This window comes from Acinonyx jubatus, chromosome B4 (genome assembly GCF_027475565.1).
Source record: "Acinonyx jubatus isolate Ajub_Pintada_27869175 chromosome B4, VMU_Ajub_asm_v1.0, whole genome shotgun sequence".
In the NCBI taxonomy this organism is placed as follows: domain Eukaryota; kingdom Metazoa; phylum Chordata; class Mammalia; order Carnivora; family Felidae; genus Acinonyx; species Acinonyx jubatus.
The window spans coordinates 123758137-123970329 of record NC_069387.1 but is presented as its reverse complement, the minus strand read 5'-3'; the positions used below and the strand labels follow the sequence as shown (position 1 = coordinate 123970329).

Genomic DNA, 212193 nt, shown 5'->3' with positions numbered 1-212193 from the left:
GGAGGGCCAGCAGGTAGGGGGGAATGCCATGAAAGAAATTCAGGAGAACAAAATTAATGAGACACTTATTGAGAAATATTGACTTGGTTGAACTTGAAAGCCAGCAATGGGGATTTCTTAGAGGTCAATTGGTCAGTGGGATAAGTAAAAGTTAAATATGAAGGACATTTCATAATCAATGATGACTCCATAGGCAGCCAATCCAACTTCAGTTTATGGCATGTTACATTCCTGAAAACATTCTCTTACTATGCCATATGCCAAAAAGTTAAATAGCACTGGGTCAGTTGCCAGCCAGTGTCAGATCCTTGTGCACATTATTTTAATTTCTCAGGGTCTCATTTATAAAATGAGTTGGACTGGATGACTTCAGAGTTGTTTTTTTTAACTCCTATAAATCTATGATTACTCGATCCAGCCTTCCAGCACCTTTATTAGGATCCTCAGTCATATTCCCAGTATTTTAATTGCTAAAATTGAACCCATGCTGTTAGTCCTTGGCAAATGTACCTATTCTTGTTTAATATTGACTGTCCACAGTGGGACTCTCAAATTAAGCACACAAAATGGGCTCTGCCCTTTAGGAGTTTTTATTTATCCAAGAGCTGGAATGTAGGTCAGACCTATTTGCATCTTGCTGGCTTGGAATCCCATCCAAACACCTCTTGGGAAAACCCAGCGCTTTGGGTGGCAATGCTGTAATGTGGCAAAAGACCCAGGGCTGGTGATTGGAAAACCTGGGTTTGAGTCCCGACTCTCTGTGTGCCTCTCTGAAGCCTATCATTTGTCAAATTCCTTAAAATCCTCTGGAAACCAGTTTTTGTATCCAATAGGAAAACTTGAAGGCCAAAAGACTAGTTTGAATTTTACCTCTGTCCCTGGGTGTTCAGGGATAAGTCACTCTTCCTCTTTGAACATTGATTTTTCTCAACTGTAATAAGCATTATACCACTTACTTTGGAGGAGGCTGTAAGGGTTAAAAGAGATGGCTGTCAAAGTGGCCAGCACAGCACACCTGGTGTGGAGTAGCCACTCAATTGTTAGCTGAACCGAAATGAGAAGTGCAGCCTCCTGCACAATGATGTGAAGATTTGGGGATAAAGGTCATGTTATTCCTATTGATGCACAAACACATGAGTTTTGTTGTCGCTGATGTTTAACAACAGAAAAGCATTTCCAGCACACTGCTTTGGTTTTTAAACCTTGAAGTTAATGTCTTGACACTGATACACTTTAATATAAGACAGTTTACGAATACTGTCTTATGTGTGCATGTGTAAATAAGGGGACTAAAACACCCAAAACACACACACACACACACACACACACACACACACACGCCCCATATCAGTGCCTTTGCAATTAAGTATTTGAGATTCACATGTCAGAAAAAATATATTCTCACAGCCCTTCTTCCCACCACTTCCTTTTTAACTCTATGCAGTAAAGCATTAATTTACTTACCAACATGTGATTAAACTCTTAAGGTTCAACCCTAGGAGGAGGCAGAAGTGGACAAAGGATTATTGTCATTCATCATCAACACATTTTAGTCTTCCCCTCCAGTTGCCTATGAAGGATTAGCATTTCCCTGAAAGGAGGAGGACAGAATAAATTGCATCTACCGCCAAAGAACTGCCAGCTCCTTTCAGCTGGGGGCACATACCGGGAGCTTTTCCCATATTAGTCAGCTTTATCTCAACTTTTGGGCAGTGCCTACATCTGAATTTCATGGGTTTCAGGGTCAGTCAAAACAGAATTGTAGGGTTGTTGAGGTCAGAGGCCACCGCTGTCAAAGGGTAGTGACCTGAACAGCAAGAGGTAGCCAGTCCCCCCTCACCTCACCTCCCCCCTTCAAATGACTTCATTCTGGTGAATACTTGGCTCATTGCGCCTCCCCTGCAGAGCCTTTTTTCAACCTGGTAATAAAAATCCTCCCGTGACCTGGTATTTTTTTTTGTTTTACATTATTACTGATTTTCTTTTGTTCCTGTTTCTGTATAGAATGACCAAATCTTGGTCCCTGATAATGTATTGGTTTGTATGTGCCCTGGGAAAGGACAAGAGGGAAAGCTAGTCTGCTGTTAACTTAGAGTGAGTGGAATGCCACTTCGAGTGTGGGGGAAGATCTGGTGCCCGGCCTAGAAACTGCCTTCATTTAGCACACACAAGAATTTCCCAGAACTTCTGAAACTCTTTTCAACCCCAGTAGGTTCTATTACCATGGTCAAGGTTGATTTAAAATCTGCACTGGCCAAAGGCGCTTAGGAGAGAGGCATGGGGGTGGGGTGGAGTGGAGACAAAAGGAGGAAGGAGGAAGAAGGCAGTGTATTGTAGGAAGAACACAGACTGGGGAGCAGGGCAGTTCTGTCCTCAAATCCCAGCCCTGCCACTTACTGTGTGTGACTTGGGGCGAGGCTCAGCGCCTCCGTTTCTTCACCTCTAAATAGAAATGGTTGTACCACTGACACTGCCAGGAGGTTGTGAGGAACGGAGAGGAGGCCTCTGCTGTGCCTGGCACAGAGCAGACCCCAAGAAATGGGAAGTTCCATGAATGAAGGCAGAGCCGTTTCAGAAATGTGCCGCCCAGCGTGCCGCAGGCCCCTCATTTAGACGGTCACTCTGCCTTGACTACATGTCGGTTCCTGCAGCTGATCACGTCTGAGAGGTGGAGCGCAGGCCAGAACATGTTGGATACCAGCCCTGGTGGGGTCACAGTTTGGCACTTCCCGGAGAATTCACTCCTTCTCAACTCTTCTCCGCAGCTCTTCCCTCCTCTCAGGAGACTATTATAAATACCAAGCGGCAGCACTGCAGCTGTTCCTGAGGTTGGTCCCCTCACCCTGCTGTCATGGTCAGACCTCATTATTTTTCATCATAGTTCCCAAACAACTGGTTTTAGCTCTTGAGGCATGTATGATGGCAGAGAGTAGAATACAACCGGGGAGCCCTATTTCTCCCACCCACCACCTCTCTTCACCCACACTCCTTTCCTAGCAACAGCTCCTTTCTCAACTCTTGGGTCCCACGTCTTCCGTCTCACCTACACTAGCAGCAGCAAAATATGGGGGTGAGAAGGCTGGGGGGGTGAGGTGCAGAGGGAGGGATGGGGGGAAGAGCTTCAGGGACGAGGCTGACGAAGCACAAAAGGTTCTGACCTCCTTGGAAGAAGAGGAAACCACAGGGGCTGTGTCCAAGCTGGCTCAGCTTGGGAGGCTGCCAAGGAACTGAAGCAGAGAAGGTCCAGGTTAGGAGGGCAGGCGGCAGAGTGGTAGGGAGGTGGGCTGGGCTGAAGGGCAAACAAAACAGTGCCCTTAGGGAAAGCTTTGTCAGCTGCGGTGGAGGGGGAAACCAAACAGTGTAGACTGGGGTGGGGAGGGGGGAGTGGCACTCTTCTCCACTCTGGACAGACTGGAACCCTGGGCAAAAGCTACTCAGGGAATAGCAGCCCCTGGATCTCAGAACTTCAAGGTGTAAGGGGTTGTGTTTCTCAACCTTGGCTACATATTAGAATCACCTGGGGAGCTTGAAAGCTACTGATGCTGGAGGCAGGTCACATGCCAGGCCCATTGTGTACTGTGGTGGGACCCGTGCATCAGTATTTTTTTTTAAAGTTGACAGGGTAACACTCATGGGCAGCCAGAGTTGAGAACCACTGAAATCCAATCCTACTGAGAGCAGGAATGTCCCTTCCACAACATCTTTGGTGGAACCAAGATTTAATCCCAGTGCTACCTCACTTTGAAGCCAATGAGTATCTCCATCTTTTTCTCTTAAGCTCCCCAGTGGTGATGATTTGCATACTTTTGGCCCTTGTCTAAGTCTGAACTCTGTGCCTCAGGAAACCTACATCAACCCACTCCCCACACTCTTTCTTTTCCCTGTATAAAAAGGGAGTATTTGTACCATTCCTTCCCAGCATTTAATTTTTTTAAATCTTGTGATTCGGCCTTTAAGAGATGTAAGTAGTTGGGACAAACAGCCTGTTTGTTTTTGCTCTTTCCATGGCCCGAGTCACTTCGGACATTGTGATTGATGTCACTTTAAAGCAAACATGAAGGACAAAGCTGGAGGCAAGGAAAATAGCAGAAGACCACTATCGTGAGAGAGTGGGGCTGGCTCTGAGGCAGGGGGTACGGCTTGCTCGGTGGCGGGGGGCAGGTATACGGGCCGCACTCGTGGGCACAAACCTCGGGCTGTTTTTGAGCACCAGCTGGTGGAGCCGTCGTCCTCTCTCCTGTGGCTGCCTCTGAATCACTGCCCAGCTGCCAGTCCATTCTTTGTTTCCCCTAAGCTGTCCGCCCTGCTCACCCAGATCTGCCGGCCCCGCTCCAGCAGCAGCACACAGGCCACGATTTGGGATGTCATAGTTCTAGGACATCGCCGCCTGAGGTCCTCACTCTGGACTCCTCCAAGGTCACATGGTGGTGAAGCCAAGACTCCCTCTCAGTTCTCTTTCCACGATTTCAGTCCCTCTCCCCATCTGGGTTGGGCTTACCTAATGCCACACGTTTGATTGGTCTCTGACTGGGCTGCAGTCTCAGAGGGGCCACAGATTCCCTTTCTTCCCAGACCTGGGGTGTACTAGTGGCCTGACAAAAGGACACAGCAGGATGGATGCCTAGGACGCCACAGGCTTGCAACGTGGGTGAGCCATCCCGGCTGCTGTTCACAACTTCAGCCAGTTTCAAGCTGGCAGAGTCCTTTTCAGAAAGAGTCCTAAGGAGGGGAGTGTCCCTTTATTGCCAAGACTCCTCTGTTCTTCCTCTGACAAGTGACTGGCCCTACTCCCAGCTGCCAACCTTGCCCATTCCCATTCTGGTGACTGGCAAGGAACCATCAGAGGCAGAGAAGGTGCATTTGAGTCCTGAGTTCACAGCAGCTGTTGTCTTTTCCTAATCAGATCCTTCTCCATTCTGAAATGGAAGGTTTAGAACAATTGGGAACACAGGTAACACACTCAACTCCCAAGACATGGGCACCTTGTGTTCTGGAGAGTGCGCCCGGGGACCACTCGTCCTCATCAAAAGCTTCCCTCTTCCTACAGTGCTGACCCCCAGTTCTCTGCTGTGCTGCGAGCAGGAGGCACACATTCTCTCCCCTGCAAAGTTGTTGGAATGTCCACTCTATTCTCTGGGACTCAGCCCTTGTTGACTGTGACTATTTTTGCCTAAAGATCTGTACATTTAACGACCTTGTGGCTGTTGTTCGTGCAGGAGTGTTATGTGCTGCTGCTACCTGGCTAGACAATTGGGCAATTGCTTCTTCTTTTTGTGTCTGGAAAGTCAAAAGTCAGACTTACTACATCCTTTCCTTTATGAAGCACTAGCTTTGAACTGTATGAGAGCAACAGGTATGGTTCATGTTATGCAGTGACTGAATCTGACATTTTCTTCTTCTTCCTTCTGCCCCCCTCCCCCTGCACCCCCCATCCCACTTTCCTCATTCAGGGCCAACTAATGCACTGTGGCCAAGAGATCAAACTAATTTATCTTCCGGGAGTGAAATCCAACATCTACTTTCTTTTTGTTGAACAACACAGTGAAATTTTTTTTTTAATGTTTTATTTTATTTTTGAGAGAGAGAGAGAGAGTGTGCCCGAGAGGGGAGGGTTAGAGAAAGAGGGATACAGAATCTGCCGCAGGCTCCAGGTCTGAGCTATCAGCACAGAGCCCGATGTGGGGCTTGAACCCATGGACCACGAGATCATGACCTGAGCCGAAGTTGCATGCCTAACCAACTGAGCCGCTCAGGTGCCCCAACATAGTGAAATATTTTTAAGGGGATGCTGGGTAAAATATATCATTTTAATCCTAAAATCATTCTTAGGTATAAATATGTTATATAATAGCAAGTAAGAGCTTGGCTTTAAAAATAAATCTTTCAACATGCAAATCGAGTTGTCAAATTCTCTTGCCTTTTAGTTAAAATAGTCACTGCTGCCATTTCTGGAAATCTGTGGCTCTGAATTTCTCATAGATCCTACTCTTTAACGTTTGGACAAAACAGTCATCTTGCCTCTATATCCTCGCTCCTCAATCCTAGAATCAAAATGCAGTGCTGGAGAAGGACTTTTTGATACTTAATATTCAGTAATGTTACTGTTCTGTTCCAGAAGTTTATTAGTATTTAAAGCACTGCACTTCAAGTATCTTTACACCCACAGATCATTAAAGCATAATGAACTAAGGACCAGGGGACCTCTTAATGATGCTGGTATTGAAGAATAATATTCCCTGTAAGGGCTGAAAGGCTCCTGTCGTTTGCTGACGCTAGCCATTGTGCAAACTTAAGACAAATCCTTGTATGTAGAACTGGTCCCTTACAGACCTCAACTAGGCTGTAGATACTAAATCATTCAAGGACCGGATGTGTGGCCTATCCAAATTTTAATGATTGCTTTATGACAAGACGATGGGAGAAGTGGATAAGAACAACCAGATAAGACCACTTAGTTTTGTTTTGCCTATTTACATCCTGAGTATTCAGAATGCTATCTCTCTCTCTCTCTCTCTCTCTCTCTGTCTCTCTCTCTCTCTCTCTCTCTCACACACACACACACACACACACACACACACAGAAGTCGTGTCAAATGCAGAATGAAAATGAAGAAAGCAGGTCATTTCAATACTTTTTATTTGAGTGTGAAACCATTCATATCTTGCACAACTGTACAGAAAAAAACTATTTCCATTTTAGCTGTAGACATGATTATCACACTGAGTGGTGTGATCAAAGATTTTATTTACAGAACAACTGCTGAAACATCCGATGTCATATCTCCATTTATTTCTTACCCATAGGGTAATAGGTCCACCATAATTGCTTGGTGCATTTTATAATACAGAAAGAAAACCTATGTTAATCTCTAACAAACCTCACAAATTGCTACCAATCTGACAGAAAAATGCCTACGAAAAAAGTTTCCGAAAGTACAATACATTTTTATTTCCACACATACACAGTATAGTATAGGCTCAAAGGCACAGCTTTGAAAAAAATTTTTTTCTATCAAAGTGTCGGAAATTATTACGGTCTTATGAAGGAACCACGAAAGTCATTTTCACGCTTGGTGCTTGGTAAGTTAATGTTTGGTCCATCTGGTTTCACAGAGTTAATACAGCAGAGCTGAGTGTGATACTCAATACCATACATCCACATTCTCACAGAATTTTAAAAGCCCCTCTCCTGCCTTTTGCTGACACTAGCCATTGTGCAAACTTAGGACAAATACTTGTATGTAGAAGAACCGGTCCCCTACAAACCTCAATCAACTTAAGGCATACAGAACAGGCCTCTTCCTTCCCTCTAGACAGTGCTTACATTCCAAGACAATGCAGGTACTGTGAATAACATGAGTGTAGTAACAGGGGATCTAGAATCTTCCAGACACCAGCATTTAGCCCCGGTGTTCCAGGAAGCAGTGACGGCACCACCAGGAAGAAGGGATGCGTAGAACATACCTGAGGGCTGTTCGTTGTGTTGTATAGTATGACGACAGATGGCAAGGTGAATGCTCTTGGTAAATTATGTGCCCATCCAAGAACACAAACCAGACTCTGTCTCTAGTATCCATCAAGACTAATGAGCTTTTGTCAACAGGAAAATAAGTAGCTTACAGGGAGTGTTTGCCAACACAAAGCAAAGTCGTGGAACAGAGGGAAAAGGCACAGATTGGCCTGCCCAAAATAGTGCTCTATAGAAACAGTCAAGTCTGGCTTGGCTACAGGAACCCAATCTCACTGACTTTTAGTGAGTCCTGTTTCTGAACTAAAGTTTATTCATCCCACACTGAATCCCAGACTCACATTCATTAGGAAAATGGACACTTAGGAATAGTCCACGAGTTATGATGTGTAGAGATAAAGTCTTCTGGGGGTGGGTTGTTGGGTTTATTATTAATAATTATTATTAATATTAAATATGGATTCCTGTGATAGCAGTCATTTAGCCCATCCTGTGGAGGCCTCTCCGTTGATGTAAGCAAAGCCAGGAAAGTGTTGCATGTGCTCGTACTCAGAATTCCTGCGCGTGGTCAGGGGTGTATACATGTCACTAGAGTTTCCGTACCTTGTGGAATGCACAGACGGGCTTGTGTAGCACGTGTTGGCTGTGGGCACCTCTGGCCATCGGGGGGTGACTGGGGTAGGATGCAGTCTGGGAGTACTGCTCATCAAACAGGGTTCCATCCGGGAAGTGGGGCTATTGAAAGGGTACTTGTTGAGGGGAAAGAAATTCCACAAAGTTAAAATTAGCTTGGAAGTTGCATATACACAATATGGGTCATATTTACAAGTTAAGTTAAATTTCTTAAGATGCTATTAATGGAAGTTGATAGGAAGTAATCAGTGAACTCCTGAAGGATGGAACCTTGGTCTAGGAAGTAACCAACAGGAAAAAGGCAAAGGACTTCAAATCGAGAGTAGGGCTGGTGTTCCCTCAAGTAGTAATATTGATTTTGTGCTCTTAATGTGGAATATTTGGGGAAGTCAAATCCAAAAGAAGGAACAGCCCCACTGGGAATACAGGGGGGGGGGGAGGGAGATAGGGAGGGAGGAAGGGGGAGAGAGGGAGAGGGAGAGGGGGAGAGAGAGAGAGAGAGAGAGAGAGAGAGAGAGAGAGAGAGAGAGAAACAAGTAACAGCATGTCCAAATAGATATGGATGTATGGTTGTGAATTTTACCATTAGTTATGGAGATGTGCTAGGTCCCACTCCATCAACCCAAGAGAACAACACTACCAAGTAAACCACAGTGACATTATTAAAAATAGCATTTTACAGTTGAATTCAATTATGAACTGCAGCCTAAAAGCAGGCATTTGAAGAGGAAGCAAGCCAACAGCTTCAAAGGTTATTATTAGTGCCTATCATTTAGAGAACATCTCTCTTTTGGGTTCACATTCACTGAAGTTCTGAAAGATGCACAAGTAGGAAATGGTAAATTGTTGGGCTTGGTGCGAATGTGGAGGAAGGAGTCCAGATAAGCCAATTGAGAGGGGATGGGAGGGGTGCTTTTGTATAGGACAGAGGAGGGGAAGCAGTTCTAGAAAGAATTAGGAATAAGAGAAGTGCCTCTGAAGTGCTTCTTCTTCTACATTCTTCTCTGTTTCCAAGACAGCTATGCAAATAAGCCCCTTTTAGTGCAATCACAGGGGAGGAAGGGGAGGAGCTCTGGGCTCTCTTTGAGAGCTCCCGGTTTGCCAGCCAGGCCAGTCGGCACAAAGATTTCCTCGCGGGGCTACGTTAGGGCCACCCCAACCAGGACAGGAGCCAGTCAACAAGGATGGCAAGGGCAGCGAGTAGGGGAGAGAGTGTGTGTGAATGTATGAATTCTTCTGCTCCCCATCTGTCTTCCCTGACAGTTGGAGAGTGGAGCCCCGAGGGATTAGGTGGGAAGCTGCCTCCTGTGAGGGAGACAGACAGGCTGAAGCCTAGACAGCTGAGAGAAGGGGTGATGACAACAATGGCTGTTCCCCATAGTCGAGGGGGCCAAAGGGAACCATTCTGCCTTTGACTAGGCGCCCGAAGGAAGCAGGGGAAGGCTGTTAGGCCCAAAGCAGGCAAAGAGAAACAGGTATTCATAGGTCAAGAAAGAGGGCTCCAACTTCTAGTAGCCAGGACTCTCTCTTACACGGGACGGCATGCCTTACACAGAAACGGCAGCCACTTCACAGTGAAAAGAACAGGTAGGAAGGAGGGAGAGAAGCGTGCAGGTGGTGTCTGGGAACTCAAGGGAGAAGGTACCCAGGGTGGTTGCCAAGGAGACTGTGGACAGCATACCAAGGCTTTCATATCCCCAAATCCGATCAAAGATGCTTAAGTGCATCCACGTGCCCATTATGGGAATCTACAGAATGCTGTTCGTATGGCAGCCATGGTGAACCCTCAGGCCTGAGACCATCGTAGGATTTGGCCCTGTCCAAGAAAACCAGATCCCAGGTATCAAACAGCTAACATTGAGAAATGTTATTATAAGACAGTCTCTAATGTTTTTCCAAAAGATTGCTCCCCCTCCTGATATACTCTCAGGTAAGCTCCCTGCACACGTCCCCTCGCCTCATAGTGCTCTCCCTGGCACAGAGGCCTCCTCTCCCATCCTCTGGCGGGCCAAGAAGGTTCCCCTCTCAGAGAATTTGTCCTACCTGTTCCCTCTGCCTAGAACACTTGTTTCCCACCCCTACCCCCACGCTCCTTGCACGCCTGCCTTTTCATCCTTCTTCAGGTCTCCGCTCAAATGTCACCTCCTCAGAGACTTTTCTGGACATCCTATCTCAAGAAGCTAAATGCTCCACCCTCTGCTCTCCGGTCAGGAGCTCACCATCCTGCTTGTTAGCTGTCCGTTTCCACTGGCTTCTATTCATAAGCTCCTGGCATGGCTTTGCCATGTTCACTACCATGTTCCCTGATATCTGGAATGATGCCTGGCATGCCAGTCACTATCTGGTGACTGAACCCCAGGGTGTCACCCCTAGACAGAAGCTTAGCGATCATATAATTCAACCTTGTGAATCTACATAAGAAAACCAGGACTCGTGAGGTGAAGCATCCTCACTGCCCACAGTCACTGCAGGCTAGCACAAAGACTGGCATAAAACCCAGTGCTGGGGTAGCATTTCCCCCCACATCGCTCTGATGCAAACTGGGCATAACCTGCCACCGCAGAATCACACAAGAGAGGAAGACACCCTATTATACTTTAATGTCTTTGTTTCTCTTTCTTTAAGCTCCCTCCTCCCCTACACAGCACAGGGTCTTACAGGCCCTGACCAGGCCTCATCTCGCTGGTGTGGACAGAGCCTCACTTGCCTTGGCCAGTGTAGGTAAAAATGTCACAGTAGGGACTTGGAGCCTCTTCCTCATAGAACCCCAGAGAGTGTGGCTTTTGTGCCTAATCGAGGACCCTAGATGCAGCTGTGCCCAGGGGTTGTGTCACAGACTCAAAAGAGTAATTGCCTGGAAATGAGACTGGCTCAAAATATCCCTAATGGGACAATAAAATCCTGTTACCACAGAATCCAGCATGGAAAAATCTGTCCCGTTAGGTCAGCTAATTGCAAATGAGTCAGTGACTCGTTTTCCCTGTGGTGAAGAGACCATTGAAAGACGAGAGGCTGAAGTGCCCGCTGCCTCAGCCTAGTGATTAACGCCACCAATGAAGCTTCTATTTAGCATGGTGAGAGCGGCTGAGGCTGGCCTGTGGCACCAGCCTCACCTTTCACACTTTACATCCGGTTTCATGCAGGGTGCTTAAGCATGCTGGGCACAAACTCTGGGGTCCAGGGAGCTCTGCACAGAATAAAGGCGCTTTTTGTTGAGGGCCCATAACAGGAAGTTACCATTTTCTGGGTTAAATCACATGCTGTTGCTACTGATGTTAAACTGGAGAGAAGTCCCCAGTTCCCACCCTTCAAAGAGGTGTGTGAGGGGGTACTTGTGGGCACACGTGTGTGTGTGTGTGTGTGTGTCTGTGTCTGTGTGTGTGCGCGTGCGCATGAGTAGTCAAAGGTTCTGTCAGATGGCCATCTCAGCTGTGATGGACTCTGGGCCTCTCTAGAATCATGAGGAAGTTCTATTTTGAGAAACAACTCCCCACACCAAGGCTGACTCTCCTGCACTTGGAGAGGGGAAGAATAAGCCCTTTATCCCTGACCCTCACCAAACGGACTGCTACTTGAGCAAGGGGTGAAAGGTGGCCCAGTCAGGAGCGCAAACTGTTTTCCTATGAAAGGCGGCTCTCACACCGCACCCAAGTTCTGCCAGTGGGCCTGCCCCCAGGCAGGCTTCCTCTTAGCCTCTTCTGTAAGAGGATATAGCTCCCCCCAAATATTCGCCGGACAGTTCACATCCATTGAGCTTTTAGGGGTTGGACTGAGTTAATGCACATGAAACTCTTAGAATTCCCACATATAGTAAGTTTTCAAAATGTGTTAGCTATTACTAATATTCTTCTTCTTTGCTTCATAGGATCATGGTCCATTAATAACAGGAAGAGCCTTAGCGGCCGACCATCTCGTCCTACCTCTCATTTCACAGATGAGGAAACTGAAGTCAAGAGAGGGGGAAATGATCTGCTTGAGGGCACACAGCAGCTTAGTACCAGAGCAAGGATCCATTCATTCATTCATTTCATTACAAGTATTTAACTGAGTACCTACTAGCTAGTATAGCAAGAGACATAGATACCATGCAAAACATAACAACTGTGGTGTTATGAAAGATAATAATAATAATAATAATAAACACAAATAGTGTTGACTATGAGCAAGGCCCTGTTCTAACCTTTATCAACTTACTTAACCCTCACAACCCTAAGAAATATGTACTATAATTCTCCCCATTTTTTAGATAAGGAAATTGAAGCACAGAGCTAATTAGAGGCAAAGCGGGGATTTGAACCCAGGAAGCTTGGCTCTGTAGTCACAGATCTTATACCACTACGGTTGATTGATTTTTGTCCCCTTTGGCTCAAGATGCTATCCCAAAGTGGAACACCCTAAGCAAACTGGCCCTGGGCTGTGCTGGGCCACCAGAGATTCGGTGAAGAGTTACATGACTGGCTGGCAAGGTCGGGCCTTGGCCATACAGATGAGGAACAAAGAAAAGCTTTCTAGTCTACTGTACATGGGTTTCTAGCCATCGTTGATGAAATGGCTTTTGAGCTCAGGGACCCAATTCACATTCACGGCTGCTGACAGGGTAGAAGTTGCACAAACGCATGTTGAATGAGGCTCAGAAATATTTTGTAGCCGTGTATTTGGTCTGGCTTGTTTTCTCTTTTTGGTCGAGCATAAGAAGGGGCACCTGGGAAGGGGCAGCTGAGACCATCCCTTCCTTGTTCACTTAGTTTGATGTGAGCAAGTGTAGCGTAGTTGCAAGAAGGGTGTTTTTCTGAAATAATTCAAGCCTTACACCTCCTTCACCTGGACTCACTAATGCAGAAATTACTAGAATTCAAGCAGGACTGGAGGTTTACCTTTGTTGTTACCCAAGAGGAAAGCATGTGTTGTGCAAATAAATAGTATAAATAAGAGCACACACATACTCTGTTTCAACAACCAAAGGACTTCAGATTATTTTGAGCTTATAAATGCTGGGGCGCATGGAATCACTGCACTTCACAGATGTGTTGTATCCGTCTTTAAGACAGGTATTTATTCGCAGAAGTTAGTTTCAGTTACTCTTGTGCTGATGACCGCTTGGGATTCCTTAACCCATATTCTGTAACTGTGGTTTCCCTTCAATTCAGACTCATCCTTTTCCCCAGTGAGTCTGACACAATGAAGTGTGATATTCACTACTCAGGACTGGAACAGCTTGAACTCTGCTCTGGAAAGCTAAAGAAACTAATTAGCCCTGCAGCGGATTTTTCCCCTCTCTGTTCAACATTAAACCAAAGTACCACAAGAGGAAAGAAAGTGAGTCTAGGGTATGTGATTCTTCTTTTGGGTAACTTGAAACTGAGAACAGTTAGAGTAACTTCTTGAATTTGCGTCCTACCCTCCAAACCATACTGGGTGCAGTGTTCATTGCCCCGGGCTTGGGGTTCAAAGCTGGAGAATTTGCATGGGAGTCTGCTTTGCTACTTACTGGATACATAGGCTGGGGCAAATTACGTTATGAGACTGTTTCCTCCTTTTTAAAAACTGGAGGAAAAATCCCTTCTTCCTGAGGTTGCTATGAGAATTGAGTCCGTGTATTTGAAAGTGCCTAAAACAGAGCTTGATGCATAAATGTTAGTGAAAAACAAAGCAAAGGATTCTTTGTCTTTAGACACCCTACCTTCTCCAGGAGCACTATCCCCCACCCCCATCAACCTGGGTAGAGAGGTGATGTAAATAACTTCTCACCCTGCTGTATAAATGGAGGCCAAGGCACAACCCTTTAAGCATAGAGTGTGAATGCATGGTGGGGTCAGCAGTTGTCAAAAGACCTTGTTGAAAGGCCACTGTGTGTGTGTGGGGGGGGGGGGGGGACGCTGAAAAGGCTGATTGACCCTGTCACCTCTTCTTCCATGGACTTTCAATTAGTCCTTGGCCCTTCGATTAAGAATTGCTATCAAATGATAGTGCTCCATTCGGGGACTGTTGTGGCTTCCAGAGCGGAGGCTGCAAGACCTATCTTTGATCACCAGGGATCACATGGGCCTTTAGGAGACCCTGGTTTCTTTTCGTGGCAATGTCTTTAAAAATAGCACCTCAGGGACACCTGGGTAGCTCAGTCAGTTAAACGTCTGACTCTTGATTTTGGCTCAGGTCATGACCTCATGATTCATGAGATGGAGCCCCACATTGGGCTCTGCACTGACAGCACAGAGCCTGCTTGGGATTCATTCTCTCTCTCTCTCTCTCTCTCTCTCTCTCTCTCTTTCTCTCTCTCTCACTCTCGCTCTCTCTCTCTCTTCCCCCCTATCTCGGTCCCTCCCCTGCTCACATACTCTCCCTTTCAAAATAGATAAACATTAAAACAAATAAAAATAAAAATATCACCCCAGAAATTTCATGAGGATGGACAAGGGAGGGAAGAAAGAGGGAACACAATGCCTGTGGCTTGGAACTTCAGCTTGACCTCGCCACTGCTGCTTAGATGACGGTCTCCTACTGGAACATAAGTTCTCCAAGAGCAGGCCTACTTCTGTCCCCTTCTCCGCTATTATCAGAGGCTAGAGTGTGCTTGCCACGCAGTCAGCACCCAAGCATCATTCAAGAGTAAATGAATGAATGAATGAGTGAACGTATGAATGCATGCATGATCTGCTTACACTGCTGTTAAGTGTGACCCAGGCTCTGGCAGCAGCTCTGAGTCATTTTGCAGATCACAGTGAGGAGCACAGACTCTGCTCCCGAGGGAAGCAGTACCTAAGGATCTGGCTTCTCTGTGTGACGCAGTTGGAGACCTATAATGAATGCCCCAGGTGATGGTTTAGTGGAATCAACTTCTCGGCTTGTTTGGGGATTATACCGGGGCTCCCCTTGGTACTGCAGATGGAAATCAAAACAGACGCTTGTTTGCCCCGAGTGCCATGTATTGTGGATACACTCTCCTCAGTGCCTTCCCTGAGAGGCCCATCCGTGTGCTGACAGCTGATGCAATCGTGGCCTCCACCCTCTCTCAAGTCCTGCTATCTCTATTCTAGACGTCTGCAAGTGCTTTGCAGCAGAGCTCCCTGCCTCCATTGGGCACCTTTCCAGTTTATCCTGAGTGCCCTCCTCAAGCAGAGCTCTCGGCTTACCTCCCGGGCTCCCACCCCACCAGCGGGATGGAGTGAATGTCCTCCGCACTCCTTTGTTTGTGTTGCCTCACTTCCTGTCTCCTCATCTGTTCAAGACACCCTTAGTGAATGCCGACACAGGAGACGTGGCAGAGAGCCATGTGCAAGAGCTTGGACACACAGGGGTCACACTGCCTGGGTTCAAATCCTCAGGCAGGTGACACTCACTTCCTTTCTGCAAGGATTGCCATGACGATGTGTAAAGTGCTCAGCACAGAGCCTGGGGTATGAGGAGGGTTACCAACAGAGGTGCTGTGCGAGTCTAGAGCAGTGGTATGTCATAAGGTCCTGGAAGAAGGAAGGGTTGGTGTCCTGAACAACAAGCAGAAGGTTGGAGAAGAAAGTCCCAGCCTGAGAGAACAATATCTGCGAATTGCACATGGGTTGGCAAGGCTGGAGCAAATGGTGGTGGGGTGGTTGGTAGGCCACAGAGGCAGGCAGAAGCCAGATGGTTACAAGTCATAGGAGGCATGCCAAGGAATTGAACTTGACTCTGAATGCGATGACAGAAAAGAAGGAGAGTGTTAATGGCCAGTCAAGTTTTTTTTTCCAAAAGACTCCTCCAGCTACAGCATAGAGGATGGACCAGAAATGGTGCAAGTTTAGTGATACAGAAACCGATGGGAAGAATTTTGCCACAGTCTAGGTGAGACCTGAGCTAAGGCAAGGACAGTGGGGGCATTCAGAGACCTTGAGGATGTAGAATTGAATAGAACTGGTGACCGGCTGCCTTTGAGGCCAGAGCAACAGGAAGTGCCCGAGACAAGTAGAGGACCCAACGCTGACATTATAGGTACAACCACAATTTCCATTCACCACAGGCTGCAGGGAGTTGATATGGTTTGTTAGACAAGGGAAGAGCCAAAGGAAACGTGTGGCCTGAGAACAATCTGATAAAGGGCCCATTTTAGGAGGATTCTTCTGGTGAGGTTGTACGTGTGGACCAGACTGGAAAGGAACAGACGTGAGACCCGGGGACTAGTTACAATGACACTGAGGTAATAGTCCTGACAGGACTCGATGAGGGCCAGCACCGGGAGGCTGAGAGACAAAAGATCCCATGTGAGGGGGGCTGCCTGAGAAAGGGCAGCAGACATCGCGGCTGACCGGATTCTGGGATTAGAGAGGCCAAAGTGAGGGTGGAACCAAAGACCACGGGTGCGCACCCACGTGCGTGAGAGAGAGCGGAGATGACTGCTGGCTGAGCACCCACTGTGGGCAGTTGCTGAAGGATGGGGGTGCCCCTTAGGAGAAGACCATCCTCTCCTTGGTGACACCCAGGCTGCACACAGTATCCAGAAGGTACTAATTAACTATGTTAAGTTGACTAGACCGGCCACCAAGCGTACCAAGGCCTGGACAAAGAAGCAGGCCGCCCACTCACCTGTGCAGAGCTCCTGTGGTAAGGGGAGTAGTGCAGCGGTCCAGAGATGGCTGTGTCGTGGGGGAGGGCCGGGTACTGGCTCTGCATTGGGGGAGGATGCTGGTTGCCATAGCTCCCATAGTTATAGCTCCCCGTGTACCTAAACCGCAGTAAGCACATTGAATATTGTGAGTCACAGAAGGGACAGCACGTCACTTTGACACCTTTAAAAATCAACCACATCTTTTCTTTCTCTTTTAGTTCTTCTTTCTCATTTTCCATTTTACTCCTCCTTTTTGGTTCTTACCATCTCCAACCCTGCTGTGGTGCGTTTAAACTCCCAAGTTGATTTTCCTTCTCTCCCTCCCAGCACACCTCCCTTACCACCCAGAGAGCGCTTAGGGAATGAAAAGCCAGCTCTGAGCAAAACATAATTAGTGATGGAAACCTCTACTCCTGCTCTGTGGAAAAGCCCGAAGTCAACCAGGAAAGAAAGAAGACATTACTTTGGGATTTATGCTTTGTATTGTTCAGGCCTTTGCTTGCCTGTGAGGGGGAAGGATGTCGTGTGTTATGAGGAGCTCTCTCCAGCGGGGAAACACCGTGGCACGGTCAGCCAGCTCTCAAAGACTCCCGTGCTGAGCCTGGCTCCATCACTTTCCAGCTGTAGGAACATGGGCTACCCACAGCCTTGTTTCTCACATTTGTAAAAACGCTGCCCCTCGTTATTCTGGGGGTTCACGTATGTGAAGACAATCTATACAATAGAAATTCCTGTAAAACATGGGATATTCTTATCACTGTTCTCAATAACATCTTTACAGCAAAAATGCTGACATAAGACCGTGTGGGTGTCTATTCTGCCATTGCTCCAGAATCAGAAAGCATCCTGAAACAGTTTTCAAAGTCTATTCTAAATGCGTGGGAAGATACTCTAAGAGAAGTAAACTCTGAGAAAATAACAGCGGCCCTATTCACTGGTCAAGGGCACCTGAACCCAGGCCAACAGCCAGGCCCGTGTCCAGCCTCGGGGTTGTCACCTGGCTGCGTGATGCTGGGCCACTGTGTGGAGGAAACCTGAGAGGGCCTCTTCCTGTGGTCTGCTGGTCAGCACCCACATGGCAGAGTCTTACCTTCTTCAGCATAAGGGCCCTTTTTTTAACGTCATAAGCGGTTTTCAGATTGCTGCACGTTAGACATTATGAGATTAGTGTCTTTTAATGAAGACAATGCATGATGGCAAGAAACTACTATGATTCAGGTAACACTTTTAATTTTTTTTTTTTTTAATGCTTATTTATTTTTGAGACAGAGAGAGACAGAGCATGAATGGGGAGGGTCAGAGAGAGAGAAAGACACAGAATCCGAAACAGGCTCCAGGCTCTGAGCTGTCAGCCCAGAGCCCGACGTGGGGCTCAAACTCACGGACCGCGAGATCATGACCTGAGCCGAAGTCGGACGCCCAACCGACTGAGCCACCCAGGCGCCCCCAGGTAACACTTTTAAATGGATTTGCAGTTTATTCTTCACAGCAACACCACCACATGGATTTGGGAGAAAATGGGCAAAACAAAGGATTTCTTTCTTTGTGGCACAAAGCACCGTTGGAACACACAGGGATTCCTGAGCCCTGTTAATAAGTGCTACCCTCCAGGGACCTTCAGCCCTCGGGTGGGGAAGTCCTCCTCTAATCCAGTCCTAGGAGACCCGGACCCCGCCATGAAACTTTCCCACCCGGGGGAACTGCTGGAAGGGAGTTCTCTGCCGAGGCTCTAAAGCAGAAAAGAAGGAAGAACACAGGCTCTCGAGTCAGACAGACGCTCAGCCTGGGCCCTGCATTTACCAGCTGTGTGACCCTATGCAACAGAACTTGAACAAGTCTCAGTTTCCTCATCTGTGAAACGGGCTCCCTAATGCCCACCTCTCTGGCCTTGTGGGGACCGCAAGAGACGGTCCTCCGCAGTACCCTACGGTGCCGAGCGCACTGCCATCTTTGCGACGGGCACCATTCTTCCTGCCCTTTGAGAAAACAGCTGCAAGTGAACCCTGCCGTTTAAAACCAAATGTAAAAGTATGGTGGCATGCATTCCAGGAAGGTCACCTACCCGTGCTCCTCTCTGTGCGGATAAACTGGTATCCGGTGTGTGACGGAGGAAGAAGGCACATGAGTACTCCTCATGCAGGGCAGCTGCTGGGAGTTTTCAGCTGGGGACCCTGCTGCCGTTGTCACCGTATAGGTCAGAGACCACGTGTATGACTGCATTGCTCCTGCAGAGACCAAGTAAGATGCATAAATCACTAACACAGTTCTTCCATGCCCCATTCTTAGAACACTTTAGTGGCCTCCCACGCTCTTTAAGCTGAATGTCAAAATCTTTACAAAGCGTGTGTCTCAGTCCTTGCTGACCTCACAAGAAGCATCCCCCACCTCTGTCTTTGTTCTCTGATCCAGACACAAGATCTTTCTTTCATTTTTTTCCAGAGAACCACGATTCCCAGCACCCCGGGGCCTGTGCACATGCTGTTACTGCTGTCTAAAACCTCATTCTTCCCTTAGTACCCCCTGTGTCTTAAGCCCAGACTAAGTCAGATCCCCTACTGCACTATAGTCCTTCATGGTGCCTACCACAATTTGTAATCTTACACCCATTAATGAATGTGATTGATTTAATGCCATCCTCCCTCCTCCAGACTAGAAGCCCTATGAGGGTAGGTGCCTTGTCTGCTTTGTCCACTATTGGATTCCCAGTGCTTACTAGTGCAGAGCCTGGTGACCAAAAATTTTTCAATAAAAACTTTAAAAGGAAGAAAAGGGAAAGGAAAGGTAGAAAGAGAAAGAGGGAGGAAAGGAGAGAGGACAAGAGCTCAGGGAGGCACAGCCGAGTAACTTCTCAACGCTCAACCAAACAGGTGCTGGGGAGCCAACAAACCACTCTAAGCAGCCCTAAGTAGATTACTGGGCTCTGCCTACCCAGGTCTTTTTGAAGATTACTAGACAGTGACCTGAGCGGTGACCTATTCCATACATATTGCTAATTCCATTAATTTACTTTTTAATTGGATACCTTGAAAATGCTGGGGATTGGGAAGAGAAACCGACAAAATGCAAAACCCTCAAGATGCTTAAGACTTTTATGAGATGGTTAGAATATAAAGATGGTAATTTAAGAAATCACTAAGTGATATACTCATTGATTTCTGATAAATTTGAGAATGGTGATATAGTGGAAATAATTAAGCCTATTTTAGGAGGTGGAGGGAAGACCGTTCAACACCCCGTTGCAGACGCAGGAAAACTGAAGAATTGGTTAAGGGAAACCATTCTTAAGTGAAGTAAAACATGGTGCTCCGTTTCTGTGTTTTCTGCAGATCTGTTCTATCTCAGCATTCCTGGGGGAACATAGAAGAGCGGTTCTTGTTAAAAACCGCAGTCCCTTCCATCCCAAGGACTTTGCAGATGGCACGTGAGTAGCTGCACTGGCATGGAGCAGGTGGAAGAAAGAGTTGGTGCACCACACTATGCCAATTACATGGCAGAAATTCAGTGAGCAATGCTCTGAAAGGTGTGTGAAAATGCAATCCTACTTTGAACACAGCTGTTTATTATTAAAAGAACTCTGTATTGAACTCTTTCGTAAATTGGGAGAATCCTTTGGAATGCAAGTAATGCCCTTTGTTTTTAACGGAGTGACAAAGGTCCATTCCAAGAACATGAAAAACGGACACGACTTATTGAGCATTTAATAAAGCCCAGGCACTGTGCTTAGTGCTTTACCGATAACCTTGAGATAAATATCGTGCCTACTTCACAGATGAGGAAACTGAAGGTTAAATCTGAAAGAACTTAAGGGAGTGCACAAGAATACAGAAGATTCAAGAAGATAATGTGAACGGGGGAGTCAAGGAAGAAATTAAAATTGGAGCAAAAAGTGCAACAAGGAACGAGGCTAAACATGCATACTCTTCCTAGAGGTGGGCCTTAGACTTGGCGCAGAGACTTCCCAGGAAACAATGCCACAAGGGAAACCTGACAGGTCAGGAGCCATAAGATAGTAGACAAACTGCTCAGGAGTAAACTGTGCTTAGAATTATGATCAAACAAGAATTTCTTTCAGATGCCCCCATAAAAGGCAACTGTGAACTGCTTAACGGTGTCCTCAGCAACACCCTTACAGTGGGCTCCAACCTTGATTCTCAGGACCCTTCCTTATGTCAACACTCCAGGCTAGTGGCATCTCACTCAAGTCCAGTTCAGAGAAATTTCAAATGTTAACTTGCACAAGGCCCCAGTGGGTGGGGCCGGTGGGGCTCTGAACTCCAGTCTGCCCCATGCTTTTATTCTCTCTACCATATTGCTTCTTCACTCTGGCTCCGAGTCCTGCTGAGCCTCTTATACTTTAGGAGGCTTTCTCTCATCAACTGCAAAGCAAGCATGAGAATACATATCTTGCAGAAGTGTTTTGAGGGTTAAGTGAGATGAGTCTGGGGCGTGGGAGGCTCTTAACGGTATTCATGCACTCCTCACTGTGAATTCGGGTATTCTTATACGAGACTTTCTTAGAGCAAACATTTCTATATGTCCCATTTCAGATGCCAGGGAAGAAAGACAAGTTTCTTGGGTCAGATTCTGTCACCAGGGATGAAAGGCTTGAATAGCAACAGAAATTCAGCTAATTACAGCAAACTTCTAAGTGTGTTTTTCCATAAAATCATAGGTGTTCTTATTCATCAGTATGGCTAAAAGTACCCCTTTTCCTGGTTTGCACATGTACATCCTATACAAAAAGATAATGACTTCAGCAGGCTGTTAGGCATCATTTATGGTAACTGCAAGGAGACTGGAAAGAAAAAATTCCAAAAGGATCATGCATGACTGCACTCCTCTGTATTTTGCACTTCATATGAAGTTATATTACTGTTATAATTTTTTAAAGGAGCCTTTCTATTAAAACAGGTTATCTCTAGGTGGTGGGGTTGAGGAGGGCTTTAAAGCATTTCTTCACTTTGCTTATCTGTATTCTTCTATAACGAATGTGTACTGTCTCCATGAAAAGAAAAACATTATTAAAATATATTAAACAAGCTTGATAATTGGAGATGGAATTGGAGGGAGGTGGGAAGTATGGGAGAACAATGAACCAGCCACAGCAAGCAAGTAATTAACCCTTCCAGCCCCTGGGACCTCAGGAGAGCACCGCAAGGTCAGTGGGTATTTAAAGGAGGCAGCTCAGGAAGCCAAATGATTTTCTCTTTTTCCCCAAGCAGTAGGAAGACAGAGTGATAATAGCCATCACCTGAGAGAATGGAGTAGAAGTTACTTTTGTATGAGCTCCTGGAGCACAGCAACTGTTCCTTATTCATCTCTGTATCCCCAGCAGAGGGTCTGCCAAAAAGTAGGTGTTCAGTAAATTTTTGTTTCATTGAATTTGTTGTTGGAGGAGTAAATGCTGCTAGAAATAGACGTTATCAAACAAAAAGCTAGAGGAACTCTTGGAAAAATGGGCTCCCGTGGTCTGGGAAACAAAACCCCTACATGGCCGTGTGCCAGCAATCTAACAGACCCACTCAGGCAGGCTTAAGCAGATTAACACCTACTGGCTTGGGTGAGAAACCCTTTTTGCCTGGGGACCAGAAAAGAACACCCCTTGCATTCCCTTTCCTATCAGTGGGACCTCCAGTGAGAATTGTTGCTGCTGCTGCTGCTGCTGCTGCTTTTTTAAGGAAACTAATAAAAGGAAATGTGTGCAGTGCACAGTTTTGCTTAATTTTTAAGACAACGCTAATGCTTTTTATTTATTGGTAAAACAATAACCTTCCCTAGTTGCCTAATTCCCCTTTCTCTTTTTCTCCATGACCTGTATGCCCACTCTTATTTCAAAGTCTGAGAATAGTGGAGAAAGCCCCCTGATCTCTAAGAATACGATAAAGATCCCCAAAGATCTGAGAATCCTATAAAGGTAAGTGTTGTCTGTGTTCTAGTCTTAAAACTGCAGGAGAAGAAGATTTTCTTTCCTTTCCATCCCCAACAAAAAGTCTTTCACTCCTGAGTTTTTGTTGGTGTTGTTTTCTTGGAGGGGGTTTTCAACTCAGGACAGGAAGGGTGCTTGAAACAGAACAGGCAGTCAGTAATGACTTGTTGAATAAATGAAAGAATGAATGATAAACCATCCAACATAAACCAGACCTCATGCTATTTTCTTTTTATACACTGACTCACTGAATCTTCACAATAACCTCTTGAGATGGGAGGTATTACCTCTTTCTTTCAGGTGAGAAAACTGAGGCCTAAGACTTGCTCAGGTGAGTGGCAGAGTTGGGATTTAAACCCAGATGTGCCCAACTCCAGAGCCTTTCCAGAAACAACAGTCGCCTCTCACACTTGAACGTGCATTTGAATCATAGGAGATCTTGTTAAAATGCAGATTCTGATTCAGTAGGTTGGGAGCTGAGCCAGCAATTCTGCATTTCTAACGAAGTTCTAAACGATGATAATGCTGTTGGTCTGTGGACCACACTTTGAGCAGCAAGGGTCTATAAACCACCCACTGCCTCCGGTCACGCATGCTCCATGTTGAGGGCCATTAAAGATCAGAAGTTGTAAGGTTCTAGTACAGACTTGTGAAAATTCAGGCTACTTTCCAGTCTACCTGGCCATACCCTTCCTTCAGATCTTGGACTAAACCGCTTGATCCTTTTCTCCACTAGGATTCTATGAACCATCACAGATGTTCAGGTTTTGATCTAACCTAAGCCTTTTGGTAGTAACTTCCTGAGAAATAAGCTCCTTTAAGTATGTCTGGATTCTGGAACTGCCTATACAGTAGCCACTAGATGTAGATGCCTATTTAAATTTAAATTAATTAAAACAAGGGGCCCCTGGGTGGTTCAGTTGGTTAAGCTCTTCGTCGCAGAGCATGATCTCCTGGTTTGTGGGTTTGAACCCCTGCATCGGGCTCTGTGCTGACAGCTCAGAGCCTGGAACCTACTTCAGACTCTGTGTCTCCCTCTCTCTCAGCCCCTCCCCTGCTCGCCCTCGCTCGCTCTCTCTCTCTCTCTCTCTCTCTCTCAAAAATAAACATTAAAAAAATTAAAACAAAATACAATTAAAAATTCAGTTCCTTCATTGCACTAGCTACATTGCAAGTGCTCAGTAGCCCCATGTGGTTAGTGTCTACTATTTTGAATAGCTCAGATTAAAAAAAAAACAAAGTTGCCATCATCACAGAAAAATCTGCTTGAACCGCGGGCTATCCATGGCTCTATCCCCCATTGGCTGCCATCCATCCCTAAGGCAGTAGTGCTTAAGGAGAATACTTGCTGGAGTTGAAAACCTCATCTGTTTGCGTTACACTTTATCAGTAGCTCCATGACCCGGAGCAGCAAATGGATCCGTTCCCAGAGACAGATGGGGATTCAAGATCTGGCTGCTACCTACCTCTGCAACTGCCCCCACTGCCACTCTCCCCTTATGTGTGTCCGTTAGTCAGTCCTCACTACGCTAGGCTCTTCTCTGCCTCAGGCATGTGCACGTGCTGTTCCCCACTACCTGAAATGTTCTTTTCCTCTCCCCAAACCTGATGCGCTGACTCTTTCTCATACTCCAGGTCTTGGATAAATGTCACCTCCTCAGGTGGGCCTTCTCTGACCATTTCGCAGCACACTATTATTCTCCTCATGACCACTTGAAATGGTCTATTTAGCTGGGCGTTTACTTCTGTATCGACTCTCCTACCCACCAGAATGTAGGTATCACAGGGGCAGCGACAATGCCTGTTCTTTTCACTTCTGTACCCCCAGGACATGGCCCAGATCAGACACGGAATACATGGAGTGGACCAAAGATTGAACGAGCAAATCCAAAGGCCCCCAACACCAAGCCGTGACCTTGATGATGCGAGGTCAAGAAGAGATTAAGCAATCTATTTTCAATCCCAGCTTATATTTCCTAATTCCGCTCCTTTACAGAAAAGGAAGCAGCAGGGATGGAGGAGGAGGTTCTGTAAATGAGTCCTCGTGGGCTCTGGGGCAGGGCTGCTGTGTCCACCCTGTCCCACTCATTTTAGCTGCCCTCAGAATAACTGAGCTTTTGTTATTTGGAAAGAGTAGGGGCCAGTTATCTTTGTTACATCCTCAAGTGATGTAGAGAAAATGCAGCTGGGCAGGCCAGATGTTCTACAGTTAGGGCCATTTATAAGGAATTTGCCTTTATTTCTTTAGGCATCCTAGCATCTCAATGATTTAATTTGCTGGTTTTGTGTTGCAGGGAACCCATGGTGGGAAGGTGAAAACATGAGTTTAATAGTTAACTTTTATTGTCATTGCTAAAGGAGGGAATACTTCAAATGACATCATAAACCAGGTCTTAGAGCCCTTCCGAGGCCTCACCAGGACAGAGCGGGAGCTTTACAGTTTGCATTAAATGACAGTAAAGAATTGCAGCCAATGTCATGGTAATTGGGCCCGTCAGTTTGGCACCACCTGCCACGCTCCTAAAGAGGAAAAGAGGCACTTTACCCTAATGGAAATTAAAGTTTCTGAACTTTGCTGGGCCAGGAGTGAGGGGGCAAGCTCACAAAGTTAGGGAAGAAAACGGATAAATGGGCTAGATTTTACCTTGTGGAAATCTGTTGAAATGGAATCCTTTGCTAGTCTCGTTTCATGGCCTTGCCGTAGACTTGAACATGCCCCGTCAAAATCAGCCACGTATCACAGTGTTAGGTGCCTGATATTCCTTTCCTTTCACTTTCTTCCACTCCCCCCGCCCCACCCCGGGGCTTTTAAAAACAATTAATGAAAACAGTCCTAAGAAAACATACTTAGAAACACATGGAAGTATGGACACAGAACAAGATAGATGAGCAGAGTGGCTGTTTCCCTAGTGAGTCATAACTCACTATCTATAATATACCACTTTGTATCCACTAGTCCTTGTACCAAAGGATGCCAGAAGATTATGTGCAATGAATTAATTTTCTCTTTGTGCTCACCAAGCAGACATAATACTGTTCTCTTTTTCACAGCTGAAAAATGGGGAAGTGTCCATCAAAAGTGAGACACTGATAATGTGGAAGGGCTGCAGACACCTGATTGGCCTTGACTCTAAATCAAACTTGATGATATGTACATCATCTGAGCAATGACATTCAGAGTATGCTAGAGACCCAACAAAATTAACCAAGTCACATAAAATTTCATTTAACGTGTTAATGAACTGTTTTAGCCAGGAGTTGTTTTGTTTTGTTTAATATTCCCCACTTCTTCTTTATTTCTTGCTTCCTGATTTCCTCTTTAAAAATTGCTTTAAAAAAAAAAATTGTTAACCACTTCAGATACTTTTTGGAAAGTAATGGTATATAAATCAACCAGTAATTTAAAGATGGAAATAAAATGGGACACCTGGGTAGCTCAGTCAGTTAAGCTTCCAACTTTGGCTCAGGTCACGATCTCACAGTTCCCTGAGTTCGAGCCCCGCACAGGGGGCTCTGTGCTGACAGTTCGGAGCCTGGAGCCGGCTTCAGATTCTGTGTCTCCCTCTCTTTCTGCCCCACCCCCATTTGCGCTCTATCTCTGTCTCTCAAAAATGAATAAATGTTAAAAATAAGTAAATAAATAAAAATGAAAATAAAAATTAACTGGGCATAAAGACCATATGTTAACTTAAAAAAAAAAGAAACATGACAAATGCATTTTATAAGATACACAATAATTGTTTTCGAATTTACAGTATTGGTCAATGAAATATTTGCACAAATCCTCAAATTTAAGAAACCTCCTATATTTCTTAATACCTAGATGTATATCATGCCTAAATGTGCTTTATAATGCAATGTCTATAAAACCATACATGTTGTTAGGAAATTATGTTTATGTCTCCTTCAAGACTATGACCCACATGCATGCCAAGATCCAGTCTAATTTCACAAGGGAGTATTTCAAAAGTGGTACTTGAGAAAAATATTACACATAGTTTTATCTAGGATGACATTTTTAATGCCCCCTGGAGATATCTGAGAACAAAGCAGGAATGTGCCAAAATCTTCAAAGGTTACGATCATCTGAAAAGAACCTGTTTTACATTTGTATTTCTAAGAAGCTACTTTTATGACTCGTGAACACATTGCGCAGAAATCTCTGAACACATTTATGGTATTCCTGTGGCTTTGACTATCACACCTGCCACACCTTGGGGCCTCCAAAGTGCTGTGAAAAAGGCCAGGCAGACTCACTAGCTCGATGAGAATTATGAAGAGATCCTAGAAATCTTGCCTTCACACCTTCCCTATCCCCTTATCCCCTTAGAGTCTCCTCGCTGGATATGCTGCTGCACTGCAGGAAAGCTCCCCCTTGAACCCTTTCTGCTTCACAATGCAGAACTGCTTCATTTGCATAATTTCCCTGTTTATTTTAGAAGTAAGGATGTTATCACTAACTGGCTCACGTGGGTGCTTCCCAGAAGGGTAAGGGGTGGGGGGTGAGGGCGGGCAGGATTGTTCAGATGACTGGCTGTTCTTACTGGCCTGTTCTTACTGCCCTGGTTTCTTCCTGAGGCAGGAGACTGGGGGTTGCTGCTCCATATTCTGGCCTTGGATGGACCCCTGAGCAGCTGGAGAGCTGTGGACAGTGCTCAAGTTCTCTTTCCTTTTCATTTTCAGGGACTAAGGCTGTTCTTTTCTCTGTGGCTCTTCTTCTCAAGCCTCCTAAGCAGGAACTACAACGACCCAGTACAGAGAGAAAAGGGGAGGGACGAGGGAGGGGGGCGTGTTCTTCCCCCTCAAAGTGGACACAAAACATGATTCAGGTGCATCCATGTAAACAAATGTGATGCCAAAATCTAAATTTCCACAAAAGAGGAGGCCTTTTTCCAGCTGCGTACCCAAAGTGAAATCAAAGCTCCGTCTAGGGCCAGTTACTGACAACCCTACTTTTAAATACTCTGAAGAATCCAGTCTCCTTAACAGTCCCTGACAAAGGACCACTGCTTTCTGTCGGCAAGTTTCTGCCCCTGGCAAAGTACAGAAGAGGAAAGGCCTTATAGGCTCTTAAGTACCTGCTCATTTCCTCTCTGAGTAGAGCTAGTTCTGGAGAGAAAGGAAACTTGAGGGAAGGAATTAACCAAAGATTCTTAGCATACGTACTTTATGTTCTCTGAAATGACATGCTGTCTCCTGCCTCCAGGCCTTTGTACCGCTTACTTCCTCTGCCAGACTACCTTCTCTCGCATTATTCAGCCTTCCCAGACCCTGCAGATACCAACCATGACCTCCTTTTGTGCTCCTCTACCCTCTTCTCCCAACTTAGCCCAACTCTGCACTCATCACATTGTTTGTGACTGCCAGCTTGCCCATCAGAACCCTAACCTCTAAATCATAAACTGCCAGGGGATGGGAACCTGAAGTGTTTGGTACACAGAAGTCACTCGAGAAATATTTATTGGATAAATGGATAGATAAATGGATGGACATGTGAGTGAATGAATGGATAAAAGACAACATCCTAAATAGGGTAATCTCACCCTGTTTATTTGGTCTTCAAAAATACCCAATTTCAGTCCCCAGTCTATTCTGAAAATTATTCTAAGTAGAACTAGGATATAAGTAGGACCATGCTGTGAGCGTCTGGAGGAAGACTTTTTTTTTTTTTTTTTAAAAAGAGAGCGCATGCGGGAGAGGGGCAGAGGGAGAGAGAATCTGAAGCAGGCTCCACACGCTCAGTGTGGAGCTGGACACAGGGATTGATCCCACAACCCTGGGATCATGACCTGAGCTAAAATCAAGAGTCAGGTGCTCAACTGCCTGAGCCACCCACTCAGGCGCCTCTGGAGGAAGATTCTAACCTAGAGGGTGAGGGCAATGAAGATGAGTAGGATTTCATCAGGTGGAGGTGGAAGGAGGAGACCCCAGAGGTGGAGCAGTGTGAGATACGATCTGGAGAATGAGAGTGCCCGAGGTCTCGGGAAATAAGCCTAGTGGGCAGCAAGAAAGTGGACAGACCAGATTGGAGGTGGGTAACCAGTTTGAGAGTCGCTGGATGTCCGAGACGTGGGGAAGGCCTGAACAGATAGCAGTGGTGCCATGGGAAAGAATGGGCCCATCAAGATTTGGATTAGAACGACTGGCTTGGGAGGCATGGTAGAGAACGCTGTCTCCCCAAATCTATTCGCCCCCTTCCCTATCTGGGGACGTGCTACCCTACATCTCCCAGCCTCTCTGTGCAGTTAGTTACATGAGGCCATGGACTAAGCCCTCACTGGTGAAATGGAACTGGAAGTGACATGTGCTACTTCAGGCCAAGGCCTTTGAGGGACCGGGCTTTCCTCTCTATACCCACCTTCTACTTCTGTCAGCTGGTTGCAGACTTGGCAAAGCCCAGGGCAGTGGGCCTGAAGCTAGTGTGCATCAGAATCAATGGGAGGCTTGTTGAGCAAATCTCCGGGCCTTGCCGCTAGAGTTTCTGATTCAGTAGGTCTGTGATGGGACCTGATGATGAGCATTCCTAACAGGTTCCCAGGGGGTGCTGATACCGCTGGTCCATGGACCACACTTTGAGAACCACTGCCCTGGAGTATGGTGCAACCTAATATGGAAAGAGCAAGTGTTTCCAAATGGTTGCATTGAAGAGAGCCTCCTCTCAGACCTAAGCACCCTGCCAGGACTGTCTGCGAGCACAGAATAGATTTCTCTTGTGTCAACTCCATACATTTTGGATCTATTGTTAACAGTAGCTTAGCCTATTCTAACTAATACAGGAGCCGAGGGAGAGGAAAGATGAAGTCGACTCCCACATTTGGAGTTGGGTAATTGGGAGAATAGTTTAAGCAGGTTTGGAAAAAAGGTAATGAATTAATGATCACTGTCTCATGAGCCCTCTGCTCCACAAACACCCGTCTGTTCAGCTGGCCCAACCCCACCAAGGCCCATATAGGAAAAGGTTGTTTCTGCCTTTGGTTCCTCTCCTATGCATTCTTCCTCATCTTTTAAGGCTGCCTTTGAGTCTCCCCTCTCTCCTGCAGGCTTCTCTCCTGCCTGCCAGAGTTCAGGTGGGAAGGAAGGAGATTGCTTCTCCCTCTGATCCCCTACAGCATTCAGCGGTAGCCCTCATCTTAATCAATGGGACCCCTTCTATCTGATAGCACCTCACTATGAGCAAAGCACTTGGCCTTTCTTACGTCATCTCATGCCCACAGCAACCATGTGAGTTGCTCTAGAGGTGTGCGCACACACACATACACACACACTGTCATCACAGATTAGCTAACGCTTGCTGAATATTCTGTATACACTTTACCATTTTCACAAGTCTTATGAGTAAGGACATTTGTTGAATGGCTGAGTGACTGTGGTGCCCAGAACAAGGAATTGACGCTTTCTCACCCTTTACTTTTCCTTCACAACCTTGAGGCGTTATTGTGAGATAATTATGTGAAGTGATAATGGACATTGGCAACTAGCTATTATTATCCTTGTATTACCTCTTCTTTTTCATTTCTAAACCATATGTTGGCATTCAAGATCCGCCAGGATGTGACTGCAATTTGTGGTGTCTAGCCTCATAAGACCCTCCATGGACCTCCTACATTTTAATTTTAGCCCAAGTTTCACGTGGCCTGAGAAGGCCCCACATGTCCCTACCCCTATGCATCTGTTCATACTGTCCTCTTCCCAGAAGTCCCTTCTGCTCCACCTTCCTCAGTTAAAAATGAAGTTCCAGCTCAGACCCATTCCTTTGCGAGGTCTTCTTGGTGCCTCCAACCAGAGGGAGTCTCCCCTTGCTTGGAGACCCCACAGCATTAGTCTTACCTTGCTCATCACCCCCACCTCGATATGATCGCCATGTGTTAGCAAATGGCTTCCCGGATGCCCCACTTTCCAGAGATGCCTCTCAATCTCTGGTTCACAGAGAGCTCCTTTTCTCATTTTCAAGAAAGAATGGCTGTGTATCAATTTATGTCTTATATCATTTTAATCATTTCAGTGTCTTAGTTGCGGGGGAAGGTGGAGATTTTATCATGTACTTAATTGGCCAACTTGAAAACAGAAGCATGTGGAGTATATACATGTGAGTAATGAATAACTGCAAGGCATCTGTAAATCCAGGCAAATACTACGGTCTTGGCATTGATTGGGTTAGAATGCTTTTCCAGAAAGCTCTTGCTGTAAGTCAACTCCCCACTCAAAGCCTTTAGGGGCCTTTCATTACCTGTAGTGCTGAGGCCAGTGTACTCAGGGGATGGATTGCTGACGGGGGAGGACGGAGGTGGCACTTCGACGGACGTGGCGGATTTGGCTGGCGAAAACGATGGCACTGGTGAAGGGGTTGGCGGGGCAGCCTCTGTCAAGATAATTTCTTCTCGGACTTCTGCTATGGGTAGAGAAAGGGTAGATTCTCAGAGCCAAAGGTCAAGGCAACTTGTCTTCAAAGGACTTTAAAAATTGAAATATTCTTTCTGACCTGTGTGTCATGTCACCCCTCTGCTTAAAGCCCTTTGATGGTTTCGAATCACCATCAAGGCATGCAAGCAGTTCCCATACACAGCCATGCCCACTCCAAAGAAGAAAAGGACATCACTGCTTTCACACCACTTGGCCTGCCCACTACAACTAAATTCTTCGGAATAAAGAGCTAAAGAAACACAGAGCATAGAAGCAAGGATGCAAATCAAACTGCCAAGTAGGGCAATTCCCAGTGAAAAGCTGGCTTACCAGTGCTTCCTTCTCCCTTCATGGCTCGCATGAGCTCATTGGCCCGCTCCTGACAGTGCAGGGATTCTAACAGGTAGAGCACGTAGTCGTCAAACATCAAGTGAATTAAGTGAAAAGACCCTGGTGGGAGAAGATCCAAACAGAAAGGTAAGTCATGGCAGCGCACATACGCCCCTCCACCTGGTTAACAGCCCGTGTTGTTGGGCTTGTACTCTAATGCTCTGTTCAAGACTCTCACTCCCTACTCCATTATCATCTCCACATGGTCAAAAGTTGCTCTTCTTTGCTGTGTCCTCAGCCTAGCCTAGTGCTCGGCATAAGGTAAATGGCACTAACAAGTGCGTCTTTGTAGCAAGTGCGTCTTTTTCCTTGCTCAAACTAGCTCATCAAAAATGGTGCCCATTGAGCCATCTGTCCAAATGTTTCTGAGCCCTCACATACCCACTGGCCTCGTCCTCATTTGAGCACCACTTACTGTGTTCAGTGTGTGTTGACATGGTGTCTTTCATTTTTATCTCTTCTACAAGTATGTCCTATTTCCCTGATTGGACTTTAAGGATGTCCATGGCAGAGATTTTGCCTTCTAGTTCACTATACCAATGTTACCTGACAGGATTCCAGAAGCAGAACTGAAAATTGAAACCTGTAACAACTGAATTATTTCCTTAAATGTTTCTGAGACCTTTGTTTAACACACGGTTCTCAGAAAAGGTATTAGATTGGGGCATCTGGGTGGCTCAGTCAGTTGAGCATCTGACTGGCTCAGGTCACGATCTTGTTGTCCGTGAGTTCGAGCCCCGCGTCGGACCCTGTGCTGACAGCTCAGAGCCTGGAGCCTACTTCGGATTCTGTCTCCCTCTCTCTCTCTGCCCCTCCCCCGCTCACGCTCTGTCTCTCTCTCTCTCAAAAATGAACAGATGTTAGAAAAGGTATTAGATTGGAAATATGGTATTCTCAAATAAGACTCTTCATTCTTAATTTAGAGTAGACTGTTTCATAAAAAGGGATGTGATCATCTTAAGACATTTTTCCAATGTGCCAGTCTCTGTGTTCAAAGTCTTATATTCTCTAACTTAATCTCTTACCACCCTGTAAGATAGGTACTTTCATTCTTACTATAATACATTACTTCAAAACCATCTTTTCTGGCATGTCATGCTGCCACCATGGACAGTGGAATGATCCACATATGGAAGGGGCTCAGTTAATGTCTGCTGTAATCAAGCCTCAGGAATGCCAGGGTCAGAGGGGCCAAACCTTCATCTCTGGTCTCATGTTTCCAACTCCCAAGGGAACATCTCCATGTGGATATTCTACTTCCCATGAAATGTCCAAAACTTCTCACCCACCTATCCTACAAGCTGACCTCCTCTTCCCATTTCCCTCCAGTCTGCTTTTTTAGAGGACCTCTGAGACTCTCTGGTATTACTTATACTGTGACTCCATCATCACCACCACCACTATTATCATTATCCTCGTCATCATCGTCATTATCTGCTGAATGCTTACTGTGTGCCAAAACTCTGCTAAGCAATTAACACAGGTCTCCTCCTTACTACAAACAGTGGGGTAGGTGGTACTGTACTCCCTTATTGAGCAGGAAAGGAGTGTCTCCATTAGGAGTATGTAGGGATTTGCCTCAGTTTGATCTGGCTCCAAAATCTGTTCCCGTTCCCTTACAGATCATCCAGTCCAGTCTGCTCACAGCCCAGATGGGGGAAAAAGGCGTTGGTCCTAGCAGGGCCCTTTGAGTTGGGAGCTATGCCTTTTCAAGTCTCAGTTAGAAGGTGATGGGGCTATAGCTCCAGTTGCACAACTGGTTAGTGTGTAATACTTGTAAGAAATAAGGTGTTAGGGGTCTTCTGGGAGTGATGGGACAGCACCTTCTCGGTGGAATTTACTACCAATTTTCTTTTTAATTCTATCTTCTTTTTCCTTTTAATTGTACCTGACTTAGACAGACAGAGACACACACACACACACACACACACACACACACACACACACACACCACTTTCCATCCACTTCCCCCAAATGGGTCCTGTGAACCACTGAGGAGGTAGCACTGTGGGCAACTGTGTGGGCACTGGATCACTCTGCCCAGGTTGAGATCCAGCTCTGCCACTGCATCACTAAGACCCTGGATGAGTTACCCTTAGTAAATGTTACAAAATCAGCCATTTCTTGAGCCCTTGCTCTGTGGCAAATTCATTATCTGTGTAGATCTGTGTAAATGTGCAGACTTATTATAACACTTAACCCTCATCACAACTGTAAGAGATAAGGGATACTCTCCTTTTGCAAAGGAGGACATTGAGACTTCCAGAGGGAAAGTAAGTGTCCAATGTCACATAATTATTAACTGGAGGAACTGGGACTTGAACCCAAGACTGTCTGATTCTGGAGTTCTTTGATCATTGTACAACACAGCTCTCTAAAAGGGGGGGGGCGGTAAAACCCCTTGTTTTGGTTACAGAAGTACTAACCATAATGAGGAAAGGGACACACTAGACGTTTAATGAATGGTAACTGCTTGTTATTATTATCTGTAAAGTCCCTTTTGCTACTAATGTCCTAAGATCTCATAGGATATCATATCATAATATGATTGCTTTGTCCATATAGTCAAAGAATTCAGAAGAGAACATCAAATACTTCAAAGGAAAGGGTCTCCAAAAATGAAGAAATACTTGCTCCAATGTTGCTCTAGGTCAATAAGGATAGAAAGATAGAAACATGCTGTGAAACAATGAATTAAAATGGAAAACCCTAGATAATGAAAATGGCATTAGTAGTTGTATCACAGGCAAGCACCTTGGAAATCATCCATACACCCTCCTCTTTTATAGACAAGGAAACAAAGATCTGATACGGTGAAGAAATTTGCCTAAAACCACACTGTTAGAAACAGCAGATTGGGGCTTGGAGGCCAGTAATGTTCGGGCTACAGGCTCTCTTCCTTAATGGCTCCAATCAGTTACCCAACTGGTCTGATAATTTTCAATCACTTTTGAACACAGAGTTTGTAGAGCTACTGCTGTGTGCCTACTACTGTGCTAAGTGCTCCAAGTACAAAAGAAACCTGAAGCTCAGTTCCTGACTCCACAAAAGCTACAGGGTCCTTTGCAGCATAAGTCAATCATTAAGACAACTGGGAAACAAACAGTTCAGTACTGGTGGCCGGGGGGGGGGGGGGGGGGGGGAGGGAGGAGGATGGAGACAGGGTGGGGGGTGTCATGGCCACCGGAGTAGTGCCAGGAGAAGAGGAGGGCAAAGTAAAAAAGGGGATACAGAAAGACACAGAGAGGGTGGGGTGGGGGGAGAGGGGAGAAAGAGAGAAATATCGAAGACAGGCAAGAGGCAGTTGCAGCTAACATCCCCTGCTTTATTTCTCTCCCTAGCACTTATCACCATTACATATACTATATAACCTATTTATCTTTATCATGTGCCTCCCTACACCAGACCGTAAGCTCCATCAATGCAGTGTTTTCACTGTTCCCTATACCCAGTGTCTACAACAGTGCCAGGCACAGAGCAGAGGCTCAGTGACTGTCGGTTAGATCAACCAGTCAAATGCCCAAGCACTGTTTACCATATGCACTGTACTAAGTCCCCTTTCCAACACTGTGAGGAGGTATTACTATTGTCTTCAACTAATACATGGGGAAATGAAGGCTCAGAGGGTTTGAACAACTTGCCTAAAGTCACAGAGTTAACATCAGAGCCTGTCATGGAAAAAGGTATTAGGATACAGACAAAGGAGACTTTTGTTGTTGTTGCTACAGGTTAATATAGTTGATCACATTGCATAGAACCAAAGCATTTCTCTTTTCTTATGAAAAATTTCAAACATACAAAAAAGTACACAGAATTTTTAAATGAACATCAGTGTATTCAAGTCCTAGCTTTACAATATCTTAATATTTTTACTATATTTGAATCAGATTTGGGTGTTTTTGTTTGTTTGTTTTTTTAAGTAGGCTCCAAACCCAGGGCAGAGCCCAATGCTGGGCTTGAACTCATCACCCTGAGCTCAAGGTCTGAACTGAGGTCAAGAGTCAGATACTTAACTGACAGAGCCACTCAGATGCCCCAGATTTTTTAATTGAAGATAAAGATGAAGCCTCTGTGTTCTCTTTCTTAATTGTATTTCTCTGCTTTCTTGTGTTCAACCCCTGAGGTAATCACTGACTTGAATCCGGTATTTATTTGTTCACATGCATTTTTCTACTCTTAACTATATGTATTTATGTATCCATAAATAACATATGGTATTGTTTTCTGTTTTCAAACTTGATATAAATGGTATCATACTTTACAGAGCATTCTACAACTTGCTTTGGGCAATCTATCCACATGGATGCATATAGCCTAATTTGATGGCCACTGTTTGAATATGCCACAATTTATTCATCCATTCTCCTGTTGATGGAATTTTGGTTGTTTATAATTTCCCACTATTGGAAAATGGCCCTAATGAATATTTTCTGTACCTGTTTCTTGGGTCTGCTGGGTCCAAGAGCTGCCTGCATATTCACTCTTATGAGACAGTGTCAGATAGCTCACCAAAATTTTTTACATTCCTACTGGTAGTATATGAAATATAGTATTTGCCAGTCTTAAGGGTGTGAAATGTTATCTTATTGTGTTTATAGTTTGTATTACTCTAGTTACTAGAAAGGTGTATGTCTCTTCATATGATTATCGTCCATTTGAATTTCCCCTTCTGTGAATTACCTATTCATATTCTCATTTTTCTAGTGGGATATCTGAATAATATTGGGGCATGTGAATTTCTTTGTGGGTATTTAAATAATTTATTTAGAGGGGTTTATTATATATTCTGGATAGTAACCCTTTGTTATATGCACTGCAAAATATGTTCTCCTTTTCTGTGACTTTTACCTTTTAACTTTGTTAATGGTGTGCTTATTAATCACAAGTGAAATCCAGATGTGGTTCATTTTTGCAATCTTTTCTTTATGACTGGTCCTTTTTTGTACCTTTTTAAAGAAATAAATTACTATGTCAAGGTCATAAAAATATCATTCCTTATTTTCGTCCAAAAGGTTTAAGGTCTTCCCCCCTCCCCCATTTAGATGTTTCTTTTCAGATGTTGTAGAGAAGGGGTCAGATATTTTGTACCCCAAAGTGCTTGTCCAGAAGAAATTTGCCTAATCCACTGACTTTTAATGCCATTTCTGTCATATATACAATCCTCTTGTTTAACAGACAAGGGGAAAAGCATCTGATGAGGCGAAGGCAAGTTTTGTGTCCATCTGTCTTGGGCACCTCTGTTCTGTTTCATTGCTCTATTGGTCTAACTATGTTACAAGCCCACGCTGTCTTACTCCATAACAAACCTGAATATCAGGTAAGTGAGTCCCTATGTCTCATTCTTCTTTCCCTTCAAAATGTCTTTACGACTCTTGGCCTTTTGAATTTTTACATCAGATTGTCAAAGGGAAAAAGGGACTGGATTGGAATTCTGTTGAATTTATGTATTAATTAGTAAGATCTCCTTGATGTTGACTCTTTGCAAACACGAACATGGTATATTTCAATAATAGTTTAAAAAATTCTTGAAGATCTTCAGGCAATTTTTGTCAGAATTATTTTACAGGTATCCTTTAGTTTCTGTTGCTATTTTGAATGGTATATGCCTGCCTACACTTAATATATATTACTATATACTTAACACATACTTTATACACACACACACACAATTATATTTTCTACTTAGGTTCTGGGTAGTGCTAAGAATGCCAGTGATTTTTAAAAAACTGAATTGAGTAATCCAGTTGAATTCTTATTTGTTCTATTAGTTTGTAGATTGTCTTTTGTCAACCATCATGACATCTGTAACTAAAGGCAATTTTGTGCTTTCTTTTCCAATTCTTACATTTCATTCCCTTTAGTTATTATATTGGCTAGGACTTCCAGTCAATAGTTATTAGAAACAGTGTTAAAGGCATTCTGGTCTTCATGATTTGAGTAAGAAAATTTCTAAAGTTGGAGCACTTGGGTGGCTCAGTTGGTTAAGCGTACAACTTCGGCTCAGGTCATGATCTCATGGTTTGTGAGTTAAAGCCCTGTGTCAGGCTCTCTGCAGTCAGCAAGGAGCCTGCTTTGGATCTTCTGTCCCCTTCCTGCTTTGCTCCTCCCCCCCCCCTTCTCAAAAATAAACAAACATTAAAAAAGAAAACTTCTAAAGTTTTACCAGTTAGTGTCATGTTCACTGCAGATTTTTGGTTGCCCTTTAACATTTAAAAAAAATTCCCCTGTATTCCCAGTTTGCTAAGAGTTTTTTTTTTTTTTTAATAATACTTGGGGAGCTGAATTATATCAAATGCTTTTTTCCCTCTATATCTATAGAGAAGATCATATGATTTTTCTCTTTTCATCTGTTAATACTGTATGTTAGTTTCTTTTCTGACTTTGATTCATACTTGAGTTCTTGTCATAAACCTTATTAATCATGATTTAAAAATGTTTGCTGCTGGATTTGACCTGCTAGTATTTTACTTAGAATGTTTCATCTATATTTATGTGTGGTTGGGTAGGAATTATATTTCCCCTACCATTCTTCCAAAGTTTTGAAATTGAGGTTGTATTAGCTTCATAATTGAGATGAGATTAGCTTCATGAGTTGTATAGATTTCCTTTTGTTTTTATTGCCTGAAACATCAATTTTCATAATCATTTTCATTAACTAAGGATTTTATGTTTCTTATAAGTTTAGTAAAAGTTGCCTGTAAAAACACTTACGTCAGATGTTTTTTTGAAGGAAGAGGCTTTTTCATCTACTGTGATGATTATTTGATCTTATTTCTAGCAATCTAATTTTATGTTTTTGTTTACCGTCTTTTATCTATGCTTCTTTTATCTTGCCATCTCTTTTCATAATTTTCCACTTTCCTTGGCAAATTTTAATTACTTAGTGATGATTCTTAATTTATTAACATATATCCCATACATTTTTAAAGTCCAAACTACTTTTTTTTCAGCGAAGTCTAAAGTTATTTAATATTCCGAGACAAAAACCTTTATGCTTTAACTGGTCTTTGGAGATTCTCTTCTCACCATCTCATGTTACATTGTAGCCTAAAACTTGCTTTGACAATTTTTAAACACACAAAAATTATTTTTTAAATTATAATCAGTAATTAAATGTGCTTACAAATTTAAGAATTTCTCTCATCTTAAAATAAGGCCTCCAAATTGTTTGACCTTCCTTCCCTGGAGAAGGGGGGGGGTGTCTATGTGACCCGCTTCCATCTTGGTAGGTTTGTGACTCCTTTGACCAACACTGTGTGGGGGGGAAGGGACACTTTAACTTTGGGGACTGGGTCATAAAAGGCGATGTGGTTCCCCCCTGGAACAGTGTGCCGCGATGTGAGGGGCCACCATGTGGTGTGGACACTGAGCCACATGAAGTGGCCATCAAAGGCATCCTGATCACAGTCCTATCTTGAAGTCATCCAAACCCAAGCACAGACATGTATGTGAGGGAAGAAGCCTCCAGATGATTCTAGCCTCTAGCTGTTGATGCCCTACTGTCTTTGAGTGTTCCCATCTGAGGTGCAGAGTAGAGATGAGGTCAGAGGTCATAAAGCAGAGACAAGCCATCCTTGCTGTGCTGTGTCCAAATTCCTGACCCACCAGAATCCGTAAGCATAACAAAAGGACTGTTTTAAGCCACTATGCTTCGGGGTTAATTTGTCACACAACAACAATAACTAAAACATGGTTGTTTCTGTTGCCCAGACCTTAGCTATGGCTTTATTTTTCTTCTTGCTGAAATGCATCCTTTCAGTGCTTTTTAAAGTGATGTTCTATGGGGCCAGATTTTCTTAGTCTTTGTAGAACTGACTAGGTCTTTACTTTGCCCTCACTCTTGAATAATGGTTGACAGTTCTTTATTCTCAACAGTTGAAAGATATTATTTCTGGAGTCCCTTCTTACTCATGATAGACTAGTTATTGTTCTGTTCTCTCATAGCTTCAAAAAATATTTTACATCTATCAATATGGATTTTTAAAAGTCCACCAGGGAGGATTAAACAAATTTGTCCAGACTTCTGGTGCAATGCGTCTGAGCCCAGGGCGTTTGTGTGAGTTGTGGTAACTGAAGAAGCGTGGGTTTTGTGGCCAGGCAGATCTGATTTTGAAGCAGAGCTCTGGCCCCTTGCTCCCTTGCCATACTGATCTCGGGCAAGAAAATTCTCCAAGCTTCCTTTCCACCTCTTATTATCTGCCTTGCAGAGTTAACGGGAGAAGCCAACAGCAGCATGTGCCTCCTAGATGTCTGTTTCAACGAGCGTCATTATCCTGCCTTTGCTCTACGCTCTACCTCAGGCCTCACAGGTTGTTGCAAGAATTAAATGAAAACATGCCCAATATTATGTCTGGTGCATACTAGGCCCTCGATAAATGTTACCTTGTTTTTATGAGTACTATTCAACAGAAGAAAGTTAGATGAGGTGGTGGCTTAGCAGAAAGAACAGGAGCTCTAGCATGGAAAAGCTTCGGGGCGGGGCGGTGCCCAGCAGAGTCTGTGGTGCGTGCGTGGGCAAGTCCCGTGTCCTCTCTGGTCTGCTTCCCCCGAATACAGGAAAAGTAATTCCTGCCTCCTAGTGCTTGGTGGGGGCCTGGCTGACTTGTGCAACATTTGGCAGGTTCGGGGTAAGAAAGCCGGGCCCGGCCCTCTAAGCCTGGAGAAGCAGCCTGGAAGGCTCGGGCGTGGCCACCTGGCGTGAGAGCCAATCTCTGACAGGGCTGCTCCTGTATGACCTCCCCAAGCGGGTGAGCTGTGACGCTAAGCCAGCAGACAAGTGCACAAGCAGGTGAACGAACACTTGGGCAGTCTGCAGTCCTGCCCCCTTGGCTGGCAAACACAGGGCCGCTTTTCAAACCGTTTGATGCCCCAGTCCTTCCAGGAACTACTGTTCTTCCAGATGTTCCTAACAGTGAAATCAGAGGCATTTGGTGAAAACCCAGAGTGAGACGGTAAAGGCACCCGCACTGGCTTGGGGTCCAGGTGTCCTATGAACTGAAATCACAGCAGCAAATGGAAAACACGGGGCATGTGTGTGTTTTAAAAGTAGAAACCCTATTTTCCTCAGCTCCATTAGGATTCAAAGTTCATTGCCTGCCGGTCTACCTTTGCGGTCTAATTTTGCTAGAAACTGCTGCTTACAGCAAAGAAAGAACGTCTGGCTACTTTGGTTCACAGCATAGGCTCTTTCAGCGAGAAGGAATTAGGAAGAAAAGAGTGAAAAGGAATTAAGGAGAAGAAAGGAGTCAACTACCTTTGAAAGAGGCCGTTCTGGGAAGAGGTGGTAGAGACCCGCCGGGGTCATGGTGACAATCCCCACCGTCACGTAGTGGTCAGCCCGCGCCATTCACGGCGGCAAGGATCGTGTGGGAGTTATAAGATAGATGGAGCTGGCCCCTGTGGTTGGGGGAGGGGGCCCGTGAACAGAGGGCTCTTTTTCCTAATTAGCTGTTTTTATACAGGGAACACATGACCCAAACACAACCACCAACTGTGTCTTTGACATATACAGGCAGAAAGGGGGAGCTGGGCTTTTGTCTGCCGCAAATTCTTTCAACTTGTCCGTCACCCAAGCTGCAAAACCCAACAATGAGTCGGATGAGCAGGACCGTTGCAGACAGTTTGCTAAATGGACTTGGAAACAGGTATTATTTCAACCCACTTAGGCTTGGAAAATACTGTAAAAGTGAAATTGGGTTACTATCTCCATCTTTTCTTTCCTAAGAGATTTGTGACCATTTCTGCCATTTGTCTGAGTTTCCGGTGTGTCCCCAAATAGCACATGGTTCAAAAAGAAATAAACACACTTCAAGTTTTTCTTAGTGATAAATGCAACCCTTTCGTAGAGCCCTAACTGTTCTACTGCCCCAACTTCCTTTGTCACATTAACTTCATATGAACCAATGAATTTCAAAGAATACTGCCAAGTGAATTACTTTCCCCGTTGAATGAAGGGTACTCAGTAATATACATAATCAGTTTAAGACCCAGCAAACTGAAGAATAAGGGACAAAGCGAAAAGGGATGCTGGCTTTGTGGATGCATGTTATGTATGTATATCGACAGGTGCGATCCTGTTGATTCTTTGATTTTGAAGCAATGAAAAAAATCTCAAATATTTTTCAAACATTCGCCTAACTGAAAGCAGTTATGCACAAGTGATTTTCCCAGAACCAGAGGTAACATGTGCTAACACTAAGTAGGCCGAGCTGGAAGTCATCAAAACGCCATGCTTGAGGGCACTGCCCAGGTAGCAGCCACCAGAGCACTTCCATCCGCGGCTCAGAGAGGACGACCCCCATCTGTAGCCATGGCGCAGGCCAGCGCAGAGAACTTCCCAGTGCGGAGATTAAAGAAATCTACAACAAAACACTTCTCCAACTGGGGAAACACAGTCTTTCATGGACAGAGCTGTTTAGAAAAAATAGTGCCGCCTTTGTTTCACTACATACTCGCTCCGTTGTATAGCACAACTGGAAAATGGTGACAAGACCATAAAAAGCTGGGTGGAAAAGTGTCAAATTAAACCCAGAGTGAAACCCAGAGCTGATTGGCTTAATTGGAGATAATGGGAAATGAAACCACATCTCTGCCTGCAAACGAAAATAGTGAGCAAGACGCAATTACCCAGAAAACGTACCAACAGCCCTTTGCCGAAATGCCTAGAAATGTGAGGCCAAAGCACTTTGAGATTTCAAATGTCTGGATGATGCCTTAAAGTTTCCCTTCACTTTGCTAATGATGACCTGGACCCAATGCATCATCCATTCTTTCCAGTGACAAGTAGAAAACCAGGTCCCACAACGCAGCATAGCAATCACCCCAAGTTGGTGTTAGGTTCCTGCCTGCAGACCATGATAAGCGCCCCTGGGCAGAGATTTCCAGGCCCGTTTACAATGGAAGCAGCAGGTGTGTACTTGGGTAGGGAGGTGAGGAGGACCCAAGGGAAAAAGAACGTAAAAGTCCCCTTCTAGGGATCCGACTGGCGCACACTGTTAAAGAAGCTTTAGCCACTCTCCCCACTGCTGGAGCGTCAATCGAGCCATGTGCAAATGTTCAAACTCAGAGGCTTCTTCTGCTTCCCAGTCTTGGGAAGTGCACACAGTGGAATTCTGCAAAATAGTCCCCGGAAGCAGGATTCACTGGGGACACCCGGCAACGGGGGTGCACAAACAGTGCTATCTACTCCTCTTTAAGCTCAGATAGTACTCTCTGTGTGAGAAACTGCATTTTCCAATTTGCATGCTTTTTAGCACGCAATGCCATCTTTCTCCCCGGAAGTCCTGATGATGATGTGTCCTTCCAGAACACACACATTTCAGGGTGATGTCCTTGTGGGCCCAGGGACAGGAAGTGAGATCACGGCTGGGTCTGGAGAGGTGGACTTCACGCATGAAACCCAGAGAAACAGGGTTAGGATATGAGGAGGGCTGGGGCGGCCTTACCAAAGCTGGGGGCACTATGCAAGGTCATGTCCCGGATCACCCTGGTGCCGAAACAGGACCACATCAGGAGGAACTGCTGGGCCACTTTCTTCAGGGACCCTTGTCTCTTGGCAGCCACCTACAAGAAAGTGAACGGCTTAAACAGGGGTCAATTCAACCTTTCCTTTATGACTGTCTGTCTGAAAAATGATAGGAAGGCTTATGGATCTCCAAGTTCAATGCTATGGAACAATGGCTTTTTGACTTTCTGTTTCTACCAGCAAAAATTCACTTTAGAAAATGAAAGCTGATGTTGGGACCCAGTTTACACCGCAGACGAAAGAGAGACGCTGACCTGGCTGAATCAGGGGAAGGAGACTCAGGGTCCTGCCTCCTGCAACCCCCGCCTCCGGAGGGGGCCCAGGCCTCTGCTCAGAACCCCAGGGCTCCACGGCTGCTGAGGAACGCTCAGACAGCTCAGTGCGGGGCTCTGCATCTCCCAAGTGCCACGAAGGTGAGTGTTGGGGGGCAGTGCCGGGGCTGCTCCTCCCGCTCCAGCTTACCAACCTTCACAACACACCGGTCCACCATGGTGTCTAGCCACTCGATGTAGGACTCGATGGGAGACTGCTCCTCCAGGAGGTGGTCAAACTCCTGGTACACTGTCAAACAAAGGAGAGCCCCCACACGTCACTGCAGCTGTGTCTACACAGAGCCACAGCTTAAAAGATCAAAGGAATAAAACTGAATAAAAACAAAACTCCAGCCTCAACGGAGCACTCAGACTTCAGAAAGCACGCCCCGACTTACCTTTCCAGGCTCATCTTCGCAGCCTGTGAACACCGGAAAGCCCGGCTACCATGGATAGCTTGCGTTCCCCCCAACAAACCCTGCTTTTCTCAGGCAGTTCCCTTCGCTCGGACCGTCTGGTTCCTCAGGGCCCAGCCCAGCCAAAATGGCCCTTCTTGTGACATCCTTTTTCCCCTCCCCGGGCCCCTCGCCAGCAGAACTGATCGCTCATCCTCTGTGCTTCCACGGCATTTTATTATCCGTATTCCACCTTTACTGCATCACTGATGCTGTGTTACGGTTGTGAGGGCGGGGGTGTCTCCCATGCCAGCTCTCTGTCCGACCTCTTTCTTAGCTAGGGCCGTCCCTAGCCTCACACAGCCGTTATCCAGGACGTGCTTCCTTGCGCGAACGGGCACAGACATTGCAGCTCCCTTGCTCTCTGCCTCATGGTAGGGCTTCTGAACCACAGCTATGTTGGGCAAATAGCTCTAACCAGCCTCTCGGAGCTTGGCATGTAGCAGATGCTTACTCATTGTTCACAGCGTAAAGGAGACAATCTCCACGCCCTTAGTTTCTGCACTAGTAACAGGAGGACCACTGTACCACTGATAACCTGTCTTCAGCTGCATGTCAGGTAACTGAGTCTGGAAGGGCTGTGTGATTGGTGAAGTCAGCAGAAAACAGAAACACTGCTGTGGTTTGGAACATCTCTTCTGATTGCCGTTTCTGTGGTTTGGTTTTTTTTTTTTTTACACATGTGGAGCTCAGTAAACCAAACCATGCATTCAGACCCACATGTTTCTAGAGTTTTAAATTTGCCTGGGCGGTTTCTGTCGTCCCATTCTGTGGGCCTGGCCAATGCATTCCATTTTCCTGAGCTGAGGACTGCCACGGAGGTCAGCCGCCGGGGCCAGGAGATCCAGACAGTTTAGAATGAGAAGGGGCTGAATGAGAAGTCCGCTGAATTGGTATCTGCGTCCTCTTATGGACGAGGAACCTATGTCCCAATGAGATTAAGTGACCCCTCAAAGGCAAAGGGTGAGTGAGGGCGGCCAGAGAGGGACTGGAGCCCATGCCTCTGACTTCCCTGATGTTCCCGTTCTCCCGATAGCACTGTCACCTCGCAGGTGGTGAGGCAAATGCTTGCGGCTGACATTTATGGGGTTCTTGCTGTGTGCCAGGCACTTCCCTAATGACACGGACACTCTCACCCCACCTACAGCAATCTTGAGAATGTGATACAGCAGTTGCTCAAATGTTTGTTGAATGAACGGATGAACAACCTGAGAAGGCAGGTATGATTTCTACTTCCCATTTTACAGATGAGGAAGTGGAGGCACTCGGAGGTGAGTGACTTTCTGCAGGTCTCACAGCTAGCGAATAGGAGAGGCAGGTTTCAAACACAGCCTGACTCGACACTCGCCTCCTAACCCTGGCACTGTATCGGCTCCACACTGTGTGCCAGGCACCCACACGGTGCGCATGCTGCCCCATTTAATCCCTCCACACTGTCCCCGTGTCAGAGACTTGGAAGCCAGGGTCACAGTACACTGGAGCCAGGGTTTGAATCAAGGTCTGCTGGGCACCCCGACTGTCTGCTCTTACCACAGTTATTCTCATCAGTCTGCCCAAGTCCTGATGTGCACTTGTGAATTAAGGGGAGCCTTCCCAGGCAGGGCCTGATTCACAGAGGTGATGGAAACCCCCCTGAAGCAGGAACGTGTAGGTTTGACAACTAGCTGTAAGGAAAGGTCGATGCACACACACCATTGGTGCAGCACACAGCTGTGTTCAGGAACTTACTTCTCAGCTGTCTGGTGGGCGCTGCAGGATGACGCTTGTGTGCCAGGCCACCTGCCTTGAGGGCTGGTGCCCTTGCTCAATCCCCCCTGTTCCAGGCACTGCATCATATGGCATGTCCTCTTTGGAAACGTTCAACCATTTGTAAATTACTTGTTTGATTTCTGATTGGCCATTAGCTTCCCATTACATGGGAAGGGCAGTATCCATATTATTCACTGCTTTTTGTCCAGCTTCTAACACAGTGCCTGGCCCAGGACAGGCATTCAGCAAGAACCAGCTAGGTGGACTGAACCTCGTCACCCCCTTCCATTAGAAGAAGAGTATGATCATGGGTCTAAAAGGTACCGTTCGATCCCGGGCCTAAGAGAACTTGAAGAGAAAACTCCCCAAAGTTCCTTCTTGGAGACGCTGCAGTAACATCCGAGGGGCTCCAGCAAAGGCTCAGAGCCTGGTCCCCAAAGCAAGTGATGGTGACTTTCCCCTGTGCATTTCCCCTTTGTTTTCCTCCACAAAAGGTGCTGAGTGGGGAAGACAGCGGGGTCTCATGCTATTGGGAGTCGTATCATTCTGGGTTTCTGCTCATCTGTTTGGTCCTGCATAGACATTACTGGCACCTGTCCATGGCTGGCCTGGGACGAGACCCTGGGGACACAATGTTCAGGGGTACGGCTAGTGCTGTTAGGGGGCAGACACCAGTGCTTTCCATTGGCCTTGTAGCGGGCAATAGGGACAAACAGGACAGGAGGCATGATTGCAAGAACTTGGAAAGACCCTGCAGCTTCTGGGACTTGCCCATATCTCATCATTTTGTCTCCTCTGCTCTTCCCAGCGGGCAACACCAGTACGTGGTGGTGACATGCAGGTTTGAGCGCAGCCCTGTCGCCTGGGGTGAGGCTGAACACTCTCTGGGACTGAGTCTGGTCCTCTGTAAAACGGGGGTGGTGGGTATCTTCCCCATGGGCTGATGTAGAGAATTAATGAGATCCCGAGTGTGGTAGGTCTGACACAGACTAGGCAGTCCGTGAGCTCAGTCATTATTTTCGGGAGCATCTCTAAAGCTCTTACCAGGGGAAAGCAGGCTGGGGGCTGCTGTGGAAGATGGGACAGTGCCCATGGAGCTCTGGGGAAGAAGCCCTAGGGAAGGTCCAAGGGGTTCAGGTTTCAGCTGTTCCAGGTGCTTTTGGAAAGGGCTCAGTGGGAAAGAGGCCCCCAACAGGAACTTCCTTTTTTATAAACGCCACATGCGTAGGCTGGCTGAAGAAGGTTCCCTCAAGAGGACACACAGAAGGCATATACTGGAAATCTGAGGGGCCTGGGGCTCTTGGGAGAACAGACCCCCCTTCTCGGGACACAGCCACTGTGCAGCTTCCTGAATAATGTACTGTCAGGATCTGGGGCCTCACCCCACTCGGAAGGTAAGAGCACCCCAGCTGTCACATCCCCCCCACCTCCAGCCATACTCAGCACCCACCTTCCTGAGAGCTGGTGGGAGGAGTGTGGACTCACCGTTCCATACTCCTCTCCTCCAGAGGCATGAGAAAGGAAGGCTGAGCACTGAGGAAGTTGCCAGTGGGCCCCCATCTGGGGCGGCCGGGTGCAGGATGCCCTGGGCAGCAGGCTGTGGGGGCGTTTGAGGAACAGCAGAGATGTGCCGACAGCGGTCATGGTCTCTGGCCTCCTCAAGTCCTCCACTACTAAGAACAACCAACCTGACCTTATCCAGAGAACACGAGGAGCGGTATTCCTCCAGTCTTGGTCCACAGGGACGTGAACATATATGCACAGAGGTAAACCACCATCCATTCCTTCTCCAACATTTACTGTGATTGAAAGGTTCACCTGCCAATAGGTGAGCTGACTGACCTTCTGCTGAAAAACAGGCAGCCCGTCTGCCTCCAGGCTGACATACACTCAGACAGACAACAAGCTTTTGTTCTCATTTTTGTATGCCACCTATGGAACTATTTCTGGCCCCAAAGGGTCACATCCGGAGCCTTTTGCATAACACTGTGTGCTGCCCAACTGGACTAGGCCCCCTTTTCCCCAGCAATGTTGACACACGTCCTTTTAAATCAATTAGCCCTCCCATCTGGGCTGACCCATTTAACAGGAACAATAAGAGGGAAGGGATCCTAGGGGGAAGGACAGGGTGGGACTCTCACTTAAAGATTTACCAAGATACATTTTCTTTCTTTCTTTCTTTTAAAAACAAAACCAGAAAAGACACAATCCTTGGTGGAACATCTTACACTGGATGATGAGTTTCCGGTGCTCGTCGCGGGAGTCTTCCATGGTGTAGAGGGTTTGCTTGGTGATGCTGTTGAGATCCACGTTCCTCCAGTCTTCCAGCATTTGGAATGTGATGTCTGCACTGTGGATTACTGTCCGAGATGCCTATAATCCAATCCAATCAACTCATTAGCTCATGGGTTGTTAGGTTAAAACCCCTGCATGTTATTTTCTTTTTAATGAATCTGAATATGGTATTTTGCAAACTACTTTGAAATTAACTAAGGAAAACTCAATTTCAGGAAATCAGCAGATAAGCCCATAACTCAGAAGACCCATACACTCTTTTCCCTTGTGGCTCTCTTTTCTCGTCTTTATAAAACATTACTCCAGGGTGGCCTAGGCTAGACCAAACCCTGCTGTTCCCAGTCCCTTTGGTCTTGACCCCTGGGGAACAATGGGATGAAGCCCAGAGATCTGTCAGCCTTCTGATGTAAGCCTGTGGGATGGGAGCTCTGTGCTTAATGATGTGTCTCTGGTGCCTGAGAAGCAACGGGCTCAGACCTGGGAATGGACCTGCTACCCGTGGGCCTATGGTAGCTTTAATCCCCCAAATTTTACAACGTGTGTTTTTCATATGAATGCATTCTGAAGCAGTTTATGGTCTGGCTTTCTATTTTTGCTTTTTGGTTTTTAGGTAACTATAGTGATGAAAACAAGTATGAATAACTGAGAGGGAAGGAAAGGGAGACAACACCTTAAGACTCAGTTGCTTATTAATATGTATGTGGTGTGTGTGTGTGTGTGTGTGTGTGTGTATGTGCACGCGCATGTGCATGCACGCACATGCTCCAGCACAGGCTTAACCTGTGGTTTCCTCAGCAAACCCTCATGACTGGAAAACTTAAATTTGCAAGTTGGAACAATATTTGGAACCACCGAGTTGGAACAATACTAATAAAAGTAAAGAAACATTTCCAGAATCATCTCCTTCACCTGCATATTTAAAAAAATGTCTTTATAAAATGGAAAACAAAAGATTTCCAATACACAATGGACATTAAAAGTCTCTTAATGCTTGTGAATTTCCAGACAAAGGTAAATACTGACAACCCCTTTTACCCCCAAACTGTCCAAGGACAAGTAAACTCCTGCTTAAATCACTGCAGAACTCTTTGAAGGTCAGAGGCCTAAACTATATGAATATATGAATTGGGTTAGTCTCTAATGATAATCAAAACAACTAAATGTAATGGTCTGGTATTCTGGACTAAAATATACTTAGTTCAAATCCTGGCCTTGCTGCTAACCAACTGACTGATTTGGGGCAGGCTAACAGATTCATCTCCGTTGCCTGATCTATAAAATGGAGATGTCCTAGTGTCTGCCTCTTAAGGAGGGGTGCCTTAAGATAACGTTTGAGAGAGCATCAAATCCTAACCACTAGACCACCAGGGAACCTTCCCTGAGATAATGTTTGCAAAGGGCACAGTTTAGGGGGTAAGAACTCAATAAAGGAGCTGTTGTTATTTGGATCTGTTCTCTTTGTGGTGAGGCAGGGACACATCAGGGCCGTGGCACCTGGCATCCCTGCCAGCTAGAGGTTTCTTCTCTCACCCTGCCATCACGTCACAACTGAAATGTCACACCCACGGACAGGCCTTCTCTAAGCACTCTATCTAAATTGGACTTACATGCTCCATTACTCTCTATTTCCACTTTGTTTCCTTCCTAACGCTTATCACTTTTAATTGGTTTTCGTTTAAATGTTTTTGTTTTTGTTTTTCTGCTGAGGGCAAGTATCACTAAACACAGTGTCTGGCATACAGGAGGCACTCAAAAGACTTTGTGGAATGAACCGTTGAGCTAGGAATGCCAAGTTGCTTGCTTAGTGTATCTGAAAGGGCCTGGGTATTTAGAGCCTGGGTTTAAGTGTTACTTGTATGTGTTTAGGAAAGCTCGCTGGCATATTAGTCAAGATGTTCGATGGTGTTTCATTCCTATCACCAGCCCCAGTTCCTTTGGGCGATCCAGAAATGTGTCTGAGCGCTGTCCTGTGAAGACGGAAACGTAGCATTCATACGAATTAAAATATGCACTGTCTGTGTGGGAAGTGGAGAGAGTGCACAGGTGTGTGCAGATGGCTGTAGGTACAGATATGGATGTTTTTACCTATGCGTGCATTAAAGGGTCAAAGGCTTTCCTAAACTGTCTGAGCTGAGGATGGAGACACCAAAGCCATGCCTAGTTCTCTGATACATCCCAAGCCCAGCTCTTCCGAGCTGGGTAAAGAACCAGAAGGCATACAACCTTGGACATATGGCAGTGTTTTTCTATTTTGCCAATATTTGTTTTCTCTCCCAAATCCCACTAATCTGTCAGCCTCTGCCCCATCCTGAACAGTGCCCAGGTATGGCCTCTCTCCCAGGCAGCAGAAACACAGAAGCGTTTCCCTCTGGTTTTCAAACCACCCACTGTGCCATTTACACCAGGGGCAGGGCAGGAAGAGTGAGTGCTTGTGGGTGTAGTTTTGTATTTTCGAGGTCCCGGCCGGGAGGCTTCCTTCAGGCCACTCTAAGCAGAAACCCCTTCCTTCAACCTTGACCTTGAATAACTGGCACCAACCCAGAACAAGCAGTGTAAGGGAGAGGAGGCAAACCCAACACAGAGAGGGCAGGCAAGTGACAATGTGAGTGAGGTGGGCCAGCCAAGTATGAGAGGAAGTGGGGCTGACAGGGAGCACAGTGCCTGCTGGGGAGCTCAGCCCATCCACTTGATCCCTGACCTCAGAAATGTGGTGCTAGGGCTGTTTTGCTATCATCTCCCAGTTTCAACTTTTAATAAGGAAGCAAAAACAAGTTTGGAACACATGCAAACCACCCACCTGAGGGCCCATCTGCAGCCACCAGTTTGCCCCTTCTGCTTTAACATCATTGATATTTCTTTTTAAATGTAATGTTTATTTTTGAGAGACAGAGAGAGAGAGAGAGAGAGAGAGAGAGAGAGAGAGAGAGAGAATGAGCAGGGGAGGGGCAGAGTGAGGTCGGGGGATGGGGGCGGGCAGAGGATCCCAAGCAGGCTCCATGCTAACAGCAGAGAGCCTGGATGCGGGGCTTGAACCCATGGAATTGTGAGATCATGACCTGAACCCAGTCGGAAGCTTAACTGGCTGAGCCACCCAGGTGCCCCTGAGATCACTGATATTTTAATGAATGTTTACAGGCTGCCTTAATAGACGAAGATTCCCTTCCTTAAGGTACAAACGCAAGGTTTTATACCATCAAGTTACAACTAAGGAGTTAAGAGTGGGCTCTTCCACATTTCATTGTACAGATTTTTGTTATTTTTGAATTTTTTATAGTAAGCATATGTCACTTCTGTGCTAAAAAGAACAAAAATCTGGAAAAAATAAATAAAAGTGGGCAAACACTTAACATACTGTGTACAGGCTTTGAACTCTTCTGAATGACACATACGTAACAAACAAATCATGCTCTTTATCTGTTTGCATCATTTCTCTCTGTGGCTCACAACTGGGGGGGATGCAGTGTCTGGAGACATTCCTGACTGTCACAACCAGGGTGGTACCTGGGGGTGGGTGGTGCTTTTGGCATCTGGGCACTCGCGTGCGGGTAGAGGCCAGGGATGCTACTAAATTATCTCCAGTGCACAAAACGACTCCCCACAGCAAAGAATTATCCAGTCTCAGATGTCAACGGTGGCTGAGAAATCCCGATTTACTGAAGGGAAACGCAAGCTTGGGCACCAGAGAGTATGTGTGAAGGGTTAAGGGGCAACTGACATCAGAAATTATTTTGTGTATTAGTCTCAACTATTTAGTGATTGCCTAATGTTTTTATTCTTTATCAGTAGAAATTAAAGGTAACAGTAGGAGTATATCAAGCACCTACTGTACTGTATTAAACTATTAAACAGCCATACCCTGACAGATCCTCCCAGGAGTTGTTTTCATGATTTGTCTCCCATTTGCAATGACTTCGTGGTCATTAGAACACATGACACAGGACACATACCTGGCAGAGATGATTCAGTGATGTCTGCCGTCTCAGAATTTGGGAAAACCTTCTCGACACTGCAAGAGAAAAGCATTAGCTTAAAATATTGGCATGCTGTATGGTCCCACCCTGGATTTTCCAGGGACAGAATTCAAAAAGTAGCTTATTTCCCTAAATTTGTCTCACCGTCCAACCCCATTTTATGCACCCACTGGCAAAACTCTGCATTTGATTCTTTCTTCTCCAGTGCAGACAACTATTCCCTAAAATGGCGATATTTGGGGTACATATTTCAAAGTCACCAGCCTGCCACACTGGCAGGTGTGAGAAACAGTGGTGTCAATCAACCGTGAATAAAAGCAATTATTTACTTGTCTTTCATTTCGCTAATTGCAAGCTCCATCACTTCTCCCCATAAATAATTGCTGGAATCGAGTGGAAGCTTTGAAGAGGGCCCTGTAAAAGTAGTATATCTAATAGAGAAACCTGATTGAGCCTCAGTGGTGTGTGGCACTAGGGGCCGCTTTTAGGATGAAATCCTGGGCTGCACCTTGAATGTGGCTTTGCATTCATAATCGGCCATTTTTATCAAATGATCTCCATGATCTATTTGCATGTTTTGATGATGCTGTTTACTATGGTGATATTGTGTGTGTGTGTATATATATATATATTATATACATATAGAGAGAAAGAGAGAGAGAGTATATAGCTGATGGTTTGAAGTGGGGTGATCTTAAATCTGCAGATTTCAGGACAGCAGGCAAGCCACGTCCCAGTCCCAGGTCTTCATTCCTGCAGAGCTGTCTGGAATGGCGTGTGTTTCCCCTCCTTGCACATTCTCCAAGTGCACCCGAGGTTCCCTGGGCAAAGCGGGTTCCTGCAGGCACCCACAGGTGGAGGGCCCAACAGAACTCCAGGCTGCCAACTTTCAACAGGTTTGTTTGGTCAGCACAATTAAAACGGGTGCAGGGCATTCTTCTCATTAATTTCTGAACTGGTCAAGAAACAGAAATTTCCCTGGGATTATTCTAATTTGTACTCAGAGCCAGCTTGGTTTGAAAAATAGGGCTTGGGGTGGAGGAATGGAGTGGGGGGGGGGGGCTCGGGGCACAGATGAACTTCTAATTTTCCAGACCGATCAATCGTTAATCCTTCTCCTTAATTACTTTTTCTTTAACTTTGTGATGTGGAATTTAGTGCTCACGAAGAGAAAAGAACTGAGGGCTGCGAAATAAAGCAGGCTTTATCAATAGGTGATGGGCACTGCAGGCGGCCTCAAAGCATGTCTCAAAGGGCTCCCTTTGCCTGCAGAGAGAGGGTAATTTGATCGCCTTCATTTTCCTTGCTGGCACTTATTCCGGGCAAGAATGGCAAGCTGTATTCAAATGGTGCTTTAAGAAACATATCTTAAAACTTTGTTTTGCTTAAAATCATATCATCTTTGTTTAATAGCACATGAGTCTTCCCACAAGTACAGAAACATTGAGAAAGCGAAATAGGACCAGTTTTCTCAGGCAAAACTAATGATACAGAATGGCTGGTGATGCTTAGCAGAAAAAAAAAAAAATCACAGTCCTAATCCCCGTAGGAGAAATATTAATTTGGCTTTCTCATTAGGCAGAGAATTGAATATGTGAAGCCCTGAAGCGGTTTTCTGTCCCCTCTTACCACCATTTTGGGGGCAGGGGATTCTGGGAAATCTCCGAATTTTGGGGTCGGACAGACCTGAGTTTGACTTCTGGACCCTTCTTACCAGCTGCATGGCCGTGTGGCTTTGGGGAGGTTTCTTTGCCTCTCGGAGCCTCATCTGCAGGATAGGGATACTGTTCCCTACATCACAGAGGAGGCATGAGGATTAATGAGAGGAGATGGCAGTGATGAGCAGAAACTTCGGTGTCAACAGACAGACCCGGGAGCAAATCCTGCCTTTGCTACTTACCGCCTCTCTAAGCCTGTTCTATTTTCCACAAAAGGGGAAAGGTGCCACCTGTAATAAACCTCCTGTGAGGATCGAGTGAGTTAATGCAGGAAAAGCGCTAGGCTTAATACTTGGTGCTTTGTAAACAGTAAATGATAGCTGCTGTTATTATTTTGTTAACAACCTATGTAAAATGTTTGGCACTGAAACGTTGTTCCCCCTTCCCTCAGCTCCCAAAGTCAGTACTTACATTCAAACTTAATGTTTCGCAAATTTTCTGGAAGGTCATGGAGAGCCACTTTTAGCCACTCATCCAGCTGCTTGGCAAACTTTCGGATCACCTGAGTTAAGCTAGAAAGAGAAATGACCCATTTTAAGTGCCGCGGTGTGTTGCCTCGTCCTCCCGATAGGCCCGGACAGGGTTTGGTTTCCCCTGGTGGTGTTCTGGCTGCACCAGTGTCACTGGGAGCAGTAACCTCAGGGGCAGGACCGGTGGCCCAAGCCCCACCGAGCACTGGTGGGTCTGAGCAGGGCATGCACAGTGCCCACGGTGGCCACCAGGGGACGTGGTACCTGGACTCTGAGCAAGATGGTGCAGACAGGGGGCCATGAGCCTGGGAACAGTGTTTTGCAGACAGTCTTGCCCAAGCGTTGGCCCACCCAGCCCAGCTCTGGCTGCCCCAGCCTCTGGCCACTCGGCAGGAACTGGGAAGCAACAGCCTGTCTTTGCACTGACAAACATCCCTGACCTTGAAACCATATCTGATGTGGAGAGCCCACGGCTGTTTGGGGGAAGGGGGTAAAGGGTGAAGGGACAGCAGGTTGCAGCATGAGATGAGAATCTGGGAGACCTTGTGCACCACTTTCAGGCTCTCACTGTGAACACAATGGGCTGGGTCACGCATTGTCCATGGAGTCCTCCTCTGGCATGGCCGCCACGGGGACCTCAGAGCCCGTGTTGAGCGTCCACACCATCCTCGCCCCCCGGCAACACTGCCTACCTTGCTCTCACGGTGTCCCATGGACTCTCCTGTCAGACCCTGATCACCAACTTCCTCCCAAGGCAGTCCCCCCAGGCTTCTCACTCTTTAACTCTGCACTTCTTCACCAACCTTCTCCAAGACCCTCCCACCCACCTGCACACCCTCCACCAGCTGTGGGCACCACTCCCACGTTGCAGGGAGCACAGCAGCAAAGGGAGAACTTTCCAGCATTCCACCACAACACAGCTCTCCTCCGCGGCCACTCTGACAGAATCAAGGGCCAACTCCGTGTCATCCCCTCCTGCCTCCTCAGGAAGCCCACATCCCTAACCGCCCCTTCTCCAGGATATCCTACCTCTTCCTTTCACCACGCATGTCCCTCTTTAAAAATAAACCCTCTTAGAAATGGAAGGAAAACTTCCAAACTCTTTCTACGAAGCCAGCATTACCTTGATCCCAAAACCAGACAGAGGCCCCACTGAAGAGAAGAACTATAGACCAATTTCCCTGATGAACATAGATGCAAAAATCCTCAACAAGATATTAGCCAACCAGATCCAACAATACATTAAAAAAATTATTCACCGCGACCAAGTGGGATTTATCCCTGGGATACAGGGCTGGTTCAATATCTGCAAAACAATCAATGTGATTCATCACATCAATAAAAGAAAAGACAAGAACCACACGATCCTCTCAGTAGATGCAGAGAAAGCATCTGACAAAATACAGCATCCTTTCTTGATAAAAACCCTCAAGAAAGTAGGGATAGAAGGATCATACCTCGAGATCACAAAAGCCATATGTGAAACACCCAACACTAATTTCATCCTCAATGGGGAAAAACTGAGAGCTTTCCCCCTAAGGTCAGGAAAAAGACTGGGATGTCCGCTCTCGCCACTGTTATTCAACATAGTATTGGAAGTCTTAGCCCCTGCAATCAGACAACACAAAGAAATGAAAGGCATCCAAATCAGCCAGGAGGAGGTCAAACTTCCACTCTTTACAGATGACATGATACTCTATATGGAAAACCCAAAAGATTCCACCAAAAAACTGCTAGAACTGATTCATGAATTCAGCAAAGTTGCAGGATATAAAATCAATGCACAGAAATCTGTTGCATTCCTATACACCAATAATGAAGCAACAGAAAGAGAAATCAAGGAATTGATCACATTTACAACTGCACCATAAAATACCTAGCAATAAATCTAACCAAAGAGGTGAAAAATCTATACACTGAAAACTATAGAAAGCTTATGAAATAAATTGAAGAAGACACAAAATGGAAAAAGATTCCATGCTCCTGGATAGGAAGAACAAATATTGTTAAAATGTCAATACTACCCAAAGCAATCTACATATTCAATGCAATGCCTATCAAAATAACACCAGCGTTCTTCACAGAGCTAGAACAAATAATCCTAAAATTTGTAAGGAACCAGAAAAGACCCCGAGTAGCCAAAGCGATCTTGAAAAAGAAAACCAAAGCAGGAAGCATCACAATCCCAGACTTCAAGCTGTATTGCAAAGCTGTAATCATCAAGACAGTATGGTACTGGTACAAAAACAGACACTCAGATCAATGGAACAGAATAGAGAACCCAGAAATGGACCCACAAACGTGTGGCCAACTAATCTTTGACAAAGCAGGAAAGAATATCCAATGGAATAAAGACAATCTCTTCAGCAAGTGGTGCTGGGAAAACTGGACAGCGACAGGCAGAAAAATGAACCTGGACCACTTTCTTACACCATTCACAAAAATAAACTCAAAATGGATGAAAGACCTAAATGTAAGACAAGAAGCCATCAAAATCCTTGAGGAGAAAGCAGGCAAAAACCTCTTTGACCTTGGCTGCAGCAAGTTCTTACTCAACACATCTCTGGAGGCAAGGGAAACAAAAGCAAAAATGAACTATTGGGACCTCATCAAAATAAAAAGCTTCTGCATAGCGAAGGAAACAATCAGCAAAACTCAAAGGCAACTGACAGAATGGGAGAAGATATTTGCAAATTACATATCAGATAAAGGGTTAGCATCCAAAATCTACAAAGAATTTATCAAACTCAACATCCAAAAAACAAATAATCCAGTGAAGAAATAGGCAAAAGACACGAATAGACACTTCTCCAAAGAAGACATCCAGATGGCCAACCAACACGTGAAACATCAGGGAAATACAAATCAAAACCACACTGAGATACCACCTTACACCTGTCAGAATGGCTAACATTAACAACTCAGGCAACAACAGATGTTGACAAGGATGAGGAGAAAGAGGATCTTTTTTGCATCGTTGGTGGGAATGCAAGCTGGTGCAGCCACTCTGGAAAACAGCATGGAGGTTCCTCAAAAAACTAAAAATAGAACTATCCTATGACCCAGCAATTGCACTACTAGGCATTTATCCAAGGGATACAGGGGTGCTGTTTCAAAGGGACACATGCACCCCCATGTTTATAGCAGCACTATCAAAAATAGCCAAAGTATGGAAAGAGCCCAAATGTCCATCAATGGATGAATGGATAAAAAACATGTCGTATATATATACAATGGAGTTACAATGGAATATTACTCGGCAATCAAAAAGAATGAAATCTTGCCATTTGCAACTATGTGGATGGAACTGGAGGGTATTATGCTAAGTGAAATTAGTCAGAGAAAGACAAAAATCATATGACTTCACTCATATGAGGACTTTAAGAGACAAAACAGATGAACATAAGGGAAGGGAAACAAAAATAATATAAAAACCGGGAGGGGGACAAAACAAAAAGAGACTCATAAATATGGAGAACAAACTGAGGGTTGCTGGAGGGGTTGTGGGAAGGGGAATGGGCTAAGTGGGTAAGGGGCATTAAGAAATCTACTCCTGAAATCGTTGTTGCACTATATGCTAACTAACTTGGATGTAAATTATAAACAAACAAACAAACCCTCTTATTTCTCTGCACTCTTTCTTCAAGGTACCACCCTCTGTCCTCCACTTCACACACATCCTTCTTCAGGAAGCCCATGGCTTCAGTCACCATCTATACTCACTCTTGCAGTTCCAGAGCAGAGGTCTCCAGAACTCCAGACCAACCACACACAGGTCCCCTCCATTTAGCATCCCAAAGGCACATCGACCTCAACACGTCCAAACTGAACTCCTCACTTCTCTGTCAGACTGGTTTCTTTTCTTACGTTCTCTATTTCATTGGGAACTCCACTTTTCATAAAGTTTTTGTTTGACTTTTTTATTATGAAAACATTTTAAATATACCCCAAGATAGAATAGTATAATAAACCTCCAAGAATCTGTGACCCAGCTTCCATAACTAGCAACGTTTTTCCAGTTCAATTTATCACATGCCATGCTTGCTTGTCTGGAATGCTTTGAGCAAATTCAAGATGTATGATTTCAAAAAGTTCGTGTGTGTTTCTAACATGCCCTTATATATGCATGTATGTATGCACTGCCACATTTAAAACCACCATGCCATTAGTGTACCTGACACGATGAACAGCAATTCCTATTAGCTAAAGCCCAGTTGGTACGCAAATTTCTCTATTTCTCTCAGAGATATCTTTTAGTCTCTTTGAATCAGGATCCAAATATGGTCTACACACTGCACAAAAACATTGCCTTGTTCTATTTCCAAAGACTTTTTAAAAATTCTGTTTCATGGCATTGGTTTGTTAGCAACATCATGCTATTTGTTCCCTGTCATGTCCCACACTCTGATTTGGTTCATGTCTTCCTTATAGTGCCATTTAACACGTTCATCTATCCTGCATACTTCTTATAGACTGGCAGTTAGGTCTAAAGAGGTGATCAAATTAAGTTACATTTTTTTTTAAGACACGAAAACTTTGTTGGTGGCCCTGTGCCACCCACTGCATTACACCATGAGACTTAAAATGGCTGGTTGTTCCTCTTTTAGTGTATCTAGTTTTGAGACTTAAATAGTCTCTCTTCCTATCACCACATACTACAGGTTTCATCTCCAAGTTGCCTCTCAACCTCATCCAGTTTTCCCCTTTTCTCTCTACTTCCAGCTATCCTCCTCTCTCACCTGGGCCACTACAGCAGCTTCTACAAGTAAGTACAAGAGCCTACCCTGCTCTGCTCACCTTCCCACCTCAACCCCACATTGTGAGAGGGATTTCTCTAAAACACTTGCAATTTTGATCTGTTTCACCTTCTGGTTAAACACCCTTCCCCTGCCCCCCAATGCTTTCACATTCTTTGTTTGTTTGTTTGTTTTTTCAAGAGTGTGAGCAGGGGAGGGGCACAGAGAGAGGAGGAGAGGAGGAGAGGGGGAGAGAGAGAATCCCAAGCAGGGTCTGAACCAGCAGTGGAGAGTCCAATGTGGGGCTCAAACTCATGACCTGAGCTGAAATCAAGAGTCTGACACTTAACCGATTGAGCCACCCAGGTGCCCCTCACATTATTCTTAGGATAAAAACCAAAATCCTCACCATGATCCCCAAAGACCAGCCTCATCTTAAATTTTCTCTCTTCATCTACATTTCGGCCCCACTTGCCTCCACCCTGTTCTTTCCCATCTCAGAGCCTTTGACCTGGGCATCTTTCCATCCAAGAGCATCCAACCCTTCCTTGCCTACTCAACTCCTCCTCAGGTGTCACATCCACAGGAAAACCTTCTCTGAAGCCCCCTAGACTAGACTGGAATCTCTGGTTTTTCCCCTTGAAGGACCTTGTAGTTGTGACATTTGGTAACTATGCACTAATTTGTGTGATTATCTGGTTAATATCCATCTTTCCCACTAGACTGCATGCTCCAATACAGACGGCAGGGACTGTGCCTATTTTGCTTATCACTGTATGTTCAGCCATTAGCATAGCACCTGACACCAAGTGGGCATATAAGGAATGTTTGTTAAATGAAATGAATGAGTGAATAGCCCCCAATCCCTAGCTGGGCAGACCTTCAACATATTCCCCACAGGACCCTATCCACACTGTCCCCACCTTTATTTCTCTGACTGCAGCTCCTCCCACTCCATCCCACCCCATCTCACCAGCTTACTCAGTTCCTACAGCACCAGTGCCCTTTCTGTTTCTTCAGGTCCTTGACAACCTCACCAGGGCCTTTGCATCTGCTGTTCCCTCAACCTGGAAATCTCCTGCCCCAGATTGCAGCCTGTTCCCTCCCTCCCCTAACAACTTCACAGGTTGGTTCAGTATTGACCACAGGATTTGAAACTGCCAGTCTCCCCACACTCCCAGCTCTACCAACTATTTCAACACTCTTGAGCCTGCCATGTGTTTTGATAAGAGTAGTTGGCTCCTGGGATGAACACCGAGTATGGAAAGGCAAGGACAGAGCAGGGGGAGATCTGCTTGAAGGTTATTGCAACAATCCAGGCAAGAGAGTGGCCTGGATGAGGGGTGGTAACCATGGAAATAATGCAATATAGTCAGATTAAAATATTTTGAAGGCAGAGCCAACCAGGATGCCCTGGTGAGTGGATGCGGGTGTATGAGGAAAGACTGTTGCCAAGGATGTCTTCATGAAAGAAAAATGGTATATTCACCCCCTGTGCCTAGCAGAGTGCCTGATACCCAGGAGGCACTTAATAAATTCTGAATACTGAGTGAACCAAAAGTACTGCACATGTAATAAAGCCAAAGTTCAAAACCACCATCAGTGATGAGCACACTGGATCCAACTTCTACGTGAGAAGACTTCCCAGAACATTTGGCCACTCTTGACAGAGGTCAAACTTTAGCTAAGTGTCTGGAGTGATCATCCTATCGCTGCCGGACCATCAAGGAGGGTGGCTTGCCATTCCCCGCCCACGGCACCTTTCCCAGAAGACATCACCTGCTGCTGGAGAAGAGGAGCCGCCCTTTGTGCGGTGCCGACTTCCCGTGTCCCCTTCTTCCATCTCGCTCCCCAGGCTGGCACTCCCAGGGTCGCCCTGCTCCTCTAGTGTCACACCTTCTCCTCCTCCCTTTTGTGCAGGTGGCTCCCACATCTATAACTCCAGCTTCGGCCCTGCTCCTGCATCTTAATTCCACACTTGTAACTCTCTGAATGACCTCCAGCCATGATGCTGGCACAACAGCAACAGTGCTAATGGCGGCTGCCTTGTAATGAGTGCAGTGTGCCAAGTGCTAAACCTTTCGCACATATTTCTTATTTAATCCTCACATCCACCCTACGAAGCAGGTACTATTGGTAGTCCCAGCAGAGAGGTGAGAAATCAAGGCTCAGAGAAGTTATTTTATTTGTCCAAGGAGATGCACCAAGTATGTGGACAAGCCAAGACTGAAGCCCAGATGTGTCTGGCTCCAAAGCTCTAGTATCTCAGTCTTCTCTCAGCTTCTCTGATATCTCATCTTCCCTGCCCGGTCCACCACCCCTAAACACACACACACACACACACACACACACACACACACACACGCACGCACGCACACACACACACGCACATGCGCTTTCTTACTTCTGCTAAACCAACCATTACCAACAACCACTATGCCAAGGTCACAAGAGGTGAAAAGTCCAAGTTTGAGAATGATCTACATTTCTTATAAATAAAGAACATATCAGGGTGTCTGGGTGGCTCAGCAGGTCAAGCATCCAACTTTCACTCGGGTCATGACCTCACAGCTCGTGAGTTCAAGCCCCACATCAGGCTCTGTGCCGACAGCTCGGAGCCTGGAGCCTGCTTCTGATTCTGTATCTCCCTCTCTCTGCCCCTTCCCTGCTTGCTTGCACACGCGCCTTCTCTCAAAAATAAATATACATTAAAAAAGCTGTAAAAAAAAAAAAAGAGCATATGGTTCATGGTTATCTCTATATTACCACTTGTCCACCTGAATTTCAATATGCTTTACTGATAGAAGGTAAGAGGTGGGTCTGAGCTCATCAGCTCGTGAGAACCTCTAGAGTCAATTCTCGTTTCTACTCTGGCCAAGCACAGGACTGGGCATATAGAACACACTCAAACAGGTTTCAGGGATGAATGCGTTCATAAAATTGTGAAAAATCGGCTGTCTGATGAAGTCTGGTCTTTTGAATAAGTTTTTTTCTTCTTGATTTAATGGGAAAGGCACTGGATTTATAAGTCAAAGGTCACTTTGGCAAGTTAACAACGTCCTTTTTTAAAAACTGGTCTCTCATGGGAGACTAGAAGCTCAGTCAGGGCAGGGAGTTTGTTTCTCTCTTTTAATGCAATGTTCCAGGACTCAGCAGAGTGTCCAGCATGTTGTAGTAATCAACAGACATTGTTTAATGAAGAATGAATAGTTGACTCATGGCTGTTTCATTTATTTGCAGGTGACTAACGCCATTTCAGTCACTAAAGTGACTAAAGTGATTTCAACTCTTAAGCTGAATTTTTACATCTATAAAAATAAGCCAATTACAGGGAAGGAGGCAAGGGTTAGCATTTCATTAGCACACCACAAAATGCTCTATAACAAACTACAGATGCCCTTCATGTATGTAACACCTATTAAACAGTGCCAGAAGTATGTGAAGCTCTCATATAACGGTGCATATACTTTTACTGACCCCCCAGGAGGTACCTTCTCATGATAAAATGAAGGTACACATTTTGTCACTATCTAGTTCACTTGAACAATGCACAAGAAAGAACAACTCAACGCTTATAGGGGTCTCCCTCCCTCCCTCTCTCTCTTTCCATATATATAATTTTTATAATCCTATCCATATTTTAAATTCAGATATATATGTGTATATCTGTGTATACACATGATTATAAAAATAATCCCAGTCTTAATTAAAACAGAACAAAAATGCAGAAAAGCACAAGACTAAAATTTGACTATAATCCCATTGGGAGGTAATCTTTGCTCCTATCTAGGTATGTGTCTGTTCCACCTACAATGTGGAAAATTGGAAAAAGCAACACTCCCACCATAATAAGAGAAAGCCAGATAATCCACAAAATCCTAACTTTTCTTGAACCCACCAGACAACTGAGGTCACAACCACCTAGCCTGGAAGGCACAGAAAGACAGGCACCTCCAAAGAGAGAAGTACTTAGGAACTGGTTCATCTGTTCTGAGGGAGGAAAGCAGGATCTCTAGGTAAAAATAATTCAATTCAGTTTTTAAGACAAATTGCTAAGGGCCAAGTGTGAACTAGCATGACAGTAAAGAACTCTGGGAGCCACAGATGCAAAGGAAGTTTACACCTATTCACAAGATCTTCCCCACAGGCCTCACCAGGTGCTCGTGAGGAATCCTGGAGAATGAAGGAAGCATATCTCCAAGATGCCTGCTTGGAGGAGGGGAGCAACCATGGCTGCAGGGAGAGCGTGAAGTCCTAGCCAGCCAGCAGTCTCTCCCCTATGGAACAAAAGCCTCATGTGGCCAGCAGGAGGATGGAAACACTGTTGACTGTGGACGTAGAAAGAGACCCAATGCAGGTGGGGGAAGTAAAAAGAAAAAGCTCTCTAACCTTGGTAGAAACCATCATGGGCTCAGACTATTAGAGATTCATATCTGGGGCAGGATAGGATCATGGAGAATGCCTGACTCTGAGAGCCAGCAACACAGAGCCTGCTGGGGACTAAACCAGGACAGCAGGGAAACCCCCACACCTCCATACCAGCCCCAAACAGGCCAATAAGTGTAAGAGAGGTACACAAGGAGGGCCTAAAGCTGAGGATGAGAACCCATCCCACCAACAAACTTTCAACCTAAGCACAGGGTACCGCAGAAGAATCTGGTAGTCCACTGAAGGTAACCCATAGCAACAACAAAACCCAAACCCAATCAACGCCTAAATAAGCTGACTCAACTCCCTACATCAAGAGCTAGGAGAGGAAGAGGCGTATCTATTTCCAGACATAAATACTATTTACTTCAGTCTTTACTCTTCTAACTACTGTTTGGAAGTCAATGAAAAATTATAGGACACACAGAAAATTAAGAAAAAGAATCGACTATGACTGAATGGATTTAAAAAAAAAAAAAAAGACCCATCCATACATTGCCTATAAAAGACTCACTTCAGACCTAAAGATACACACAGACTGAAAGTGAAGGGATACAAAAAGATATTCCATGCAAATGAGAGTGAAAAAAAAGAAAAAATAAAACAAAGTAGCAATACTTATATCAGACAAAGATTGTAACAGGAGACAAGCGCATTACATAATGATAAAGGTATCAATCCAAAAAGAAGATAAAACAATTGTAAATATCTATGCACTCAACACAGGAGCACCTAAATACAGAAAGCAAATATTAACTGACATAAAAGGAGAAATTGACAGTAGTAGGGGACTTCAACATCCCACTTTCATCAATGGGTAGATCATCCAGGCAGAAAATCAACAAGGATACAGTGGCTTTGAACAATACATTAGACAAGATGGACTTAACAGATATATTCAAAACATTTCATCTAAAAACAGCAGAACAAACCAATTTGACAATAAATTTCATATTAAAAAAATGCAAAAAAATAAAAATAAAAACAGCAGAACACACATTCTTTTCGAGTGCACATGGAACTTTCTCCAGGACAGATCACATGTTAGGCCACAAAACAAGTCTCAATAAATTTAATATTTAAATCATATTAAGCATATTTTCTGATCATAAAAGTATGAAACTAGAAATCAATTACAAGGAAAAAAACTGGAAAGAACACAAACACATGGAGGCTAAACAAAATGCTACCAAACAACCAATAGGTCAATGAAGAAATCAAAGAGGGAATTAGAAAAAAAACATGGAGACAAATGAAACTGAAAATACAATGGTCCAAAATCTGTGGGATGCAGCAAAAGCAGTTCTAAGAGGGAAGTTTATGGTGATATAGGCCTACCTCAAGAAACATCAACAAAAAATCTCAGACAATGTAACTTTATGCCTAAAGGAACTAGAAAAAGAACAGACAAAGCCCAAAGTGAGTAGAAGGAAGGAAGGAATAAAGGTCAGAGTTGAAATAAATGAAACAGAAACTTACAACACAATAGATCAATAAAACAAAGAGGTGCTTTTTTAAAAAGATAAACAAAAATGAGACACCTTTAGCCAGAGTCAGCAAGAAAAAAGAGGACTCAAGAAAATCAAAAATGAAAGAAGAAAAATAACAACTGACATCACAGAAAAACAAACGATTATCAGAAACTATTAAAAAAATTATACAACAACGAACTGGACAACCTAGAAGAAATGGATAAATTCCTAGAAACATACGATCGTCCCAAACTGGATCAGGAAGAAACAGAAAATCTGAACAGACTGATTACTAGTAATGAAGTTGATCAGTAATAAAACAGAAGTCCAAAGTCAGACAGCTTCACAGGTGAATTCTACCAGCGATTTAAAGAAAAATTAATACTTATTATTCTCAAACTATTCCAAAACATAGAAAAGAAAGGAGAGCTTCCAAATTTATTCTACAAGGCATTACCCTGATACCAAATCCAGACAGACACTACCAAAAAAGAAAACTACAGGCCAGCATCCCCGATGAATACAGATGTAAAAATCCTTAACAAAATATTAGCAAACTACATTCAACAATACATTAACAATCGTTCACCATGATCAAGTGGGATTTATTGCCAAGATGCAAAGGTGGTTCCGTATACACAAATCAATCAAAGTGACACATCACATTAACAAAAGGAAGGATAAAAGCGATATGAACATCTGAATAGATGCAGAAAAAGCATTTGAAAAATTCAATATCCATTCATGATAAAAAAAAAAACTCTCAACAAAGTGGGGTTTGGAGGAAACATACATCAACATAATAAAGGCCATAAATGACCAATCCACCGCTAACATCATACTCAATAGTGAAAAACTGAAAGCTTTTCCTCTAAGATCAAGAATAAGACAAGGATGTTCACTCTCACTTTTATTCAATAAAGTACAGGAAATCCTAGCCATAGCAATCAGATGGGAGAAAGAAATAAAAGACATCCAAATTGTGAAGTAGAAGTTAAACTGTCCCTATTTGCAGATGACATGATACTATGTATAGAAAACCCTAAAGATTCCACCATAAAACTATTAGAATAAATGAATTCAGTAATGAATTCAGTAATGAATTCAGTAATGAATTTGTGTTATAGGACACAAAATCAATATACAGAAATCTGTTGCATTTCTATACACTAATAATGAAGTAGCAGAAAAACAAACTAAGAAAACAATTCCATTTACAATTGCACAAAACAGAAATAAAATACCTAGGAATAAACTCGACCAAGGAAGTGAAAGACCTGTACTTTGAAAACTATAAAACAATAATGGAAGAAGCAGAACACAATATAAACAAATATAAAGAAACACATGCTCATGGGCTGGAAGAATTAATATTGTTAAAATGTCCACACTACCCAAAGCAATCTATAGATTGAATGCAATCTCTATCAAAATGCCAATAGTATTTTTCAGAGAACTTGAACAAATAATCCTAAAATTTGTGTGGAAACACAGAAGATCCCAAACAGCCAAAGCAATCTTGAGAAAGAAGAACAAAGCTGGAGGTACCACAATCCCGGATGTTAAAGTATACTACACAAAGCTAAAGTAATCAAAACAGTAAGGTACCAGCACAAAATAGACATATAGATCAATGGAACAGGAGGGAGAGTAAGAAATAAGCCCACACTCATATGGTCAATTTATCTATGACAAAGGAGGCAAGAATATACGATGGGCAAAAGACAGTTTTTTCAACAAATGGTGTTGGGAAAACAAGACAACTACATGCAAAAGAATGAAACTGGACCACTTTCTTACCACATACACAAAAATAAACTCAAAATGGATTGAAGACCTAAATATGAGACCTGAATTACTACTAAAAGAAAACCTAGGTAGTAAGCTCTTGGACATTCACCTTAGCAATACATTTATGGATATGTCTCCTCAGACAAGGGAAACAAAAGCAAAAATAAACTTTTGCACAGCAAAGGAAACCATCGACAAAACAAAAGGCAACTTACTTAATGGAGGAAGACATTTGCAAATGACATACCCAATAAGGGATCAATATCCAAAATATATGAAGAACATATACAACTCAACACCAAAAACCAGACAATCCGATTAAAAATAAGCAGACCTGAATAGACATTTTTCAAAGGAAATATACAGGTGGCAACAGATACAGGAAAAGATGTTCAACATCACTAATCATCAAGGAAACGCGAATCAAAACCACAATGAAATATTACCTCATACCAGTCCCAATGGCTAGTATCAAAAAAGTAAAAACTAAAAAGTGCTGGTGAAGATATGTAGCAAAGGGAACCCTCTGCACTGTTGGTGGGAGTATAAATTAATGCAACCACTGTGGAAAACAGTATGGAGATTCCACAGAAAATTACAAATAGAAATACCATACAATTCAGTAAAAAATTCCACTGCTGGGTGCTTACCCAAAATGAAAACACTAACTCTGTGTTCACTGCAGCATATTTACAATAGCCAAGGTATGGACGCAACCCAAGTGTCCATCAATAAATAAACAAATAAAGAAGATGTGGCATATATATACACAATGGAGTATTACTTAGCCATAAAAAAGAGTGAGATTTTGCCATTTGCAACAAAATGCATGACCCTAGAGAATATTATGTTAAGTGAAATAACACAGACAGTAAAAGACAAATACCGTATGATTTCACTTATACGTGGAATCTGAAAAAGAAAACAGACAAATAAAAAACCAGAAACAGAGTCATAAATACAGAGAACACACTGGTGGTCGCCAGAGGGGAGGGGCATGGGAAGGATAGGCAAAATAGGTGAAGGGAATTAACATGTACAAACTTCCAGTTACAAAGCAAGTAAGTCACAGGGGTGAAAAGTACAGCATTGGGAATATAGTCAATAATATCTTAAGAACATTGTATAGTGACAGGTGGTAACTACACTTACTGGGGTGAGTGCTGCATAATGTACAGAACTGCCCAGTCACTATGTCGGATGCCTGAAACTAATATAACATTGTATGTCAACCATAATCCAATAAATTGGAGTAATACATATTTTTAAATAAAATAATACAAATAAATGATACAAATAATACAAATTTTAAAAAGAAAATCCACTCTCAAGAGATAAAGGCATGAAGAGAACCTATCAAACAGGCAATTTATTTATTTATTTTTTATTTTATTTTTTTTAAATGGAACTGTAGTTGCCTTTTATTAAAACCATATGGTGTGTTGTTTTTAAGAGACTGGTTTTGCAGATCAGTTGGTTGTATACAACTATGGTGTCATTTCTCTTTCTGTACTGTAACTCATGTTTTAAATGAATTTGATGAATGAAATAATACCACTATTCTTGAAAAATATATTTTTTATTCTGTGTATAATTTTTCTAATGAAACTTTAAACCTTTGAAATGTGGTAGTATGTTTTCTGTAAGTGGAATTGCCTTTGTTACCAAATGAATAAGGACTGACCTAAGATCAGACTCTTGTTTTGGTCTGTGATGCATTTTAGTAGCCATTCTGAGCTTTTCATTGGCTCAGATCATATGTAAAATAAGGTTGTATTACACACACTAAAGACTCAGTTTGAAGATAAGGACTGAAAATAGATATAGGGTTGAGATCCTAAAAAGCCTGCTGAATTTAACTTGTTCAACCTTCAAACAGGCAATTTAAAATAACTATCATTGGGGCACCTGGGTGTCTCAGACAGCTGAGCGTCTGACTTCAGCTCAGGTCATGATCTCACGGTTCATGAGTTTGAGCCCCACGTCAGGCTCTCTGCTGTCAGCACAGAGCCCACTTCAGATCTGCTGTGACCCCTCTCTCTGTCCCTCCCCTGCTCTCTCTCTCTCTCTCAAAAATAAACACTAAAAATTTTTTTTAAATAAATACGATTGATATGTTAAAGGTTCCCATGGAAAGGATAAACAGTAAGTATGAACAGATGAGGAATTTCAGCAGAAACACAGAAATAATAAAAAGCCATCAAATGAAATGTTAGAAAATGAAAACAAAATATGGCAACAGAGGTGAAGAATGCCTTCAGCAATCTCATTAGCAAAGTCGACATATGCTAGAAAAAAATCAGTAAGCCTGAAGATAGGCCAATAAAAATGAATCTAACCAAAACACAAAATGAGTGAAAAAAGTTAAACAGAGCATCCAAGACAGTTGTGGGACAGTGTCAAATGGTCTGACATGCATGTAAGCTTAATCACATAAGGAGAAAAGGGAGAAAACACAGAGCAGAAGATAATGGCAGGGAGTTTTCCAACAATAATGAAACACATCAAAGCAAACAGATCCAAGAAGTTCAGAAAATCTCAAGCAGGGTTAACTAGACACATCATAATTAAACAGCTAAAACCAAAGGTAGAGAAAATCCTAAAGGCAGCCAGAGGAAAAAAGGCACATTGTATGCAAAGCAGAAAAGATGTACAAAGATAAACATGCAAGCCGGAAAATGAACGGTTGAAATCTTTAAAGTGCTGAACATAAAACCGAACAGAAAACTTTGAATCCAGGACACCATACCCACTGAAAGCATCTTTCAAAAATGAAAGAGAAATGATGACTTTTTCAGACCAACAAAAGCTGAGATGATTCATTAGCACCAGACCTGCAATACTAGAAATGTTTTAGACAACTCTTCAGGCAGGGGGATATTATAATCTCATCAAACTCAGAAACCAGGATTTTATACAAAGAAATGAGGCTCAGAAATCACTAGGATGACAGTAAATTTAAAAGACTGTCTTCTGAATCTTTAATCACTCCAAAGGTGAATTATCTAAAGCAAAAACAGTAACACCTGTGAGTGTAGAGCATCTACAAGACCAAAATGTGTGAAAGCAACGGCATAAAAAATGAGAGAATGAACTGGAGGTAGACTGCTGTGAGGTCCCTGCAGTCCATGAGGCGCAGTATGATACTACCTGAAGGTAGGCTGTGAATAACGAAGATCTACAAACCCACAGGCATCCACTAAAACAATTTTTAAAACAGATCTAAGAAACGGTCTGATTATGGAGATAAAACAGAATGATTTTTAAAAAATTAACCTAAAACTAGGCACAAAAACAGGGGAAAAAGGGATAAAAACGGAAGGAACCACTAGAAAACAACTAGCGAGGTGGAAAATTTTAATCAACCACGTCATTAATAACATTAAATGCAATTCACATTAAATATGAAGGCCTAGACATAGCAACTAAAACTGGGAATTGTCAGACCGGGTGAAGAAGCAGGAGCTCACACTATACGTTGGCTACGTGAGACCTACTCTAACTATGAAGACACAGAGTAACAGAGTGGGAAAAGGCATGCCATGCAAACACCGAGTGATAAGTGGTTATCAGGCGATGGCAGTGGGAATAAGAGGGGCATGAGAAAAGTTTTTAAAGTGATGAAATTGTTCTGTGTTTCGATCGTACAATTGACCCTTGAACTTGTGAACTAAGTGAACATACCTACATATGAATTGATTTTCAATAAATACAGTAAATTTATTTTCTCTTCCTTATGATTTTCCTTTTTTTTTAAAGTTTATTTATTTGAGAGACATAGAGATAGCACAAGTGGGGGGGAAGGGGCAGAGAGAGAGACAGAGAGAGAGAGCGAGCGAGAGAGAATCCCAAGCAGGCTCCATGCTGCCAGCACAGGCCCAATGCAGGGCTAAAACCCACAAAGCTGCGAGATCATGACCGGAGCCGAAACCAAGAGTTGGACACTTAGCCAACTGAGCCACCCAGGTGCCCATTCCTCATAATTTTCTTAACAGCATTTTCTTCTCTCTTACTCTATTGTAAGAATACAGTATGTAATACACAGAGCAGACAAAAATATGTTTAATCGCCTGTTTGTATTACTGGTAAGGCTTCTGGTCAACAGTACACTATTAGCACTTGGGCTTTGGAGGAGTCAAAAGTTATACGCAAATTTTTGACTGCACAGGGGTTTGGCACCTCTAGTCCCTGTGTTGTTCAAAGGTCAGCTGTATACACTAAAAATGGTGAATGTTACTATATATAAAGTATACTCCAAATAAACCTGAATTTCAAAAATAAAATGAAATAAACAGCTATAAACATATACATAACAATATAAAATGAAATGATAGAACTAAGAACAAAAGTATCTATTGTATCAGCAAATGTAATTGGGCTAGACCTTTTTAGTAAGAGAAAAGAATCTGATTGAACTATAAAATTCTAAATGGTTCTGCATATAAGCAAGTTATAAAGGTTAAATATAAAAAGATGGGCAAATGCATTTGGGACAGATGAAAACAAAGAGAAAATAGAGGTAATGATCTTAGTATCAGACAAGCTAAATTGTTGGCCAAAAAAAATTTCAATTAGACTTTATAATGCCAAGAATACAATTTACAATGAAGATGTTACAATTCATAATGAAGCTGTTGCTCACATTGAAGATAAAGCAGCTAGAAATATCAAGGCATCATATAACAGAGCATCAATATTCAAAAACAAAAATTATAGGAGATCCAAGGTGAAATAGGTTAGCACACATTAGTAGTAAGTCTTAAAACTTATTTACCTATCTTGATCCATAACAGTCTAAGTGGACAGCACTAAGACAAAGGAGAACTTAGTAACAACGTTGACCCAAATACATATATGTCAAAGTCTGTACTTTGAATGCAGTGTTTCTTCTTTCCAAGTGGCACAAAATTGACCATATATTAGACAACAAATAAAACCTCAAAAGAAGAAACAGTTCAGAAAACAATCCCTGCTCAGTAAAGGCTAAAATGAATAGCATAAGTAGAAGGTAATAGCTCCTAACAATTGGAAGTTTTAAAGTCCTCTTTTAAAGTTCTTAGGACATAGAGGAACTGCAATCCAAAGTTGCAAAATATCTAGAAAATAATGATGTTAAAATATTACATCTCGAAAACTATGGGATACAGGTAGGACAGTGCTCAAAGAAAGACCCAACCCTGAAATATCTATGTTATTAAACAAGAATGACAGAAAGTAAGTAAATCAGCATCTGTTTTTTTGTCAGTTATTTTTGGTCACTGATAAAACAACAAACTATGTAGTGGGCATTCAATAAAATATTTGTTGAATCCACAAAGAACAGAGTAAACTTAGGAAAGTAAAAGCAATGAGTTAAATAAAAGAAATCGATGTATTGGAAAAAAAGAAAGAGTAATAGCACCAATAAATATATCCAAGGGTATGTTCCTTGAAAAAAATAAGACAAAACAGGTAACTTAATCACAAAGTAGCAGCAGAAAGCACAACTCTACAACCTAAAACATAGTAACGCAGAAATAATCACAGACACAGAGGAAACTCAATGAGTCTATAGACTCACTTTGCCCAACCCCAAGCAAATAAATTTAAAGATCTAGAAGTGGACATTTTCTAGGAAGATATAATTTAACAAAACTTACCTCAGAGAAGATAGAAAATTGAAATTAACCAATTACTATAGAAAAAAAAAAAAGAAAAATTCAAAGATTTACTCCCACAAAACACTACACCCAGATGCCTTCAAAGGGGAATTAATTATGTGTGTCTCCAAGAGCAAATCATTTCAATGCTATTTAAAGTGTGTCAGAGCTTAGAGAAAAAAGGGGGTGGAGAGAAGCTTCCACATTTCTTTCACAAAGCAAGAAAAACATTGATACCAACAACTAATGAAGATCAAACACAAAAAGAAAATTGCAGACCAATCTCACTTTATGATTTTGATGCAGAGACTCTACGTAAAACATTAGCAAATAAAATCCTCTAGCCCATTAAAGAATATATACAGTGAGTAAGTGGAGTTTATTCTAGGAATGCAAGAATGGTTCAATATTAGGAGATGAGTAAAATAATAATTTCCATAGATGATGAAAACCATTGGATAATATTCAACAACGCTTCTTGATAAAATATTTAATGAATTTTAAAAAGATAGACATTCCTTAATAAGATAAAATATGTCAGTCTTAATCCAAAATCCCACATGATGTTTAATGAAGAAACATTACATGCATTTTCATTAAAGTTGAGAACTTCAACATGTTCTTGAGGTATAAGTCAATGTAACTAGACAAGAGAAATAAATGAGAGGTATAAAAATTAGAAAAACAGTGGTAAAATTGTCTGTATTTGTAGATGATAGGATTCTAAACATGGAAAGTCTAAGAGAACCTCAAAAAATAAATACAACAAGATAAGCTTGACATGGCCAGCTCAAAATAGAACACACAGATACCAGTAGCTTTCATATACACAACCCACCACCCATCAAGAGCTATGGAGGAAAAGAACACGTTCACACTAGCATCAAAAAGATAAACATCTAAGAATAAATTTTTAAAATGTGTAAAATTTATATGAAAAAACATCTGCAATACTCCTGCAGTCACAACATTAAAGATCAGGATAAATGTCAAGGCAAACTATGTTTCCCATTAGGAATTCTCAATATCATTAATATACACTTTTCCCTAAATTGATTTCTAAATGTAATGTAATCTCAATAAGAATACATGTATAAGTGCTATATATGTCTATATATTGAAATAGACAAACTGATGGCAAAGTAGTTCATACGGAAAAATAAGTGATAATAATAGGAAAATGGTTTTAAAAAGGAAAGTAAGTATGAGGAGCTAGTCCTACTAAATATTAAATATGTTTAAAAAGCACAAAACTAGGGGTGCCTGGGTGGCTCAGTCGGTTGGGCGCCCGACTTCGGCTCAGGTCATGATCTCGTGGTCCGTGAGTTTGAGCCCCGCATGGGGCTCTGGGCTGACAGCTCAGAGCCCGGAGCCTGTTTCGGATTCTGTGTCTCCCTCTCTCTCTGACCCTCCCCTGCTCATGCTCTGTCTCTGTCTCAAAAATAAATAAATGTTAAAAAAAAATTAAAAAAATAAAATAAAAGCACAAAACTTAAAACAGAGTGACCCTGGGATATGAATGTATAGAAATACCAATGGCATAGGATAGGAAGTCCAGAAATAGCCCTTAATACATACAGAATTTATTATGTAAAAAAAGAGACATCTCAAATCTATGAAGAAAAGATGGAATAATTAACATATGGTGTTGGGAGAACAGGATAGCTGCTGAGGAGAAAATAAAGCGACATTTCACATCCTAGACCAGGATGAATTCCAAACTGAACAAAAATTCAAAAGTACAAAATTAAACCATAAAGTTAGTGGGATAAACCATGGGAAAATTAGTTAATCACTGGAGTGGGGAGGACTTTAAAAACTATGACACAAAATCCAGAAGCCATAAAAACAAGGGTTGATACATATAACTACATTTCTGTGAGGCAAAGACCAAAGAATGACAACAAAATGAGAAAAAAATTGCAATTCTTAATACAGAAAAATGGTTACTACATCTAATAAATAAACAGCTCCTAAAAATCAATGAGAAAAAACATCAACCACCAAATAGAAAAATAATCAAAGGATAAGAACTGAGTTCAAATTGGTGCAGCCACTCTGGAAAACAGCATGGAGGTTCCTCAAAAAATTAAAAATAGAATTACTCTACAACCCAGCAACTATACTACTAGGAATTTATCCAAAGGATACAAAAATGCAGATTCGAAGGGGCATATGCACCCCAATGTTTATAGCAGTGCTATCAACAATAGCCAAATTATGGAAAGAGCCCAAGTGTCCACAGACTGAAGAAAGGATAAAAAAGATGTGGAATACTACTTGGCAACGAAAAAGAATGGAATCTTGCCATTTGCAACAATGTAGATGGAACTAGAGGGTATTACGCTAAGTGAAATAAGCCAGAGAAAGATATCACATGATTACATTCATATGTGGAATTTAAAAAACTCAACAGATGAACATAAGGGAAGGGAAGGAAAAAAAAGATAAAAACAGAGAGGGAGGCAAACCGTAAGAGACTCTTAAATAAAGACAACAAACTGAGGGTTGCTGGGGGGGGGGGGGGTGGGTTAAATGGGTGACAGGCATTAAGGAGGGCACTTCTGGGGATGAGCACAGGGTGTCATATGTAAGAAATGAATCACTGGGTTCTACTCCTGAAGCTAAGACTACACTGTATGCTAACTAACTTGAAAATAAAAATTAAAATTAAAAAACTGAGAGTTCATAGGAAAGAAAATAGAAATTGCTCTTAAAATACAAAGAGATACTCAATTTCACTCATAACAAGAGAAACGAGCATTACAACTTCACTGAGAAAAGTTTTAAGTCACATACCCTTTGAGCTAGAAATTCAGCCCTGTGGGAATTTATTCCTCACACACAGTTCACGTATTGGGATAAGTGGTGCCCTCCCCACCAAATGTGCACCCGGAACCTGTGAAGATGACATTTTTTTGCAGATGTGATTATTAGGGATCTTGAGATGAGCTCCTGGATTAACTGGGTGGGCCTTAAATATGATGACAAGTATCCTTATAAGAGGCACAGAGACAGACAGGGTGGGAATCAATGTGAAGACGGAGGCCGAGAATGGAGGGATGCATCTATAAGCCAAGGAACACCCAAGACTTCCAGCCACCACTAGAGGCTAGGAGAGAGGCATGGAGTAGATCTTCGCTCACAGTCCCTGGAAGGAACCACTCTTGCCTTGATTTCAGACTCCTGGCCTCCAAAACTGTGAGAGAATTCCTTACCGCTGTTTTAAGCCACCCAGTTTATGCGACTTTGCTGCCGCAGCCCCGGGAAGCTAACGCACTCCACCCAGAAAAAGAATGTCCTTCAAACATCATTCATCACGGTGTTAATCTGTAGTGAAACAAGACTGGAAACATGACGACAACTCACTGAATTCAGTACAGTGGAACAGTACGCAGGCATAAAAAAGAATAAAACCTCTTTACAGACTGATTTGAAATGTTCTCGAACAGTCCCAACAAGAAAGAGATGCCATTCAAAATCGGAGAGTTTATTTACAAGGGACAAGTCAAGCAGGTGTTGACAGGCATGTAGGAGCCCAGAAGGGAGACAGTTGCCATTGGAGACAGCAGCAAGCTCTCACCCACCCCATGTCTAAAGGAAAAACTTCCAACCTAAGCACAAGGTACTCCAGAAGAATTTGAATCTGGTGGTATGCTGGAAGGCCCCAGAGGCCTATGGATGGACACGGCCAGCCTGAGGTGACCTCATGGGGATGGAGACAGAATCTGTCTCCCTCCCTCTACTCTCCCCACTGGCTGAGCCCAGCTGGAAGCCACAGGAAAGGAGCCCTTCCAGAGGCGCTGCATTTGGTCCAGCCCCAGGGCAGGAGGCAGCATGGGGCACAGTAGGGAGTGATCTGGAGGGGCCTGGAAGCCCCAATATAAGCTCCAAGACTGTTTTTACTGTTCTGTATTTTACTCCAAGACTATATTATATTGCTCTATATTATACAGAACATTGTAATATAGTATATTTCTGTTTCAGTGAAAAAGAGAAAAAGAGCATGCTGGATGCATTGGTTGTATGTGCAAAGCAGATCTGGACAGACCCCATTCTGCAAGAAAATGACTATATTTGATGCTATATAGAGGGGCCCGGGGTGTCCTGGGGAACAGGAGTCTATGGAGGGAGACTTTTCACTATATACTCTACTACACTTTTTGAATTTTGAACCATACAAATGGTTCAAAATATTAAAAATTTTATTTGCATTAAAAATTATAAATAAAACTGAAATCTTAAGACCCCAGTGTTAATGGTCTTTAAAGGGAGACCCCCAGACAGCGAGGGATCATGTTCAGTGAAAGAGAGGCAGGAAAGGTGAGTCTGTGGACCAGTCATGAGGGGAGACAGGAAGAAGCGTGCCCACCTGTCAGGTAATGCCTGCAGCACTGTGGGCATCAGCACCCCCGAGATAGCTTTGTAGAGGATGGAGTCACACACGCCGACGATGTTCACCACTGTGGAGGAGCCCAGCACGGGAAGCATGTGGGGCGGCATTCCTTGCCAAAAGTGCAGGAGGAAACTTTGAACCTGTATCAGTCCACAGAAAAAAATCATGAGGTTACAGAAGGTTCTCCCGACAGGGCCTGGGACCCCACTAGTCTGCAGTGGGGTCCTCTGCGTCCCCTGCTGCGGCACAGAAGGCCCTGTCCAGAGTCGCCCCCCACCCCCGGCCCAGTCCCCCTGTGTCCCGTGGCCACTGCTGCAGAACCACCTGGCCTGGCAGCCTGGGGGCTACTCTGCCCTGGGAGAGAGGAACAGTACATTAACCCATCCACCCCTTCATGCTCACCGTGGTCTAGGAAAAGTTAAAGGGATATTGCTCTTAATGAGCTCAGAGCACTGTACTCACTATTCTTTGGGCCAGTCGGTGACCTCTGGGGGTTCTCACACAAAGAAGGAGATGATGTGGGATTGCTGGTAAAAGGAATGTATCTGGGAGGGAGGAAAATGGGTGCCACAAACAAGACTCCCGATTCAAATGTGTGCACTAAAAATGGAATAAAATGCTGGAGCCTCTTCCTCTCCAAATTCCTCCACCTCCCCAAAAAGCCCTGGCCAGTTGCTGCCACTACGGGATGCTAGATGGTGGTAAGTGAGCAGTAAGCTACGTGGGCACCCAACCCAAAACACTAGTACAGAATGGAAATACAGTAGGCACTCAAGAGTGCATTATTAACTTGATGACAGCAGGAGCTGCAGCTGTGCTGTTGGGTGAGCAAGCAGCAGAGTCAATGTCTAAGGCAGAGAACTCTTCGGTGGCCTGTATACGTCTGTCTTTTACTATGTGAGATGGACAGGGAGAGAGCAGGGCAGGGGGGCCTGAGGTGTGGGACAAGAGAAGGGAAGTGAAGGGAAACAGCAAAGATAGTTAACTGCTGTATATGATAACATTAAAAATACCTGGAGTTTAACTAACACTGGGGAGTGGCTCATCTTGAAGACAGGGGACAAATTTTTGTGAATTCTCATAGGCTCGACTTGGTTCCTGGACCACGTGTCCTTCTTTCTTCCATGGATGGGGACTCTTGAACCCCCACATGTAGCATTTATCCACATTCCTCGTTCCCTATCCACCCGATTCAACGCAAAAGACAATTTAGTCTAACACTTTAGAGGTGGTGCTATGCCAGGCATTAGCTTTATTTATTTGTGACTACTATATGCCTGGTACTTTGCATTGGTTCTCTCACTTAGTACTTGTAATTCTACCACGGCTGAGAATCCTTAGTTCCATTTGGCAGAGATATTAACTTATTTGTCCGAATCCAGACAGCAAGGGAGGGAATGGATGAGGTGGAGCCCCCATCTGCCTCAGTCTTTCCGCCAATCTGTCTCGTGGCTAGTTTGTTCCTCTCATGGTTACTGGCCTTCTTCTCCAGTCCTGAGACCCATCTCTATCCTTGGACTGCTGCTCACCCCCCAGCTTCCTGCCCTGGCCCTGGTGGCTTGCGGTGTCCTTCAGGCCCCTCTCAGGACTGGGGTCTTGCTTTCCCCAGGGGAAATCGCTGAGATCAGGCGACCTCAGACTCCAGCCTGGTGACCTGAGCTCCATCTCATCTGGGCAGGCCTTCCCTGACATTCACAGCCTGTGCTGGATGTTGGGAGGCTTGCGGGATAAGGATTGGGGTGAAAAGCATACCCCCTGACTCCCTAGGGGGCAAATGGTGGCTGATGATCAAAACCATGATCAAAGTGGTGCATGAAGTTCAGGTTTGTAAACTGTGCAACTTAAGTCACAGTTCCATTTATTCTGCAATAGTGAAAATACTGCAAAGTATTCAGCCAGATCAAAAATTAAAACAGAAAATCTAGATGAGTGAAGACTATCTTCCAGAGTTCCAACTCTGGCTCCACTACCAACCAGGGGTATAGCAATATCTCCAAGTTCAGAGATAGCTAAGCTTCCTTACCTGTGAGATGACAATAAAAGTACTATTTACTGCATAGGTTTTGGTAAAGATTCCCCCAAAAGTACTTATTTTAGTGCTTGGCACAGAGCAGATACTTAATAAAGGGTAGTGGTGGTGGTTGTTATTGCATCATGGAGACACTACCACTACCAAGCCCAAGAAATCCATGGACTGCCTGAAGCAGTTATGACCCCTTGTCTAAGTGTCTAAGTGTCACCCAGCCAGGATTCCCACTGTGGCTCTGCTCATCTATCGTTGGGACACCTGGTGGTTGACTCCTCTTTTGGCCTTGGCTAGGAGGTGGCCAGGCCTCTCGGAAAAGGTGCTTTCTCTCTCCAGCACTACTATTCCCTGATCCCAGCTTGTCCCTTAGCATCATCCTCAGGCCGAGTTCTGGACCTTCCTGCCTGCCCTTCCAACACTACCTAAGAAGCTCTGCCCAGTTGATTCCTACGATTTGGTAGATTCTGAATTCATTTGTCTTTCTTAGCTCTCTGTGCATGCAGCCCAACTCCTTTTTTATATGTGAGCAGTCAATTTCAAACAGAAATTCTGGAAAAGATCAGCAGCTGTGTAGGCTAAAACAAACCTGTGGAAAATCAGTCTTTAGCAGACATCTGTCTGTTTCAAGCCTGCTCAAGTTGCATAGGGAGCCCTGATCAGTCCTCAGTCTCCTGAGCAGCCTTTTGAGAGGGGCGGGGGGTGTTAGCCAGTTTTGACCTCCCTTTCTACTCTCCACATTTCAGGCTATTTAATGTCCAAAGGTATTGGTTCCTTGGAGTAGGAAGGAAAAGGAAGGAGGGAGAAGAGTGGAAAGCTCAAGAGCAGGGACTTGGAAGTTGGGTGTGAAATGGACAGACATGGCGTTCTAGCAGGAGGTGGGGCTGGTGGGACCTCCCAAGGGACTGGATATGAAGGGCAAGGGAAAGAGAAGCATCAAGCCTCATGACTTGAGCAATTAGATGGGTGGTGGTGGCAATCTGAGATGGGAAAAACAAACTCAGGTGGAAAATTAGAGCTCTGATTTGACCATGTTAGGTTGGATGTCAAGTCAACTGAATCTGGAGCTCAGGCCTAAATATATAAATGTGAGAGCTATCAGCTGTTATGAAACGGAGACAATGATGTCTACCCCGTACTAGGATGCAATAAAGTCGCTGAGGAAAAATGCATGGCAGTGGGGAGGCATCTAACAAATGGAAACTCACTATCAGCCAAAAGGGAGAAGGTTTTCTTACTCCTGGTAAGCCTAAGTGGTGAAATCATCAGAGGCAAATGATGGAATAGCATTATCTAAAGTTTCCTGGATTATCTGCCTCAGCCCCCCGAACTCTCAGCCCTTTCTCTCTTGTCTCAGTGACACATCAGGAGATGATTTCCTTAATGTATTCTTAAGAATAGCCATGTAAATTTTCTATTTCTTTTCCATATCCATATTTACTTCATTATGAATATATTGGCACCTCGTGGAAACACATCTGATAGCTTCCGATCGGGGGCACTTAATTGCTACAGCATCGAAAGGATCTCAACAAAACACTAGCCACCAAAATACCTACTATTTATTATGCTCTGATTTTAAGATCAGACCCTTACATGAATTCTTACGTAGCTATAATTATTATCTCCATTTTATAGCAAAAGAAATTGAGGCTCAGAAGGGTTAAGTACCTTGCTCAAGGTCACAGGCTGGTAAGTGGTGGATTTGGGACTCAAACACATGACTATCTGACTTTACAGCTCTTCTTGCAATGCAGTCTGGAAAACGCTTTGTAGGGAGTCCCCTACACGCAGACTGGGGCTCTCTGTACTCTCTTGACAATGCTACAAGTCTATGATATCTTTACATCCATCCGTCCATCCACCCACCCACCCACCCCAACCTTCTATACACTCATCCACCCAGTAAATATTTACTGGGACCTTAAGAGTATGGCTTACATGGATAGTGTAGTAAACAAGCCAGACAAGGTCCCTGCCCTCAAGGGCTTACACTGTGATGGTAGGAGACAATGCACCAGCAAATAAGGAAGGTAATTTAAGAATGGGATACCAGCATTAGTTATAATCTCAACCCTTAAAGATCGTGAAGACTGGAAACAAACTACAATGCCACGGTCTACCAGATACACCCACCATGCATCCATTTACTCATGACTTTTCTCAGCTGTGGGAGAAAGCCATGCCCCTCAAAGGGAAAATATCCCCCTTCATTCTTTTGTGGTTGGGTAGAATGAACTGCATCTTGATTAGCCATTTTAAAAACAGCCACCAAATATCCCTGCCAAGGAGTGGAAAGAATATTAGACTACTGGTGTCAGGTGACACAAGTTGCAGCCATGACTTTGGCTGAACCAACTGTGTGACCTTGAGCAGGTCTTTTAACTCTCTGGTTGACATACACGATAACAGCAAGCATTTGTAGGACCTTTTATGGTTTACAAAGGGCTTTTGCTAGGCATTGTCTCATCCCCTCCTCCTCCTAGTAATCCTATGAATTAGACAGGCAGGGATGATATTTTTATCTTTATCTCTAGAACAAACAATATAGGCTTTGATGGCAAAGCCTGCACTCCGAGTCTGGCACTTTCCCCACAGGAGGGCTCAGCCCTCACCATATATTCTGCATCCTAACTTCTGGTGTGCATTCCTCCCACCACCACCACCACCACCACCCCCAGGCTGTGTCTTACTTCTCACCCCATTCTTGAGACCTATGGCAGTGGGTGGTACCATTAGATACCTGATGTGTTGGGATTCATGAATGGAATTAAGCATAACGAGATGATGAGAGTGAATTGTGAGATGGATAAGGTGCGTATGAATGTAAGGGAGGACTGTCACTAGTTCTGTGCTTAGCATTTGTGGCGGAGAGGGACAGCTGGCCACGAGAGCTCAGAGCTCCTCTTCTGTGGTAGTAAACTGCTGCCTGGTGAGGGAGCAGATACCCTTGCATCAAGGTGGGGCCATGCGACCAGCTCTTGCCAATGGAATGTGGGCAAAGTGATATGTTTTATTTCTGGGCTGGCAAGGTTAAGAAGGGGGTAGTCTTCCTGGTATTCCTCTTCCCCATCTGTCAGCTGAACAAAGAGGACACCAAGGCTCTAGGGCAGGGTGTGGCCACAAGGTGGAAGGAGCCCGGGTCCCTGAACAACCCCCAGCAACCGGCCTTCCCCCTGTGAGCACCCACAATGGGTTGTGACATCAACGAGAAATAAACTTCTAATGTATTAAGACTTGGGGATATTTGTTACAGAAGCCAGCGTTGTCTTCACTGAGCATGAACCTTCATTTGGCCTCATGTCAGTGATCTCTGGGATTATAAGACATAGCCAAACCACAACATGAGGGAAAGCAGTGACATTTCTTTCTTTGTAAAAAAAAATCTACTTAAATGGTTGCTGAAGGAACTGGGAGATTTGAACAATCTGGGGACTAAAAGCCACGAGCAGGAAGGATGACACTTCTCCACCAGCACACTGCTACCTCTCCTGGAGCTCGGTGTGGGGGCCAAGTGCCGGCACGCAGGAGACCGGACCAGGACTGCCCAGGTGACTGAGGGAACAGCCCGTGAGTCAACCCAAGTAAGCGGGGTGCTCGATAAGCGTTCGTTGCTGTGAGACACAGAGGCGAAAAGGCGGAGGGAGATGGGGGAGAGAGCATGTTGTGCCTTACGTCATTTCTTACCCTTCCGTCTCCCACAGTGCACACCCCCGAAACACACACTGGGGAACCTCTGGGATCTTTTCCGCCAATAGCTACTGGTTTTTTATAGCCCCTCTGTAGCCTGCACTGTCCTCTCTCAAAGTCAATGTCACAACCTATGCCAGGATGTGGTTTTGGGGTTTTTTTTTTTTTTTTTGGCCTGAAAGCATTTTCTGTAAACAGAAAGGCCTCAGGTTTATGGGGTGAAGCGTGTGGCTTCTTGCCAGCCCTCAGGAAGGCTCTTTTGGATGGCATTTTAGGCAAGAAGATTTTACTGTCTCTCTGGTGACGTAACTGGTACTTCATCCCTTCTTGTTTCCCCTCTCCGTTCTTTAACTGTAATATTTTAATATAAAAATCAAACGGGGCCCCAGGAAAAGACCAAATCCAAAATACAGGAAAGCCTTCCCTCAGTTTCTCTAAATCTCCAACACGAGGCGTATGCTATCCCTGCAAACTGTCTTCCTCGTGGCCAGCGGGACAGGACGCAGTTCACTGGCTCGGTCAAGGACAACTGCCCGTTCTCGTAGCAGGTCTGCAAAATGGGCTAATAACAGAGCCTGCTTCCTAGGATCACCGTAAAGATTACGGGTGCTCACGCACATCAGGGGTTTTCCCAAGGTCTGGCACCTAGTAGGAGCTACGGCTCCTATAATATTTTAATGCAGAGTATCCACAGCTCAATGCTTGTTGACCTACCTCATCAAAGTTGGCTCTTATTACAGTGTCCAGTATTCTCTGACAGTGCGTTCTGTACATCATAATAAAGGTAGAAACCTGTGGGGAGTGGGGGAGGGAGGGAGAGGATCAACAACAAAAGCATAATTAATACACATTACTGTGCCTTTGGAATTTCAGTTTTCAAGTCACTTATTCCCTGCTGAGGAGATGAAATTCACTTCACACCCACTCATCCTGGAAGACCCAGGTAAGTCTCGCTGTCACCAGTGGTGCTCTCTGACCCTGGGCTCCCTCCTCTGTGCTCCCATGCACCTGCACGTCATTTCTCCATTGGAGCACCTGCCCTTTGGTATGGTGGAAAGCACGGGTTTCTCTCTCCCCCATTCTTCACCTCTGAGACTATGGGCTCTGGGAAAATTAGAAATGGCATGTTGTTCAGCCTCCTGTATCCAGCATTTTGCACAGCGCCTGGCACGTAGTAGAGTTCAGCGGGGCATATTAATGAAATTCTCCTCATCAGCTAAGACACGGAAAAGTTAAAACCCAGTGTGTACTTGTAAGAAGAGGTGTTTGCCAAAAATCACAAAAAGACATTTAGAAATTTCCTGGAGTCCGTCCAGCAAAAGAACTTCATCTCCAGCTCCATTTATCCAAGAATTTTAAAGCTATAGTATAGCAAGTTTGTTGACGGGGGCGGGGGGGGGGGGGGAGGGGGAGAGAAAGCAACTTTGAGAAAAAAAAGTATTTACTGGTTCTTAGATTTAAAGCATTATTTACAGATAATCTTTTTGCTTCAGAACACAGACATGCATTCATTTTTGTATAAACTTAGTTTGCTTATGACATAAGCATCCGTCTCCCCACTTGGCTGTGAGATTGCTGGGAGCAGGACACCTCTCTCTGTTCCCGCTGCCTCCCAGCTCCCAGCTCCCAGGGTGATATGCAGACAGTGGGAGCTCAACACCTCCTGCTGCACTGGGCTGCATCTAGATAGGTGCCTTAGAGATGTAGGTCAGAATTTCCTGCAAATACCCTTTGACCCAAACTATCTGATTCCCTGTACCTATAAAGACTTGTCTATCGCACTAAGGTTTCACCACATCCTCTGTAGCGCATGGGAAAATAAACTTTATCCTATAAAATAACAATCAGGGTGCCTGGGTGGCTCAATGGGTTAAGCATCTGACTTTGGCTCTCAGGCCATGAGCTCACGGTTTGTGAGTTTGAGCCCCACATCGGGCTTACTGGTGTCAGCGTGCAGCCGGCTTGTTGTTAAGTAAAGTCCACATTTTATTCGGATTTCTATCTTTACATTTTTAAACTCACCATTTTGCACTGAGAGAGAAAAAGAGAGGGAGAGGGGTTGTGTGCGTTGTGTGAGAGAAGAGAGAAAGGGGGGCCACCCACTCCCAGCAACACCTCAGACGTGGTCACCTTCTCCTCAGGCAGACTGGCTGGCAGATTTAGATCTTTGACATTTGGAAACTCTGGCAGCAACGTTCCAAGTTTGGACCGGGGTGAATATGCCACCGTCTGTTTGCTCACTTCTTTCTTGCCCGTCTCGCTCACCCAAGCGGCTCCTTTCTTGGAATACATCACATCATAATACTGGGAGCTTTCCTTCACTGCGATGCCATAGTAATGGTACCTGGGCCAGAGAGAGAGAGAGAAAGAGAGAGAATGAGAGAGAGAGAGACCCACATGTACTGTTACCAGGTGGAGTTTCCTGGGCAGGGGTACCCAAGACCACAATGGCTGGGCCTATCCTCCCTGGGCTAGAAGAGTTAATTCTCCTGTGAGACTTGACATCTCAGAAATCTAGAATTAAACCAAAGTTCCATGTTGCAGCCATCAATCAGGCAGGTAAAAATAACCAAAATTGCCTCCTACAGAGAATGTTAAGTCAAATACTTTGCAAAGCAGAAAGGGGGGTGAAAAAAATTTCCATTTGTATTTAATCTCTTATATCTAGCCCCAAATGTGATCCCAGAAGTTCAGAACCTGAGTGTCCTTTTCTGTGGAGACCCAGGAAAAAGGGTGTGTTTGCAACTGCTAACTGTACCACCAACAAAAATTCATTTGGCCCATGTTTTCTTAATCAATAAATGGTAGCCTCAAAGAACCGTCTCTTTAAAAAGATAGACTCAGTATCTTAGTCGGCACTGAATGTAAAAGACTGAAACTTTTTATTAACTCAAATGGGCTTAATAACAGCAACAGTTTCAATAGAGACTAATGAGGGATGGAAGGCACATTTTGTTTGTATGTTAGCTACAAGCTACTGAGCACTTGCTACATACTAGGCACTTTGCAAACGACTTTACCTACTTTAATTTGTAACATAATACTCTGCAATAGGGATTACTACAGTCTTTCTACAGACGAGAAAATGGAGAGCAAGAAAGCCTGAGAGTAATTTGCTCTCCGTCATCCAGCTGTTGGGAAGAGGTTCTTCAAGACGGGTCTGTCTGGGGCGCCTGGGTGGCTCAGCTGGTTGAGCATCCAACTTCAGCTCAGGCCATGATCTCACGGTTTGTGAGTTCGAGCCCCACGTTGGGCTCTGTGCTGACAGCTCAAGGCCTGGAGCCTGCTTCGGATTCTGTCTCCTTCTCTCTCTGCCCCTCCCCACTTGTGCTCCCTGTCTCTCAAAAATAAATAAATGTAAATAAAAATTAAAAAAAAAAAACAACACGGGTCTGACCACAAAGCCACTCCGCTGCCCTAACAGAAAACACTGCAGTACTGCTGTTACAGACTTGGGAGGTACATCAGAGTCACTTATGGAGCATAATAAAAATACAGATTCCTAGGCCCTCCCTTCCTACACCTGCTGATTCAGAAGGTGGGAGTGGGGCCCAAGAATCAGCACCGACACAAGCACCACAAGCTAACGCAGATGCACATCAGTTTAAGATTGATAAGCCCGTTAGGCTGAGCGTCTGCATACATTGTGGCTCTATGATCCCCAGTCGGTGTCATTATCTACTCTTGTAAATCAATGCTCTTCATAGCAACTAACATGGTGCAAAGTGCTTTACACATATTACCTTATTCAATCCCAACAAAGCCCCTGTAAAGCTGGAATTAAGTATTATCCCCATTTTGCAGATTAGGAAACTAAGGACCAGGGAATTTAAGTCACACGCCCACGATCACGCAGTGAGTGGACACAGGATTTGAACCTCTAAAGTGAGCTAACCACTAAGCCAGTGATTCTCAAACTTTACTACTAATAAGAATCACCGACAAAACATTAAAAGACAGACTCCTGGGCTCCACCCCCGAAGATTCTGATTTAGTATGTCTAGATTTCTAGACATAGATTTCTAGTCTAGATTTCTGCACCGCAACGCTAATGTAAGTAACTCATGGTCCTCGCTTTCAGAAACTCTGTACAACACATCAATTACTCGTTTCTGCTTGTGGAGATGTGGTTGCTGGTGCATTCTGAGTTATGGAAGAGGCTTCCCGGAGAGGGGAGATGAGCACACATAACCTCCCCTTCTCCCCCCCCCCCTTACTCCTGATACCATTCTGTGATATTTCTGCTTAGTGGGCATCTCGCCTCCATCTGAATGCCTCCTGGGACGAAGAACTCAGGCCCTCCGAAGGCAGCCCTGTTCATTTTGGGTCGGGACCGTGATCAGAAAGTTCTTCTTTGTGTTGAGCTGCTCTCTGTCTTCTGCACCTTCTACTTCCCAACTGTCATAACTGCCTCCCAGAGAGCCACCGTCTGGGTGGGGGAGGGGAAGGTTCCGGGCTCTCCAGGGGGCCGGGCAGTTAGGACACGCCTCCCTAACCTTAACAAAGTTCCCCCTTTATAATCTCTTAAGATCAAGGTAGTGACAACACATTCAGATCATACCACTTCTTGATTTTCCCCAGCGTGTGTTACTGAAATCAGCAACTGCAGCGAAGCTATTGCTCTGATCACTTCTCGGTTTTTCTATTTCAGTTCTATAGACATGTCAACACACTCCATGGTCACCCTGATTGATTCTGTCAAGGTAAAAGTGCCGGGGGTTTTCTCTAGAAGGCCAAGTTGGACACTAAACCTTCTTGTTACCTTTGCACTGGTTCCTTACTGAGCTATCAATTTGACACCACCAAATTGTTAAGGAAGATACCGCCCAATTCGTTAACTTCTGGGTTAAAGAAGACAAAAACAAAAACAACAAAAAATAAATAAAAACAGGCTCTCACATGTAGACAGAGGGAAACTTTCTCCAAGTGTCTGTAGGATAGGAAGCCCTTCTATCTTTATTATCTTTCTTCACTGTCTCTACTACGTATCTATTTCTACAGTGTATTTCTACTCTCCTTAGAGATGGGCAACAACGTATCTCTTCAAAGACTTGCTTCATTCTTCCAACCACCCACTTAATCTCTGGACTGAACTGCCCCTTGAGTACCAGCCACATGCTTACCAGCAAATAAGTAAGGGGGCATCTGGTTTTGTACTCTATACTCTTCACAAGACTGACACCTCATTTTTAAGTTTTAAATTTTAGAAACTGGAATTTTTCTGTATGGACGAGATTTATTCTTCAGAGCAGTCAGTCGCCTTGGAAAATTATTAGAAATTTATTCCAAAATGTCCCCTGCTCAAAATTTTCTGTAAATCTCTTTGAAAATTGCCCCCAGAGCTTCTGAGCCACACACCCACCCACACACACACACACACACACACACACACACACACACACACACACACACAGAGTCCTATTTTCAGAGCTTTACCAAAAAGGGTTTCTCCCAGTATGATCACCCACTTTCTTTACCTAACTTGATTCCAAAGTTAAATCCACCCTCGGAGGATAAGAATGCTGCCCAGGGTGGGCACCGGGTTGGCTCTACCAGTCGAGCATCCGACTTGATTTCAGCTCAGGTCACGATCTCACAGTTCATAATGGAGCCTATGTCAGGCTCTGTGCTGACAACTCAAGCCAGCTTGATTCTCTCTCTCCCTCTCTGTCCATCCCTCCCCCCATTCAAAATAAATAAATAAACAAACAAACAAAAAGAATGCTGCTCAGAGATGGCAGCAGCAGGGGGTAGTGAGGTGACAGTATGGAACACACTGCTTTTGAAGTACCCTCAGGTTCAAGTGTTACTAGTTCTGTATGGTTGTTTGTTTAAGTGTCGGTGTTTTTTTAAGTCAGTATGTGCCGATCTGCTACTCAACATGGTCAAAATGTTTAGAAATGCTGCATGATAAGGCACCCTCTAGTGGAGTAACCAAGTAATCAACATAATAAAGGTTCTGAAAAGTCCTGCACGAAGGAACCTGTTGAACTCAGTGTTTCCCAAACTTACGTGGCCAACAGACCTTTTCCATGGAACACCTGTTAACGTCCAGCAACTTTTGAAATATCCGTTGAGGCAAGTCTTATAAGTCCTGTGCAGTGAAGGCAGAGATTCCCTTCCCACCAACTCACACCTAAGAGAAGGGGTCCACGCATCCTTCTCACTTTTCAGGACTCCTCCAGGAAGGACTTCCCAGGCTACCCTCTCTAAACTAGGCTACCCTCCTGTTACTCTACAACAAGCCTCTTTGACACAATCTGATTATCTCTTTTTGATCTGTCTTCCCCACCAGAGCATATGCTCCGTGAGGGCAGGTGACCTACACCTCATGCCGCACATCCGACACACAAAACGTGAAGCAAGGACGGGTTGGTCGGTTCCCAGAACTGATGGCTGGGAGGAACTGTGCCCTGTGTACCAGGGCATGGCTGGACCTCTCTGTCCCATCTCCCCTGTGGGGACTGGTACAGGTTGCTTCTCTGCCGAATGGATACTATCAGAGCAGAGAATTCGTTCAGTGAAACAATCCAAGTAACCTGGAAATTGTCCAAGAAGCCACAAAGTGCTCTTTTAAGTGATGCCCTGGACCATTTGACAAACACATCTAAAGGCAGGGTGGCACTAAGTTGGATTCCTTAAAACAGCTGGGCCAGATGGCTCAGGGTTTCGGGCAGCCTCTCTCTTGGGCGTCCTGGGAGAGGGGGGCCTGTTGTCTAAAGCTCTTCGTGCCAGGCACAGACTTCCCGCCGGGCCTGTGAACTGAGCTCAGGATCAAAGGCCTGGGGCCCGAGCCTGACTCAGAGACAAGCGTTCTGCAGGCGCAATGGCTCTTGGTGCTTACTTGGACTGTCCTCGGGTCCCGAGTCTTCTGGTGGTCAACTGAGGAAACTGCTGCCTTATGATCTGTAAGTCAACACAAGAACCGGTTACCCGTGGGGAAAGCGGGGAGCACAGCGACTGATTTTACAAAAAGCAATCCAAAGGGGGAACGCACGTGTCCTTGATTGCAATAACCTATCAAGAGCCCATCGTGACCCTGGAGAGGTTACGGGCTTGCGGAGCTGGGAGGGGAGCACTGGAGTAACTGTGAGGCCCTGTACTCTGAAAGGGTCTCACTTGGCTGCTCTGTGCTTCCCCCTCACCCCCACTACTCACAATGTAGGGGGAGTACTGGCTGATCCAGAACATGTCACTGCCCTGCTTAGAGCCTTCCAATGGACTCCATCGCGCCTGGGACAAAGACCCACCCTCAGTCTCTTTAACGAGACCCTGCTCTTACCTCCTGGCCTTCCTCTCCTATGACTCACCCTTACTCACCAGACTCCAGCCACGCTGGCTTTTTTTTTCTTTTTCTTTTTTACTATTCCTGAGACACACTAGACTCACTGCCCACTGGGGCCTTTGTAGGGCAGCTCCCTCTGCCAGGAGTGCAACTTCATCACATCCTCACGGGATGGACTCCTTTTCTTACAACATCCAGGCCTCTGCCCAGAGGCCTCCTCTAACGAGCCAGCAGGAGTAGCACAAGCAATCCTTATCATCCCGTGGCCCTGCTTTGCATGGTCTTCTTCTCACTCCGCACTCTCTGAAATCACCTTGTTCACGTACTCTCTGCGTGCCTATTTTATGTCTCCCCCTACCTCAGCGTAAGCTCCTTGGGAACAGGCACCTGGCCCAGGGCTTGGCCCAGGTGAGGAGCTCAAACCATGCTGCTGAATGGAGGAATGAAGCCCGACCTCTGCCCCAAGGGTATATCCTTGACTCTTCTGCAGTGTTGCCCAGGATATTCATATGGATTTGCAAGGAACCTGGGAGGAGAGGCCGTGTGCCAAATAAAGACACAACCAACAGGCCTCATCCTTGGTGTTTGCAGAGATGATGTTTGTGGATAGGCAGGATAATGCAGGGGTTCCGTGTGAGGGCTTTGGAACTCGGCTCCCTGGATTAGACAGATCCAAACTTAGCCATTTGTTAGCTGGGGACCCTTATTTAGGCATTCAAATGGCTCAGTTTCTTCATTTGTAAAATACGTATGATAAGCCCTACCTTAGAGAATTCTTGTAAAATCTATAAGTAAACATATGTGGATAATTTGCAACAATGCCTTGCACTTAGTAAGGGCTCAATAAACGTTACCCATTATTACCACTGACTGTCCTGATCATTCATTCCTTTTTACTTCCACGGACTACTTCTGAAGTCCCAGCAAATTCTTCCAGCTTCCCTCCCCTTTTAGAACAGCACCACGCGGGTAGGCACGGTCAGGGAGACCCCACGCGCAAGCTGCCCTTGGTGAGATAAGACACGCCTGCCGACTTCCCTGGCGAGGCATGAACATACAGTGCCTTCTCAGAGACAGGGATGAGTCTCTCCTGACCCAGCACACCCTCTCCCATCCACACTGGTATTCTCAGTGACTGACCTCTCAGTCATTCAACTGACATTTACTGTGACCCTGTTAGTTATTTGAACATGGAGGTGCTGTTTAACCTCTCTGATGTCTGGGGACTCAGGGGTTTATATATTCATCCCCAGGGGCACCCAGGTAGCTCAGTAGGTTATACGTCTGACTTCGGCTCAGGTCATGGTCTCACAGTTTGTGAATTCAAGCCCTGTGTTGGGCTCTGTGCTGACAGTTGGAGCCTGGAGCCTGGAGCCTGCTTTGGATCCTGCGTCTCCTTCTCTCTCTCTGCCCCTCCCTCTCTCTCTCAAAAAATGAATAGACAGTTTTTAAAAATTACATACTCATCCCCAGATCAGAGGGATAGGTGCTGGTGGCCTCAACTAAATTGGCATCAGTGGCATGGAAGGAAGTGGACAGAGAATCTGGAATGGGTGAAGTAAGGATCGACCATTTCTGTACATTGGGAAGCTACCTCCGGTGTGAATAACGGAGCAGCATTTCCTCATCTGAAAATGGGTGTAAAAGATGCATTCCTTAAAAGGATGGTTAGAAAATCTAGTAAGATAACATGACGATACTACTTTGGGAAATAAAAAAGGCCTTCTAAAATGTTCGCTCACAGCGACGATACCGTTTCAGAATTCTCTGAAATTTTTCTGTATTGACAGAGACAGCCCTGGTTTCTCTCACCCTCACTCCCATAAGCTGAGGATATGGGTCCTCACTTGGACTACGTCCCTCTCAAAATGCTGTGACCTGAGGGAAATGCAGTATTCGGGGTGGGGTCTCAGCGACAGCACTCTGCCCCAAGGTGCGTACCACGGTTTTAGTGGCCTCACCACCTCCGGCCAAGTACACCCTCCAGACTTTCATCACAGAACTGATTTCAGAGCCAAGATATGAAGTAGCTGTTCACAACGATACAAACCTGAACGGCTACAGATATGCTGATACAGGTCGAGGGAAAATAACACAAAGCGTGACACGAAGTCCAGGTTAAAAGTGGGTGATGATTTGGGTTCAGAGTTTGCTACCTGACCAATACAGTAAAGTCACGGGAGTCCCAGTACCCATCAGATAAACGCACGCTAGCTGCCTAGGAAGAGCAGAGATCTTTTTTGCATGTTGGTCTAGGACATTTCCCCCATACTGCAGGCACGACAGTGAGGTACCATGTTTAATGCTCTGATATTAGCAGGCATTTGGAAAACGATACTACCGAGTGCAGGCAAAGGTGTGGCAAAACTGAAACTCTCAAAGATCGCTCATGACATTATTTATTATCGTACTACCACTCCCCAAACATTATTACGATACATCTCACGAACCACAAAACATTCATACTTTTTGATCTATGAATTCCAAGGAAGTAATCTGAAACATGAAGAAGCTACGTGCAGGGTTACTAATAAGAGAGAAAAATTGGAAGCAGCATTAAGGGTCCAATGACAGGGAGCTGGCTAAATAAATGATCATATATACATTCAACAGACTGTTATGCAGGTGTTAAAAACGACGGTAACAAAAATTATGTCACGGCACAAAAAACTTATGTATGACATGATGTTAAATAAAAATAGTATACCTCAAAACTATTTACACTATGCTTATAGTTTGTTTTTACAAATATAGGAAATGGAAAAGGAACGTGGAAAAGTAAAAATGGGTATCTATTAAGGTGGTAGGATTGTTATGAGGACAAAAAGATTTTTGTATAGCATTTGTGTACAAGATCAACATTCTTTCCAGCTAGAAAAGGATTTTCTCATTAGAAATATTTCTAGGGGCACCTGGGTGGCTCAGTTGGCTAAGTGTCCAGCTTCAGCTCAGGTCATGATCTCACAGTTTGTGAGTTCAAGCCCCGCGTCAGGCTCTGTGCTGACAGCTTGCTCAGAGCCTGAAGGCTGCTCCGGATTCTGTCTCCCTTTCTCTCTGCCCCTCCCCCGCTCACACTCTGTCTCTGTCTCTCTCATGAATAAACATTAAAAAAAAAAAAAAAAAGAAATATTTCTAATTCACAAAAGGCATTCATGATAACCTTAAAGGAAGCACCAAAAATCTTCCAGAATGTTATAGTGGCTGTTTTTCTTTTTCTTTTCTTTAAAAATATAAATCAATCATTCCCTATTCCCTGCAAACAATATGTAGATAATTTTTAAAAGCAGCATTTGGGGGGGGAGGGGAATGCTAAGCTTTATCATTATGTGATTTAAGAGAATGAGTATAAAATTCTGAATCTAAGTATTTATCCAAATGGCATCCTACATGATATCCTGGCCCCAGGCTAGGTACTAGGCACTAGGGCCACAGACTCTGGTCTAGAGATGTTCTAAAAAGCCCCCGGGGAAACAAAGCCTTCAGAAGCTGTCTGTTCTACCTCGAAGAGGCAATAAAATATACAATCAGTGTGTTTGCAATTCTCTGTGCTATGATCTTGAGGAATTACCAAGTTGTGGAATAGGGCCTGCAAATGCACAGATCCATTTATCCTAGGATTTCCTCCATAGCTCAAGGGTTTTACTTACTCCTTTTGAATAATGTGCGGATCTATATGTGCAGTTTTACTATCTTGTGGCCAGCACCACACTCCACTGAGTCGCCCAAGACAGAAGAGGAGAGACTGTGCTCTCTCTTCCCGACCCTGCACAACCCCATGTCGCACTGATTCTGACGAAGACGCCTGCTGAGCCCGGCCACTTCTCTCTGTTCCCGCGCGGCGCCCCTAGCCCACCCTGGCCTCACCCGGACCACAGACACACCCTCCTAACTTGGCTGCCCTGAACATGACCGTTTCACTTCCTCATTGGAAACACTAGGTGCCTGCTCACTGCCTACACTGAGCTGCGGCCCCAAGAGCCACAATAGGTTGCCTGACGGTACATAGTTTGGATTCACTCAACAATAACTATTTACTAAGCTCCTCCTATATGCCAGACACTTTGCTAGGCACTGAGGGACACAACACTGAGCTGAACAGAAACAGCCTTTGGTGAGGAAGCTTACATCTAGTGGGAGAAGACCAAAAATAAATAAATTAAAATGTCAATATATCTTGTATCAGGTTAAGTGCTACAGAGAGGAACAAAAGGAACAGCGTGAGTGGAATGGAGAAGGTAGGGGTGGGGGGAGGGTTTTTTTGGTTGTTTTTTTACGGTGATAAGGGCTAAGTGGTAATGTGGCATTAGAGTGGCGACCTGAAGGAAATGCGAGAATGAGCCTCATGGATATGGTGCTGGTGGGGGGGGGAGGGGGGGGGTTTCAAGCCCAGAGAACAGCCAGTGCAAAGACCCTGGGGTAGGAGCTTGTTTGATGCGTGTCAGGAAGAGCAAGGAGGCCAAGTGGCTGGAGCACAGTAAGTGCTCAGGAGAGCAGGAGAACAGGAGGTCGGGAGTGGCTGATGGAGCATGGTTCATGTGGGGCCTTGTAGGTCTTTATGAACACTTCTGCTTTTACCCACAATGAGATGGGGAAACCTTAGAGGGCTTCAAGCAGGAACGTGGGGAATAAGTCTGACTTACCTTTCCAAAGGATGGCCCTGGCTGCTGGATGGAAAAGTGACATCAGGGGGCAAGGGTAGAAACAGAGAGACCATGAAAAGGCCACTGTGTAGTCCAGGCAGGAGACATCATGGCTCAGTACCTTAATCCATTGATTCAATAAATCAAAGAATAAATGAAGCCTCTCTCTTTGGCTGGCCACAGAAGTTGTTTCTAATATTGTATTAACGTAAATAATGCTATAAGCAGTACCTTTGGGATAATGTTTTTCTTTTTATTTATTTATTTTGAGAGAGAGAGAGGGGGCGGGTGCAGAGGACAGGCAGAGAGAGGGAAAGAGAGAGAATCCCAAGCAAGCTCTGCACTGTCAGCACACAGCCTGACACAGGGCTTGATCTCACGCCCGTGAGATCATGACCTGAGTCAAAACAAGAGTCGGACGCTTAACTGACTGAGCCACCTATGTGCCCTGATTTTTATTTTTTTTGGCCAGTATTTTGGTTTTTTTCCCCCTTTATAATAGTTTCTCAAATATGGAGCTGCCTGATTAAAGGGAAGAAATATTTCAAGGTTTGTGAGAGGCACCGTCAGTTGTTTTCTATGAAGTGCAGAAGACTATTATCACTTTTAAAAAATGTGCTAAATTGAAGGGCCAAAAGAGACCTTCCATTTGAGCATCAGGTTTCTTGTCTATCAAACAGAGATAAAACACTGGCTCAGCTAATCTCACAGGCTTGCGGGGGTACCAAAGGAGTTAGGGAATGGATGCCCAGCCCTGCCTCCTGGGCCGCATCAGCCTGGGATGGGAGCAGGAAGGAGGGTAACAGCTCTGCCTCGGCGTGCTTTCAAAACTGCACAGGACAGTGACCTGCTTCCAGGCAGGGTGCTGGAGCAGAGGGGTCCACGTGTGTTAACACCCCACTCTGTCTCCACAGTCCTCATCCTCTTCTAGCCCGTTCTCTTCATTGGCACCCTCTAGTGAGATCCTTTGACGGATTTTCGGAGGATCCTCATTGAACTCCTTTTTTTTTTTTTTTTTCAGACTTCTGTGGTATATCCTGGTCTCCCAAGCAATATTACTCGTGTGGTTAGAATATTTAGTTCTTTTTGTGACAACACATTTTATCTAGAAATCCTGGAAGACAAATCCTCTCCTCCTCCTCGAAAAGAGAGAAAGATGATTTCAAACAGGGAACTAAGAGGAAGGGACGTTGCTGAGTAGGGGGTGGGGGGTGGGGGACGCCGCACAGCATCACGTTCTTCCCAAACGGAGGTCAAGACTTTTCCCACTCTGAGCAAAGAAAGGGCTGTTACAGATTGCACCCCTCCTTCCAGCCGCAACAAAAACCTGTGGGAAGGGGGTTTGCTGCCTTTTTTTTTTTTAAGTGTTTCTTACGGGCTGCAAATTACAAATTATTCTCTTCTCTTGTCACCAAATAATCGGCTGGTCCCAGAATCTGAAAGCCCAGCACAATTTAGTTTGAGTCTCAAAATGCAGGGTCGGTTCAGCCCCACTAAGGCTGTTCAGCTTTTAATTTCTGCAGCAAGACTCAGCAAACAGTCAAACACTTTTGTGGAGCTGTGAAAGCTGAGTTTCGCTGTTTGATAAATGAGCAGGCGGCAGGCAGCCCCTCTTTCTCTTTTTGTATGGATTCAATGAAGCCTGCCTAAAGAACACCACATGCTGTTCTAGCTACTGATCTAACATTCCGCAACATCCCAGCCTTCCAAATTCCCTTTAATTACTCGGGAATCCCACCCTTCTCCCTTTGAGCCGAGGCAGCCAGGGCTGGGGGCTCCATGGGGCTAGGGGTGGGAAGCAGAGCAGCCCTGCAGAACTCCCCTCCCTGGAGCTGCCGGATTTCTTCTAGGTGGTAGTGGCCAGGCTATCCATCTCTCCTGTCCACTCTTCTCCCTGGTCAACCACGTGTGGCTCTAGGCTGAAGGCAATTCCACACGTGGGCTCTCCTGACATGATTTCGTGGGCACAGCCTTTCAAGAAATGTGAGTTTTAGGCACATGTTTCTGAAATGACATATTCAAACCACCCCCCCTCCCTTTAAGAGAAGGAAGGGAAGGAGGGAAAGAGGAGCAGCCTCCACCCTGAGCATCAGCAAGAACCAGGCACTGGATGAGGTGTTTGACATGCAACGTTGATTTCATCCTAAAGACGATGCTGGAGGGAAAAATATGGTGATCCCCATTTCACAGATGAGATACAAGGATCTACGTCTGTTCAAGCCTCCTCAGATTCACAGACTCCAGTTTGACTGTCTCTCCTGTTCTTCAATATGGCTGGTACCCATGGGAGCCAGCAAGGGGTCCACTAATTGTGTGTGAAAGCCCTGATGTCCTGTCTAGATGCCGCCTCGGGACACCTTTACAGCCACTCCAGAAAGCCACTCTGTCTTGTTACTCTTACAGACAGGCTTTGTTTGATTTTGATCTCAAAGTGTATGATCTTGATCCAGCTTGATCTCCAAACTTAAGTCATGAGGGACAGGCTTTGAAAAAAGGCTGTGGTTGTTTCCAAAAATTCAATCCACCCTCAGGAGGCAACGATTTGCCACCAACAAGGATTGATCCAAAAGGAGCTCCAAGGTAATGGGATAAGTGCACATCCTCCCACACTTTGAAGGAGACAAACTCATGTGTATAAGGAGTCAAGTACGCTCAGAACAGTTCAAAAATAAGAGCTGTGGGTCTGAGTTGAGAGGTTTTTTGGGTGTGGGAAAAGTAGAGGGGCTTTTCAAATAGCAAGAGGTGAGAAATTCAGTATAAGGGCAAGTTGCTTTGTAACTATGTATTGCAAAAGTCCTGTGCCTTCTCTTAAAAACACACACGCACAATTGTTTTGAACACGAGAAAGAGATGATTAAGAAAAGAGGTTGTTCCAAGGGATTCTAATTGTCACAACTTCAAGTGTGAAAGTGAGAAACGTACTCACTTTCTTTGTTGACGAGAGACCTCACCCCTTTAGCAGAGAAGAAAATATAATTAAGTTAGTGGTATCAATAAGGATTTTGAAACAGCCTGCCTCCATGCTTTCACTTTGAAATGGGTGTCTGCCAGAGCGATTACACTATCCTGATGCACCTCTGGCCATTCAAGAGTTTTCTGGGAACACCTACTAGGCGCCAGGTGCTGGGCGGGGGGGTGGCTGCAGGAAATTCCCCCGAGAGAAATTTCACATATTTACGAGAAACTCCTATCTAGTGCGATGAGACAGAAATGGAATTTCAAATCCCATGCATGGGTTGATGAAGGATTCTGTGAAAACTCCCGGAGCTACAAGCGTAACAGCGAACATGTTGTCCCTCGAGAGGTAGGTACCGTGGATGACAATTCTGAGAAGCCCCCAACCCATACGTGAGCCCAGTCTCATCCTGAGGCTGCCTGGATGGTGTGTCACGTGTTTAAGTACAAGAAGAGACAGTCCTCACACACGGGCTTAGCTAGAATGAGGTGAGTTACATAAGCTACAGGTTAAGTCAAGACCGGAATAACTCCGAAGGCAACAACAGGAGCGGGTGAGGGTGGTAATGGCAGCATGCGCACCAGGCAGGACATTTTTAGAACAATTGTTCTCAAAATTGTTCAGAAGGAAGAGCAGCGGGAAGAGCCAAAACATCGATGTTAGCGGTGATATATTAAAAACACGATGTATCAAAGTCATGGAATGCTGCCATGGTGAACTGAAATCATAATCATAGCTGACATGCACGGAGTGTTTATATTTACCAGGCACTGAGCTGAGGAAGCCCCCTCCCCCAATAGCCATTATGACAACAACTCTCCACGCGGTTGCTGCCATGTTCCCATTTTCTGGATGAAGAAACTGAGAGAGGCCCAGAGTGGTTCGGAAACCGTCTGAGCTCACCCAGCTGGTAACGGGTGGGGACGGGACTCGAGCCCAGACAGTCTGACTTCCGAGCTTGGGCAGTGCGTGACACGTAGAGACACCTGAAATCACACACTGTGGGGTCGGGTATGAAAGCAGACCTTCTGACGTGGACACCCCACAGCAGATACTCAAGGTGAAGAAAAACACACGCAGGAATTTACAGTTGCAGGGAACTCCATCAATGGAATTAGTGTTTTCCTTTGAAAACTGGCAACAGAGCATTCCTGAAGGATCCTGATGCCTCAAGAGCACCTTCATCTTCCTGCGCCCCGCAGGGCCCTGCACGTGACTTGGGGTCAGTGAGGGGAATGGAAGGACTCTCGAGGAAGAGGGCAGGCACGTCAAGCAAGAAGGATCTTTGGCTCCTACCCCAGGTATACGCAGCTGCCCCAAGCACGGGTCCCCAGAACACACTTGGCATTTTCTGGCATCGCTTGAGCACGGCCGGCAGTGAGGAAGGAGCCAAGCATTCAAGGAGGAGCCACCCACAGCCCAAACTGCCAATTACCTCAAGTCCTCACAAGGAAAAGGCAGCATATAAATACATTCAATTCATACATCTGTCGCCCCACCTTCCCCTTATCTGGTCTCCCTGCTGCTTCCTGGTCTCCCTGCCCCGCAGCGGGGGTCCCGTGTTCCCCCACCCCTTAGATCCAGCCCCGCCACTCCATGTGTGACCTGGGGAAAACCACTCAATTCCTCTCAATTCCCTCAGCTAAAAAATGATGGGGTCTCACCAACCAATCTCTAAGTCCCTAAATAGATTAAACTTTGTATTGATATGTCAGTAACCAATATATGTTAATGACTCATCCCGCTCTGTTCTAATTGCATTTTTACGGACTTAAAGGAACGGAGGGTTCCGGAAATCAACAAAGCCTTCAGGGGACACACAGTTTTGAGGCTAAATGGCCTCTCCACGTATTCAAATGGCACTATCTCCTAGCTGTCTAGTGCCCATCCACGAGAGCCTCTTGCTGACGAGCTGACTATAAATCACGTTACCTGCCCAGTGTCTTTAAGTGATCAGTCTGTGCCACCTGTGTCCTTCTCCTGGGCTCCTAACCTGACAGTATTCCATACATGTTTTCAGGATCCTGGGTTCCATTTCATCGTTGTGACACTTATAAAAGGACACACAGGGACAATGTGGGGGAAATGGGTCAAAAGGTCCAAACTTCCAGTTGTGAGATAAAAAAATGTCCTGAGGACATCACCTGTCAGCATGGTGACCATAGTTCATACTGTGCTGTACATTTGAAAGCTGCTGAGAGGGGCGCCTGGCTGGCTCACTCGGTTGAGCTTCTGACTTTGGCTCAGGTCATGATCTCATGGTCTGTGAGTTCGAGCCCTGCGTCGGGCTCTGTGCTGACAGCTCAGAGCCTGGAGCCTGCTTCTGATTCTGTGTCTCCCTCTCTCTCTGACCCTCCCCCGTTCACGCTCTGTCTCTCTCTGTCTCAAAAATAAATAAACATTTAAAAAAAAGAAAGAAAGAAAGAAAGCTGCTGAGAGAGTAGATCTTAAAAGTTCTCATCACAAGAAAGAAAAAATTATAACTCTGGGTAGTGACAGATGTTCACTGAACTTATCTGGTGATTGTTGCACATTATACACATATATCAAACCATTATGCCATACACCTAGAACTAATGCAATGTTATATGTTAATTATAGCTCAATGTTTAAAAAAAATGAATACACGTATTTCTAAAATGCTCATATGTGGATAAAATGGTTCATTGTTTACCCCTTTCTCCTTGCTAACCAAACTCTAATTTTTTATTCCAGGAGGCGATGGTCTACATTTTCCTGCTTCCCTGACAACCAAGGGCAGCCAGTGAGATGTAGGGGAGATCACTGGGCAGGGCTCTGGGAAGGCTCTTGAAGATAGCCGATTTGGCTGGAGTTTTGACCTGTCTCTTCTTACCCCCTTTCCCCCTTCTGGCCTGGAATATAAGCCTTTGTTGTCCAGCAGCCACTTTGGACCATGAGGTGATACAGAAGTTGGAAGCCATCCGCTACAAATGGCAGGGCACAGAAAGAGGAGGAGTCCAGGTCCCCGATGCTCTTAAAGGGCTGTTATGCCGGTGTTGGGTTATCATCTTTTATATTTAATGTGAAGAAAAGGAAAACCACTCATTTATTTAAGTCACTGTTTGGGGATGGAGAGGGGCATTTTTCACCCACAGCCCCACAATACAATTCCTAACTGATCCACCTTCTGATTTCCACCCAGAATTAACTTCCCAGAGAAGGTTCCAGTAGCCGTGGAGTCAGCCATGCCATCTTTGTCCAAAGGGAACAAAACGAGCATCCAGTTCACAGGGCTGGGTGAGGACTACACGAGATAGTGTGTGCAGAGGGCTTGGCACAGAATCGGCGTCACTGCCCATCCCAGTTTCTAACTGAAAAGTATTTCCAACTAATGCAGTAAAGATCCCCGTATGTTTGTAGACTGACTTCCCTATTTGATAGATGGAGGGACTGAGGTTCAGAGAGGGAAAGAGACCTGTCCATGGTCACAGAGAGAGTAAGGGCAACGGATCCTCAAGTTGAGGACTCAAAACCTGGCATTATTGGAAACTCCTGGCCAATGCCCATGGTGGGGCCTCAGTAAAGGTCTGCTGAGGGAGACAAGTTTTTGCCTCACAACCTCTCTGCAATGCATGTGACAGATAAGTGGAAAGCAATCTGCTTATAAGTCAGAGATGTGCTCTTGGCTCAGAAATCTGAGGCCCGGTTTTTCTTTCTGAAAAAGCTTAGCTTGCTGCTAAACATAGAGATGCTCCACCTTTGTGAAGGCAGAGCTTTTGCTTAGAGATCCCCCAAAAAACCAAGTGGAGATGCAGGAGAGAGAAGTATTTGGTGAAATCAAAACACCTTCCTCAGCTTCCGTGGATCCCACAAGGCTGCAGGTTGGGAGAGGGCAGTAGTGCAACCCTGGGGCTCTTCCCAGATTGACCTCATTCTCAGGCCACCAGTCACCCCCCACCCTTGAGGAGGCAGAAGTCTCCTCCCTTTGTCCCCCCAGTCATGGGTGTTCCAGCTCAGGGGCACATCTGCCATCTTGTTCTGTGGTTTCTCATGGGCACGTGTCCCTTCTGCAGCCCACTCCCCTTGAGGACAGACTATCTTCTTCACCCTACTTCCCATCTGCCAGCACAGAGCTGGGGCCACAAGGGATCGAGATAAATGAGTATCTAATAAGTGGGGGAACACAAGTGTCGAGGGGGAACCAGCATGGGAAATACTGGCTGCAGGGTTCACAATGCCCAGAACACCTGGGTGGGGAAAGATTTGAGGGGGCATTTCTCAACTGTGATACCAGCACTCATGCCTCTGAGAGACAGGCCGAGATTTCAGTCCCAAATTCCATCATCTAACAGGTGCCAGGTGGTTGCTAATGACCGCACCAAGGTCAAAAGGCCCAGTATTTTGTTCTCCACATACACCTACCTCCAGCCCCCCCCACCCACATACATACCCTACCCCCAAAATAACTTGCCCTGGGTAAACTGAGATAAGTTGAAGTGCATGCACTCTTAGAGCCAGACTTTCCAGGTTCACATCCATTTACTGTCTGTGTGGCCTTGGGCAAATTACCTTATCTCTCTGGGACTCGGTTCACCCATGTACAAAATGGGGATAACAAAAGTTCCTACCTCATAGAGTAGTTTGGAGGAGGCAGATATATGTAAAATGCTTAGAACAGTGCCAGGTCATAGAAAGCCCTAGGTGTTTGCTATTTTTATTAATTTTATAAAAAGCTCTCTAACATCTGTTAAAAAGAATGGTCTATTAATAAGCTTGGACGATCTAGGGGTCCCTGGGTGGTTCAGCCAGTTAAGTGTCAGGTCATGATCTCGCAGTTCATGAGTTCAAGCCCCACTCTGTGCTGACAGCTCAGAGCCTGGAGCCTGCTTCAGATTCTGTCTCCCTCTCTCTCTCTCTCAAAAATAAACAAACATTAAAAAAATAAGCTTGGACAATTTAGCTGGGTATGATGTCACGTGTAGGCCAATTCTGATCCCCATGATTTTGTTTCAATTTACAGTTCCACTCACTGTTCTCTAAAAATTTACTTTACTGCTTTTTACTAGAGAACTGGGGTTACCATTTTGGAAGTATTTTTTTTTTCTCAACCTGGCAAGCCTGTAAGCACCAGCAGCAGGAGAAAAAGGTCAGGGACGAGCAGGAGGTCAGACCACATGCCCCACTTCCCCTCTGCAGGTCCTCAGGCCACACGTGGTCAGGGCTGAGCTGCGAGTCTGGGAGGAGTTTCCAAGTGGATGTGAGGCTGCAGGTTTTGATTGGAGCCCTGGACCAGACTTCAATGTCTAACAGAGAGCCTACATTATTGAAAAGAGACTTGTTTTTATAATCAAGAATCAAACAGCAATTAAGCCTGCCATGAAGCCACCGGGGGTCAGGGAAGGAGGCTGGGCCATAGCGTGAGCAAGATCACTTTCTGTGTGTACACTGCTGAGTTCGTCCTGTTCCACACACCGGTTACATCTGTGGGGGCTCATCTGGGCATCTCTAAGAATCAGGGTGTAAGAGCAGGTATGCAGTGAGCTGGTTAAAACCCTCCAACACTAGAACGGAGCCGGATGGGGGATCCTCAGCGGAGGAGCAAGAGCAGCCTGGGGGTGGGTGGTGGAAAGTCAGCTGGAGAGCACATCCCTTCAGCCATTGTGGATGGAGATCCACGGGGTTCCCCCCCAACCCATGACTGGACTCATTCCTGCAGCCGGATGGATGGCCATTCCAGCAGAGGGCGCTGGCGGGAAGAGCCCTCAAAATGAGTCCCGCTGACTTTCCTTCTTTCACACTCCTCTGATGCCCCTCTGCTCCAGCCCTGGAGAAGCCAGAAGACAGAGGGAGGAAGGAAGCACCCACCCTGCCCCTCTTTGACAGAGCAAATTCTGAGCCCCAGGAAGGGAGAGGCTCTGCCTTGCATGTGAGATGCATGTTTTAAACTGGACCGAGTGGGACTTTTTCATAGCTGAAAATGAGTTAATCTTCTAACCAACACCAATACGATGGCTGAACATGGTTGGGATGCTGTGGGGTTTCCCTGTGATGTCATCGGAGGGCAGAGCAGGACAGCTGAGCAGAGGACTTTGAAGGTAGCCCTTCAAAGTAAGTGAAAATACAACCAGTTTCCATTGGTACCTGGACAAGTTCACCCGTGCCCAGCAAATGGGTAAGGGAAAATTGATACAATGCCTGTTTCATATGGGCATCATACAGGCTAAACACATTCACGTGTATCAAATGATTTCAGCATCCTTGGCAAATAGCAATAACACAAGTCATTCAATCTTCAATAAATATCTGAGGGTCTATTATGTGCCAGGCGCTATTCTGGGAGTTAGGGATGCATAGTGAACAAAAAAAAGGCCTCATGGAGCTTCCATTCCAGAGAAGGAGGCAAATAAAACACAAGCAACTAACAGATATATATATACATATATATATATATGTATATATATATATATACACACACATACATACACACACACGTATATATACATACATATATGATTAACATACATATGTACATATATATTATGTCATATGAATATTATCTGTAATATACTGAAGTAGAATAACAGGCAATGATGCCATACAGATAATTATACATATAACATGTAATATATTAGTTATATCACATATGTAACAGTTCAGACAGTTATAAGTGCTATAAAGAAAAAGCATGGTAGGAAACAGAGGAAACAGGATGGAGTGAGGCCAGTTTTAGATAACGGTGGCTTCTTCCATTGGTAGAATGCCTTACAATGTTAAAAATGCTCTCCTAAGCAGCGTCTCATTTTATCCCTAGAGTCATTTGTGAGGGATTATTCCCGTCTAGAGGTAAGGAAATGGGAGCTCAGGAAAGTGAAGTGACTCCAAGCCGGGTGACCTTTCGTTACCCTAGCCAACAGAAAGGCAGGCGCAAGCCCAGTACAGCTTGAAGCTTCAGCATTCTGTGTGATGCCTCAATCAATTCTGGGACCCAAAGTCAATACGGGCTTACTGGAAGCCAGTGCTTATGGGGCTTGGCCACAGTGCTGGAAAGAGGATCTCTTTCAGTTCTTCCCTGCAGCAAAACTATTGCTGCCGTCCACTCGCTTTATCAAGGACAGTATCCCCACCAGGCCACATGGGAGCGGGGGGCAGAGAGCCTCACCGCTGATGCTGTTTCACCTCAGCCCATTTGCAAGCTGGGGAGGAGAGTGGGGGGTTGCCCGGATGGCGGGGGGCGGGGGCAGCGGCGTGGTGGAAGACTATCACCAAATTTTTCTCTAAAAATGAAGCTGAAACATTGAACCTTGCCGACGCAGAGTTAAAAGTTCATAGATGAATAGCAGCAAGTTTGGATGGATCTGCTCAAAGGAAGGCTGCCCACAATTACACCCCAGGCTTCACAGAACAACCAGTCCCTTTCTCTACGGGGGGATGGCAGCTGCAGCTGGGAGCCCTTAGGAAGGGCGAGCATGACCGGGATTTCAGTTCAACAAGCTCAGTGTAGAAACCCTCAGCGGGCTCCTTCTGTCCTCTGTGGCTGGAAGGACAGCCCGAATTTCCAGTGCATTTGAAATCAATGGCAAGGTACCTGCAAAGCACTTTTGCATTTGTGCTTTTAATACCATTAGAGTATGTCATTGCTTTTGGACTGAGTTTGGATGTCTTTTTTTAATGACTATTTTGGAAACAGCTGGCATTGTAATTCTTAGAGAGAAAAGTTATTATTTGGAAACAATATTTTGAAAGTAAGACCTGTGGACATAGATGTCAGTAGGACCAAGGATTAGAGAACAGAGGTGATCTGGTGGAGGTTGTCCCGAGGAGGAAGGGGGGCTGAGCAGTGGGAGGTGGCAGAAGGGGAAAGGAGGGGTGGCAGAGCAGAGGAGGCTGGGACTGGCTGTGGGGAACTGGCAGGGGGAGGCCCAGGGAGCCTCCAGTGTGGTATGGAGGTGGGAGAGCATTCTGGAATGGGGATGTCTGTTCCATTAGATGCTGTCCGGGATGTAAATCCCTCCTTCAAACTTCAGTCTACTGGGGTCACAAATGCTTTCTGCGGGCTGTCTTGTGCAAATCAAAGAGGACTCTGAGTTTCATCCTTGGGTCATGGTGGTTCAGAACAGGGCCGTCCAAGAATACTTTCTGTGATGATGGAAATGTTCTATGTGCACTGTCCAATACGACAGCCTCTAGTGACATGTGGCCAGTGAGCATCTGAAATATGGCTCATGTGACCGAGGAACTGAATTTTTAATTCTGTTTAAGTTGAACAACCATATGTGGCTCACAGCTACCGTCTTGAACAGCACAGGTAGAGAGAAGTGGTGTAGACAGAAGAAAGAGTCTCAGGTCAAGGTGGGTCTGAGAAAGCTAACACCCAGGGAGTGGAGAGGAGGGGCTGAGTTAAATTGATTTTACCTAGATCACAAAGTCAAGGAAACCCTGAGCTGACAACAGTGTTACAGAAGTGAGAAAAAGGAAAGAAAAGGTCCTTATTTGGGCAAAATGGAGTTTCTAGATATGGCGAGGATTTGTGTTTTTATGGTCTTTCCCCCACCCCAGAATCTGTACACAAACAGCTCATGGGGAAATTCATAACAACAACTGCAATGGCACGTGTGGGTGTCACTGTACCTGACCTATCAGATGACTGAGGGAATAGTACCTGAAGATTCATTTCCTGGTTTCTCCAAGGCTTTTGCATTACCAAGCCAAGCCACTTGCCTGCCCTGGACAGGGACATACATATACCACAGATCATCCACTGATAATCATCTCCCTTGAATCCTGCAGCATCCCCATGAGGAAGGGAGGGGTTGATTCCCAGTTCACAGCAGAGAGGGCTGAGGCTCAGAGAGGTTAAGCGATTAGTCCAGGAGAGTTACATTGTTGATCTCTTGGTTCACCCCACCTGTCCCTCCATCTGAGGCCCTATCCTGGACTCTCCACTGTGGCCGCCATGAGGAAGTGTGGATGCGAGTGAATGTCCCAGGACCCCAGACGTGTGACAAAGCTCCAGGATCCCCTGGATTCCGGGTGTGCTCTTCCGTCTCCCACCTGCTGAGGAACTCACCGACTCCCTCCCTAGACCGTGAGCCTCTCCACAAGCGGGACCCATACTGGATTCCCTTCTCGTTTTCCCCAGAACACAGTGCCGCCCACGCAGCCCATCTCAGCCAACACTGATGGACTGAAGACACAAACGGAAGAAACAGCAAAGGTGGTGTCTCCACTGACTTAAAAAAAAAATTATTATCACGTATGAAAAACAGGGTTAATGCATCACAAAAACATATGCCCTTCCCTAAGTCACCACGGAGCATCTTCCCATTTATTGAGTGGAGCCAATTCCCAGCCACTCAGTTTTAAACCCTCCAGGGGGGTGGGCTCAGCCCTGACACTACTCTCTTTTCTCTTTTTCCTGCTGATGATTTTATCTGTTGGGAAAAGGGAATTCCCGAAACATAAACAGTGACTTGTTTTTGCCAGTTCAGTCCATGTTATGCCTGCACTCAGAAAACTGGTGAGGAACAGTGGTGCCAAATCAGCCTGCCTATCTTTTTGTTAGTGGATGCAGTAAAAAACTATACATAGGAAAAAGAAGCTAAGGAGAAACAGTTCGGATGTACTGTCTCAAATTAAATTGGGTATTATGCAGGTGTAAAAATCCATATTTTTATCTATCAAATAGACAATGATTAGTCTTTAAAAGTACTCTGGGGCACCTGGGTGGCTCACTTGGTTAAGCGTCCGACTTTGGCTTGGTCATGATCTCACAGTTTGTGAATTCAAACCCCGCATCGGGCTCTGTGCTGACAGCTCAGAGCCTGGAGCCTCCTTCAGATTCTATGTCTCCCTCTCTCTGCCCCTCCCCTGCTCTCTCTCTCTCTCAAAAATAAACATTAAAAAAAAGAAAGAGTGCTCCAACAGCTTTCCTTGGCCTGTTAAATGTGAATGATCAGTGACAATGAGTTTTTGTGGACAGAGTCCTAAGTGTGGAAAATGTTTTTGTCATGAGACAGACAGCAGCCAAGCCTGCGGTAATATTGCAAATAAGACCACTCCCAGCAGAGGATTCTCAGATCTCTAAGCTAATGATGTAAGGCCATCTTCCAGCTTCTCCAAGGCTTTCACATTACAGACGCAAGCAGTTTGCCTGCCCCAGACTCACTGACAGACATGGAACACACTTGGGAGTCTAATATTTGTCCCTCGGAAGGAAAGAAGTCACTTCCTGCAAATTGAGTACTGAGGAAAGTCCAGTTAGGTGTTCCCTTTTTACTCTATGACCTGTCTGAATCGTGTGGAAGTTTTCATACTTCGGTATTACTTTGTTTTGGTATTGGGCTTGGTATTACCTTGCTAATAAGCCTTTGAACTTTTTACAGCAAAGTATTATAGCAAAGTTACCAAAGTATTTAAGTTACCAAAGCAACTTTAAAAAAAAGCAATTAAGATGTTCAAAATGATTAAGAACAGTGCAAAAATTACTGGGAAGAGGGGAAGGATAGGAATAAGCCTGGGGAGGCTGGACTCACCTTTCCAAAGCTGGCCGCGTTGACAGGCTGGGTGTCATTCTTCTCGCAGAAGTCCAGGTAATGCATGTAGAGGGCGCTGCGAGGGATGCAGACCCCCTCCGCGATCTCATAGTTCTCCTCCAGCCTGTGGAATGAATGCCCAATGAGCAAGCCTCAAGCAAGAAGGGCATGGTCTTTCTAGCTCTCCTCCAGAGGAGGACTTGAAGAGAAGTGTTCCTACAGATGGGGAAACTGAAGCCCAGGAGGACAAAGCCACATGGTCACGCGTGAAGTTGGTAGGTCGGCAGGATCGGACTTCTAGCCCCCGTGGCTGTGTGACCTCGGATCACTTTCAGCTCAAATTCCCAGTCCCTCTCTTCCATGCTGCCATTGGTCTGGGTGGATCAGGTTCCCCCAAACTCCCAAAGTGATATACAGGATCCTGGAGGTGCCCCAGTCAGCCGAGCTTCGAACCACACACTCACTCGTGTAGCCATTTCTAACAGGTGTCCCAGTGTCGGAGCGTCTTTGCTAAGAAGAGCAGTGCGGTGGGATAGCCGTGGGAAAACAAACGCCCAAGGAGAAACCAGACAGTGGGACAGCCAGTAATCCACTGACTGAAGGAAGGTTTTAGGATCACAGCGGGAGCCGAACCCTCTGGTTTCTTCAGGATCGTCTCTGCTGTGCTGGAATTACGATTCTATACCCATCACCTTCGTAATGACCCTAGTTTAAGGGTCTAGGGTAGGGACTTTCCATGGGGATTCAAACCCCAGTGTTGTCACTTGCTGGCTTGGTGACCTTGAGCAAGTTATTTACCCTTAGGTAGGGTTTCCTTTTGGAGGTGCTGGCTGTGATCGCCTCATAAGCTGTTGTGACAGTCGAACGTGTGACATGTGCAGGCATGGTGCCTGGCACACGATAAACACTTAGTAGGTGTTGGACCTCACCATCATACACCTATCCTCTCCTTAAAACATCTTTGGGTGCCCATATGTCCTGAATGGGTGCTAGATCTTGGGATATAAAAATAAACTAGATACAGGTTATCCTATTTTCCCCTCTTTCACCTAAACACCAGAGTGTAGGCATCGAAAAGAATCCTGCCCCCTTTTTCATAGACACATTGAAAGGTTTAAGAACACTTCTTCCAGCAGAAATGCCAGGGCACATGACAACTTGGGGACGTCTCTTTGGGCCTGCTGCTTTCAGAGCCTGGGGCACACACTGTTCAATTAACTCACGAACAGAAGATATTTCTCTCTGGCTCACAAACTGGATTTTTGGAAACGACTCAAAGTCATTTGGAACCAAGTTTGAGGAATAAAGTGACTGGAATAGCCCTTTCATCTCAAACATTTGTTGTGGGGTGGGGAGTGGGGGCAGAGACAAAAATAAGGCAAGATTCTAGAGCAGTGAAATAAATATCCTCAGATGGCTTCTAACTTCTCAGGGGCACTTGCCAAAGAAGTGGTCCAGTCCTGCCGTGACTGTGAAGCAGAATGAGGACACGGCCTCCTGAGGTGGCCACTTGAAAGGGCAGTGCTCACTGTGCTCATTCCAGCATGTGGTTGAAAGAAAATCAATTCAATCATTTCACATCCAAACCCTACCAATGAATATAACCCTAGGCACGCCCAGATAAATGAAGAAGCCTGGTGCTGAGTGGTCTCATCACCTCACCTAGTCCCCCTTCTTCTGGGAAGGGGAGCACTGAGTAACTCCTGATCATTTTTAGAAGTGTTCCGGGAAACCGTTTATGCAATCCTTTCTGGGTGACCTAATTCCTTGAGGTTGGCATGGTGTCTGAGTCACTCCTGCATCCTTGAAGGCCAACATATTCCTTGGCACACAGCAGGTGCTCAATTAAGTGTCTGGTGGATGGATCGTTGCAGTTATATATTCATTCAACAAATACTTATTGATCTCCTACCACCTGCCAAGTGCTGGGGAGCACTTGGTGAGCAAGATAGTCCTTGTTTGCATGTAGGGAATAGATTAAATGGTGGGCAGATGGATAGAGATACAGGTAATCTTTAAAATTCAATATTTATTGAGTTCCAGGCACTGCTCTCGACATTAAGGAAACAGCAGAGAGCAAAACAAAGGCCCTGGCCTGAAAGGGCTTACATTCTAGTACACATGTCCCTGACATCGGAAATTAGAACAAACATTAGATGTGGCTCCCCGTGGGAAAATGCTTTCACATAGAGATGAGATTTCTTGGGACTGTCCTAAGCTTCAGGTCTGGTGTGAATGGGAATCAGCCTTCTAGCTTAGCCTGGACCCCTAACTGCCATTCACAGCACTGTTTCTCTATAAAAGTGAGTTCAGAGGTCCACATGACCAGTTTACATACAAACTGGTATGGACCATCCAAATACGGCAGCTTTCACAAACTGGGGTCTCACAGACATGCTTTGCGTGGCCTCAATATTGTTGGCCTGGCTTTTAAAATTCAGGACATTTCCCCTAAGAATCTGGCTTCTTGTGAAAAGGCTGAGATCTGGCAATGCTGGGCCCATATTCCCGCATGACAATAATTGGCCAGAGGTAGGTGTGCCCTCGAGTTGGCCAGAGTCCTCACTCCTCCCTACTTTTCTGACACCAATCTATTTTCTGTTCCTTGTCTGGCTCCTGTAGCCTCTTGCGTTGACATAAGGCATGACCTATGCCCTGGTTCACTTTGCAGTCTATCTGGGAAGAATAATGCATCAAAATATGAAAAATTAACTACTATAAGAGCAGTCAAAGGTGGGAGAACAGAGAGATTCCTGTGTAGATGAGAAGAGGTAATTAAGGGTTCACGGATGAACTGGGATTTGAATTTTGGGACAGCTAGCATCAGTTAGCGCTTTTCTCAGGTGCCAGGCACTGGGTATCTGGTATCTCTTTCCATCCTCACAATAACCATATAAGGTAGGTTTTATACCCATGTGTCCAATGAGGAAACTGGATACATGGGTATAAAGCCTACCTTATGTGGTAGGTTTATATGGCTCAGAGAGTGGAACTCATGTGCCCATGGTCGCGCAGGCAGTAAATGGGAGAGTCTTCCTTTAACCCACTACAGTGTCCTGCTGTGGTAGATGGAGGGGATTCTAGGCAATGGAGAACAGCAAGGGTGAGAGACAATGTGCTCTGGATGATGGAGACAATGGTCTGAGTGGAGAAAGGGCTTGCAAAGGAGCCTTTAAAAAAAACAAAGGGGGAGGGGGTATGGAGAATCTCCCAATGTCCCCAAGAGAATATGGCCTGGAATAGAAGCTTGGCAACCCTCGGAGTTCAAGAATTACTGCAGAAATGTCATTTACGGGAGGCGATGGAGCAGTACTCAGTGAACTGAAAAAATAAAGACTCAGAGGCAGGAAGACCAGAGTGTTTCTGGGATGCTGTAGAAATAATAATAATGTCATCAATAACAACAGTCACTAATATGAATTTAAAGCTTACTATGTTCTATTAGCCAACAACGGATTGATTGTAAACGAATATAACAATAAAAACAAAAAACATCCAAGTTTCCTTGGTTTCATCTTAGACTACTGAGAGTCCCATTAAGCAATTTCCTCTCAGGGGCACCTGGGTGGCTCAGTCGGTTAAGCATCCGACTCCTGACTTCCGCTCAGGTCATGATCTCACAGTTCGTGGGTTCGAGCCCCACACTGGGCTCCACGCTGACAGTGTGGAGCCTGCTTGGGATTCTCTGTCTTCCTTTCTCCGCCCCTCCCTGCTCCAATAAATGAATAAATAAACTTTAAAAAAAAAAAAGCAATTTCTTTTCAAAGCTTTGATTTCAACTCTGTAGACTATGGTAGAACATTTTCCAGTCTAACACACACACACACACCCTGGATGGCTGCAACTTTGTGCAGGACAAGCTGTGGGGAGGAGAAAGTATCCCTTTTTGCTTATCCTTGCTAATCATTTCCTAAAATTAACTTTGGACAGAAAAATCCATAGGTACATTCAATATACATGCATTTCAAGCCATTCAGAGTTCATCTTACAAAAGGCATATGACCCTTTAAAATGATAGAGGGCCATTTTTCTTTTTCTTTTTTTTTTTTTTTTTGAGTTTATTTCTGTATTTTGAGAGACAGACAGAGACAGAGAGTGGGGGAAGGGGAGAGAGAGAGGGAGAGAGAGAATCCCAAGCAGGCTCCTCACTGTCAGCATGGGGCTTGAACCCATGAACCATGAGACCATGACCTGAACCGAAACCAAGAGTGGGACACTTAACCGACTGAGCCACTCAGGCACCCCTAGGGGGCCAGTTAAGTTTTCTTAGGCATGGTTGCAGCATGATCAGATTCACTCTTTGGCAGGTCATTCTGGCACCTCTACTGTAGGAGGACAAGGCTGACTAGTGAGGCCTGGCACATGGCAACTAACTCGTATCTGTTGAACAAATGAATGAACAAACGAGACCAGTTAGGGGCTACTACAAGACTTCAGGCAAAAAGTGATGGGGTGTAAATTGGAGGAGTGGCCGTGGGGGCAGGGATAACACTCAGTGTGTGTGGTTCTTATGCTGCCAGATGTGAGATGGATGGCACCAACCAAGGCAAGCTCTCAGGTTCCTCACTGGACTGAAGGATGACCGGAGGCGCCATTCCTCATGGTTCAGAACTGCAAGGGAGTAATGGAGGGCGGTGATAATGTGGTGTTAGAGAGCACAGTCTCCTGGGTGGGTTCCTGGCTCCCCCTTACCATTAGCTATTTTGCTTAAGCCCCCCACCCCCCGTGCCTGAGTTTATATTTGATATTCTTGTGGCTTGCTCGCTCACTAAGTACGGCCAAGGGATCAGCATTAAAATAGAAGACCAGGGTTAAAATACATCCCATTAAATGAACCCATAGCAGCAACAAACTATCTGAATCCAGAGGAGTGTAAGTCACAGTTCACACAGGCTGAATTAATTAAGCAGTTACCTGCCAAAGGCCAGAGCCTTCTAAATAACTACAATGCTACCCACATTTTGTTCCTCTTCCCAGAGCTTCTTCGCCTCAAGGTATCTAGGTGGCTTATGACTATGAAGCATTTTAATAAGCTCTACAAATGAATAGATGTAACTGGCATTAAGGGCAACTTTGATGCTTGATGAGTTTCCGCAGAAAGAGCGTCATGATACCTTTCCCCAAACCTCCTTACAAAATCCAGAGGGTCCGTGCGTGTACTGAAGTTGCTAATTGGAATGTCTGCTTCGCTGACCAAGGCATGGCAGAAAGAAAGGCAGTTAATTATTTCTCTTCATATCTGATGAAATTTCCCCTTCTCCTCACTTGTAGAGGACATCATTAGTCTGACATGGTGAACAATACTCCATTATACCTGGATATTTTTAATGATCACCAAAAAATTCCCCACTTCTTCCACTTTTCTGATCTTCTATTTAATAACTTGATCATATTTGAATTGAACCTATCCTATTATGGGGAGATAATGAACTCAGTCTACTAGCCAACAGGAGTCATTATCTGTGGTATACATTTTGAAAAAGATCTCCTCATGAGGCTTTGGCCGCAGCAACCCAGGGCAGGGGAGGAAGCTCCGTATCAGCACTTGACAATGAAGACCAAATGTTTCAGCACCCAGCATAATTGTTCCTGCTGCTCTCCTTTGAAACCTGTTCTCTTCTCTGTACGTGTGAGATTTCAGTTCAGAGTCTCCACTACCCGGGTCTTTGCGGACATGTCTACAACAGAAACTTTCTCTTCTATTTTACCAGAAGATCAGACAGCAGGACTTTTAAAAGCCTTGCAGGACATAGTAACTTATTACTCAGGTTGACCCAGAGACTGAAAAATACGTGAAAACAAACTTGCTAAGCAGAGGCCAGACAGTAATCTAAACCCATCAGTTACTCCCCTCTGCCTCTGTGGAGAAGTTCTAATCCCCTCCCTTGGCATGTACGGCCCCCACCATATGACCCCTGACTACTTCTCCAGGCTTCTCTCGACCCCCTGCTCTGCACATACACTTCTCCCCAGCCAAAGGACTGTTGATCTTGCACATGCTCCCCACCCCATATGTTCCAGGGCATTCCACCACGAGAGGTGAGCCCCTCTAGGCTCAGCTCAAATTTCTCTCCCTGACACTATGTTTAATTCCCACCCAGCCCCATCTGCTCATGGCCTCTTAGTTGGTTCCTCATCCTTGCCAGATTCATGGATTCATTCACCCGATAACATGCAGAGTGTTGCGATGGGCACCCGCCAGGCACGGAGTTGCATCTGTGGAGGAGAAAGTCTTGACAGGAAGCGCAGCCTCTGCCCCCAAAGCTCTCATCACTTCCTGGGAGTTTCCACAGCCCTTCATATCTGTCTGTGGCTCCAACTGCCCTCACTGAGAAGCAGCACTGGGTTCAGAGGCAGGGGACGCTGAGGTTAAATACTGCCCACACCACTTGCAAGGCACCACAGGCTCGGGTGTGTTGCTTGAACCCTCAGATCCTTGTCTCCTTCATCAGTAACATGATGCAAAGGATACTAATACCCATCTCCCAAGGCCGCTGAGGGGATTAACAAGAATCCACGCACAACCCACAGCCCTCTAGGTGGCAGAGGGGGACGCTGGATAAGGGGCACCTGTCAGTATTATTCTAGGTTACTGTGGAATATTCTGGTAACACTTCACATCTTAGACTGAGAGTCCTTTGAAGGCAGGGACCAAACAGCATCCCTATTTATGTTAGCACAGTTCCTACTACTGTGCCCTGAACACAGTCAGTCAACCCTGCAGAAGGAAGAGAGAAGGAGGTGGGAAGGAAGGAAAGCGGACTTTTACACAGACGTGTGCACAGATCAGAAAAGCACTTTTTTTTTTAACCTTAAGACCTGGGTGATTAAGGAAAAAACCCCAATTAATATGAACATATTTGCTTTATATTTTCTGTGCCAGGGATATTCACATTTGCTATCACTACTCACACAAGATGAGTAACATCATCTCCATGACATGGAGGAAGAAAGGGAGGGCCAGGCAAAGTGACTGCCCAAAGCCACTCTCCTGGGAAAAGCCAGGTATGGAGTATGAACTCAGGTACGAGGCTCCTAAAGCTCTCACTGTGTGCTATGGACTGACATTCCTTTGGTCAGTGAGCCGGCACACATTTACTGAGCACCTACTGTGTGCCAGGCACTATAGAATACAGCAGTGAGCAACAACACGCAATCCCTGCCATTGCCTTTAGGAAGCTGACAATTGATCAGCAGAAAATGGGAACCAAGGAGAGGACTTCACTGGACAAGAAACACGAACAAAATGGTGGGCATTGGCTCTGGCTAGGTCTGAGGCGGAATCTATAAAAAGCCAAAACAAGCAAAGAAACAAAACCGATCCATTTTTCTTTAAACAGCACTTAGACCAACCAACCAGAAACACGTGTTCAGACGGATCTGGTATTTCTCCCAGGGCCTCGGCTGGCTCTCCCTCCCCTTTGAGGGCCTTCTTGGGAATCAGGCAATCCCCCCCTCAGGTGGAGTGAGACTGTGACCCTCTGTTGTGTTCAGTTGCCTGCCTTGGTTTCTTCTTCTTTAAATAGGGGTAACAGTCCTGCCAACTCGACAGGGTTTTCATGAGCAGCAGAGGAGCTTGGTTGGTGAAGTCTCCAGCCAGGCACAAGCCTTGTTTGCCACTGGCATCTGGTTAACCTGTAGGTTTGGCTGATGCAGAGTGATGGGCTGAATCGGGGATTTAGTGCTGCCACTGTGATAATGGAATCATCGCCCACGAGCTACTGGGTTGGTATTCCAGAAAGGCCTGGAATTAGCCAGGTTCAAGAATCCCTATGCTCAGTGTTTGGTTAAAGTCGACCCCCCCCCCCCGCTTTTTTTTTTTTTGACAAAAACTAGGCACTATATAATAGCACAGTGTCACAAGTTCAACTGTTGCCAATGCTTCTTTCTGTCAGGGCTGGGCCAGGGGTAGGCAGCCCAGAGCTCCGGAGGCCACCAATGACAGCCGAGGTGATTTGGGTACCATTCTTTATCATAAACCATCCCCCTCAACATTCTCTTTCCATCCCTTCCCCGTCTCTACTCAGTTCTACTTCACCATTACAAAGAAGGCTGCAAAGAACATCTTCATAAGCCTCCCTTGCACACCTGTGGGAGTGTTCTCCATAATGGTGTGAAGAAGTTCTGGGTGTTCACGGCGAAATGTTAGTGGGACTACAAAATTGCCCACTCAAGCGGCTTTACCGTTAGACCTTAGAATTACACCTTAACCACGTCACAAGATACTTAAAAAAAAAAAAAAAAAGGATCATAGCTCCACACCCTAGCATCTCCTTGTCTGAGACATGCCCTTCACACTGTCCTGCTTAGTTACCTTTCTGCCTCTGCGGTAGAGGGTTTCTAGCAGGGCACCGGTCACACCTACAGGCATTATCGGACATCCCCGGCTGTTTTCAGTGCTAAAAATGTTCAGCCTCCCTTTCTGGAACAAGATGGCCTAACCAATATTATGGAAGCGAATAATGTTCTGTCACTGTTGAATAAAGGATCAAGTCAGAGATGGGTACCGAACATCGGGTACTGGTTACTCTGTGACTCTGGTCTAGGAGCTGTGACCTGGTCCGAAACTTCAACAAACTTCTTTCGAACAGTACCCAGTCCAGCTTTCTACCTGCGGCCTCCAAGAACATTTTAAAGAGAAATGTGAAATTTGTTTTGTTTTATATTAATTTGAAGGATTGAAAGGCCATCAATCACCCAAGACCTCCTTTTAATTTTTTTTTTGAAAGAAAGAAAAAAAACACCCCCTCCAAGAAAGAGATGATTTGGTCTTCTACCCTCTTCCTTTGGGGAAGGGCCTCCCCCTGCACCCCATAAACCGCTGAAAGGGGAGATGCCTCTGCCCTGACTGGCGCACAGGGAGCCAGAAGTGACACAGGCGACAAGGGAGGTGTGTGAGAGGGTAGGGCTCTGGAGGGGGACATGGGCTGGCAGCAAGCAGGCCAGGATGGTGGAACAGGCCGCTTACCATTCCAAAATCCTCTGCGTGAATAGAGGTTATTGTGTGGCCAGGATTCCAGCAGCGCTCCCCGTCCCCAGCGGCTTGGGCTTTACTAACCCTCGTGACCGAGGATGCTGGAAAGTGTTTGGCAGAAGGCATTTGACAATATTTGCCTGTTTTCTGCTGGGAACTGCCTCCAGATCACGTGGCCCCAATTATTTTAGGCTGCTTGGGCACTGTATTGTTTGTTCTTGGAGTGGAGATGGTCTCCGGGGCGATGGGGAGGGTGCTCGTGGTGAGGAGGGAGCAGGTGGAGGAGCAAATAGCCCCTAACCCAATTCCCAAAACAAACCAAGTGTCCCAGGAGAGCTCGGCATTGTCGGGAGACCAATGTCCTTTCCTGGGCCTACACACCTCGGTCCTGAGGGCCTGCACGCTGCCGTTGCAGAGAGCAGACAACACGAAGGATGCACGCGTCTCAGAGAATGAGATGCCATGGTGTGGAGCTAGGTTCCTTTTTTTTTTTTTTTTTAAGTATCTTATACTGTGGGTGAAGATACAAAATGGCAAAGCCATTTGAGGGGGCAAATATCAGTCCCATTAATATCTTCCGGGTACCCAGCTCTCCTTCTCGACGCCAACACAGAGAACACTGCAACAGGTGTGCAAGGGGACATATGAAGATGCTCTCTGCGGCCCCGTCTGTAAGGGTGGAGATGAGATTTGGACACGACGTAAACGGCCAGCAGGAGGAAAGTGGTGAAATCGATCTGCCATTGTCATACGTGGAATCGTGCGCAGCAGCTAAAATGAGGCTGTGCTCTATGGACTAATGCGGGTATGGCTTCGGGACATCCCAGTGAGGAAAGGGCAAGTGGTGGGTCAACGCAGTGCAGCAGGTTGTAGGACGGTATCCTTAGTGTGATATGTCTGCATTCCTCTTAGAAAGGAGAAAATCCGAAATTAAAAAATCCGCAAGTCAGAAATCTCTGTTGGCACACATGCTTTGTAAAAGCATAGGCAAGACACACACACACACACACACACACACACACACACACACACACACATATACACACACACACACGCACACTTCCCACTGGCCAGAGGGTCGCTCTGGATGAGCCCCGAACAACAACAAAGAATGGACGATAGCCTTATCTAGGATGTTTCAGTTTTCAAGTGAGGAAACCTATCACTTGTATTAATAAAATAAAATAAAAACAAAGGGCTTATTGAATGTATTCATATCTTGCCTTTTTCTAAAAAGCTAACAAAGGAAAAAGAAGACATTCAAACAAAAGAGATGGAAAAGTGCATAAACATCTGAACTCGCTGGCGACCAGAGCACAAGGGGAACATGGTATAACTGACCTCACTTTCCCTTGCAAAATGGTTGGGGGAGGGGCGTGGGGGGCCGTGTTCCTTTTGAGAGACAAAGTATTTACACTGAAACTACATTCTAAAAACTTTACTCCTGTGGAAGTTTATATAGGAGGTCACATGTCCTCCACCATGGTTTTAAGCGTGACTGTTTTACTTAAGAGAAATGTCCTCCTTCATCTTCCCTGCTGTTTACAGACCCTCTCCCCTGCCTCCCTCTCCCACCTCATCGGTATCCTTCTCCTCTCACTCGCTGTGCCCCACACTCGCTGTGGCTCACTCTCTGGCCACCTTCTGTAGTTCCTCCAACAAGCTCAGCCTGCCTCCCACCCTGGAGGGAGCAGCGGATGCTGTGGGATGTGCCCAAGTTACCCCTGAGGACCGAGGTGTCCTTCTCCACTGCTGGGAGGCTGCTTGCTGAGGCCAAATCCTTCCTGAGGAGTTGTCCTCAGCAGAATGCGAAGGGAACTGCCTTGCCCAAAGCTTCACCCCCGCCTTGACGGGGTAGCCGATATTCCATGATGGGCAAGGTAGGGGATAAAGGCCTGGACCCAATGCCTGGACTCTGGTCTCTCTGAAGGGCCAGCCCAGCCTCAGAACTCCCCACAGGATTGCTGAGGACTCTACTGCAGCCTCCTGTCAGCCTGACACCCCCTCTGCCTCTCCCAGTGTCCCTCACACCCCCATGTGTCAATATTGGATGCATGCCCGAATAAACCACCTGCACACCCATCTCTGCTCAGTCTGCCTCTGGGAAAGCCCAACCTACATTCGTACAGCCTTTTAAGAAACTGTTCCCTCTGCCTAGAATGTTCCCTGCCCCTGATTTTCACATTGTCATGTTGTGGACTTCTTGTCATACAAATGTGTACTTAAATGTCACCTCCTCCAGGAAGCTTTCCCACACCACTCAACCTAAAAACCCTCTCAGACACTACCCTGTCAGCCAGTTCTAACTCTAGGCACAGCACTTGCCAGTATCTAATGCATTCCTTGTTTATTTATTTATCATTAATATGATACTTTTATATCATAAAACTTTCCCCCTCATCATTCCTGGTCTATATTACTCACCGTTGCACTCTCAGAGCCTAGAACAGGGTGTAGCAATAGTAGGTGCACAGCCAACATTTCTTCAATTAGTGACTGAAAGTCTATCTCATACATATAAAGGGAATTGGAGGACCATCTGATGGTCTTTGAACAACTTGATGTCTTTTGATAATAATAAAACAAAAATTTATAAATTCTTGAATCTGATTTGGCCTTGAAAGCAAATTTATTTAAAAAAAATCCCCTGCCTGACTTTGTGAATTGGAAAATGAAATGTCTTTTGGAATGATCTATGTGACGCTTTATGTAGAAAAGGACATTCTGTACAGGCTTAGGTACAGTAGGGGTGAACTGACTGCATACATCAGGAAGGAGGGAAGGCCTGCTCCAGGATGCCCTGGGGGACTCAGAAGGGAGGGTGTGCTGAGCGCTGGCTCTACCTCAGATGCTTCAAGCGCTTTCTTTGTACTAACTCAGTTTCCTCTTGACGACTACCCCTAGGAGTTTGATACCACTGCTATTCCCATTTTACAGGTGAGGAGACCGAGGCACAGATAGGTTAAGGACTGCACCCAAGGCTACACAGCTGGGAGTTAATATCTGGCAGTCTGATTTAAGACGCTGCACTGTCCGCAGACTCACTGTTGCCAGGCAGATATCAGAGAATCACAGAAAATTAGGAATGAACAAGGTGATTTTCTTCTACTCACTCTCAAATTTTTTATTCTGAAATGTGCAACGTGCTCAGGTTTTTAAAGTCAGTGTGTCTGCCAATTCCTTGCATTTCTAGAAATTCTCATCCCCAAAGTCCTTTATATTGATACCTCATTAGATGTCCTGGCATTATGGGAATTTGTGTGGCCATGATTTGGGGGAGGAAGGGTGCAGGCACAGGTTTGACCAGGGAAATAGAGTAGAATTTTAAAGAAAACGAAAAGCAGCAAATGCAATGAGAAAAAGAAGACAGGGACAAAATGATGGAAACAAGCCAAAGTCTGGAAATCAAGCTCTTGAAAATAACCTTTGCTGTCCTTGCAGCCAAGCAAGCTGACTGTGGAGACTCTTGTTAGAGAAGATTGAGTTACGCTCCTGAATGCTTTCTCCCGATGCGTCTTCCTCTCACCTGTGCATGGATTAGTCAGGAGAATCTAATGTGATTTGCTCCTTAAAGCCCATCTGCTCTCTTTTCTCATTTGTCCTCTCTTCTCCACCCCATCCTTTCTTCCAAAGCAGGGGCTTTGCAGTTAAAGAGACCCAGCCTGTGCCCCTTCGTGGCCCTGTGTATATTCAGGCAAATGATTTAACTGTCTAAGCTTTATTTTCCTCATCTGTGAAATGGGCATAAATGATACCAACTTCAGAGAATTGTGAGAATTCAGGGCACCTACAGGAAGTGCCTGGCATGGAGGAGGCTGGCACATAATAGCTCTTAGTGCCTACACCTCCCCACTTCTCCTTCCTCCCTCCCCTTCCTTCCTTAATCCCCTCAGGTTAGCTGGGCTGTGCTGCCAGGGGAATCATAGCCCTAACTGACATGGAGTTTTGAGGAATAAATCTCAGGTGTAGACAGCTCTTGTGCTCAAAGCTACAGAACAACTTCTAAGTAAAGCTCTTAGAGGAGAATGTACCTATAAACCTCAAACAAGAAAGCAACCACTTACAACATCACCCATCAAATATTTCACCAAGTCCAGGAATTCCAAATAATAAAGTAAAGCCACTAAAGGAGATAATGCTTGTTAATATTACTAATGTTAAAATAATTGTAGTATAGTTGCAATTAAGGATTAATTCATTAAGGGATCATTGATAGGGGTGAACAGACCACCATTTCTATAATTTGTTGCATCCTTATTAACTATAACAATGGATTCCATTAAATCAGTTAACAACACCCACATGGCAGCCAGTCCTTGCCAGGGTCTTGGTGATGGAAAACAAAATCTACACCCAAATAAAATAAATCCGAAAATCCCAATCTCCAGGCTGGACCTAAGTTGAGTAGTTTACACAGAGCTGCAAATTAAATTGACTGCATGTTAGGCTCCTGGATGTCAAGTTCTCATGCTGATGTCAAACTTTTCAGCGATACCCTATTGTATCAGCAGGAAGCTGAAGTTACACGAGCACCGCATCAAGAGAGAACTTGCTGAAAAGGAACTTACCATTGCAGAGTAGCAGGAGTGGAGTGGGGCTTGGATGCTCTATTGTTTTCTTTTTCCTCATCTGTTAAAGGAAAGAAAAAGGAGCTACCTTCAGTAGGAAAAGTAAAAGGCTTCTCAGCTCTCCCAAAGTTCCCTCAAATATTGATGATTTGAAAGCAACCGTACTTTGGCTTTTCCGACATGTTAGACTTCTTCTCGAGTGAGAAAAAAAGGAGAAACTGACTTACACAGAAAACTCTTTTACATCACTTTGCATTTTGATCTGATGTAACTAACCCGTGAAGAGTTGAGGAACTGTCTCTCTTTATCACTGAGCGGCATGACTGCGTTCACCCGACTTGCTATTTTCCCACCTGCAGCTGGACACCTGACTCTAGATTCTGACCTAAGAACTTCCAGACCTCACTGACCGTTTGCTCCTGGTAATGCCCATGGAATAGACAGCGGTGTCAGGTAAGGGAAGAAGAGTGCAAGGGTTCGGGAGAATTAGGATAGCAGTACAACAGAGCAGAGATTGGCAATTCTTTTTCTGTAAGGGGCCAGAGAGCAAATATTTTAGGGACTGGGGGCCAAGAGGCAAAATCAAAACTATTATATAGTATTTATATAACAAAAGAAAAAACAAATTTCCACAAAACTTTAATTGACAATATTCAAAATGTAATAATAGTAATTGAGTACAGTTTTTGTAACATAGGTCTATTAATAAGGATAATGGAACTGTTTGGGGGGAAGAGGCAACATTTTTCTTAACCGGAATTCAAAGTTCACATCTCTACCATTGAACAGATTATAAATATTCACGTGTAAAAACCATTCTTAATTTATAGCCCTATGAAAACAGGCATCAGGCAAGATTTGGACTGTGAGGTCCTGGTTTGCTGATTGCTACAACACAGCAATCTGAACAACAGATCAATCTTTGTGTCTATGAAGAACTGCTCACAATTTCATTCGTGGATTAACTGAGCAATACATAGTAATTAGCCTCAACCAATTCCTAATAAAGATTATTAATAGAAACAGTCAACATAAAATTTCTTGATCCACAAAATTTGACCCAAGAAGACCAGTATGAGTAACAATCTCAAGAGAAAATTAATAACATCAAAACCTACAAATATAATCAACAAAATTTACTAAGAACATGTAAAATGGTCAAAGAAATAAGTCTGTGGTGTAAAATTTATATGGAAAAGAATCTGTATATCCACAAAAAATATTTTAAGTAAAACAAAAATGAAAGTGGAAGAAAATGAAATATGGTATAGGGAAAAACATTAAAAACAAATAAATTAGCTTAGGGGCACATGGTTGGCTCAGTTGGTTGAGCATCTGACTCTTGATTTCAGCTCAGGTCATGATCTCACGGGTTGTGGGCTCGAGCCCTGCATCAGGCTCTGCACTGACAGTGTGGAGCCTGCTTCATGTTCTTTATCTCCCTCTCTTTTGCCCCTCCCCCACTCATGCTCTCCCACTCTCTCAAAATAAATATTTAAAAAATAAAGAAATAAATTAGCTTAATAAAGTTGAGTTCAGAAAACATTTTCTTGATGGAAATGTATAAAGACTGGTATAATTCTGATTAAAACATGTATTCATAAACACCATAAGACACTGCTGTTGCTTATACAACAAGTGTACATACTCAGCTTCTTCCTTATTAAACAGAAGTGCAATTTAGAGGGGACCATGTGTCCAGGGAGGGTGATTCCCTCTCAAACCCTAGAGAGGTGAATGTTGATTAATTTAAATCTAACACAGTAGTTTTATCTACCATCAAGCCACTGATGGGGTAGGTGTGACATGATGGGGGGGCGGGTGACACGATGCTGGCCTTTAGGACTTATGGAGAAGCTCTCTGGGGCCTCTGGGAAAGATATTTTTCCCCTGATAAGAAGAGATGGAAGGGCTTGATTTTGAACTTCCGCCCTCCAAAACTGTGAAAACACAAGTATCTATTGTTTTATGCAAAAGCAAGCAAGCAAACAAATAGGTGAGAGAGTCTGGCCTGTGCTGGTTTTGAACATGGCTGAGCAGACACGAGAGTGAGGCAGCAAGCTTTCAACTGGGAAAAGAGCAGCCTGGGGATGAAGTCCACACTGAGGCAGCAGAGAGGAAAGGTGGAAAGACTGGGGGTTCCAAATGTCATGTTGTGCCTCATCAGCCGACCCCCCAAAAGCTGCCTCTTTGTTTGGTCAGATGATAAAATTTTCTTAGTCAATAAAACCTCTTTTCATTGGGTATTCTCTTCCCTACCACCAAAACCATCCTAACCAATACAAACACTCACATGAAATGTTCTCAGGGACAAAATGTCCCAGTCCATTATGGGCTCGACACCTGCTCACGGTGCTTTGTCAACCTAGAGCTCCTTCTAAATGCTTCTCATCCTTTCCAACTAGAACAAACGACACCACTTCCTTGAAGCCTTCCCTGATACTCTCCAAGTCAGGCATCATTGATCCTAACTCTTCTTCTACAACCTATTATAACTTATCTCTTGGTTGGACAGTTTAGCCACCTGGATCATTATTTCTGTACACAGCCACATCCATCTCTCCAACTTCAGTATCCTACTTAAGAAACTCCTACTTAAGAAAGGGATGACATCTTAGTAATTTTTGTGTTTCCTCTTGCTAGTGCCTCCCACCTGGCACTTAACAGTTGAGTCTGCCTTCCACAAACGTCTTCAACAATCTTAAAAGAAATAAAAAGCACAATAAGGAGCATGAACACGTGGGTCTCACAACAATATAGACACACACACAAAAATACTAACCTCAGTTTTCACAAAGAAACAAATAGGAAATAATAATGAGGCACAATTTTACATCTCTGAGAGTAACACGAGTTTTAAACAATGATAATCCCTAATGCTGGGGTGTAAATGGTAAAACTGACAGTCACATATTTTTCTGAAGGTAGTGTTAACTGGTACAAAGTTCTGGCAAGCAAACTGGCCGTAATAGTGACAGCCATCTAAAATGTCCAGTCACTTGACCTCACAACCCAACTCCTAGAAATGATACTAAGCAAATAATCCAAAATAAATAAAAGACTATGTTAAGAAACACATGATTGATTTTCTTCTCAAACAAGGAAAAGTACATAAATGACCTAAATATACCTCCTGGCGTATGCTGGAACATGATTAACATTTCCATTCCCACTAGAACTGGCAGACTATCTCCCCCACCCCCTGCTTCTTTACATTTTAGCACTTCGGCCAAGCTGGACTAGATATCAAAAGACCTGTGTTCTAGAATCAATGCCAAAACTTACTGGCCATGACTGAGCAAACCCCTCAACCTTTGAGCTTCATGTTCCTTCATTTGTAAATGGTCATTTTATAGGGCCAGTGAAAGGATTATATTAATTAATTCAAAAAATATTCACTGAATAGCTAATTTATGCCAGCTAGACACCGAGGATAAAGAAATTAAACTCCTGTCCTTCTGTCTGGTTGGAGAGCGAGAAAGACAAACAACGGAGAGAAAGGCCAAGTTCAGTGAGAAGTGATAAACGCTATGACACGGATAGGCAAGGAAGAGCCTGCTGACACAGACTGGGTGAAAAAGCAGAGCCCATCGCGGAAGGCTTACTGGAAGAAGCAGTGATAAGTGAGCTAAGTCTCTGAGTGTGCCAGAGATGGGAACCAGATGGCAAGGAAGGGGGGACCAAGTCAGGGGAAAAGAAGGTGGAGAAGGTGAGGAACAGACCGAGACAGGGGACCCAGAAGCTCATGACCCCCTCCCAGGAGGAAGATGGTTACAACGCGGGTTGGGCGTGGCGCAGGGAGCTGGAGAGGGGCTCTTCTGACAACGTAATAACTCTGTTTAAGCTTCAAGACAGTTGCTTAAACTGAGGATAATAAGCACGCCTGCCTTGAAAGGCTGCCGGCGGAATTAGTGGAATGAACTCAACACAGGCTAAGAGCTCCCAAATCTCATTTTCAGGGCTGCGTGGCAAAGACCGCCCTCGGCTGCTCTGGCGGCCAGGATCCCCCGGAGCACTTCTGCTCAGCCGTGGCTGCTGTGGGAAGCAGGCCAGGGAGGCCGCGCTTCTGCTCACTTCTGCTCGGAAAGACTTCCAGGGACAAAGACAAATGCGTGGATGGAGACCCCGCCAGGCAAACACACACTGGGCGACATCACAGCTCCAAACAGGAGGAGGCATTTGAGCTGTGCCCTGAAGAGACAGTCAGGGTTTTTAAAATAACTTTGTTTTCTGTTCGCAAAAGTAATCCATGTCCATTTTTTGACTTTGGGAAAATAGACAGAAAATAGAAATCTCTGGAAATCTAAGCCCCTCTCAACACAGAGAACTATTGTTTTCATCTTATTTACCTCCAGTCTGCTTTCAACATTCTCTTTCACACCCAAGGACACACATACCCCGAACTTAGAACAAGTGGGGGCCACACAGTCACCCTGGCTTGTCGCCTGTCCCCTTCACCTTTACAAGAACAGGTCAGACTTTGAGAGGAGGACGCTGAGGGAGGGGGTGTTCCAGGGGAGGAAGCAGCACACGAAAAGTCTTGGAGGACAAAAGCCGCGGCCCAAGGGAGAGCGCACACCGTCCACTTGGCTGGAGCCACAAAAGTCCCTTGTTCTGGGACTCCATCTCAGTGCCCGCCCCGCCTCAGGTCACACCTGTCTCTACTGTGTCAGATGTCTCTCCCCAGTGAAGCTCTGCGATGGCCCATTTCTGGTACCAGCGAATGCAAAGAGACCTGGCTTTGAGGGCAAGGCAGGCCTGGGTGCGAGTCCCAGCTCTGCCCTCAACTCTGGTTGGAACCCTGGGCAGCTAGTCCAATAAAGGCCCGGGGGGTCCTTTACCTAAAACATGAGAATCATAACTTATACCACAAGCACAGTTTGAAAATTAAGTGTGTTCAGAACTAGACACCTTAAAAAAGAATACCATCACAACAATAATAGCATTTATTGGCCAAGTACTTAAGCCAGGCATCATGCGTGCCTAGGTTTTTGTGCACTCTCTCACTGTATTCCTCCCAAGGGTGCCATGAAGAAGTTTTAGATCTGATTTCATAAAGAAGGAGATCGAACTTTGCAGAGTCTGAATCACTTGCACCAGGCCCTGCAGCCAATGAATGGAGACTGGACTTCACTCTGTGCTCAGCACATGGTGGCTACTGACAGTGCTTGGACAAGAACTGGTCGATGCCAGAGCCAGTGCAGACTCTCCAGCTTGGTCACCAAAGAGGTGCCTTCCACCCCTGCAGGCCCCTTTCTAGACCCCTAGTGACTCTGTGCCCAGGGTCTCAAAGCCCAGCCTCTCTCTCCCAAAAAGGGGTATGTGTGTCACAGCCAGGCCCCTCCTATTTGATGGCTGTCAAGCCTGATTCGCCAGAAGTGCTGGTTACTCACTTATTCATCAAATACCGATTGTCTGCTAGGTTCCAGCCCTAGGCCAGGGGCTAAAGGGTGAGACCAGACAGACATTGTCACTGTTCTTTAAAAACAAATTTTTTTTAATATTTCTCTATTTTTGACAGAGAGGAGTAGGGAAGGGGTAGAGAGACAAGGAGACACAGAATCGGAAGCAGGCTCCAGGCTCTGTCAGCACAGAGCCCGATGCAGGGCTTGAACTCACGAACTGCAAGATCATGACCTGAGCTGAAGTTGAATGTTCAACTGACTGAGTCACCCAGGCGCCCCGTCTCTGCTCTTTTAAGATCAGAGTCAAATTATCAGCAAATAAAATGTAAGGGCAAGTCCAGGATGTTACAGCGGCACCAAATGTGGGGTGTGACTTGCGTCTTGGTATCTGAAGGAGGAGAAGGAACCACCTGGGTGACGAGCACAGGAGAGCACATTTTAGGTACAAGGAAATAGCCACAGTTGATAGAAACTTTGCCAAATGCCTTTTCTTTTTAACAGGCAAAAATGCCACAAACGAAATGAGATTCATGCCATAAGGCAGAATTTCCAGCCAGCAAGGCTCCTGGAGGCACTCACAGCACACGCTGGGCCACCCATTCTCAAGGCCCACCCTGCTCATCCTACCAAAGCCAGAGAGCGGCCGTTTGCTTAAAACCTCCCAGCGAGATGCAGCCCACTGCCTGGCCTTCCAGCCACTCTGTCCTGCTCTCACTTTGCAGTCATGTCTCCAAACACGCTCCAGGGAATCTCAGTCAATTTCCCAGTGGAAATTCTCTGCTCCCCTCTCTGGATCTACATCCTGATAGAAAGTCTGAGGCCAAATTTCCAGGCTCAAACACTGGCTCCACCACCTGCCAGCTGTGCGACTTTGAACAACCTTTTGGTGCCTTAGTTTCCTTATCTGAAAAACAGGGGTAACAATAGCATCAAGCACATACTGTGAGGATTAGTTAACCACTCCTGGCACAAGATACATGCTACCTATGTATTCGCTGTTACTATAATAGTTGTCACTCTTCTGCAGGGGCCATGCACCTGGATCCCCATCCTGTCCCTGGGGCTGCGTTTGGCAAGCCCAGCCCCTGGGACACGGCTATTTGCTCCTCCCCTGTGCTCCTGCAGCACCCCAACTAGCCCCTAGCAAAGACCTCATCACAGGGTATGGTCACTGCCTGCCCACCAGTGTGTCTGCCTTGCTAGTCTGTAAGCTTTATAGGGCACAGACTGCGTCACCACTGTGGCTCCAGTACCCACACAGGGTAGGGGCTCAAGAAGTATTTGTGGAGGGGCGCCTGGGTGGCTCAGTAGGTTGAGCATCTGACTCTTGATTTCAGCTCAGTCATGATCCCAGGGTCATGGGATCGAGCCCCATGTCAGGCTTAGAGCCTGCTTAAGATTCTCTCTCTCTCTCCCTCTGCCCCTCTTCCCTGCTCTCTCTAATAATTTTTTTTTAAAGAAGTATTTGTGGAATGAATGGATGAATGGCTAAGATCATACCACAATTAAATTCTGAGACTACCCATCTTCATAAACATACAAATAATAATTCTATCAGAGAACCTTTACTGAGGACTTATAATGTGCCTTATATGTGAAATACCAAATATAGTGCTTAATGTATACTTAGTGCTTAATCAATTTTAGGTCTAATTACTAGTATTATCCCCCTTTACAGAGAAAGACAATGAGGCTCAGAGAAGTGGGAAGCAAGCTGTCTGAGGTCACACAGCTAGTGGGGGAGCCAGGAGAGGACCCACTGTAGTTGACATGAAAACTTCCCGAGCCCAAACATTTTGAGCCTCAGTCTCTCTTGCAACCTCTAGTACTGCACTAAATATGGTACAGAACATAGTCTCTGCCTAATATCTGCTGATTGAATTCACAATATTTGGGAACCTATTTTAGAATATTTCCTGCCTGGAGCCAGTGTGGCAGAGTTTAATATTAAGGGAGAACGTTTCTAAATTAATTACTTCTGTTCAGATCCCAGGAAAGGTTCAAGTTTATGCAAGTCTCGAGTTTCACTTCAAAGTTCTAATTCTATTTCCTTTCATTATGTTAACCTGGCTGCACCTGGCCAGACCTCACCTGTTGGGAACATGCGCTGGCCAAACATTTCATTTCCCCTTATCCAACCTCTTCCCAGCCACTGCAAAGGACGCCAGCAGATGATCAGGGTGCCTGGACCTAGGCCTTTGGCAGTGGGCATCAGCCCCTGGCAGCAAACCCTTCTCCCCGTGGGAACAGGGCTGAGCCCCAAACAAAACTGTGATGTTGGCAGGCATTGCTCTGAGGGGGCCCCACACCTGCCTCCTTTTACCTCCTCTGGGTGAATTCCTTCCTAACCTTGGAGTTAGAAAAGGCCTTTCTGATTTTCATACAAAACCCAAAAGCCATAAAAGGAAATGTTGATAAATTTCCTACATAAGAAATCCAAAGCTTTTATGTGGGGGTGTGGGGGAACCACACCTTAAGTAGAAAGATAATACCGTGCTTGGGAAAACTTCAGTCATACCGCAGACAACCATCTCATCTCCCCACCACAGACAGAGTGCCAATAAAACCGAAAGGAAAAGGACTAAGAACCAAGAGGAAAAAAAAGACAAAACAAAAAACAAAACAAAACAAAACCAAGCAAGGCACATGACACACAGTTGATGGAAAAAATACAAATGTTCTTGAAATGTGAAGAGATGATTAATTTCAATTAGTGAGAAGGAAAACTACACTGAAGTACCATTTCTCAATCAGATTGGCAAAAATCCAAACTGCGACCACACAACTGTGCGTGAGGTTGTGGGAAAGAGGTGCCCTCCCACCTTGCGGGGGTAGCATGACAGGGTGCCTCCGCATGTGGAGGTCATCTGGCCCAATGTACTGAAATCCCACATGCTCTTTAGCCAGCGGTCCCATGTCTGGGAACAGATCCTACAGCTATGGGTGGGACACATGGGAGGTGACCATACGCATCGCAACTTGTCTGGAATGGTAAACGTTCAGCAACAGCTCAGCGCTCACCTGTTTAGCTAAACTATGCTACATCCTCACAGAATGCCACACAACTGTGAAAAAAAAAAAGATTGAAAACAAGAAAAGAATGAGGATGTTCTCTGTTCTTACTGATAGGGAGCATTCTGGGGTTTAGTATTAAGTGAAAAAAGCAAGTCACAACAAAATGCATTGAGGCTGCTGCCTTTTTGTCTTAGAAAGTGGCATAAAAGGGGGTGCCTGGGTGGCTCAGTTGGTGGAGCACGCGACTCCTGGTCTTGGGTTGTGGGTTTGAGCCCCATGTTGGGTGTAGCGATCACTTAAAGATAAAATCTTCAAAAAAAGAAGTGGCAAAAAAGAACATATACTTGAATTTTTATTTGCATAAAGAAATAAAATACTGGCAGAATGCACAAAAAGCACCAAAAATACTGGAAAAATACACAATAAAGAAATAAATGCACGTACCACTAGGGAGTTGAGGTGGGACTGAGACTTCTCAATGAGTACCTTTAAGGCATTCTGATTTTTGAACCATACGAACACCTTATCTATTCCAAAATACTCTGAGTTTGAACAAAATAAAAACTCCTCTGTTCGGGAGGGAGCAACTGAAGGAAGAATCTATTCATACTTGGTTAAGTGATACTGGAATGCCAAAAACCGAAAGCAAATTACCAATACTGATAACCTGACGGCTTTACAGTGTTTTGCTTTCCTAATATCCATTTACCTAATAAACACATACTGTGCACCTACTAGGCACCAGGCCCTATCAAATTAAATAACACACAATCAGAAGACATTCTCTCTTCCCCTCAGGGAGTTATAGCCCACGGAGGGACTGAGTGGAGGTGTCGAGGGGCCCTGGCAGTGAGCTCCAAGCACAGAGGACAGACTAGCGCCTTCTCCACAAGAGAAGAGGACAGACAGACACTCAGAGGGACACAAGAAGGGCAGCCTGAGATGGAAGAGTGGGTGGGTGAGGAAGGGGAGGAGTCTGGGGGGTTGTCTTTAACCATGGCCTCATCAGCCAGCCAGCGGTCTCACGCTGTGGTTCCCAGCTAGGACTAAACTGCCCCACACAGGCAGTCCGACTGTTACAAGCCATCATGCGAAGACTTTGGGAACTTCCCACTCCAAGTCCTTACCCTTGCTCTGGGAGCTGTCGAACACCTTCCTGCTATCAGCAGGAGGCTTTCATCCACCACTCGGTGGACATGAGAAAAAATTTAGCTACATTTCCTTTTCTCTGGAACCCACCGTAGGAGGTCACAAGATCCCAAACTGGAGACACCTGCCCAGTGAGTGGATTAGGGTGAGGGAGATATGTGGCTTTCACACACACAGCCCTGAGATGCAATGAGATCTTAAAATGATAATGATGTGTCACATGAAGCTGGGACCCACTGAGACCCCAATTCTATGCCATCATGCCACTGAACTCTGACTTTCCTCTTCCTTGTGCTGTAAAAATTCTCCGTCACCACCCAACAGTGGGGAACAGCTATGACAAGTGGGGGAGGTGTCGGGGAGGGTAACAGAAGAAGGGCTGAATTCAGAGAGAGGCAAACACGACAGAGCGGCCACTGGTAGCAATGGCCAAGAGAGGGTAGGGACACAATGTGGACTGTCTCAGGAGAAACAGCAGCCCTTCCCATATTTCCAACCCCCCCCCCCCTCCACTCCCAGCACACACAATCTGGTAACCCTTGGAGATATAGGGCAGACTCTGGACTCCCACCTAAGATCTAGGATGGAGGCTGGAGTCACTGACTTAGATGTGCCCTGAAGGCTAGAGGACTTGGGCACATCTGGGTCACATTGAACTTATACTCTTTCCCAAGGAGGGCAACAGGAATCCCAAGGAATCTCACTGGGTTCCTACTGTGTGGACCCATCCTATGGTCCTCATCTCCCCAACTCTCTCCATCCCACTAACGCTGCCCTAGACTGCAGCCTCATTCCCTCAAACCTGGACTAGGTGGAAACCCCCAAAGTGTCCTCCACGCTCGAATGCACCTGCACAGACTCTCCACATTAATCTTCTGAAAATGCCGCTTTGATTTGTCACTCCTCCACCCAGCTCCTTCAGAGGCACCTTAGCTATCAGACTCCAACCCCCTTGTCTGGAATTCAAGTTGCTCAGTGATACGGACCAAACTCACCTTCCCAGCCCATGATCCTTCAACCTCTGCTTAAGCCAATCTGGAAAACTCTCCAAGCTCAAAACCTTCCTTGTGGCTTTCTGTCCCCCAACCCTTTACCATCACCACTTAAAGGACCCACATGGAGGTTTCAGCACAGAGGCTGCCTCCTCTAAGATTCCTTCCCTAGTCACCTTCCAGCCTGTGACCTCTCCCAAATGGTAGCATGCATTCTAATTACCTGGGGGTTGTGTTTAGATGCAGAGCATGCTTCAGTGGGTCTGGAGGAGGCCTGAGACTCTGCATTTCTAATAAGCTTCCAATGAGGTTGTGCCAGAGCCCAGGAGCACGCCCGGTATGGCAAGGGACCCTGCATCATTCAAATGGCATGGATCACATACGACCTCGTATTATTCTTCAGGGCCTGAGCTCCCATTCTAGATTAAAAATTCCACGAGAGCACAGAGCCACAGGAGGATGCTCATGTGATAGGAAGAGAGACAGCTGTAAAATCAGACAGCACTAAGTTCAAGTCTTAACTCTGCCACTTATTTGCCATGACAAGTGAATAAGTCCCACAACCTCTGAATCTCAGTTTCCTCATCTGTAAAATGGGGATTAAAAAAATACCTTCCTCCCAGGAAATTAAAGAAAACTGTGGCTGTGATTATGCCTAGCACACTGCCTGATGCTAAATATACTTGGTATTGAATATAATATGATAATATTCAATATATTAGGAAATACTAAATAACATTTCATATATTTTATATTTTAATGCCCAGTTCTCTGCTCTTTCCTTCCTCATATAACTTTGAGTTTTCTATACAGTCCTGTATGTAGTAGGTGCTCAGGGAATCTTCTGAAGGAACTTCTATTCTACCTGTACAATTCCGCTCAATCCACACCGCTGGGCTCTCCTCCCTGGACATGATGTGCCAACAAGTTCTGACTTGATAATGCTTTACATTCAAAGTCTTCCTTTTGGTTGGTGACTATGCCATCAGAAACATGAAAATCTACTGACATCTGCCTGAGAGAAAATGCAATTTTTTCTGGTTGGAAATGAGCATTTATGAAACCTGAATTATGGTAAATAACCCACCCACTCCCGTTCAGACTCTCACTCATCAGACATTTAAGGCTTGACCTCACTGATCCAGGGTTTTCTTCCCAACTGCATTCCATCAAAATGTCTCATGTCCCATCTCCTCATGCTCATAGAACCTCTTGTTAATCAATTAAATCCCTGTCTTCTGAGCTGATAAAAGGAGTGTAATAGGAAGAGCACTGCATAGAAATCAGAAGATGTGCACAGTAGTTCTGATTCTAACACTACCCAAGTATGATTCTGAGCAAATAACTTCACTTTTCTGAGGCTTAGCTTTCTTATTCTAGGCTAATAAATTGATTATTCTCCCACTCCATTTCATTTTAACCAGGACTCCCAGTACTAATGCCCAGCTCTCACTCAGGCCAGAGGAAAACAATCTTTTGTCAGCAGGTGGAATGTTAACTTCTCCTCACATGATCCTGGGAAGGCATTTTTACCTACTGGGACTGGTTCACAGGCAAACTCTATGGCAGACCCTTTAGCTAGCCACTCAATAGCCAATCTTTCATTTTTTCCCCTGCTTGCTAATAAAAACCCTGGTTTATTCAGGGCAGTGATGTGACAGCCCAGAGGAAAATCCTAATTTGTCTAAGCCAGGGGATGGCAAACTTTTTCTATAAAGAGCTAGACAGTAAACATTTTAGGCTTTTGGAGGCCGTAGATGATGTTTGTCACATATTCTTCTTCATTTTTCCCCACTCTTTAAAATTAAAAACAAAAATAAAAACATCTTAGACCCTGGGCTGTATAAAAACAGGAGTCAAGCTGAGCTTGGCCTGGGGTCGTCCAACCATTAAGAGTAATTATATGTTTTTCTATTCTTCTGACAAATATTCACTTGCCTATCTTCCCTTTCAGCTACAGACGGTAGAATTCTTAACATAAATGACATAAGGAAAGTCTACTGGGGGCTCTTGGGAAAGATACTGCTGTTTTCTAACAAGAGTGAGACATATGAGAGGAAAACTCACTGGTGTCTCCTCTTTCTCCATCTACCTGTCTTGAATGTGGACTGGATGCCTATTATCTAAAACAGCTCAGGGCATCTGGGTGGCTCATTTGGTTAAGTGTCCAACTTTGGCTCAGGCCATGATCTCATGGTTTTTGAGTTCGAGCCCTGCATTGGGGTCTGTGCTAATAGCTCGAAGCCTGGAGCCTGCTTTGGATTCTGTGTCTCCCTCTCTCTCTGCCCCTCCCCTGCTCCGCTCTGTCTCTCTCTCTCTCTCAAAACTAAATAAACATTTAGAAAATTCTTTTTTAAGCAGCTTGTGACCATGAGATATTAACAGGAGGACAAACGCCAACAATTCAGGAGGATTTTATAGTAAGACACACAGAGTCTGGGTCCAGGATGAAATTGAGCTGTTAAATAAACCCTGAAACCTCCTACCTCCCATCTTTTAGTTAAATAAGATAATAAATACCTACATTGTTTAAACCACGGTCAGATTTCTCAAAATCCAGAGCATTCTTAAAATAGTAAATCAGAGAGGATTTTTTTTTATAACTTCAACCACCTCCTAAGCCCTCCTCTATGTACCAGGCCCTGGGGATACAACAGTGAACCCCACAACTGCTCTCGGGAGCCTCCAGTCTATCTAGTAGAAGACGTGACAAGACACAGACAAGGACCGACATACCCATCAGCCACTGAGAGCACTCTTAGCTCTGGTCCTGGTATTCCTGTGGACAAGTTATGAAATCCTTGATGCCAAGTCTTCAAAGCACTGCCTTCTGAGATGCAGAAGGGTGCTAGACAAAATGGCCAACATTCAAAGGCAGACATACAGACCTGGGTTCAAATCCTAGCTCTACCACTCACCAGCTATGTAATGTGGAGCGAATTACTAAACTCCTTTGAGCCTTAGTTTTCAAATGTGCAAGATGAAGCTCATTATAAGCTACCTCCTAAGACTTGTGAGATGTGAATGAGGTAATGGAATTAGAGCACTTGTCATTGCTCAGTGGATGACAGGCATATATCCCTGAAACTATGAGCATATACATATAGAGACGTGTGCTTAACAATATATGCTTGGGAAGAAAGACTAGAAGGATATCAGGAGTGGTTGCCTCTGGGCAGTGAGATTAGAGGCGGTTATTTTTCTTCCTCATATATTTTTTCTTAGACTTTCCAAATATACACACACATGCCTCAAAGCCAGGGGATCTATCTTTTAATGTAATTTTTGTATTTTGAAAATAAAAACATGTGAACTGTAACTTTTTTGTTCTTTTATCCAGGTAGAGTCAGGTGGCTCCTATTCTAGACTGAGCCCTGGCATGGACTTGCTTTGCAATCTTAGAAAGTCACTTCACCAATTTAAGTCTCAATTTCCCTATCTAAAGTAGATGATAACCAGACTTCCAATCTCTCCATGATGAGACAGCTCACTCATTGACTGAAACAACTGTAAAAGCTAGAACAACTGTTTTTTTTTTTTTATTTTTTTTTCAACGTTTATTTATTTTTGGGACAGAGAGAGACAGAGCAAGAACGGGGGAGGGGCAGAGAGAGAGGGAGACACAGAATCTGAAACAGGCTCCAGGCTCTGAGCCATCAGCCCAGAGCCCGACGCGGGGCTCGAACTCACGGACCGCGAGATCGTGACCTGGCTGAAGTCGGACGCTTAACCGACTGCGCCACCCAGGCGCCCCTAGAACAACTGTTTGAAGACATTGGAGAGCAATCAATGCAGACAGGACTGGAGGAGCCATAGGCTTTGAGAGAAAGGAAACACAGGATGTGCCCTCCGTATTCACACTGGGTTTCCCTGGGGATGCTTCTCAACTGCTGCACCAGGAAACAGAACCCAAGCAAGGAGTGTGGTCTGTTAGGCTCCAGTCAGAGCTGGGGATGACAAAGGCTCAGATCTAAGCAACAATGTTCCAGAGAGAAGATGCACAGAGGAGGAAACACACACACTTGCATTCAAATTCCCCTCAAATTTTTAGCCCACTCACTCATACAGTGAGAAACCAAAAAACTGAGAAGACATCAGCTTAGAGACTGAAGAACTGATCACTGATTAGCAGGGGAGTCAGAGGTTGAAATTCAAGCTAGGTCAGGTAGAAGGAACTTGGTAAACACCCAGAGATTTTAGCTATGACCCAGAAAGGCTCTGAGCTAGGAGTAGAGACCACTTCCTAGTAGCACAGACAAAACTAAAACATACCAGACTTAACCAAAGCTTGACAGGATCGAGGAGACCTGCTGGTGTTCTACCTGCCTGTTACAACAAAATTTAACACCCTTCGGGGTAAGTTAATGTAATTCACCCAAAGCCTCTCCATCTTTGCATCCATGATGTCCAACATCAAATCAAAAACTATAAGGCATCCTGAAAAACAGGACCAAAAACTTGAAATCCATAGAAAAATCCCAATCATAGAAGTTAATACAGAGATGACTCAAAAATCAGAGTTACCAGACAGAAACTTTAAAATAACAATGGTTAATATGGCTAAGGAGAGAGGAAAAGATGGTCACGATAGAGGAAATGATGGATACAACAGATAAAAAAAGGAAAATATCAACTGAGATTTGGGGAAAAAAAAAAAAGAAGAATCAAAAGGACATCTACCATAGAAAAAAAGAATACACTATCTTAAATTAAGGTCACTTGGTTAGGCTTACCACCAGGTGGGACAGAACAGAAAATGAGATTTGAGAACTGAAAGGGAAGTCAACAGCAAATACCAAACTGAGGTACAAAGAGTGAAAAATGGACAAATCAGAGCAGAGCATAAGAAATGTATGAGGTACTGTCGAAAGGTTTAGTATTCATCTAACTGGAGTCCCAGAAGAAGGTAAGAGAGAATGGGGCAGAAAAAAATATTTGAACAGACAGCAGCCAAGAATTTTACCAATTTTACGAACAACAATTCACAGGTTCAAGAAGTTCAGTGAACCCCAAGAAGAAAAAATATAAGAAAATCGCACCTGCACCTTGTAGTCAAAGTGCTGGAAACTAAAGAGCAAAAAAAAAAAAAAAAAAAAAAAAAAAAAAAAAAAATCTTAAAGGCAGCCAGAGACAAAAAACATTTTGTATTTAAAGGGGTAAAAATAAGTCTGATGACTAATTTTTGGAAGCCAGAAGACCATCAAATGACAACTTTAAAGTAGTGAAAGGGGGTTAAAAAAACAACAAAAAACCCACTTCCTAACCTAGAATTCTATATCCAGCAAAAATGTCCTTTAAAAATACAAGTGAGGGGCACCTGGGTGGCTGAGTAAGTTAATGGTTTTGGCTCAGGTCATGATCTCACGGTTGTAGGCCTGAGCCCAATGTTAGGCTCCACACACAGTGGAGATTCTGCTTGGGATTCTCTTTCTCCCTCTCTCTCTGCCCCTCCCCTGCTCTCTCTTGCTTGCTCTCTCTCAAAATAAATAAATAAACTTAACAAAACACAGGTGAAGGGGTGCCTGGGTGGCTCAGTCAATTAAGTGTCTGACTTTGGCTCAGGTCATGATCTCATGGTTCGTGGGTTTGAGCCCTGCATTGGGCTCTGAGCTGACAGCTCAGAACCTGAAGCCCGCTTCACATTCTGTGTCTGCCCCTCTCTTTGCCCCTCTCCCACTCACACTCTGTCTCTCTCTGTCTCTCAAAAATGAATAAACATTTTAAAAAAACGTTTAAAAACACAGGTGAAATAAAGATATTTTTCATGCTCTATACTACACTATACTGCACTACCCAAAATATGAAAGGAGTTTTTTTGGCTTGAGGTAAAAATGATCCCCGGTGGAAGCACAGACTTTCTGATAGGAATCAAGAGCCCTGGAAAGGGTCAATATGTGAATAAATAAAAATAAATATTGACTATTTAAAACAACAGTAGCAATGTCTTATGGGGCTTAAAACGTAGAAGTAAAATACATTAAGGCAACAGTACAGAGGGCGGGAGAGAAGTAAATGGGGTTCAAGTGTGTGTGTGTGTTTGTGCACTGGGCTTGAAGCTGGAGGAGTGACGTGAGGCAGACCTGAGAGGAGGGGTGCATGTCGTAACCCCAAAGATAGCCACTAGTAAAGACTATGTCATTGGAAAGTCAGCAGAGGAAAACATCAAAGAAAAAATTTTAAACTGCACCATCCCTCTCAAAAAAGGCACAAAAAAATAAAGACAGATGTGACAAATCAAAATTAAATACCACATTTGTTGATTTAAGCCCAAAAGTGTAATTTAACTTAAGTGCGTTACATTAAATGATCTAAATATTCCAATTTAGATATAGATTATCATATGGGATTTTTTCAAACACATATTAAAAACCTTAATATTGAATTCATAAAGGTTGGAAATAGGAAGATTAAAAAAAGATATACCATTAACAACTTGATCTGACTTCATCCATATCTTGAATACACATTCTTTATGAGTATACGTGGACATTTGCCAAAATAAACCATCTGTCAGGACAAAAAGCAAGTCTTGACAATTTCAAATATTGAAATTGGGCAGAATATGTTCTCTGACCACAGTGGAATTACAACAGACACCAATAACAGAAAGATAACTAGGAAATAGCCAATGTTTAGAAAATTAAGCAATAGATTTCTAAATAAACCAAGAGTAAAAAGAAGAAATCACAATAAATATGAGAACATGAGTTTAAATGAATGATAATGGAAGTATGAAAAATTATGGGATGCGCTTAAGCAGTGCTTAGAGGAAAATTTGTAACTTTAAGTGCCTATCTCAGAAAAGATTGAAATCAATGATCTAAGAGTCTGTCTCAAAAGCTAGAAAAAGACAAAACATTAAACTCAAAGAAAATAGAAGGAAGAAAAACGATATACAGGAGAGAAGCAGAAATAAAAGAAATAGAAAAAAGATGTCAGTTGAGAAAAACAAGGCTAAAAGTTGGATCTTTGAAAAGATCTATTTTATTAAAAATTGATAACATGAAAAATATCTTAATGACCCAGGGGTAGGCAAAGATTTCTTAATACAAAACAAAAAGCACTAACAACAAAAGAAAGACTGACAAACTGGATGTTATTCGAACAAAGAACTTCTGTTCACCAAAAGATACCACTAAGAGAAAGAAAGGCAGACTACAAACTGAGAGATGTTTGCAATACTTTTGACAAACATCTCCTACTAAGAATATAAAAACAACTCTTACAAATCATTAAGGAAAAGACAAACAGCACAACTTAAAAAGAAACCAACAGGCAAACGATGTGAACAGACAGATCACAAAAGAGGATATCTGCAAGAATGTTTATCAGTCCTTCTCAAGCTCTCCCAAAAAATGGAAGAGGAGGGAACACTTCCAAACTCATTCTATGAGGCCTGCATTACCCTCATACCAAGGCCAGGCAAAGACACTACAAGAAAAGAAAACTTTGGATCCACAGCCCTCATGAATATTAATGCAAAAACCCTCAACAAAATACTAGCAAACAGAATTCAACAGTGTGTTAAAGCATTGTACACCATGACCAGCTGCAGTTTTTTCTTCCTAGAATGCAAGGATGGTTCAACATAGAAAAATCAATCAGTGGAGTACACTGTACTAACAGGATAGCCACAAGATCATCTCAATGGATGCAAAACAAGCATTTGGCAGAATTTAACACCCTATCATGATAAAAACACTCAACAATAATAGGAATAGAAGAAAGCTATTTCAACACACTAAAAGCCTATATGAACAATTAATTCATGGTGAACATCATACTCAATGGTGAAAGCCTGAAAACTTTTCCTCTAAGATCAGGAACAAACAAAGATGCTTACTTTTGCCACTTTTATTTAACACAGTCCTGGAAGGCCTAGTCAGAGCAATTAGACAAGAAGATCACACACACATACACACACACACACACACACACACACACACGCAACTTAATACAAAGCTATGGTTTCAAAATAGTGTGGTGTTGGCATAAAGATAGGCATACAGACCAATAGAATAGAATAGAATAGAATAGAATAGAATAGAATAGAATAGAATAGAATCGAGAGACTAGGAATAGACCCTCACATACATGGTTAAATGATTTTTAGCAAAGATGTCAAGACCACTTAATGAAGTACAGTTTTCAACAAATGGTGGTGGGAAAACTAGATATCCATATGCAAAAAAAAAAAAAAAAAGAATTTGGACTCTTACCTTATGCCATATAAAAAATTAACTCAAAGAAGATCAAAGACCTAAACATAAGAGATAAAACTATACAACTCTCATACAGGAAAATCTTCCTGGTGTTGGATTTGGCAATGATTTCTTGGGTCTGACACCAACAGTACAGACAACAAAAGAAAATTGGATAAGCTAGGCTACATCAAAATTAAAAACTTTTGTGCATCAATGTTACACAGGTAACAGAGTAAAAGGCAACCCATGGAATGGAAGAAAATATTTGTAAATCACATATCTGATAAGGGGTTAATATGAAAAATATATAAAGGACTCCAACAATTCAGTAACAAGAAAAAAACAATTCAAATAAAAAATGGATAAAAGACTGAACAGACATTTCTCCAAAGACAATATACAAATGATTAATAAGTAAATGAAAAGATGCTCAACATCACTAATCACTAGGGAAATAAAATACAAATCAAAATCATGAGATGCCATTTTGCATGCATTAGTATGATTATTTTAAAAAAACACAGAAAATCACAAGTATTGGCAAGAATGTGGAAACACTGGAATGTTTATGCATTTCTAACAGTAATACAAAATGGTGCAGCTGCTGGGGAAAGCAGTATGGTGATAACTCAAGATATTAAAAATAGAATTACCATATGTCCAGCAATTCCACTCCTGGGTATATACTCAAAAGACAGAAAGCAGGAACTTGAACAGACATTTGTACATCCATGTTCATAGCAGTATCATTTGCAATAGCCAAAAAGTGGAAACAACCCAAATGTCTATCAATGGATGAATGGATAAACCAAACGGGGAATATACATAAAATGGAATGTTATCCAGCCTTTAAAAAGGAAGGAAACTCCTGATACATGCTGCAGTATGGATGAAGCCTGAAATAAGTGAAATAAGCCAGTTACATAAGAACAAATACTATGTGATTCTATTTTTTAATTTTTTTAAATGTTTATTTCTTTTTGAGAGATAGAGAGACTGCAGGCAAGGTAGGGGCAGAAAGAGAGGGAGACAGAATCTCAAGCAGGTTCCAGGCTCTGAGCTGTGAGCACAGAGCCCAACGCGGGACTCAAACTCAGGAACAGTGAGATCATGAGCCAAAGTTGGACGCTTACCTGACTGAGCCACCCAGGCGTCCCTCTATTTTATATAGTCAAATGCATAGAATCAGAAAGTAGAATAATAATTGCCAGGGACTGGAGGGAGAAGGAATGGGGAGTTATTGTTAAAGCTTCAGTTTGGGAAGATGAAAAAGGTTTTGGAGATGGATGGCAGCAATGGCTGCACAAGGTGAATGTACTTAATGCCACCAAGTGTACGTTTAAAATGGTTAAAATGGTCAATTTTACGTTACACATATATTAGCACAGTAAAACAAAGAATGCTCAGAGATGTTAAGAATTAAAAAAAAGAGACAATTTAAATACCATCAACATTTAAATGGATGTGTAAACCGTGGTATATGCATACAATGGAATACTATATGACAATGAAAAAGTACTACATACACCAGCATGGCTACATGACACAGACATTGAGTGAAAAGAGCCACAGACAAAAGAATGCAGACTCTGTAAGTCCATTTATATAATGTTTCAGAAACAGGCAAAAGCAAACCATAGTGATAAAATTCAGGACAGTACTTATTCATAGGGATGAAACATGAAGGAACTTCCCAGGGTGCTATAAATGTTCTATCTCTTTTCTGGTTGATGGTTACATAGGTAGAGACAAAATGGGGGCAAAAGGATATTCATCAGACCATTCACATAAGATTTATGTATTTTATGTTCAATTTATCTCAGCTTTATAAAATGAAGCAAAATCGTGATGACAGAATGCTAATATTGGAAGGGACTCCAGAAGAAGGCTGTTCAGAGTATCTAGCAAGCACCATTGGGGCTTATGGAGCAGGTGTCCCTGGCCATGCTTTGAGAAACCTGCACTAAGGAGATGCACGTTACCAGCCAAGGGAGAAGGACACCTGTCCCTGCTGGGAATTACATTTACAATGAGCTGTCCCCTTTTTTAGTGTTTAGGGAGCAAATACAAGTCCCACTTAGTCTTCTCTCTTAATATGAGGCACCCAGAAGACCCAATCTAACATAACCCAAGGAAAGGTGTAAACACAGCAGTTTATATCTGCCCATTAACTGCAATTCTCTAGTCCAAGACCCCGGAAAAATCTGTACTTTCAAAGAGCAAGGGCATTCATGACTCTGAAACAACGGTGCCATGACACCCTACTTTAATCCCACATCTACAGTGACACCGAGAATGGCCTTTCCCATTTCCCATCCAGGGTCCACATTTGCCCAAATGGGGCATCACTGTAATCGGGTCTCTCTGAGGACTTAGACAATATGAACATGTAAACAGCAAGTGTCTGCTGTGTCCCCATTTCTGTGGCTACCTGACTACATTACACTCCCCACCACAGAATATACCAGGGAGGGCCTAACGTATTCCATAAATGGCTTCAGAGTCTCTTGTTCCAGGTGACATGCCCCAGCCTAGCATTTAAGAAGCACTATCCCTCCCACGAGGACACTGGCCATGTCTAGGACATTGTGGAAGAATGAGTTTCAAGCACTTACTTTCATCATTAGAAACATTCCCCAGAGATGTGTGGCTGGAATAACGTTTGTTTTCACTTTCATTGAGACATCTTTCAATCCAGCTCTCTAAAAAAAAAAAACAAAAAACAAAAAACAAAAAAAGAAACAAAAACAGAAAGAAAGAGAGAAAGAGGAAAGAAAATCACAGAATTGCAGAAATGCTGTTGGTGTTTGTGAAGAGACAAGAACATCATAAACACATTAGATTCAATTGCCCATCAGCTTTCATCTGAGACTGGCCCCGACTGGAATTTGACTTTCCATGAAGCCCCACAGCAGCCACCATTGCTGATGAGCCTTTGCGGAGTAGTTGGAGACAAAATGGTGATTGAAGCCCACTTGAGTATTTCCTGGTCAGATTCTACTACTTCTGGAGTATTCACAGCCCAACAGTACCAATTGAGAATTATCTGTCTTTGCAAAGAAGATACGTTCCTGAGAAGTTGTTTGTAAAACAAAGTTTGGTCAACTAAATGACTGGTGGTGGTTTGCAGATGGTAAGTTAGCAGCAGAACCCTTTATTTAAACAAAAACAAAAAGGAAAGCAGATAAAACCCTGAGGGCTCTGGTTGAAGTGGAGAAAGAGGGCAGGGAACCTTATAGCTCACTACCCTTTGCCCGGGGACCCCCGAAGGGGCACTTCCAAGCACAGGCCGAAAAGCCACTGCGGGAGGACATATTAAAAACTCTACAATAGATATGTAGGACTTTTAAAATTCAAAAGACTACGTTCTTTTAATCCAATTCCAAAGTCTACAAAAGTACTTTCCACACTGTGGCGTAATGCTTATTCCATTGTCTGGACCAGCTACATGCATGCATGCATTCATTCATTCAACATCAGCTAAGTACAGTCAGTTCTGCTAGAATGCTTGTTTTGAAAATAAGAATGTGTTCCAGTGCAAGTAATACATTGGGGAATGATTTGAGCAGAGAGCAAACTTCGTGCTTGCTTATGCTCAATTTCTTGCCTAGGAAGCATCAGGGGAATGCAGAAAAGCACACATAGCTGCACTGAAGCCCACAGGAATATGCAGAATCCACACGTGCTCACACCTCGGCCATCTACCAGTTACTTTAGTTCACCACATGTGTTATGAGCCACACCTGCCTGGGTAACCCATGTTTTATCACTTCATAGTAGCTCACAAGCTGCAGCCTTTCTGACATCTGCTTCCAAAAGCAGGGCTTTTGGGGCTTTCAAGGCTTTCAGGGCTTTTCCAAGGTGAAGTGTCATATTCATTGTATTTGTGTACCTCTTAACCATTAACATGTGCAAAACTGTGCTATCGTCTTCATTACGTTCCAATTTTTTAAATGTGTCACTGACAAAGGTTTTGAGTGTTATGCCCCTAGTTTATTTTTCTAATCAACGCTGTGGTTTTTATTGTGCAGTTTTGCAGGGCACCAAGCTCAGTTAGGAGTTTTAGGAATGCATATGTGGTGTTAGAGCAGAGCTGACTAGACCTATGGCCATGTGCTTCTGAACAGTGCAGTCTCCCATTGCCGGCTTTATAATATAGGAGCTGGCATTTACTGAACACCTGTTCTAATATGCCAGGCCCTTTACATATGTTATCCTGTTGAAGTCGGGCAACAACTTCCAGAAGAAAAGATTTTCACTCCCATTTTTTTCCTAGAAAGCAACTGAAGTTTAGATTAAGTAATGTGACTCCACGTAGCTCAAAAGGCCAAGGCCAAGATCATTAGTTAACATCTTGGGAAACATATTCTCAAAAGAAGCCATGCTGATGCTGACGAGTGAGCTATGGGGGGGGGGGGGGGACGCAGGGAGACATGTTGGGTTTTTTGTTTTATATCCCAACAAACTGCTCTTTTAAAAGCTGCTCCCTAAATGGTAAATAAGTAAGGGGAAATATCCAAGGGGAGGAACAGGAGCCAGCTTGTTCACAGGAAATGGAAATCTGGTATTTCTGAGGAAACACTGAGCAACAGAGAAATTCAAAACATGAAAACACCGCCCCTTCCAGACATCAGCCGCGCAACGTAGAAACAAATGGCTTGTGATGTTTTCAAAGCTGGGACGGCGCAAGGTGGGGTGTTTGTCATCACGTCGCCTCCAAAGATGCATCTGCATACAAATCTCCAGAATTCTTTTCAGGAGTCTCCAGAATATCTCCACTCGGATCTTCTAATCCCTTGGAGTTCTGGCACAATTTCCTTGGCAACAGCCGTGGCTGCTTTTGGATGGCAGCTACTGAAATCTGCAGCCCCTTCCTCCGCCAAACCACACCACCAAAAGCAATTGCTATTGTTCTGGACCAGCCCTGGTCTTCCTAGTGAGATATTCACATCTAGTTACTCTCATATGCGTGTGGGCATGCACACGCTCGCACATGCACACTTGCACACACAAATACACACACTCTTTTCAGCAGACACAGGAAACTAAGAGAAACACCTCTCACTCATTTGCCTGCACCAGATGAGGCCTGTTAAATTTGGAGTCCTCGGAAGGGCCTATTCCTGCAGGTGAGAACCCCCAGTGGTTGGTGTGACAGTCTCTGAAGAATTCATGGTAACATTCCGGAGGGGAGCTGGCTCTGAACACCAAGGGCCAAGACAGTGCAACACCAGCCCACAAGAGCCCAAGTCGAGGAAGAACTTTCCAGATGATGTGCCTCTACCCCATGTTGCCCAACACTGGAGAGAGATGAAAGCAGGGTTATGAGGAGAGAGAGAGGGCCGGAAGCACCAGGAAAGAAACAGAATAAATGTCACCAAATAACCCTTTCCTCCACCCCCTGCTCCTTCTCAGGTCTGACATCGTCACTTGTGCCTGTGGCCACTCTGCTACCCTGTCCTTCTCCCCAGGGCAACACAGAGTAAGTGTGGTCTGTCCTGCACATGGCAGATATGAGCAGATAGCCACCATGGCTCCATTTTTCTGGTCAAAGTACCTCACTTGTTTTGGCTCTTGCTCAGAAGGAATTGTTCCCACATCTTTGCCATCCAGTTCACCTGCATCTGGCTGTCTTCTAGTTAATCAATATCTGTTTGAACATGTGCCATCCAGGATGAACTCTGAGGGTCCAGACCATGGTCTGAGCAGTGCCAAAGATAATATGGTGGAACCATCACCTCTGCTGCTCTGGACATGTGGAGTTTTCAGAGCATTCAAAGGTCTTACATTCCAGACTGCACATATGAAAGTGAGACATCTAAACAGGCCTTGGATCCACAGGTGCTCTTTGACCTTTGTCCTCTTCCCAAATGGGGCTCTCAGCAGCAGCATCTCTAACTCATGTCCCCTAAGTCAGGCTGCTCCATATGATTGGAAGGCTTCTTTTTAGGTAAAAAGAGGTAATACGAAGTAAAATGTATATACTTTAAAACTACTAACAGTGTATTTTGGTCTTGCAAAGATCAAGAGTTACTCAACCAGAATGACAGGTATACTGAATTTTTAATAAGGTGCATTGTTCATCTAATTTATTTGTAGATTATGTGATTTAAAAATAATAATAAAGGCTACCATACCTTGGGTCTTTATGGGCTAAGCATTATGCATGTATACCATCATACTTAATCCTCATAACAACCTTGAGGTAGATGGTATTAAGAAAATTAAGGTTCAGTGACATTAGGTGACTTGTCCAAAGTCACCCAGCTAGTAAGAGGCAGATCCGCATTCAGACTTAGTCCGTAACCAGTAAGCTCTCTCCCAGTGTGGGCTGAGCTCCCCGCTCCTACATTCCACACAGGCTCTAGCACCCGGTGCCAATACTGTATCACTGATCACAGTCTGCCTTGCATTCGAACTTCTGCTAACGTCCTACTTACATATTACAATTTTTGCTGAAGTCATTCACATATTTCTTTGCCAGCCTTTGTTATACACAACAGGCCCTTCTGTTTAGGTCCTAAATATCTTAAGAGTGAAGTCCATGTTACTCTATTTCTTTTGACTCTCACTTCACCTGGTATGAAGTTTTTCCTATAGGATGGTCTCAATAAATGTTACATTATTGACACACATGACATCAAAGAATGCACAGCTTATAAGCAGACACATCCACTATCTATAGAATTTCCTAATTTTTTTTTCTACCACATAAGGCATGAAATAGTACAACACATCAAAGGTGATCTTCCAAATACAGAAAGCAATTTTCACCCAATGTCTGTGTTGTGCCTTCTAGATAGAAAAAGCTACAATAAAAAGCTGTGAGTGAAACAGACATGAAGACTGGCTTCTGCCCTGCAGCTGCCATCTAGAAAGCGAGGCAGATGCTACTCCCCAAACTCATGAGTGCAAGGACCCTGGCCTTTCTGCCCACCTTGTACCCAGAGGCTGGCACTGTGACCGTCCCTGTAGATACTGCCCAATAATATGTGTCATTGAATGCCTTGCTTTTTTTTTTTTTGAAAAATAACATTAAGTTCCTACTGTACGCCAGGTCTTCTGCAAGGCATTTTCACATACGTGGTTTAAATTAAAGGGATCTCAGAACAACAGTATGTGGTATGTATTAATATCTCTGTTTATAGACATGAAAACTGAGGCTTGAAGCAGAGGTGCTAACCCAAGGCAGACTGTGATCACACTGCTGTACGGGCACTGGGTCCTGGGACACAGGAGGAGAGCTCCGTTCACACTTGGCTAATCTCCCTGCTCCCAACTGCCTCTTTCTTGATCCACAAAAATCATCTGATCTTTTAGTAAGAACCAAACTTGCTCTAAGTTCCCAACAGGATGTACTGACGGCTGTGAGTGTCGGCTCCTGGGCTGAGAAGCATCACTACATCTGACTCATCTGGGATCACGGGCAGGAAGGAGGATGCCAATCAGGACTTGTGGATTTTCACTTTCCAAGGAGTTTACCCCGCACTCCTTAAAGGCATATCTTCATGACTCCCAACTTTAGACTGGATTTCATAGAAGGTTTGGTTCCGTTTGCAGTAGCAAAGAACAACTACGAAGTATCTGCATCAGGGACCCAGCACGCCCCAGGCTCAGAGCAATATTGGTCTGGCAGGAGAAACTGGGCAAGATGGTAGTCCAAAGCCAGGTAATCCTTGAAGTTTACAGAGTGCACTGACATGAGAAACCGATCTGAACTTCACAGTCCACCTTATGAGACAGAAATTCACCCCCCTTTACACATCAGGAAACTGGAGTCCAGACCAGGACAGTGGTTTGGCTGAGGTCACACACAGTCAGAGGGATCAAAGTCAGAATTCAAACCCAGATCTTCAGACTCAAGGCCTATGCTTATTCTACTTGCTAATTCATACTGGGCACAGACAAGTCACTCTAGCTTAGGCTATCCATCCACCCATTCATTCATTTTGCAAATAATTATCAAGTGCCTTCAGGTAAAGTTGTAACAGAAGATGACAAATACATTTTAACAGGGAGCCAATATATCACAGCAAGATATCGCTGGTGGACCAAGGTCTCTGGACCTGAGAATATCTTGTTTATGTATTCTTGTTTTATTCTTTATTTTCCCTACCTTAAAAATATAAGTTCTAACAACCATGTCTGTCTTTTCCATGCTTAGTCCCCCAGAGCCTGGCACAGTGTCAGGCTCACAGCTGGTGGTGATGGGTTGTGATGAAGTAAAGTAGGATGAGAGAACAGGATGAAGGAAAGCACCCTCATCCCAGGAAGGCCTCTGAGAAGCAGCAGCATTTGAGCACAGACTGAGTACAGTGAGGGAGGCTCACAGGGAGGGGACCACAGAGGCCAAGTCCCTGAGGGGAGATCATGGGTGACCCATGATCATGGGACAAGGGACGGCAAGAAGGCCCAGTGGTTGACAGAGTGACCAAGGGAGAGACAGTACCAGATGAAAGAGAGGACAGAAGCAGGCTGGGAAGAGTGTGGAGTTCACAGTTACGACAACTGGATTTCAAATCCCAGCCTTGCCACTTCCTAGCTATGTAACATCGGAATGATTCCTGAGCTTTCCAAAAAGCCCTACCTTCCAAGTTTCCAAAGATTAACTGAAATACTACAGGTGAAGCACTTCGCATGGTTGGCTTTGTGGGCCATGGGAAGGTGAGGAAAGCATGGTCTCCGTCCACCAGGAGCTCACGCCGAGTAATGAGGACAGACAGTAATGCAATGTTCAGCATTTATGTCGGGCATTTCCCCCACATCAGTCCCCCTGCTTCACATGCCTCCTCTCTACTCCCCACGGCAACCCTGAAGCAGAGACTCGACAAATTCCAATCCCTGAGGAGGAACAGAGTCTCAGAGAAGGTGGGTAAAGCCAGCCAGTGAGGTGGTGGCCGAGCTGGGTCAGGTCTGTCTGCCTCTGAGGCTGGCTTGCTCTCACTGGGACACACTGCCTCGAGGAGCCAGCAGTAACCAGGGGCAGGTCTCTTATTCTAATAAGGCGCAATGGAATCACAGAGAAGGGAGCTTCCATCTTGGCCTTCACATAGGAGGTGGCATTTCAGCTGGTCCTTAAAGGATTAGGCACCTGCCAGACCAAAGAGGGCAGGAGGGCCACGTCATGGTCAAAAGCCCAAAGTGGGTTCTGGGACAGGGGACGAGTCCACTGACTGGTGACTGGAGGAGGAGGGGCAGGGGGCAGGTGGGAGAGTCTGTGAGGAGCAGATTGCCAAGGCCTTGCCCACCAGGCCAAGAAGCCAGCAGGCAGCTGGGAGCCAGCCGTCATTTTGAAGCAGTGGGGGAGTGAACACGACGAGCTTTGTTTCTGAGGAACTAGATGGGAACAAGGAGTTCTTGACTTATGCAATACCTGAAGAAAATGCCGCCTGACTTAGAAAGTGTCACCAGGTTTTAATAGAAGGCGTTATTCATATTCTTTGTATCAACAGTCTTTCAGGGCACTGTGCTGGGACCTATTTTAGGAACTCACAGCTTTAGAAATGCTACATCAAAAAGTTGACACATCACACTCACTAGCAGCTGCCAAGGGAGGACCAGGCCCCAGGTCCTGGAGGTACCAGCACACCCCCTAGTCCCCCCTCCCTTCCCCACCCTTCCCCTCCCCCCGAGGCCCTGGCCATTACCAGTGGAACCATGCCAACAAGGCCCGCTCCTGTCTCCCCAGGCACCAGGGTGTGATTTCCTCTTCATCATTCTCTGTCTCTCAGCCCTGTTTTCCCTCTGTCCTGGGCTCCCCACAGTGGTGACACACAGGAACACGTGGAAAGTCTGGGCCCAGGAAGTGGGCAGCTGTGTGGCCTCTCCAGGGGCTGGGGGGGGGGGGGGGCCTCAGGTCAGTGGGTTGCCATGGCAACACCACAGGCCCTGCCCCAGGGGCCACTGGGTTCCAGGAAGGGGCCCCTGCCCTGCCTCCAAGGGGCCATCCCACCCTGCCCCTTCATTCATTCCTTCCCTCGTTCACCAAATACTGCTTTAGCACCAACCATTTGCCATGCTCTGAGGTTCTAGTGACAGACATCGCAGACAAGGTCCCTGCTCTCAGGGAGCTTGTATTCTGTGGTGGAGATGGGACAAAAACAAATAAGGTGCCTCCAGGGCACAATGAGTGTCAGGAGGAAAATGAAGCTACTGAATGGGAGATGGGGGTGCTGTCTTAGGTAGCGGGACACTGAGGGCCTGCTGGAGGAGGTGATGTTGGAGCAAGGGCAGAGGTCTGAGAAGGAAGGGGCTTGAAAACCAGTATGTGGGAGAGCGTGAGGATGAGTGAGAGCAGCAGGAAATGGAGGCAGAGGTAGGAAGGGCCAAAAGCGTGTAGGCACTTGCCGGAGATAGTAAGAACTGCACACTTATCCCAAATGTGCTAAGAAGCAAGTGGCCTGAACCGCACTGGCTCGGAAAGCGTAGCCTACTAGGGGATGCACATTCATTCATCCCACTCACTACCGCTTTCTCAACTATTTGTGGAGTACCATGAGCCAGGCACTGTGCTACACAACAGGGGCATAGCAGGAAACCAGACAGCATCTGTCACAGGGAAGGTTAGAGTTTAGTGTGAGAGTCAGCTGTTAAATAATAGACATGTAATTCCCAAGAGAGCCAAGGGACGGGGGCAGAGGGAGAGAGAGAGAAAGAGAGAGAGAGAGAGAGAGAGAGAGAGAGAGAGAGAGAAGGGAGAGTCTGGTCTAATCTGTGAGTCAGGGAAGCTTCTCAGAGGAAGTAGGATTAAACTGACAGCTAAAGATTAAGAAGGCATCATGTTACTCCCCCAGGTAAACAGGGAGGGAGGAGTATTCCTGGCAGAAGGAACATCACATGCAAAGGCCCTGAAGCTGGCTGAAGAATTACGCGTTCAAAAAATTGACAAGCAGGGGCGCCTGGGTGGCTCAGTCGGTTAAGCCTCAACTCTTGATTTCAGCTCAGGTCATGATGTCACGGTCCCTGAGTTTGAGCCCTGCGTCAGCTGCTGGCTGGTAGGGAGCCTGCTTGGGATTCTGTCTCCCTTTCTCTCTGTCCCTCCCCCTCTTGCTCTCTCTCTCTCCCTCTCTCTCAAATAAAAATAAACTTTAGAAAAATGAAACATTAAAAAAAAGAGAGAGAGAAAGAAAAGAAATTGACAAGCAACCTGAGCCTGAATGCCCATGCTCATTCAGGGATTAAGCCAACGTGTACTTGTTGAGACTATCCTGTTTGACTAGCACTCCGCAAGATGCTACTGCGAGTGTGCACGTAAAAGCCCCGCCCCCTCTGTACTTAGGACTGAGTTAAGGAGTCTGGACTTTATTCAATAGGTGGCTGGGAACCTCTTTACTGAAAGTTTTTGTGTGGAGTGTGACATAAGCAAAACCGTTCCATGGGTAGCTCCATCTGGCATTGCTAAACACAAGCTCAGAGGGGAGAGAAAGGGAAGTGGGAAACCACATCACATATCATCCAAACTTCTGAGACTGAAAAGCCGCATTATTAATAATTTTGCCAGGACCACAAGCATACATCAGGACTGTCCCAGGCAAACCCGGACTTCACAGCACCCCTGGGTGGAGGCCACTGCAAGAGTGTAATTAAGTCTGAGAGGCTTAGGACAGAGGCGGTGAGATGACAAAAGATAGGAACTCTGCCTTCTTTCTACCTAACTGTACTCACAACTCTAGCCAATCCATGTACCCAGTGTCCCTAGGTCCCCACATCTCTTCCTCATCTGCTGGGGCCTCAGTCACAGCAAGAAAGAGGAGTTGAGTTGGAGGTGACGGTAATGACACTTCCTACTGTCTTCATCCACGTCACGTCAGAGCCCAGTCTTTGAGCATCAGCAGTACACTCCAGCAATAGTTATTTACATGGATTATCTCATTTAATTACAGCAATACAGATGGGGAAGGTATGCTTTACACAGATGTGTGACCAGGACAAAGATGAGTGTGAATGGCTTTGTGCACAGTTAACCCCCCACCCCGGGCCTAAGGATGTACCTTCTGGGTTGTCTTTGTCCCTGTAGCTGATTGGTGCCGACTGCATACAGAGGCCAGGATGTTCAGATGCTACGGACACAGAAACATCAGCCTACTTACTGTCTGCTCAACGCCGTATGGCCTGGGCCTGTCTCTTTGCAAAGATCGGGACAGGATTCGCTTTCTCTTTCAATTGAACACTTGACCCTCAGGGATGAGATTCCAACCCATAACCCCACTGACTCCTCACAGTACTTGCTAAAAACCACCCTCACCAGTTTGCCTTTTTACTTTTCTTCTTTTCCTTAAAAATCTGAGTATTTTCATCTCTTTCCCAATTCTAATATATTGCTTTAAAAAATAATCCTCCCCAAACTCCCACTGTATGTATGCCTCAGTTTCCACATCACTCCAATACGAAATCCTGCTTCAGAAGATTCAGCCTCAGGTGGTGATGGTGATGTACGAAGAAGTCTCAGAGGCTAACGTGCTACCGTGACACAAGGCGACCTTACTTCTCCTACATTCAGCACCGCTCTTCCTTAACACCCTACAGCCTCAGTGCTCTCTCATCTGCCCAAACTACTCACTCTTTTTGTTTCTAGCTGCCTCTCCAGACTCCTGAGGTGCGCCTGCTGCCTGTGCCAGCTCCTGCTTCGTACCCCGGGGAATCTCTCCCACAGATCTGGAAACCAGCAAGTGTCGGTGCCTGAACCAACGAGCTCATCACCACACTGAGGAAGCCCCTTCCTGTGGGCCGGGGGAACCCAATACAGAGCAAAGGATGAGAGGCCTGACTGCTAAGCCTCGCTGTCTCACTAGTTTATGAACCTGACCAAGTACTTTCACCTTTTGAGCCCCAGTTTCTCTATCTGTTAGGGTTACAATAACCACCACTGTCTAAGTTCCCATTTTGTACCACTGTGCTAAACTGTTCACTTACCTCTTCATATACAGGAATCATTATCCCATTTTATAGATGGGGGAAGTAAGGCCCAGAGAGAAAGGCCTGGATGAGAAAAGATAAGCACTCTGCTTACTGTTTGGCTAACTAGATTCACTCTCCCAGCCGGGCCATGTGGCCACTGTCCCCGTGTGTCTTCCTCATCAGCTGGGGTCTCAACCACGGTGTAATGCAGGTGAGTCCACCTGTTGTATCCTGGAATGTGGCCGCCAGCGCGAGCACCACCACCTTCATGAACATCGTAGCAGCTGAGCCGGGATCTGAACCTGACTCTAACCTAACCATGAACTTATTCTTTCCTAAGTTAGTCATTCAGAAATCATTTATTGGGCAACTACTATCAGACACTATTCTGGGCTCTGAAGATACAACAGCAAACAAAAAACATGAAGTCGCGATTCAGACACAAACAACAAAAATAGAACTTAAAAGCGCCCCCAGGTGAAAGAATATACTTAAAGTATGACAATTCGACGAAAAACAAGTCAGCGGTTACACCTAACCATTAACTTATATTATAATACTCATAGTTATATATGCCTTGAAGTCTCACCGTGAGTACTGAGCTGCATCTAACATAATACCAAATACACAACAGGTACTAGGTAACGTTACTGCCTTTTCTCACTTTTAGGAAAACCCAAAACATAAAACTCTGAAGCGGTCAAAGAGATTCACGAAAGGGTCATTATTTGCAATATACGAAAATTAATGAGGACACCCCGAAGGTATACCAGTGCCGTTAGCTCAACAGATCATCAACTCACAAACAGTCCCGGAGCCTAGAAAAAGTGAAAGCTAAGGTGTTCGGTGCCACCTCCTGTCGAAGATAGGTTCCATGTAAAAGCAGATCTCTGCTCTGAAAACATCCCTGGGAACGCCAGAATTCATGCGTGTAACTGCATAAGCAGGCTGTAAAAATTTCACCTCCCCTCAATGTTTATGGGGGACCATACCGACTACTACCTAATGTCGGCAGGCCTTCACTTTGTTTCTATTTCTATCATTACAATTTTATTAAAACGTGTAAAAGTCTGTTAAAAAAAAAAAGGTTATTGGGGCCAAGGCTGCTCCCTGTGCACAGCATCCGATGGTATTTGATCCCTGACATCACTGCCTTTTCTAGTTTCTTTGTGTATTTTGCCTCTTCTGCATTTCTTTTCACACCCTCTGTTGGGGATGTAGGTTTCCCCCAAAACCTCAGGAGCCAGGCACTCCTGACCGCAGGACCCAAACAGACTTCAAACTAGCCCGAACTTTTGAGATGAATCACCAAAACATCCTTCTCTTAGGCAAAATGCTTTTTTCTTTCCTGTGTTCATCTATTGTAGAAGTTGTATTTTTAAGTGTTGAAAGGAAAGACATACTCATCCACAATCCCACCCCTCTCACATGTGAACTATCTGTCCTTTATCTGTGTTGCTGCCTGGTCTCATGTCCACATGTGCATATGTATGAACTATATCCCCAGTGAATGAACACACCCTTCCTCATTTTTCCCTTAACATTCTATCATGCAGAGTTGTCTCATTTTGCTACAGCCCTCATACCTATCATTGATAGATGCCCAGTGTTCCCCTGAGCTAATATTCCTATTTTTATAGCGTCTTGATGAACAATTTGGTACATATTTTTTCTCTCTTTCAAATCATTTCTGGCGAGTCACTAGGAGAAGGAAAAGCAAGCATGTGGGCTTAGTAACTAGCTACGTGAGAATGGCCTGAATTCCAGCCTTAGCACTTACTAGTCGAATGGCTTTAGGCAAAGTCTCTAAACCTCCATGTCCCCTTGTGTAAAATGTGGAGAATGATAATCTGCCCACCCCATCTTAATGGTGCGAGATGTGGAAAGCATTTAGCATAGCGCCCAGCACAGGGTGAGTTCTGGAACCATTGTGATTCCCAAGTACCTGTCTGTGTCAGAGGCACTTCGTGTGTCTTAATGACAGTGTAGGTGTTAAGCACACAGACAGTGGAGCTCAACTGCCAGGTTCAAGTCTGATTTCCTTGCTGTATGACCTTGGGTGAGTGACTCAACCTCTTTGAGCCTCAGGATTTTTTTTTTAACCTGCAAAGTGGGGGTGCGAATAACAGCACCTCACGCAGTTTGCATGAGGTTTAAGTGAACAAGGCACAGAGAGTGTTTGCATGATAAGAACTATGCAAATCTTAGCTATTATAATTTTTACATCATGCCCACCCCCAAAGCCTGACACTCTAGTCTCTTCTGTTACCATTCCTTCGGTTTGACTCTTAGATGTTTTGGTACAGTGAAAAGCCTTGGAAGCCAGACGGACACTAATTCTGCTGCTCCCCTTACAAGTGACCAAGCTCTGCAACCCCAGACAAATTACTTAACCTCAAGATCCTCAATTTCCTTCATATATATATATATATATTAAAACAAACAAACAAAAAACTACCCCCTGAAGTTACTATGAGGATTAGGACAAATAATATAAGCTCCTTAAGAGCTGACCGTACCTTATTCACCCCACTGTTCCCTGCAATTAGAGCCTGGCACAGAACTGCAGATCTATGAGGAAAGGGCAGAAGGGAAGGAATTAATAACACCAGCACCATGCCTGGCACCTAGTAGGGGCTCAGAAGAGGGTCACCTCATCTGTAGTTAATCAAGGACTTGTTTGCATGGAGCCATGAGCCAAGTTTCCTAGAAAGCAAGCAAAAAGAGGCAGCGTTCTTCACACTATAATATCTTAAGTAAACATTTATTGAGCACTGACTTGTGCAAGATATCCTAGTGAATGTTTTGCACTGTGCTAAGAGCAGATAATGACAACACGGGAAAATCGTGAGAAACGAAGAAGTGTCAAACACGTAAAATGAGGATGGAAAATATGTGCACTTTAGACACATGCGGTAGGTGAGTGCACAACGAAGCAAAGTTAAGACAGTCAGCTCTATGCAGGGGGGCGTGGGGGAGAACCACCAGCCCCTTCATTACAGCCCTATGTTTCTAACTAGTTTGGAGACAGACTGGTTTAAAGACGTAAGTGACCTCAGTGAGGACACTCTCTCACGACAGGAGCCAATGCATGTGACTGAGCCCCCGGAGGGGCAGTTTCGCTAAGAATGAACTGGGAAAGATCCCACCTAGCTCACAGGTTTACGGGATCATGTACTGAAAAAAACTGAACACAGTGCAGTGTGCATAAAATTTTGTTTTCTCCCCCCGTATGGGCCTTGTATCGGGGGAGAAGGCGGATCTTGGAAGCTACCAGGGCATCTTAAGAAGCGTGTGGCGCTCAAAGCACCTCTTGTTTATTGAGCTTTTATGCCATGCCAAGGCTCTGTGCCTAACCTTTTACATGCGTTACTTCGCTTAATCCTCACAATGCCGGGGCGCCTGGGTGGCTCAGTCAGCTGAGCGTCCGACTTCGGCTCAGGTCATGATCTCACAATCTGTGAGTTCGAGCCCCGCGTCGGGCTCTGTGCTGACAGCTCGGAGCCTAGAGCCTATTTCGGATTCTGTGTCTTCCTCTCTCTCTGCCCCTCCCCCACTCATGCTCCATCTCTCTCTCTCTCTCTCTCTTTCTTTCAAAAATAAACAAACATTAAAAAAAAATTTAATCCTCACAATGCCATGGCCCCACTTTGCTGGCAAACAAACTGAGACTCGGAGAGGTCACCTCCCTTGTTGAGTCTGTACATCCAGCTTATGGCAAAGGGAATTCTCACCAAGCCTTTGGGATTCCAGGGCCATTATGATTGTATCAGTGATTGTAAATTGTAACATGCTATGCGAATGCAAGGTGCTGTTATTTTAACACCATGGCTTTTATGCTGAACCTATTATGAGAAAGTCATGTCTGTAAGTAAATAGACACTAAGCACCGATGATGTGCCTAAGATGTCAAATGTGCCAAAGTAACTGGCAGGCGGGGGATACCTACCCAGTGGTGGTGCCAGGATGAATTTAGAAGCTTGGAAAATGATTTGAGATGAGAGGCACACGTTGCACCCAGGTGCTCCCACAGGAAGGAGCACCCGTGGGCGTCCTCAGTCAGCAGCCTGCTGCCAAAGTCACATCGAAGTCCCCAGAGCATCCAGACACCCACTGCCACCCCGTGACAGTGTGCTCCAAAGAACTGCAGTGTGAACTGCTGCCCCCCCCACCCCCACCCCCCGTCCAGGATCAGGGATGACTGGACCTCCTGAACTTCTTTATGTAGAAGAGGAGTTGAGTTAGCATGGACATCTCTAAGGTTTTCCTTCTAACTCCAGGTGTTGGGAGGCGAGGAGGCAGCCTGGCTTCAAAATCAGAATAATCTGTGTTCAAAACCTGGCTTGACACTAGCTGTTTGGCCTGGACATGTTAACCAGGCTGAGTCTCAGTTTCCTCACCCGTAAAATGGGGATAACAATATCAAAGGGTCGACATAAGAATTAAATGAAGTAACAAGCATGAGCATTTAGCACTGTGCCTGGAAAACATTATACATTTTTGTTAATCTGCTACCCAGTTTCAAAAAGGGGGTCCCTTGGGGTGCCTGGGTGGCTCAGTGGGTTAAGTGTCTGACTACAGCTCAGGTCATGATCTCACAGCTCGTGAGTTCAAGCCCCATGTCGGGCTCTGCTCTGTGCTGACAGCTCAGAGCCCGGAGTCTGCTTCTGATTCTGTGTCTCCCTCTCTCTCTGCCCCTCTCCCACTCGTTCTCACTCTCTCTCAAAAATAAATAAACATTAAAAAAAAATTGCTACAAAAGGGAGTCCCTTTAGTAAAAAAAAAACAAAAAAACAAAAAAACAAAAAAAACATAACTAACAATTTTGAAAATAACTCATTAAGTGAGCCTGACATCAATCACCAAAATGATTTCAACATAGTTTCTTCCTTCCCACCCATCTTCCCTCCATCTCTTCCTGCCTTCCTCTCCCCCGCCCCCACCCCGGTGCTTCCTTCATTCTTTCCTTCTCAAAAGTGATCTATATACCAATATATAGTCACCAGGTACTATCTACAACCATACAGCTTTGCTGGAGCTTTTTATTTGTTTGTGTTTTAGTCTCTCAATACCACAAAAACCTTTGAACAAAACACAGACCCATAGGGAATCCCGTTTTTTTAGGCTCCTCATCTCTGGGATCCCTCTGCATCCCTCCAGAACCTCCCCCACCCTCACCCCCACATGCACTTTCCCAGCTCTGCTCTGGATGAGGCTCCCTGGTGCCCGGTGCCTTCCTGCCAAGTAGGTCTCCCCGCTCCCAACACACCTCTTCAGCTGTGAACCCTGAGGTAGCTCAGGCAGAGAATGCCCCGAAGCCCAGGCACCCAGAAGAAACTCCAAAGAAGCAGAGAAATAATTCATTCTTCTAATCACAGCAAAGTTTTCAAACTTTAAAACAGGGCCTTGATTAGAAGAAAAGCTGCGTTTTTGTTTCGTTTTTTTTCTAAAAGCCTGGCATTTCTGAAAAGGTCCCCTACCCCAAGCACAGCAACCTAAAGACCCTGCCCACTGAGTTGAAAATAAAAGTTCATAGAGACCAAAGGCCCTCGCATAACAACCGCTCAACACTTTAGAAATCTTTCCAATTCTTGGAAGTTTCAACGTTTTAACTGAGGGTCTCCAGCCCTCTGGAATCTTCCTTCCGTGTAAACTCCCAGGCTAACGTTATTTTATTTTCTATGACGTCAAAGTTTTTATAGAGAATCTACATCACTTTTGTAAAAGGAGTCATCCAGTAGAAGAAATTAAGCTCCTAGAAACAGAGATAATATAGCCTTTTTAGTAGCTATATAAGGATGACACAGAACTAGTTAGTTTTCTTTTGGGTGGAACAAAAAACTATTGTAGAAGCATCCTAATCCCCCTCCCACTCCAGATTTATTATCAGCAGTGGAACTGAACCCCACAAAGAAAATTTGGCAAAATGTTTAAAGTAATCAATACGACCTCATAAATAAGTTTGAGTGTATGCCAATGGGCCCAATTCTGGAACCCTATAAAATCATAATCACTTCAGTAAGAACCTGGGCCTACCCGTGAGCATTTAGAATCAGTACTCAATTTAGAAATACATTATGCCCCATGTGAACATCCTACATATAGACTAATCATTCTGAAGAAGATGATGCGGGACTCAAAAAACCACTCATGCTCATGTTTTTTAAATGATAAATTCATTAACTGTAACATTCATAGAAACACCTCTGTCTTCTAAAGTCTAGTATTAGCTTGAAATGAGCTCACAGCAATCACAAGATTCAAAACAAACATGTTGCCATAATTTCCTTCACGAAATTCAGCTATGCCCCAAAATTTAGCTGCTGCTAGTGTAATTAGCAATCGCTAATCACTCTTCAGATTATTCAAATGGCAGTTCAAAATCTAGTTCAAGAGTAAGTTCGCTTGTGTTGACTGAGTGCATTTTCTCCAACAAGATGGATTCAAGGGATCAATGCTTATGAAGTGGTAATTCTCCATTCCGATTAAATAAAAATCTGCCATACTCATCAATCTCATTTAGGCTGCGTCTAAACAACACTGACCTTTAGCACAATTGGATAGTCAGAAAACACACAGGACACAAAGTGCTAACTAACCTTCACTGGGCTACAGCCTTTTCAAAGGCTTTCTTATTATCCCTATAAATTAAAACAAGACAATCACGACAATCCAAATTCATCATGTCCAAGCTCACCTGTTTACTAATATTATTGATTGCTCAGAAGCAGATTAAGCATCATTTTATGTGTTATGGGGGATTAACCAACCACAAAAGTGGAAACTACATACATATTTTGAAGTAATTCTGCTCTGAGGATGAGATCTAACACAGCAAAACCCAGATAATCTACTAGTACAGGTCAATCCAGTCTAGTCGCCTATATTTGGACCATATTTAGCTGAAAACATGATGGCTCAATTTCATTTCATTCTTTTCTGCTTTTTATAATACCCCTCTCTCTCTTTCTCTCAAAGAAAGTGGCTTAAAATTTCAAAAATTTTAACTTAAAAATCACAACGTAGGTAAAGATCACATTATAAAGACAGGAAGAGAACAAATGAACATTTTTTTTTTCTCCTTGCATTAAAAAATAGGCAAGGAAGGCAAAAGAACTAAAGTCTTTCTGTGCGTCTCACTCAACCGAGTTTCAGAGAGTGGTTCATCTGAAACAGAATTTTCCACTTCCTGAAAATCAAGTGCAAAATGGTTGTCTTTAAAACAGCAATGCCTAGAAGCAGGAAGGGGGCGGGGGGGGGTGGGTGGGCAGGAACGGAGAACACAGGCTTTCATATTCCAGAACGAAAGGGTGTCAGGACCTGTGGAGGGGCCTCAGTCAAGGGTGTAGAACATATGTCTTCTCTGAGTGCTCCTTCCAGGATTCAAGTTCCAACTACCAGGTTTTGCCTCTACAAAGACACATTTTCTACTCCCTTTAACAAACTGGACAACACAAGGATGAAAGCATCATAAGGGCACATGAGATGCCTTCTTCATGGGAAATGTCAGGGAATGAGAATGAACTTAATTCTTCAGTCTAAACTTTAGAAAAAAAGAAAAAAGACTTACCTTGACATTAGCACTGAGGCTGTCTACACAGTACAGACAACATCTAGGCATGCCGAAACGGTTTACATTTGTTTCAGGATTCTTATCCCCCTTTCCCAACTAGACACACAGAACTAGGCATAGGAAGACTAGGTAATTATTTTTAATAATAAAATGTGCCGTTACTGAGCATGCATTCTTCATGTCCATGATCTCATTCTATTCTCCTAACCCTGGAAAGTACTGCGTAGACGCTTTCACAAAGAAGAAAACTGAGAGCCTGGGGAAGTTGGGTCATTTGCCCTGGGTCACACAGCTAGCAAGCAGCTGAGCTGGGACTTAAACTTTGGTCTATATTGATGGCAAACCTCATGTTCTTTTCATTAAGTCAGACCACATTCACCTCCAGTCACATGTTAACACATGTCTGTGGATGACTTCTACCTGCAATATACTGTTTGTTCAGTCACCTAAAGGCTATGTATATTCACCCATGACCTAATGGCTTCTATCTTATTAGTTTAATCTTGCAGAGGTATGTCTGTGTGCAATGAAGCAAGCTTTGACATTCTTAGGGACAAAGCAAATGTCCCAAATGAATCCCAAAGAAAACTAAAATACATTTCACACCTGTAGTAAAGATATGAATGCTTTATCTCCTGATTTGTGCCAACAGTTAAAAATTTTGTCTCCACAGTTTAATGGACTATCCTGCCACTCTCATTTGTGGAGAAAATAGCAAGTCCTTTGCTTTCACTAAAATCATATATGCTTGCGACGCCTGGGTCACTCAGTCAGTTAGGCGTCCATCCCCTGCCCTGATTTCTGCCCAGGTCATGAGCTCATGGTTCATGGGACTGAGCCCCTCACTGGGCTCTGCGATGACAGCAGGGAGCCTGACTGGGATTCTCTCTCCCTCTCTCTCTTTCTTTCCCCCTCCTCTCAAAAGATATAAACTTTAAAAATAAAATAAAATGATACAGGCTTTATTGGACACCCTTTCCAACACAACTCTCTCCTTCACTAAAGATGAAGGAGAAAGAGAAGAAGGATAAAGAGAAGAAAAAGTAGCATAAGGAGTAGGAGGAGAAGGGGGGAGGAGGGGGAGGAGGGGGAGGAGGGGGAGAGGGAGGGGGAGAAGGAGGAGGGGGGAGGAGGGGGAAGAGGGGAAGGAGAAAGAGGAGGAGTAGGAGGAGAATTCATCAGTATAGCCTTACAACTAAGAGTGTGGACACTCGTAGATGAGGCCGCCTGCTCCCTTCATGGGTATCCTTCCACTGCATATAATGGGGTAGATCATAACAGTACCCATAACATGTTTTAAAATACAACTAATAATGCATTTAAAGCACTTAGCTCATACCTGGCATGTGAAAGGCACTTAATAAACTTTTAAAAACATAAATAAAAAGCTAGATTTAGCACTGGGATTCTGCACCAGGGAAGTCAGGTGCTCACAGTGAAGATCAATAATGCTCTCCGTGCAGCCCAGCTTCTAAAGCTCAGAAACTCACTGAACACTTTAGCTTCTAGCTTTAATTTTTGTCTTTAGCCTATTGGTTTCCCCACTTAAAATGTGAATAATAACCGTTCCTTCTTTATAGGGTTGTTGTGAGCATTACGTAGACAATGCACTTAAATAAAAATGCTTAGTGGCAAAGTGGAGACATGTATTGACTATATGTTACCTATGGCCATCTTCACATTTCATACAAGAGCCCTCTCAGATGCTTAGATCAGTTCCATAAGAAAACTGGGGCTCAGCAATAGTAAGCTTCCAGATCAAGGGCATCCAGCTTTATGGGGCACCCAGAAGGCAGCAACCTTCCTATCACCATGCTCTACCTTCTTCCCCCCAATAATGCTTTCTTCTTCATTGTGCTTATCACTCACTGAAGTTAACTATTTTTTGTGTGTTTACTTGTTTGTCTATAATTTATACTCCATAGGAGCACCGCTGGCGCTTTTGTTAAACCCAGCATCCAGCAGAGTGTCTGGCACAAAGGAGGCATGTAGTTTTCTTGAATGAAGGAAACAAGCTAAAATGTGTCCAAAATCATCATTCAACCACTATGATACACTGCCTCCCATCACTGCCATCAGTTAAAACCCTCTCCAAATGCAGAATCACAAGACTCCTTCAGAGAGGTTTTCTCTGGGGTCCAAGACTGAAACTTTCCATGACTCTCCACTTCTGTCCATACGTTTCCCTTCTCACCAAGTGAGATTCAAATCCATCTCAAGGCCAGAGGCGTAACCAAGCCCTGCCAGGCTAGTAGTCAATCAAGGTCCACAAGAAGTGGGCTGCATGGGGCGAGGGGACAGGCTTTCCCAGTCTGGTGTCATACAAGCTGTAGCCCCACACAAGTTCCAGACCCTCTTTCATCCTACAAAGGGACAACAGAGAATTATGCTAAGACTTAAATGGCTAGTGCGTGAAAAAGTGCTGGGCTGACTCATGGTAGGTATTGACAAGGGAGCCCATCCTTTCCTTCAGGCTCCAAGAGGAATCTATTTCTGTGTCCCTTAGCACCCTGACCACTCTCAACCTGCCCATGCCTTCCCTTGTCAAACACACTGCAAAGTCCTTGAAGGCAGAGACTGCGTGTCCTTATCCATTCTGCCACCCTTATCCATTCTGTGTGTCCTTATCCATTCTGCTCAGTGAATGAGACTGAATAAAAATCCCCCGATAAATTCACACAAACTATTTTCTTTTACTTTTACCTGACACTTCCAAATCACCTGTCTCTGAGTTCATTCTCTCTCCCCTCACCTTCATAAAATTGCAAAGATATCTCAAATAGAGTAGAAGGGGCAAAAACATCAGACATTTCCTGCAACCTTTCCATTCTGCGGAGCTCTGGAGGGGCAGCCTGAAGAGTGTCCCAAATGGCCTGCAGAACACCTAGGGTGGGCTCTCAGGGGCCTGTGCAAGTGGAGACCTGTCTGGCACTCCATGTTGTGATGTCACCATTCTGTGCCTTCTCGGTCTTTTTCACGCAGACACCAAGGCTAACAAACACACCAACCTGACTTAGAATCACCACCTTACACTGCTAGAAATGGAAGAGAAACCCTGTGTTTGATGCGGGTCACATTTACACCTCTCTCATGGAGTGCTTGTGAGGACCAGTGTCCGTAAAACTACTTTACAAAGTACCTGGCTTTGTACTCCGATTCCACAGACGCAGTACAGGCGTGTAATTGTATGGAAAAAGTTTAGGTGGACCATAGCAATCTTTACATCCAATTCATTCAACTATAGATGAGGCAACGGAGTATCAGAGAAGGGCTCCTCTGCTCAAATTATCACCAGGGGGGGTGGCTAGGCGTGAGAAGACCCTCACTTCTTTCTAAAAGCTTGAGCAAGGGAGGTCAGAGTCTGGTTTTCCTTTGATGGCAACATTTCTCTACGCTGGCCAGCGTGCATACCTCTCCCAGGTATGTGAAGGTCTGTGATGCTGGTCTCATCATCTAGAGGCATTTCAGTGCTTCCTAAACGGACGCTGGGTACAGCCTCCCCCCCCCCCCAATTCAGTGTCTTAAGGAATGCACCTTAGGTGTAATTAAGAAAGGAAATTATAGGCCTTTAAAAGTGGTTATCCAAGGCTCTTCTTGACTCTCAAAATCCTAATAGATGATTCATCAAAATATTTTAGGTTATTATTAGTGTGGAGAGAGATGCACTAATTGTACAGTGGGTCACAGTTCAGATAGTGGTAACCAGCTCACATATGCTTCCTGGATTCTATCGTAAAGAGGTTTACGAGTAATTATCAGAAAATCCCAGACTGTAAGCTGCCTAAGCCTTCATTTTACAGACAATGAAAATTAATCTAAGAGAGGCTATAAGATTCACCTAAAGTAACATTAAAAGCGGCTGAGTCAGAATTGTAACTCGGAGCTTTTTCCCACTGTACAAAGGAGGGGAAAAATGGATAGGAACTCCCTGCTCCTCTGTCCTCAGATTTCTGAGCAGGCAACTCCTTCTCTTCTCTTTCCGGCCTAATCCTATCCCCTCAACCTTTTAAGATTCGATTTGAGAAGGAAGGATGAGAAATGCATCCCGGGTGACCCACGTGTCCTGAGGAAGAAAAGCCAGGACCTTTCACGTTGGTGAGAGTGTGGCTCATGGAGGGAGGTGGGCACCCTGCCCAGCTGGCGCCTAACCCTCGGGATGGGGAGTCAGGCTGTAGGACAACCAGGTGAGCAGGAGTGGGAAGAAGGGCACACAGGTGAGCCTAGAAAAGGTGTAGCTGCTGGAGAGAAATTAGAGACCTCAGTGGCTCTGGGGAGCAGGTCAGTCTAGCGCTCACAGAGCGGCAGGGAGGCCCGAGCAAACTCTCTCCAACTCGCACCAGGTCCTTTGTTGTCGGTCTGTGCCTCTGGCTCCCGCTCATGCCCTCCGGTCCCCCGCCCCCCCATGAAGTCACCCCAACTGCACTCATAATATTTTGCTTTGCGCCGGGTCTGTTTTCCACCACCAACTTCCAGCGGTCACCATGGCGACGCGCCGGGGAGGGGGGGCGGGCGCGGCTAAGGAAATCCTCCGGCCTAGCCGCCCGGCGGCCCCTACCAACTTTTCCAGGTCTCTGGGTCCTGCAGGCCGGGTGGGAAAGCTCGCTGTCACGGCCGCCGGGCGGAGTCGCTTGCGGAGCTCCCCGGACCCGGCCTGAGAGCCTCGTCCGCGCGGGCGAGGGCTGCTGCCACCGGCCTGGGGACCCCAAGACCACGCAGCTCTCACTTGACCCTACTTCCAAACTCACGGACGCCGGCGCTTTGGCAGGTGGCGAGGGTGGGGACGCGCATGCCCCCTCGCCGGCCACACACACACACACACACACACGAACATACACACGCCCGGGGAGGGAGAGACCGTCTGATTTGGGTCCAACAGCAAAGGGCGGACCCCCGGCCCTTTGCTCCCTCGAGCCCGCAGACGTGGTCCCCGGGCGGGAGACGGTAGCTCCTAACCGAGCTCCGCAGATGGGAGCGGGAGGAAGAGGCCCGGGTTCTGTTCCGACCAGGGCGCTCTCTGCCCCAGGGGCCCCAAGCCAGGGCGACTGAACGTCCCCACCTGGGGGCCAAGGAGCCAGGTCGGGGCCTTGTGCTGAGCCGGGGCCCGTAGACGAGCGTGCCTTCCCGCCGTTGTGGCCCGTGGTGCTCAAATACGACTCCAGGGGTACTTCGGCCGCCCCAACTCTGGATACTGGATTTCGGGGCAGAAAGTGGTAGAGACGGAAGTTTCTAATTCGGGCTGGGCGGTGCCCCTCTCTAAGGCGCCATCCCGTTTAACAAGAAACAACCCTTCTGTTGCGTAGCCGACCGACCCCGCCCCGGGCCACCTGGCACAAGTTCTCGGTGGCCTAAAATTCTACCTACTTTTCTCCCTCGTTCTCGAATTCCCGGGTACCTTGAGGAACCGAGCGACGCTCGCTTGGGCAGGGCAGCCGGGTCCGGACCCACCGGGCCGGGCACACGTGGCGGCCGCGCTTGGCTCACGAGGGGAGGGTGGGCCCCGCGCTGGGTGCTCGCTGGTGCGCGGCGTGCGGCGGCGGCGGCGGCGGCGCCGGCCGGGAGGGGCGTGCGCCCGCCCCAACCGCAAGCTGCGCACGGGCCGGACGGCGCGTCGACGGCCTCACGCGCGCGCCTGCGGCCTTCGCCGTCCGCCCGATCCCCGCTGCGCCGCCAGTCTCCCGGGAGAGGGGCTCCGCTTTGTCGCGCTGCGCCGCGAGCGCGCGGAAGGCCCAGGAGGCGCGCGCCGGCCTCCCCCGACGGGGCCATTGTCTTAGCCCCGCACTTGAGGAGTATTTGGGGAAAACTGGAGGAATATATTACCGACTCGGTGCGCGGAACAAAGGGGCGCGTTTCCGCAGGTCACGCTGAAGTGGCCCCGAGGCAGACCACTAGAGCCCCGGCCCCTGCAAAACTGTTCTCCCGGGCCGAAGGCACTTTGCGGGGATTTTCCTTTTAAGAGTAGGGGACGGAGGCCTGGCTCCCCGGCCTCACTGATCTGGACGCTCCCGACTTCGCCCCAGCACTTGCTGCGAATCGGTTGTTGGAGCCCTTTCAGAATGAAATATTAAGTAATAACACCCGTGGTTCCAGTCGCACGCAATCTGCTGGAAAGGGAGCAGAATCGAACTGCTCCCGGGAGCGCTAGGCTCCGCTAGCGGGGAGAAAGGACCTTTACATAACAAGGGAAACGCTGAAGAAAAGCTAATTGGATTAAGTTCTCTGGAAGGGAGGTGAAGGGAGGCTCCTGGACCGGACCGCGCGACGCTGCATTTCCCTCGTCGTCGGTTTTGCAACTCCGAGTGAAATGTCACCTGGTGCGCCGCGTGTCATTTCCTTCACGCTGCCAGCTCCCAGAACTTTTTATTTTGATTTCAGGACGGCGATCTGGGGAGGTCTCCGATTTTCGAAAACAGGGAGGGGAGCGGATGTGGAAAAGATTGCTGTTTCAGAACCAGTTTGGGGTGTCTGCAGTTGGAGTAAAAGTGACCAGGTGCCTCCGCGACCACCAGCTACATCGAAGACAGAAAACAGAACGTTTCCACAACCCCACAGCTCTACCCCAGAACGCACAAGAAGTTCCAGTGGTGTGGACAGGGCAGTTAAAACCCCCCAACTGGGTCTTGGCGGGTGTGGGGTGCCGGGAGACCCCAAGTCCCTACGTGAGCCCCTTGTGAATAGTTGACCACAAACAATGCAGACATAGGTTTAATTTTGTTCAAAGATGTTCGCCTCTAAATTTGGGGTGGCCGGGAGGTGAGTAGTGGCGCAAACCCTTGACATAAAAATATAGAGGGAGGGGCTCTTTTCCTTCTGTGGTGCCTTCTTTACCGACAGCAGAGAGTACGCAGGCAGGGCCCGCCACTACCCGCAGCCGGGCTCGTGCGGCAGGAGACGCCTCTCCTTGCCTAGGTTATCTTCTGTGGGAGGGAAGACCGCGGGGCTCAGCCTTTCCCCACTCCCAGGGGGCCCACACCCACTCAGCGAGAGAGGGACTTGGCTCTTGGGATCAAAGATAAGCCCTGGAAAAACCGAAGATCCCCCTGACCCGAGGGGGTGGGTATCCTGGCCAGCAGGGCCTCTGGCAGAAGCCTGGAGGGGCTGGAAATCGCTGCGTGGACCGAAGAAAGACCATCTGGGTCGAGGCCCGGATGACCCCTACCCCCACCCAACATGCATTTCCAGACTGCTTCGGAGGGAGGTGGGGAAACATTCTGATGGTGTTTATTTGCTCCAAGGAAGGGACGCGTATGTGTTAAGGGATGCAGAGGCTGGAAGGCACTTGTTGCTCCGCGCTGCAAAGCCCAGCCACAGATGCTCCGAGGCACGGTCCACAGCATCTCGTTAAGCTGCCGCCTCGGCCCAGGCTGCGCTCACCGCCCTGCTTCTGCCTCTCCCCAGGCTTACCTCCCCCCCCAGAATCCCCAAGGCCGAATCCGGCTGGTGTGGACTGGTTGGGGACTGCAGTTGGGAATTCGGGGGGGGGGGGGGCTTCCAGAGAACTTCTTCCACCTGGAAGGGGCGTAGGGAGCATTGCTTAGATCTACAAGTTTGGCGGCTTGTCCAAGGTGCTAGAAGTGGAAGGTGGAGAAAGTTCTACTGGAGAACGGAGACGCTGGGCTTTTTCGTTGTAAGAGACTCCTTGGTTTCCCTCCTCAGTTGTTACGGATTGCCGCGACCCCAAAACCTGACGCCCACAGCCCCCAAAGTACCTAGCGGTTTGCAGACCCGGACGCCAGGCCTCGCCGGCCGCACTGCGTCCTGCCCCCCTTGCAGCAGAGTTACAGCCGCGCAGCGGAGCGCGTGGTCGGATGCCCCTTCCGGGCAAGGAGGTTACACCCCGCCTCGGACGGCCCGGGGCTCCCACCTCCCGACCCCGCGCGGATTCCCTAGGACCACCGTGTTCGCCGCCGCCACTCCCTCCAGCTGCGCGTCTCCACCAGTCGGAGCCTCCGTCCCCACCTCCCAGGCGCTGTGCGAAGCCTTCGCCCTCCCCCGCCTCTGGGGAGTTCCGCTCGGCTTCCTGGCCCTAGCCACCAGCCTCAGAGCGCACCGCTATTCCGGGGCCCCCAAACCCGGGGGAGGAGCCGGGCCGGGGAGGGGGCGGTCGGCCCGCAAAGTTTCTGCGAGCGGCACCTCGAGCTCGCCGCGAGCCAGAGAATCTTTATGTAACTTTGTGTTCAGGGCAAGCAAAAGCGCGCTCCTCAGCGCGCGCGCGCACACACACTCACACGTTTACACAATCACACGCTTACACACACACACACACACACTTCCACGTATCCACTTACATCGCACATCGCGACGGACTGAAAACTTGTGCACGCTCTCCGTTATTTCCTAGGGTTCCACTGTCAAGTTGAGCCTTCTGAAGTTTTTGCAACTCTTTCTGAAGTTCCCCTTCCCCCTTTTCTTCCCCCCCATGTCTCCCCCCAACCCCCACCAGTAGGACTGACCTGTGGAATCCATGTCGGGTTCCTCCAGTAACCCACAATGCATGCTCTTCCCATGGACAGCACGGGCGCCCCCCAAAAGTCCTGAGGTTTGGGGATCCCCTGTGCTAGAGATGCCCAGGGAGGAAGGGAGTGAGGAGAGAAAGAGACGTAGAGAGGGAGTGCAAGGGCGAAAGGATAGAGGAGAAAAGGAAAAGGAAGAGAAAGAAGAAAGAAAAGAGAAGAAAGAGGAAAGAGAGAGAGAGAGAGAGAAGGGAGAGAGCGCAGAGAAGGGGGAGAGAGAAAGAGCGAGCGAGTGAGGGGACACTCAGTAATCCAGCCGGGCAAAGCCAAACCCGTCAAAATGTTTGCGGATGTTTCATGGGAAAAAGCATCATTTTATAGGAGCCCCGATGGGAGCAATGTCATTGATAGGCCAGCCGGCCTGATGAATGGCCGCTCGTCAGATGGGGCCGTGGCGAGGCGCACTGTGAAGCCCATTGTGGGCCTGTTTTGAATAAGAAAAGCCGCCTCCGAAAAGGGGGGCTCAGAGCGACGCAATCCCAGCCCTCCGACTTCCCCCTTCTATTATAGCATTAGCAACGTTTTTCTTATTTAAAGTTCCAGAGGCCTTCTCCAGCCTTCGCCCGGCACTCATTATAGGCGAAATCAAAATTGGCTTAGATGTGGCCCCCGCCTCCCTCCCCACCCCTCCCCCATCGGGCCGGGCGGGGCGGTGGGGGGGGGGGCGGCGGCTGGGGACTTCGGGGAGCCCGGGGAGTCGCCTAAGCGGCCACGAGTGGGCCCCACTCCTTTTCCTCTCCTCTTGTGCCCCCCCCTCCCGGTTCGGTCCCGGGTCAGATTTTGAGTGGGGGCCCTGGGAATGCGGGAGGAGGTATGCCTCGACTTCCTTCCACGCGGATCCGCGGACACGCGTGGGGGAGTGGAGCGAGCTGAGGGTGAAAGGTGTGTGTGTGGGGGGGGGGAGACTTAAGACCCCAGCCCCTGGTGAGGAGGCCGCCAGGCAGGGAGGATGTGAGGGGCTGACGCGTCTCCTCCAGAACTTTCTGTCTTCCTCTGGATTTATCCATCTCCTTCACTGGGTCTCTCCCCTTTCCCTGCATCTCTCTCCTTCTCTGCTTCTCTCCCCGTCTCTGTCTCTCACTCCGTCCTTCTCCCGGCCTCTGTGTCCCTCTATTTCTCCTGTTTTGGCTGCCTATCTTTCTGTCCAGCCCCTGCCCCCACGTCTCTTTGTCTCTCCCTAGGACTCTGCCCCTCTGTCTCTATCCCCCTTGGTCTCTCTGACACCCCCCTCCCCGCCTCTTCCCGTAACTCTGTCGGTCTGTCTGTGTCCCAGACCCTCCCTCCCCGCCTCCCTCCCTCCTCCCGCCCTCGCCTCCGCCCCCCAGCCGGCCGCGAAGTTTGTGAGAAGACCGGCGTCCAAGTGGGGACGCGGTTTTCCCAGGGACCCCCTCCCCGGCTGAGTTTAAAGTGCAGAAAGAGGGGGGGCGAGGAGCTGGGGGGCTGGAAGTGGAAGTGGGGGGGCAGGCTGCGTCTCCGCGGGCCCCGATAAAGTGGCCGTTCGCGGGCCGGCAGCGCTGTGATTAGAATATGAATGGGGCTCGGCAGGCGGAAGAGAAAGGCGGATTACCCCGGGTGCTTTGACCATGGACAGAGGCAGCGCCGGCCCGGCCGCGGAAGGGGCGGGGCGGCCGGGCGGGGTCCCTAACGCCGGGCGAGGGCGGGGGGGGGGGGGGGGTGGTCTCTAACCCAGGCCCCCAAGCTGGGTGAGGTACCCGCGGTCCCTTGCAAAGGCCCCCAGTCTGCCCTCCCCAAGAAGGACTAAGTGGGACAATGAGGGAGGGGGGGCACAAGGGGCCAGCACGTGCCGAGTTAAGGTCACGGCGCGGGAGGAAGGAGGCGGTGCAAGATGCGGGCTGGACAGAGCCCGGGTTGGGCATATTTCAGAGTCCTGGGTTCCAATTCTGCCTCGGTAAATTCCTCAATCCTTCTGGGCCTCGGCTTCCTTGTCTGTAAAACGGGGCAAAGATCCCCCCGCCCCCCAAGTTAGGGGGAAGAGCAAACGACGCAGTGGGTGTGGAAGGAGTCCAACACCTGCTGTTCCCTCTGCTTGCAGCTCTCTTTACCATCTACCCCTCCCAGCACTTCACCGCGTGGCCAGCTCCTTCCCACCACCCTGGCCTCACCCTGGTCCGGGCTAAGCGTTGCCTCCTCAGAGTGGCTGTGCCCGAGCACTCTGTGCGGGTCCCTTCTTGCTCCGGCCGCTGCCCCATTCATTACCCGTTTGTTTCTGCAGGAACCGTATTCACTGCCACAAGCCCCGGAGCCCAGAACAGAGCCTGGCATTCATTCCAGCTGCGACGGCTGGTGACGGGAAAGCGGACGATGAAAACCTGTGGTGACCGAAGGCGACAGTGGCGATCGTGGTGTGCATGGCGGTGAAGACAGGAGGATTCTCTCGCACCCTCGATTTCTCCCTGGGAGATAAAAGCGGGAGCTTGACCAGTGCCCGCAGGTGCCGCCACCTGGAGTGTTGGGTGTCCCTGGGAGTTCTTGGGGGATGCTGGGGGACCAAGGCGGTCTGTTATTGCAGCCGTTGTTATTATTCTTATTTTAATTATACATGAAAAATGCAGGTGGGGTGAGGTGGGGTGGGCTGGCGAAGAAAGTGAGGAGAAAGAACTGGCAGGTGGGCAGTGGGGGCTGGTGCATGCCGTCCCCGCCCTGTGCTGTCTAACCTGGGATGGCACTAGCTGTCCACCCTGACAGTGCTGCAGCACCTGGGAGCTTAAAGAAATGAAAATAAGCGGGTATTCATTCATTCCTTGGCAAATTTTTATTGTGCACCTACTATGTGCCCAGCACTAGTCTAGGAGTCGGGGACACAGCTGTGAACAAAGCAGACTTTTAAAAAATCCCTACCTTCCTGGAACTTATACTGGAATGAAGGGAGACAGATGATAGATAAAATATGTAACTAGATTCTATAGGTTGTCCAGCGATGAGGGCTATGTAGCAGGCGGGGACCGGGGAGGACCTCTGTGAGGTGGTAACACACTTGGGTTTACAAACAGTGCTGTCTAGGGGCTGGTAACAAGAACGTGTTCATTTATGGAAATTCACTGAGCTACGTACACTTATGATTTTATGCATTTTTCTGAATGTATTTCGAACTTCAATAAAATGCTTGTTCAGTTTCAGTGCGAACATCGTAATAGTAATAGCTACCATTTATGTATGGACTGTGCCTCCATTGCGATAGGCATTTCCATGCACTATCTCATTTAATCCACACAATACAACTGACATAAGATTGTTGTCCGCACTTTTCAGAGGAGGACCACTGGGGTTCAGTGTGGCTCTCTTGCCCCTGGACACAATAGTGAATGATGCAGTTTTTATTCTCCAGAGCTCAAAATCTAAAGCAAATATAGCAAGGCCTGCCTGCCGTGAGGGAGAGTGTGAGTATGGCGGGGACCAAGAGAGGAGATAGGAAACTGAGCCTAGGAGGCTGGTTCCCCCAGAGGAAGTGACGATTAAGCCAAGAGCCGAATTCGTAAGGCAGTTGAGGGGGTTAAGGGGTGTTACAGACAGCAGTAAGGACACGAAAGAGGGCATATGCAGTATGTTTGAGGACTGGAGCCTGGCATGGCCACACATGCCCACGGGAATGAGAGGTATTGGGCAATTTCTTGGGGAGGTAGGTGAGGATCAGATTGGGAGGGTCATGCTAAGAAATTTATCCCAGAAGGGTTCTGAGCATACAGGACTTGATTTGTGGTCAGGTGGTGCCCGCAGGTTGTTACTAGAGGCAGAGGTCATTGGGAAAGAGATCACAATGGTCTGAAATAGAGACTTTGTAGTGGGGGCAGGGAGAGGTGACTCATCCACCACCCTTGGTAGTGACTGGATGTGGCCAGTGAGGGGCACAGAAGGGTGATGTCCAGTTTTCTGACTTGGCTTATTTATGCCATTCGCAGAAATCATCCAGTGAGGAGGGGGTGATGGGAGGGGCAGGATTAGGGATTTGGCAGTAAGACAGAGGTGACTTATGCTCATAACGCTTCCCGAGTAGCCCTCTAGCAGGCATTCCCACAAAGGCGTGGAGTTGGCGCTGCTTGTACAGACCTGGGAGGCTGCTAGAGCCCTCGGAGCGGATGCGTGAGCAGCCCAGAAGGGGACAGTGCAGGACTCATCACTTTCAGATCACCTGGCATGCCCTCTGCCTCCACTGTTGCAGCCTCCGTGTGCCCTGTCCTTCCCGAGCCTAACATTTTATTGTAATTGCTTGCCTGGTGTTTTATTTTCTCTACCCAGCTCACCACTGTCTAAAATTGTTTGTTTCCTTGTTCATTGTGTGCCTCTCCACATCAGAATGCAAGCCTCAGGAGGGCTGGGTCCTTGTCCTTCTTGCTCGCTGCTGTCACCTCTGTCTCTGGACAGCATTTATTGACCACCACAAACAGCCCATCCATTGGCTTGACTGGAAGCAGGTGACACAGGTCCGCAAGAGCACAGGATGGTGGGTTTCCTTGAGCACTGAAGCCACCAGACGTGAGATTTACACTTTGCATGGTACTGAAAGGCTCAGAGGTGAACAAGGTAGACAAGTGTCCTCCTCTCCCCTCCACCTCCCGGAGTTTACATTCTATTGAGAGACACAATAAACAAAGAAACTAAGACAAACAATATTCCTACCTTCGTGGATCTTATATAGTAAAGATTATATTATTATAGTAAAGACATGAGCCCCAACCTTATGTTTGTTAATGATTCATTTGCTAATCGGGTAAATAATAATTTCAATAAACATTGCCTGAGCACCTTCTATGTACCTCTGCGAGGTGTGGGGATAAATAGTTTGGTATGACCGTGTTTGTCGTAAGTTGTCTTGGTTCGGTGAAGGAGAAAGTTGAGAACTATAAAACAGCTGGATAAGTGCTCTACAAGAGAGGTGCCTGGGGCTGCTATGGGAGGAAGGGACGCCCCCCACCCCAGGTCACTCTAGAAGCACCTGAAGGCTAAATTAATTTCTGCCCACAACTGTCTTTTATAGTCAGAAAATGCAAATGGATATATGCAGACTTTGAAAAGGTTGGAAGTTTGGTTTCTTGCCTTCTGAGTCATTGAACACTGTTTCTTAAATGTTGGTGTGCAGCAGAATCAGCTGGAGAACTTGTTAACAATACACACTGGTGAGCCCTGTCCTCAGGGATTCTGATTCAGAAGGTCTGCAGTGGGCTCAGTAACATGTACTTAAAATATTTTTATTATTATTACAAAATTTCAAACAAATGTAAAAGAAGAGGGAATAGTACCATGAACCTCCAAAATGATAAGGTAACTTCAATTATAATCCAAATGTGGTCACTGCTGTTTCATCTGTAATTCATCCAATGGCCCTCCCACCCACACCCACGAATAGGTTAATTTTGATGCAAATTCCAGACATCATATACTTTCATCCATAAATACTCTTAACATGTACCTCTAAAATAGAAGACTTTTACAAAATCACTATCATATTACTGTTGTCACACCTAAAATATCAACAATAATTCCATAACCATCAAAAACTCATGGTTCAGGGGCACCTGGATGGCTCAGTCGGTTAAAGTGTCCGACTTCAGCTCATGATCTCATGGTTCATGGGTTTGAGCCCTACATTGGGCTCTACGCTGAATGCTTGCTCAGAGCCTGGACCCTGCTTCTCTCTCAGCCCCTCCGCTGCTTGTGCTCTGTCTCTCAAAAATAAATAAATGTAAAAAAAATTTTTTTTAATTCACTGTTCAAACTTGCCTGATTGCCTGAAATTTTTCAAAAGTGGGTTTGCTTGAATCAAACCAGATCCACACAATGCATTTGACTGCTATGTCTCTTAAGTCTCTTTAAGTCTGGAGATTTCCCCTCCCTATTTTATTCCTTCCAACTTATTTGTTGACAAAAGCCAAGTTGTCTGTCCTGTTGCGTGCCCAGCATTCTGCAATATGTTCATTGCATCCCTGCTGTGTCATTTAACATGATCTTCCATCCCCTATAGTTCCTGTAAATTGTTAGTTGGGTCTAGAGAATTGATCAGGTTCAGATCAAGTTTATGGCAAAAAATAGCACACAGGTGATGAATGTGTACTTCCTATTGTATCACATAGGGATTCACATGGTGTCCCTCTGGGTTGTTAAGAAGATGAGAGGTTCAGGTGTTATCAGGCTCTGGGTTCTTTCCACTTACGCTCAGTGTCCTGCTCTTCTTGTCTTCTGCTATTAGGACACGATCACAAGTTCATTCATTCTTCATGATCACAAGGTGGCTGTAATTGCTCAAGTACCACAGCCTCCCTCACACACTTCTCAAAGACTGGAAAAAGAAAAGAGATTATGTCCTTTTTCCTTCCTTTCTTAAGGCTTCTCTGAAGCCACTTGGATTTTTTCTCCTGTCCCATTGGACAATTAATTTCCCTATCCATCCCTTAACCGATACCTTCTAGTCTTTTTCTTTCATCTGTTTGCCTTTTCCTCATGCCTGGATCCAGGCACTGGATCGAGTGCCTGTTGCCACTCGATTTTTATCACTATGCCCCTGCCACACTTCTTGCATCTGGTAAGCAAGGTCTCCCTTCCATTCGTTTCCAAATCGATTTAGCTATTCATGGAACTAGTTTTTTCTCATATATATTTTAGAATAAATTTGTCAGATTTACTAAAAATTCTTGAGATATTTTAACGAGACCCGAATTAAAATTAAAGTTGTTTTAAGTTGAACCAGCAGGTTTACATGTTATTCATTCCATATATGAACATAGCATAATCTCACACTGCAAAATTGTCACACTGGAAAAATTGTGCTCTTTAATTGAGTTTCTTGTTAAAAAGTCTTTGCTTCGGGGGCACCTGATGGCTCAGTTAAGCGTCTGACTTCAGCTCAGGTCATGATCTCACAGCTCGTGAGTTTGAGCCCTGCATCCGGCTCTCTGCTGTCAGCGCAGAGCCTGCTTCAGATCCTCTGTCTCCCTCTCTCTATGCCCCTACACGGCTTTCACATGCTCTCTTTCTCTCTCAAAAATAAAACATTTGAAAAGAAAAAAAGTCTTTGCTTTGGTTTGATTTATTCCAGAAGGCTTTATGGTTGGGTTGCTGCTGTGTATGATATCTTGTTTGCTATATTTTATATGTACTTACTGCTGGTGTAGAGGAACATGGTTGCATTATTTTCTTGTAATTTTATTTAGGCATGTGCCAGTCATGGAGAGGTGTCACTCAGGTCTCCTTCGAGAGAACATGCTGCAGGCAGCACGGTTGACTGGCATTCCCTGCTGCTACCACTCTGAATTCACCCTCACATTCTTGCCTCCTGAGGCCACACTTCACTGACTGGGCACAGCAGGGTGATCGGGCTCGTTCACTCTTACGGGATGCAGACTTTGGCTTGAGGTCTCCCTCTTTGCCTAACGGAAACTATTCTTAGAACCACGGGGACATCTGAGAGAAATTCCTACCCAATCTGCCTTCCTCCTTTCCTTTCACAGGTATCAAACATGCACTGCAGGGAAGATTCTCCCCATCTTTTTCTGTTCTATTCCCTAGTAATTACTCTTTATGGGCATTTCTCTTCAATACATTTCTCGCATGTCTCATCTTGTTTTGGCTCCTGCTTCTTGGAAGATGTGTACTGATACAAGGAATAAGTTACATACAATAAAACGCACAGATCTTGCTTACTGTTTCATGAGTACGACAAATGCTTACACCTGTGTATCTTATTCTACCAACTATACTTGCTGACTTAATTATTTCTTTCAATGGTCATTAAAAATATATATTATATATATTTCAGAGAATCCTTAGGCGATTATATGTATATGATCTCTTTATCTATTGAAATATGTTTTTTTAAGTTTTCTTAATGTTTATTTATTCTTGAGACAGAGACAGAGCATGAGTGGGGGAGGGGCAGAGCGAGAGAGGGAGACACAGAATCCGAAGCAGGCTCCAGGCTCCGAGCTGTCAGCACAGAGCCAGAGGCAGCACTTGAACTCAGGAATGGTGAGATCATGACCTGAGCCAAAGTCGGACGCTTACTGACTGAGCTACTCAGGTGCTCATACTGAATTATGTTTTTATAAAAGTATAGCATCCTTTTTGTTGTATCTATTTGTTCTGATAATAACATTGCTACAGTCTTAAAAATTTCATATTTCTCTGGTTTGTCTTTCTCCATCCGTATATTTTTAATCTTTTTATAATCTTTTGCTTTAAGACTTTCTCTTATAGATAATATTACACATTAATCCTGAGACTTTATATTTTTGTACTGAGTTTGATCTACTGAGTTTCTACTAAGTACTGAGTTTCTACTTATTCCCATTATTCTTATATTTAAATTCTTAAAAAAATCATATCAGCATTTTTTTATGTATTCTATTCATCACACTTTTTTTCTGTTTCCTTTTTTTCTTTTCTTCCTTGTTACTCGCCATTACAAGGGGAAAATTAAACATCAAGTTTGGGTTTAGTAGTTAGGAGCAACTACCAGGAGAATAAAACTGAATGTAAAATTTCAAGCAAAAGAAATTTCAATTTATCTGATCAATTATAGTTACTGATTGCTGTGTATGTAAAATTTTGTTTGCTTATTTTGTTATAAGTTTACCACAGTGACACTTACTGAGTTATTTTTTTATACCTCCATTTTTAGTCACAACCTCCCGGTGTTTTTTTCTTCTTACTGGAGCACTCCTTCTAAGAAGGTTTTAAAAGAGGGTCTTTGTGGGGCGCCTGGGTGGCGCAGTCGGTTAAGCGTCCGACTTCAGCCAGGTCACGATCTCGCGGTCTGTGAGTTCGAGCCCCGTGTCGGGCTCTGGGCTGATGGCTCAGAGCCTGGAGCCTGTTTCCGATTCTGTGTCTCCCTCTCTCTCTGATCCTCGCCCGTTCATGCTCCGTCTCTCTCTGTCCCAAAAATAAATAAACGTTGAAAAAAAAATTAAAAAAAAAAAAGAGGGTCTTTGTATGGTAAACAGTAATTATATTGACATCACATTTAAATGAGAGTTTAGCTGCATACAGAATTTTAAGCCCCAAGGTTTTTGGTGTTGTTGTTGTTGTTGTTGTTTTTACTGAAAATATTGCTATTTAGTCTCCCTGCAAATGTTGCTGTTGAGAAATAACATTAGTCTAATTCTTTTTCCTTCGTAGACAATTTGCTTTGCATCTAGAAAAGTTTAAGTTTTTCTCTGTCCTTGATGCTATTAAGTGATACAAAAGTGTACCTAGGTATGTTTTTCCTCATTTAAATTTCTTTAAGTACTTGCATTTGTACTTTGAGGTTTTAAAGCTTTCTTTAATCTGAGAATTCCTCTGTAAGTAATTACTTAAATATTCCACTCTATATTTTCCCTCTTCTTCTGAGATTTCCATTATTTGAATGTTGTTGCTTCCATTTCTATTTTCCATGTCTCTTAACTTTTCTTTTTTATATTTCAGCTCTATGACCCATCCTGATACTTTCTGGAACCAATCCTCCACTTCTTTGATTCATTCTATATTTACTCTGCTCTTCAACCTACCAAGTCTTTTGTTTCCATTTTCTTTTTCATACTCAGAAATTCCTCTCAGAACTTCTTTATGCCTTTGCCTTTACAACACCATTTCTTTTTTATTTAATATACTGATTTTTATTTCTTGTTGTTATCTTTGGCCTGTTAAATTTACTTCATCTGCATTTTTTCCAGGTGTTTTTTTTTTCATATCCCAGTGGCCCTCTCAATAAGCTAATTATTATTTTTCCTATGAGTTACACTACAACACAGGGGACTTATACCCATCCTTCCAGAATAGAGATTCTCAACTAGAGGTGATTTTGCCCCAACAGGAGACATTTAGAAATTTCCAGAGACATTTTGGGTTGCTACAATCTGGGCTGCAGGAAAAGGGAAGCAGTATTAGAGCATTGCTACTGGCTTCTAGTGGGTAACAGCCAGGGATCTCTTAAAAACCCCACAATGTACTAGAAATCCTCTCACAACAATAATTTATCTTCCCAAAACCTCACTACAGCCAAGGTTGAGAAATCCTATCCTAGAAGTATTAGATGCCTGAGCTGATGAGAAGGGCCAAAGCATAAACCATAGCTTCTGTCTGTCCTGATAAGTTTGACATGGGTTTTGCAGGGAGAGTGAGAACACATCTCAGGATATTATGATTCAGACTTCCATCCTGGATCCGCTCTTTTTCAAGAACTACCCATGAAGCAGGAGTCACCATAAAGCAGAGTAGGGCCAGCAGGGAATACTATGGGGACGGCCAGTCAGCTTGTACACACTGTTAACTGGTTCTTAACCGCCCAGCTTGGCTAGAGTGCCCACTCTGATGTTACACTGGCAGTCCTGACAATACAGGGATGGCCACTGTCTTTGCTGCTTCACTGTGGTACTAGACTAGGCAAAATCTGCCCAGGACAATGTTAAAGAGCACAAGGCGCATCTCAAAGTCTCTGCAACCCAAGTGCCCCTGGTCTCCATCCTGGAGACTATCTATCCATGATCTCCATCCATCCATCCATCCATCCTTCCGTCATGTGTGGCTGTGAGCTTCCACTTCTCCCTTACACCAGGACCTAAACACCTCCTGTTGCTCCAGAGACTCTTCTCATATTTATGCTAGTTTCACACAACTTTCTTCTGGATTTTGTGGCATTTATGAGGTGGGGCTTGAAGGAAGGAATCAGGGAGGCTAAGCTGATCCCTCATCTTATCAGAAACTGGAACTCACAAATCATTTAGATTTCAAAACTGTATATACATATCTCTTTGATAAAACAAAAAATAATTTTAAAATCAAAAGAAGAACAAGAAACTGAAGAAACAGAGAATGTGCAAAGGTTACCATTTGATTGGTGCCTGACAGTGAGTCAGTATAGGTTCAACTTGAGTAAGAGACCCAAAACAACAGTGGCTTATTCAAAATCAAAATTTCTTTCTTTTAGGTATGGGTATGTGTGTGTATATGTATGCATATGTATATACGTTTTTATATATATAAAGTAGTTTTTTCTCTTGCATGACCTACATTCTTAGGATTAACTCATAGTCTAAGATGGTTGCTTTGACTCTATGTATTATGCATATATTCCAGCCAACAGGAAGGAAAAAGGGGGAAAGGAGACCAAAAAGCATAGGATAACTATATTTTAAGGAATGTGTTTCTGTTTTCTAGTTCAGTATAACAAACCACCCCAAAACTAAGTGGCTTAACACAACAGTGATTTATTATAAATCATGATCCTGTGAGCAGAATGCATAGTTCTGATTACATGGTGTTGACCAGCCTTCTGGGACAGTTGATAGGTCCGAAATGATCTCAACCACATGGTTGGCAAGTTGGCACTGGTTATTAGCTAGGAGCTTGATGGGGCCATTGCCTGAAGCCTCAGTTCTCCTTCATGAGCGTTCTTCTTCACAGCTGCTTGAGCTCCCTCACGACATGAAATCTGCATTCAAAAAAGGATCATTCCAGGGGCGCCCGGTGGCTCAGTCAGTTGAGTGTTGGACTTTGGCTCAGGTCATAATCTCACATTTCATGGGTTTGAGCCCCACACTGGGCTCTGTGCTAACAGCTCGGAGCCTAAAGTCTACTTCAGATTCTGTGTCTCCCTCTCTCTCTGCCTATTCCCTGCTCGCACTCTGTCTCTCTCTCTCTCTCAAAAATAAACACTAAAAAACTTTTTAAAAAGGATCATTCCAAGCATGAGAGTCCCAAGAGGAAGGAAATTAAAGCTCTAATCCTCTTTTTTTTTATTTTAAGATCTTTATTTTGGCATAAGTTTAGAAATTTAGAAATTAGAAATCTTGCAAAGGTAAGATAGAGAATTTTTGTATACACTTTACTCAGCTTCCCCCAATGATAACATCTTATATAACCATGGCACATTTATCAAAACAAAGAAATTAATATTAGTACAGTACTATTACATAACTACACACTTTTATTTCAATTTCACCAGTTTTTCACAAATGTCACTTTTTTTTCCTGGTTCTGGGTCCAATCCAAGATACAACAATGCATTTTAAATCACCCCCTTCTGATCATTATATTGTACATTGTACATTGTAATGAATATCTTCCTGAAAACTTAAGTGCCAACTGGATTTCTGTACATCGAATAGTTCACATCATAAATGGTAAACATAACATCTATGGTGTGTTTTATAACTGCAGAGTTTATTTATATGCACTTTTTCACTTTATAGTCCTAAGTTATTGAACATTAGCACAGGAAGGATACTTAACAGTCATCTACATGTACAACCTCATTGTTTTACTAAGGATGACTCAAAACGGTTACATGTCTTGAATCAATTCACATAATTGGAGGTGAAAAGCCAAGACTAGGACCCCATTTTATTTCTCATTGAGTATTTTCCTAATATAGTATGTTAAGATTCCCAAAACTGGAACACTTGTTTCATGATCATCAAAAAGAATAGGAAGTACTGAGTCCTTCGTGAACATAGTTGGAAAGCAGCCAATCTCCTGAAAGCTCTAATCCTCTTAAGGCCTGAGTTTGGAAGTCCTTGAACGTCTCTCCTGCTGCATTCTATTGGTCAAAGCAGTCCCAGGACCAGCCCAAGGAAGGGGTGGTGGTGGACAGACTCTACTTCTTGATGTGAAGATTGGCATGCACATCCCAGAGGGGAGGAATCGTTGCAAGATATCTTTGGAGGCTAGCCACCATAGACATTTCCTGGAAGTTGTCATGGGACACCTCTGCTCACCTCCTGGCATCCAGAACTAAGCTGAAGGTATATGACCATAATTAGCTACAAAGGAGGTTGGAAAATCTACTTTTTAAGCTGACATCCATGTACCTGGATCAAAACTGAGGGTTCAACCTCTATGGAAGAATGAGGAATCTCTAACAGAGAGTTGAAATGAGTCATCAAAACATAAATAGCCTGAAGTGGTTACGGGGAACCAGGATACAAAACCGAGGGGCAGAAGAGACAGAGACCAGCAAAAAGAATGGCAAGCGTAATGGAAAGACAAAATAGCTCATTGTGAGAATGCAGTTTAGCAATCTGATGACAAAACATACTCTTAGAAATTACATTTTGTTCATCAGTTTACCATTGATTGTCAAACACTTATCAATTCCCCTCTACAGACCAGGCCCTGGGCTAAGTTCCAGGAATATAACAATAATAAGACATTGTTCCTATACTTGGGGATAGATGTAAGGCAAAGGCAAAAATAAAAGACAAGGCTTTGTGCCTCTTCCTCTGCCACTTCCCAATGTAGGAGACCCTTCACTAATGTCACAGAAAGACAGAAGCAATAAAAGGCACCAAGAATCTTTGTTCAGAAGAGTGGTAAATATTTGCATATTTGGTAGAATTTTCTAAATCTTCATATTAAATTCCACTTTGCAAAGTAGCCACTCCTGGGTTTCCAGGCTAGGTTAAGCTCCAATTGTAGACATCTGTAGGTTTTGTGTGCTCAGCATCTATCTCTTCACACTCATTCTATTAAAAACAGGTCTGTTTTTCTTCCATCTACTTCAGTCTATGTGCCTGAACTATATGAAATTAACTGCATTCCCATTCCAGGGGGTGGGCATGTGACCCAAACATAGCCTGGGCTCCTATTAGAATTCTTGCAAATGAGGGTTTAAACAGGAAGGATAAATTGCTGGATCTGCTGGAGGCAGCTGAAGAGGAGAGCTTGCTTGAGGTTGAGTCCTGTTAGGATGGAAGCAGAACCAAAACATGGAGGGGCAGGCCCAATGACTGGATCCAACCATGCCTGAAGTACAGACTTTTCATGTGTGAGCCGATAAATTGGCCTTTTTGTTTAAGGCAGTTTGGGTTTTGTTTTTGCTACTTGCAAACAAGTGTCCCAATAAATAATCTCTTTTGTCAGAGACTTTTATCATACCTGTTCTTCTCCTTTGAGACCCCTTGTCAATGTCTTTTAATTACTATTTCAGTGTTGATCTCTTTCATGGATCCATCTCCTTTGACCATGTGTTCATTGAGTGGAATGGTGAATAGGACTTTCCACACTATTTACTGCTTGCCTTCTCTCTTCCTGCTTGCCTCCCTCTTCCTGAACACAGGGCTGAATTCTCCAAGGTAAATATAAGTGTGTACTGCCTCCATCGCACTGACCTCCCCCCTGGTGGTGGTAGATGAATGCTATGCCACTTATCAACATTCCATCAGTGTAAAACTATCTCATCCATGTTCTGCCACATAGAAAAGCGTCTGTCTCATAATAAATGTTCCATAAATACTAGTGATATTAATGATAATAACTAAAAGTAATAATTTAAAAGCATAATTTAAATTATTGTTCTCGTGGGGCACCTGGGTTGCTCAGTGGTTTGAGCATCTGACTCTTGGTTTTGGCTCAGGTCATGATCCCAGGGTCATGGGATCAAGCTCGCATAGGGCTTCATGCTTCTCTCTCTCTCTGCCCTTCTCCCTTTGTACTCTCTCTCTAAAATTAAAAAAAATTAAAAAATATTCTTTTTATTTTATTTTTATATCAAATATAATTTATTGTCAAATCGGTTTCCATACAACACCCAGTGCTCATCCCAACAGGTGCCCTCCTCAGGGCCCATCACCCACTTTCCCCTCTCCCTCAGCCCCCATCAACCCTCAGGTGTACTCTGTATTTAAGAGTCTCTTATGGTTTGCCTCCCTTCCTCTCTGCAACTTTTTTTCCCCTTCCCCTCCCCCATGGTCTTCTGTTAAGCTGCTCAGGATCCACATATGAGTGAAAACACATGGTATCTGTCTTTCTCTGCCTGACTTATTTCACTTAGCATAATACCCTCCAGTTCCATCCACGTTGCTGCAAATGGCAGGATTTCATTCTTTCTCATTGCCAAGTAGTATTCCACTGTATATATAAACCACATCTTCTTTATACATTTGTCAGTTGATGGACATTTAGGCTCTTTCCATAATTTGGCTATTGTTGAGAGCGCTGCTATAAACATTGGGGTACAAGTGCCCCTATGCATCAGTACTCCTGTATCCCTTGGGTAAATTCCTAGCAGTGCTATTGCTGGGTCACAGGGTAGATCTATTTTTAATTTTTTGAGGAACCTCCACACTGTTTTCCACAGTGGCTGTATATTCTGCTCTTTTTCACTTAACAATGTATGTGGGAGTTCATAATATATATGTACATGGAGCTGGATTGGTCTTTAAAAATATTTTTATGGTATTTCTTTGTGTGGATGTTCCATAATTTATTTAATCAGTTCCATCTTTGTTGATATTAAGTTGTTTCCAATCTTTTTTTTTTCTGATATAAACAATGCTACAGTGAATTTCTTTGTACATTCACTTTGCCTACATGTGCAAGTATATGTAGAATATATTTTACTGGAAACAGAATTGCTGGATCAAAGAGAACATGTATTTTAGAATCAGCTTACCAAGTTCCATGAACATCTTGCTGGGATTGTGATTGTAATTTTATTGAATCTATAAATCATTTTGGGGAGAACTGGCATCTTTATGTTACTATCCTATTCATAAAAATAATAGATTTCTTTATTTAGATCTTTATTGTCTCTTAATTTATATAGAAGAGTGATAAGCCCAAATAAGTCAATATCTTCTAGAGACACAAAGTACGGAGGAGAGACTTGTCCTGTCAGCAATTGGGACTTATTATGCAGCTATAGTTATCAAGATAACATGGTATAGGGGCGGGATAAAAAATTTGAACACTGGATAGAATAGAGATTCCAGAAACAGATTCACTTATCTGTCATGGCAGATCAGTGGTGAAAAGAAGGATTATTCCACAAATGGATCTGAAAAGAAAAAAATGTTGTTCATATTGGGAAAAAAAATGGAACTCATCCCTACCTCATACCACAGATAATTAACCCAGATGGATCTCAGACTTACAGGTCAAGAGAAAAACTTTATAAGTTTTGATATAAAATATAGGTAAATATTATTCTGATTTTGGGAGATAAAAGAATATCTTAAACAAAAAGTGTTAACTAGAAAGAAAATATTGATACATTTACCTCTATAAAATTAAGAACTGTTCATCAAAGACACTGGAGAAAAAAGTGAAAATGCAAGTTATAAGTTGTCTGTATTGATATTGCTATAACAACTTTTTTATTAGCATTTCCTCAGTGTGTGTGTTTGTATGTGTGTGTGTGTGTGTGTATGTATGTATGTATGTGTGTGTGTGTGTATATATATATATATATATATATATATATATATATATTCCCCTTCCTTTTCAGTCATTATAGGTGATTTATTTATCTTTAGGTATATCATTTGTAATTGGTGTGTAGCTGGATTTTAAAAATCCAATTTGATAGTCTCTTTTTGTGTAGTAGGTAAATTAACCTGTGTAGTGGGCTGAATGGTGACCCCTAAAAAGACATGTCCATTTCCTGACCTCAGAGCCTGTGAATGTGACCACATTTGGAAAAAGGATCTTTGTGGATGTAAGCTAAGGGTTTTGAGATGAGATCATCCTGGATTATCCAGATGGACCCTAAACCCAATGACACGTGTCCTTATAAGAGACACACAAGGGACAGACAAAGAAAGAAGGCCATGAGAAGGAGGCAGGATTAGAATTATGTAGCCACAGGGTGCCTGGGTGGCTCAGTCCATTGAGTATCTGACTCTTGATTTTGGGTCAGGTCACGATCTCACGGTTTGTGAGTTCAAGCCTCACATTGGGCTCTGCACTGGCAACGCAGAGCCTGCTTGTGGTCCTCTCTCTCTGCCCCTTCCCTGTTTGCTTGTGCACTCTCTCTTTCTCTCAAAATGAATAAAATAAATATGAAAAAAAAGAAGAAGAATTATGTACCCACAAGTCAAAGGTGGAAGCTGCAAAGGAAGGGTTCTCTCTTAGAGCCTTCAGGGAGCATGACCTTGCTGAGACCTTCATTTTGGACTTCTGGCTTCCAGCACACTGAAAGAGTAAATTTTAGTTGTTTTAGGCTACCAAGTTTGTGGTAATTTGTTATAGCAGACCTGGAAAACTAATATAACCTATTTACATATATTGTGATAAATAGGACAGTTGGATTTATATTTAACATCTGTTTTGTGTTCTGTTTACCGTCTTTTTTTCTACTTCATTTTCTTTCCTGCTTTCTGTTGAATTGATATGGTTTTCTGCATTCTTTTACTTCCTTTTGTGCTGATTGTATTTCTGTTTTTCTAATGGTTGGCCTTCAAGTTTTAGCAGAAATAATTAATCTTATAAAAAGCCTAGTCACAAAACAAGAATCTTAACATGATTTAACTGCCCAATTAACATAAAGCCCACCTAATACTGATTCCTATAATTTGTTTCACTTTTTTGTACATAAAAAGTTAACGGTTTTATCGTGTCTTGAACCCCACAGCTTTCCTCATTTTTCTTGCTAAAGAACACATTTAATGTATAATAATCTCTTTTAGTCTTGGTGTCATAGAAACTATTTTGTCACCACTCCCCTCCCTGCCCCCCTTTCTTCATTCTCCTACCAGCCAGCCCAGTGGATCCACCCAGCTCTCTTAGTCCTCAACAGGTCTTATCTGGCAGTTCCTGCCCCAATGGCAAATATGCTGTCAGGCTGTCAGTGGATAGCTTGATTTAATTCCTGGTCATGAACCATGCTGTGTTCTTTGCCTCCCTAGGACCACAGCTTCACGCAAGCCTTGTACCAGGCACAGTTGGCAATGGTTTTTCAGCCTTCCTGTCACAGATGTAGGAGCCCTGGTGCAGCCTCTGTTTTCCGGCGATGACCCTGGCTGCATAGGGTCCTGCTTAGACTTGGTGACCTTCAAAAGAGAAAATCCCAGCTGCCCTGGCAGGCCCCGAGCCCAGTTTGCCAGCTTCTGTAGCTGAGGTTTACACCTTGTGTTCCCACTGCATGGAGATATTTGTTTTTGAAATTGGCCGTGCTTGTTAAATTTTGCGTTCGTGGATTTTGTCCATTATTGCTGTTTGGAAAAAAGGGAGAACCTCAATGCGTGAACTTTCAGAACCATATTCTTTAATTTTCCAGAAAAAAAATGCAAAGCATTAGAGTTCCTTAACATTTTGGTTCAATTCTACCTGGGAAAACATGTCAGCCTTTTTGGTGGAAGACAGCTGACTAAATCTTTAAAACTTAATGTTTTCTAACTAGTGTACTGTTTAGATATTTCTCTCTTTTCTAAGGTTAGTATTAGACATTCATGTTTTCCTGGAAAGTCATCTTATGTCATTTTGAAACTGAACAAATAAGACATATAATTATTTTAGTTTTGTCTAAGTCTGAGATTATTCTCATCACTCCTCTTTGTGTTTTTTATGCTTTCTCATTTTTTTTCTTGATTAGGTTGTTTTTCATCCTAAATAACCCTGCTTACTTCTTATATTTTTTTCCTTTCTGACACATCAAAATCTATATTAGTTTTTCTTTCTGCCCTCCTTGTGTTTATTCTATTATTTTCTTTTTAAAAAATTTTTTTAATGTTTTTATTTATTTTTGAGACAGAGAGAGACAGAGCATGAGCAGGGGAGGGGCAGAGACAGAGGGAGACACAGAATCTGAAGCAGGCTCCAGGCTCTGAGCTGTCAGCACAGAGCCCGACGTGGGGCTCGAACTCACAGAGTGTGAGATCATGACTTGAGCTGATGTCAGACGCCCAACCGAATGAGCCACCCAGGCACCCCTATTCTATTATTTTCTAATTTCTTGAATTAGATTAATTTTCATTTTTTCGTATTTATATTTTTAAGTAATCTCTACACCCAACGTGGGGCTTAAACTTACACACCTGAGATCAAAAGCCAGTCAGGTGCCCCTAGTATTTATAAATATTCATGTCTTTAGCTATGAATTTTTCTCTCTACACTATTTTATTCATATCTCATAAGTCTGAATATGAAGTGTTTCATTATGGTTATTTTCTAAATACTCTATGATTTTTGTTTTGATTTCCTGTTTGATTTAACAGTTGTGATGGTTGCTTGTTTTCCTTTGCTTTCTAGTTTTGTCATTTATTGTTAGTTTCCATGTACTGCTACTGGAGAATGTTATATCTTGTGCGGTTCTTGAGAAGATACTGACTATCCGTTCTGTGAGCTCAATGCATTAAATGTGTCTTAAATATTTTATGTAGGTCTTCTCTCAGCTTATTTATTATTTTATGAACTTTATCTGTCGTAGGTTGAGATAAAGTCTCCTATTTCTACCTCTTTTATTTCTTTATATTTTTTGCTTTGTGAATTCGAATGGTATTGTAATTGGTATATAAATATATATATAAGGCTTTCCTTGGATAGTTTTCTCCTTACTATAAATTGCCTTTATTTGCCCCCATTTAATGTGTTTTTTTGCCCTGAATTCTATTAAGTGATAATTTTTTCTTTCTTTTTATTTATATAGCCCAGAATTTTACCCCATATCTCAATTTTAAACTTCCTTGGTTATCACGTTTTGTGTCTGCTCATTCCTGCAAATGGCTGAGTTTTGCTTTGTGATCTTGTCTGAGTATTTTCATTTTAATAAGTTTATCCATTTGAATTTATCCAAAACAACTGATTCACTTGATGTTTTTAATAGCCTTTTATGTTACAATATGTGTTGTTCATTCCTTTAAAAATCTTATTATTATGTGATTTGCGTTTTCTGTATTTCATTTGGTCACACATCTCCTGATGATTTCAAAGGTTTTTTATTTGACTTTTAGTTATTTTAATGACTAGTGTTTTCAAAGTCACAGTGGTTTAATTTTATATAAATAATCTTTTTCTTCAGATAGCAATGATCAATTCCTGATTATGTACAATCAAAAAGTTAGTATGTGTCTACCTCTTCCCAGCTTGCCTATCAAGTTTCTCCCTTCTATCACCAATTTTTCATTAATTGTATTGTACTGTGGTTGTTAGCTCTTCTAGCATGTATGTCTAAATGTCCTTTAAATATCCTTTACCTGTCCTTATATAACTTTATACCCTTAAAACCCGTTTACATCTGTTAGTTGACTTACCAGTTTTAATACCGTTTGAACTCAGGTTATAAAAGACGAGCTTCTCAGTACAGCTAAACTAGTCCATGCCTTCCGTCCTCTTCTCCTCCAGGCACTTATTAGTTACATTATTTCTAAGTTATCATGGCTAATAAAATGTACATGATTTCTAAAGTTGTTACAGGAGTGAGTCTACCTTAAAAAAAATTCACTCCTCACCCCTAGTCTTTTTTTCCTGTTCATCTTGCATTTGACTGGGATTGCCTACAGCTTCTTTAATAAGGCTTCTGGGCCTTATGTCCGCTGTATGTTCAAAATTATTTGTTTGCTTTTATTTTTGAAAGAAGAATTGGAAGGGTGCAGATTTTTTACTTCACTGAGGAATTTGTAGGCATTTCCCAGCTATTACCCAGGGTTGGTGCTGCAGTGGAGAACCATGTGGCCAGCCCTAATTTCTCCCATCATGGTGATTTTTTTTTTTTTTTACACGGAAGGCCTCAAATATTTCTTATTTCTCTTTGGTGCTCAGTAGACCTTCTAATTTCAGTGTTGATTCTTCCACATCAAATAGTCCTGGGATATGAAGGGTCTGTCAGGCTGTGGTTTGAGGCTTTCAGTTTTTTTTTAAAAAGGACTTCTGGAATTGTATTTTTAAAGTTTTTTTTTTTCTCAGTTTCTTTGGTCTTCTTCTTGGGATGCCAGTTTTGTATAAGCTTAATTCCATCATCTTCCAACTTGTCATCTACTCCTTTTTTAAAAATCAACTCCATTACAAATAATTTATATACAATAAAAGGTATACATTTTAAGTTTACAGTTGGATGAGTGTCAATAAACATGTACACCTGTATAACCACAACAGTCAATATGGAATATTTTCATTATTCTACCAAGTCCCCTTTTGCCCCATCTCAATTTCCACCTCCCATCTTCGGCCCCAAGTAACCATTGCTCTGCTTTCTATCACCATAGATTAGATTTGTCTTTCCTTGAGTTTCATAAAAATGGAATCGCATAGTATGTGCTTTTCTGGCTGGCTTCTTCCACTCAGTATAATATTTTTGATATTGATCTACTTTGTTGCATGTGTCAGTAGGTTTGCTCCCTTTTAATCCTGAGTAGTATCCCAGTGTATAAAAACACCAACCACCTAAACACATCCACCTAATTGGGTGGTTACCAGCCTGGGGCTATTATGAGTAAAACTTGTATGAGCATTCATGAACAAGTCTTTGTGTGTATGTAGGCTTTCAGATTTCTTGTGGAAACACCTAGAAGTTAAACTGTTGGATCATGCTTAACTTACAAAAAAACTGTCAAACAGTTTTCCAAAGAGGTATCATTTTTACATTTTCATCAGCACTGTATGAGAGTTCCAGTGTCTCCACATCATCACCAACATCATCTCTCATGTCAAATTAAGAAATGTTAGTCATCCTAATGGGTGCAGTGGTATCTCATTATAATTTTCTCCAATCCTTTCTTCAAAATTTTAGCATTCACTATTATTGTTTCACTTATTATTTTACCAGAATACATAGATGAAATATAAACTTAAATCATTCTAATTACAGTTCAAAGGAACTCTCTACATTTTTTTTTAAATGTAAACTTTTATTTTAGGACAACTTAAATTTACAGAACTATTGCAAAGATCATACAGAGAGTTTACATACACTCCACATCTCCTTATTAACAGCTAACACTAATATAGTATACTCAGTTAACCGACCAAAATTGATTCATGATTAACTAAAGTTGGTACTTCATCCAGATTTCCTTAGCGTTGACCTAATGTCCTTTTCTGATTTCAGAATCCCATTCAAGATACATATTACATTTAGTAGTCCTGTCTCTTTAGGGTTCTCTTGGCCCTCCCTCTTGCCCTTCCCACTCAAATAGTGAGGATCCTGGCCCCTACCATAAACTACCATTTACTTATTGTTCAAATCCAGTGTATATGTATAGTGGCACCAGAATTGTTATCCCATACCCCCATAGGGAACAACTTTATCAACTAGAGTACAGGGCTTATGTACACTTTCTTGTGTCTATAATCATAAAACTACTAATTTCCAAAGTTACTTAGGTCAGCACCTTTTCCTTCCACCCCCTTCAATGAAGTTGCTTCATACATGTGTAAAACAGTTAGGCTTCTTTTGTCACATTCTGCATTCTATCCTGGGATCCCCCTTAAATGATTTTTTAAAAATTTTACATACGTTAAAGCTCACTCTTTGTGCTATAAAGTTCTGTGGGTTTTGACAATTGCATGGTATCATTCATTCACTATTACAGTATCATATACAATAATTTCTTCACCCTAAAAAAGTCTCCTTTTTTACTTCCTCCATTTCCCCCAAACCTCTCACAACCACCAATGTCTTTACCACCTCTTTTTGATCAAAGTGTTTTGCCTTTTGTAGACTCTTCCACTTAGTAATATATAATTAAGATTCATCCATGTCTTTTATGGCTTGGATTGTTCATTTCTTTTGATTGCTGAATAATGTCCCACTGTATGTATGTGCCATGGTTTGATTATCCATTCACCTATTGAAGGACATCGTGGTGGCTTCCCTTTTCTGGTAATTCTGAATAAAGGTGCTATAAACATTCCTATGCAGATTTTTGTGTGTGCACAAGCTTTCAAATACAGTGGATGAATCTCTAGCAGCACAGTTGCTGGATAGAATGGTAGGACTATGCTTAGTTTTGTAAGAAACTGCCAGACTGTCTTCCAAAGTAGCTGTACCATTTTGCATTTCCACTAGCAATGAATGAGAAGTCCCGTTGCTTCATACCCTCACCAGTGATTTATATTGTCAGCAAAGAGTCTTGCCATTCTAAAGGTGTGTACTAGCATCTCATTGTTGTTTTATTTTGCAACTTACTAATGACAAATGATGTTGAGCATCTTTTCATATGGTTATTTGACATCTATGTGTCTTTGTTGAGGTGTCTGCTCAGATCTTCTGCCCATTTTAAATTGAGTTGTTTTCTTATGATGGAGCTTATGAATTCCTTGCATATGCTGAACACAAGCCTTTTATCAGATGTGTGTTTTGCAAATATTTTCTTCCAGTCTGTGGTTTGTCTTTCACAAAGCAGATTTTTCAATTTTAATAAATTTTCTTTCATGGCTCACGAGTTTAGTGTTGTGTCTGGAAACTCATTGCCAGACGTAGATTTTCTCCTGTTTTCTTCTAGATGTTTTTGGTTTTGAATTTTACATTTAGGTCTGTAATTCAGTTTGAGTTACATTTTGTGAAAAGTGTAAATCTGGGTCTAGGTTCATTTTTGTTTGCATGTGGACATCCTGTTGTCCCAGCGCCATTTGTTAAAAAGATTGTTTTTTCTCTACTGGATCTCCTTTCCTTTTTTGTCAAAGATAAGTTGACTCTATCTGTGTAAGCCTATTTCTGGGTTTCCTAATTTGTTCCATGAATTAACATGTCTGTTGTTTCACCAATACCACACTATCTTGATTACTGAGATTTATAGTATGTCTTGAAATTGGGTAGGTGAGTTCCCCAATTTTGCTCTTCTTTTTAAAGATTGTTTTGGCTACTCTAGATGTTTTGCCTTTCCACTATAAATGTTAGAATGAATTTTGGTTATATCTACAAAACAACTTCCTAGGATTTGGATTAGGATTGTATTGCATCTATAAATTAAGCTGGGAAAATGGACATCTTAACAATACTGAGTTTCTAATCCATGAGCATGGAATATCTCTTCATTTATCTAGATCTTCTTTGCTTTCTTTTATCAGAGTATTGCAGTTTCTTCATGAAGATACCAAACCTATTTTGTTAAGTTATGTGTTATGGTCCAGAATGTGGTCTTGGGTGAATGTTCCACATAAGTTTGAGAAGAATGCATATTCCGCTCTTGTTGGATGGAGTACTCTAGAAATATCAAATAGATTGAGGTGATTGATAATGCTGTTCAAGCCACATGTCCTTATGATTTTCTGTCTGCTTTATTTATCAGTTACCGGAAACAGGGGTACTAATCAAACAAACTGTAACAGTGAATTTGTCTATTTCCCACTCAGTCCTATCAGTTTTTGATTTATGTATTTTGATGCTTTCTTGTTAGGTGCCTTCACATTAAGGATTGTTTTGTATTCTTAAGCAACAGACTCCTGTATTATTATATGTCTCATATTATTCCTGATAATTTTCCTTGTCCTGAAACCTGTTTTGTTTGAAATTAATATAGCTACTATATCTTTCTTTTCTTTCTTTTTGAGACAGAGAGAGCACACAAGTGGGGGAGAGAGGTAGAGGGAGAGAATCTTGAGCAGGCTCCATTCCATGACTCTGGGATCATGACTTGAGCCAAAATCAAGAGTCAGAAGTTCAATGGACTGAGCCACCCAGGTGCCTACATCTTTCTTTTGGATACTGTTAGAATAGTATATCTTTTCCATCCCATTATTTTCCCCTCCCTGGTAGCTATGCTAAAAACATGGCAACCTTTATGCTTTCTTCTGTCTTATTTCTCAGGTGCTCCAAATAATCAGATGAAACCTTCCACACTATGCTTTTTTTTTTTTAGCTAGTCATGTTACACACTTCATAGGATATACAATTTTTATAGGAAGGTATATGTACTCCCAAGCTGACTCAATGCTCTTTGCAGAGACAATTTCCTTCCTTCCTTCTTTCTCTCATTTCCTCCTTCATTTCCTTCCTCCCTCCCTTTCTTTCTTCAAGTATAATTAACATACAGTGTTAGTTTCATTGTTTTTGTCTTTATGATGTGTGTAAACATTTTCTTGTCTTTGCAGATTGCATTCTTCTGTAGACTAGTGGTTTGCAAGATAGCTTAAGAAAAAAATAGGAAACTTATTTTAAAGATATTAGGTATATTTAGGGAGCCTGGGTGGCTCAGTCGGTTGAGCATCCGACTTTGGCTCAGGTCATGATATCACAGTTTGTGAGTTCGAGCCCCACGTTGGGCTCTGTGCTGACAGCTCAAAGCCTGGAGCCTGCTTCGGATTCTGTGTCTCCCTCTCTCTCTGCCCCTAACCCACTCGCATTCTGTCTCTGTCTGTTTCAAAAATAAAAAACATTATGGGGCGTCTGGGTGGCTCAGTCGGTTGAGCGTCCGACTTCAGCTCAGGTCATGATCTCACGGTTTGTGGGTTCGAGCCCCGAGGTGGGCTCTGTGCTGACAGCTCAGAGCCTGGAGCTTGCTTCAGATTCTGTGTCTCCCTCTCTCTCTGCCCCTTCCCTACTCATACTCTGTCTCTCTCTGTCTCTCAAAAATGAATAAACGTTAAATAAATAAATAAATAAATAAATAAATAAAATTAAAAAACATTAAAAAAAAAGATACTAGGTATATTTAAGAACACAGAGCTAGATAGTGACAATATCAGGACCAGATCATTTATTTTTAATCTATCTGAATCTTTACATTTAAGGCAAGTTTCTTACAACATACAGTTGGGTCTTTTTTTTTTTTTTAATCTACTCTGACAGTTTCTCTCTTAATTGGTATATTTAGACAATTCATATTAAAAGTGATTATTGGCAGAGCTAGATTAATAACACATTTATAACTGTAGTCTGTTCATTGCATTTGTTCTGTTTCTTTTTCTTCTGCCTTATCTGGTTTTAACTGAGCATTTTATAAGGTTTCATTTTATCTCCTCTATTATAATATTAATTATATTTCTTTTTAAACTTTTTACAGTTGCCCTAGTGTTTCCAAAACACATTTTAACCAAGTACAGTCCACATTCAAGTCACACTGTGTAGCTTCTGTACAGGGAAGGCACATTCTAACAGAGTACTCTGAATTCATCTCACTCACCCCAAGGATACTGCTGCCATTTACTTCACTCATTCATATGTTATAACCACCCAATATATCATTATTATTACTTTAAACAGTAATTCTTAAGATGAAGAAAAATAAAAATAGGAGATTTTCTTTTACCTTCATTTATTCTTCCTTCTTTGTATGGATGCAAGTTTCTGTCCTGGACAGTTTTCTTCTGCTGGAAGAACATACTTTTTAAATGTTTATTTATTTTTTCTTTTGAGAGAGAGAGCACGAGTTGGGGAGATATATATAGAGAGAGACAGAGGATCTGAAGTGGGCTCCTTGATGATAGCAGAGAGCCTGGTGTGGGGCTCAAACTCACAAACTGTGAGATCATGACCTGAGCTGAAGTCAGATGTTCAACTGACTGAGCCACCCAGGCACTGCTGGAAGAAAATAGTTTAATATTTCATATAGGGCTGGTCTGGCAAGCCACATATTCCCTCAATTTTTATTTGTTTGAGAAAGCCTATTTCTTCTTCACTATTGAGGGATAATTTTGCAGAATATAGAATTCTAGGTTGGTGGCTTTTGTCTTTCAACATCTTTGATATTTCATTCCGCTTTCCTCCTGCTTGCTTGGTTTCTGGTGAGAAGTTGACTGTAGTTCTTATCCTCTGTGAGTAAGGTCTTTTTTTTCCATTCTGGATTCTTTCCAGATTCACTCTTTAGTTTTCTGTAATTTGAGTATGATAGGCCCAGGTGTCATTTTTTTGGTATTCATTCTGCTTGTTCCCCAAGATTTTTGGATCTGTGATTTGGTGTCTGTCATTAATTTTGGAAAGTTCTTGGCATTATTTCAAATATTTCTTTAGCTCTGTTCTTTCTTCTTCTGATATTCCAATTACACGTCTGGTACACATTTCAAAATTGTGAGATTGTTTCATAGTTCTTAGATGTTCTGTTCTGGTTCTTTGTTTTGTCTTTGCATTTCTATTTGGGAAGTTTCTATTGACCCATTTTCAAGCTTACTGATTCTTTCCTTGGCCATGTTGAGTCCACTTATGAGCCCATCAAAAGCAATCTTAATTGATGTTAGAGTGTTTTTTATCTCTAGCATTTCCTCCTGATTCTTTCTTAGAATTTCTATCTCTCTTATATTTCCCATCTCTTCTTGCATGTTGCCTACTTTTCCCATTAGAGCCTTTTTTATTTTAAGTTGAGTTGTTATTTATTTTGAGAGAGAGATAGAGAGCAAGTAGGGAAGGGAGACAGAGAGAGAGGGAGAGAGAGATGGAGGCAGGGAGGGAGAGAGAGAGAGAGAGAGAGAGAGAAAGAATCCCAAGCAGGCTCTGCGCCATCAGCACAGAGCCGGATTCAGGGCTCGAACTCACAAACTGTAAGATCATGACCTGAGCCTAAATCAAGAGTCAGAAGCTTAACTGACTGAGTCACCCAGGCAGCCATCCCATTAGAGCTTTTAACATGAATCATGGTTATCTTAAAATCTCTGCCTGATAATTCCAACATCTGTGTCATATCAGAGTCTGGTTCTGATGCTTGATCTCTTCAGACTTTTTTCTTGCCTTTGGTGTGACTTGGAATTTTTGGTTGAAATCCAGACATATTGTATTAAGTAACAGGGACTGAGCCTTTAGTGTGAGGATTATGTATTTCTGGCTAGGAGGTGGACTCTGTTTAATGTTTCCTGTAGCTACAGGTGCCATTTATCTTCTCTCTTGACTTTGGGCTTCCCTAAGTACTCCTCATCTGTGAAGTGAAAGTTGGTATGTATCTTGCAGCTCTTTCTAATAATTCCAGTTACTCTACTGGAGCCCTGTTGGAGAGGTGGTAAAATGTGAGGGAAGAAACATACTGTGACCTCATTGAGAGCTCAGCATTCATGTGAGTTATGCCTCTGGCCTATGACCTTCACAAGTGATTCTCTACTGGCATAGATTTTCCTCCCTAAGTGAGACTGGAGGTTAGAGGGGGCTGAAGGGGGAGCAATGCCTTTCCCCCAGGTGGGATGAGGCTCTGATGTAGGCTTTTTCCCTGGAGCATAGTCTTTGTTATGGGCAACGCTCTGGGTTGAGTAACAATGGTTACTCTTCCCCTGCCCCTGCCAGAGTCATTAGGAGATTTTTATAACATCTTCATCTGATAACCTGATGGGGTTATGGAAGGTAAAGCCCACAAAAGTGTGAAGCCCCCCTAAAACTGAAGGCCCCCAAAGTCTCTCACTTTCAGGTTAGTCTACACTCACTCTCTAGAAATTCATCAAAATTACCTTTAAATTTTCCTATTGGTTTATGGCTCCAGCAGCTTCTGCTCCAGGTAAGCAGATCTTAGATGTGTCTCCGGATTTTCCTGTTTCTCTAGATTTCAAGGTGGCAGTTTGCTCCGCTGTTATAGACTGAATATTTGCATTGATCTCCCCCTTCCCCCCCCCCCCCCCCGCATTATATGTTAAAACTCTAACATCCAATGTGTTGATGTTAGGAGGTAGGCCTTTGGGAGTCTATTAGGTTGTGAAGGTGGAAGTTTCGTGAATGAGATTAGCGCCCTTATAGAAGGAACTCAGACAGCTCACTTGCCCTCTTTCCACCCCGTGTGAGGACCCAGTGAGAAGTGGCAGTCTGCAACCTGGAAGAGGGCTCTCACCAGAACCTGCCCACACTGGCACTGATCTCAGACTTTCAGCCTCCAGAACTGCGAGATAAATTTCTGGTGTTTACAACCATCTTTGTTACAGCGGTCTGCCTGCAGACTTCGTTCTCTGCTGGGTTCAAAAAAAAAAGTAGATTTTCAGGTGACTCAGTTTTTGCTTAATGTAAGAATGGGAATGACAGACTCCAAGCTCTTTACATGTGGGAGCTGAACCTGAAGTCCCCCTAATCCTTCCTACCACTCTGATCACATGTTTTTCATGTGAAGGATCCTAGATAAGCTCTCACAAATGTAACCATTATATAGAAGGGACTGGGCTCTCATGAGTACAATTAAAAAACAACTCTTTCTCCCATTGTCCCTTCAGGTATGACCGTGCACTAGTTCTTGCCCCAGCTCCAGGTGAAATCTCAGGCAGGATTAATAACTTTCTCACTGGTATTAGATTAAAATTTTTAAAAACTTGAGATACAATTCAAATACCACAAAACTTACACTTTTAAGGTGTGTGATTCAGTGGTTTTTGGTATATTCACGAGTTTTAGCAACAATCACCACTATCTAACCCCAAAACATTTTCATCATCTCAGAAAGAAAATCCATACTCATTAGAAGTCACTCCCCAGTTACTTGCCAATGCCCCCAATCCCTGGCAACCACTAATCAATTGTCTCTGCGCTCTGCCTATTGGACATCTCATATAAATGGAATTATACAATATGTGACCTTTGTGTTTGGCTTTTTTTCACTTAGCACAATATTTTCAAGTTTTCTCAGTACTTCATTCCTTTTATGGCTGAATAATATTCCATTGTATGGATATACCATGATTTGCATATCCATTCATTAGTTGATAGACATTTGGGTTGTTTCCACTTCTTGGCTATTATGAATAATGCTGCTGGGAACATTCATAGACAGTTTTTTGTGTGGACACCTGTTTTCAATTCTTTTGTGTACACACATAGCTAGGAGCAAAATTACTGGGTTATATGGTAACTCTATGTTCAAATTTTTGCGGAACTGCCACTGTTAGATTTTTTTTAAAGTCTTCCAGGCATCTATAAGAACAGCAAGTCTTGGGGCGCCTGGGTGGCTTGGTCAGTTAAGCGTCCGACTTCAGCTCAGGTCATGATCTTGTGGTTCATGAGTTCCAGCCCCGTGGTGGGTTCTGTGCTGACAGCTTGGAGCCTGGAGTCTGCTTCAGATTCTGTGTCTCTGTCTCTCTCTGTCCTTCCCTTATTTGTACTCTGTCTCTCTCTCTCTCAAAAAAATAAACATTAAAAAAATTAAAAAAAAATAACAGCAAGTCTTGTTTTAGTGATTTAAAAGTACAGAATAGGAGCACCTGAGTGGCTCAATTGGTTAAGCATCAGGCTCTTGGTTTCAGCTCAGGTCCTGATCTCATGGTTCGTGAGCTCAAGCCATCCTGGGCTCTGCACTGGCTGTGCAGAGCCTGCTTGGGATTCTTTTTCCCTCTCTCTCTGCCCCTCCTCTGCTGCCTCTCTCTCAAAAATAGATAAACTTAAATTGTTAATAAATAAATAAAAGTGCCGAATAATAATTTAAAAATCCAAGCTCTTACCTAATTTACTAATTACAGTTCTTTCCCTTCTTCACTTTGGTCTGGACCCAAGCCTGGAGTAGAGCAAAGGGGGCTTTTATTGTCTCTACTTTACTGGTTCCACTGCCACTTATGGATCATGAATTCTGACTTGAGGTCTGCTGGGAGAGACAATTTGGTGAAAAGGAGGCACAGCCCTACATGGTGAGTTTAATTATCATCTGCACTGCTGCTGATTCTGTCTGTCACACGGCACCATGAGAATGTGTTTGGTAATGCCCTTGTGGGGAACTTCCTGTAATTCCTTTTGACCCGGGTAATGTCTCTCATATGCCCAGCCTTTTACAACTCAGTTCTCAACTGTGGGCAATCTACCAATGTGACAGGGACTACTAATTACTCCCCAATATCAGTTTTACCCCCCTTCCTCAGAAATAGAGTCCCCAACTAGCTGAACACATGACAACTTAGAGTAATGAAATTCCCCAGCCTTGTAGCTGGACGTGGCCTATAACCACGTTCTCACCAATAGCATGTTAGTGAGAGTCATGTGTGCAATTCCTGGGACTTGTCCTCAGATTTGGGGAGACTGCTTTTCTCCTTCCTCACAGCTGGCTGCAATGCAGAGGGAACGGATGGAGCTAGAACAATCATGTTGGGCCGTCTGGTACAAGCTATGTGTTGAGTACAGCAGAACGAGACCAAAGCATCCTGGATCCCTAATGACTTGAACCACCATACCAACCCTGGCCTGCTTACATTTGCCTGAGAGAAATTAACTCCTTTCTCTTTTAAGTCTTAAGAGAAATTTTCTCTCACTTGTAGCAAACTAAATCCTAACTAATACAATCCTTCTCTAGCTCTCTTGGATTTGCACAAGCAATTCTCTTGCCTGGTGTCCCCATTGCAATAGCACGAGGTAGCCTCCTTCTGTGAGTCCACTTGGTCCTTGGGGAAACTCACGCATCCCTGTCCCTGTCATCGGTAAACATGCACAGCCCTGTCCCTCTCCACTTTCTCAGTCCAATGACCTCAGCCTCTCTTTTGTTTTCTTAGGCCTGTGTCATGCTTCAGATTTGACCCCTGTTGGGCACCCTTGAAGTTCCTCTCTTTTGGGTTGAAGGGAGGAAAGAATTTCCCTCCCCCAGTATCCCTTATAGGTGAGGGGAAGGGGAAATGCCAAAACAACCCAATTCTTCTCTCCAAAGAAATCCTTCCCCTGTGACCTCTCCACCTTCCTTTGTGAATAGAGGTGGGTGATTCCTGAAGTTGACAGAACAGGCTTCATCATCTCAGCATGCCCTGCATAGAGGGTCTAGCACTTTGACTTAGGAAGTGAAGATACTCTATTTTCCTCACCTTGGGGCTTTAGTCAAAAAGAAAAAAAAAAAAAAAAGAGGACCCCAAAGCATCTGATTTTAACTTCCTTTTACATCACAGATTATAATCTCTGGTATATCCTCTTTCAGGAACCCTCTACAAGGTTGCCAATTCAGAATGGTTAACGAAGGTGTGCTTTCTTTACATCAATAGTTCAAAATTCTTATGGTCACAAATATCTTTAAGAAGTTTGTGAAAGTTGGGCCTTATCCTCACTCCTGCCCCCCAAGCCCCAAGCTACTTCAAGGACTCTTTTTTTTTCTTGATGTATATTTACTTTTGAGAGAGAGAGACAGAGAGAGAGAGAGAGACAGAGAGAGAGAGACAGAGAGAGAGAGAGAGACAGAGAGAGAGAGGCAGAGAGAGAGAGAGAGCGGCGCAGAGAGGAGACAGAGGATCTGAAGTGGGCCCTCTACTGACAGCACAGAGCCCGACGTAGGTCTCAAACTTATGAGCCATGAGATCAGGACCTGAGCTGAAGTCGGATGCTTAACCGACTGAACCAACCAGGTGCTCCCCCTATTCCAAGGATTCTTATACCAAGTCATGCAGAGGCAGGAGTTCTCAGAATATGATCCATGACTGGTTGACTCTGGTCATCTATCCAATGGTCCATGCATGTAGTAACAAGTGGCAGAGCTGGGATTCAAACCTGGGCACTCTCTCCCCAAAGCTTCACTCCTAACTTCCCATAAAGGCATGTGAGTGGGGCCTTCTTGGGCCATCTAGCCCAGACCAGCCACCAGCTGGACACACATGGCATGGAGCTGCAGAACCGCCTGGCCAAGCCCGCACAGGTTCCTGACCCACAGAGTCATGAGAAATAAATTACTGTCTTAAGCTGCTAAGTTTTGAAGTGGTTCAAGGCAGTAATAGAAACACTTTCCACAATGAGCATCCAGAACGATCAGAACTACTGAATACACGTGAGTTTAAGATTTTCTGAGTGAAAAGTAATAGTTGAGAAAAAACAAGACAAGACTGATGGAGACTCTCACTTTGATCTCCAGCCATTCATCATCAAGCTGCATATAAATCCTGGGTTAAAAAATGACAAATATCATCCCTTTCACAGATTTAAAACAAGTGGGAATAGTTTAAAATATTGGTTTTTTTTTTGTTTACAAAACTTGTTAACACTCTGTGTTATTTGACCTAAAATTGGTGGACCATGTATGTGTAGTCTTTCACTGATGGATGAAACCAAAAGCCTGAGAAGTATTGCCATGAGGACTTACCCATAAAGCTAGTGGGCATCTGATCGTATTTCTAAGACATTTGGGGGATGGGGAAAAGCAGCTCCTGGAGAACTAGGTGATAAAAGGCAAGCTACAAAATACTATGGAATATCTGGTCCCACTGACAGACCCATTTGCTCCATATACTATGGAGGGGTCGCATGGATATAACATTAGGTCAAAGAATCAAGTTGGAAAAGTATATGTAGTATGTTTCTCTTTCTGGAGGATATATGTCTACATCTTAAAAACAATGAAAATACAAACATAAAAAATTTAAATTGTTATAGAGAACAGGAAAAGAATCAAGACTTAATATAAAATGAAATGAAATTAAAAATTCCTAAAAGCCAAAATGAAATAATTGATCCTAACTTTGTATGTTATCAGCAGAAACCTCACGGAAAACAATTCTAAATTACTGTTCAACTAGTAATTTGACTATATATCCCTAGTGACATGTACTGTATAAAGATTAAAACCACAAGAATATTAAATTCTCTTCAGTAGTTGTATTGTTGTTGGTATTGCTAGTCAGAGACTGTAGTGCAGGCATTCTGGGATACTAATTATGGTGTTGTTAGGAACTGGGAATTAGGGAGTTGGGTGTGGAAATAGATGTATTGTTGATGACATTAAGAAACCTTGTAGTCCTGAATTGAAAGTAATAGCATGAACTCATGATATACTCTCCTTTCCTTTCTTCCTCTCTCCCCTTCCCTCTCTCCTTCCCCTTCTCGCTTATCTTTAACCAGCAAAAAGACCTAGAAACAATTACCTACTCAGTAGTAATCAGCATTCTTGGACTGTGGTCTTGAAATATCATTTCTCACAAAAAGAAGATGGTGCTCCTTGGAGAAATCGTTGAGGTTCAGTCCTGGGATAGGAAATGTACAATAGGAGACTGGAACATCATGGCATACCTCAAAGCAAAGAAGTTTTCAAGGGCTCCTGGGTTTCTATCCAAAGGACTCAGAGCAAACTTGAATAGTTTCTTTTGGCCAAAGATGGGACAGTTTGAGCCTCAGAAAGACAATAATTGCAATGGATCGGGACACATGAAATAGGCTTAATTTATGGGTTCATAATAATACCCTCCAAAAGCTCACTGGTCCCCTCACTGGTATCTCATTGGTCTCACTGAAAGGATGCTAGGGAAACAACTCATAATTTTGAGAACTGGTGGGTAAAGGAAAAGAAGCCAGCACTTACCCAGCCTTCACTAAATGAAAATATATCTCTGGGTAGTGAAACAGCTGATGAAGGGGAGTTCCTCTAAACAGGTGTATGCTAGCTAATAAATGAAGAAGTGATAGAATCAGCATATCACCATTTTGCAACCTCTGCTGAAGAAATGGAGCATGGGGCATCAGTGGCTGCTGACATCCCAGAAAGAGAGACAAGATGTATGTGCCTCCAACTGGATGACCACAGCCACTTATGAGTAAATCTTGTTACAAAAATCAAACTTGAATCCAATCAAGCCTTTAGATCTAACTGCAAAGTTACAGAAGATGCAGAGTACAGAGAAGCATGTTAAACTATACTAGGGAAATACAATCGGCCAAGTCCACATTATGGGAAACTAGAGAGCAAATGTCCTGGCTCTTAAATGAATTGTGAATGAAAAAAGAGATAGGGACATGGGACCAGCATAGATTATAAGAGACTTAAAAAACATTGACTAAAATGAACTATTTGGATTCCAATGAAAATACCTGGGAAAAATATTTATGAGACAATTGGGAAATCTGAACACTAACTGGATATTTAAGGATAAAAAGAGATTATTGTCACTTGTTATTTAGCATGACAATGGTACCCGGATTATGGTTTTTAAAGAGAGTCCTTTTAGTAGTACACATTGAAACATTTGTGGGTGAAATGATATTTGTAAATCCATGATTTCCTTCCCAACAACCTAGGAGGGGAAAGTGGATGGTTACAGATACAAAATCAGTAATGAATTAATAACTGTTGAAACTGAGTGATGGGTACATGGAGGTCCACTATGCTCTTTTCTCCAGTCTTGTAGATATGTGGAATTTTCCATGATTCAAGTTCAAACAACAGATTGTGCATGCATGTGTGTGTGTGCGCATTTGTGTAACTATATATAGAAAAAAATCTAGAATACTAATTGGTATTAAGACATCCTTCCCATCACATCTGGTTAGAGGGGAATAAAATGGGGGAGAATAATGCCTACCTAGCAGGGTTGGGTGGTGGGATGTTATACAAAGGGGCTAGTCCATAGCGCAATCTAAATTTCCTCCTCTAGCAAGATTGATCAAGTTGGTCAGACTCAAAACCATGGGACTTGTGGAGAGGACACCATGTTCTCATTATCTCCCTCCCTGCTCCCTTGATCCTGAATCCAAGAGCCCCCGCTCTAGGAGTGGAGGTGGGGTGGGTGGGAAGGAGACCCCTAGCAGAGTCTGCCTGCTTTGTTCCTCAATTAGTGCCCTCACCTCTTCCTCCTGATCTCTGTGAATCCCCTTAGGGACTTGAGAAGACAAGTTAGCTAATCTCATCAGTCATGACATTGATCAGGGTGTTCATTCGTTAATTAGTTAAAGCATTCTCCCAGGAGACCTGCCTGCAGGAGTCTGACGGTGGGGACTTGAGGCTGACTGATGGAGAGAAAACTCTTGGAAAGGGCGCTAAAACATTCATATCAGAGGCTCTTTAGAGGTCAGGGGTGTTCTCTTGGTGTTGGCCTCTGTGGACCACTGAGTAGGAGGGAGACCAGGGGCTCCATGGCACCCTATTAAACTGCCACCTTCCACTCACCCTCCACCTCTGCACATGCTCAGCCCCTTTGTGGATGCCTTCAGACTTCCTCTTTCTGTCTCCCTGGTGCCCCACTCTGGATCCCCACTCCTCCTTCAAAACCCTTCTTTGGGTTGCTGAACACTGTTGTTTTTGGCTTTCGTTTGCTGCTCCTACTTCTCTCCATGCCCATCCATGCTTGTTGGTGTCTCTGAAGTTCCATCTCTGGCCCTCTTCCTTCTGTGCATCTCTGGGGGGTGGTGTCACACTCATTCCAATGCCTTTTATCACCGGCGACTTCCCACTCTGCCATGGAAGCCCCTGCCTCTCATCTCCAGTCACATGGCTGACTCTGGTGTCTCACAGGCACCCAACTCAGTGTGCTCCAAATGGCACACATCATTCCTCCGTCATCACTGGTTTTCTGCCTGTTGCTCATCTTGGTGGTTCACTACCCACTCGGGTGTCTAAGCCAGGACTTCAGAGCTCCTCCTTGATTCCTTTCTTTCTCTGACTTCCAAAGTCCTGTCAGTTCTAGTTCCTTGCTGTCTCCAACCATGGTCATCATTGTCGTCATCCTCCTTCTCCTCCTCCTCCCCACCAGTCCTACCCCAGACTTTCCATTCATTGTTTAATGTCCACTCACTCTTCCAAAGCCAGCTCTGGCAGTTGCTTCCTCTGGGAAAGCTGTCCTGACTGCTCAGAAGCTCCCATTTTATGATGTCACAGACGGGCTTCCCTTCGGCAGTTAAGATAGAGGAATCTAGTCTCACGGAGGCATTAGCTTCTACGAAAAGCATTTAAAGTGAAAACCCCATAAGTTAAAATTACTCTTGAAGACAACTTAAGCCACTCAGCACTGGAAGAGTTGGCTATTTCTTTGGCTGAGCACCCAATAAGGCAGTATCTTAAATTTAGGACCCAAAACGTACAAAATACAAGACCAGTACCCACAGTTGTCTGAACTCGAGAGACTCACATTACAGCAGAGATTTTCACACTGTGAGAGGCAGGACTATCTAGACTCAAAAGGAGAGTGGAGGTGAGAGCAGAGTTGCCAGCCTTGTTTAAATACTACCCTTCCTCTTCTTTTCCAGTGCTGAACATGTAGTTGAACTTGCCAAAGTTACATATGTGAATGGCAGCCTCTCCCCCACCCCCACCTCTTGCACTGTAGCTTCTGTCTTCCCTCCCAATTTTGAGCATTTGATTCATGACTTCATTCTCAGGACTTAGAATGGCTTCCTCCTAGAAGAAGCAGAGAATGTTCGTTGAATGGATTAATGGTTTAACTCCATGGACCTCTCTAGAGATGGAGAATTCCACAGATAATGAAACAGCACATTATGCCATCTGAACAAATGAAGTGAACCCACAGGGTCAAGATCTCTATTGGCTTATCAGGATTGTAACTGGAATTAATGCTCTAAAGCAGGGTTCCCAAAGGAAAGCAGGTCTGAAAGGCTTAGATGACTCCAGATCAGCTGATCAGCAGATAATAATATTTCTTTGAAGCCTCTCCTGTGGCTGGACCAACTCATGGACGGGCTCTGGCCAGGTTCCGACTGCTGGTCTGCTTGCCTCTTTTCTCTAATCCAGGTTTAACGAGATGAGCATCATTAAGAAAGGCAGGGTGGTTATCCTTTAAGTGAACAAAGTGACTCTTCACAGAAGGACTGATTTTAATAACCCAGTGCAAGACCCCCTTTAAGGTACAGAATGATTCTGGCACATCAGTTAAGTGTTACACAAAACAGACGTGAGTATTCAAAATCAAAGGCGTTTTTCATTCATGTGAAAAAGGGATCAGTAAGCTGCATGAAAACTGGGGTGCATAAAAGTCCCTGGGGCCTCCGTCCACAGCAGGAAAAGCTCAGAGCATATTGGGCCCAGGGGGAGGCAACCTTGGCCGCCCATAACTCAGAGATAGAAGGCGGCGATCTTCAGGCGCTGCCTCTGTTTCATGTGCGGGCTCCTGTCTCTGATCTTTCAGCGGCTGCCTAATTGCCAGTGACTGTTTCTGTGGACACAAAGGTCTGCGAAATGTGTAAGGCCTGCATTTTTCCAAGGGAGACTTTTTCCTTTGCACATAAGCCAAAGATTCCTTCATACACAAATTCTTTCTTACGCAGGTCATCGGATTCTTATGCGGGAGATGTTAACGTGGGGTTCAATGCACACTGCCGAATGTAAATGTATATACACAATCTGGTAACTCGAGGGAGCAGGGATGCGGGACGGGAAGGCCAGCGATGCCATATGCATGCTCTGAATTTCCTTCACACGTAGAGACTGTACTCCTAAATCAGTACTGGGTGAATCAGTTGTTCATTTTCCAAGACTGGCCATGGCTTTACCTCGAGTCGACCACACCCTTCAACCCAGTCTCCACTGTGACCAAAGGCACACACATGATAGCGGATATATATTGAACACTTACTGTGGGGGTCACATGAACAGACTAAATCAGCCCTATGAGTAGGTACTATTATCACCTCATTTTTCACAGATGAGGAAACTGAAGCTAAATAAGACGTCCAAGATCATCTGGCCAGTAGATCGTAGGGCCAGGATTTGAAGGTAGGCAGGATTTGAAGGACTGCAGTCCTTGCTTTCGACCATGGTACACTCTTGCCTCCTGGTTGGTGGGTTATGGCTGGCTGAGCTTGGCGTTCAAGGGTCTGAGGCCAAATTCAGGTTTAGCAGAGTCGCCTGCCCTGAATGATTAGGGAACTGCCTAAGGGGATCCAGACACAGAATAGAAGCACATGTATGTGTATTTACATCCCTGACTACTTAAAAAGTCCTACAACATCTGTACTCTCAGAACTGTGCCTGTCTCAACCTCTATAAATATTTACTCCTAGATTTCTGTAACATCTGACATGGAGCACGGTAATTAGAGTAACTCTCCCTGCAGGCAGAGCAGGTAATGAATCACAAACAGCCTTCTGTTTCATTTTCTGGACCAGCGTTGATATATTTCAGGTCCTGATGGATTGTAGCCCTACTTGGGGTATGCAGGACCCAGAGGAATGATGAAGGAAATTGTCCAGTAACTCAGAAAGACAGTTGCTGCTGCTGAGATTGCTGCTCGGGGGACCCTACTGCTGTCACCTTAAAGTGTGGGTGGTAGGTCAGCTTGCTGGGAGGGGGCTTTTCACCCCACTGACTTCTAGGGCCTTAGCACCCCATTCAAAGGATGGCAGAGTCTTTGGCTTTGGGGTGGACTGAGGACAGAACAGTCCCTGCCATCTTTGTAGGCAGGCAGATGCGAAGCTGGTTTGATGGGGTAAATGGTGAAAATCAGGGTGCGTCTTTGACAAAAAAAAAAAAAAATAGGTTAGATCTCAAACAACATCGGGCAAACATGGGTAAAAATGGAAATGACAACTACCTTATTTGTTAGTAATTTTAACATTATCATCAAATGTATAAAAGTACATTTTAAAACAGGGATGAAACTTATTTAACATGATGGCCAATATGATGGCCATCAGTTTTATCTTACGCCATTTACAACTGGTACATTGAAGAAAAAACAAGGGCTGTGTCATGCTAACATTTGTTCGTAGAATGCCTCGGTTATCCAAAAGCACAGCAGCTATCCATTTACTGAGAACCAGTCCAGGAACTAAACCTGAAATTGAAGCTGGAATTGTTCTCCTTGACTTTGCAATTTAAACCACTCTCGTTAGCATTGTCTGGTTCCGGGGTTCTCAACTGTAGGAGACATTTGGCAATGTCTGGAGACATTCGGATTGTCATGACTAGGGGGTGTTACTGGCACCTAGTGGGTGGAGGCCAGAGGCACTGCTCGACATCCACAGGACAGTGGCTGACACAAAAAATATTACTTGGCCCAGAATGTTAATAGTGCCAAGGTTGAGAAACTCTGGTTTAGTTTGGTGTTTACAAATGTAAGTAGAGGAAAGGTAACCTTTACTGAGGGTTTGTTTACCTTGGGGCTGTGCTCTCCGTTCTAAGGCCCTGTTCACCTGAACTAACTCATTACTTGCCACAGCAAACCTATGGGGTAGGTACTGTTCTTACCCAGGCTTGCGTGAGGTGGATGAGGCAGATAGGGAGGTTACACCCTACTGAGTGCCTAAGAAGACTGAGACCCAATATTAGAGAAGACTTGGGCCTCCCAGCTCTAGCCCAAGGCATGGCAGTGCCTCTGTTGCATTCACATGCGCACAACACAGGGCAGAGTGGCTTCTGTCTCTGTTGATAACACCCCCACCCGTTCATTTTCAGGGTAGCAGATAAGTTGCTCTTGGGGCTCCCCACTCTTGCAGGCACAGCATCTGCAAAGAGTTGGAAAATCACAGCACCAGACTACCCCTGCAGACCCTAAGGAAGCCTTGTGGCACCAAAGGCATCTCTGCTGACTCTTTTGCTTCCGAACAGGCAAGGACCTGGTTGGCAGACTGCAACGACCAGCCGGGACAGAGACAGATGTTGCAGCTTTCCGAGGAGTGATTTCAGAAAGACCACTTTTGATGTGAGCTATCTTTGTGGGACCGGTCGGCAGCTCTGCGGGAGAGCTACAGAAGGGATAACGGAAAGCTCCAGGCTACAGCCTGTAGGAGGAACAGTCCAGTACAACATACCGTGTAAAGAGGAGTGGACCACCAGCAAGAAAGACAGGGAAGCGGGCAGCTAGTTCCCAAGAGGGGGGTTCTTTGGTACCCCTAAACATCCAAAGGCTGGCTCCAAGGATGGGATGGATGCAAAACTCATCATGTAGCTTGCTTACGACAGGAAGCCTCTGTTGCAACCTGGAGGACTTGTTAAAGAGATTGCTGGGTTGCACCCAAATTTCTAGCAAATTCCCAGGTGATGCTGATGCTGCCAGTCCAGGACCACTGTTTGAGAGCCACTGGCCTAGAACCTCCCAGTAGTTGTTAGGCTACCTGACTCTCTGAGGTCTGTCATCATTACTTAACTGCAAAGGACATTCTTACCCCACTTTCTTCAAATACAGTATTCATAGGAGCCACTGTTTCAAGCACAGCAAATGCACCAAACCTCCACTCAAGTTGTATTGAGAACGTGAACGTAAGCTTCACCCCAGCATCCAAAACAAAAGAACCTGGATCTATCATCTGTTTTAATTTGTTCAAATGGTTCCTTGCCCCCATTAACGTGAACGATTGGGAGTCAACCAGACTTAAAATTTATTGCGCATGGAACGAGAGCTATCACCTTGACTTGAGAACCCTTGAACTCTTTTGACCACGGTCTGAGTGGGACTTGGGAGTGAAAATGTGAGTTTCAGGTTGTTCTGAAATTCTCTGCCATGATACCTTGATCACAATAAATCTGATGTGCATGAAGCAAATCTTGTAATTGCTTCTGGAGCCTACATCTGAAATCCAGATTGGTGGCTTGGTTTCGGCAACACACAGAATATACTTCTGGATTGCCACCATTTGTTTGTTTTTCCCATTCAAAAACTGTCTCTTTAAAGCTTGACTTTAATTTCCCATCAACCTTGGCCCTATGGGACTGATGTAGTAAAAACCCAACTTTTGGTCAGCAAATGAAATAAACTGTTTTCAAGACACATCTGGAGTAAATATGGATGGTAAAGAGGTGCTACTTTTACCATCACTTTTCTGACCATCCGTTTCACAAATTATTTACAGGTCTCTCAGAAACCGGCTTCTCTGTTACTCAGTCGGCCAAGAAGCGGCCAGGCCCAGCCACCAGCCCTGATGTGCTCGTTCTCATGTGACTCATTACTGCAAACGGAGGTGTTGGCCCCAAATACTCTGGAGCAGCTGAAAACTATCTCATTATGTAGCACCCAATCAAGGCCTTTTTCTTCTTTCTTTTTTTAAATCCTTTTCTTGACTCTCACCACATGGAAGCGTTTTGAGAACTGGTTCTGAGGGCTTCGGGAAGCGATTCCGGGACTCCCCGCGCCGACGACAGGCCTCACTTTGATGTCTGTGCTAAATGGCTGTTCCGGGGAAGTGCGCGTTCTCTGATCCCCCACCCTCCTTCCTTCCTATCGCCACCAAACATGGAGGCTTTCTCAAATAGGTTTTGCAAAACCGAAAAGTTTCTGCACTTATTCCTAGTTTCCAAACTCTCTCTTCCAAAGCAGACCCAGTGTTTGTCCTTATTCCTGACGAAGCCGTACAGAAGGGCGGTCCCAGCAGTGCTGTGAAGGGAATATGGTCAATGATAACATAACAAACGTCTGTGAACACCTGTCGTGGGCCAGGCCCTGTGCTGAGCCCTTTAGATGTACTATCTCATGTAATCTTAAAAATGACCCTAGGTCTCAGCACTGCTATCGTTCCCACTTTGAAGATGAGAGAATTAAAAGAATACAGTATGTTCTATCTGGGACAACAAAGCCATTAAGTCTTATACAGCTATTACGCTGTATAAGAGACAAACACAGGTTTAGAATGTGTGTCCTTTTTTAAAACTTAAAAGTGTAACATATTTAGAAAAACGAAAAACCCGGAATGTATATAGCTCAATGAATTTTCATAAACAGTCATGTAAAGAACACTCGAGCCAAAAAAAAAAAAAAAATACATTACCAGCACCCAGAAGCCCCTTTCCTGCACCAGTCACTAGCCACCCACTCTGCACAGGAACTGTTATCATGATTTCTTAGATCTTAGATTAGTTTTGTCAATTTTTGAACTTAAATGGAACCAATATGTATTGTTTTGTGTTCAACCTTTTTTTAATCCAATATTACAGTTGTGAGATGTATCTGTGATAGTGTAACAGTTTTTTCATTGCTGGCTAGTGTTCCATGGTGCGAACATACCAAAATTTATTCTGTTGTCAATGGGCCAGGGTTATTTATAAACTTGGGCCATCACAAATGATGCTATGAGGAACATTTTGGAACATCGTGCCTACTGATGACATATATGGATACATTTCTGCTGAGCGTATATCCATCTGGGAGTGGAAGTTCTGGGCACATTCAGCTTGAACACATACTGCTAGCATTTCAACCTGTGCATTATGAGTTGGCAAATGACTTGAGGGGTATTACAGACTGAACCGTGTCCCCCCCTCCCCTCCTGCAAATTCATATGTGGAAGCCCCAAATTCCCATGTAACTGTTTGGAGATAGAGCCTTTAGGGTGGCAATTAATGTTAAATGAGGTCACAAGAGCCCTAATTTGACAGGATGGGCATTCTTTCAAGGAGTGGAAGAGACATCAGGGCTCACTTGTTCTCTTAGCACATACCAGAGGACACAGTGGGAAAGTGACCGTCTGTAGCCAGGAAAGAACAGAGTCCTCACCAGAAACCCAACCTGTCAGCACCTTGATCTTGGACTTAAGCCTCCAGAACTGCGAGAAAATAAATGTGTAAGCCACCCAGTCTGTGGTGTTCTGTTGTGACAGTCTAAATAGACTAATACAAGGGGAAAAGTGGTACAGAAGTTTGGGCTCACCTCAATGAGCTTGCTTTCTATTTAGGATCTTGGCCTTTCTTGTTCTGGTGTCCTGGCAACTCTGAGCTCACAGCTTCGTCTCTCCAGCTCTTGGACTCTGCGAAAGCTCAGGTCAGGGCTGCGGCCTCTTAGTGGCTCTCATGTGGTTTTCAGCCCCTCATCCTTGTGCCCCTTCCAACATGGCAAAGCCTCGAGGGAAAACAGGCTTTGAGGGTGGCCTGTCAAAGTTTACTCTGTCATTACTGGGAATAGAAATCTAATTGGTAGTTGTTAAAACAAGGAACTTACGAATAGCTGTAAGAAACAGAACTCCAGCAGGACTAACTCAGCAATTCTGACCACTTTCAATTACAGTATTTCTCAGAGTCAAACACCTATTCAAGGGTAGAATCTGCTGGTTTTTGAAATATCAACCTGACACAATTTTTTCCTCTAAGGAGGTCTCTGTTTGGAACCCACACTTTCTAGATCTTTGTTAGAGAGCAGAGAATTTCCTAAAAGGATAGGCGATTGCCCTCAGAATGATCAGAATTGCCTGGAATTGTTTTGAGGGAAAAAAGATGTTTAAGAAATACAACCATTCAGTGGCACTTGAATAAAATGTCCCATTTGGTGACTGAAAATCAGAATCACAGGTGAATCCCAAACAATGCGCTCAGAGTCAGGAAGCCTGGTCCCAAGGCCCATCCT

General features: G+C 44.5%; 1 protein-coding gene and 1 long non-coding RNA gene across 7 annotated transcripts; one reads left to right on the top strand and one right to left on the bottom strand.

The window, feature by feature from the left end:
* Positions 1-6619: 6619 nt before the first annotated feature.
* RFX4 (regulatory factor X4) lies at positions 6620-168899 on the bottom strand. Of its 5 annotated transcripts, none has more exons than XM_027070926.2 (18): positions 168661-168899; positions 142356-142442; positions 120976-121036; positions 107434-107557; positions 88904-88965; positions 84190-84403; positions 82774-82851; positions 76323-76486; positions 53826-53926; positions 51673-51731; positions 47659-47803; positions 43382-43476; positions 42836-42953; positions 31332-31451; positions 30829-30990; positions 18738-18900; positions 16654-16792; positions 6620-8216 (listed from the first exon to the last, which is right to left on the bottom strand). In XM_027070926.2, the coding sequence occupies exons 1-18, from the start codon at positions 168701-168703 to the stop codon at positions 7944-7946; spliced, it is 2208 nt and encodes a 735-aa protein (XP_026926727.1). In that variant the 5' UTR covers positions 168704-168899; the 3' UTR covers positions 6620-7943. The 5 variants fall into 5 exon arrangements, with proteins under 5 accessions (XP_026926727.1, XP_053082660.1, XP_053082658.1 ...); XM_053226685.1 differs by lacking the exon at positions 168661-168899 and adding an exon at positions 149388-149544; XM_053226683.1 differs by lacking the exon at positions 168661-168899 and adding an exon at positions 144806-145124.
* Positions 40273-50625, top strand: LOC128316486 (uncharacterized). Of its 2 annotated transcripts, none has more exons than XR_008300456.1 (3): positions 40273-44644; positions 44734-47196; positions 47628-50625. It is a non-coding gene; the product is annotated as an uncharacterized LOC128316486 (long non-coding RNA). The 2 variants fall into 2 exon arrangements; XR_008300457.1 differs by having other exon boundaries at positions 40273-46824; positions 46939-47196.
* Positions 168900-212193: the final 43294 nt, after the last annotated feature.

Excerpts from the sequence above, each read along its gene's own strand:
- RFX4 (XM_053226685.1), bottom strand. The coding sequence starts at position 149,457 with ATGATGAAGAGGAAATCACACCCTGGTGCCTGGGGAGACAGGAGCGGG. Across the intron at positions 43,477-47,658 it reads CCGGAAACTCATCATCCAGT|TGTACCAGGAGTTTGACCAC; the intron begins GTAAGATGTTCC and ends TTTGTTTGACAG. Across the intron at positions 18,901-30,828 it reads CACTGGCCTCAGCACTACAG|GAGCAATGCAGTCATACACG; the intron begins GTAATGAAAGGC and ends TGGTCTCTGCAG.